The following is a 288,358-nucleotide window of genomic DNA, read 5'->3' as shown; positions in this document are numbered from 1 at the left end:
GGGGAATGTGAAGTCTCCAAAGGATCTGATGTTGCTGCTTGTTGTAACTGAGCAGTCAATGCTTCGTTCCGTTGTCGAAGTTCATCCATTGCAGCTTTTTCCTTAGCCAGCCTGTCCCGCAATGCTACAAGTTCTTGCTCCATTGTATTAATGTCAGTCACGCTATAACAGCTTTTATGTCCCTCGCCGTTCTACTGAAATTCCAGTTCTTCAGCCCACGTCACTGTTTTGAATGCTTAACCAACCCTACCACATCACTCGCTACCAATCAGAAAAAAAAAAAAAAAAAAAAAAAAAAAATCCTGTTCGTTGACGCCAAAACTGTAAAGCCTACATAGAATAAACAAACAAACTCCTCAGTCCCATAATCATCTTTTTCATAGTTATTTATTCACAATCCAACCATAATAAAATAACACATAAATAGGCTTCTTTGGTAGCAAGTGCATGTGGGTATATTAAAATGGGCAAACACTTTTAAGTACCTCACAAGTGGATTTAGAAACACATTGGGTTTATATATTATATCTAAAGCCTCAAAACAGTGACATAGGCCAGCTCCTAAAACAGAGCCAGAAATCACCATTAATCTTACACCCAACATTTAACAATAAAAACACATCATCCATAAATACATGCATTACCCAAATATCAAATACACTACAATACATTTAAATACATGCATTACTTAAATACCGAATACAATACAATACAATACATTTAAATACATCAAAGCACAAAAACATTTACAAAACACCGTAACAATGCACTATAGCTACACATCACATACCTGGCAGCAGCTACAACAAATGTCTCATCGCACAGGTACAACCCTTCATCATTGCCTGCATGACATATCCAAATATACGCCATTACACCACATGTCATGCATTTTAAAAAACATTACCTTACATATTAAAATTCACTATACCTTAAATAAGGAAGAACAGCCACCAAACGGCGTTGTCTACTCGGCGTTGTTTACTCGCGTGCACGCCGCCATTACAACTCCATTCATAAAACACTCCATGCTTACTACCGTAATCCCCCTATATAATTGGACTACCGTAAATACATATGGGAGTACCCTTATTTACCGTAAATGCATTACAGCGGTCACGACCATTACATTATTCCATATTACTCCCGTTTATGAGCACGTTTGTCTCTGGCCTCGCTCTGTTATGTAATAGATTGACAGGTGCGCATCTCCGTCTTTCAAACATATATAATTTTGTAATTACTACCTTAGGAAAATAAGCCATGATTTTATCATTGTGAAAATGTTTTTTTTTGCAGATTAAAAACGATTTGTATTTCCGCAATTTTACTACAAATACCATGGTTATGGTATATTGTGGAGTTGGAGACCATAGTAAATTTGTGTCTACTGTTGTTTTACAACAAATAAAAACTAAAAGACTATGTTAGTATAATTATACAATGGTAAATGGGGCTCACAAAACGCACGCTGTTTCACACGGAATAAGTTAGCGCGGAGGTACCTGTGCATCCCGGTCAGTCTCCTCGGAGCGGCTGTTTTCGGCGGCAGCTGGACTGACGGTCACCATGGGTTGCGGTCGCGTCTGACCCCAAAACATGCTTTTATTTTTTTTAAAAAATCAGTAGACTGGTGCAGAAGTTTTATGCGAGTTACTAAAGTTAGTTATTTTTCACGAGGCTTTAAGTAGCCTAATTTGTTATAGCCTTATGTTAGGAAGGCTAATATCTTGCACTTTCTTCTGGCTTGAATAATTTTGAGTTACATTTTGACAAAACCTTTCAGATCTAAGTATTATGTTTTTTGTTTTATTTAATGTTAAACATGAATCTGTTTTTTTATTTATTTTGGAACTAATGAGGTCTCTGTTTAAGAACGCTGGCTCGCAGCTGCAGGTTCCGCTGCTTTAGAGCACCGCACATGCACGCACATATATGTTTGAAACATATTTTAACTGTCTGCCACAAGTTGATCTTGTAATAAAGGTCTCATCGAGGAAAAACACACTGTATATTTGTATTCATTGCATTTTTTGAGTATAAAAGTTAAATAACAAATTTTATTATAAAAATATTAATGATTAATCGATAGTCGATCGTTAATTCTCCCGACGATCGACAAAGAAAACTTAATCGAATGCCCATCCCTAATAGACAAGACACTAAGCAGTAAAAACTTGACAAAAATTTTACAAAGATGGGAATTGACGATGAAAGACTAAAAGACTTCACACTGGAAAAGTAAAAAACTATCACAGGACAGCAAACACAGGGGTATTAAATAGGGAAGAAAATAATAAGGGGAACAGGTGAAGGGTATGAAACGATGATGTGATAATTAGTGAGGAGACGAGGGGGTGGGGCCAAGACAAAGACAGGAGAGCACATGGCACACCAAAACAAACAGAGGCCATGTGCTTCCACACAAAACAAGTAGGACTGTCATGATCCTCTCCCAATAAGCTAGAAAACTTTGACAAGGTTGACATGACCAGAAGTTGAATAAATAAGGTTTTCATTGATGTATGGTTTGTTAGGATAGGACAAAGTAAAATTTTTCTCAACTTTGTCGTGTCACTGGACATACCCACTTCCAGTCGGCAATGGTCACTGTCGCCCGTGGCGCTGGAAGTTGCCAAGCTTTCATTCAAATGAATACAATCATGTCGCTATACTGCTAGTCACTGGTTACCTGAACAGGGTGTCGATCACATACAGCAACCCACAGCTACAAAATTTTGATTTAAATTGATGTAGTAACTCTGATAAGATTACTTGTGTTCTGCCAATCCAGCAACTTTTCTGAATTTCTAAAATAATTTATCTATTTCTTTGGTAACTGTAAATCAAAAAACCTCTTATCTTAACTCTTTATTGCATTATTAACATGCTGGTTAAAGTTATGTAAACATATAAACTTTCAAATAAATTTTCTTTTTCCTTTTACAGACTTTAAAAAATACAGACTGGTAAGCTTCTAACTTTGCATTAATTATTAGTGGTTTTTACTGTTAACTCTTAGTTTGTTCAGAATTATTAAGTCCTGTGTTGTCATTTTTGGTTTTGTTAGGACTGATTTATTTGATGAAAAAACTTGTGAAAATCAGATCTCAGAGACAATTGAGTGGAATCATGCAAAACCCACAGCTCTGTCAAAGATTTCCCCGTTGCTCCAGTCAATTCGCAAGACATTTGCTGGTAGGCAGAATTTTTTAGGCTGGATTTATACTGCAGATCTTGATGCCCAATTCCAATTGGGTGACTATATCTGATTTCTTTGATAACCGCTTACATTATCTTTTAAAGGGCTGATATTATGAGATTTTTTAAAAACGTAAAATAAGTCTTTGGTGTTCCCAGAGTACGTATGTGAAGTTTTAGCTCAAAATATAGATAATTTATTGTAGCATGTTAAAATTGCCACTTTGTGAGTGCGAGCGAAAATGTGCAGTTTTTGGGTGTGTCCTTTAAAATGCAAATGAGTTGATAAAATGCAAACACTGATCACCATAATGGTGGTTTGTTGAAATTGAAACTCAATTGTACTTTAAAATATATTCTCTCCACACTAAATAGCAGTGACGTGGTTGGATAGTGCAGATTGACTGTGCGTTCACACCAGATGTGGAAGAGGCGGCAAAAACGCGCTATTTGCGTTTAATTGGACGCTTTAACATTTTGAGCTTCGAGACATTCACACGTAAATTTACCAGATTGTTCGACCTCCTCACTCACTTTCTTTCAAACAAGATCCTTTTAATTCTTGTAAAAGTATGAAGATGTCTCGTATAGCGATGATGATTGTTAGGGGTGGGCGATATGACCAAAATCTTCTATCACGATAGGATTAATTTTGATAACGATATGTATCACAGTTTTTTATGTTTTAATAAGGTTTAAATCTTAAATACCATAGAAATGTTCATAATTCTCACAAAAAACATATACAAGCATAGAAAGAAGATAAAAACAAACAAAACTTAAGCTCTCTGAAGATAAACAGTCAATGATATAAGAATGATAATAAATAATTATGCATGTATGTATAGGCCTATATATATTTTTCTTTAAGGTAGAAAAGTGATTTAATCAGAAGCAGTGAGAGATTTTCTCTCAATGCTGTTTGATTAACACGGGTGACAGACAGGAGCAAAATTAGGTAACTTCCCCTTTAAGACCAAAGTCGGGATCCAATACACTGTTACACATGCGCTTTCTCTTTTATCTGTTTACTTTCTCTTAAACACTACCAGTTAGGTCTTATGACGATGCTTGCAAAGACGGGAATTTTGACGCATATGTGTATTTAAGGCCAATAAAGCGGGAAAAATGCTCACGAGCTTAATGAGCAGCGGTCGCGCGACTTGCGTGTTCCTCACAGACAGAAAGAGCAGCGGTTGCGTGACTTGTCCGCTTCTGACACACAGAAAGAACGCACGCATATAGATATGTTGTCTGTGTTTCAATGGCTTAACTTGTTTTAAAACTGCAGTGCTTAAATACGTGTACAAATGATACGTTTTCGCGACCACGCGCACAGGAGCATGACATCGATAGAAACGATAGTCCAAAATCTCTACCGGTTGACAAATCTCTACCGGTTGACAAATTTCTACCGGTTAATTATGTCTACTGGATTATCGCCCACCCCTAATGATTATCCTCCATTGTTGTTTTGTTTTTCTGCCTACGCTCACTTCCTGTAACCACGTCACTGCTAGAGCAAGCTCCTGATTGGTTAACACCGCACAAAAATCTGCTTTCTGTTCTGATTTTTCAACTTGCGCGGATCTCACGTCAACACTTAATTTGCGTGGCGCACGCACTCCCCTTTGCGCCATTCGTGCTTACCGCGCCACAGGATGCCTATTCACGTCTTTGCATTGACTTAACACGGAAATCACTCACGCCTGCCAGCTTTTCCGTGTCTGGTGTGAACGCACCACAAGGGGCAGTATTATTGTAACTGGACTTGCTACCTACATCACAAAACAGGCAAAATCTAAATGACATAATTTTCACATGCTTTTCCGAGAATGGTTTACCAAAACAAAGTTTCTGGGTTGATCTTTTTCACATTGTCTAGGTTGATAGAAGCACTGGGGACCCAATTATAGGACATAAACATGGAAAAAGTCCGATTTTCACACTATGACCACTTATTTCAAGACTTATTTTACATCTTTAAAAAATTTAATAATATGACCCCCTTATTTAAAATGGCTAGCAACATCCTGAAATCTTTTAGTGTCTTTGTTTAACTTGCAGGGGAGGATATCATGTTCAACTCTTCGTCAGCACATCACAGACTCAAGTTTAACCCAGAGCGCACCACCGTGTGGCTGACAGATGATGGTGGACTTTGTTCTGCCTCTTTTTCCTCTGAAGATTTTTACTGTGTGGTGGGTGAAGCTTCATTCTGCCATGGCATCCACTACTGGGAGGTTGATGTGGCTTCTGTCCACTCTTGGGCAGTTGGAGTGTCATACAGATGTCAGCAGGATCGTTCTGGTCTTGGCAGGAATGATCTTTCCTGGGCTTTACACTACAGTAGGGACCGCAGGCAGTTCTGTGCCCACCACGACTGGCTTCAGTTCAGCTTCTCAGATTCTGGCCTCCCCGCACGAGTGGGTGTTTATTTGGATATGGATAGTGGGTTCCTGTCTTTCTATGATGCCGTTAGTATCAAGCATCTTTACACTTTTTATTGTGACTTTCAAGCTCCAGTGTTTCCTGCTTTCTGTCTGAGTTTGAGGAATGCAGCAGGAGCTTCACAGCAGATGAAAATAATAAACCCCACGTCAAATAAAAGACTAGGGATGCTTTGATCAGGATTTTGCAGCCAATACTGATGATGACCCTCAATACAGTATAACTTTACAACACGTAATTGATTATTTTTTAGATTATGGCATTTTTCCTGCACGTGAGTTATGTTTACCGTTACCAAGAACATTATCACCTATTATACTACTCGCTTGATACTTATTGGTGGCATCCACCGCTTATCCACCGTGAGTGATACAATGGGGGAAATAAGTATTGAACTCGTCAACATTTTTTTCAGTACATATATTTCCAATGAGGTTATTCATGTGAAATTTTCACCAGACATCAGAATTTTCCCTTCTAGGACTTTTTTTCTCCTAGGGGTTTTTTCAACCCTGGGAGGCAGCCTTCTTGGGCTTAACTTATCACCCTCTTCTATACGTTAGATTAGTAATACGCTCGCTTAAAATGTTGATTCATAGCTGCAGCAAATTTAGCTGCTTATGCTATCGTGTATTATGTTGTGCTATCTGTAGATTTTCAGTGCTTTTCACTGCTCCTATTATTGTAAAGCTGCTTTGAAACAATTACCGATGTCCATCATTCATTTTTCTGACGAACATGTTTTCAGAAATTGTCCTAGATGTTTCCGTTTACAAAATGTAAAGTTATGGGTCCGCTCCTTCACGTCCAAAAAATCGGCATCCATCCTTCACAAAAGTAATCCAAAGCAAACAGCGTCTTAGTCGTGTCCGCATTCAGATGAATGTCTCTCCATCTTCCGCATTTGTCATACGTCACAAGAAAAGTGTGTACACTACGCTAATACTCTCTTATGAATGCGGACACGACTAAGATGGCGGCGTTACCAGAAGCTAGTTATTTTCGTTTAGAAAGTTTTCAATATGGATATTTCTACAACAAACCGGCACAGCTCTTTCCGAGTGGTCCTTGGCTCTTGGCCTACTCTTCTGACTATTCTCCTTCTTCCTGGTCAGGAATCTTGCGAGGAGCTCTTGGGCTTGGCCGGTTGATGTTGCTTCCACTTGCGGATAAAGGCCCCAATGGTGCTTACAGGAAGATTCAGAAATTTTGAAATACACCTGTATCCGATTCCATCAATATGTTTCCCAACGACAAGTTTGCAAAGGTTTTGGGAGTGCTCTTTGCTTTTACCCATCATGAGATGTTTCTTGTGACAACTTGGTAACAAATAATGATATGAAGAGTTTGGTTCCAAAATGCAATAAATCCATTTTTTGGCGGTAACAATTTAAAAAAATAAATGCACAGATAGGAAATATAATTACTTTCTAAATACTTATGGATTTCACCTGGTTCCTTGACTTCATGACTATCTTTGTTCTTTTTTCCTGTGTTATTTTAATTGCACATAACTTTATTTACGGACTTTAATGTTGTGAATTTTTTTTATTTGTTGATTTTTTTGAGTTAATTCTGATTTCTGGTGAAAATTTCATGTGAATAACCTCATTGAAAATATATGTCCTGAAATTAATGTTAATGCGTTTAATACTTATTTCCCCCACTGTATTTTTATGCTACTTCAACTTTTCTTCAACTGCATTTTTTTACCGTGTTCTCTTGCTCTATATTTACAAGACGCAGGGATTGTTCAAGATTTTGCATAACAAAAACCTAGATTGTTTAACAATGTTAAATCACACCTATTCATCTCGATTATAAAAACAATGTGATAATAGTGAATATCTACAGCGCTTGAAATGGAAATAGTTGGTGGTTTGCCATGTACAGAATTTCAGAGAGGTCACGTTCATTGAATCGAGCGTTTATGTTCAGTCAGCAGTATTTCACTTTCCGTCGGCTCCCCAAGAGAGTCGCTCATGAACATATGGAGGTAATTTGAGTGAATTCTTTAGTGACAAAAAAATGTAAAGAAAATGGACCTAGTGTTTGAATGAAGCTGCAAGACGTCTTAAGAGACTGGGTGGAGGTCTTCAAAATCATTCCCATCTCTCATGGTTTTCATCCTTAGCAGATATATTTCTTTGTAATTTTAATACGGTGAAGTTAAAAGTAAATGGGTAACAGTAAAGCTACATCCACATACACACTTATCTTACAGTTTAAAAGACTATACAAATATTTTAATAAACTTTAGTGTTGTACTTGTAATGAATGCATTAAAAACATATTCAGACATTTGCTTTGTGTTAGTTTTTATGTAGTCCTTTTCACCAAGACCTAATCATATTTCATTTACTCTTTCATCTTCAGTAAACCATTAAACCCAAACAAACGTAAAGCTGTAAAAACGTGATGGAGTTTATTTGTATTTTAGGCTCATGAGTCTGGGAATGTGTTAATGTTGGAGAAAGTGAGATGTGAGTTTGGCCACATTAAAGACATTCCTGCGTGTATGGTTCCAGGTAAAACATTAACGGGGAAAGCCACTTTCGATTGCATTTTCTAGAGCCCCCTTCTCCAAATCTTACCCTGGAGGTCCAGAGCCTGCAGAGTTTAGTTCCAACCTTGATCAAACACACCTGCACAAGCTAATCAAGGTCTTCATGATCACTAGAAAATCACAGGTGATTAGGGTTGGAGCTAAACTCTGCAGTGCTCTGGACCTCCAGGGTAAGATTTGAGGAACCCTGTTCTAGAGCAACCAACTTCCTTTGAGAATTCTTGTTTGGATTTGAAGAGGCAAAAGAGCGAGTGTGCAGGTATCTATACTCCATTTTGTTAAACGGGACCACTTTGGATTTACATATTGACCTCTATGTGGTAGAATGATAGAAAACAGGTAAATATACCAATATGTTTCTGGGTGTGTACTGACACATCTTACCCCACTCCTGTTGCGGCCAGTGACTTCTTTTTCGAGGGTGAACGATGTCAAAGCATGCATTTTATGTAGGCATGTGTTCCGCGCGTCATGTCAAAATACATGCTAGCTGCAGACGCTTCTGAGGGGTATATGATAAAAGAGACGCTCACGTTTACCAGATACTTGCTTTAATCTCATGTGTAATTCAGGGTTCCCACGGGTCCTTGAAAGTTTGTGAATCTGGGGAAAACAATTCAAGGCCCTGGGAATATTATGAAAATATACATACATAGATACAGGTCATTAAAAGTGCCTATTTTATGTTTTCTAGAAAAAAAAATATTCACTGTGTAGCGTAGGATAATATAAAAATTCTAGACTTTATGCACATGTGCTAAACTGTTCGCTTCAAATGCTTATGTCTTCTGTATGCGAATGTTGATTCATACCAAAATGCTTTTTTGCAAAGTTGTGTTTGACACATGAAAACGTCTCAGGTTACATATATAACTTTTGTTTTCTGAGAAGGGAACGAGACGCTGTTGCTGCGTCCGAAACCGCCTACTTCATACTATATAGTACGCAAAAAGCAGTGGGCGAGGCGAGTAGTATGTCCGAAAACATAGTATTCGAAAAACAGTATGCGAAAAGTACCCGGATGACCTACTACTTCCAGTTAGATTTTGCAGTGTGCATACGATGGACACTTCACTATCCCATGATGCCCCGGGTGAGGAGTTATCCAACAAAGATGAAGAGGCATGCGGCTGTTTTTGCGCTGGAATGACATGGCGTGATGACGACTTTGGTCACATGATGTAGCAACATGGCGGATGAAGTACGTCCCAATCCCATTCATACTACCAGGATTCATACTATACAGTACCTACTGTTTTAACGGCAAGTAAGTAGGTACTTCATCTTATTCAGTACCTACTGTACAGTATGCGGTTTCGGACGCAGCCTGTGTCTCCCTTGCCATACTTCCTGCGTCTCTGTAACACCGTCTTTGGCAATATTTCAGATAGCGATATACTTCCTGACTCCCGCGACACCCTGTCTTAGTTGTTAAGCCTCACCATTTGGTTGAATTTGATAAACACATTCAGATGCACTTACTCAAAGTGTCACCGCAGTGACACAGCGCAAGTCCCTCGAAAGGGAACTTTAACAATGAATCTTAAAGGGAAACACCATGTAACCTTGCTCTCACTTGAAATGTGTCTCCACATTTAGTCCTTGAATTTGAGGGTATTGGACCTGGAAAGTCCTTGAAAGGTCCTTGAATTTGATGTTAACTATGGTGTGGGAACCCTGGTAATTAGTGTTTAGTGTTAAGTTAGTGTATTTAGTAAACGTGAGTGTCACTTTTATCATAAACCCTTTCGAGGTGTGTAAAGCAAGCACATATTTTGACATGACGCATGATGCACATAGGTTCACATGACGCAACAAACACATATTTTGACATGATGAGCCATACACATGAAACCCCCGAACACATATTTTGTCCCCCGAACACTGTCCTACTCTCTCCTAAACCACAGAGCATTTCATTTCCAAATTCTTATATACTGAACCTGTATAAATTATATTACAAATTATATGAACATTACAACAGATCCACTTTTCATAAAATAACCAGAAACTGAACTATATATTTAAGGCATGTTGCAGTGTTGTCAAAGCAATTCATACTAATCGACTCAAATTAAGTTTTATTTTATTGAAAATTTATTCACATTTTTTCCCCAGGTGGCTTTGTTTCACAACAGCTTTGTTCTTTCGGTAAAAACATTTACTTTTTTTAATCTTGAGTCACATTAGTGGTCACTAGTAATCGTGCAATGCATACGCCAATTTCCAATTTCTTGTGCATAGGCAAGTCCTTCCTGTTCACTTAATACGCCACAACTCTTCATGATGTTTTATGTATTGGTTTCACTTTTTTCTTGTTTTTATTTTACCATTGTGGGGTTAGAATATCTTTTTGTTACATAAAATGACCAAACCCAATTTTAATCCAAACTCAAAGCGACCATGGTTTAAAAAAATTGACAAAAACATGGGGATCTAACACCCAAGCCACAATAGCTTAAAGGTGACATAGAATGATTGAACGGGGTATTTATCCTTGTTCTGTGATGTGACATGTAGACAAATTTTTTTTGTTTGGGTCTGCCTTAGAAGCTTCCTAAAAACCTCTCTCAGATAGCTCTATTAGGGTGGGGAATTTTAAACAAGTGGTTTTGCACCTATTTGGCTCCCCCTACTGGCTTAACTTGCAATCTCATTACTGATTGGTTGACTTTGCTGCCACTCAAAAAATGTAGCCAATTATTTTAAAGTGGATGGGCAGTTAGATGCCTGTGATGTCATAAGCATCAGTTTTTCAGATTGGGCTGTTTTCTGGCTGACATTTCTAAAAGAGGAATTTCTAAAGACTGAGATGTTTAGCATCTCTAACACTTTTTGTATGTTGGTGAATGCGGGTAGACTACCATTATTCAACAAAGACAAATGTAAAAATGGTTGTTCATTCTCTGTCCCCTTTAATAAAAAAAAAAAAAAAATACATAAAACGACACAAAAAGATGCACTGTATTAAGTGAACAGGATGGACTGGCGTATTACATGCACCCAAAATTGGAATTTGCCGTTATGTATTGCACGACTTTACAGACTGCATGTTATTTATACACACTTCATGAGAATGGTTTTGGTATAGCAGTGCCACTATATGTACAAAGCAAAACACAAACGTAGATACAAGTTGTTCGTTTCTGCATTTAAAAGTTGTATGTACACAAAACTTCCGAAATACAAAGAGTCCCAAGCGATTGTTTTTTTTACCTTCTATCCAGCAGAAGGAAGCTCTGTAAAATCTGCCCGTCAATTGAATCGCCAGCTGTTTATCATCACACATCTGACAATCTTGCTTTTCTATACACAAAACAACACACTGTACACAAAAACAGAGTAATGGACAGTTGCACAGTTTTAACCATTCAATACAGAAGTCTTCTGAATATGTAGCTCTGTATTCACATTGCTATAAAAGTAACTGTCCTTTGTTTAATAAGTTTAACTAATCATCCTTCCAGTGGCACAGGAATTTGTTTAAAAAAGTAAAGTTTACAAGTATATAATGATTCATGATATGAGATATATCATGTCTGTCATGTTATTTCCTGCAGTTGAAAATAAAAAGTTTTGTTTGCTGCGTAACAAATGTATAGCAAAAAGTTATAGATGGCACTAAATATGTTGATTATATAGTGGTGTCAAGTTTCCTCATACATCTTGTACATACATCTACTGTATTCAGCATCAGCCAATCAGCTGACTGAATCCAGTCACAGTAGGTGTTATGCTATAGTGAGATGGTTGGTCCGCTCCCTAATGTCCACAGATAACAGACAGTCTATCTTTCTGATGGCATCTGGTAGAGAAGAGCTCCTGACTTTTGACCTGAAGAGGTTCGACACGTAAAACACCTGGAAATTACAAGAAACGTGGTAATTGGTAAATGTGACCCCCTTAATAAATATTTACAAACGTAATTCATAAATAATGTGTCATGCACAAACAGGTTAAGGCCACTTGCTTTGACCGTTTGCTGTGACAACTTATTCATTACAGCCAACACATTTACACATTTCTTACTGTGGTTTAAATGCCCAAAAACCTTTTAAGGACAAATGTTGATATTAGAGATGCACCGATATATATCGGCCAATAATTGGTTTTGGACAATAGACATGCACCGATATATCGGCCAAAAATCGGTATCGGATGATAAAAGCAATTTTTACACTATTGGCAATCGTCATGCTTGATATAAAATACAGGAAAGATGCAAACAACTTTGAAGTTATTAAGTGTAAAAAATTTGGTAGCAAATTCTTTTCATTACAGCAAAGTCTGTAATCCTTAAATGTATTTTTCATGGCTAAGTTTTGTAAACTTTTTTAACCAAGCATTCAATTAATAATGATCTTACCACCATAACAACGGTGGTAAAATGGACGGCCAAATGCAGAATCAAAGTTTATCACAAGTGACCTCTCCATAGATCATCGGCAAAAGTAAATGAAGAGTTTCGTTGCAAAACGAGATAACCACCGTTTTTTTAATTGTTCAGAAATCTCGTTTTTTGGTTGTGCATTCCAATTAATTTCAATGCAACTGCAGTTGGTTTGTTTTGATTTAAACCTTCATAACTTAAAAAATACAGCTAAGTAGCACCATAACACAAAATAATAACATGATAACATAATAATAAACATGTTTTGACAAAAATGTTAAAAAATGGATTTATCTCGTTTTGCAACGAAACTCTTCAAATGTAGAGATTGTTCACACAAATACAAAACACCATGTGACAAATGACATGACAATATGTTATAACACAAAAATGTAACATAATACAACCTAATGTATGTAACTGGTAAAAAACATAAGATGAAACAATTATTTAAATTAAATATCAGCAAATGTCATGCAGGGAATTATGGGAATGTCCCTTTTACCGTAAATTTTAAGGGGGCTTGTATTTCTAACTTACTGAAATCACAATTTTAACAATATTTTACCATTAAATTATATGAATTGTAAGAAAATTATGATTTATTTTGAGCATTAAATAATTCAAAGGACCGAAGTGAATAATTATTCCGCTTATACCACGGTTACCACAAAAATCTGGTGCCTATATTTAAGACATTTGACAAGTTAGGTGTGCAGTTTACAGAAAAATAATCAACACCCATAGAAAATCTTTCAACCAATCAAAATAAAGCATTCAACAGCCCCGTGGTATAGTTGTATATAATGTATAATCCCATTGAATATTACATATTTACATCATAAAAGTAAGGAATAATTGACGACGGGCCATTGAATTATTCAAAAATAATGTACACCTGTTATTACACTGTGGGTGTGCATTATTTTCAAATAATTTAAAAGACCCGAGTTAATTATTTCTCTTATACACTGAAAAAAGCTTCATTCAATTTACTTGATGTTTTTAAGGTTGCAATGAATTTATTTAAGCTACATTTAAACAAAAGTTTTTTTATTTTATTTTTCAATTTTTTTTTGTTTAAATCTAGCTTAAATAAATTTATTGCAACCACTTACCTGACATTTGACAATTTAGGTGTGTGGTTTACAGAAAAATAATCAACACCCATAGAAAATATTTCAACCAATCAACATAAAGCATTCAACAGCCCCGTGGTATAGTTGTATATAATGTATAATCGCATTGAATATTACATATTTACATCATAAAAGTAAGGAATAATTGACGACGGGCTGTTGAATTATTCAAAAATAATGCACACCTGTTACACTGTGGGTGTGCATTATTTTCAAATAATTTAAAAGACCAGAGTTAATTATTTCTCTTATACACTGAAAAAAGCTTCATTCAATTTACTACATTTTTTAAGGTAAATGGTTGCAATGAATTTATTTAAGCTACATTTAAACAAAAGTTTTTTATTTTATATTTCTAATTTTTTTGTTTAAATCTATTGATTTAAATTGATTGCAACCACTTACCTTTTTTCAGTGTACTATGGTTACCACAAACATTGCTATGGTGCCTATTTTTAAGACATTTGACATTGGTGTGCGGTTTACAGAAAAATAATCAACACCCATAGAAAATCTTTCAACCAATCAGAATAAAGCATTCAACAGGCCCGTGGTAATATGTGATAATTAACACCATTCATTTAAAAAAAAAAAACCCATACATTTTACTTTAATTTATCGTATATAATAAAATTTTATGTTTTGTTTAAGGAAAACACCACTGTTTTTCAATATTTTACTATGTTCTTAATAAGATGAATTTATACATTTATACAATTATATTTAGTCCACTTTAATAGGTGTTTTACCATCAAAATAAAGTGTTATCTCTAATGCCAATAAATCACAAAAAGCATATATTTAATAATATATGTACAGAGTGTTGTCATTGCACTTATTTAAGTATAAGAGACTTGTTCTTACAGTGCAGTACGACACGAGAGCTCCCTGAACAAAGCCTGCGAGTATGTCACTGGGGTGATGTTTATGATCGGAGACGCGCGACAGCCCGGTGTAAAACGCCATCATGATCAGGGTGAACTGAAGGAGCGGTCTGAGAACACGAGCACCTCGCCAGGACAACCGGGAGTGCAGGTACAACTACATGATCAAAGACAAAACTCATTAAACAATCACAGACAAGCACTATTATAAAGACACAGTAAGTTTGTAAGTAATGAGCCATATGTAATGCACAAATACTTACAGCTAAATACAGCATCGTGTACATGGAGAATGAGGCGTGGCCAGAAAAGAAGGATTTCCTATTTATAATCATAAAGGAAATTATGTTTTATTATAATCATGATTTATTCTCTGTCAACAGTCAATATATAGGAGAAAATATTTTAAAATAAAACACATACAACAAAGAAACACATGTTGTGTGTTCATTTTTGCATTTCAGTTCAGATTTCGGTTTTATTGATGGTGAAACATTTATGACATATCTTTAATGAACATCTAATGGCTGCATTCATATATGTTCTGTGTGTGATGGTTATAACATTTTTCACTTTGACTTTAAATGTGCAGTGTGTAATTTTTAAAAGAATCTCAACAGAAATGCTAAATAATATACAAAACTATAATATACGTAACTATAACCGTTATGTTTTATTACCTTAGAATGAGACGTTTTTATCTACATACACTTACATGGAAGGCGCCATTTTGTGCCGCCATGTTTCTACAGAAGCCCTTAACGGACAAACTTTTTTTACTAAGTTGTCTTCGACAATGACATGTTTGTCCGGTGGCGGCTACCGTAGCTTCTCTATGCGTTTCAAAAGCAAGGCGTGATCAGTGAACTGAGCCATTGGTTGCAATACACAACCTTACCACTAGATGCCCCCAAAATGTACACACTGCACATTTAAACTGTAATTTTTGTATTTTTCATAAAAATAAAATATTTTTTAATGGACTCAAATTAATTTTACTTTGAAAAGACAAACATGTGATGAGCTTCTGGTTGTTACAACATGTCTATAGTTACTCGGTTATGACACTTGTGTCACTTTGAGGGGTAATAATGACTTTAAATATAGAAATTAAAATTAATAGAAATTCTTCTGAAATTTTCTCTTCTAATAATTTCTAGCATTATTTGTACACAGTTTGCATTGTATTTGCTGTAGGTATTATAAATATTTTAGTGTGACTTTAAGGCTCATCCCTTGCAGAAGTCAAAAACATGGGAAACATGGTTTTGGAGTTTTCTAACGAAACTCATGTAAATGATACATTTTAAAGAAATATGTGCACATCTTAGGCAAACATACCGAGCCCCTTAGGTGACTTTGGAGTAAAAAAAATCTAAAGTTTAGTTTCAATTTTCACTTGCGCGTGCGCACTTGAAAGGGAAAGTTTCACGTGCGCATGCGATAGTTTCACGTGAACGCGAAAGTTTCACATGAGCACGCAAAACTAAACGTGGTAGTTTCACGTGCGCATGCAATGACTAAACTTTACTTAATTTTTGCTCCATGTAAAATTAAAATAAAGGTAAACCGGCAGACTACTATTTTTGGTTGCATAGAAAGTTTAATAAATCAACATTGTAACCAACAAATGGTTTTTAACACATTATAAACTTGTTTGTCGGTTTTACTAATTTCACATACATTTTATGCAAAACATATGAAAATTTACATTTAAAACCCTTGTTTTATATTAAATAGCATGTTTTTGCACATGTGAAACTCAAGCACATAAAATATATATCATTTTTGTATGTTTTTTTCCCACAGTGTAATTTTTATTAAAAAAATTACTTTGGTTGGTAAAATGTGATATTTTTTATCTTAAATTCTCTCACTTTTTGAGGTGAAAAAAGGTAAAAAGTATTACTTAAATGGATAACACCTAAAAAAACTTACATTTCACTTAAAGTGAGAAAATTTGCGAAACATTTATTTTTACATTTTTAGGCATTACAAATTTAACTTTTTTACTTTTTTAACTTTAAATAACTTTTTACAGTGTAGCGCCACTGTACGAACCCCGCGCCCCGTTGCTTAAAAGAAGGGAGTCTAGTGGTATTTCATGCATTCTGGCTTATTAACACATTAAAGAGTTGGATTCTTATGCATAACATGGGCAAAGTTTCAAACAAATTTCTGTGCCAAATGCACACTTCTTACAAGTCCTGCACGGGTCCATTTTTGGAGACTGGTTCCCGCCCATACCCGCAAAGTTCAGCACCAGATCCGATCCGTCACCCGTGATGATATCAAAATTAAATCCGCACCCACCCAGACCCCTATAATATTTGGCCCGTTACCCGACCCGCACACGCATAAATCACACACGCTAAAATCATTCCAATTAAAGTGTTTTATTTTTTTTATCTCATACACCTCTCCCAACATAACAAAAGCGTCATGAATGGGCTAATGATGTTTTGCGCCATTCAAGTAGCCTACCATCCGCACCTAAATAGGCTATGGAACCTGATAACTATAATAGACCTATTAATTAAAAAAAGGACAAGAAAAAATACAACCTACTTACACAACCCCTGCTGTGCTCCTACAAGATTTCTAAGAGAAGATGTTCCCAGGTTCCGGTTATCAACGTCAAAACTTTATGCAACTCCTGCAACGCTCGCTCCAACTAGGCTACGGGAAGAATCAACAAAGGTTGTGCACTGTCGCAGTGGTGGTGACGTGATGGGTCAAATGTCATATGTTGCGTGTGTAATGTAATTTAGACATACAAATATTGCACATATTTTCATTCACGCTACTACCCGCCCACACGGAGTTAATTATCCGCCCGCATCCCCGCCCGTGAATTTTAGCAATGTCACAATCGACCCGTTTTAGACACTTTTATGCAGGTATCCGCGGGTAAACCGACCCGTTGCAGGACTCTGCTTAAAAGTATCAGAAAGTTTATTTGCCTACTTATTTTGTTACATAACAAGTGCTCAAAGTATAAAGGAAGTCCTTATTTGGGCACTTCTCTTGGAATAGCGCACACACCAACCTAGGGCTGACACAAAATGTAGCGTTACAAGTAAATCTGATGAAACTAAAGACTCTTCTGAGATACAAAGGTTGTAATACTACCCTATATGTACTTAAGATTAACATGAAATTAGCAGAAACAGTTTGTGTTAGGTGACCTTTAAGAATATACAGTAGGTCATACTGTACCTGGCTTCCTGAATTTTCCCATCATCTCCCGTGCACCTGTACTCTGTGATGTAACCAAGGGAACAATTGACTGACGTCAAATCCGGCTGGCACACATCCAGGAAGTGAGGTCGTAAGCGGCCCACAGAGACTTTGGCAATATCGGTGAAAGACTGACTGACCGCACAGCCGAACATGAACACACCAACTTGCTTGTAGAGAGCAGAGATGTATGGGTTTCCGACAAACGTGTTGGAGCTTTTATGAAGGTAGCGAATTCGGTAGCTCTCACCTATTGTGATCTGGAAATGTCAAAGGTCAGAATTGTCTAATCAAATCTCATACCGTTAATCAAAGACAAGTTTAATCAAGATCAGTAATGAACAATGTAACTCGAAAATTATCATTTGTCTAAAATATTTTTTGGTAAAATGTTTGGATAGAAAGCTTGTGCTTTGAAGTCCTCTTGGTTTGATATGTTAGCATCTAATGTCATTCATACATTTTACAATAAGATTGTATTTGTTAACAATGATTTAATGCATTAGCTAACATAAACTAACAATGAACAATACTTCTACAGCATTTACTAATCTTAGTTCATGTTCATGTAAATAAAATAAGTAGGGCTGTCAAAAGATTAATCGTGATTAATCGCATACAAAACAAGTTTGTTTGTGCATAATATATTTGTGTGTGTATTGTGTGTAATTATCATCTATACATGTTGAGAGGTCAGAGGAGAATGGGCCGACTGATTCAAGCTGATAGAAGAGCAACTTTGACTGAAATAAACACTTGTTACAACCGAGGTATGCAACAAAGCATTTGTGAAGCCACAACACGCACAACCTTGAGGCGGATGGGCTACAACAGCAGAAGACCCCACCGGGTACCACCCATCTCCACTACAAATAAGAAAAAGAGGCTACAATTTGCACGAGCTCACCAAAATTGAACCGTTGAAGACTGGAAAAATGTTGCCTGGTCTGATAAGTCTCGATTTCTGTTGAGACATTTAGATGGTAGAGTCATAATTTGGTGTAAACAGAATGAGAACATGGATCCATCATGCCTTGTTTCCACTGTGCAGGCTGGTGGTGGTGGTGTAATGGTGTGGGGGATGTTTTCTTGGCACACTTTAGGCCCCTTAGTGCCAATTGGGCATTGTTTAAATGCCATGGCCTACCTGAGCATTGTTTCTGACCATGTCCATCCCTTTATGACCACCATGTACCCATCTTCTGATGGCTACTTCCAGCAGGATAATGCACCATGTCACAAAGCTCAAATAATTTAAAATTGGTTTCTTGAACATGACAATGAGTTCACTGTACTAAAATGGCCCCCACAGTCACCAGATCTCAACCCAATAGAGCATCTTTGTGATGTGGTGGAACGGGAGCTTCGTGTCCTGGATGTGCATCCCACAAATCTCCATCAACAGCAAGATGCTATCCTATCAATATGGGCCAACATTTCTAAAGAATGCTTTCAGCACCTTGTTGAATCAATGCCATGTAGAATTAAGGCAGTTTTGAAGGCGAAAGGGGGTCAAACACAGTATTAGTATGGTGTTCCTAATAATCCTTTAGGTGAGTGTATATGCATGCGTGTGTAAAATAATTACACACAGTGCATACATATATATCATGCAAAAACAAACTTTTATTTTGTATGCGATTCATCTTTTGACAGGCCTACAACACAAGTTAAAAATAAAATAAAAATCTTGGAAAAATAGGCAGGATTCTCTGCTCTCAAACGCCAGGGGTGTGTCTTCACTGAAACCACACCCACTTGCGGGAAAGCTGATGTCTCTTTCAATTTTCAAATAGCGCTACAAACTGCATGGATGCAAGCAATTATGTTAGGGGCGGGGCATTGAGCCACCCTTTCAACACAGCCAAAATAATCCTGAACTGAAACTCCACAATTCAGTACTACATAGTTCACAGTCTTTGTAATGTGCAATGCATTTCTAACATTTATAATGTGTTTAGAAACAATTCTCTGAAATGACTTTACAAAGTCTTTAACTGCCATTACCAAGAATTAATAAGTGCTGAGAATCTATATGGTTCAATGTTGGTTCATGTTACTTAAAACATACCAATACAACTCTATTTTTTAAATGTGACATAAGTGTCCAAATACTTTTTGGGCCCGCACTGTATATATTTTTCCTTAAAGATCTCCCAAAAGTATAAACGCAATAAAACGGACTTACAGAGAGAATGACGATAAGCATGCCGGCCGCTGACAGAACGCCATCGCTGATGGTGTCTCTATGTTTGGCAGGATATTTGATGGACTCATCTGAACAATAGAAACCACGTCTGTAGGGTTTCACAGCTCCAGACTCTATAATCAGAAACGGCAGGGCTGCTACAGGCACAACAAAAAAGAGAAATCATCAGTTAAGGGGTGCAATATGGGGGTTTGTTATTAAAATATGATATACCCTCAGAGCCATTCAAATACCAGAATGTTATAAAGACTTGAAGGGCGAGTCCTCTGGATGAAATAAGATGGATGGAATTATTACACTTCACTTTATTTCTGAAAGTGGTGAATATGGTTTAATAGTTTATATGCTAATTTCCTAAAGAGAAAGCAACAATTAGCCAGCAGTACTTATCATTTCAGTGGTTTCATGTTATAGTTCAAATATACACTGTAAAAATGTTGCTGTAGTTATGCAGCTATTTTCCAGTAACTTACTGTAGATTTAAACTTACACTGTAAAAAATTTGCTGTAATTATGCAGCTGGTTGCCAGTAACTTACTGTAGAAGGTAAAGACTGAAAATGTTTCATGTTTATTTAACTTTGAACAAACTGTTGCCAGTAAATAACATAAATGTAAAATCTACAGTAAGTTACTGGCAGCTAGTTGCCAGTAATACTGTAATTTCTACAGAATTTTTTTACAGTGCATGTTATTTACTGGTAAAAATGTGTTTAAAGTTAAATGAACATTAAACATTCACAAATCTTTATCTTTTACAGAATAAAACTATAAAATAACAGCCTCATGCAAAGCATTCTGGAAACAAGAAATCTTCATCAACCTTTTTTTCGTTTTTTTTTTCTTAAAAATTTTGTTTCCCAGAATGCTTTGCATGAGGCTGTTATTTTAGTGTTTTATTCTGTAAAAATAAAGACTTGTTCATGTTTAATGTTCATTTAACTTTGAACAAACTGTTGCCAGTAAATTACATCAATGTACATCTACAGTATATTACTGGCAAACAGCTGACCGTACTACTGTAATTTCTACAAAAAAAAAACCATGTATAATCTGAGAGGCAAAACGAATTGTTTTAGGTAGCAAAACGTGTTATCTCTGTATTATCTTAAACAACCTGATCTCACAAAGGTCCATGGTATAGTCAAGGAATATTTTTCTCAGTTATTCGTGTCACGAATCACCGCATTTTTCCGTGTCCGTGCGACAGACTTTCTTTTCCGTGTCAGTTATTCAATTGTTTCTCCAATTTTCACTTTGGTTTGGGTGAATTTTTTTCCGGATTTTTAAACAATTGTCGCCGGACGTTAGGGTAAGAGTTGGGTTTAGGTCATTTTATGTAACAAAAAGTCGTTCTAGCCCCAAACCCAAGCAACAATGGCATAAAATGACATGACAATAGTGCAGAAGTTTTGTTTGGGCAAAAGTACTTTAATTTTAAAAACTTGTAAAAGCTTTAAGATCTAGTGAGTGTAAGAGGAACTTGATTCTTACATTTCATGAGCACCATAAACATCTAAATGGAGTGCTGAATGGAGAAAGGAAGCAGATGTCAAACCAAGAGTAGTGAGGTATGTAAGAAATGTGGAATAATATAGCATAAGTGAAAAATGAGAGTATGGACAGGACAGGGAGCTTGTATAGTTTCTGTGCTTTCTGATAACTTGATATTAATATTAAAATTCATATCCTGCACGTTATATCCTTCATTATCCAGCCGGTTTACAACAATCATTCGAAAGTGTGTACAGTACGTTTGTTGGGAAATTATATCTTATTATAAAACGGTTAGTTCCAATCCTTGATTCTGATTGGTCAATAGGTGTGCTTTATTCACGATAAAACACTGCTATGACTGCTTCACCCAACGGTTCTATTTAATATCACTGCGCCCTTAGCAACACCCTTAGCAACACATAAACATATAATGAGACAGGAGCCGTTTCTCAATATGCGTTCTTGTCTGTACTTGCGTTCTTGTGGACTTGTGAAACGTCATCAGTCGCGGCCCAAGTACTGTTCCAATTCAAAGTTCGCATCAAGCCCAAGTTCACATAAAATCCCCGGATGTGTTCTTGATCCGCCCATTTTATCGAGGATGCATCAGAGGAGACTTGTGTGGACTTATGACAGCGAAGTTTCCCAGAATGCATTTCGCGTCAGAAGTTCGTTCTTCCGAGTCTGAACTTGCAAGTCCGAACTAGGAAGGACACAAGTCCGAACTTGGCGTACTTGGTATTGAGAAATGGCTAAAGTCTGAGAACAGTTTGTTGTTTTTATTTGAGTTTTCATGTTGTTGTTCGCAGTCAGGGACTATTTTTTCTAGCGGAAAAAAATGCTTTTATTGATTTAACTTCATGAAAGTTGTACTAATTTTTTTTTTTACTTTAATATTGTGTGGTAACCGTTTTATTAAAGCAATAAGGTACTCGAGGCAAGTGCTGTATCGTGAATAAGTAACGGCTGAAGGGGTTGCTTCGCGTCGTGCCTAACAACGCCCTTCAGCCGTTACTTATTCACTATACAGCACAGCCTCTCATACCTTATTGCTTACTTATATCCTCATTTTCTTGTTTAAAATTAAAATTTAATCCAACCAGTCATGATAGTGACCGTGAAAAAGGTTTACATTTCTAAAACTTTAAAAATGTTATTGAATTTTGTTTCGGTCCATTTCCTGCATGGAAATAATAAAGGGTCTCAATTAAATATGTGCAGTTTCTTATGGATGGTGCAAAATGTCACAGGACCAGAGTGCTTTAATTCCTGTTTGAACCACGAGAAGATGATGGCTGCATCAAAGCCCAAAAACAAAGGGTTATAAATGTACACTGTAAAAAATTCTGTAGAAATTATAGTATTACTGCCAACTAGCTGCCAGTAACTTACTGTAGATTTTACATTTATGTTATTTACTGGTAACAGTTTGTTCAAAGTTAAATGAACATGAAACATTTTCAAGTCTTTACCTTCCACATTAAGTTACTCGCAAACCAGCTGCAAAATTACAGCTATTTATTCTACTTTTTTCTACCATGTAAGTGAATGGGGCTCATTATCGTTTTGGTTACAAACATTCCTCAAAATATATTCCTATAAATTAATACAGGTTTGTAACAACATTAGAGTAAGACATTTTTGGTGAATTTTTGTGAAAATTTAACAAAGATTCTTGAAGGTGTCTAGTATTAATATATGAGTTCACAATTATTTAGTTTTGTTGAGTGGTCATGGAATGAGTAAACATGTTGATGGCAAAAATAGTGACAGGTGTGAAAGACAGTACATAACATTTACAGTACTACACTGTAAAAAGTAAAAGTTGGATCAACTTAAAAATTACTTTGTAAAAATTAGAATCTGAAGTTATTTAAACGAAAATAAGAGCGTAATTCAAGAAAAAAATATCCTTTATTTTTTTTAACGTCAAGTGACAAAATTTTAAAGTCAGCATTGGGTCACAAAAAATGGAAGAGCCCAGCCTGCTGAGTTGACATATAACCCATGCTGGGTTGTTTCAACACAAAACCCTGGGTTATTTTAACCCAATGTTGGGTCAAATATAAACATTTTCTGGGTTGATTTTAACCAAGCTGGGTTGAAAATAACCCAGCTTTTTTTAAGTATACTTTAATTGGTAACACCTTAAATATTTAATTGGTAACACCTTAAATATTTAAACATTTTTAACTCTTTCACCGCCATTGACGAGATATCTCGTGAATTAAGAGAAAACGCTTCCCCGCCAATGACGAGATTTTCCGTCTTTCCGCAATACCGCTATTATCCACCAGGTGGACTTCCGCAACTTATACAACCCGGAAGTAGCGCCTCACGTGAAAGAGAAAGAACTCTGTGTATGTTTTAAAGATCGCTCTGAATCTGATCTCTATCAAAAGTCCTTTGCAAAAATGAAATTATCTCATATTGGGTGTTTTTGAAGAAACCTACCCATGTTTGAGAGGTGATTACAAGAGAACTAATGAAGGTAGGATGAAACTTTTTTTTGTTTGAAAGCATAGGGTCTGTTCTTTCATCTTATATATTGTTTGTTTATATATTTAAAGAAGAACATTTTCTGGAAGGCATTAAACTTTTGAGAAAATCATGAAAAATGCTGGCACTGGCTGGCAACTTTTTTTTTAAAACGCTGGCAGGGAAAGAGTTAAGTTAAAATTTTTACTTAAAGTGTGGAAATTTAAGTTGAAAAACTTCAATTGTATAGGCATTACCAATTAAAGTAATTTTTTAAGTTGATCTAACTTAACATTTTTACAATGTATACAGTTGCCGTATTAGTGAAGGTTGCATTAAAGTTTCACAATGACAAAGTCACAGTTAGTATTGCACTAAATAAAAAGTTCACAATTGTATTGGCATTAACTTACATTATCGTTTTTCAGCATTTTTTAAATATTTGTTATAGTAAATGCATTAGATAAAGTTAACGTGTTAAAATGTCAGAATCACATTATCCCACCCGTAACAACTTTCACTGACCATAAAACTATTTTTTTTTCACAAATTTTCCATAAAAATTATTATTGATTACTTCAGAAGGTTATAATGACACATTTTTTGGAAATGTTCATGTCTGGGAAAATTTTTGGATTAAATGGGTTAGGCAGGTATGATTTCAAAAAGGACAAAATGAAAAACAAAATAATAAAAATGTATAAATGTAATAAAAAATATAAAATAATAAAAAAGATTTAAGTGGTAACATTTTTAATTCATCTGCCAGAAGTTACAGCACACCAGACGATCTGAGGTATCCCTCACATGAACAATAGAGGCTTAACAAAAAACACTTAATGCCAGGTAATGGGAAATAAAATATGTCAGCGAATGCTAAATGACTTACCAAGAAACAAGCAGAAAAGGTCCAGTCCGACCATCAGTCGATTTCTTCTGTAATCCTTGCAGTCATTCTTGTTATTCAGTCCGTTGCTGCTGTCTGCAGTCATGGCTTTTTCCACCAATAACTGTTGCATTTATTAACCTTGATTTATTACTAAAGACTAAAATCTAAAACAACAACTCACAATTAAACTCAAACTGAATGCAATGTATTCACGTCGTCGTGTTTTCAGCTAGGTGACTTAACACTGCACTAAACTAACAGCACTCCAACAAACCCTCTTTTCCAAAACGACAAAAACCGAACAGCCCCTCCACCCCCTCTCATTGGACTTAACTCAAACCACATGGTGTCCATTAAACCAACCAGGGTTTGTAAACCTGACAGCTTACAAAACTGAGACTCTCAATGGCACATCTGGAATTGTGTGTTATATGCATACAGCAGGTTTAGGTCTCATAATGCTATCTGAAGTAATCAAATAACACTGTCAACATTAGCAGATGCTGTAAAGCAACCTGCAACTCATTTTAATTCACATTATATCTCAAATTATGAATCACAACCTTTGCGTCAGGCCTTTAATCGACAAGCCACATTGCTCACCGCACTATTTGTAAGCATCTGTTTTGTATTGTGTCTGTTTTTTAAATGTTGTGTGTGTTCTGTGGGTGTAAAGTGATGGAGGAACCTATTAGCAAAAGAAAAAATTAAGTATGCATGTGAGTAAGTATGGCAAATGGAATTTACAGCACAGTTAAGGGGTCAAACATTTCTGCTGGGTTGCATGTGATGTCACAGATGTTTGCACATTCTGGTTAAGCCATCATGTCATACCGTTCAGTGGTTTTATTGAAATTCTTTTCTAGTTTCAGATGTTTTTGAAAGAGGCCGTCACAAACCTTAAAGCCAGACACTAAACGAAACCAACAAAAAATGAAAATACTAATATCCCACTGCAAACCTTGTTAGTTGCTTCATAAAAGGTGTCACATATATCTTCTTAACCCTTGTGTGTTGTTGGGGACGTTTTCATCCACTATGGGGTGCTTTTGAGTCTTAATTTGGAGTGTTTCTCTTCAGCAAATGGAAAGATTTTTGGTGACAATTCTTAAATGAAAACATATTTTGGGAAAATGCTTAAAAAATTTCAAAGAACTCAACAATGCACCGTGGTCAAATTCACTACCCATTCTTGCTGTTCGGGATGAAAACATCCACTAAGGCCCCGTTTACACTATAACGCTCAAGGGTGAAAACATAAAAATATTTTTTCGGATGTGCCTTTCGTTTACACGGTGACGGCATTCTTGGGGCTTAACTCATTCACCGCCATTGACGAGTTATCTCGTCAATTATGAGTTAATATTTAACTAATAAATATGACTTTCTGGACGAATTTCAAAATGAAAGTGTAATACCGCTTTTATCCACTAGATGTTGTTATAATGAAAGTCACACAGAATTTATCAAAAACGGAAGTTAAAAAGATTTAATGGTTGATTTTAAATGCCTTTATGTTTGATAGTCATTTTGAGTCTGATCTCTAACATAAATTCCTTTACAAAACGCAATTTTTTAAGCTTTTTGCTCAAAATGTTGTATTTTTGAAGAGAAATATCCATATTTCAGTGGTTAAATTAAGTGGAAAAAGTAAATATATGAAAGTTTTTTCCCATTTTGTTTGTTTGTTTGTTTGTTTATTGGTTGTTTGAAAGCAAAGGGTGTGTTCTTTAATTTGATATGATTTGTATGTTTATATATTTATAGAAGATAATTTTTCCTGCAAGGAATTTTGTGAAACTTTTGTTAAAATCACAAAAATGCAGGTGGGCAACTTATCTCAAAAAGGCTGGCGGTGAATGAGTTAAAACGCAAAAAAGTGAAACCATCCTCCAGAGTGGAAATCTTAAAAACGCTCTACCGTCGCATTCCCGTCCAAAGGATAAAAATGCAAAAGTCTGCTCACGGTGGCTCTCGTCGCGTACGCGAACGTCACAGGCATGCACCAGTTCAGGAAAATAACAACAAGCATGTTGGATTATTTCCATAAATCGGACTTTCAAGTTGCCATAGCAGCTCTGATAAATGTGCAAGAGTCTTTCCAGCAGTTGTACGAAATATTCACAGCTAGTATTTCTGATCAGAGAAGGCGCATTAATTACCTCTATCAATTTGTTGATGCGCCAATTCGGAGGCAAACCAGACGGCTTTGGATGAGACCTGAGAGAACAAGGAAGAAGGTTGTACGCAGGTGCGTGAACTTGGTGTTGTCGTGTGTCAGTGCTTCACATTGCCACCTAGCTGCCTGGAGTGCATACCACATAAAATATCACACACTTTTGCGTCATCATATGCACATATTTGGGGAAAAACACACTAAATGACATATAAACTTTTTTGTGGACTGTATTTTTGAAGCCTTTTATCACAGTCTTGTCGAAAATTAGTAAAAACATGAACTTAATTGCATCACTCTAAAAATTTGTTGGTTATTTTTGACTTATAATGGGTAAATATAGGGGTTATTCGATCTACGTCATCAATGTTCGCGGCGGCCATATGGTTGACATAGAACTGTCAGTCTGTCAATTGACAAGCGAGGCAGGGTGGGTATTATGCATGGTATTATCGGTGTAATTTTTTTAAAACCGTGCGATGGTGTGTGGTGTAATACACGGATGTTCTAACAACAGCAAAAAGAACCCCGGAATTAGTTTTTATGCGATACCGAATGTCAGAAAACATGAAAGGAAGGAGACAGAGGAGTTGAACCAGCGAAGGAGAGACTCCCAACAGCAAAGTCTGTCCCCATCATTTTACCACAGATAACGTTAGGGATATATGCTCACAGCAAAGTCTGTCCCCATAATTTGATCACATATGGTTAGCTGTAAGCAGTGGCTGAAACTGCTCTTTCAAATAAGCTGCCATAAATTGAGACAGTTATTAAATTAGTATTAATAACTATATGGACATAATAGGTCTGGCATTGATACTAGGTAGGGAATTAAGGGCCGTTCACATTATAACGATAACTATAAAAAATATAGTTTTGAAAATCGTTTTATATTAAACAGAATAGCGGAGCTCACACCAAAACTATAACGATACAGATACAATGAACGACATCATTGGGATCACTTTCTGAGCGATTTTTCCCACCTGATGAAGGATAAACCATTGATAGCATTAAAATCTATTTGAACTTCAAGTGCACAAGCACTTAAAATGACAGTAAGCTCATTGCTGAGGTCTATAACATTAGATTACCTCCAGTTGCTGTGAAAATTGACTATGTAACGCTTTTTAATCTATTACATTAACTAACTGTTAGGCCAAAAGGTAAGAGATTACACAAACTATTAGATTCACTGTTTAGAGTTACGCGAAACGCAGCGTGTTGAGGACATCTGCAAAAGCTTTTATTACAAGCAATATTAAAGGCAAGTGATTTGCGCGAGTGCCGTGAGCGAATTAGCATAAACGTATTGTTTGGTGATTTGGACGATGATATAGTTATCGTTATAGTTATCGTATAGTTATAGTCAAGAGACGCTTCTAAATGAGTTGAAAAGTCAAGACACGACCCAGTATCAAAATTTCTGTGTCCATCACTGTAGTTCATCCAAAACAAACCAGAAATGAGACTCAGAGTGTTAAATACCGGAATTATCCTTTAAGGCTATTGGGTCTATTTGATATGGTTCCACAATAATCAAGCTCATCTTCTCTTAATACAGACGAGATGAAGCCATTAGGCTACTGCTACCCTCGACTCAAATCTACGTGCGGCTAGGGGCAGGACAGATGTCATGTCAACAAGATGGCCGCGGTTAGCGACTTCCGGTGTTTGCGAATAAGCCCTATTGGACAGAACACACTGCTGGGTTAAAATTAACCCAACTGCTGGGTTATTATTACCCCATGATTGCATAACAACATACCAACCTTGAGTAATTTTTAACCCAGCACGTGTGCGGTCCAATATTTACCCATTATGGGTAAAAAAAACCCAGACGTTTTTAGAGTGACTATAAGTGTTTGTGCAGCATCAGATTTTATTTTCACTGACACACACACACACACACACACACACACACACACACACACACACACACACACACACACACACACACACACACACACACAAATATGCTCTTAAACTCCATATAACTGAATGTACAAGCCAGAAAATAAGCTTTGTTTTTGTCTATCTAAAGGGTTAATGGTGCCACCTGGTAATCAACAATAAAATTACAAATTTTACTTCTTAGCAAAGGAAAAACCACCAAAAATCAAGAATGCATAAAAAAATAAATTGTCATGGCTTTACAATCAAAAAATGTTGTTATAATGAAAGTCAATGGGCAAAAACAGCCACAAACAATAAATTAGGGGGAAAAAAATTAAAGCTGATGCTGCACAAAAACTGGCATCAAAGCCAATGTTTTTACTAATCTTTGACATGCCCAAGACGGGTCCACAATAACCTTTTATAATAAAAATACGTAATTGTGTTTTTCCACCCTAATCAGCGACATCTTTTATGAACTTGGCATTTAAAGGGTTAAAATCCTAGAATTTTTGTATATATATATATATATATATATATGCTACATTTTTACAGCAGTTTAATTTATTAGATGTCTTCATCCTCAACAACAAAAAAAGTAGTGAATTTGAACAATTCACAAGGGTTAAATAATTTAGATTGTGTACCCAACAATGGCGAGGTATACATAAGTGCCAGGCTGGCCCACTCAGATTGATATTTGGCCCACCCAATCTGAAGGGACAAAAACAGTCGGTTTGGACTACAGCCCTCTACTTCCTGCTTGTTACTAGAACAGTTTGTTGACTAAACTCTGCCCACAGGAATACATCAGTCGTCAGCTAAGCTAATGGCAAGCTAAGCTGCCATCCAATCACAACACACTAAACAAGCTACACAATCAGAACTCATTGATGCAGCATGTTAATAATGCTAAGGTTGTGGGTGCGACTCTTAGAGATTATACAAATCTTATTGATAAATATGTACTGTAAGTCGATTTGGATAAAAGTCAAATAGTCGACAATGGTCTGAATATCTGCTGTATACTGATGCATTTATTCCATGCTAACATTCACAAGTTGTATTTTCATTGCTAAACAAACAATTAAACCACCAACTTTCAAAATTTCCCACACAATACAGACAATACAACAAAAAAGCAAAACCAACTCAAAGTTATAGTTTACACAGAGATCATACAGGAACTCATTTTAAGGAACTCTCAATCCTTAAAAATGACCAAGTGCATAGCAATTTACATTTCATTTAGCCTTCTACTTGGCTCCGTCATGTATTCTTCATGGCCTACTCTTTGCTTACAAACCAAACTTGCAGGATTATTGTCATCAAAATGCCAAAGTTAAATGTTTTTTTCTCAGGAGTAGTGCACATAGCTTTATACACAAAGCACTTTTTTAGCTCATTTGACTTCATCCAGTGACTAAAGGCAGTTGAAAGATTTACAGCCTGATCAAGTGAAGAAACTCCATTCAACTGCACTGTGGAGAAAACAAAAAATATCTTGACTCACTAACTTCTAATGACACTCTTATATTTAAAGGGGTCATATTATGAATTTTTTTAAAGGTGTAAAATAAGTCTTTGGTCTCTCCAGAGTAGATATGTGAAGTTTTAGCTCAAAATACCCCAAAGATAATTTATTATACCATGTTATACCTCGGGTCTGTTGAATGCTTTATTCTGATTGGTTGAGAAATGTTCCATATGGGTATGCATTATTTTTCGCTAACTGCACACCTAACTTGTCAAATGTCTTTAAAATAGGCACCAGAGCAATGTTTGTGGTAACCATGGTATAAGAGGAATAATTGACTCCGGTCCTTTGAATTATTTGAAAAATAACCCTGTGGTGTAACGGCACGACGCAAACCTTGGGCGTGCATTATTTTCCTATAATTCAATGGCCGTCATCAATTATTCCTTACTTAAAATTGCCACGTTGGGCCCAAACATTTTTTGGTTGTGTCCTGATGAAATGCAAACACTGATCTCAATGATGGTGGTTTGTTGAAACTGAAACTCAATTGTGCTCTCAATTATTTTTCTCTCTCTCTCTTCACTAAATGTTAGTGCCGTGGAGCAGATTAAGGGGCGGTATTATTGTAATAAGACCCCTTCTGACATCACAAGGGGAGCCAAATTTCAATGACCTTTCCACATGCTTGCAGAGAATGGTTTACCAAAACTAAATTACTGGGTTGATCTTTTTCACATTTTCTAGGTTGATAAAAGCACTGGGGACCCAATTATAGCACTTAAACATGGAACAAGTCAGAGTTCCATGATATGTCTTCCTTTAAAAAAATTAATAAAGGTTACAGATGTGTAACCCTGAACAAAGAAAGTTTTTTGATGCTGCTTTTTATCATTGGATAAAAGGTATATGAGGAGTTCAGATGCAAAACCCTGTAAGTGCATCTGACATGTTTTCTTGTAAATGATTTTATTATCAGTTTAGGTTCAGTCCTTTCACTTTAATGCCAATGAAAAGGTTATTAGTCTATTTTCACAAATCTCACTCTATTTATCAAATTTGACTTTCTTTAGCTGCAAAACCCACTAAGTACGTGCAAAAAAAGACTGCACATACATGCCGTCTGCATGTATGTTTGCACAACGACAATAAAGTATACGTGAAAACAGACGCGACCAATTACGTCGACCAATTACTGACGCGCTGTTAAAAATTTGGCAAGGTGCACGTCAGGCTACTCAGATGCTACAGATAACCTATGGAGTAGACCTTACGCATGACTATAAATTGGACTTACGATTCTAAATCATCAAGCCGTTTAACCAATTCTGCCAACAATACAATATCATTAAATGGCATTACGTCAGGATTATGCCCATTTAAATCGAAACGATTTTAAATTAAAACGACTGGAGTCAATTATTACGCTTATCGGATACCACACAAACACTGCTCTCGTGGTTATTTAAAGACATTAAAAAGTTTAGGTGTCCATTTATCGAAATATAATGCATACAAACGCAATCAAAATAAAGCATTCAACAGCCCCGTGGTACAAATGACATTATATTTACAAATAATTAAACCAAAATACTGTGTTCATGACATTTGAATGTCTTATCTTAAAACAAAAAGTAAACGTGTTTTCCTCAGGGAAGGTCTGTATTCGTTAAAAATTAGCAAATAAAATATTTAAAGTCAATCTTAATCATGTTCTTTACCTTACTTGTGAGTTAAATAGCCATGTAATAATCAGGCAGACAGTTGTTATCGCAAAGTAAGCCCCTCCAGTGTGATACAAGACCCTTTGCTATAACAACCTGCTGTCTATACATTAGTCTTAACTCTTTATATATCAAGTGAGAGTAAAACGGTAGCACACATACCAGACGTCTCACAGAGAGTCAGCATAGAGAGGAGGCGGCGGCAGAAGATCAATGTCTGCAAACTGAAAGTCTTCAACCTCTCTGTCACAACAACAGCAACAATAAACCGTCAATGCAGGATGTTCAGCACTTTCCAGAGGTGTTTATACTCAATACATTAGATAACAAAATTTAAGGACTGTTTCAATTCAAATGTTTAATCACTGTACAAAACAATGCGATGAGGTAAAACGTTCAGATAACACCGAAAGTTGCTTAACCTCCTAAGACCTGGATGTCATCACATCACATTTTGCACCATAATACTTAATTCTGTGGAACCTGTTGTACAAAAATGTGGACAAATACATTGCTTCATGTTCTAAGAAAAATATTTGGTTATTTTGTTTATTGGTTCTTCCTAACCCCAAAATAGCTGGTAGAAATCTGAAAAAAAGGCAAACCAAAACTCAGGTCTTAGGAGGTTAAACGGATAGTTCACCCAAAATATATTTTGTATACATTTCTTTGTTCTGCTAAACACAAAGGAAGATATTTGTAATAAAGCAGGAAACAGAAGCACCATTGACATCACAGTACTACTTTCAAAATCTCTACCCAGTCTCACAAAATGATGTACCGATAGACAGTTTTATCGGACGCACATGCGCTGACGCGACACACGTCTGGATCCGAACTTTACTTCCAGTTTTGTTTTTTTTAATGGTCTGACTAGTGCTTAACTGATCTCTTGAAGAAATGCCTCGTCGAAAATAACAAATGTTTTTGTTCCCTATGTAATCTGTGTGTTGTTTTTTTGCTTGTTATATAAATAAACTACGTTTAAAGAACTTTGTTGTTATTTATTCTTAGCGGAGTTTACCGGAAGTTACGTGCGGACCACGACAGCCGCTTGTTTATGTTGTTACTGCTGAAACAGTCTGTAGTAACGTAATTTTTTTATTCTTTTTCGTGATACTGTCTCAAATGTCCGCGTTTTTTCGTGATAGTATCACGAATTTCTGTTTATGGGTCATTGTGACGTATTGGTTACTCAACTGCTTTTTCCCCATTTTCAAACCATTGTCGCTTCGGTTTAGGGTTGGATTTGATGTTTGCGTTAGGATGTCACTTTAAGTATTGGTTTATATTATTTTTCAGATTTTTAAAATATTTTCTGATTTTTAAACCATTGTTGCCTGGCATTGGGGTTAGAGTTGGGTTTGGGTAAGGATGACATTTTATGTAAATCTAACCCTTAACCGAAGCGACAACGGTTAGAAAATAGGACAAAACGTTGAGTACCCAATATGTGACAATGACACACAAACAGAAATGTGTGACACGATCACAAAACGCAGAAATTCGTGATACGATAACGAAAAAACACGGAAATTCGTGACAGTATCACAAAAAAAGAGAGTACAATAATAACGTGACTATAGGTACGTAATTTCGTGAGACTGGGCTGCAAAGTCAATGGTGCTTAAAAACGTGCTCAAACATCTTTCAAACAAGTTTGTAACAACATGAGCCTGAGTAAATAATGACCCTTTAAGTTAATATATTGTTTTAGTTCTGTATTATTCGGGTCATTCTACAGAAACGTCCACTTTTGATGTGTCAAGATGTCTTAAAATTGATTTCTTTTTCTAACATTTAAACTTAGAACACATTATTAGATTACTCTTTGACTTTAAGTACATGCACACAAAAAATAAAAAATCATTAAGCTGTCATTTATGTGTACTCAAAAACTGCATACACCATTTTTTGTCACTAGGGTAACCTTACTTTTTAGCAATATTAAAGGTGTTATTATAATATTATTATTAAAGCTTAATTCTTAAGGGTAGCAGAATTCAATAAATTTAAAATTTTCATCATGTCACACGTGAGAGATTTTATTTAATGTGAAAGAAAAAAAAACAGTAACACAACAAATCACCAGTCACTGGTGTTACTGATCTTTACTGGTTACCAATAAAGAAAGGTAACACCAGTGACAGTAACACCGGTGACAATTTTTTAAAAAACAGCATTTTATAAAATTACTGCTGCAAAGTATCAAACCACATATTGTCAATTATTGTATACTCACTAAATTAAGTAGTTTAATCCATTTGTATTCTAGTTTTTTTACCATGTTTTTTTTTTATCTCAAAATAAAGCATTTTCCCTCTGTACATGACTGTGAGGACGAGCACTTCTGTGGTGCTTGGAATTCTGATTAATTAAAAAAAATCAAATATCGCTACATTGATGGCTCAAGAAGGTGTAATTGTTCAAATAACATTGTTCCATTTTAAAATATTTTTTTAACCCTAAAGTGTTTCTGTAGAATGACCCATTCAATATAAGCCTGTCACTGGCTAACAGTCCAAAGCAATGCATTTTACCAGAGACAATCTAGTTGGCTAGAAGTAATGGAAAAATAACTCAGAAAATTTAAGTTAGTGCCAAGTAACCCCCTATCGTCATTTGTTTGCAGACGCCACGAAATTACAAACCAGCACAAGGTCCACAAAAAAGTATTTAGACATCAAGTTTTAGTTCAGCCTTGTCATCTGCATTATTTTCTCTCATATACTCACAAGTATGGTGGCTCATCCACAGCCTCAAGAAAACCTATTAAGTGGAAAAGATGACTATTAGGCTTAGAAAAAATGAATACATTCATTCCACAGAATCCAAAAGGGGTTTATAGGGAAATGCCTCTGATATACGTCAAGTAAAACTGAAGAATGAACAGGTGTGATGTCATTACTAACAAAATTTCCAAAAGTAAGTTGTCCTTGGGTTTGTTCCAGTGGTTAAAACATCTCACCAATGCAAACACCTGACTGCCAAAAATAACAACCTAGATGCCACCAAGAAATAATTTTGTTACTAAAGTCACTTACTTGGATCATCGGTGCTGTGAAAAAGCAAACACACAAAATCTTAGGTAACTTAAAAAAAATTCATTCAAATAAAGTTTGGTTAAAAGAAGATTATAAAGTATAGTATACCTCGGTAGACATGCTTCATCTTCTGTAGTGGTTATGAGGTTTTCATGGCCGTTCTGAAAAAACACAGCCAGCTTCTGCAGAGCTTCATGTCTGACATAAGCAAGGATATTTTACATAAACGTCAAATATTTCACTTATTAAAGTCAAATAAGTGTTTTACAATAATTTCCATTACCCTACTGCATGTTGTATACAGGGAGTGCAGAATTATTAGGCAAGTTGTATTTTTGAGGATTACTTTTGTTATTGTACAACTACAGTGCTCTTGGTCAATTCAAAATGTTAACAAACCCTCAAACCTGAACATTTAAGTAGTAAAAGTTAAATTTTGGCTTTATTAAGAGAATATTTCTATGTACATCATTATTAGGCAACTATTAGTGTGCAGAATTATTAGGCAACTAAATGAAAAACAAAGATTTTACCATCTCACTTGTTTTTTTTCCAACTGTTAAAGTGAGAATAATAAACAAACTCTACATTAACAAAAAAAATTAATAAAACAATAAAAAATAAAAAAAATATATAGACTCAGTGACCAATATAGCCACCCTTCTTTTCGATAACAGTCACAAGCCTTCCATTCACGGATTCAGTCAGTTTCTTGATCTGGTCTGAACCAACATTTTGTGCAGACGCAACCACAGCCTCCCAGACACTGTTCAGAGAGGTGTACGGTTTACCTTCACTGTAAATGTCCCGCTTAAGAAGGGATCAAAAGGTCTCAATAGGGTTTAAGTCAGGTGAAGAAGGGGGCCATGGCATTAGTTTTTCATCTCTAAGGCCTTTACTGGCCAGCCATGCAGTGGAGTACTTGTGATGTATGTGATGGAGCGTTGTCTTACAAAATAATCAGTCTTCTTGAAAGATGCAAACTTTTTCCTGTACCACTGCTTGAAGAAAGTGTCTTCTACATTACAAGCAGGCAGGCACAGACAGGTATTATTAAACATGAGCTTGTTGGACCTTTTTGGGTTGAAAATGGAAATAAAAAACAACTCTCAGACCTACTGCCAATTTTTAGAAGACACTTTCTTCAAGCAGTGGTACAGGAAAAAATCTGCATCTTTCAATAAGACTTTTTTATGCAAGACAACGCTTCAGCACATGCATCAAAGTACTCAACTGAGTGGCTGGCCAGTAAAGGCCTTAAAGGTGAAAAACTAATGACATGGCCCCTTCTTCACCTGACTTAAACCCTATTGAGACCTTTTGATCCCTTCTTAAGCAGGACATTTACAGTGAAGGTAAACCGTACACCTCTCTGAACAGTGTCTGGGAGGCTGTGGTTGTGGCTGCACAAAATGTTGGTTCAGACCAGATCAAGAAACTGACCGAATTCGTGAATGGAAGGCTTGTGACTGTTATCGAAAAGAAGGGTGGCTATATTGGTCACTGAGTCTATATATTTTTTTATTTTTTATTGTTTTATTATTATTTTTTGTAAATGTAGAGTTTGTTTATTATTCTCACTTTAACAGTTGAAAAAAAAAACAAGTGAGATGGTAAAATCTTTGTTTTTCATTTAGTTGCCTAATAATTCTGCACACTAATAGTTGCCTAATAATGATGTACATAGAAATATTCTCTTAATAAAGCCAAAATTTAACTTTTACTACTTAAATGTTCAGGTTTGAGGGTTTGTTAACATTTTGAATTGACCAAGAGCACTGTAGTTGTACAATAACAAAAGTAATCCTCAAAAATACAACTTGCCTAATAATTCTGCACTCCCTGTAATAGTCAGGGCTGTCAATCAATTCAAATATAATTCAGATTCTCGTGATTAATCGCACATTTTATCCGTTCTACATTTACCTTAAGTTATTAATACTTAACATGGCTATGGACAAATGTGGATTCTTTATGCAAATGTATGTTTATTACAGTTTTTCTGAATTGCTAAAACACTAAACCCCAATCTCTGAACCAAATTCATAGTGGCCTAAACCCATTTGTCAAATCATGCACTCTTTTTGCAAAACACACATTTCACACTGCAATGCACTTGTTTTATAAATGCTAAACACACGCAGGCAAAAGTTGAACACAACTACAACACCGTTATCATAGAGTAAACACAACAGCTCAAAATTCTACACACTTTTATTTAATAGTTTTTTTACCAATTGTGTGAATTGAAAACAGTCTGAGAGGCAGATGAAGAGTATGAGGAAGAAAAGGACACCAGAGACGATGCAATTGGCAAAATTTGCAGTTGGATTGCTGACTTTTTACAAAATACAAGTGCTGCTTACAGTAATATTGAAAACAATATTCACTATATTCACTGAACTAAACTTGTGATTACAGTAATATAGATTTTTAACAGTATTTGTCAAGTGTGTTGTTATGTACAATAAACATGTATTTTTCTGTAAGCAGATGTCTGAATGTTGTGTTTTCCAATTTTTAAGGTAGTCTCCAATGGATGCTTTGTAGTGTTTTATATTATAGACTTATGTGTGTATGATTTGAAAGCTTAGTTTGATTTTGAGTACAAGTGAAATGGTTTTGAAGGAATTGTTTGATTTTGCTGGAAGGGTCAGGGGTTCTGTAAATTTTGTTTAAAATTGGGATTTGTGTTTAAGGTTTTGAGAAAATGAGTGATGGTTTAAAAAAATGTGTTTTAGCAATTCAGAAAAACTGTATTAGTGAAAGAGTCAGCAAGTTAATTTTGAAAAAAAAAATCTATTTAAAGATCAATAACAAAATCACCACATCCATCGCTTAAAATCACTGGTAAAACTAATAGATTTGGCAAACACAAGTCAAAAGCAATATCAATATATGTTCAACTTTTTTCTTTCTTTTGTTGTTTGATTGATTGACATTGAGACAGATACAGTTTTAAGATTTACTGTAATGCAAAGATTTAATATAATTACATATCAGGTATTTCTCCCCCCACAGTTAACCAAACATTATATCTGTGTGAATTCTTGTCAAAACACATATTTTTTAAACTGTAATTCTGTCTTTGTACGCATATCAGTGTCGCGCACCTGTGTGCATGTTTCAGATGTGCCAGTCAGCGCGAGAAAGAAAATTTTCGAGTCTTGACGCTCTTGATAACTCTTTAAACATTAATCTGGTCCCGAACTTTCTCTCTTGTAATAACTATTTTAACATTAAAGCAACACTAAAGACTTATTGCTCTTTGCTCCCCCTACAGGTTAGAAGCGTAATTATTCATTACCACTGTCGTAAATATTGCAGCATAACTTGCTCTGATTGGATTGTAGGTCTGCCGTAAAGCAAGTTTTTGTAGTTTTCACTCGAACTACAGGACCACTACCCGACGGTTGGAAACTTCTTTAGTGCGGTTTTGGCCAATAGAGGGCTGCAAAGCGAATGTGAAAGTGCCATTCATCCTGTTTTGAGTGGATGAACCACTGAAACGTTTTTGGAAACGTTATTTTAAGGTTAAAAAAACTCTTTGGTATTGCTTTAAGCAAGTCCTACACTTTGTCCAAAGATTTTGGTTTTAAAACATCTTTGCAGTAGATTAAGCATTTAGGATTGTACATCTCTCAGAAAACACACAAATAAAGATCATTTTTAAAGTTTGATGACTATTTACTGTCTAATGCAGCGTTTACACCAACCGCGTTTGAGGTGTCAAAATCGCGTCTACCGTGCCTAGTTTGCCGCTTGAACATTTTGAATGCATTCGGAAAAAGCAAGCATTTGACGCATGTCAGAGGCAAAATCCACTTCTTGTGGGAGGGGCAAGTGCTATGCGGTTGTCTGTTTACAAGATGGCTGATGTTGTTTGTCGATTTATCGAGAGAGTTACCGGTTTGTATTTGGTAACCTTACTATAGGGGGAAAATAAACTGCGCGGGTTGATAAACGTCACGTGACTCAAAAGTGAAATGTGTATTACAACTTACCAGGTTGCTCAATGTCCTCACTGACACTCTTCCAAGCGAGGTCCTTTTTATTCCTGTCTCTATAGAAATAAGAACTTGTGTCGTATAGCTCCGGGTGACTGCTTACGGACAATATCAAGGCTCCTGATTGGTTAATGCGGCGTGAAATTCCACCAAAGTTCAAATTTTTTAACTTGGGCGTTAGCCGCAAATTCACATCAAACGCAAAATGCACAAAAAGAAACAGGCGCTCAATTTGCGGGAACTAGACGCATGAATGAGGCCGAATCGTGTCTTCCGCACCGCGCCAAATGCCTCAATTGCGCCGCGAGACCTCCAATCAACGCGTCTTCACATTGACATCACTCACGCTTCACGCCTCTACTGCGGCTGGTGTAAACGCAGCATAAGGCTGCATCTCAATGTTTCCAACAACGGGCTAGGCCAAGGTTTAAACAGATATTGCGAGTTGCGTTAATCGCATGTTAATAAAATTAGTGTTGTTAAAATGAATTGACATTAATGCGTTTTTAACGCAGTAGATTTGACAACCCTAATAATAGTTTAGATTTTTAGGCGTGGTAGAGGTGCAAACAAGGCTGAGAGATTTTTTTGTATTTTTCAATGTCACATCTGCTGAATACTTGACAGCCTTGATTAAAACGATCCAACTACTAACAGATCTCTAAAAGTCTGTGTAAAGTCGATATTAACCACCCAGCCAAATTTAAATGATAAATAGTTCAAATAAACTATCAAAGCTAAAAAAGGGAAGCTGAAAACACGGCCATTCACGGAAAAGCTGCCATCCAAATTTCTAGGGATGCACCGAATATTTGGCCACTGAAAATTTTTGTCCGAAAATGGCCCAAAAGAGCATTTTCGGTTTTCGGCCGAAAAACATTTATCACCGAAAAACTACGGCCGAAATGCTGTGATGACGCAAACAGAAACCGCGACCTGCACGTGCTTGTCTGAAGCAACATGTATGCGTTGTGGATGTATTTAACCGCAAAAAGGCGCTAAAGTGAGCAGTTGTCTGTACGCACAGAGGCACATGCGGTTGATGTGTCTGGTCCAGACGTGATCATCACAGTATGCCCTTCAAAGATCTGAACTCTTGGTGTGTAAACTTAAGAGAGAGTCGCGCAAATGTGTCTCATACTGTAGTCCAGGGCTATTTAAATCTTACCCTGGAGGGCCGGAGCACTGCATAGTTTACCTCCAACCCTAATCAAACTTACCCACCTGTGATTGTCTAGTGATCATGAAGACCTTGATTAGCTTGCTCAGGTGTGTTTGATCAGGGTTGGAGCTAAACTATGCAGTGCTCCGGCCCTCCAGGGTAAGATTTGAATAGCCCTGCTGTAGTCCATTAACCAGTGTTGGGAGTAACACATTACAAAATATAATATATTACAGTAATATATTAGTTTTTGCTGTAACGCAGTAATATAACGCATTACTAATAAAATTTTGGTAATATTTTACTCGTTACAGTCTTAGTAACGAGCGCGTTACAACAATGCATTTCAAAATTAGACTGTGTTATTTTAATTTTTTTATTTTTGACCAATGCGCGCGACCAGCATCCACACAAAAAAGCTGCGTGTAATAGTTATGGCTGCGTCCCAAACCGCATACTTCTATACTATATAGTGGGCGAAAAGCACTACTTCTCGTACTCTTTGCCTACTATATAGTATGGAAGTAGGCGGTTTGAGACGCAGCGCATGTCTGTTTCCACGTGCTGTATGCAACATGTTAATTTTTACTTTAACTTTGTATTTGAAATGCGATTTGGACGCGGTGCGCGTCAAATATAGACATGTAGAAGTCCGCGGCCGTAAGCATTGACTAAAGTGGTCGCAATCAGGTCCGGTAGCGCTGCACACGCATAATTTTGCGAATAAGAGCACTAAGTAAAAGCAACAGAAAGTTTCTATCGGTCTCCTGTGCTGCTTGAACCTCAGAAGTAAAGAGACTTTTACAAATGTTGCCAGTAAAATCCATATCACACCAGCAATGACAAGGTAAGCTTTGCTATGATTACAGTGCTAGGCTATTCCTATGCTATCTACAGTTTTATTACAAACAGCAACCTAAACTACAACATAACATTAGTGAAGACTTAAACATGGTTATCTAAATATAATTTAGTACATTTAAACATCACTGTTTAAAGTTTTACCAGCCTTTGTATGGGAGCCTATATTCATTGTTTGGCAAAAAGCAGTGTTCCTCTGTTTGTCTGTGTTTTTATTAAGCAATTATATGTTAGCCTACATGTAATCCTTATATTGTACTGAAATGAGCTGTATTCCTTGAGGCCTGATCCTCCAATAGCACTTTTTGATAAGTTGTGTCAACCCAGTGCATGCCAGGTTTGTGCTGTGAATCTGAATTAAAAGTGATCACTTAAGAATAGAAATGAAAAGAGGTTGCGTGTCTTGCCATGTTATTAGGCTATAGGTTGCATTATAGTGGGCTCTATTGTGTTTGGTATGTGTACCATAATTTACCAGACTTTTACCAGATCATTTGTCTATGTTTTTGATTCTGACAGTGATTGTTACTGTATTTTGCCATAAATCTTCACTTTGCCTATTCAAAGCTCGAGGGCCAACACATAACTTCTAGATTTATAAGCAGCAACAAACTACATTTTAACATTTTATAATGACTAGTCATACTTCTGTTATTTTGATGAAAGTAACTCAAAAGTAATGCAAAAGTAGTGTAACTCATTACAGTTCAGAGACAGTAATATTGTAATGTAACTAATTACTTTCAAATGACAGTAATTTGTAATATATAATGTATTACACTTTGGAAGTAACTTGCCCAACACTGCCATTAACATACATTGGCCGAATAAAGCAATGAAAAACAATGTAACGTTTTTATGCTGCGCTGTTTGGGATTCGCCCTCGGTCTCTGTGCGCGCGTTTAAGTGCCCTCAATAGTGCACACACAAGTGAGACACAAACAAGCAATCGTTAATGTGTCATTAATGTAAATCAAACAACCCAAGACAAAGAGAAAATCACTTCTGTAGCTCTAAAAATAATAATATATTTAATTTATACAAAGAAAGTCTTATTTGATTTCTGTACCTAATGCTAATGTTAGGCCTTATAAAAAAAAAACAAAGTTGCACATTAATAAGTGTTTGCAATTTCTTTTTTGTTATTAGATTTTCCCCACCCCCTTTTTGCTGATCTGAAAAATAATCCGATCCGTGCCTCAAAAACTGTAATGTGATCTGAACCGTGAGTTTTGTGATCCGTCACACACCACTAGTAAAGTTAGTACACAGTAATAGCCATAAATGCTTTTGTACTAATAATTGGCATAATAATTTATTTCAGCGTTTCGGTTTTTCGGCTTTGGTTTCCTCTTTTTCGGTTTTCGGCCAAGAATTTTCATTTCGGTGCATTCCTACAAATTTGTAATACAGCTACAACCTGAATAGATGCTCGAGATTGTGTTAGGGGCGGGGCCATGCGCAGTGGCTCCAATGCATCATCGAGCTACCATTTTAGCCCCGCCCGAACAACCCTGAAGACAGAAATATGGAAAAACTGTTTACCGTAAAACTTCAAATAATAGCCGAGTCCCAAATAGACGCCTGTCTCTTTTAGACGCCTGGTGTGACGACAGGTTTGGGTAAATAAACGCCTGTCTCAAATAAAGGCCTGGTCTGTTTTTTAGTTTCGGGTTGTATTTAATCTTCTAAAACCCGTCAGATAGTCTGTTTAAGACAGTTCTATGGTGCAGATTGAACACGCTAAAGTTTTTTTGCTTACCGGTAGATGTCACGTGACAGACGCAGTCGTTCCTTTACTCATCACTATGACAACACAACAAGCTTCGTCGCCAGGATTGAGGTGACTAGCGAAGTGGCAATCGGGAGAGTGGGGACTTTTCCCCGTGGGCCGGTAGTGTTTTGGGGCCGCTGATAATAGCCGGGCTTTCAGTCTTTTGTCATGCATGCACTCCCGCCACACATTGTATTTCTCACGAGGAAACAGTATTTATCATATTTAATATGCTGCAGCGCCTAAAATGTATCTGGCCGCACTGCTCTCTCTCTCTATCAAGCCCGTCTTCCCTAGAGTTCTAGTCGAGCGAGCAAATACAAAAAAAGAAAGAGGCTACACAATAGCCAATCAGAAAATAGCACTGTTGTATCTGGGTAAGATTTCACGCAACAACCAATAAAAAAACATATCCTTGTTTGCTTTATTTATACTGTCAATAATTTAAGACTGTTGTTATTACACGAACTAAATTAAATTAAAAGCCTGTCTCTTATAGACGCCTGTCTCTTTTAGACGCCTGGTGTGATGATAGGTTTGGGAAAATAAAAGCCCGGGCTATTATTTGAAGTTTTACGGTAATCGTGTAACTTCACAATGCGTTTTAGCAATGCATTTATAATGTGTTTAGAAACAATACTGTGAAATTACTTGACATAAACAGTCGTGTTTGCTGTGTCTGACAGTAACTCACTGTGGGTGGATGTCCTCCATGCTGCCATCGCTCACGGTATGATGAGTAGAAAAGTTACTGTAAACTGAAAAGTGATAAAATGTATAAAATGCCTGAAAAGTGCTCAATTCTGAGAAACTAACACCTGTACTTACACACGTCAGGCATAGAAACAGCTCTGTTCTGACTCCTGGATAATGAGAAATATAAAAATAAAAATATAACAACAGGTAACCAAACATAATAAAACACATCCTTAACCCCATAACACATCCAGTCGATGGTGTTATCCAGTGACAGCACTACAGCAAACTACAAGGTTTAGCAGAAGCTACAATTAATATTTAAAAGTAATTATTTCATGAGTATATCTTTCAAAAACTGAAGTTCTTTATAAGAAATAAACACAATTAAGTGTCTGAAAATGCATTTGTAATGCATCATGTTACACTGTTTATACAGGCGCTGCAGCTCCCCCTTGTGTTTTGTAAAGAGATATGCAATCATTGCAGTGATCTGAAATCCTTGCAATGAGGTCAAACGATTGCAATAAGACAATTATTTAATAATTGTGACAGCCCTACCTTGTACCAAAAAACAACCCTGAGAGGCTCTTCAATCTAGACTTAAATTTGACCCTGGACCACAAAACCTTAAGTTTCAAGTAGCATGGGTATATTTCTAGCAAAAGCCAAAAATACATTGTATGGGTCAAAATTATAGATTATTCTTTTATGCCAAAAATCATTAGGATATTTTGCAAGGGATATTTTGTAAATTTTCTACAGTGAACATATCAAAAATGTATTTATCATTAGTAATGTGTGTTGTTAAGGACTTGGACAACTTTAAGGGTGATTTTATCAATCTTGTGATTTTTTTGTACCCTCAGATTCCAGATATGCTAACAAACCATACATCACTGGAAAACTTATTTATTCAACTTTCAGATCATTTAAAGAAAAATTACCCTTAGGACTGTTTTGTTTTTTGGTCCAGGGTCACATACATACAGTATCACAAAATGATTACAGATGATTACCTGCAACAGGATATGACGTGATACTCTAGAGTTTCTAATTTTAAGTGATTAATAACACTTTATTCTACGTGGCATTGATTCAACAAGGTGCTGAAAGCATTCTTTAGAAATGTTGGCCCATATTGATAGGATACCATCTTGCAGTTGATGGAGATTTGTGGGATGCACATCCAGGGCACGAAGCTCCCGTTCCACCACATCCCAAAGATGCTCTATTGGGTTGAGATCTGGTGACTGTGGGGGCCATTTTAGTACAGTGAACTCATTGTCATGTTCAAGAAACCAATTTGAAATGGTTCATGCTTTGTGACATGGTGCATTATCCTGCTGGAAGTAGCCATCAGAGGATGAGTACATGGTGGTCATAAAGGCATGGACATGGTCAGAAACAATGCTCAGGTAGGCCGTGGCATTTTAACAATGCCCAATTGGCACTAAGGGGCCTAAAGTGTGCCAAGAAAACATCCCCCACACCATTACACCACAACCACCAGCCTGCACAGTGGTAACAAGGCATGATGGATCCATGTTCGTATTCTGTTTACACCAAATTCTGACTCTACTATCTGAATGTCTCAACAGAAATCGAGACTCATCAGACCAGGCAACATTTTTCCAGTCTTCAACTGTCCAATTTTGGTGAGCTTGTGCAAACAGTAGCCTCTTTTTCCTATTTGGTCTTCTGCTGTTGTAGCCCATCTGCCTCAAGGTTGTGTGTGTTGTGGCTTCACAAATGCTTTGCTGCATACCTCGGTTGTTATTTTAGTCAAAGTTGCTCTTCTATTAGCTTGAATCAGTCGGCCCATTCTCCTCTGACCTCTAGCATCAACAAGGCATTTTCGCCCACAGGACTGCCGCATACTGGATGTTTATCACTTTTCACACCATTCTTTGTAAAAGAAATGGTTGTGCATGAAAATCCCAGTAACTGCGTAGATTGTGAAATACTCAGACCGGCTCGTCTGGCACCAACAACCATGCCACGCTCAAAATTGCTTAAATCACCTTTTTTTTCCCCATTCTGACATTCAGTTTGTAGTTAAGGAGACTGTCTTGACCAGGACCACACCCCTAAATGCATTGAAGCAACTGCCATGTGATTGGTTGAATAGATAATTGCATTGATGAAAAATTGAACAGGTGTTCCTAATAATCCTTTAGGTGAGTGTATTTTCTTATCCTTTTTTGCTAGCTGGGAAGAGTCTCTAAGATGTTCATCTATTGGTCAAACATGTCTTCATACAGTTATACAAACTCACAGATCAGAGTCTCCATTAACTTCACGTTTTATTACCAAATAACACTTTAAATGATTTATAAAAGGCTTTAAAAAGTACATTTAGTCATACTGTCCTTCATGCAGTTAAATCCAGTCAAACCCTTGTAAACAGAATCCAATGCAATACTCACAAATTTTCAGCAGATGGCGACAGTGTTTCTTCATCACAGGTCCATTCTTCACTGTCATCAGTGACTGAGAGCAACATTAAATACACAACACTTTATTGATAATACACTGAAACACAACAGAAAATAACACAAACTAGAGGAACTTACAGCTGCTTGTGAGCACTGGATTGTGTTGAGAAGACCTATAAAAGTCAAACATTTTAAAGAGGTCAATTAGCGTGTCATTGCAGTATAAATGAGGGTCAGATATCTTAACACACACAAGTGTAAACACTGTCACAAGATGAACTTTGGTATGGATTTTTTTTGTATCCATAGTGCAGGAGTGCAACTGTAGAATTGTTATTGTAATATTGCTTTTGTCCAACAGCTCTATAAACAAGACTGAAGTACAGAAAGTACAGACACTAAGTTTAAATATAAAGTACAGGCAGTAAGTTAAATATTTTCACCTTCAACCAAAATTGAAGCCAAAACATCAAACTATGCGTGTCAACAAGCATCGCTTTTATGCTAAATTTCAACAACTATGATTCCTGCAACATTTCTACTACACATTTGTACTCTGGACAAGGAGAGAGACTCAAACAGAAAAACATCCCAGCGCTTTTATACTAAACATCAATACTCATTCAACATCATTCGTCCAATCAGAGGACTAGAAAAATAAACTGATGTTTATGTTTATAGGCCACATGTTATGCTCATTTATTTCATCGGACGCACGTGTGGTGACGCAATTGGTTTGAACTTTACTTCCGGTTTCAGTTTTTTTTAATGGTCTGACTAGCTGCTAAACTGAACTCTTGAACAAATAACTCAAAAATAACAAATGTTTTGGTTTCCTATGTAATCTATGTGTTGTTTATTTTGCTTGTTATATAAATAAACTACTTTAAAACGACTTTGTTGATATTTATTCTTAGCTGAGTTTACCGAAAGTTACGCGTTTTCCACGAAAGCCGCTTGTTTATGTTGTTACTGCTGAAACCGTCTATAAGACTCAGGTGTGCCCACAATGTGTCTGAAGTTTTAGAGCGTTTATAGATCTAATTTCTGTGAATATAGTCTGGGACAATAGTATCTTTAGTTGAATTAGTGCTACAATGTGCTAGCAAATGCATTTAGAAAAGTCAGTCAGTGGCTGTGGGCGGGCTTTGTTTGTGTGACATCACATTAACAAGAGAATCAAAACAGCATGGCTAATGAGACCGCACACATTTATGTCCAAAAAATTTGTAAAAGTGGATTTTGCATATGTTCTTTAAATATACTGCTTTTTAATATTAGCAAACTAAACATAACCATATTGCATTTAACTCATTCCCCGACAGCCATTTTTTATTTTCTTCTAAAAGTATATAAACTAGGGCTGTCAATAGATTAAAATATTTAATCGCGATTAATCGCATGATTTCATGACTTAACTCGTGATTAATCGCAAATTAATCGCACATTTTTATCTGTTCTAAATTTACCTAAATGTAACACTTTTTAAGTTTTTAATGCTCTAATCAGCATGGATTTGGATAATATATATGCTATATGCAAATGTATGTCTACAACAGCCTGTTTACATTTTCAACAGAACCATCAGCCATAGTTTTATAAATGTTTTTGCCTTTAGAAGACCTTGTTCTTTCTCCATTTCTGTTTGCTGCTGCATCATTTGTGACCTGTGCTAGCAAATTGAATTGGGATGAGCAAATTTTCCAAAAATGTGTCATTTATATTTTAACATTCTCTATTAAAAACATCAAAACAATTGGAACAATTGTTGGAATCTGACAAAACATGACAGAACTATACCTGTTAATGCAGAGCAAAAACAATATCAATATACATATATGTTTTTCTTTTCTTGTTTAATTTTGACATTGAGACAGACCACTTTAAGACTGTAGGATAATGCAAGGGTTTAATATAATGACACAACACATACTTTTCCTTAACAGTTAACCAAACATTCACTTCAGATATAACAGATTATAGGTCATACCTGCGTGAATTCTTGTCAAAACAGATATTTTTAAACCTGTAATTTTGTGTTAGATGTCTATATATATCGAGCCCAGTCTCCTGAAGATGCGTTTAAATAGCACGAAGTGTCACGCACTCGCGCGTTTGTGTGCATGCGCTTCAGACGTCTGCGTCAGACATCGCTTTTGAGCCTTGTCCCTCTTAATAACTCTTTTAACATCAATCAGATCCCGAACTTTATCTCTCTTAATAATTATTTTAACATCAAGAAAGTCCTGCAGTCTATTTTCTATCATTTCTGAATGCTTTTTAAAATGAAACTAAAAAGTGAAAGACGACGCATCTTTGCTTTATGGATTTGGGACGGTACACCTCACAGAAAACGCGCAGATAAAGAAAACTGCACGTGCAGAAAACATGCATTTGAGATGTTAAAGAGCATTGGATTCGCTAGACGAGAGCTTAATGTTCTTATTTTTATGAAAAGCTCCGACTCATCTAGACAGCGCCGGTCACTTGCTGCGTCTCAATTCATCCAGCTGTGGGTCAAACAGAAATTGTGTGTTGCGTTAATCGCGCGTTAATAAAATGAGTGCCGTTAAAAGGAATTTGCGTTAACGCGTTATTAACGCGTTTATTTTGACAGCCCTAATATAAACATATATTAAATTAAAGAACAGACCCTCTGCTTTCTAACAAACAAACAGGGGAAAAAAACGTTTTATACTACCTACATTTTTTTCTACTCTTATAAACTAAATATGGGTATTTTTCCCTTTAACTTTTTAGCAAAATGCGGAAATAATTGCATTTTTGTGACTTTTTGAATTTTGTTAGAGATCAGATTCTAAAATTAGTAAATAATGTTTTGGCTCAGTTTAAATTGGGTAAGTGCGATAATCTAGTCAGTGGATAATTGTGGTATTGCAGATTAACATAAAAATTCTTCAGAAACACGTTTTTTTTAATGCAAATGTTTCCTCTTAATTGACGAGATAACTTGGGTAAAGAGTTAATATAACAAACACAAACGGGGTGGTGGTGGTGATTAGGGATGGGCATTCGATTAAGTTTTCTTTGTCGATCGTCGGGAGAATTAACGATCGACTATCGATTAATCATTAATATTTTTATAATAAAATTTGTTATTTAACTTTTATACTTAAAAAATGCAATGAATACAAATATACAGCGTGTTTTTCCTCGATGAGACCTTTATTACAAGATCAACTTGTGGCAGACAGTTAAACTATGTTTTAAACATATATGTGCGTGCATGTGCAGCGCTCTAAAGCAGCGGAACCTGCAGCTGCGAGCCAGCGTTCTTAAACAGAGACCTCATTATTAGTTCCAAAATAAAAAAAACAGATTTATGTTTAACATTAAATTAAACAAAAAACATAATACATAGATCTGAAAGGTTTTGTCAAAATGTAACTCAAAATTATTCAAGCCAGAAGAAAGTGCAAGATATTAGCCTTCCTAACATTAGGCTATAACAAATTAGGCTACTTAAAGCCTCGTGAAAAATAACTAACTTTAGTAACTCGCATAAAACTTCTGCACCAGTCTATTGAATTTTTTTTTGAGAAATAAAAGTATGTTTTGGGGTCAGACGCGACCGCAACCCATGGTGACCGTCAGTCCAGCCTCCGCCGAAAACAGCCGCTCCGAGGAGACTGACCGGGATGCACAGGTACTTCAGCGCTAACTTGGCTTATTCCGCATACAGAGTATGTGTGAAACAGCGTGCATTTTGTGAGCCTCATTTACCATTGTATAATTATACTAACATAGTCTTTTAGTTTTTATTTGTTGTAAAACAACAGTAAACACAAATTTACTATGGTCTCCAACTCCACAATATACCATAACCATGGTATTTGTAGTAAAATTGCGGAAATACAAATCGTTTTTAATCTGCAAAAAAAAAAACATTTTCACAATGATAAAATCATGCCTAATTTTCCTAAGATAGTAATTACAAAATTATATATGTTTGAAAGACGGAGATGCGCACCTGTCAATCTATTACATAACAGAGCGAGGCCAGAGACAAACGTGCTCATAAACGGGAGTAATATGAAATAATGTGTGCATCTTTGAATAACTGTAAGTATACATTTCTTTTAAATATATTTTTGTCATATAAAGTTTTGAGACATGGCCTAATAATGCTTTTTTCACTTTTATTGCTCATTTAGACTTATTGTGCGGGTAACAACGTTTTTGACGCATTTACCTCAGAGATTATTTTAGCAATATTGCTTTTTTTCCGGTAATAATACAATTTATATTTCAATCCTGTTTCATTGTCTGTTTATTCATTTCATTATGCTGTTATGTTAATGTGATGATATTTATTTGCCATATGAAACGTGCCGTTATATGAATACTTTTGTATAATATTCAAATTATATGCGGAATAATGTGTGCATCTTTGAATAACTGTAGGAATACAGTTGCTTATTTTTGTCAAAGTTTTGAGAAATAATAACATTGTGAGGATTTATTTCCATATGAGACGCTTTTTGTCGTTGAATACTCTCGTTTATTATTTGGAAATCATATACATACATAGTAGGAAATATATAATGTGGAAGGGTAGACTTACAAAGTTACTCTGCTTATTTTTATTTATGATATATGTGGAGAAAACCATTGCAAAACTGCTGATTTGATCCATTCAGATCCTGACCACCAGGCTAGAGATTTTAAACATCCTTAATCCACACTTACTAGTCTGTCAAATAATATCTAAAATATATTGTTTTGTAAAAAATGATGCTTTGTTCTATTGTTTATGCGGAAAAGTGTTCACAGAAAGTGTCAATCACATGAACGTTTCATATGCAGAATAAGCGGTCAGCAGCGCACTGCAACGGGTGCTTGACGGATTCGCCGCACACATACGCAAACGCACTGCATACGGAGTATTTGTGAAACAGGAGTTAGATTAAAAAAAATGCATTAGATTAATTGATAACAAATTACGAAATCGACGAAATTCTTAACAATCAATTATCGATCGTCGATTAATTATGCCCATCCCTAGTGGTGATACTGCAATTAGAGCTGCACGATTCTGTATAAAATGAGAATCACGATTCTTTTGCCTAAAATTAAAATCATGATTCTCTCACGATTCTCAAGAACTTTGTTAATTTTAAAGATGTACAACCCCTGAACATTAGTTTAACATTAGTTTTTACAGGTGCAAAGAATTATGCTTCTGAAAGTTTCAGATAAGTGTACATAATCTTTAAATTCAGTTAATGTTAATTGTAGAGTTGTTATGTATTCATTTTATTTAAAGAAAAAAAATTAAAATATACATTTTAAGTAGACATGGATTAACATTACTTTATGGTAATGAGCTATGATGCGGTTCGGCGCCAACCAATCGCAAGGCGGAAACGTTAGGCGCCAACCAATCGGAAGGTGGAAACCTCCGCTTGAGAGATTTCCAGAGAATCCTTTCAAGCGTTTTTTTGATGCTCTCGCTGGCAGCGTGAATGTCCATCGGGTGAATAAATCTACATGCACGCTTAATCTTTATGCCCACTACACATATACAAGAAAACATAATATAAGCAAGCAGTCAAGTGCAAAGACAGCAAGTGTGGTTATTTGGACGGACGCAGCCAATGTTTCCCTTTTGGAAGGGATAAGATACTAAAACAACGTCAAGGTTCTTGTCGGACGTACCTGCGCATTGCTCTGCCTCAATCATTCTCTTTAGTTTGTGTTTCTTTCTGTCTAACTTCTCGGTGAAAGCATCCGCTGTACCAGTGGAGCGAACACGAGCACATCTGGCTTGCCCAATAATAAAGAAATCGCGGCCGCTGTGATTGCGTGTTGTTGAGAGAACTGAGGAAACTGCGTCTTTCCTCCTTAAAAATATAATTACCTGAATCGTCGAAATGCTGAATTAAGATCGTTTGGGGGGTCGAATCGAGATCACGATCTTTTAAAGCAACACTATGTAGTTTTCATGTAAAATGACTTACAGCTCCCCATGTGGTTGAAAAGCGCAACAGTGCCTGGTATCAGACACTCTTCTGCAGGCAGGGGGAGGGGCGGGGCTGTGTGCTCTACCCTCCACCGCCACTTTCAGAGTGTGCTTGTAGCAGCTAGGAGGCTGCTCAAGTTGCAGCAACAGTACAATTTGTCCAGTTAAAAGTTGTTCTATCACTGAAATAATTTTAGAGACATTATTTAAAGGTAAAAAAAACTACATAGTGTTGCTTTAACGATTAATCGTGCAGCTCTAACTGCAATTACAAAGAAATGTGACACTTCCTGTGTTGCATTTTAAGTGTAAATGGTTGGAGTGATATGGATGAATTTGTCTACCTGCTGCTGAAGCTGATGTTATCGCCATCTGTTTGCCCTCGCCCAGCAGCCTGTGATGCCCTTTTCCCGAGCTCCAACATCTCTTTAATGTTTAACTCCACATTCATCACTGATATGTAGCCATCTTAAAAAAGACAAGATATGTATAATTAGGTGAAATAATGCATTTGCATAGTTGACTATGATATTGAGACACCAGCCGTTCATCACTCATTCCCACAAATGATTTTCAAGCATCTCTCACATTTGTTGTTGGCGTCTCTGGCCAGCCATTTGCCTTTGGGGCAGTTGATGGTTCGGATGATGCTGATGACGTCTCCGCTCTTGACTGGCAGGTCGTGTTTGCGCAGTTTGCTGGCCACGAGAACTTTGGCCTGATACATGGGCTCCTCCTGTCCAGTGATCTATGGAGACACACGAGAAGCACCTCAGGACTCAAGCAGTGCGTACATGTACAGATGTAGGTGGTATTGACTAACTTTAAATTTCTTGTGCATCTCATTCCTCTTCTTCTCCTTCTCTTTCTGTTCTTTCTTCTCCCTTTCCAGACGCTGCTTCTCTTTCTTCTTCTGCTCCTTTTCATCGTGGTGTTCAGGGCTTGGTTGGTCCTTTCTGCGTAAGTCGAAGGAAACTGTACTGTAAGTGTTTTGTATGTTTACTGTAAGATTATTGTGCAGAATATAATAAGACATTTTATAATGGGAAGACTTGAAAACAAAAACATGTATGTCACATTACACTCAAAGTACACTGCAAAAATGACTTTCTTAGTATTTTTGTCTTGTTTTCAGTAGAAATATCTAAAAGTCCTTACATCAAGATGTTTTTTCCTGATGAGCAAAATGCCATAAGAAAATATGTCTAGTTTTTAGACAAAAATATACAATTTAAGTGAATTTGTGCTTAAAACAAGCAAATATGTCTGCCAATGGGGTAAGAAAATTTAGCTTGAATTAAGTGTTTCGGAAAAAAAGGAAACTTATTTCAAGATTTTTTTCTCACCCCATTGGCAGATATTTTTTCAATTCACATAAATTGTATGTTTTTTGTCTAAAAACTAGACTTCCTTAGGTCATTTTGCCCATACTGAAAAGAAGACAAAAATGCTAAGTACACTGCAAAAAATGATTTTCAAAAAACATTCTTAGTATTTTTTGTATTGTTTTCAGTAAAAATATCTAAAAATTCTTAAATTAAGATGCTCTTTCCTAATGAGCAAAACGACCCAAGAAAATAAGTCTAGTTTTTAGACCAAAAGTATCAAATTTAAGTGATTTTGTTCAAAAAAATCTGCCAATGGGGTAAGCAAAAAAATCTTGAAAAATTTTCTTAAACACTAAATTCAAGAAAAATTCAAGAAAAATTTGCTTACCCCATTGGCAGATTTTTTTTTGCTTGTTTTGTGCACAAAATCACTTAAATTTGATATTTTTGGTCTAAAAACTAGACTTAAATTAAGATGTTTTTCTTGATGAGCAAAACGACCCAAGAAATTAAGAAAATGTAGTATTTTTGTCTTGTTTTCAATAAAAATATCTAAGAATTTTTTTCTTAAAAATCAGTTTTTGCAGTGTATTATTACGTACGTTTACATTTTAACATATTTTACACTTAATAAAATTAAAGGAGCTGTATGTAACATTGACCTCTAGTGGCTGAACTTAGTACCGCAGTCTAAATTCGAAATATTGGAGATGGTTTATTCTCCGCCTCCCGCTCGGGTTGTCATACACATGCAGGAGTGAACTAATGATGGAAAGCGTACGTTTACCTGCTAAATTTTATGTTTGCAATGTTTTGGTTACAGTTTGAAATTACAAACCCGCTCGTGTGGATATTTGAAGAGTTTGGTTACAAAACAATAAACGTCATAAAAAATTAGTTAACAACAAAATCAGTCAGTATTAAAAAGTAAATTCTTAATTTTACGCAAAATACAATATCCGCTGTGTTATTCTGTCATCTTTTCTCCCTATTTTCCAAACCGCGAAAAATGTCAGTCCTCCTTCTCTGCAGAATGCAATGAATCCGCTCAACCAATCACAGCGCACCATTCCACGCATTTTAAACAACAACGGCGGCGCTTTGAATACAGACAGAATCCTAGTTTTCTAATAATCTAATAATTTACATGAGAGGCATTCGGGTGAAGGAAAAATGCCGGCTGTTGCTTGTTCTCAAATGACAGCATCAAGTTTCTGTCATGCTAACACATTGACCCCAGGGGATCTTATGAAAAACGTTCCATTATTTTACTTGAAGTCAATTAAAATTAAGCAGGACTAAAATTTTTTACGATTGATCGCTGTCAAAAAAGTCCAAAGATGACGCCCCAAGGATAACAGCCGCGTCTCATTTCGGAGGTAGTGTCCGCTGGAGGTCAGATTTATTGTCCATTGCGGTCTTATCTAAGCAACTTTGATAACTGGCAACCGAGCTGTGGAAATACACTTTTGGCTAAATTGGCAGTGACAGGATCACACAGACCAAAATAAAAACAGACATTCTGACCAGTAAATACCATTTCAAAAAGGAAAATAACGGGCTACACAGTTTTTCAGAGAAACATATGCAAACTTAGTATGTTTCCTAAATATCTACAAATATATTTCAGTATTTTTCTTGATTTAGTACAGTCAAAAACTTACATACAGCTCCTTTAAGTCTATAACTGTATCTCAATCAGATATATAAAAATATATAAATTCAATTAATACCTGTCGTGTTGTGTCTGGCCATTTTGATCTTCAGAACTAGACCTTCAGATTATAAGATCAAAAATTATTTTTGTGCAACCTGTTTGAAATACTGTAGTGTGCTGCATGCGAACACATTAATGTTGTTTCAAAATTATGATATAATATAAATGTAAACCAACCATGGAGTGACAAGCCACATACTCCTCCGCCCTTCCACTTTCTGTTAGAGAAATTAAAATTTGACATTAATATAGAGATATTTCCATTTTATTACCGCTGGCTTCAGAGACATAAAGAAAGATAAAAAAATAACCTAGTTGGAAAATGCAAGGTTTAGATTTCATCATTATCATGCAATACCATCACACAAACCAGTGCTTTAAAACAGTGGTTCTCAAACTTTTTCCGCGTGCAATCCTTCACGGCCCCCCCAAAGAAAATTTATGACAAAAAACTGTTCTAAAAATTTAACATTTTAATTAAACAAAACATTAAGTTATACAAAGTAGTGCTGTTGGTTAGTAGCCTTCTATCTTTTTAGGTTTAATTACACAGAATTCATGATAAATGAATGTATTTTATAAAATGTTATAAAACTGGGGACCCCCTGGCACCATCTCACGGCCCCCGGACCCCAGTTTGAGAACCACTGCTTTAAAACACATAAACTTTGTCTAAATCAAAGCTAGAGCTTTAGGTGTTGCTACACAGATGATAATAGTGCATTTAGTGGAGTTATGTTTGATCTAGGATCATTTTAAAATCATTTTATTTGTCAATTGATTGTTTTGTCTATATCCTTCACAGTGATTTGGTCATAACAACAAACAGAAATGAAATAAAACAAGAATTTAAAATCATTTAGGTCTGCATCAGGTTACTCACCACATGGCCATTATCAGCATATGGATCTGCAAAACAAACATAAAATCACAATTTCCATAAATCAGTGAAAACTTTCTTTTAACCGCACTAATGCAAAACTCACTTTTTGGAGCTCCTTTACGTTTCTTGGAGTTTTGAGAAAATGGGAATTTGGGGGCCGCCTCAACGTCCTCATAGACATTTTCACAGGTTTCATGGAAATGCTCTTGAAGAGAAGAACTGAGCCAGAAAATCACAAGAAATACAGAACAAATAAAGATAAGACTGGATAGGCTTGTTGAAAAATAGTTTTTTCTATAAAAGCCAAATTATAAAACAAATCTACAACATTGTATTGCACAAAAAAAATCCTGCAGTAAAAGATACACCGGACTATTATAGGCAAAGTTAAAATTGCAATGTCAAATTTTGGATAGTTTTGATCTATAGATGTTAAAGGGGACATTTCACAAGACTTGGATGAAGATGTCAAATAAATCTTTGGTGTCCCCAGAGTACGCATGTAAAGTTTTAGCTCAAAATATCATATAGATAATTTATTATATCATGTTAAAATTGACACTTTGTAGGTGTGTGCAAAAATGTGCCGTTTTGGGTGTGTCCTTTAAAATGCAAATGAGCCGATCTCTGCACTAAATAGCAGTGCCGTGGTTGGATAGTGCAGATTAAGGGGCGGTATTATTATAAAAAGATCCCCTTCGGACGTCACAAGGAGAGCCAAATTTCAATTACCTATTTTTTCACATGCTTGTGGAGAATGTTTTACCAAAACTTTTTACCAGACCCAAATATAGCACTAAAACACGAAAAGAGTCAGATTTTCATGATGTCCCCTTTAATATGATATCTATGCAATACCTGTAGCTTTTTATTTTGCACAACCACAGTGTGTTAACATTTACACATTACATAGTAGAGATGGACCGATATATTGACCAATAATCGTACTGGGTGATAAAAAACAATATTTCATTACACGGACGATACACTGTACACTGTAAATCTTGATGCCCAATCCAGATTCGTTGCCTGCATCCGATTATATTGACGACCCGCTTACATCATCTTTTAAAGTCAACTAGTATTCGATATCAGCATTTACACTTAACACTTGGTGAAATAATTCAAAGTAGACATACTGACCCAGAACAGCTTAAACCACAGAGGAAGTAAAATCTCGCAAAAGTCGAAATATGCATGCAAAGAACACGGACAAATTGATTAATTTGCCAGGGTCACATTTTCAGTGACGCACAACATGGCTGGCTGTTTGGTCCAGTTGGGTGATTCTCGAAATTAGACTTAAAAAAGAAAATGCTATCAAAATAAGAAACCTGTTACAAACATCTCTTCATGTACTATTTTGCACATGATTTCAAATGACATCATACAATCCAATTTTTTTCACATTTAAGGGAAAGATTTTACGGCAACGTGTCCATGACTGGATTTGGGTTCTTTGACACATAAATATTTATAATTTAAGAACCTAAAAAATAAAAAGCTTCAGTGCATGTTATACTATAAACATTTACAGTAAAGAAACATGTGGTATTTGGTGATCATTTGTAAATGTAAAGACAATAATAAGGAATATAAATGTGTCCAATACCAATTTTCTCATCCTCCGCAACAATTTTCAATCATTGTTTAAGCCTTAATGAACTAAGATTTTTTTCTTCCAAAAAAAAAATAAATAAAATGTTGGAAGAGACATAATGGACTGTGACACTCAAGATGGCTGCCAGGTAAGCAGTTCTTATTTTTTCTCTCCAGATAAAAGTTGAATGTTTGTAATAGTACCTTTAATAGTAACTTTTTTTTAATTTAGTTTATTTAATGTAATATCATGTTGCGGTAATGATAATTTATGATAATGATCATCTAAAAATTTTAAATAATTCTTTAGGAAATGTTTTTTTAAATCCTCTAAAAATAATGGTTATAGTAAGTTCAGACCTTGTGCGCAAAAAAAATGACCTTAAGGGCCTTTTAAAAATTCTGATGCTGGACACCTTCTAATTCTGAATTTCGTGAGAATCAGCCAGTTATGTGGTCCAATATGCAAAGTTACGTGACTTTTTTGATGCGCATCTAGAGATTCATTTGGTTAAAGTGTTTCCATCGTAGTTCATGGGCATGTTTTCTCATCGGATAATAAAATGTATCGGATTCAATTGAGTGCATACGTTTTTATGCGCATATTCAGAATTTATGTGCATCTTTGCATTACCATCCAGCATTTATTATGCGATATTTCAAAATGAGCATACAAATGGGTAGATGGAAACATGACTAGATCTTCAAATTGAAAATCTATATCTCTCTTGGTTGTACATTTTTCAGATGCAGGCAACTATTGTCATTCAGCTGTGACCATATATCCACATTACAGCAGCTCAACTTCTCATGGCTTAAATACTTACTTTGGTTCTGATGTAAGTTGCTGTTCACTGCTCAGGTTAAATGCCGCATGCGATCCATTTTCTCCGAGATCTGCAGTCACCGTTTCTGGAGGAGGAACCGACTGTAGATATGGCAGGGCCTCGACACTTCTCGACTCTTCGTCTACTGATCCACTGTGAAGCTCTCCTGACCACGTGTTCTTTGGACCAACATGACCTGCACTAACTTGGACCAGCGTAGCCCGAACGCGCAAACCGTCGTCCTCATCCGGCAGGGTTGGTGGAGGCAATGAATCAGAAACTCTGTGGAGACATTCTGTCGCTTCTAATTCAAGGGCTGCTATATTTATTGGGTTACTGTCATTGGTATCTGGAGCACAAGTATCAAAATCTGGAAATTCAGGGGGTGGTGGAGTTGGGTTTTCGAGCGTCGCATTTCTGGTGGCCAGAAACTCAGATTCAGGTTTACGTTCTGAAACAACACAATCAGTCATTATTTAGCAAAAAGAACTCAGTTAACTTTATGGGGTGGTTTCCCGGACAGGGATTAGCTTAAGCCAGGACTAGGCCTTCGTTTAATTAGGAAATATAACTAGTTTAAACAAACATGCCTTACTAAAAACATTACTTTTTGCATTTTGAGGCAAGACAAAGGGCACTGGTGTATTTTAAGATATGTTCAGTACAAGTTGGTTTTAGTTTGGACAGCTCTTACATTTATTTTAGTCTAGGACTAGTCTAATCCCTGTCCGGGAAACCACCCCTCTCTCAAATAGATATATTTTAGCAGACCAAAACAATAAATAAATTGTGAACTTTATGAGTATTATATGGGGCAAGGATTCCCAAAACCCTGGAGGTTCCCTGGGGGTTAATGAGTTGATACAAAAACACTTAATTACAATTAAATCATAAAATGTAAATAAATCACAAAAAAGAAATGAATGTTTTTATTACTAACAAAAATATCCAAAAACATTTTATTTGGTTACTCTGAATTTCATGTGACCATCACACAACACTGCAATATATCAAAAAAACTAAAAAATCATGCAAAAATTGACAGATTTTACCAATTAAAGAAAATTATCAGATGAAGGTCCAATAACAAGCAATAATACTGTAACAATAACTACATAAAATACTATTGATATAAACTTAAAAAACAGACGAAAAATAAAGGTTTTTAAAGTTAAACATGCTGTACAATTAGATTGTTAAAAATGTTTACTTAAAGGGCAACTATTGTCAGATTCATGACTTTACATTTCATTTGGTGTGTAGGTGTGTATTAGTAGGGGAGAATCGGGGCGAAAGTAACGTGGGACGAAAGTAACAAAGCGATTTTCTCCGAGCCCTGATAACATTTGCATTCCAAACTATGACAGCATATGACAGCTGGGTATTGTTAGCAATTTCACAATTCGATTCGATTTCGATTCTTGAGGCTTCGATTCAATTCAATATTGATTTACTTCCTTCGATATTGATTCAATAATAAGTAAATCCACAAGCAATTAAGTACCTGAGTATATTTTTTAATAATGTGTGTAGTATTACTAATGTTCAGAGGTGGAAAAAGTACTAAAATATTTTACTTAAGTAAAAGTAAAGTTACTGGTCTAAAAATCTATTCAAGTAAAAATAAAAAGTAAATCATTTTAACTTTACTCAGAGTAAAAGTTACTTTTTTACAGCAGGGAGAGGTGGAGGATTTTAGTATAGTTCAAAAACGACAAGGGAATATAAATCTCAAACTAGTTATTTTTAATTGTAGGAACATCTTTACAATTAAAGTGCAATAACAAAAAGTTAATATAATAAAAAGCTTTTTTAAACTAAGAAACATTTATGGAATTATTTAATGATTTTACATGCGAGTTATGCACTTTTGAAGGTGGTCTGCAGCTTGTAAATACAATCACTATAGTAAGGTTGTAATTGATGTATTGCTGGTAACATACATTATTTTATTAAACTATATATCTAGTTTAAATGAGCATATAATGAGATGAGTGCCATGTCATACTTTTGACACGTTTATTGTCTTCTAGCGTCCCTGACCTGGGTACCTGATGTCAGACCTCTCTCTCTCTCTCTCTCTCTCTCTCTCTCAGTGGAAAGTAGTCGCTTAAATATGACCAGGGGTTTCTTTCATAAGATTTGAACTGAGGCGGGTCTGCGTTAGCGCGCACCTGTCCATCTCCATGGTTCTTTTTGCGCGTTCCCCCGCCCATCAATCATCCGTTGCGCGTCTTTATCACCTTGCTTTTTAAAAAAAAAACTGTAACAGATATGATTTAAAATGTAGCGAAGTACAATACTTCAAACAAAACATACTTAAGTAAAAGTACAGATTTTAAAAACTACTCAAAAAAGTAAAAGTACACAAAAAACTACTCATTTACAGTAACGTGAGTAAATGTAATTCGTTTCTTTCCACCTCTGCTAATGTTTGATCACGTTGATGGTGCAGGCTTGAAAGAAGTGCTGCTGTTTGCCATCTTTGATCTTTCTGTTTTGATATAGCGCGTCTTGTACAACGCTGAACGCTCTCACTAGAGTGTTGCCCACAGTGCCGCCACTGGCCGGGGGTGCTGAATCGATTCATAGAATTTGATGAATCGATATTGAATTGAGAAACAAATAATTGCAATGCATTGATGAATCGATATTTTTACCCAGCCCTAATCTTTAGCATGCAACCCTCAACAGAACTGACAAATATCGGGTTATTTACTCACAGTTTTCCGTGTGTAGATACTGCTAATACTGTTGTATATGTTGAACATTGATATTATTGTAATTTGATTTAATTTTCATAGTGTTCAAATTGTTAAAAAATGTTTTATTTGCAACATTTCAAGTTTGTACCGTCGGTTGCTTTTAAAACATTTGATAAAACTGAAATTTAAAATGAAAATGTAATTTCATTATTTTTTACAAAGATAAATTACAAAATATGTTTTTGAAGTTAGACAGGGTTCCCGCAGCATATTTCAGTTAAGGCGGCCCGCCTAAGCTTGGAAACCCTACTGCTTTAACTAGGTTAACTTCCTGGGCCTGTTGACGTGGACAAGGCCGATATTATCATAATTCCTCCCGCTTCTGACTCACAGCCTGTAAGTTAACTCTTGTTTGCAACCAAATCTTTCAAACATGGTAAGGAGCGTCAAATATATTCTGGCCAGCCCCAACATACAGATTAGCTGGCCAATCAGGGACACAGAGCTTTTCAAATCGATGAGATTTGTACAAAATCCATGCGTTTCAGGAAGAATGTGACATCTGGAGCTACAAAGATTTGTGGTATGTGGAAAATAATGCGTTTTTTAACCATAAGCCACGCGGACACATTGTATTATACCAAATACACAAAATAACTCTCCAATTTTGGTGCCAAAATGCCACCATTTGGTGGCAGTCTGTTTTTAGCAATAAAATAGGTGCTCTTTAAAATCCCAGCAGGTACTTCAAGTACATAATTTAGGTCAAGGAGGTTCACAAAATTGACATGGACTCTTTATGATATGGGCTCTTTAAATAAATAAGTAACACACGATTGCAGATAAACTACTTAAATAAAATGAAATTACATGTTTACATATCATCATCGCAGATCATCAGGACTTCACTGCCCTCTCTGCAGGCTATTTACCATTGCAGAGTCCACAGAAGAGCTTGAAACCATTATTAAATACCCCCAACACGGACCGTTCACACGCCTACCCTCAGGACAGAGGTACAGGAGTGAAAATCTGAATCTTGAACGAATCAAGTAACAACTCAGAAAACAAGGAAATAGGCAGGGGTACAAACAGCCACCTACCAGTGGTGTGCGTCTCACTTGAGTCAGTGAAGTGGCCTTGAGTTGTATATCTGCCGAGATTCACATTTGGAGGTCTAGGTGGCTTTAAGGGCACAAGGCCCAGGGATTTCAGGTCAGGTAAAGGCTTGCGTACTGGAGAATGATCCTTTTCCGGTCGTGTGACTCCATTCAGCTTCATATAAGTGATGGTACCTAAAATACAGGGGATGGTACATGAATATCAGCAATAGAGGTAACTTTCCATTATAAGCAGTCATTATTATGCAAGATAAAAACTAACATTTAAATAAACATCCATTAAACGTTTAGTGACTTACTGTGTGATGTTTTATTGACCTTCAATGGGGACGTGGAGGCATAAACAGGGACGCCATTAAATGGACATCTTCCCCGTGCAGGGAGCACAGTCTCAGGGTGAGAGCTCTCAGATTCAGTCGGGGATGGAGGACTATCGGTGGACGCTGTACTTTTATTTAAGTAAAAGCCCTTTGGTCTGCCACACACTAGCAGGTTTTTATGCGAGAGCTTCCTTTTGGCTTTCTCGAGCGTGCTGATGACGTGCTGGTCGAAGAATTGAGAAACACTACTAGGAGACGAACCCGTCAGCGATTCGCTTGGCGAAGATGTAGACGGATGGTCTGGACTGGGACACTGCGAGCCAGGGTTTGACACCGTAGCCTGGTGGACCTCAACAGGTCCTGGATTCAAAGCTTTAGCAGTGTGCTCTTCTGTGTGACCAAATTTTCCTATGTCTTTACCGGATAAGGAAATTTTGGCTGGCTTGTATGGTGCAGGCATTGGTTTCTTGATACATCTGAGAGGTGATGTGATTCCCTTTGATAAAGGAGCAGCAGAATCAGGCTTTGGCTCGCTTGAAAGTGGCAGCACGAGGGGCAAATGGCGGACTTGATATGACGGTCTGTTCCCACCATCTTCACACCGATTGTCTTCAGGTGTTGTGTGAGAAAAGCTTGAGAAAGATACAGGCCATTTTCCTGAAGGAACGTTCCTGTCTTCTCTAAAAATGACTCGAGGTAGACCGGGTGGTTTCGTCTCCACTGTTGAACCTGAGGTTATGTTTATAAAACCAGAGCGGCCTAAAGTTGAGAGGCGTTTGGGTTTCTCAGGAAACAGAGGTCTGTTTTTTGCCATGATCTCTTCCTGAAACTTTGCCCTGATGGATTTGAAACTGGAAATTTCCTATAATCAATATAAAATGATCAGACTACTGACAGCAATGTATTTATCAATACATGTAAACAAACCAAAATATAAAAAATATTTAGAAAGCAGTGTACCCCTAGGAAAATTAAGCATGTTTTTAATATAGCACAAGTGTACTTACCATATTTTTAGCAAATTAATTACCACAAATTTAGATTTAGATTATAATCATGGTTCATTTGCATACGCTTAGGACAATATTTAGTAAATAATTGGGTAAATAATTAAGTGTTTGTGATATAAACGTTCATCCATACACACATTCGTTTGGTAAAACATGACGTGTTTATCCTTTAAAATATTAGATAGATTGTTATCTCACTGCTAATAACCTCATTACCTGCTCCATTTTTGTTTTATCTCCTACTTGGCTGAACACGGACTCCATGAACCTCACATAATATCAACTAATCGAAAAACACAACTCATTCAGACGAAACAACACACGCTTTCACGTTTGAACCCGGCGCTCTATTGAAGCCTTGGCTCATGAATATTTAATAGGCCCACGCCGCTAATCGCCCTGGATTGGCTAAAAGACAGAAGTTGGTAAGCGGCTGTTCAACTTGATTGGTCGAAAGAGAAGTTGGTAAATAAGATAGCAAATGATTGTTGACGAAACGCTTGATACTTAATATTAATTATGCTCCCAGCATAAGAGGTGAGTTTGTCTTAAAGCAGAACTGCGCAGATTCATCGAAATATGACATCAAAGTAGCGCGAGAGCAGACTGCTCAGAATCCTTCTCGCGGTACTTTAAGTTCATTCGCCGATTGTTCTGCGCAACCACATATAAAAACAAATACAAAAAGACAGTAACTATCAAAGAGATCAACCAAACTTTAAATGAGTCATATTCAATCGCAACAATAAAACGTAAAACGTAAGCAGCCTAAAATCTGTGACGTTATGTGGACTTATTTCAAAAGTTCAATAAAAAAGTAAGATATAAAAATAAGGAAACTGCGAATTAGAATTTTCTATGTCTCTTTATTTAATTTTTTTTTTTTTTTAAATAAATGTAACATTTCCTGAGAATTAGTATTTTTAAATTTGTATATTTAAAAATATACAAAAAAAGGCCAAAAATATTTGCTGAAATATATTTTGGAATATGTTTACAAGATATATTTTTCACCAATATATTGTTTACAAAAATATATTTTTCACCGATATATGTTTTGGCAATTTTTTTTAATTTAAAATATATGTTAAAAGTAAATACTTTTTAAAGCATTAAAAATATATTTAGCCCTCCATATATTTCAATCTGAGGAAATATATTCACATTGTATTGGAAGATAAACGTTGTTTATGTTACAAGCCTGTAAACATTAAAAAAAAGGTTCAAATTAAATATATTTAACTTGTTTTTAGCATATATTTAAAATATATTTAGGCAAAATATAAATTTTTGCCATATGGGATGTAAAATTAGACATGTATTTGCTTCCCCTTGAAATACATTTTGAAATATATGCTGATATATGAAGGTTAAAACTAAATATATTTCCAAATTCAAAAATATATTAAGTTGAGCATTAATTCTACAAAATGTATTTAGCATATAATTATTTTAAATATATTTTTGCCCTACTGACAAATCCAGCTAAGGTAGCTGTTTTTTGCTGGTTTAAAGTGGCAGTAGCTGGTTCAAGCTGGTCCTCCCAGCCTGGCAAAGTTGGTGAAGCGGGTGGGTCATCTGGTTTTCCAGCCAGTCAAGCTAGACCAGCTTAAAAAGTGACCAAAACACAGCTAGACCAGCTTGCTACATCATCAATACCAGCTAAAACCAAGCAGGGAGACCAGCTAAAACCAGCTCATAGTTGGATTTTCAGTAGGGTGGCCAGAGCATTTTTTTTTTTTTTTTTGCCATATGGGGTTTGTGACAAGTATTTCGTAACTACTCCCCCTCATCCCCTAACCCTGTTGATCATTTACAAGACAAACAGCTTTTGCTTTGTGGACTTACCTATCAGATAAATCTCAAAGCTAGAAACAGTTATTTCAGCTATGTGTGGATTTGTGTTTTCTCTCTGTACATTTGGAGGTTTTATTTTATGTTTAAGTCATTGTGTTTCAGGCAGATTTACAGATGACATACTACACAACAGGTAACAGGAAATTTACTCCATTGGTCTTCTCGTGTTTTACATTTCAGTTAATACATCAATATTTGATCTATTAAGGGCTAATTCTTCAAGACATATGAGAAGTGTTGGAAGACCGGCTCCTATTGACTGTAAACTCAAGAGCTGGTCAGCATGGTCACCATGTAACTCTTGCACTGAGAGGATGGTAAACATTTTAATTATAGAACTCGGACTATGTATTTTTCACCTTTTATGCATTAAATGTCATTCTGATAGGGCTACAATACTTAATGTTCAAAACTTTAACTTTTTTTTACATCCTAGACATTTAATTTCTATGAAATTATTTAATAATAATATCTTAGTTAAAAGTATTTTGTAGTTTCGTTTCCAGTACTTGGAGCGTCCCTCTCAGTTTGGGGGTCAGCAGTGTGTTCACAGTCAGTGGGATAAGAGAAAATGTCCAGAAGAGGGAGACTGTCAACCTCAGGACCACTGCGGAGAAATGTTCGCATGTGGGCCCAGTGGTAAACATTTTTGCCTGCCTTTGCATCTATGTTTTCCTGATCATATTTTAAATGGGGTGTGCGTGTGTTCTCATAGGACGTTGTATTGGACAGCAGCTTCGCTGTAATGGTGAGACCGAATGTCTATCAGAGGAAGATGAATCTGACTGTACTGTCATCAATACAAGAGAAACCAAATGTAAAGAAACCGACATGATGCTCATACCAGGAGCTGAGAAAGGCACTCAAGGGTATGATGATAACTAAAAAAATACACGTCATATATTTCTTTAAGTCATAGAACTGGTTTATTGGAGATATACACTCACCTAAAGGATTATTAGGAACACCATACTAATACTGTTTGACCACCTTTCGCCTTCAAAGCTGTTTTAATTCTACATGGCATTGATTCAACAAGGTGCTGAAACATGTCGGATTTGTGGAGATTTGTGGGATGAACATCCAGGGCACGAAGCTCCCGTTCCACCACATCCCAAAGATGCTCTATTGGGTTGAGATCTGGTGACTGTGGGGGCCATTTTAGTACAGTGAACTCATTGTCATGTTCAAGAAACCAATTTGAAATGTTTCGAGCTTTGTGACATGGTGCATTATCCTGCTGGAAGTAGCCATCAGAGGATGAGTACATGTTGGTCATAAAGGGATGGACATGGTCAGAAACAATGCTCAGATAGGCCATGGCATTAAAACAATGCCCAATTGGCACTAAGGGGCCTAAAGTGTGCTAAGAAAACACCCCCCACACCATTACGCACCACCACCAGCCTGCACAATGTTCTCATTCTGTTTACGCCAAATTCTGACTCTACCATCTGAAGGTCTCAACAGAAATCGAGACTAATCAGACCAGCCAACATTTCAACTGTCCAATTTTGGTGAGCTCATGCAAATTGTAGCCTCTTTTTCCTATTTGTAGTGGAGATGAGTGGTACCCAGTGAGGTCTTCTGCTGTTGTAGCCCATCCGCCTCAAGGTTGTGCGTGTTGTGGCTTCACAAATGCTTTGCTGCATACCTCGGTTGTAACGAGTGGTTATTTCAGTCAAAGTTGTTCTTCTATCAGCTTGAATCAGTCGGCCCATTCTCCTTTGACCTCTATCATCAACAAGGCATTTTCGCCCACAGGACTGTTCCTAATAATCCTTTAGGTGAGGGTACAACGAGAAAAAGGGACATTTTATGAGATGTGTTTAAGATATGTTTGGTGTCCCCAGAGTGTATATAATTTATTATAGCATGTTAAAATTGCCACTTTATAGGTGTGAGCAAAAATGTGCCATTTTTGGATGTGTCCCTTTAAATGCTAATGAGCTCAAGAAATGCAAACACTGATCACCATAATGGTGGTTTGTTGAAATTGAAACTCAGTTTTCTCTTTCTCCCTCTCTCTGTACTAAATGCAGTGCCGTGATGGGATAGTGCAGATTAAGGGGCGATATTATTATAATAAGATCCCCTTTTGACATCACAAGAGTAGCCGAAATTTAATTATCTATTTTTTCTTGCAGAGAATGGTTTACCAAAACGAAGTAACTGAGTTGATCTTTTTCACATTTTATAGATTGACAGAAGCACTGGGGATCCAATTATAGCATTTAAACATGGAAAAAGTCCATGTAAAGTCCAAAATTAAATGTGTTCTCAGTTTGTCACACCACAAAAATTTGTTATTAACCACCCAGACAAATTTGAATGATGAAAAAACGTCAAAGTAAATAAAATGAGTTGGTAAAAAAGGATTCTCTGCTCTTAAATGCTGGGGGCGTGTCCACTGTTGGCGCTAAAACCACGCCCACTTTGGGAAAAATCTGCAGTCTCTCTCAATTTTCTTATACCGATACAACCTATACGGATGCTCCTGATTGTGTTAGGGGCGGGGCCATGCTTTGTGGCTCCAGTGTGTCAGCAAGCCACCGTTTTAGCCCCGCCCCAAATAATCTTGAACTCAGAAATGTAAAAAACATTATTTCTGCTGTAAAGTTGGGCATTTTAACAAGGGCTGTCTCTAGTGGCCAGTCGGTGATTTGCAGTTTAAGTCACTTCTGTATGCTTCATCAGAGAGATCGGATTGCCTCTTGGATTTCACAGACTGGATCACAAATATGTACTGATGAGTAGTGGTTGAGTAGGTGATGGGTTAAAACTAATTGCAAAAATGGCTTGGAAGATTAGTTTTTGTGACGGCTGTGTTTCATTAGAAAATTATAACCAGTACTAAAGTACAATATGTGTTATCAACCCCAAACATTTTCTTTAATCTCAACAGATATAATGCCTTATCGGATACTTTTATGAATCCCGTTCTTGACCCCAAATACTATGGAGGCATTTGTGAATACATCTATAATGGAGAGTGGCGCAAACTCACCTACGATCCCTTCTGTGAACACCTCGGTTATGATGATGATGAAAAGTATTACCGGAAACCTTACAACTTCCTCTCCTATCAGTTTATGGTGGGTTATGTTTAGGCTATATGTGACCCTGGACAACAAAACCAGTCATGAGTTGCACGATTTGTAGCAATAGCCAACAATACATTGTTTTGTCAAAAATGTTTATGCCCAAAATCATTAGGATATTAAGTAAAGATCATGATCTATGAAGAAATTTCCTACCATAAATATATCAAAATTGTATGACTTAATATGTGTTGCTAAGGACATCATTTGGACATATTTTTTTCAATATTTAGATTTTTTTTGCACACTCAGATTGCAGATTTTCAAATAGTTGTATCTCGCCAAATATCATAACAAACCACACATCAATGGAAAGCTTATTTATTCAGCAATTAGGTTTAAAAAAAATGACCCTTACAGTGATGATTTTAGAAAATGAACATTTCCTATGAAAACCTCACTTGTTTTATATTACACATTACTAAAAACATATGATCCAGTTTGGGTGTGCATCAGATTTACTGTTGTTCTGTTCTTGCTAGGCACAAGCATCTACTGAGGAAAGTACAGATTATTACGAGGATGCTGTTAGTTTTCTCAAAGCAATTAGGACAGAATCATCTTCGAACGTTGGAGTTTCAGTTGGAATCTATCATGTGGAAGCTGGTGTTAATATGGGCCACGAACAAACTTTTTTAAAAAACATATCACAATACAACAATAAGGTAAAGTAATGCATTATGACTAATGTATGTAATGTATGTATGTTCATGCAATGAATAACTTGATGTGTCTTTTGCATTTTTTACTTTTTAAATGTATGCATTTGGCCGACATGCTTCTTTAAAGGTGCAGTGTGTAATTTTTAGAAAGATCTCTTGACAGAAATGCAAAATGATATAAAAAACTATATAATTAGGGGTGTATAAAGACCTTTTTATAATTAGGGGTCAAGCCCAGAATGGGCGAAGACCCCTATTGTATCTGTTAGTTTTCTTTTTCTTTTTAAATATTATTCTTCTTCCTGTTCCAGTGCGGTCTATGGCAGCCCATAGAACCGTACTTAGGAAAGTTATGAAATTTGGCACACTGACAGAGGGCAATCCAAATAATATCCATAGCAATTTTGGAGTCTCTATCTCAAACCCGCTAGCGCCACCAACAGTCCAAAGTTGCACTTACGTTTTTGCTTATAACTTCTGATTCCTTGGCTCAAGACGATTCGACTGGACCCTATGACGTCATTTTCCGTCATGAAAATTTTTCCGCCATTTTGAATTATTCGTAAAACCTACTTTTGCGAACTCGTCCTAGGGTTTTTGCCCGATTGCCACGAAAATTGGTATGCAACATCTAGAGACACTCACGGCAAAAAGTTATTAAAAGAATTTCGATAAACCATTGCGTTGTTGTATAGCGCGTCAACAAACTTTACGTAGAGTGCAAAAAAACTGGTTTTAGGCTGTATCTTCGCCAAACTTAGACCTATTGTCACGAATCTTGGTACCTGAGATGTCAGTCAGGAACTGAGGGAGCATGCACAGTTTCGTTGCAGCGCCACCTAGTGGCCAGACGAATGTTTTATAGGCCTATAACTTTGGCTCCGATTGACGTATTTTCACGGGACTTGTTTCTTTGGTGTTCTGAATAGTTGCCAAGTCCAACGATACCAAACATGCCAGAATTCGCCTTACGGTTAACCCTGGGCAGCAAAATAGCGCTTAAAAAACACGCGTGAATATCTCCGTGAGCGTTTTTCCGATCGACTCGAAAACACCATAGGAAGAAACTAACCTTACCTTCTGAACAAAAAGTTCTATTGGCATTATATTATAATTTCCATCAGAAATGGCTGAAAATTGCAAAAAACGAAAAATTACCTTTAAATTTTGTGCTTTTTACACATTAATGTTTATAACTTCGCAACGAAACAATATTTCTTCACCAGATTTGATACACTGATGAATGAGCACATTCTGAAGCTACACAAAAAAAATCTATGCCTGCACCACTAGTTGGCCCTATAATTAAACAAAATCTTTCATATCAAGCAAGCCCTATGGTCATACAACTATTTTATAGCTAAACTAAAGTGTATAGTCATGAAAGTAGCTAGATGTAACGCAGTCATGACTTAAGGTTGCATGCACAGTTTTGTCATAGCGCCACCTAGTGGTTTTGAGATAGAAAATTGCTATTTTTGCCTAAAACTACTGCAACAACACATCTAAAACCATGAGTCTTCATGGATTATTCCTTGATTATTCCTCCATGGCTTGGAGTATAATCATTGGTGGTTGCCAATTCAATCCCTAGCAACCAATGACAATACCTTATCAACCGTTTTTTGCAAGAGCTTTTTCTCTGCATCAGAACATCGTAAAGACATGGGGATGGTCTCAACTTGTTTTAACATGTTGTGAACCATGTTTTGCCACTGCAAACATCACTCACGTGTCTTTCAGTGCTCTAATGTTCCATGATTGTCAATAACAGAAGGACAATTGCAGTAGACAAGAACATAGATTATTTTTGTTGCTTACTTTTGCGTTCTTCATCTGAAATCATTAGGTTTACATAGGTTCTTCAATCTGCTTATTCAATCTCAATTTTACATCCTTTTGTGCCCTTTTTGGCTTGACCCCGGTATTGCTGCTTGCAGCTATATTTAGTCATTATGTTTTTGTTACCTTTGAATGAGACTTTTTATCTGCATACACCGAGGGTCCCTTACGTGGAAGTTGCCATTTTGTGCCGCCATGTTTCTACAGAAGCCCTTAACGGACAAACTTTTTTACTAAGTTGTCTCCGACGATGACATGTTTTTTTTCGGTGGCGGCTAACGTAGCTTCTCTATGCATTTCAAAAGTGAGCAGTGGACTGAGCAGTTGGTTGCAATTCACAACCTCACCACTAGATGCCGCTAAAATTCACACACTGCACCTTTAAAGTGACTTACAGTACATTACAATATCAGAAATCTAAGAAAAAAGCATGTTATGGGTGATAATGACCACGTTTTTGGCTTACCCTTGTTTTATTTATTTTTTTAAACTTGGAAGCTTTCTTCTATCCAGTGCCAATATGACAAGAAATGCAAAAACAAAAAAATTTTTCCCAGTGACCCTAAATTAATCTTCAGGTCTTAATCTGCATGTTGCATCTTTAGGAGGTGGGTTTCATCCGGCTGTTGTCAAGAGTGCAGACAGCACAGTTTAAGATGAGGAGCAAAGACCTGATGCTGGATGAAGAGATGCTGTGGGCTCTGACCGAACTTCCTGACGAGTACCACTTCGCCGCTTATTCCCAATTTTTTAATGAATACGGCACACACTACGTCACAGAGGGAACCATGGGTGGAGTCCTGGATTATGTTGTGATTGTAAACAAGGATACCATGAGAGAAAGAGGTTAGTACACTTTTGGAGACTTAAAACGGACAGATTCAAAGTGTGTTGAAAGTGACTACAACACTTTAACTGCAGGTCCACAATATCTTCAAATTTGTAACATTCAGCTTGAGCTTGACTGTTGTTGGGTCTGTTTATTAAGTATGTACGTTTCTTTTATCACATTTTGTTCACTGTCAGAATTAACAGGGAAAGAGTTTGGTATCTGCATTGGTGGCTCTTTGGGCTTGTCTGTGACTGAGGAGATCAGTGCCCAATTGACAGTGAAAGGAAGACATTGTAAAAAAGACGGAGAAGTGAATGAATGTACGTATAGTCCTTTGGTGGTTGATATGTTTTATCTGTCTTTTACTGATTTTACACTTCTTTAAACTTTAACCTTTTTTAACAGTTAATAGGAAATCCGACAAAGTTATTGAGGATGTCATTAGCTTTGTGAAAGGAGGACATACGGGCCCTAGCAGTGCAAACTTGGTCATCAGGGATGGCAAAAGTTACAAGAATTGGGGAAAGAGTCTTAAATACAACCCGGCATTGATTGATTTTGAGGTGCCTTATCGTCATTCATGTAGTCATTTCATATTGTTACTGTATTTTACATGTCTTGAACTATTAACAGAATCAACAAGGTGCACGGGAGATGTTTTAAGTTGGGGTCCTGTGTGTATGGCCGTAACTGGCTATGCTGTCGCCCAGGTCCGGACCACTTTAAATCTTTAATATCCTCTTCAAATGAAGCTAAAAGTCTTTCATAATAATTAACTTGTACTTTTGGATCGCTGCAAAAGAAAGATTTTTAGGGAGGGCATGGGTGCAGCCTCGGCAACTATACTTTATATGGTAGATACTATTTGCACCACAGAATTTTTATATTCTTTTCCTTTTTAGTGAAAAAGTTTTTTGATTTGTGATAAAAACGGGAAAGAGTGAATTCGAAACAGGGATATCATGTCGAAAGCCAATTGTATGAACCACATGCGCCACTAAAGAATTCTGCCTGTCATGTTGCGTTTACACCAGCCGCGGTAGAGGCGGCAAAAACGCGATATTTGCGCGTAATTGGACGCTTGAACATTTGAGTTCACTCGCTTCATTCAACGTGAAATTCTAGTCATTTGAGAAATTCACGCGGAAATTTGCATCATGGGAGGGGCTTCTGCAACTTACCGCATGAACCGTGCCACAGGATAATAATTCGCGTGTAATCCCGTCTTTGCATTGACTTAACATGTAAATCACCCGCGCTTGCCGCCTCTACTGCGGCTGGTGTAAACGCAGCATTAACTCTTTCGCCACCATTGACGAGATAACTCGTCAATTAAGAGAAAACGCTTACCTGCCAATGACGAGAATTTCCGGCTTTCCACAATACCGCTATTATCCACCGGGTGGCGCACTTCCACAACTTATACAACCCGGAAGTAGCGCCTCACGTGAAAGAGAAAGAACTTCGTGTATGTTTTAAAGATCGATCTGCATCTGATCTCTATAAAAAATCCTTCACAAAAACGGAATTATCTCAGTTTTTTGCTCAAAATTTGGTGTTTTTGAAGAAACCTACCCATATTTAAGAGGTGATAAAAAGAAAACTAATGAAGGTAGGATGAACATTTTTTTAGTTTGAAAGCTGAGGGTCTGTTCTTTCATTTGATATATTGTTTGTTTATATATTTAAAGAACAACATTTTCTGGAAGGCATTACATTTTTGTGAAAATAATGAAAAATGCTGGCGCTGGCTGACAACTTTTTTTAAAAAACGCTGGCGGGGAAAGAGTTAAGCTACTCAATGGGCAGATCTGGGGTAAATAGCGTTTGCCAACAAGGGATGTGGCACTCGACAAGACACTCCGAATGAATAGGCTAAATATAAAAGAAGCAAAATGGGGGGGGGGCTGCAGCACCCCAGCACCCCTACTTTGCACACCCCTGGAGTCAGCTTTTAAAGCAGTGTTGCTGATGGTATAGTACAAATTCTAAAGAATGAAGGTGATAAAAACGTAACTGTTTCTTAACAGCGATACCATAAAAGAAAAAATTTGGTTTTCCCAACAAACCTTTTTTTAACATTTCATTGCCTCTTTTGTTTACAAAGAACCTCTTGTTAAATAAGAAGGTTAAAGGTTCTTACAGGAAAGTGTTTTTTCTATGCCATCATTAAACACCTTAAAGGCGGGGTGCATGATTTTTGAAAAACACTTTGGAAAAAGGAAGTCGGGTCGAGTATCGAAACACACTTGTAGCCAATCAGCAGTAAGGGGCGTGTCTACTAACCAACATCATTGCCTGGGTTGCGTATGTGTGGGGCGGGTCTATCAAAAGAAGGTCTAGATTCTATTCGGGTAGGGGCGTGTTTGTTTAGGTTATTTCAAATATCAACATTGGATTTCAGAGATTATGCCCCCCGCCTTTAAAGAATGTAATTAAAATGTATTCTAAAAATATCCCTTAAATCAGTGGTTCTCAAATTGCGGCCCCTTTGTGTATGGTACATCACTTCGTGGAACCCCAAAGAAAATGTATGACATAAAACACTCTAATACTTAAAATTTGAATTCAACAAAACATATTAAATTATACAATGTAGTGCAGTTGGTTTAAATGTAAAAAATATTTTATAAAATAAATGGGGGCCCAGTTTGATAACCACTGTCTTAAATTGTTTAATGGTCATTATGGTTTTGTCGTAGATTCTCCCAATATACGAGTTGGTGCGCTTTAGCACGGCAGCTGAGCAGCTGCGTCCAAAGATGCCCCATCTTAAGATGGCATGGGAAGAGTACATGCAGATATTCAACACGTGTCACTGTGCCCCTTGCATGTACAACGGAGTTCCTGTGCTTACCAGGGCGGACTGCAGCTGTTTATGTAAAAGTGGATACAGTGGGGATGCTTGCGAAGTGACTCAAAGAGAAGGTGATCTACTTTACAAACTATAACATGTACAACATTTAGAAGTAGTCAAAGTTTGGGAGCCATAGTATACTAACTTTACGTCTTTCATCAACATTCAAAGGATGTAATAAGTGGACATATATTTGAGATGCTTGTCAATACAATCTTTAAATAGGACTTTGGAAACAATAATTTTTTTCCTTCTGGCAGGTCCTACAGATGGATCCTGGAGCTGCTGGAGCAGCTGGTCCTCCTGCACATCTGGAAAAAAGACGCGGAAGCGGGAATGTAACAACCCTGCACCAAACGGTGGTTTACCTTGTCAAGGAAACAAGGTTCAGATAAAGAGTTGCTAAGTGCCATACAGCATCTTTTCTTACTTTACACTATAATTCTGTCTGCATAAATATTGACTATTGACGTTGTTCATTTTGTTTTACACACAAATGTTAATAAGTGCGCATTTAAGAATGTATGTGCAGTAATAAAGGTGAAACACATGTCAGCACAGGGTGTCAAAAGTTTACTATTGCGAGAAATAACGGTCATCCATCCAAAATTGTTTATCTGCATAATTTATTCATGCTGCAGTGCATGCTGGGATGAGTTGGATGAGTTTTGTACTATGCCAATACCCAGCATGCACTGCGACATGAAGCTTGTCATTTGAGTGTCAATATGTTGATTCTTAATGTCTGTGTATTTTAATTACGTTCTTAGGTACAAAGGTATAAAAGTTGTCACTGGGATGGTACCTTTTCAAAAAGTGCAGTTTTCAGCCTAACTGTGGGTTCACACCAGACGCGTTTGAGGCATCAAATTCACGTCTACCGCCAGTAGTTGGACAAGCGAACATTTTGAGTGTACTCGCTTCATTCCGCGTGAAAGCCGCGTGTTAAATTCTAGTTATTGAGACATTCACGCGGAAATTCACGTCATGGGAGGGGCTTCTGCGACTCCACTCGCTTCCTGTAATCACGTTCCTACTAGAGCAAGCTCCTGATTGGTTAACGCGGTGGTTTTTTGCGCCAAAATTCAGATTTTTCAACTACTAGACGCGCGAATGAGCGCCGCGAGACCTCCAGACGCACATCAACGCGTCTTTACATTGACTTAACATCGAAATCACTCATGCTTGATGCCTCAGCGGCTGGTGTGAAGTGAACGCAGCATAAAAGGTGACTGTTGGTACCTCAAAAGTGAACATTGATACCTTGGAGGTACATATTGGTACCTTAAATACCCAAATGGTTCATATAGGACTTTTTTAAAGGTACCATCCCAGTGACTTCTGAGTGTTTTTTTTATTTATGTGCGTAAAAATGTTTCAGAATATCTGATTTCCACAACAATGCTGAATTCCAAGCTGTAGTATAAAAAAAAAACACAGTAAAACATCACCTATATATAAACAGACACTAAATACTGAATAAGATCAAGGCGGTTCACATTTTGCGTCTAAATCCGCGCGGAAAACGTGAACGTCTGTTGCATCTTGTCACATGACCTGCGGTGCGCTTGCGGCCTTCTAGAAAGTTGAAATGTTTTTAACTCGATGCGGTGCGGACGCAGCTGGAAAAAACAAGAGCTTTGCACTGCGTGCGCGTCGCGACCATGTGCTTGCGCTTCCATTATGAGGGTGCATACAGCGCGCCTACATTTGAAATAACGAACCTGAGTGCGCAAAAGACGTGAAATGTTAATCGCCCCTAAGATCAGTAAACTAGTGACAATAATTGCAGAGATTGTCTGTGATCACATTCCCGTGCGAATCTGCAATGTATGTGACGCCATGTATGTTTTGCCAAACACTGAGGTCCAGCATCTCTGTGATTTGGCCAGGATTTGATGGGGTCGTATCTCATTTTTCAAGGCTTTTGTTACCTGTGCGCCTTTATTACACCGTGTGCAGAAATATTAGGCAAGTTGTATTTTTGAGGATTACTTTTTTTATTGTACAACTACAGTGCTCTTGGTCAATTCAAAATGTTAACAAACACTCAAATCTGAATATTTAAGTAGTAAATGTGAAATTTTGGCTTTCTTAAGAGAATATTTCTATGTACATCATTATTAGGAAACTATTAGTGTGCAGAATTATTAGGCAACTAAATGAAAAACAAAGATTTTACCATCTCACTTGGTTTTTTCACATGTTAAAGTGAGAATAATAAACAAACTCTACATTTACAAAATGTAATAAAAAAATGTATAAACTCAGTGACCAATATAGCCACCCTTCTTTTCAATAACAGTCACAAGCCTTCCATTCACGGATTCAGTCAGTTTCTTGATCTGGTCTGAACCAACATTTTGTGCAGCCACAACCACAGCCTCCCAGACACTGTTCAGAGAGGTGTACTGTTTACCTTCACTGTAAATGTCCTGCTTAAGAAGGGATCAAAAGTTCTCAATAGGGTTTAAGTCAGGTGAAGAAGGGGGCCATGTCATTAGTTTTTCATCTCTAAGGCCTTTACTTGCCAATCATGCAGTTGAGTACTTTGATGTATGTGATGGAGGGTTGTCTTGCAAAATAATCAGTCTTCTTGAAAGATGCAGACTTTTTGCTGTACCACTGCTTGAAGAAAGTGTCTTCTAAAAATTGGCAGTAGGTCTGAGAGTTGTTTTTTATTTCCATTTTCAACCCCAAAAGGTCCAACTAGCTCATCTTTAATAATACTTGTCTGTATATACTGCCAGGCTGCCTGCCTGTAGTGTAGAAGACACTTTCTTCAAGCAGTGGTACAGGAAAAAGTTTGCATCTTTCAAGAAGACTATTTTGACTAAGATTATTTTGCAAGACAACTCTCCATCACATGCATCAAAGTACTCAACTGAGTGGTTGGCAAGTAAAGGCCTTAGAGATGAAAAACGAATGACATGGCCCCCTTCTTCACCTGACTTAAACCCTATTGAGACCTTTTGATCCCTTCTTAAGCAGGACATTTACAGTGAAGGTAAACCGTACACCTCTCTGAACAGTGTCTGGGAGGCTGTGGTTGCGTCTGCACAAAATGTTGGTTCAGACCAGATCAAGAAACTGACTGAATCCGTGAATGGAAGGCTTGTGACTGTTATCGAAAAGAAGGGTGGCTATATTGGTCACTGAGTCTATATATTTTTAAATTTTTTATTGTTTTATTATTTTTTTTTGTAAATGTAGAGTTTGTTTATTATTCTCACTTTAACAGGTGAAAAAAAACAAGTGAGATGGTAAAATCTTTGTTTTTCATTTAGTTGCCTAATAATTCTGCACACTAATAGTTGTCTAATAATGATGTACATAGAAATATTCTCTTAAGAAAGCCCAAATTTCACTTTTACTACTTAAATGTTCAGGTTTGAGGGTTTGTTAACATTTTGAATTGAGCAAGAGCACTGTAGTTGTACAATAACAAAAGTAATCCTCAAAAATACAACTTGCCTAATAATTCTGCACACGGTGTATTTTGTTTTTCTGTGTTTCTGCGCCTTTTGCACTGCAGCTGAAGAGCGCACATAGAGAGAGACACATCCCTCTACTTTTTATGGCTTTCCTTGAGAAACTTGAGGGCTTTATTATTATATTTCTGATTTTAAAAGTCTAAACGTCTCTCTCCTCATCCATGTTTGATTATTAATATTAAAAATGTGCAGAACTGTCATTATTTGAGAAGTTTGGGCGGAGCTGCACCATCGCAGAACCGTTTCTAAAATAGAATCCACTGACGCTCGAAGCAACGGCTTTGCAACGCGGCTGATTAGGACAAAAACTGTGTTGCTTGTCTAGCGCATCTAGTTTGCCGCTTGAACATTTTGAATGCATTCGTGCGTAAAAAGCAAGTGTTTGAAGCAAAATTGACGCGCGACTGAGACGAAATCCGCTTTTTGTGGGAGGGGCAAGGAGCGACTCTGGGCAGGCCTGCTGCCACAGCAGCAAGAAGGCTCCTGATTGGTCAATGCAGCAAGAATTGATGCCAAAGTTCAAATTTTTCAACTCGGCGCGAATGAGGCATTTAGCGCTGCGCGGTAGACACAAATTTGCATAATTCGCGCAAACTGTAAGTGCGAATGAGGCGAATTTGCGTCTACCGCACCACGCTAAATGCATCATTCGTGCTGCCAGACCTCCAGACGCACGTAAACACATCTTTACATTGACTTAATATTGAAATCATTCGCGCCAGACGCTCTATTCGTGATTGGTGTGAACACAGCATAACGCAAAGCCTCAAAATCATATCTAGGAGATAAGTCAGTCAATTTAAGTAAAATTACAGGCTTTGCTTATCCTGTGCGAACCGGCCACACAAAACTCAGATGTAAAGACTGTCCCAGACGAAAGATTGTCATCGTGAAACAATCGTCGCGATTTCTGTGATCGAGGCTCTTCATCGGTGGTCTTATGTCGTACAATGAGAGAGGTTCAAAGACAACTGTTTTCCCAGTCTTGCGTCCAAAGATAGCCTACAGTAGTTTTCTGACAGTGTTAGAAATTCGGCATGACCACCGCACAGTGTGTTTGCTGCTACGACCTGCGCGCTGGTATTTGTTTACCACGAGCACATGCTGGTGACGTTGCGCTAACATGTGACGCAGCCGCCGATGCTTCTGTGTCATCATCGTACAGTCTACATGCTCGTTAAACGATCCATGTCGCACAGTGTGATAAGGTAATGATCTTATAGGAGGGCAAAAATGTATTCCGGGCTTAAGGAGTTAATTTCTAATCACACGAGTTCCCCAGATAATACTAATCCCATGCGGATAGCATTTAAGGCTACAATATCATAACATAATTACCATCATCAGAGAGCCAAATACATCTGAGGGTTAACTAAAGCTAGGGCCACACCAAAAGATTCTTGAATCTGATAAGACTTTCAAAATGTAAGAGACCACAAACATGATGAACAAAATCTACGATTAACCAGTTTTGTTAGTGTGTGCATTGCCGCTAGCACTAGGTGGTCATTACAGTATACCATAAACCTTTAAATTCCCTCCATCAACAACGCAAGTCTTGACGGAGAACACAGGAAATCTTGCGATGTCTCTCTTGGTCAGACATGACTTCACATTAAACAAACATGACGGCTATAAAGAAACGTCATTAATACTGTGGACTGCTTTTACGTCGCTGATGTCCATCTCACTTTAGACTCACTTTTTTTCTCACTTTGGATGGTGCCTGCTGCACCATGACTGCGGTTGTTATGGTTTTGTCTTTCATCAGCTCACTTTCTGATTGGGTATCATTTTGTTTTACGTGACATCACAAGGGGAGCCAAATTCAAATGAGCTATTTTTTCACATATTTGTTACTAAGTTGACCTTTTCACATTTTCTAGGATGATAGAAGCACTGGGGACCCAATTATAGCACATAAACATGGAAAAAGTCAGATTTTCATGATAGACAACATACAAAATGCCGAATTAAAGACATTACTGGAGCTCTAATATAATGACATGTTTATTGTGCTATAAACAAGGTTCACAGGGACATAGGAAGTGTCTCTGTAAACTAAAAATCTTTAAAAACCTAATAAATGGTATTTTATCATAGATTAAAGACTGCTAACAGGTTTTTGTGATGGTTTTGGTTGGGGACTGGGATATGTTAGGGGAATAGAATTTACAGTTTGTACAATAAAAAAAATGCAATATGCCAAATTTGTGTGTTTTTTTAATTATGTTTCACATGTTTTATTGTATTGAACAATATAAAAGATCCACAATAAAGAGTATTTAATAATGTATAACTGTCTGATTTTATTTAACTAATGTCTTATTAAAACAAAGTCCATTGGTTGAGAAACTGGTCCTTCAGATGCAATCGGCAGATTCGTCTTGAGGTCCTTGACACGTCATCCCACCATTCTGCGGGGTCGGATTGCTACACTGGCGGCTCCGGCTCTGAGTTTTACCTGTACAGGTGGACCATGAAGACCAGCAACTCCAACTGCCATCGATTACTGATGCTGGATGTGTAATAAAACAAGCAAAATGCCCATAACTTATAAAGAGCAACATTATATTGGATTCAAGATCTGAAACATCAAATCCAAGAGCAACAACACAACCTATTTGACACCAACTTGGAAAAATATGCATAAGGTGTCGATGCATAGTAAGGGGGGCCCTTGGATTTCATAGACATATGAAAGCTAGTGAAACAACAGTAATATTGCTATCGGTCATACCTGTTCTCTGGGTAATCTCACACCTTACTCCTTTGAAACCAGGTGGACAAATACACACACACCTTGTGCCTAATGACAAAATACAATTTTAAACAAAAAAGTTATCTTACTTGACTTAGATTTAGGCAGAGTTGAAGAGTAACATACTGTACATTCAGTCCGTAAATAAGTTGTTTTACAATGTGGTGACTAAAAAAACGTATTCTTTGAAAATATAAAACAATAATGTTTCACTGAGAGTGTGATCATCTGACTGATTTCACCTTTAAGGACGGCAATGCCGTTATTGAGACAGGGCGAGCAGCGGCAGGAGCTGATTTCTCTCATGTACTCATCTAAAGCTCTTCTCAAGTTCTTCTTCAGAATGTTAGCGCTCGAGAAGTCTCGCGCCGACACCAGCTCGTACAGCGGTTCCAGCTGTTCAATATTGTTATAACATAATATCATTACTGCATTTTATCAGTTTGAAAACTTAGAAAATGTTAATAATTTCAGTCTGTTCTTTACCCAAGACAATGCTTCAGAGGACTAGGTATATATATTGTAAAAAATCTAAGTTCGATAAACTAAAAAAATGACTTCATTTGGTTACACCTGATATTTAAATGTTTTATTAGTTTCAATTACAATTACATTGCTCTAAACCTGTATGAGATTTTTTATTTTGTTGAACAAAAAAAGATATTTTGATAAATGATGGTAAGCAGCACACAGTTGACTTACTTCCATCTTATTTGTACTATAAAAGTAAATGGTTACAATCAGCTGTGTGCTTACCATCATTTATCAAAATATTTTATTTTTTGTTCATCTGAAAAAAATATTTGTGTTTTTGGGTGAACTATCCCTTTAAATTATCTCATTTAAAGGAATAGTCCATTTTCTTAAAAGAAAAATCCAGATAATTTACTCACCACCATGTCACCCAAAATGTTGATGTCTTTCTTTGTTCAGTCCAGAAGAAATTATGTTTTTTGAGGAAAACATTCCAGGATTTTTCTCATTTTAATGGACTTTAATAGAGCCCAACACTTAATACTTTACTCAACACGTAACAGTTTTTTTCAACGGAGTTTCAAAGGTCTATAAACGATCCCAAACGAGGCATAAGGGTCTTATCTAGCAAAACGATTGTCATTTTTGACAAGAAAAATAACAAATATGCACTTTTAAACCACAACTTTTCATCTAGGTCCAGTCCAGAGCGACCTAGCGTAAATGTGTAGTGACGTAGAGAGGTCACGTGTTACATAAATGAAACGCACATTTGCGGACCATTGTAAACAATAAACTGACACAAATACATTAATTAGTATCAGTTGACATACAACAACGTCGGAACGCTCCTCTTTCAATACACTTGTAAACACTGGGGCGGAGTTTCGCGTTCGTCCTCTGTGACCTCTTGACGTGATGACGTATTACGTGAGGTCACACTGGCGTATCACAGGACCGGGGAAGATGAGAAGTTGTGGTTTAAAAGTGCATATTTTTTATTTTTCTTGTCAAAAATAACAATCGTTTCGCTAGATAAGATCCTTATGCCTCGTTTGGGATCGTTTATAGTCCTTTGAAACTCCGTTGAAAAAAAAACTGTTAAGTGTTGAGTTAAGTGTTAAGTGTTGGGCTCTATTAAAGTCCATTAAAATGAGAAAAATCCTGCAATGTTTTCCTCAAAAAACATAATTTCTTCTCGACTGAACAGAGAAACATATCAACATTTTGGATGACATGGTGGTGAGTAAATTATCTGGATTTAATTATGGACTATTCCTTTAAGTGAATAATTTTAGTTGAAAATATTTAAATATTTTAGGTTTTCCAATTGAAGTGAGAAAATTTAAGTTCAATAAAATCCATTTTGGGTTATGAATTTAAGTAAGTTTTTGAAAAAGGGACAGCTTTCACTTTTTACAATGTAGTGCACAAGAGGTATCAACTACTTTACATATTGTGCATATTTGACACTTCAGTTTATAACACCAATTATTATTAAGGCAATCCTTTAAGCAACCTCAAATTCATTTTGTTTATGTAACTTTTCTTGTAATGGTCCAGCTACAGTCTTAAATACGTCACTGTTTAAGTAACTAACCCATAGTGAGCAGGATATCATTTCAGTAAACATTCAAATGAATCATTTTATGAATAATTTTACCTTCCGATTGATAAAATCAGGACTGTAGAAGACGGCATCGCCCCACAGCTGCATGTCGTCTGGTGTTGGCAGTTGTTTGGCAGCCAGACGTGAGACTGTCTCACTGTCCCCTCCTCTCACCACAATTATAACATCTTCCACCATTTTACTGGTTTTAGTGGAATCTAAAACAGCACATCGAGAAGCAGTATGTTTATCAAACTGAACAGAAAATGTACATGTGTAACATTAAGAGTAAACCTATCAAGAGTTAAAATCTCCTACTGTATAAGAAAATCCCAAACATATGTGTTGTGCCTTGTATTTTAAATCTTGGTTTAGTTCTTATTTCATTTCCCTTGTAGTTCATAGTCATGGTCATTGTAGTCTTGTCATGTTTTCCCACCCTAATTATTTCCAGGTATGTCTATATCCTTGATTGTCTTGTGTATAAATGCCCCCATGTTTCCCATTGTCCTTGGTCTAGCTTGGTAGGTGTGGTTCATGCCATGCCATGCCAAGCAATGCCAGACAATGCCATGCCATGCAATATTTCTATATTTATGTTTTGGAAGTGCCACAAGTAAACATATGAATGAATTATTTATAAGTATTACATGGCACTCCATAAGCCTGGATTCTGATTGGTCAGTCATGTCATTCCAAAATGAATAATGGTAACACAATCTAATACTGTAGTAATTTGAACAATTCGACCAATTCGTATGGATTTGTATGATCTCATTTACAGTGTTGGGGAAAGTTACTTTTAAAAGTAATCCATTACAATATTAAGTTACTCTGCCAAAAAAGTAACTAATTGCGTTACTTAGTTACTTTTCATGGAAAGTAATGCTTACGTTACGTTTAAGTTACTTTTGTGTTACTTGGCGGAGGCTTGATCTCTTTTATGATCGCAAAAATGTCGAGCTCTGGCCTGCCATCTCCGTTTCTGACTCAAACTGTTCCTGCTCAGGCGCACAAAGTGCGTAATCTACGTTAATACGTTCAGTTACATTCAGTACATTATTTTATTTTTAAATTGAATTAATTAAACTGAAAAGTTACTCGCTTTACTTTTTTAAAAAAAGTAACTCAAATATTAAAGGTGCAGTGTGTAATTTTTAGAAGAATCTCTTTACAGAAATGCAAAATAATATACAAAACTATAGGATCAGGGGTGTATAAAGACCTTTCTTTATAAACCGTTATGTTTTTATTACCTTAAAATAAGCTGTTTTTATCTACATACACCGAGGGTCCCCTTACATGGAAGTCGCCATTTTGTGCCGCCATGTTTCTACAGAAGGCCTTAACGGACCAACTTTTTTATTAAGTTGTCTCCGATAATGAAATGTTTGTCCCGTGGCGGCTACCGTAGCTTCTCTATGTGTTGAGCAGTGGACTAAGCCGTTGGTTGCAATGCGCAACCTCACCACTAGATGTCACAAAAATTTACACACTGCACCTTTAATATGTACATTTATAAAGTAATGCGTTACTTTACTTGTTACTTCAGAAAAGTAATATTATTACGTAATGCACGTTACTTGTAATGAATAACCCCCAACACTGCTCATTTATACGATTTGCTCTCATCTCTGTGATGCTGGGGTTGGGGCTTAATTTTTTTTGGTAAACGTACATTTTTTTATGATTTACATCATTGCCCACCTTCAGTAAATTCCTTCAGGGAAATTTATGCAAAAACAATTGAACATGTAAAAGTGTGATTTCGGCTTACCTCCCAACTCTTTCAGTAGACCACTACAGCCACCAGCCGAGACTCCTGCACTCACATACACTCCCTGAATGTTCGCACCGACTTTCATAGCAACATCCACACAGGTTTTGGCATCATTGAGCGTGTAGCCTTTAAATCAAGACAACACCAGTTTTCAGTAGAAACTCAAACAATTTATTTTCAATAAACCTTCTTAGTTGAACTTCTTAATGTACCAGCATTTTCGAGTTTCTCATTATTGAGGACGATGGTATAGTCAAAGTCTCCACCGAGCGTTGCCTCTTTAACAAAATGTGTCCCGTAGTCACTGTAGAGCTGGCGGTATTCTCCGTATGTGTATTCCAGGGGAAGGGCATTGAGACGGGACAGAAACTCTGGGTGTAACATCAAGTTTGAGGGCTTCAGCGCATAACGCGCCATCACAAGCTCAGAGTGTGCATGGATGAATTTCTTATTCTGATGAGAATACAGAAAATTAAATAATGGATGACTTAGATACAAAAATGTAGGTCGATATTATTTCAGTGTTTCTTTTGTTTATATTCTTAATATCTTTCCTCAACATCTCATCTGTCACAGGGGCTGGGAAAAATAAACTTAAATGTAAAAATGTAGGATATGTTCACCCCTAGTTTAAAGACAATTTTCTGATTTGATCTTTATAAATCAATGAAGAAAAAACAGAATAAAATTGCACATCTTACCGTTCCAGAAAAATTGCGCATCTTCTTGACTGATTTCTTGTACCTGTGGTCGTTATACTTAAAACTGAATTCAAAAACAGCGGGAATGCCTATTCCAAAAGAGACACTGGTCTTCGACAGAGTCATTTTGGTTTCACTCATGGAGTAGCCACTGAATGATTCAAATGCCTCCATTTTAAAATCAAATGAGCCTTTTGTCTGGGGACAACAAAGAAAACGTGTATTTCAAAATACTGTAAAAGACATACTTTTAAATCATGCAACTGGGTGATTCTCACGAAACCATTGAAACACCACTGCACTTATGATTTTAGCTTTAAAATGTGTAATATAGTAACATTAAAAAGTATCAGAATTAACACAATACTGTGTTCTACCTTGCACAATGTGTGATTTCAACATAAGAATTTATAATTGGAAATTTTATCTCATTTTCTGCTGAAATTCTCATTACCGCAATGTGTCCGGCTGTGTTTGAACATGCGTTATGTTGTAATTTAATCAAATTAACACAAAAATATTAAGAAAAAAATAAATGGATGTTTTGCTAGACTACTTTAGATGACAGAAAAAATATTTACTGAATATTCATGTATAATAATAATGAAGAAAAATTAGGAAAATGATGTGTCCATGCCTGATGTTCTCATCCTCCGCAACACTTTTTGAGAACAGTTTAAGCACACATACAGAATTTTAATAAAGTTTGATTTTGAGTGACCAAGCACATGGACCAGTTACTTCAAGATGGCTACCAGGTAAGATCATTTTTTTTTAAGTTAATTTGAAATATTGTCTTGTCAGAATGCTTACACTACATTTTGATTATCATTACCGCAACAGATGCTTATTAAATGTTAATTTAATGAATAGAAGCATAATACTTTGATTTTAAATACATGTGCAGAATCTCCAAATTATGTTCTTTCAGGTTTGTCATGTCATTTTGAAAATATGTCAGTGTTGATGTTTTCTGACTGTTGCGGTAATGAGATTTTTTAGGACTAATTTTTTAAATTATGTTACAAAAAGTGTTAAATAATAAGTAAAAGTTTTTAAATTAATGTTCCCATTTACTCCAGACTTTGTTTTCAATGTCTGGTGGGGAAAAAAGTAAATTTAAGCAATTTTTACATTTTCATGCTTGACATTTTTAAAACCAAGTTTTCGTGAGAATCACCCAACTAGTTTTGCAGTAATGCGATTCAGAAAGTGAACCTGCCTCTGTTGTGTACTGTTGGAGATTATATGGTTTCCTGAACCGAATATCCTGGATAAAATGAGGCAAACATCCACCAGCATAGTAGCGGTTATCAAGCACCACTGCTTCTAGTTTCCCGTTCATGATGTTGACTCTAGAAATGAAGATGATCTCACTGTATGTGTTTGATTTATACATGACAAAATAAAGATCTTTGGCAGAACTACACTGTAATGAATTCTTTCAGGGCTTGAATAGTTGTTAGTTTTGAGAAAGATGCCATAAAAATTCATAAAAGTGATCATAAAATATAATTTGATGTAACGTAATCGAACTATAGACGGTTTCAGCAGTAACAACATAAAAAAGCTGCTGTAGTGGTCAACAAGTAACTTCCGTTAAAAAGTTCTTTAAACGTAGTTTATTTAAATAACAAGCAAAAAACAACACATAGATTACATAGGAAACCAAAACATGTGTTATTTTCGACGAGGCATTTGTTCAAGAGATCAGTTTAGCAACTAGTAGTCATACCATTAAAAAAAGGAAACCGGAAGTACAGTTCGGATCCAGACATGTATTGCATCAGCACATGTGCGCCCAATGAGACCGTCTATAGACAGTTTTAGTAACAATCACATAAACAAATGGTTTTATAGACTAAACGCAGCTTCCGGTAGACTTCCACACAGAATAAATATCAGCAGAGTTATTTAACTCTTTCCCCACCAACATATTTTTTTTAAAAGTTGCCAGCCAGTGGCAGCATTTTTTATGATTTTCACAGAAGTTTAGTCCCTTCCAGAAATTTTCTTAAAAAATACAAAATTTTGACCAAAAAGCTGAGAAAATTGCATGTTTGTAAATGACTTTTTTGATTATCGACGATCAAAACATACACAGAGTTTTTACTGTATTTGGATCAGTGGACGCTTTAGTGTTTTATAAGTTGGGTAAGAGCGCCACCTAGTGGATAATAGCAGAAATATGTATTGACTTTAAAACTTGTCAATGGCGGGAAAAGAGTTAACAGTTGTTTATTTCTGATAACAAGGGAAATAAATGATGTTGGGTCGTCTAATATAAAGATTAGGGCTGGGTATTGATTCAGATGTTCCAGATCGATTCGATTTCGATTCACAAGCTATCTGATTGATTCGATTTCGATTCAATTTTCAATTCTGGTTCTCGGTTTGGTTTTTATAGTCTCGATTCAACTCAATGAATATAGTTTTATACAAATACTATATTAATAAAAAAGAACAATGAACAGCAGTTTACATGTGGGTAATTAATAAAAAGAAATTAAAAGCCACAACACTATCGTCGTCGTCTTGCTTGCGAAATCTAAAATGCTTCCATACCTCTGACTTTTTATGTGAATTAGATTAACGTTAATCTTACGTTCAATGTTTGCGGAAATAAATATGAAAGAAAAAAAATCGATTCTGCTCTCTGAGAATCTTGAATCGACCACTTAAAAAAAACGATTAATCGAAAAATCGATTTTTTTGCCCAGCCCTAATAAAAATGCCAGTTAACTATTTTAAACAATTACTACTTTAAAAAAATGCGGGCCAGGGAGTGGGTCGGGTACACTGTTTATTTTTTATTTTTTGCGGTCCAAGTTGCAGGCGGGCTAGTTGAAAACGTCGGTTGGGTGCGGGTTGTTTATACATTGACCCGCGCATCACTGATAGGTATCATATCTAAAGCAGTTTCAGAGATCAGCCACTAGCTAGCCCAATAAATACATACAGACCGGGAAGTTCAGGTGCAGGTTGTCGTAATTGCGTACATCCAATGAAACCATCTATAAGCACGTGATATTAGCACTCTGATTACTGTACACTATCAAAAAATGGTAGCTAAAAAAGCTGCCACTGGGGCAAAAAAGTCCATATTTGCACCTCAAATGTACATATTGGTACCACAAATTAGTACAATGTCACATGGAAGTGCCGATTTCTTTTATCACGGGGTGCGTTTTTCGCGCATGGCTTTGGTTGCTTAGTAATGGCAACGGCTATGGGAGTAAAACGAGCGCTGTTTTTTACCCTAATCCTACCCTTAAACCTAACCCTAAACCCATCATGTGGCCATGGCAGTATCTCCTCTAGTCAGAACCAGTTTTGGAAGGAAGGGATAGAGCAAACGCCGAAATCTTGGGTTTAGGGTTAGGTTTGGGGGTAGGATTAGGATGAAAACAGCGTTTTTGGCTAGATGGGATACAGCTACGACCTACAGTAAATACAACCTAAATGAAAACAGCGCTCATCCAGCAAGATTTAATAAGATTTTGGCTGTAGATCCAGAGGTGATGACACAAATATAAAGTTTAGATGCATGCAACACTGATGCATAAGATCGAAACATGAGCTGTAATTTGAAAGTGTGAAGTATAAAATCTAATCAAACCCTCTGGCAAGGTTCTCGATTCCATAGTATTCCTCAGTGGGTTCACTACAGGCTTTGTGGACTTTATTACAGCCCTGTTCATCAGAGCCGTCCCCACAGTCATCATCACCATTACAGCGAAGAGCCTCAAACACACAGCGTCCTGTTACAAGACATACAAATCATTCAAACTTAAGACCTTTCTTCAACTATTACTGCCTTATTAACTTTCATCCTGATACTTTTCTTTTTACACATGTTAGGTTAAAGACAACTTTCATACTTGAAAATCTTACAAAAATAACCAAGATTTTATTATAGTAAAAGTGTAGTGACCATGGTTTTATTGCATATTGATTACCATTATTGATAACCCTAGTTTTACTACAAAAAATAAAGTTAATTTTACAACAGCAATATCTTAAAGGCAGGATAGGCAGGAATTATCTAAGAAAATTTTTTTACAAATTTGTTTAAACTGTCTTTATATTCAAACACTTAAGTAAAATGTAAGTACTCTGAAAAAGAGAGTATAAAACTCGAGTGTCTGTAGACCTTTCACGACTGTTTTAAACACAGCTAATTATTCCATTCGGGACGAAACAAATGATTGGCTTGCGCGACTATCACTCTCTCGCGCGACCATGGCACCACCCCTGTTGCTATGGGATCTGCCCACACATGCACACACCCAATTGATTTGAACGTGCACGAGGCACTCTAGGAAGAGCAAAAGTACGACAGATTCAGAACTCACAGTACCTGCATATCCAGTCAGCGACGGCAAACGAGGCAAAAACAAAAACAAAGGAATAAACGAAGAAATCAAACGAAAGTAAATATCACGTGGCATTTCCTTGAGTCGACGGTGCGGTAGTGGTATTGTCTCCGGAGTGTAGTCCTCATCAGAGTCAACAATGCTTTCATCACGGAAACTCTTACATGCAAAACACTGGCTAAATAGTAAGTACTAAAAGCCATCCTATTTGTTTATATTCATAGTGATAAAGTTAGGTGTATTATTACATGTGATTGTGACATGATGTTACTACATACAACGCGCTCCTTCCTCTCCGCTCGTCTCAGGTAAATGCTTCTCCCAGCAGAGCCGGTCGACGTCGCGCGTTCATGTGTTTTGGGGGCGTGGCTTTAGAAGAAACCCAGACGGGAGGGGGTGGAGTGAATGGAAAAATGACCTGTGTTTAAAAACAGTCGTGAGAGGTCTAAAGACACTCGATTTTTATACTCTCTTTTTCAGAGAGAAAAAGAGAGTATAAATACATTTACTTATGTATTGGTATATAAAGACAGTTGAAACAAATTAGTTTTACAGTTTTTTTAGATAATTCCTGCCTATCCTGTCTTTAACTAGTGGTAATCATGTGTTTTGATGGGATTTTGCTTCATTTTCTTAAGGTTTATATTTGAAAGATGTTTAATTCCTTTTCCCAATACAGTCCATAGTACACTCAATTATTTATCATTTTAAACCTCACAAACCTCTCAGATAAATGACACTTACATCATACTGTACTGTTAGCCTGATTTCAAGAGACTTTGTACATATTTTAAAAGTTGGCTAAGTCGTATTAATTCGTACATAGTTAATCATGCAAAAATGTACAATTATCATAAAAAAACTTGGGCTGTCAAAAGATTAATCGCAATTTGTACCACGAGTCTGTTGAATGCTGTATTCTGATTGGCTGAGAAATGTTCCGTGCGCATTCATTTCTGATAACCGCACACCTAACTTGTCAAATGTCTTAAAAATAGGCACCAGAGCAATGTTCGTGGTAACCGTGGTATAAGAGGAATAATTGACTCCGGTCCTTTGAATTATTTGAAAATAATGCACACCCGCGGTGTAACGGTACGACGCATTGCACCTTGTGTGTGCATTATTTTCTTATAATTCAATGGCCCGTCGTCAATTATTCCGTACTAATCACATACAAAATAAAATGTGTTTTGGGCATAATATATTTGTGTGTGTGTTTGTGCGTAATTATTATGTAAATATATAATTACAAACACACATAGTTTTAAGAATGACTTCTTTTTTCGAGGGCGCTCGATGCGAAGTTCATCACAACATGTATGTAGTTGTGTGTCATGTGTGTGTTTCGTAATTTCAAAATATGTGTTCTGCGCATTGAGTGAACCTATGTGCGTCACGTGTCTTGTTAAAATAAGTGCCTGCTGCAGACGCGTCTAAAGGGTTTATGATAAAAAAAGACGCTTGCGTTTGCCAGATACTCGCATAATCTCATGCAGTGTTCGAATTGAAGGGGGTCTGGGGGGGTCCCGGACCTCCTATAAGCCTTAAGGGACCCCCCATAAAGCACAAAAATATAAATTAGGGGGGTCCCCTGGTTTTTATTAAAATTAAAATACTACATGAATTTAAAATTCTCATGTTGCGTGTCACAAAGCAAAACTGTCTTTATTTGTCCCAATTTCGCAATAAACTAATTCAAATGACTTCTGTCTGAAATAAATAAACTCGCAAGTGCGCCTCATGCTGTTTTCTGGAGGAATTGACAGACAAACAGTGGCAAATCTATCCTCTCAGTCTGACGGCTGGTCCACCCAGTCACACAAAATATTTTATTGGGAAAGCAGAAGAAATCACGCTTAAATTATAATAAATGATAGTCTCTTTAATACTTAACACCAGGGCACATAAACTGCACTTGAGCGTGTTTGTGACCAACCCTCACGACAAGCACACATACATAGCCTCGCGCATTTGTGAGCGGCATTGACAAGTACATAAACCCTGCGCGTGTTTACTGTGATTGTTTTTAATGATAGAGAACACGAACCATTTGATATTTAAGATTAAATAAAACGTATCACTAAGTTAAGCAGATCTTTCTTGTAATTGTCATCTATGTGACGCGACAGTCGGCACTCAGCAGCACATCATCATTTCAAATCTGTTTACAAGATGAATTCTCTTGTTATGTTAAATATGAAGTTTACATTGCGTTGTAAAAATGTTGAAATTATCTTCATACGTGCTTAATTCATAATGAGAACGTATTAATACAAGCTTTTTTATGCTGCTATAATATATAACAAAATAAACAATAATACATGTCATTTTATATACAAACTATGAAGTTTACATTGCGTTGTAAAAATGATGAAATTATCTTCATACGTGCTTAATTCATAATGAGAACGTATTAATACAAGCTTTTTATGCTGCTATAATATATAACAAAATAAACAATAATACATGTCATTTTATATACAAACTATAATTCTATCTTGACATGCACATTATCTGCTTCATGTTGATCCGGTTTAAGACTCATTGCTTTGGTGTATTCATTTTTATTTTAAGCCTTTAAAAAGTAATTATTTTAGATGCAATTTTGTATTATAGCTTAAATTATCTAATATAATTTTTAAAACATTAAAAATCATTTTGCAGAATTCCGTTAACATGCACGCGATTTAAACAATGTGAGCGAAAGATGTTAAAGTGGGCTGTTTTATGTGCGCAAAGACAATGACGCGCACACATACTTAAATAGATGCAACACTTATAAGCGGACGCACGCTTATTCCTAAAGCATGCAAACACAAAATTATTTGGAAATACCACAGTCTTGGCACCTATTCTCATAAAAACATTCAGTTATGTTTTAAAGTAAGTGCAATCAGTTCAGAAAGAAATCAGATTTTTGTGTTGGTCTGAAAGTAGCAGTTCTTATCTGCTTGTGTTTCTGTCATTTATATTAATTAAACAACAGAAAACAAAGGAAAATCACTTCTGTATCTAAAAAAGATTAATTATACGATGAAGAAGACAGTGTTATTATTCATTTGATTCTATTTTTGTACCTAAATATATCTTACTTTATTTGTAACTTTGTTATTTTCTATTTTTTATGCTCATAATTTCTTAATTTGTTCTTATGTTATTTTCCCACCACCAGTTTTGCTGATCTGAAAAGTATTCGATCTATGACTCAAAAAACGCAATGTAATCCATTTAACCACTACTATATAGTAAAATTATGTAATTTAAAAATGAGGTCCCCCCTATTTCACCCCTATTCTGTGTAAAATTTCTGGCCTTGCCAGTGTTTCACACTAATTTGAGGGGTAAAAATGTTTAGGGTTTGAATTAAGGGTAATTTGGGGTTTCTTTGATTAAAACCAGGATCAGATGATTACTGATCAAGGACGATCGCATCTTACTTTGTGAAATCACAGCGACCCTATGATAAGGGGTGGGGCTTGGCCAGGGGGTGGGGCTTAGCTAGGGGACCCCCCATAAGCTTTGACATAATTCGAACACTGATCTCATGAGTAATCAAAGTTTACTGTTAAGGGAGTGTCTTGTGTGTATTTTGTGAACATGAGCATCTCTTTTATCATAAATGGTTTTGACGCGTGTGCAGCAGGCACTTATTTTGACAAAACACGTGACGCACATGGTTCACATGACGCAACAAACACATATTTTGAAAACACGAGCAACACACATGACACTCCAAACACATATTTTGAACTTGTGCCCCTTGGATGATATATATATATACTATATATACACATGTAAATCTTTCTTAAAGACATACATGTGTATTTATATACACAAAATAATTACACACAGTGCACACAACTATTATTTTGTATGCAATTAATCGCGATCAATCTTTTGACAACCCTAAAAAAATTAAACCCCACCCCTAACCCCAACGTCACAGGGGTCAAGGAAAAATGTACAACAATGTACAAATGTGATCGTACAAACTAAATCAACTTGTAAAATACGTACGAATTGCCATGAGATAGCGCTGGTACCGTAAACATTACGTATTTTGTCTATATGTATCCTGTATATACAGTATGCAACATTGACTTTAATCTCGATGTTGTTTTGTGAAGTGGTGATTTTTTTGGTGACCTGTTGTTGTACAACGGAAACCCTGGCATGGAGGAGCAGGTTTCTGACAGGAGTATCGTGACGGAGGAGTGCAGGGCTCCTCCTCTCGGCCGTGATCATGACACGGCTCTCCTCCAAACTCAGACGGCTGTGTCAATGTGGCGTATCGATACTAATTAAGAGAGTGATTAAATACAACAAGGGTCACTATTTAAATACAAACAAATAATGTGAGAATGTTAACACTGTTTGTACAGTACTCACTCTCTGTTTCAGGCAGGGGTCACAGCGTGTCCATGAAGACCATTCAGACAATGAACAGTCCACAGGGTCTCCTGAACTACAAACTATAACAGCACTGGTAAAGGAAGATTTATGCTTTTTTAATATATCAACAAGGGAAAAACACAAGGTACAGTAAAAAACACAAGCACGTTTCTAAGGTCATCTATACACTGTAAAAAAACATATATTTTTATCAGTCTTCCGAGGAGGCAAAAAATATGTGTCATGTTTGTGGCTCGTCCTGTCAAAATATGTGTTTGGTAAATCATGAGAACCTACAGCAGGGAAAATAAGTATTTGACACATCAGCATTTTTATCAGTAAGGGGATTTCTAGAGTGGGCTATTGACACATAATTTCCACCAGATGTAGCCATCAAGCCAAATATTGAATTCATACAAAGAAATCAGAACATTTAAGTATACAAGTTGAGTCATAATAAATATATTTTCCAATACTTTCCAATACAAATACTTATTTTCCCCACTGTATGTGCATTATGTCAAAATAAGTGCCTGCTGCATACGCGTCGAAAGGGTTTATGATAAAAGAGATGCTCACATGTCGCGAGTATCAAGCTCTTTTATCATAAACCCTTACGAAGCATCTGTAGCAGACACGTATTTTGACATGACGTGCAGCACATAGGTTCACATGATGCATAAAATACATATTTTGATGTGACGAGCCACACACGACAATGTTTCGATGAGTTTTGCATTTGTGTTTAAATTGCTGTATTTTTTATAGTGTAGTATGCAGAACAACTGTTATTGACTGTTATTGATCTACACTGAAAAAAATGATTCATTGAATTTAATCAATTTTTTTAAGGTAAGTGGTTGCAATCAATTTATTAAAGCTACATTTAAACAAAAGTGTTATAATTTATTTTACGTTACTAATCTTTTTTGTTTAAATGTATCTTAAATAAATTGATTGCAACCACTTACCTTAAAAAATTAAAGTTAATGAATCATTTTTTCAGTGTAGGACACCATCTTCCAATAAAAAATAATAAATATAATTGTTATTCTATTTTCTTTGATACAGAGTAAATATTTGATTCAAATATGTTTTTTAGTTTTTATTAACACTAAAGCATATATTGTAAGAAGTGAAAGGTTAGATTAACTTAAACAATTATGTACGTTTTTTCAACTTACAATTAGTACAACCAAAGTGAAATTTTAAGTTGAAAAAAAAGGTGTTACCAAATGAAATAATTTTTCAATTTTTTACTGTGTAACAGATACGCTGTACAGTCAATGAACCCAAAAACATTTAAAGACTATGGTTTTAGAACAGCACTGGTAAATTAACCATAGTAAAGTTAACTATTTTAAAGATTGCAAGGATTAACATTAACATTGCACTTTATAGAAATAAAACAAAGCCTACCATATTATGGCAAGACAAAGTGTTGCTTTGCTGTACGCCGAGTTTGCTGTCAGAAAGCAAAACATTGTAATAAAGACACCTTGATAGACTTCAGTAGGGAGCGCAGTGACGGACCACAAACCCTAAACTTTTTCCATGAGCCCCTCCTTTCATCTAAACAAACACTGTACAGGACAACACTAAACCAGATCACATGATATCATCTAAAACATTCAACAAAGTCCTGTAGTAGAGAGGGCATCCCGGGAAAAGTTTCAAATAAAGTTGCAACGTCAACAACAAAACACTGAATGACATTTTCCATTAAAAGTCTTTTTTGTCTAATGGCTACATATGAAAAGTTTGAGGAACTCTAAATTGGCAGACTTGTTGTATCAATGCTGTTTAATATTTTGCATTACAATATGTATTTTGTTTGACATCTTAAATGGGAAGAACAAATGTAGAAACCTGAAAGGATTTGGGTTTTTCCAGGATTTGTTATTTGAAGTGTTCATGTCTGGTAAATGAATTGCATCACGTCAAACTCAACAGAGAGAATCAATAGACAAATGTTTGTTTGTTTGAACTGCATTTAAAGTAACCATTGGACTTTCAACTGAACTCTACAGTAGTCTTATTTTTATTATTTGTGGCTTTTTAATTTGATTAAAATTCCTCTTATATATTATCTTTTCATTAAATTTACTTTAACATACAGTATATATTAGTTTTATTATTAAACTAGTATACTGCCTATTTCTAAATTAAGAAACAGTATTTAAAGAGACGTGTGTATTTACTTCAACAGCAACATTTATAAAGTTCAAGTTAAAAGTAAAAATAAAATAATACAGTAAAATACAGTTCCTCATTATAAATGAAAATACATGAATCTGCTGCTCTCTGCTGGACCTCTGATGATGTTACACCCAGCAGTTGGTTTAAATCAGTGCTTCTCAATTATTTTCTGTCACGCCCCCCCTAGGAAGAAGTAAACATTTCGCGCCCCCCCAACTCTCCGCCGCGACTGTAAATAGTATAATTTGTCTATAAAATGACACATCTGCAAAGAATTGTATCCTTATTAACATTAAAGAAAACACAACACTTATTTACAGTATATTTTTTGACCATTTGATACTGAAAAATTAAATTAAATATAATAATATATATAAAATAAATAATAATAAAAAACTCAAGCGGCTTATCAGCGTGTTTGGGGTGTAATGTCTTTAAGTGACGGTGCAAAAAATCACTTCCTGAAAAAGTATTTTCCCCGGGGTCTCGCGGCGCCCCCCCTGGTGTCGCTTCGAGCCCCCCCTGGGGGTCCCGCCCCACTATTTGAGAAGCACTGGTTTAAATGAACCCAGAAAACATTTATATTTGGGTAAAAACAAACCAACACTCTAAAAAATTAGCTGTAATTATGCAGCAGGTTACCAGTAACTTACTGTAGAAGACAAGGACTGAAAATGTTTTATGTTCATTTAACTTTTAGCAAACTGTTGCCAGTAAATAACATAAATGTAAATTCTACAGAAATGTTTTACAGTGAACATTTTGGGTTGAAACAACCCAGCATAGGTTAAATTACATCCCAATGAGTTTTGACCCATGTGCTGAGTTGAAAATATCCCAGCATTTTTTAGTGTAGCACAATTGGACACTTGAAAAATATTTGTAAGCTTTCTAATTTATGCAACAGGCGAAAAAAAAACAATAACATTTATATATTTATAATCATGACATATTTGTTCAATTGTATGAAATTTTATTTGTGGTAGAATTACATGATGTGGCGTCAGATTACTATGCATTGAAACACAACTATTAGCTTAGACAAAAAACAATGTAAACCGCTAAGCCAAAATCAAATAATTAAAAAAATGATCAGTGGTGAATCCTACAATAACATGTACAGGTCACATTTCCCTCCAAAATAAGTTATATGACACATAATGAAAATAAAATGTTTTTTTTGCATTCACTGTAAAATTTCTACACTGTAGAAATGACAATGTTATTGCAGCTGGGTTGCCGGTAAATTACCGTAGATTTAAATTTATGTTATTTACTGGCACGAGTTTGTTCAAAGTTGAATAAATTTTAAATATTAACAAGTATTTATCTTTACAGAATAAAACTATACAATAACAGCCTCATGCAAAGCATTCTGGGAAACCAGAAATCATCATCAACCTTTTTCTGTTTTTTGCTTCAGATTTTGTTTCCCAGAATGTTTTGCTTGATGCTGTTTTTCTAGTTTTATTCTGTAAAGACAAAGACTTGTAAATGTTTAATGTTCATTTAACTTTGAACAAAATGTTGCCAGTAATAACATAAATTTAAATCTACGGTAAGTTACCGGCAACCCAGCTGCAAATTTCTACGGAATTTTTTTACAGTGTTGATCATAATTTTGTGACACAAAATCTACTTTTATTATTCTAATTACTATAATGCATCCAAATGTTTAAAACATTTTATTATGTTTTGCATTTCAGTAATGAGAAAGTAAAATAACATAAAAAAAACATATTTTTTTCTTGATTTCTATGTAAACATGGCCAGGACGTGATCTTGACAGATTCTGTGAGTTTTAAGTGATAGTTCACCCCAAAATGTAATTTCTGTCATCATGTACATCTCATGTTGTTATGAACCCGTATACATTTCTTTTTTCTAATGGACACGAAGATATTTTGAGGAATGTTTGTAATCAAACCGATCAGAAGCCCTATTGACTTACATAGTAGGATAAAAGAATACTATGGAAGTCAATAGGGCCTCTGATCGATTTGGTTACAAACATTCCTCAAAATATCTTCTAGTGTCAACAGAAAAAAGAATTTATACAGGTTTGTAACAACATGAGATGATGACACTTTTTTTATTTTTGGGTGAACTATCCCTTATAGTCAGCTGTTTATACAGCGGACCGGCAAAAACATCAAACCCATAATGCAAACATATGCAATGACATAAAGCAAAGAATTTTAAATTTTATTTCAGTAAGATGAGCTCCTGACATCGGTTATCTCTGTAAGTCTTTTGGATATCACAGTGATGCCTTTAATTTGAAAAAGTTTAATTGAACCCCTCTTGTATAAATCTCAAATATTAACAGACATTATTTTCTTTTTTCTGACAAAATGCAAAGTAAAAAGCCAGAAAGTCAGCTCAGTGGAGGACTTATTAACATGGCACTTCATTTTGCTTATAATTTTTATTAACCAACGCGTCATTTGCCAAGATTACTGCTATACAACAACAACATAACTGGATGAATAAAAACAGATTTTGAGAAACATAAACACACAGTATTTTGTCTGATAACCAAATATTTATGGATGACAATAACTACAGCCTTTTTCTTGAATCAGTGTTAGGGAGCATGTACACAAAAAGTGTCTGAAAACGCCAGGCTGATGGCAACTGTGGGCGCTTGCCAGCTTTTTTCAGCTAATCGCTTTGATTGCTGTGATAGTTCTGTTTTGTTTATCAGTTGTTGAACGATGCGCCGGTTGGTTTTTGTGATATTTGTCCCGCCCCTCCTTCACTTTAATTGGACAGCCGAGTTAAAAGTGACATTAAAGGCGGGGTGCACGATCTCTGAAAGCCAATGTTGATATTTGAAATCACCTAAATAAACACGCCTCTACCTGAATAGAATCTGGACCTTCATTTGATAGACCCGCCCCACACCTACGCAACCCAGGCAACATGTCGGTTAGTAGACACGCCCCTTACTGCTGATTGGTTACAAGTATGTTTTGGTAGTTGGCCCGACTTCCTCTTCCAAAGTGTTTTTCAAAAATCGTGCACCCCGCCTTTAACAAGCTGAGCGTTTTACCCAACTCTGGGCACTCAGAAAAGGTGCAGAGCTTACATTGAAAACAATTGAAAACATACGCCGGCCACAGGTGAAAACACCTTGGTGTACATGACCCCCTTACTGTGGGCCCTCTATACTTTCATACAGATTGATACAGGAGGCGAATGCACAATGAAAAGGTTTGCCAGTAATTTAAACATGGACCCTGAGAGGGTACAGATATATATTCACACACAGTATTGCTGTTATAAACCACACTGAGCTTGCAACAATAAAAAGAGCAAACATCATGGTGCAAAAGCTCAGACGAATACATTTGTCATTGAAAAACATACATAAGATCCGCAGTACTGAGAAGCTATAAAGTCATTTTTTTAAAACATTGTGTTATTGTATAAAAGCTAAGAAAACAAGAACATCTGTCATCAAGTTGCTTTTAACAGATGGCCCATTTAAGAAATGAGTCTTTGTTTTGATGACAAATACATCAACATACAATTTCTTCATAAAAATAAAAGTAATATGTTTTAAACTAAAGTTTTTGGCTTCTTACTGTATTTCAAATGTACAGTTTCACAGTTAAAGTTTTTCATGTGAAGCTGCTTCATAAATGAAATTGAATTAAATAAAGTGAAAATCGTTTCTGTTCAAGGCAATCATACCTGAAATGCATTAAATCTCTAAAGCATTACAAATGTGTTGCAGTTCTCTAAATGAATAATTTTTAATACCGTCACAGTTATATCTCACCGATCCAATTTTCAAAAAGATGACAGTTACGTATCATTTAAAGGGCAAATATTATGCGAAATCCACTTTTACAAGGTGTTGGGACATTTAATTCCCATTAAACCAGAGCAGTCTCATTAGACATGCAGTTTTGATTCTGTTGTTAATGTGATGTCACACTGATTAAGCCCCACCCACCTTCTTTCTAAACGTGTTTGTTAGCACGCTGGAGCGCTAATGTGGCTAAAGGTACTATTATCTCAGACTGTATTCACAAGAATACCAAAAGCACTCACTGTCTGGTGGTAAGGGAGTGAGGGGCTGAAGCTCATTTGCATTTAAAGGTACAGACACAACAACAGTGTGTTTCTGCTCCAAACCAAAAAGGGGCATTTTGGACATGATATAACAAATGATCTCTTGGTTTTTTTTTTGAGCTGAAACTTCACAGACACATTCCAGACAAACCTGAGATTTATGTTACATCTTGTAAGAATGGGCATAATATGTCCCCTTTAAGATAAAAAAATATTTAATTTCTAAAGTCTTTTGGATGGTTGGCAACTACTGGTGGACAGACAATATTAAAGTCCATTTTGAAATAGAGGTGCACATTATTTATTAAAAATAGATTTTGCTTCCTCTGTTAGTCATATATGTTGTTATAAAATGCACCTTCAATCACATATTTAAAGTTTGTGAGCTCAGTACACAGCTACTCTTGATCTCTCAGCAATCTTCTGCATGTCCAGAATGGCTGTTCCTAAGTATAAAAATACAAATACAGCTTTAGATGTTATAATACAGGACACATACAGTACAGTTCTATAGGGGGTCACACAACGGACACGCAGTGCCGCGCAGCGTTGCGTCGTTCTAAAAAATTGGAACGCATTGTTTTCTATGAGTATACGCACATTGGCACAGATAGGTGGCGCCTGTCCGCGGCGCCCAGCTGTGACTCAGGAATTTGCTCAAATCCCTGTCGTGCCACTCACATAGTTTAACATTTAATAACATCATATTTGTCCCAAATCATTAACGATTAACATTGGTTGCTAATCCATATTTTGCATTTTGAAGTAGACGCTATCTGACTAAGCTTGCGCTATTTAATGTTTATGATACCTCCGAGTTGTCCTAGATGCGACTCGACGCGGCGCTGAGCTGCGCATCCGGTGTGCGACCCCCTTAACAGATCTTCATGCCCCTTACATTGCATCCAATCTATGACATGCTTGTGCAAAGGATTGTGGGATTGACAGAGCATACGGTTTCAAATCTGCATTCTCAGAAAAAAGGTACAAGAAGGTAAAAGTCGTCACCAGTATGTACAATTTTGTACATAAAAGGTGCCTATTGGTACCTCAAAGGCACATATCTGTACCAAAATGGAACATATTAGTAATTTTTAAAAGGTGAAGTCACAGTGACAAACGTTTCTACTTTTTTTCTGAGAGCGTGGCAGGGCAGAAATAGTGGTAAAAGTGTCCGAACACTTTGAAAGACTCAACAAAAGGGTCAACATTTTAAAATGAGAGCACATGCAGCTCAAGTCTTTTGCTTTTCAGTTTTGTCTCCTGAGAAAAAGACCCTGGTAATCTGCACATGTGTCTCCTCTATAGTGCAGAAGAGCTCAATAATGTCTGTAACTGTGATTCATCCCACGTTATATTGCATGTTTGAAGTGACTCAATTCCGATTTTTTCCCCTCAGATCGGATATGATGCATAAAAGCCGGAAAAAAAACATAGATTCCAATATTCTCTGTTTCAGGCCTCATTTATATCTATATTATAAGCGTAAGCGGACACATCAGATATTTTTTCCATCTCAAGATGTGTCGTGCATCATTGAAAATGCAGCGCTGGCAAATGACGTCAACTAAAGGGGGTCGCACACCAGACGCGCAGCTCAGCGCCGCGTCTAGGACAACTTGAAGGTATCGTAAACCGGAAGCGCGAGCTTCGTCAGATAGCGTCTACTTCAAAATGCAAAATATATACACCTGTCGGCGCCAGTGTGCATATACTCATAGAAAACAATGTGTTCGATTTTTTTAGAACGTCGTGGAGCTGAGCTCTGAATCTGATTTCTATCAAAAGTCCTTCACAAAAACGCAATTATCTCAGCTTTTTGCTCAAAATTTGTTATTTATGAAGAAACTTACCCATATTTGAGAGGTGATAAAAAGAGAACAAATGAAGGTAGGATGAAACATCTGCTCTTTCATTTGCTATATTGTATGTTTATATATTTAAAGAAGAACATTTTCTGGAAGGCATTAAACTTTTGTGAAAATCATAAAAAATGCTGGAGCTGGCTGGCAAAAAAAAAAAACACTGGCAGGGAAGAGTTAACAATGCAATGGAGTTTAATGTTAAAGTTTTATGTCTTGTTGCAGAAATAAATATTAAAAAAATTAAATTAAAAATAATTTTACTTCCTCTGTGGTTTAAGCTGTTCTGGGTCAGTATGCCAACCTGAATTGTTTTGCCAATTGTTTAGTGTAAATGCAGATATCAGATACGAGTTGCTTTTAAAAGATGATGTAAGCGGGTCATCAAAAAAATTGGATATAGGCAACAAATCGGAATTGGGCATCAATATTTGCAGTGTAAAACAAGCCTTAAACTTGTGATAGTAGCAATGTCTGTAAAAAGATTAAGATTAAACATTTCTCATAAAATCCTCCAAGAACATATTATAAAATAGTTATTTTATTTTTTATAAGGACATTTAGCAGAAACAACTACACTGTAAAAAATTTGCCGTAATTATGCAGCTGGTTGCCAGTAACTTACTGTAGAAGATAAAGACTGAAAATGTTTTTACAGTTGCCACACTGTAAAAAAATTCAGTAGAAATTACAGTATTACTGGGTATTACTGGCAACTAGCTTCTAGTAACTTACTGTAGATTTTACATTTATGTTATTTACTAGCAACAGTTTGTTCAACGTTAAATAAACATGAAACATTTTCAGTCTTTATTTTCTACAGTAAGTTACTAGCAACCAGCTGCATAATTACAGCTAATTTTTTTACAGTGGCAGTAATACCCATTAATACTGTAATTTCTCAGTGTAAGGGAGGTCGAATCACCTAATTGAATCATACCAGAGAAGCTCATAAAGTCTTTTGGGCTGTGAAAGAGAAACCTCTGAGCAATAATGTGTAAAGGCAGGTCTGACAGCATGAAGTAAATCATTGTACATTGATGTCAGAATGCACCACCAGGGTCACTGCAGAACCTTAATAAACAGTGAAGAGATGAAACAAAGAAAACCTACCCAGAAGTCATCTGTCTTTCAACATCAGCCTGTGATGAGTCTGTCATGTTTGTGTGAACATCTGGTGGCTGAGCATCATCGCTGACAGCTTGAGAGACCTGTAAGACAGAGATTACACACAAAGTCAATGCAAAGACGCACATTTGCATGTGGCAATGCGAATGACGTGAATTGGGTGGTGTGATTGCCATGAACACGCACTATTAGCCGCAAACATTTCTATCGCGCAAAATATTTAACATGACGCAAAGGTAAATCCCGCAAGTAATATAAAGTGAGGAACATAACGCTTCGCTTTTGGTGTGTACAGAGCATAAGAGTCTAAAGTCAGAGATTACGGAAAATGCACGGTAATCTACTGACCGTCCTTCTACGAGATGCCAAGCCGATGCCTGACCAGTGACCACCGGCGGAACGAGCTTAATTCGCTTAGCCGTTCACATACCCCAATAGTATTTAAATATATAAATATATATGTATCTCTCTCAAGGGTTTTTTCCCTCTTAGGAGTTTTCCCCGTGGACTAGCCAGGAGGGTTTTTCTCCTACACTCTAAAAAATGATGTGTTGGATTTACTTAAAATATATATGCACCATTTTTGCATCACACTTTTTAAGTATTCCCAACTTTGATAGTTTTACTTAAAATTTACAAGAAAACATGTGTTTTATTTACTTAAATTTTTAAGTAAAGAATGATGATGAACTCAAATATTTAAGTTCATATAACACATATTTTCTTGTTTATTTTAAGTAAAATTATTCCAAGTTGGGATTGCTTAAAATATATATGCACCATTTTTGCATTACACTTTTTAAGTAAATCCAACACATATTTTAGAGTGAAGTTGGAGCAATTTAGTATACCCAATTTAGCTAATCTGCATGTTTTGGACTGTGGGAGTGTACACAGAAAGGTCTCCTGAACAAAGTCTTTGTCTGACTTAGCTCTTGCTTGAATCAGAGACCTTTTTGCTGTGAGGAAACTATGATGCGCGCTAACCCACTGTGTTGCCCTCTACACTGAGCACACACTTCTCAATCATGGTAACAATGAACAAACATATTTTTTTCAAAATAACTCTAAATACAACATATAACTAACATTAACAACATATCAACATAAATAAACCCAGCAAACATTAAAACAGTCATCTTTTTTAGTAAATATTAACCAAAGAAGTGAACATGTCGCAATGCATGCTGGGAACTATTCAGACCATTGTTTTTTTTAAATTGCTTGTTCAGATTACTGAATTTGGCAAGTTGGGTAAACAAATTGGACAAAAACTTAAAACTCCATTCAACAAATGATATTTGTTAGCAGGATGATTATGCTTATTTCATTCAGTGAACACAAATTAATGAACTGATGCCCTTCAACAAGAAAAACTTTGTTTTTTGTTAAAAGAACATTTTGAAGTTGGATTTTTTACAGGGCATGTGCTTCACAAAATGGCTACGACAGATGTCATAATTTTTGGCTGGAAAGGCATCATGGGAAATCACGTGGCTCTATAGTTACTTAAAATGTTATGCTAGATTTACTTAATTTTGATGCAATTGTTATAGTAGTAAGCATTACTTATGTTTTTTCATTTTATTTTTGGATACATTTAAGTTCACCTGGTAACTTAAATTTTTGTGTTACACATGCTAAATATGGTAAGTAGAGGTTAAAAAGTTATAAATACTAAGTTTTTTGTGTTTAATCCAATTACTTTCATAAGTTATGGTTGTTCAGCCAACGAATCGTTTTTTAGAGTGTAGGGGGTTTTTTCATCCCCTGGAGAGTCCGCCACCTTTGGCTTAACTTACTACTTTACTGTATACGTTACATTATTACTATGCTCGATTTTCTTGGTTTCATACATCTATTAATGTAAAGCTGCTTTGAAACAATTAACTATTGTGAAAAGGGCTATATAAATAAAATTGAATTAAATTGAAAAATGTGTCCAGGATATTTCCAGGATATATCGTCTGATTTTCGGTTTGTTCACACTGCCAATGATTTTCCAAAATTTGTGCATGCATTCACACACATGCCGTAAAGATCCCCTAAAGACAAGTGATGTATTTTTTCACAGCATCTAAAGTTTGGTAATTATCCGTGATTTCTTGAGAGAAATGCACATGCATGTTTGTTTATGACAAGATCATATGGAGCGCGAGATGCACTGTTCTGTCATGCTGTTTAATGATCTCAGCTTCAGCGTTGATAGTGACGAGCTCCCTGATCTCTGCTTCAATTCAGTTTGCCGTCATTTCATGTCGTGAATGTTGATCTATGTTTAAATCCCTGTGTTAAAGAGCTGAACCATAACTTTTGTTGAGATGAAACATGCATTCTTTACACAGAATGCAGCCACCTGCAGAAAAGAAATCGCCGCCTATGAACATGCACGTTTGTTAAGAAATGTATATCTGATCCTCGTTTACATTTTTATATTTCAACATATATGTTTGCATTAAATATAAGCCTATATGCATTAATGCACGCATGCACATACAAAAATTATTACTTGTACAGCAGCTTTTGCAGGATATATGACAAAACACTTGCTTCAGCATAAATCTCAAATCATATGTTTGTGAACTACTGCTCCTAACATGTCCATTTCAACAGGAATAAACGATATAGTGACAAATGGAATTGTTTAAGTAATGTTCCTTTTTTTATTATATGGGAATTGTTAGGCAGAACTGGAACTGGAATCGGAACCGGAAAATTTCTTACGGTACCCAACCGTAATGTTACGACAATTTTACTAGGTCCTCTTTACGGAAGCGATCCCAGAACATTTACGGGATGCATTTGTGTTCACACAGTAGCCTCTCTGCCAATTTTACAGAAATATTCTGGGAAGTGCGGTGTGAATGAGTTTTAACAAAAATGGATCACATTCACACAAGACCACTAAAAAACTCAAATAAATCTTTAATGAAAGAAACAGGTTCAATACCGCTTCTTCTTCTGTTAGATGACCTGAGCTGTCATTTGTGTTTAGGAGTGAAGGTGCTGTCGAGGGAACATCTGCTACACATGTGGACTCCTGCTCAGGACCTACAGAACAGATGAGCGAAAACAAACAACATACAGCGGGGTCAAAAATCTAAAATATCTTTTGTTTTAATGGCCGAATGCACCTGAGCTTGAACACATTTTCAAACAAATAGCTGATATGATGAGTATGACAGAAATGGTAACATTTTATTTATGACCTTAAATATTCATCCTAACTTTTGATTGAATTAGATTTTAAATCCCAAATGTGGTCATCAATTTATGGTCATTTATCTCCAACAGTTACTGTGAGGTAAAGTAGGGATGCACCGAATTCGGATTCGGCCGAATACTGGGCTTTTTGACGGGGTTCGGGTTCGGCCGAATCCTAGATTTTTTTTTCACCGAACCGAACCGAACCCTAGGCTTGCGCTATGCTGCTCGACATCACGCGGCCGTTGATTACACACATCGGGTGCTGACGTGGAGATGAGCTTTTTCTTTCGGTGAGCCTTAGGGGCTAGACACACCAAAACTTTTAAACACGGCTGAAAACGCCTTGAGGACGCCAAATGCCAGCTGTTTTTTAGCCGAGCGCTTGGTAGCTGTGACGCTTCAGCTGTGAGCCGGTTGGTTGCTGTGGTAATATCCCGCCCCTCCTCCACTGTAATTAGACGGCCGTGTGAAAACTGGCATTGACGAGCGGAGCTTCTCACTCAAAGTTAAATATAGTTTTCAGTGCGGAGCTGCTTGCTTATTGGAAAAACGAGCGTGTCGCAACGCATTGCTTTCATTATGCATATGCTTATGGTAATTGTCAAAATAGTTTTCCAACTTGTCATCCTGGCATAATGTACAGTTAAAATAAATAAAATGAAAAATACACTGCTGTGGACGTTGTTTACTTCATTAATGTGCTTTACTGTGTTAATGGAATAAGGATGCGAGTAGGATTCGGTATTCGGTTTCGGATTCGGCCGAATCTTAAACGGTGGATTCGGGATTTGGCAGAATCTAAAAAATCTGGATTCGGTGCATCCCTAAGGTAAAGTAATGTTTATAACTCACAAGAATCATTCGTGGACGGTGACAGAGACGATCCTGGAGTCAAACTCATCTGTGTAAGATCCAGCTCATCCACGTCCTGTTTCCCAGCAGCCTGTGCAGAACCTAAAGTTGTTTCTGCATTAACGTGACCCGTTATGGCCTCTTCCTGAGGGTCTTCGTGCAGGGTGTCTTTAGATCTGCCGTGCCGCAGAGCAGAGTCCACAAAGTGCTGAGGGCTCGTAACGGCTGACGACGTGTCGGGGGGTTCACAGGAGTGCGGCCGCATGGCTGCTATGGGCACCAGGCCCTGAAGCACAGCGGCGGGAATCTGATGAGGCCCCATACCCACCGTCTGAGCTGGCACGAAGGCCCACTGCTGCTGGCCAGTGGCTGGGGAGTGAAAGAGATTGGCCTGACCCCAGATCACCGGCTGACCTCCTGGAATCATCTGAGCCATCTGCAACGGCGCCTGGACCCCGAAGGCCATCGGTGCAGCCTGAGCAGCAAAGGACTGTTGAGCCCAATGGGCTGCCTGGATAGCACCCATGGTCATATACCCTGTGATACAATCCAGAAGAATTGCATTTATTTTAAAGATGTTTTATAAGTGTCAGGTGTGCCCAGAATGAATCTGTGAAGTATCAGCTCATAAATACCCCACGGATCATTTATTATATCATGTCCAAAATGCCACTATTTTAACGTGCTGTTTTCATGTGTGTACCTTTAGATGCAAATGAGCTACAGCTCCTCATTCTTTACCAACAGACAGTGAGTGCTTTTGGTAAAAAAAAGATCTTATCCTTGTAAATACAGTCTGAGAAAATAGCATATTCTGCCGCTTTCGCGCTACAATGTGCTAATAAACAGATTCAGGAAAGCTTTTCAGTAAAATTAAATTGGCTGTTTGTGTGACATCACATTAACAAGAGAATCAAAACAGCATGTCTTATGAGACTGGTTTGGTTTAATGAGGATTAAAAACAATTTTATTTCACTGTAGGCTGGTTGTGTTCACACACTGCCAACTCACATTTATGTCTTTGTAAAAGTGGATTTTACATAATAGGTTCCCTTTAAAGGTGACCGACCTTTGATGAATGATATGTTTTTCAAAATATCTGTGTAACTTAGGAAACAGGAGATGGCAGTTGCTATAGCAACAGTACTGTACCTGAGGGCACCGCTGGTGGACTAAAATGGGTGAAGAATTCTGGAGGATGACGACGTCGTCTTCTTCCGGGATCCAGAGTGTTAGCAGGTGATGCGGGCATCTGTGACAACAATCAGATCAGAGGATAATTATAATAATACATTTACTTTTGATATCTGGTTGTAACATCATACAGTATACACATGGTCCCAAGAGGTTACCGTCCGTGGCCACTTCTTCATATGGTCTTCCTACGTTAACAATGATGATGGATGGGACAATATGAGACCATCCAAGCATGGTATGAAGTTTTCTCCGAGCTCTTAATTTAAAACATTTACAGCATTTTAGTGAACTATAAACAATCTCCTAACTACACGGATTTGCTGTGTCAAAGTTGGATGACAAAATGCAGAAGAGCGAAAAATTTAAAGTGTGAGGGACGGAATAAGGTGACTAAGGGGCTGTTTACACTTGGTATTAAGATGTCTTTTCATCGATCGGATCACAAGTGGACGAGAGAGACACGTCACGTTTACACCTGGTATTTAAATCCGTCTCTTTTGACCGCTTCCGTCCTGAATACTGTGAGGAGGTGGTTTGTCGAGACGGTGGGCGAGCGGGAGTAATGATAAGTTCATATGGACGTGAACTAATATTATGTCGGAGTCCACTGCTTTTGTTGCAAGTAAACATGCTGCACAGTGTTTTGTACATGTATATGTTAAAGCTTTCTCCGAAATTTTAGCGCAATTGATGAAATAAGATCACGCAACTTTCACACGCTTGAAACTATGAAACTATGTGGAGATCAGCCGCTTTAGTTTTATCAATGAAAGACTAAAAACAGCACTGTACACCGTGTGTTCGCGCCAGAAGTCAAGAAAGATGCAAAACATTGTGTTCAGTACCTCATATTAGATAAATGGGCGGAGAGAAGGCAGTCGCGTGTGGCTGTTCGAACACATTCAATCCGATCGAAAGGGTTTTCAACTACCTCTGAATGTGGTTGAAAGTGGTCGAAAGTGGATGAGCTTAAAATGTTTTGAACACCGTTTACACCTGGCATTGACGTCGTCCACTTGTGATCCTATCGACGAAAACGCATGTTAAAGGAATATTCCATTTTCTTAAAAGAAAAATCCAGATAATTTACTCACCACCATGTCATCCAAAATGTTGATGTCTTTCTTTGTGCAGTCAAGAAGAAATTATGTTTTTTGAGAAAAACATTCCAGGATTTTTCTCTTTTTAATGGACTTTAATATAGCCCAACATTTAATACTTAACTCAACACTTAACAGTTTTTTCAACGGAGTTTCAAAGGTCTATAAACGATCCCAAACGAGGCATAAGGGTCTTATCTAGCGAAAAGATTGTCATTTTTGACAAGAAAAATAAAAAATATGCACTTTTAAACCACAACTTTTCGTCTAGGTCCGGTCCAGCGCAACCTAACGTAAATGCGTAATGACGTAGGGAGGTCAAGTGTTACATATATAAAACGCACATTTGCGGACCATTGTAAACAATAAACTGACACAAAGACATTAATTAGTATCAGTTGACATACACAAACGTAGGAAAGGTCCTCTTTCAACACATTTGTAAACACTGGGGCGGAGTTTCGCGTTCGTCTTCTGTGACCTCTTGACGTCATGACGTATTGCGTGGGGTCACGCTGGCGCATCACGACCGGATCTAGACAAGAAGTTGTGGTTTAAAAGTGTATATTTGTTATTTTTATTGTCAAAAATGACAATCGTTTTGCTAGATAAGACCCTTATGCCTCGTTTGGGATCGTTTATAGTTGAAAAAAACTGTTAAGTGTTAAGTATTAAATGTTGGGCTCTATTAAAGTCCATTAAAATGAGAAAAATCCTGCAACGTTTTCCTCAAAAACCATAATTTCTTCTCGACTGAACAAAAAAAAGACATCAACATTTTGGATGACATGGTGGTGAGTAAATTATCTGGATTTTTCTTTTAAGAAAATTGAATATTCCTTTAATGCAAAGTGTAAACAGCCTCTTAGATTATTTGCTATATCTGTCAATTGTTGAGTGACTGTTTTGGATTATTTTAAGGGCAATATGTGATGTCATTTGCTTACATAACCTAGCTCAGTTCATTGAGTCATTAGCCACTGATGGATAAAGTGGATTTAGTTTTGTTATCACTGTGCGGACAACTAGCTTTTTGTGTCATCCAGTGAGCAGTTACAGTTTGCAACTGGTTTCTAGGACTATCTGAATAAGATCTGAGCCATACATAATATAAGGGGTTTTAATGATGCTTCATTTGCATCATTCTTAATGTTTTGTATGTTTTATTTTTTTTATAGGGTTGTCTCTATGGACCTTTGTGTCTTGAATAAAGTTGATATATAATATATATATTTGCATTTGAATAGAGCCGCGTTACTATTTTCGGACATTTTTGAATAAAACAACGCATCTCCATCTTCTTCTTCGTTGGACAACTCCTCTCCCGGGATGAAAATGTCAGGATTTTGCCGCAAGTAGAAGGTCGTCTTTTCGCCTACTGTTTTTCGAATACTATGAATTCAAACATAATATTCGCCTTGCCTATTGCTTTTCGCCTACTATATAGTATGTAATTAGATGATTTGGGATGCAGCAAATGTCATCCGAGATGACAGAATGTTTGTCCAGTGGTGGCTACCGTAGCTTCTCTATGTGCAAGGAAAGGGAGGAACATCCCCCACTAGATGTCGCTAAAATTTACACAGTGCACCTTTAACAGCAAATTTTCATTATTCAGAAAATTAAAGACACATATCTCTTGTCTTATTTTAAGACTGAACAAATGACTGTGAATAGATCTCCTGAGGTTTACTTACTGAAAGAATATCTGGAGGAGTGGCCATGTCACCGAAGAGATCGAACTGGTTTATATTCTGAAACACAGTCAGAGATGGACTTGAAGATTAGTTTAACCCGTGGGCACTGCTTTACATTGAGGTGTGTGGTCATTCAACATTAAAAGCAGCTTTAGATACACCACAATGGCAATCAGGTGACACATTTAAACACAAACAGTGTGAATGATCAGATGGATAAGAACTAATATGAGTGTTCATGCAGTCAGAACCCAATACACGTGCAAAAATAAATCAACACAACGGTCATGGTCAGAAAAAAAACCTAATGCAGACTTTTTCACATCACAGCAGATGGCTTGAGTGCTCATACATCAAGAAGGATCAATGTTTGGCATTTGTGAGCAAACATCGAGCGCTGGAGATTTATGTAAAGACGTCTCCGGGCACTCGATAGGCTCCAACTGAATGAACAGACAAGCAATAACACTTTGTGAAATGGACTGATAGCAACAGTTCATCATGGATTCGTTTTAGTGAAAGCAAATCTCTGGTTGGGATTTTACAATAAATGCCTGCTTCTTTATTTCCCTTTAAAGCTTAATGGCTATACAAAAAATAAACTTTACACTAATGGTGAAAATGACATGAGTTTCCTCTTTATGATGACTTTCCATGCAATCATGAAAGTACTTTTGTAACCAATCATGAATTTGATTTCTTACAGCTTTCATTAAAAAAATCTCTTTGTTCAAAAATGCCGTACATAAGAGATGAAGCCCATAAACAAACCTCTCACAAGCGCCACTGTTTGTTATCCCCTCACCCATTTCTCTTTCATAAAGTTTGTGCTATGAGATTTGAACCGAGGACAATTTGCGAATGAATAACTTTTCTTCTCATTGGATTCAGGAAAGTTTTTAAATACGGAAGGAGAAGAAGACTGAGAGGTTTGTTTAAGGGAGGAATGAGGAGGGGAAGGTTGGGTGAATGTTCAGGAACACCTACAGTCTTAAAATGGCGTTTCGGAACGTCATAGATCCCTTCTTTCTGTTGACTTGTGGGGACCTAAAAATTATAATAAATTATAAAAACATGAAAAACTTACTGCGCTACACAAATATTTACATATACAATGTATTTAAAATGTAAGCTCAAAATAAACTAAGAAATTATTGAATTACCTTTACTAATTTAAATTTAAATTACTATATGTGTCCAATGTTGGCATAATGAGTCAGAAATTTGTTATTTATATTTTTACATGATCACTATTAAAACAACTTCAAAATGATGTATAATTTGTTGAAATCTGAAAAAAGGACTTTCCAGGTATAATACCCTCAAATTCAAGGACTAAATGTGCGGACACATTTCAAGTGAGAGCAAGGTTACATCGCATTACCTTTTAAGATACATTGTTACAGTTCCCTTTTGAGGGAACTCGCGCTGCGTCACTGTGGTGACACTTTGGTTACGCCTCCAGGGGTAAGTGTGTCTAAATGTGTATATCAAATTCAACCAATGGTGAACCTTAACGACAAAGACAGGGTGAGCCAGGAAGTATATCGCTATCTGAAATATTGCCAAAGACGGCGTTACAGAGACGCAAGAAGTATGGCAGAGGAGATGCAGCGTCTCGTTCCCTTCTCAGGGAACAACAGTTACATACTGAGACGTTTTCAACTATGCAAAAAAGCATTTTGGTATGAATCAACATTCGCATACAGAAGATATAAGCATTTAAAGCGAACAGTTTAGCACACAAATTAGAATTTTTATGATATTATCCTACACTACACAGGGAATGGATTTTTTTCCAGCAAAAAACCTTAAATAATAATAACTTAAATAATAAATAATAATAACTTAATAAAATTGATTCAAGCACTTATATCTATGTATGTATATTTTCAAAAGCTTCCCAGGGCCTTGAATCCCCCCCCCCAGAATTCACAAACTAACAAGGATTTTAAGGACCCGTGGGAACCCTGTTTGTATTAGATTTAGCATTTAGGACTGTACACCTCTCAGAAAACATACAAAGATTATTTTATATGTTTAATGACAATTTAAAGGGACACAAGGCAAGTCTGAGTATTATTTGTCTACTAGCTCCCCCTAGTGTCTGGGAGTAAATGCGTTCTATATCTGAGACTATACGAGACTGAAGGACACCGGGTCGGATATAGCAAACTTGCAAGTGGGGTATTCTTCCTACAGACGGTAGGGGCGGGCGAGAGAGTCTTCATTCGTCATGTAATGAGTCATTTAACCATATACCGACTTACGAAGATGATTTATTAACACAAAAATGCTGCCTTGTGTCCCTTTAAAACTGTGGAATCTATAGACGTAATGTGCTTATTTTTACAAAAACTTCAATTTTGATCAAAATCGACAATTTTACTTTCTTTTGCCTGTAGCTCAAAATTAAATGGTGTGCAGTCCGACTCATTTTGCATGCATGGGTCACATATTGATGATAATTAGATTATTTAATTTTGTTATAATAAGTACACAGTTTATGACAATATCATTAACAAATATAAAAAAATTTTTGGTTGTATACTGTTACTGTATGTGATTTGTATCTTGTCTTTTGTAGGGATTTAATAAAACACTTTTTATCTGACCGACTAATCCACAGTTCATGTTCTTTCATCGAGGAAATAATGTTATAGAATGAATATTTTTCAAATTTAGAGGATACAATCTCAAAATCTTTTTTATATCAGTAGAGAAGGGAGGGGTGTAACAAAGTACCTGGTAAACGCTCTCTTCTGATTGGTGGCCACGGAGGGGTTCGTGTCCGGCTTCAAACACAATGTACTATGAGGAGTTAAGAAAGAAAATGAGAGAGGCCCCATAGGGAACCAATCAGACATAAACAACAACATTCAGCACTACCTAAATAAATATACAAATTAAGTGAATCCATCTTTATTTCATTTAGGATTGAAAAAATTTTGAACAGATTGATCAAATCGTCGCTGTCCAATGAAAACCACGTATGTCCATTTTGCCGATTTTGAGATTTTCCACGGATTGAATGTCCAGGTTAATTTCCGTATACAGTATGCTTCACATATCTAAATGGCCAATGAAAAGTTCATGTCATCTGATTTTCACGTATATCCATTTGGTGTCAAATCTGTCAATCACGCCGCGTATCTCCCGCCCTGTGGAAGCATCTCACCGGTCTCGTAAAGTTTCATCGAAGCTCAGCACTGGATAGCCGAATAAACAAAGCCTGATGAGACAATGACTTTCCTTCATCGAGGTAAACGTTTCCCCCCTGACGCCAGACGTACGTCTAGGAGTGACAAAATTACGGTAGGACTGTGCAAACAAAGTATCTGTCTAGCATTACCATGTCAGGGTATTGATTCATTGTCCCTTCATAGTTTACAAGAGACATTTAATAAATGTATAATTAATATTAAATAAACTAAGCATATTTAATAAACTAAGACGTAGGCTATTTAATAAACTGAGCGTATTCATCTGTCAATATGAAATGCGACTTAGTCATTCTAAAGAATTATCGGAAGAACCACCGTTACTATAAAATATCCACGTATGTCCATTTAAACTCAATTTTGGTCAAATGTGTATTATATCATTACACTTGCAAGAATATGGTTACATGTAAACATACCGTACCAAGCATGACAACGCTACATTCAACTGCTTTTGAAATACGCTGTTTTTTTTCACTTCCTGAAAAGTAACCGTTTTGGACATACGTGAGTTTCATCGGGCAGTGACGAAATGCAATATATCATTTCATTTTCCCGTTTCTCAAATAAATAAATTGTAATAGGTACATAGTACAAAATAGATAAATAGATAAAAACTGGATTTCTATTGCAAATTGATGCAAAAGCTTTACAGCTAAACTAAACAGCACTTTCATGACTTTCTATCTTTAGCGGGCTGGTGAGAGGTATAAAAGTAAAAAAAAAACAGTTATGTTTGTCTGTATTCAGTGTGAGCACAGGGTTTTAAAGATCAGAGTACATCCATTGTGACTGCGTATGAATAAAACACACACAAAACAACACAACATGACTGCATATCAAAACACTAGCAATGACAATATCAAAAACACTGAAATGAAGGGGTTAAATGATAATCAAATCAAGCAGAATATGTCTGAACATTCTTTATAAAAGCAACATACGCTTGTCAGCATACAGAGTACAGAGTAACTGCTGATGCTTTTAAAGTGTGAATCTCTCTCACCTGATAAACCGGATCATCAATCTCATCTTCCAGAATGGTCTGTGTCAGCCATGGAGATAAACAAGCAAAAATATACAGTATGGTGGTAAAGAAATTTGAAATATCAGAAGGGCAATTCCAGGGTTATGAACGTGACATTTGCAGTCAAAACTGGTAATATAATTTCTCAAAGAATACATTTATTACTAATATATTGAACCATCTGTTTCTTAAACTCTGGAGAATAAGAGTCTAGACACCAGAATAATATCAGTCTATAATCAAATAGTATCCCTCAGTCTAGTATCCCTCATCTATTTTAGATGAGGGATACATATATGTTATGGATTGGGACAAAAAAGCACCCAAGTTTTTGGAAACAACTTACTTTGTGGAAATTCTGTGAATTAAAAACCAAAAGCAATAATACTAAACAAATGGAGAAGAGAGGGTTCCTAAAAGAACCAATAATATTTGTTTATTGTTCAACACCGGTGAGAGCGCCGGCAGCGGTGCGGCGTGTCTTGAACAGTGTGAGCGTCGAGGAGAGTTGACATCAGCTCAACATGATGGTAATAAGCTATGACGCGGTTTGGCGGCAACCAAACTATCCACCTGTTTCTTGACGTAAATGTGGGCGCTGCCATCTTTGAGCTTTCCTGTTTATGACTTCCGCTGAGACACTAAAGCTAATGTAGTCTATTGCGAAGGACACAAGTGGCCGTTTTGACTGACTGTTTCATGTTTATTATGAAATCCAGGAAGACTGACAAAATTTGCGCAGTTAGGGGTTTCCATAATTGCTAATACAAACACAGTAAATTAGGGGTGTGACGAGACACTTAATCCACGAGACGAGACGAGACACGAGATTGGGTTCACGAGAACGAGACGAGACGATATTTTTACACTTTTTAAGAAACCCTGGATAATTAAAAAAAATGAATAAGAAACTGAAATCATGTTATTTTTAAATGTTATAACTAATCAAGGACTGTCCCTAACAATTATTTTACTAACTGATAATGAAGTAATTTGTTATTTTTGGGTAATAAAAATAGACCCAAGTGAGCAGTAGGCTTTAAAATTACATAATAACGAAGATGCAATAATAATTGGTTCAAATAAAGTATTAAAACCAAGTTACATTAAACAACATTACATTACATTACATTAACAAACACATTACATTTGTGGTCTATAAATAAAAAGCATTATGTATATATTATAACAAATGCCTGCAGGGGGAGATAGTGGACTCGTCTCGCGGACGCTATCTTCACTTTCACTTTAGACGGAGAGAAACGCTTATTTTTAGCCAAACAATGTTTAAATCCATTTGAATATTTAATATACGTCCATTTTTTTTACAATAGAAATGAACATGCAGACATTAAATCATGTAAACTCTGTGATGGTTTAATCTGCTGAGACTTCACATCTGACACTGATCAACAGACAAACACAACACGTCTCAGACTTCATACGAGCTCCCAAAAGAACATTATTGGAAACCCAAACAAAAAAGCAAATGCAGTAAAAGACAGAATATAATGCATGCACTGTAAGAGGCTAATTACACCAACCGCGCTTTAAACGCTTGGAAACGCAAGGCGCGACGCACTGCCTTTTTAAAAAAGAGCAGTGCGAGTCGACGCAGCTTTTAATATTGCTAGGCAACCACGGAGTTAGCTGTCTTGTCGAGATCTCGTCACACCCCTACAGTAAATCTCTACAAAACATTTGTTTTAACCATAATCCATGTATAAGAACTGAATGTGTATGTGGCACACATGCAGTCATGATCTGTATTTATAAATCTATCCAGTAAAACCTTTCATAGAAACTGCCAGCAAACAATAAATACAATAATTCTTTAAAAAAAACTAATAGTATGCTGTTTTAAATATGAAGAGTTTCGTTGCAAAACGAGATAACTCCGTTTTTAACATTTTTGTCAAAACATGTTTATTATTATGTTATCATGTTATTATTTTGTTTTATGGTGCTACTTAGCTGTATTTTTTAAGTTATGAAGGTTTAAATCAAAACAAACCAACTGCAGTTGCATTGATATTAATTGGAATGCACAACCAAAAAACGAGATTTCTGAAAAATAAAAAAATGAGAAAAATGAAACTCTTCATATATACTATATATTATTACAAAAATGCGATTACAGCACAGAATCTATACAACATAATCTGCTTAGTTAAAGACACACTATGCAGTTATTTTACCTTAATATAACAGCTTCAAAGTTATTTCGGTGGTCAACAAAGTCATAGTAGGGCGAATCATCCGCCTGTTGAAGCTCGGGGACTAGTAAGTAAATCTCTTATTTGTAAACTTGTTTGGGGTCTATGTTGTATGTTGTTGCACTTGCTTTTAGTATGTCATAAACTAAAGACTGTTTACTTGTGATATAGCTGCAATCATGTAAAAACGTTATAAGCCAGCAAACGCGGTAGGCTACTTTATTATTATATGCCTACTCTACACTTGGAATAAACTTCTTATTATCCTATTACCATCATCTGTAGTTTAGTAGACTATGCAGTAACCTAATATTTGTATGAAATTGTGAAACATCAACTGGTCATTATCTTCGGAGGTGTACAGAGTGGGAAATTACCGCAGTTGCAAGTATTCTCCAGCGGGTCGCTGTTTGACAAAAATGCCGAAAATGCATAGAGCGCCTTTAATGTTTATAATAGTAATGTGTTTGCGCGTACTTTTGTTATGTTTTAAATGAAAAAGCAAATACTTAAAAAAGTAAAAAGCTTATGTCTCCACATAGTGCGTAAGAAGCGATGTAATAATATTTTCATAAAATGAAAACAATACTCAATACATGGAGTAGTTTAATATGTTTATTATGGTTTGTTCAAATAACTTACAATGTGTTAAATGATACTGCTGACTGTGTTGAACCGTGTGAAGCTTGATGTGTCACAATAAACAAGTCCATTAAAAATTGCCGTTTAAAAAAAACTCACAACAGAGGGACAGATGTGACATTTTAAACCAGCCGCTGAAAAGGTTAAAAACAAAAAGTCTCTGTATATTCCATGTACAAACCACTCATCTGACTTTCTTATTGTAAAGATACTGGTATGTCTCTGTGCTTTTATATTTGCGGATTGAAGACCTGTCATCTCTGATCAACAACACGAAATGATTGAATATATTTTTATATATCAAGCCACTTCTTAATTTCATCCTCACAGTGGTTCATACATGGCAGATGTAGTAAATATTAACTGTGTAAATTATGTTTTATGCTTGCTCCCACTACACTGTTTTCTACCGGCTGGCTATTGAACCGGAAGTCTCGGACTGGAAAGGAAATACGTCACATCACTTACAGTACTTCTGCGTTGGAGAAAAAGGTGGATAGCGTCGTTTGGAAGGGCAGCCAGAGCATTTTTTGACGCTCTCACCAGCAGCGGTGTGAACGTACAGTTAGATTTTCACAAACATCCATTTGGACAGATATGTGTTTGGACGGCTATTAGACGTCTTTTAAACCCAAAATTGCTTGCTGGGTTATGAGGCAAAACCATTAAAATGCGTTATACCATACCAATTGCGTTACACTGTCAGTTAAGGAGCGCTATCTGATACTGTCTCGTTTATACAGGCGCTGCAGCTCCCCCTTGTGTTTTTAAAAGAGATGTGCAATCATTGTGGTGTGAGACGATTATTATTCATTGTGACAGCCCTACGTAAAGTTAGTGGTTACAGCATGCGTGTATAAAGATAATGAAATGATTTTGACATGCTGAAATAAATAAACTATATTTAACAATTTAAGGATGAATAAAATGCTAATTACATTACTGAGTTTAACAGGCTTTGGCGCAGATGTATTGTGCACTACAATTGTACTGCAATTTAACTCATTTTATGCTTTGAAGTGACAAGTGTCTGTGTTGACATTAGATTTTGTTATTAGGTCCTACCTGATAGATGGCATGCTCACAGTGTTTCTGATCTTTCTGAGATTTCTTTTGTGACTCCTCCCTTTGTTTGATGTCATAGACCAGGGTGAACAGGTCACGCAGGTCTAATATAACTGGCTCTGCCTACAATAAAAAGGCAAATGAGTTTAACAGCTTTTAACTGTTAAGACTATAATGTTAGTAAACAAACAAAAAGCACAAACCGAATGGCTCGTCTTGACTGCCACAAACTTGTGGTTGCCCTTCTTTCCGCACACATAGCCAAAGGCGCGATGGTCTCTTGTGTCTTTGGCAATGTAGGAGATCTCGTGGACAGTGTGGTGGTGTTGTAAGACCTGTAGATTGATAGTGTTATAACTTCATCGCATAGGGTGAATGCAGCCTGTTGTCCGGATCGATATTTAAATATTCAGTTTGTTTTAAAGGCCGCATATTATGCCCATTTTTATAAGATGTTTTCTAAGTCTTGTGTGCCTAGACTGTGTCTGTGAAGTTTAACTTAAAATACCCCACAGATCTTTATTTTTAGGATTTCCAAAATGCCACTGTTTGGGTGGGAGCAAAAAGCGTGCCTGTCCCTTTAAATGCAAATGAGCTATTGCTAATTACTACATTAACAGACAGCGGGCGCTTTTGGCTAAAAATAAAGCTGATTCCTGTGAATATAGTCTGGGACAACAGTATCTTTAGCTGCATTAGCGCTACAATGTGATAACAAACACATTTAGAAAAGCTTTTGAGTAAAATTAACCAGTCAGTCAGTGGCTGTGGGTGAGGCTTTATCATTGTGACATCACAATAACAAGAGAATCAAAACAGCATTTCTAATGAGATTGCTTTGGTTTAATGGGGATTAAAAAATAAGTAGAGGGTGGATTTTTTCATGGGTTGTGTTCACACAATCTCAACGCACATTTATGTCCAAACACCTCGTAAAAGTGGATTTTGCATAATTAATGCAAATGTTGTGCCTATATTTGATATCTTTCACTGAACTTCATAGGATGCATTTCATTTATCTTGGTAACAAATTTAATAACATTATTGAGTCATCCAACTAGAGGTCTACAAGGGTCCACTTATGCCGCTTTTCCATTGCATAGTACCCCACGGTTTGGGTCGGGTCAGCTTACTTTTAGGGGCATTTTCACTGGGTGCAGTACATAGTACCCGATACTTTTTTAGTACCAGCTCGGTCGGGGTTCCAAGCGACCCGAGCTGATACCAAAACGTGACGTGAAACACTGTAGATCACTGATTGGTCTGAGAGAATCGTCACTACCAGCACAATCGCTATAATGTAAAAGATTAGCTTTACCTTCATGCTAGCTTGCGCTGTCTTGTGTAAACATCTATTTGTGATGGCCAATTTTAATTTTGTGGCAGACTGAGAAATAATGTTTAATTAATGTATAGGGATGTATTCCAACAATACTCACACTTGTATGATGTCACAGCAGTAGGCAGTGCAAATATAATGACACGCCTATAATCCCTCCCACTCCGAAGTGTTATTAAACTCGATGGAAAAGCTAACCAAGCCAAAGTGAGGTGAGGTGAGCTGACCCGACCTGACCCAAACCAAACCATGGGGTATTATGCAATGGCAAAAGCGCAATTAGATCCGAAAACATAATATCCGACCCGAGCCCTGCATGGGTTCCGGTCTAAAAGTTTAATCATTGCCTTGAACACAAATCTAGTATAATATTAGTGGCATCGGGTAATTTAAACAAATGTGTTTTTGCCAAACAGACCCAAGACGACACAAACTATCTCGTGTGCGTGCATCGAGTCCTTTTCCACCTCCCCCATCTCTGTTTTTCAGGAGGGCTTGTGACATTGTGAGGCTGGCGGTAGGTTAGTTTTTGTTGAGACAGACCTGTCAATAAATTTTTAATGCACATTTAAATGGTTACCTTAGTGTTGTTGTTAGATCTAACAACAACACTAAGGTAACCATTTAAATGACAATACATAGAGTAGCAGGGCAAATTGGATGCAAGATCAACAGGGTTTCTTTCTGTCTGACTGGTGCGTGCGGGGATGCCAACTGCACACACGTAGGTGCCGTTTACATCAGGGTCCAGTCGGGTTAAAAAAAAATTCCACTGGTTTGGGTCGAATTTGGGTTTTATTTTCTTGGCTTTGTCTCGGGATGGGTTTTTCTTTAAATAAATTAAAATTTTTGCATGTCGGGTTCAGGTAAAAATTTATTTGTATCGGGTACATTTCTTTGGACCCGAGAAGACCTCTAGTTCCAACTCACATATGAACATAGACATTGCTAATGCTATTGTCATGCAATGGTATTATAAACTATGTAAAATGTAATAAATCATAACTAAGACATTTACATATAGACGTCTTAAAGGTATGGTAGCAATTTTATTGTATAGGGTTGGAGAGATGGTGGAAAATGTGTGCGAAATCATGACTTTAAGCACTATAATCGGACTTCAATAAGAAAAAATACAGTTAAATGTTATAGAAGTACATTCAAAGTACATGTGTAAAGCAATTGGACGAATTGGTTTGCACCACTCACCCCTGATCTCTCATCATAAATCTTGATTCCACCGAAGGACACAGTCAAGAAAATTCTCTGTTTATGGTTCCCTTTTGACCGTGCCGAGGCAGCGATTCCCTGTAGCAATAAAACGAGAAAGAGGATAGCAGTGAATATATCTGCAGTGAAGGTTTTTTTCCCACCTCCTTGAACAAGATATGATGATCAGCACACTTTGAATAGCTGCATGGAAGGTCACATAAATGACACCTCATCTGTCCGACATCATTTTCTAAGGTTGCTTTTGTTCCTTTGTGGTCAGCACTATAAAAGAGTCAATGGAGATGTGTCCAAATCCCTGAATGTTACTGATCTGAGACTTCTGTGTAAGTGTGTAGAAAGACAAAAATTGTGCTGACTGAAACTTTTAAAGTAGGCTTTCTAATTTTCTTAGCCTTTTGTTGTGTAGTTAAAAAGCAATTCTTACACGTGGTCACTTTGAGCAGGTTTGATCACTTGATGTCTACAGCAGTGTTTCTCAAACTGGGGGCCGGGGCCCCCAGGGGGGCCGCGAGATGGTGCCAGGGGGGCCCCAGTTTTATGACATTTTATAAAATACATTAATTTATCATGAATTCTGTGTAATTAAACCAAAAATATATATAAGGCTACTAACCAACAGCACTACTTTTAATTTTATATGCTTTGTTTCATTAAAATTTTACATTTAGAACAAATTTGTCATAAATTTTCTTTGGGGGGTGCCGCGAAGAAATGCACTGTACACAAGGGGGGCCGTATGCTGAAAAAGTTTGAGAACCACTGGTCTACAGTATCTTGATTCAACGCTTAACAGCTTAACTATAATGCACACTTTCAAAGCTATGGATGCCTGTGGACTATGCTTTCCCTTAAAGGGACAGTAAGTAGGATTTTCCCCCATCTAGTGGTGAAATTGTATTTTACATATGAACGATTAGTGCTCTCTAGCGCCTCGCTTTTCCAAATGCGTGTTGCAACTATGGTAGCCATTATGTACTCACTGATCTCCTTGTCCGTTTCAGCTGGTTCACGTGTTCTGAACGAAAACGTGCTGCGGTAGGCTAGTGCTTTTTGTCGCTCTCTGCTATTATACTTTTTCAATATGGCGGAACGACATGGAAGCCTTCTTGGACTTACCCGTTCAATGTAAATAAAGAGAAGAAATTGTAAGCTTACAAAGAAAAGTCAAATTATTGGCAGAGGTCGTTTGACACCAATGAGGATATATTTATAAATAAAGACATTGACTATTAAATTTTTTAAAAAAACTACACATTGTCCGTTAATGAGCTGTCAAATCCTGTTTCAAGACTGACCCAAGAACAAATAGAGATGGTGGTGGATCGGTTAGCTGCCAGCTCATTCAGCAGATTAGTAATCTATGGCTTTCTGGGAATGCTATTGGAAATCTATTGCTCTTTGACGCAACCCAGATAATATGATGCTGTAGAAACCTGGGATCTGAAATGTCTGGAAAACTGAGATCCAAACTGCTTTATCAAGACAATCACAGTATAGTGCAATAAATGGCAAAGCCCATAGAAGGTATGAAGCAATCACAGCATCCATCACGACAAGCCAAGTGCAAAGTCTATCCAAGATTTCACACAGAGAGCCATTCTTTTAAAAGCATATTCCTGAACCAATATAGGGAGCTGAAGGGATTACGTATTTTTGTATGCAAACCCATAATTGTGCTAGCATTTTAGTACGTTAAGTTCTGTTGTCTCATGGCCCGTTTACATGAAGGAAAGACGCAGATATTTCCCTGCGGTTTGGCCTCTCATTTACACGAAAACCCTGTTTTTATCACAGAAACGATTTTTTCTAAACTTACGGCCAAAGTGGAGATTTCTGATAACCCCGGTTATGTGTTGCCGTGTCAACTGGGAGAAACTGCACATTATGCGCCACAAAATGCTTAAAGTCATGTGAGCGCCCTATGAAAGAAACAGGAAGTCGCTCGTGTTATTCGTTGGTGTCGATTCTGAGCATTTTGATTGGCTTGCATGGCTTTATTCCTCTCCCTACACTGCCTAGGTTTGGCATAGTTATTATGGCACTTAACTCTTTCACCGCCATTGACGAGATATCTCGTCAATTAAGAGAAAACGCTTCCCCGCCAATGACGAGATTTTCCGTCTTTCCGCAATACCGCTATTATCCACCCTTCCGCAACTTTTTAAAACCGGAAGTATTGCCCTATGGCAAGCAGCTGCATGTCCGTGTCTGTTTTAAAGATCGCTCTGAATGGGATCTCTATGAAAAGTCCGTCACAAAAATGGAATTATCTCTGCTTTTTGCTCAAAATGTGGTGTTTTTGCAGAAACCTACCCATATTCAAAAGCTTATTACAGCTTATTAAGAACCACTGAAGGTAGGATGAAACGGTTTTTTTTGTTTAAAAGCAGAGGGTCTGTTCTTTCATTTGGTATATTGCATGTTTATATATTTAAAGAAGAACATTTTCTGGAAGGCATTACACTTTGGTGAAAATCATGAAAAACGCTGGCGCTGGCTGGCAACTTTTCTAAAAAACACTGGCGGTGAAACAGTTAACGAGGTATTCATGAGGGTTGATGAAAATGACAACTTTTTTGAAAACTATACGTGTGCACGATGTTATTATTTAAAACAGAGGCGGGGAAATATTTATTTCTCTAAATACCCGGCTATGTGTAAATGTGGCCTCAAAGTCAATGGTAGGGCTCCAAGATACCGTTGTACCGCGTCTCGTCAGTAAAGGCGTTTCCTTGATTATTGGTAAATCGGCATCACCTGCTTTCAGGTGGAGCAGCATTACTAAAATAAAAAAATTCCAAACCATAGTTAAACCATGGTTAGTGTAGTAAACAGATGGTTTTGCTTATAGTAATCAATACACCAAAAAAAAAACATGGTTAATTTTCGTAAGGGTTACTACACAAAGCCGTAGTTCACCTGCGATTATGAATGCGATATTGCCTAGCTTGTCAGCTTGCCAGGACTTTTTATGTGTCTTTCAAAGTTGCTACATGGGACAACGGACATTGTTGGGGACTTTGTCACGAATGAAAATCTAAAAAACAATGAAATGTCGGTACAAATCCCCAAAAAGCTTCATCCACATTTCCTTATCAGGGAACATGTTTTAAAATGTTAAAACAAAATTTGATAATGTTTGAAAGAGTTGTTAAAAAGCTTGATGTTGATGATGTTGGTGAGAGTAAAGTGTGGTTCGCTTTACTAACTTTTAATGTTAGTTCTTTAAATTTCTAGTATGACTACCACATTCATGAACATGGTGTTTAGTGTATAGACCGTTTCGTGCGTGCGGTGACGTGATTGCGCTTCTGGTCGAAACTTTACTTCCAGTATCTGTTTGTATAATGGTCTGTATAGTTGCTAAACTGTACTTTTAAACAAAAACCTCGTCGAAAATAACAAATGTTTTGATTTCCTAGGTAATCTATGTGTTGTTTATTTTGCTTGTTTTATAATTAATTTATTTAAAAGGATTTTGTGGTTATTTATTCTTAGCGGGGTTTACCGGAAGTTACGTGTTGACCACGAAAACCGCTTGTTTATGTTGTTACTGCTGAAACCATCTATATGTTAAAAAGCACCTATTTCATTGCTAAAAAACAATTTTTTTTGTGTATTTGGTATAATACAATGTGTTTGCGTGGTTTATGGTTAAAAACACACATTATCTGTACGTTGTGATTGGCCTAAATACCTCTAACGTCAGCTGGAAATGTGACGCTCCTTACCATGTTTGAAATATTCGCTCACAATGCAATGCTAACAGGAGTTAACTTACAGACTGTGATTCAAAGCAGGAGGAATTATGATAATGTCGGTCTTTACTACATCACCAATCCCAGGAAGTAAACTGTTGCCTACAATCCGTGTGTTTGTTGTAGTCCAAAAAAAGAGATTTACATTGGAGATGATAACTTGCTTCATTGTTTACTTTGGGTTATGTACATTTTGCATATCGTTAACATGTGCTAATACACACTTACACACCAAGGGAAATGTAAAATCGTGAATCGGACAATAGGTGGTCTTTAAGACATTCAATTCAATTCAATTCATTTTTATTTATATAGCGCTTTTCACAATAGTTAATTGTTTCAAAGCAGCTTTACATTAATAGAAGCAGTGAAAAGCACAGAGAAACGACAGATAGCACAACATAATACACGATAGCATAAGCAGTTAAATTTGCTGCGTCTATGACTCAAAATTATAAGCGAGCGTATTACTAATGTAACGTCTGGAAGAGGAATTAAGTTAAGCCCAAGATGGCTGCCTCCCCGGGTTAAAAAAAACCCTAGGAGAAAAAAAACCCTGGGCATGTAAATGTAAAGATTATCTCAATAGACAAAATGTGTAAGTATTACAACCTTGGTTGCAGAGTTTATTCTTTGCGATTAAGTGAAAGAGACATAAAGGCCAATGTATGGTAAACCATACTTGAAATGTGACCTCTGCATTTAACCCATCCCAGTGAGTAGTGAATACATGCACACCCTGAGCAGTGGGCTGCTATCCCTGCAGTGCCTGCGGAGCAACCGGGGTAAAATGCCTTTCTCAAGGGCACCTCAGTCACAACCTGCAGCCATCAGACTAAAACCTCTGTTTACTTTTTGTCAAGGAAACCCATGTATAGCTAACAACTGGGTTGGTCTACAAAAATACATCATCCCTAAGCTCTCTATTTGTGACCAGTGCTGGCAAATTGAGTCGGCATGAGCACATTTTCAAAAATGAGTTATATATATTTTGACATCCTCTATTGAAAAAAACTTATCAAAACGATGTATGATTTGTTGGAATCTGACAAAAAATGACAGAGCTACACCTGTTTAAAGTTGATTGAGTCAGCAAAGTCAATTTTGAGAAAAATCTAGTTAAAGGTTTTTGAAGATTCAAAAGTAAAATCACTGCATCAATACCTTAAAATCACAGGTAAAAATAATAGATTCAGCACACACAGGAATTTTAGGAAATCTTTTTTCTTTCTTTTATTGTTTGAAAATAAGACAAACAGCTTTAAGATCTACTGTAAAGCAAGGATTTTATATAATGTTACACATCATATATTTTTCCCTAATAGTTACCAAACCTTCACTTAAGACATAACACATTATGGGCCCTATTTTAACGATCTAAGCACATTGTCCAAAGAGCACGATGCACGGTCTAAATGGCCGTGTCCGATACCACTTTTGCTAATTTAACGACGGTAAAAATGTTTTGTGCGCCGAGCGCACGGTCAAAAAGGGTTGTTCATATTTTCCTAATGAGTAATGGGTGTGTTTTAGGCGTAACGTGCAATAAACCAATGAGAGTCTTATCTCTCATCCCCTTTAGAAGCCAGTTGCGCTGACGCTATGTCTAATCCAAATTTAGATGACGGACTTTGTAAACTGAAAAACTAAGCGGAGGAAGAAAAAGAATAATGTAAAAAAAGTGTTGTTTTCATTTTTTTGGATTAAAACCTTTAAAAGACGTTTTCTTTCACTCAGAGAAGTAATGGCAGACTTTTAATTGCTGTAAATGTACTGATATCCTACATAATCATTGTAATCTCATAAAATAATTTGCAAATATGCAAGAAAAGGTTTGTACTCTAAAAATACAAACAATAGATAAAGAATTTACAAACACAGAGTCATCATATTCAATAAATCCGTAAGGTAGCATTTAAAAACATTAAAAAACCGATGCATTTGTTTAAAGGGGCAGTAAGTAGGATTTTAAGTGTTTTATTAATCAAAATCAATGTCTTTAAACATAAATATGTCCTCGTTGGTGTCAAATGACCTCTGCCAGTGATCTGACTTTTCTTTGTAAGCTTAGAATTTCTTCCCTTTACTTACATTGAACGTGTAAGTCCAAGGAGGCTTCTATGTCGTTCCGCCGTACTGATAAACTATAATAGCAGAGAGCTATAGAGGGGTTGCAAGTTTACAAACATTGCAGGGTGCGCGCGCATCCAGGGGGCAGAAAGCCCGATTGGTGAGCTGATCCGCTACTGCAACAACCTTAATTATTGAAGCGTTCTTTATTGTTTGTATATAAATAAGACTTGATTTTAGTTGGATCTGTTTTTCTGTCTTTATTTTTGCAGTGTTACTGTGATACATGTATGAATTATAATGTTATAATTATAATGCTAGTAACGTAATAGTCGCATCTACTGGTATGTTAACATCAGGCACCCAGCACTGACTCTGTTGGTACTATTTTCCACGCAACAACTTCTTGGCATTTTGACTTACAGACACCGCTACTAGCATACAACACAATGCACTTCTCTTCTTTCTGCCTCTCGGTTGCGTGCGCAACCAGTTAGTGACGTCGCCGTGCAACCCGTCTATTGTAAGCACTGTTCGTTTGAATGCAAAATACAATTCTACCACTAGATGGGGGTAGATCCCACTGATTGCCCCTTTAAAGCAAAGCATTTATTTACTTACCAGGCTACGGGTGAAGCAGCTCTTTACGCCTTGTAACGTCTCATAATCGGTCCTTATGTCCAAGAGACTCAATAATAATCTTTTACATTCAATCCTTTAATTTTTTTATATTTAACTCTTTCCCCGCCATTGACGAGATATCTCGTCAATCAAGAGAAAACGCTTCCCCGCCAATGACGAGTATTTCCGTCTTTCCGCAATACTGCTATTATCCACTAGGTGGCGCCCTTCCGCAACTTTTTAAAAGTCTGTTATAAAGATCGCTCTGAATGGGATCTTTATGAAAAGTCTGTCACAAAAATTGAGTTATCTCTGCTTTTTGCTCAAAATGTGGTGTTTTTGCAGAAACCTACCCATATTCAAAAGCTGATTACAAAAGAACTACTAAAGGTAAGATGAAACGTTTTTTTTTGTTTGAAAGCAGAGGGTCTGTTCTTTCATTTGGTATATTGTATATTTATATATTTGAAGAAGAACATTTTCTGGAAGGCATTAAACTTGAAAAAAAAAAATCATGAAAAACGCTGGCGCTGGCTGGCAACTTTTTTAAAAAATGCTGGCGGTGAAAGAGTTAAAAGCGTTTTTGTGCTGCTGTGCATTCATGTATGTGATAAGCAAACCCGTGTTGTCGTCCCGTTTATAGGCGCAGAATTTACTGCATTCTTTAAATAACAAAAAACATATTGCGTCATATATTTAGTTGCCTCAAAATAGCAACGCGCCAACAATGCGCCTGAACACACCTCGTTTTAAGACCAGAACGCCCATGGGCGCAAAAGTGGGCGCAAATGCATTTGCCATTTAAACAACGTGGCGCTAAACGTTGCTGACCAGATTTGGACACAGAATGAATGTCGTACTATGTCCTACAGTATTTCAGCATCACACAAGGCTTTGGTGTTTAAAGGTTGTTTTATCAAGGACACACAGCATGGAGCTCTAAGAGGGTCAACAGAGTCATAAAGCAAAACTGCAATTTTATGATTATTGTTATTTTAGCCCTCCTGTAGTGAAATCCACACACCAGGTGGAGATGCAAACATGTAACACTGCAGAGAAATATGCCTATGCGACCTTGTGATTTTATCAAGGGTTTATCATCCCTCTCAGATTTTAGAAGTGAGCAAATCAGATCATTTGTTACTGTTACTACTACTACTACTTGCTGTAAGAGGTTTTACCTTCAGTTTGATCATGGAGTCCTGGCACAGTTTGTCTCCACGTGCGGCTGTCACATCATCAATGCCAATCAGCTTGGCCTTGTAACTGATGCCATCTCCCCTGAAGCGTTGAATCAGTGCCTGCTCGCTGCGGTCCTGACCTGTGAAAGGAACACAGATAGATGAAGGCTGACTATGATTCATTAAGACATGATCATGCAGTGATGAAGCTCGTAAGGTGGTGTGCTGTTGCTTATGTGTTCAGAGGTTATGTGCAAGTTATTTGAATCTATGTTACTGGGAACCACGTCAGAGCAATTTCATTTGTTTAATAAAATTATTGAAATTATTTCAGTAACGATTTATTTTGATAAAGCCAATAATTTTTATTGTACTCGAGAACCTTGAATCTTAATAAATCTGACTGTAATGCAACACTGTAAAAAAATTGTAGAAATTACGGCATTACTGGGTATTAGTGGCAACTAGCTGCCAGTAACTTACTGTAGATTTTACATTTATGTTATTTACTGGCAACAGTTAGTTCAAAGTTAAATGAACATGAAACATTTTCAGTCTTTATCTTCTACAGTAAGTTACTTGCAACCAGCTGCATAATTGCAAATATTTTACAGTGAACCCATAGGAGGATCTCTTAACAGAAATACTATATAATGTACATAACTATATTAGCAGTGGTGTACAAAAGGCTTTACATAATCAACTGTATTGTTTTATAACCAGAATGAACCGTTTTTATCTTCATACACCACGAGTCCCTTAATTAACATGGAAGTCATCATCATGTTTTTACAGTAGCCCTAAATGGACAAACTCAGAGTCGGCGTCAGAGCAATGACGCTGGAGGGGCATTGGGTCATCGGCGGGGGGGCACTGCCATTTGAGAAATATTTTGACGCAGTGGCAACATCATAAATCCCAATGTGATTGATGCAGCTCAGATAGAGGGGCATATTTAATGACATTACTTTATTTTTAGTAGAAAATGTAACCAACAGAGCATAATACAGTTATTTAATGAGCATTACTTCTGACACGGTGACACCAGAGCTATACTCGCTGAGCAAATTAAAACATCATAGCATCATAACAACACAGCAGAAATGTATTATTTGCGAATTTCGTTTATTCTTGTTAATTTCCATATCATGTCATTTAGAGGCTATGTGGTAACGTTAGCCCTATGCACACAGTTTATTCAATCACACACAGAAATACGATAATAAAAGGCAGAAAGGGGTGGGGGTAAAGTTATGCCCTGTCATATATCTTTAGTACAGGTAGCCAAGTATAAAACACAAATGCAGATAGAACCAGCAAACATTCATCAACAATTTACCTGCTTAGTATGCCTTATCATGAAAGCCAGGGCTGGCTTTAAAAAGTGAATTGAACAAACGACTTACTCTCAAAAGAGTTGCAGGCGACGAGTGTGGCTACTGAACCGTCTAAGTACTGTGTCCTTCCATTCGCTTGTGCATTTGCGTGTCAAATCTTTCTCGAATGCAAGCTGCACCAACCTGGCCTTTCTCTCGTGTAGCATTGTGCGTCTGTGTTCCGAAAAAACATTTTTCAAAGTGGAGAATGAATTCTCGCACATTGCTGTAGATGCGCCAAATGTTAATGCATGTTTGAAAGCTGTCAGCACACTGGGCATGGTAATCAGATGGTTGTGGTACGTTGAGAGGATGTGCTGTATGGTCCAGTCTCCCTGTCTTGCTAGCTTTTGTGACATTAAAAACTCTTTAGCAACTTCAAATTCAGCGTCAATTATAATCGATCCTGAAAGGTCGAGAATTTGCTTCACAGCTTTCACATCAAGGAAGTTATCGGCCTCTGGATTTAGTGCTGCAAGCGCACTGGCCAGTTGTGAGTTGCGCTCGCTGAATCTACGCTCCAGTTCCCCAACCACCGAATCAATAGTGTTGTAATACAATCTCCGAAGTTCAGTTTCCAAGTTATCATCATCACCCCTGTGCCCTCCTGTAGGCCCTGTAACGATGTATCCATCCATCCGGGTGCTCTCTATGCGTCTCCGTTTGGGCCCGGGTCTCAGTGACTCGGTGGTGGGCGTGGCAGTATCCAGCATCCGCTTAAACTCTTCATCACAACGGAGTTTTTTAACACACGCTGTTGCACTCGCCACAACACTTAAACCTGTCAACAAGTCAGTGTCCTCTCTTTGGAGAAGTTTGTTCGGTGGGTCCAATAGAGAAAGGACTCTGTGGGTAAAGTTGGCAAGGAACATGAAACTTGGCTCAGATATCTCGCGCAGCAGACCTGTTGCTTCCATTCTCGTCTCTGAGCCATAGTTCAGCACAGTGTCAGCATCGGTCAGAATAGATTTTATGTCATTAAATGACTTAAGGATGACTGATACGGTGGCAAGATGCCCTGTCCATCGCTGCTCCAGAAGACGTTTAAGATGTGCACCTTTATAATGCATAGCAACAGTTGGCTTTCTACAGAACTTGTACAGGGAATCGCACACCTCAAAAAACTCCAAAAGTGCGGTCTCTGCAGACATGGCATGAACAACAACCAAATGCAACTGATGATTTAGGCAGTGCACATATGGTATCTCACGTCCAAGTTTGTCTTGTAGAATTTTCTGAACACCACCACGTTTCCCCGACATAAGTGCAGCTCCATCATATACCTGACTCAGAATTTTTGAGCTATCTAAGCCAACTTTGTTAAGCTCATCCAGAATGGTGTCAGTTAATGTGTGCGCGTCACCTTTCTGAGCCGTAGCGACGTTCTGTAACTTCGTAAGACTCGTTCACAAATCGAAGCACAATCGATATATTTTCACATCCTGTGGGGTCACGCGTCCCATCAACTTTCAAAGTGTAATAGGAGTCACCGACTTCCTCCACTATAGCCTCTGTCACCACATTACTGAGTGTTCTTATAAGTTCATTTTGCATATCATGACAGGTGTAAGTGGCATTGCGAGGAATTGTTTTCACCACATTAGCCAATTCAGGATCCTTTTGGATGGTGTAATAAAGCATGGAAAGGAAAAGTCCAGACCCTCCATCCGACATCTCATCAAAAGCGTCAATTTTCCCCCGTAGTGGCAACTGGTTTTCAACCAAGAACCCAACCACATCTATTAGTGAGGACACATAATATCGATTTTTCCTTAGTTGATCTGCATTGACAAGTGTTGATACCTCATTCCCCATATTCCGACGCATCTCTCTCTCCTTCCACATTGCATAGCAAGACATGTGGTCCTTTGAAGTTTCATGTTTATGAAATCCACGGTCTTTGGCCATTGCGTGTTTCCAGTTACGATAGCCCACACTCGCGAAGGCATCCAATGTTCCAGATTTTCTAGCAAAGCTGAACATCCGACAGCAAAAACAAAATGCTGCGTCTGCCTTGACACTGTACTCCAACCACTCTCTGTTGTGAAACCATTTATCAACGAATGATCGCCCCTTACCACTGTACACTGTAACCGGATACTGTTTTAACACAATTTGAACAGGCTTGTCGGTCCCGATGTCATCAACCGCTGTCCGCTGACTTGGAGGGCTTGACGATTGTTGCTCTATATCTGCGCTAGTTACTTTCGGAAGTTGTCCGGAGGTAGCAATAGCAGATGGGCCAGCTCGGCTCTCACAGACCGTCGTACTGGTGGCGGTGGCCGGAGAATCAGATGCTGCTAATTGAAGAGGCTGCGCAGGACTAAACCATTTTCGTAAATCCATTGTTGTCTATATTTACGACAATTAGCCGCCAACTGTCTATAATATAGACGGAGAAACAGTTTTTTCGATTCTCTGTTTTTTCGATTTTGCGCGCTAAAAGTCAAATGTAACAAGTTTACTCAGCGACCAATAAGAATTGTCCAATAATGACGTAGCTTAGTAACATGTCACGAACAACCGAAATTATGCGAAATAATTTTTCCCATCATTTTATTTTATTTAAATTACAGTGTGTACATTTAATATTAAAATATTAACTAAAAGGGATTTTTTTGGGGGCCTGTACTAGGAGGGGCATCAATGACCACTAGGGGGGGGGCACGGCCCTCGAATGCCCCACCACAGCGCCGACCCTGGACAAACTGATCTACAGAGCACGTTTTGTCACTACGTTGTCTCAGACCAGCCTGATCTCATAAGGAAACGTACATATTTTACAAGTTGGCTAATTTGTCTTAATTCGAAGTTAATCATGCAAAATTGTACAATTCTCATGAAAAACAACAACAAAACCGAACCCCTAACCAACTTCACAAGGGTCAAGGCAAATCATACAAACATTTACGAATGTGGTCGTATAAATTAATGCAAAGTATCCAACTTGTAAAATATGTATGAATTCTCGTGAGATAGCATTGCTCAGATGATGACATGTTTGTCTTGTGCCGGATACCGTAGCTTTTCGAAAGTGAGGGGTGAGCTGTAGACTGAGCTGTTGGTTGAAATTCACCACCTCACCACTAGATGGCACTAAAAATCTACACACCTTTAAAATCCAAAAACAGTTACGAAGTACTCTTTTAAACATCTAGTTTTTATTATCTAGTAATAGGAATTTAAAATGCATTACTAAATAAAACACTGTTGTTGAAATGCGACATACGTTGAAATAATAAATCGGTAACACTATACAATAAGGTTGTATTAGTAAACATTTCTAAACAAACAATTAACAATATAGTTTTTTAAATTAAATAGTTTTTAAGGTTTAAATTGAAATATGATATTAATATATAAATAATAACTAATAATTATAAATAATATTTCAGTTGCCGAAATCTCCACTTCAATAAAGACAATAATGAATTTGAAAATACACCATACAGTTGTTTGCTTTGTACATACTCTCTATCTTCAGTCATGTTTTGGATGAAAGCATTTCATGAATGAATCATTTTAATGTGATGCATATAGAGAAAAATAAAAGAGTTCCCATTTCAAATAATGAGATACACTGAACAATTAAACTGAAACTACAAATGATGATCCATCTAGAGAATTTGAATGGAGGACAAACCCCCTCAACATGTTCAGATAATGAAAGAGCTTTTTGTGATGAGCACCAAGTGAAGGACACTTTTGAGGACAATTATATTAGTCTAGCAGAGGCTCTTTTTCATTTATGTACGGTCCGCCTGGTCATCTTATGTCTTGCTCTATGAATCAATTTCATGGGTTCAGAGGCTCGAAGATAAAACCTTTTTTCCAAAATTTGCAAAACTGCCTATAGACGGGTAGATGTAGAGACCCCAAACTGGGTTTCATTAGGATCATTCATTTATAATGATTTTATCTGAAGAAACATTTTTAAAACTGTAAGTAAGCCATGGTGTCCTCAAATAACTGTAAATACAAAATGTACTGCAATGTCAAAACCTTGCTGAAATAACAACATTGGCTTAGCCGACAATATGAGTTTGGGGTGGTATCATCTGTTGTTCCAACCAATGGCATACGAGGGGCATGTTTGGAAAATTATTTCATTATACAGTACTTAAATATTGGATGGATTCCCATTTTGACAATTTACATGAAATACTTTTTAAAAGAAAAACTAAATGTCTGTGCTCCGAACTGACCAATCAATGTAAAGTATTTCAGAGATTTACTGAATGTAGCAAAATAAACATAACAAAGGCAAGAAACAGCCAGAACATGAAGTAAACAACAGCAACCTAGCCAGGGCTTCAGACTAACTTTTTTTTACTGAAAATTTTAGGGGTGCAACCAAAAAATTTATTTGTATGTATTACTAATAAATACTTTGATGATAGATGCAGAAAGTACAATGTGCTGTTTCAAATTCAGTGTCACATTACAAAAAAGGTCAAATTTACTAGTCGGGTGATTCTCACGAAAACTTGGTTTTAAAAATGTCAAGCATGAAAATGTAAAAATTGCTTAAATTTACTTTTTTTCCCACCAGACATTGAAAAACAAAGTCTGGATTAAATGGGAACATTAAGTTTTACTTATCATTTAACACTTTTTGTAATATAATTTAAAAAATTTGTCCTAAAAAATCTCATTACTGCAACAGTCAGAAAACATCAACACTGACATATTTTCAAAATGACATGACAAACCTGAAAGAACATAATTTGGAGATTCTGCACATGCATTTAAAATCAAAGTATTATGCTTCTATTAATTAAATTAACATTTAATAAGCATCTGTTGTGGTAATGATAATCAAAATGTCGTGTAAGCATTCTGAAAATATTTCAAATTAACTGTAAAAAAATGATCTTAACTGGTAGCCATCTTGAAGTAACTGGTCCATGTGCTTGGTCACTCAAAATCAAACTTTATTAAAATTCTGTATGTGTGCTTAAACTGTTCTCAAAAAGTGTTGCGGAGGATGAGAACATCAGGCATGGACACATCACTTTCCTAATTTTTCTTCATTATTATTATACATGAATATCCAGTAAATATTTTTTCTGTCATCTAAAGTAGTCTAGCAAAACATCCATTTATTTTTTTTCTTAATATTTTTGTGTTAATTTGATTAAATTACAACATAACGCATGTTCAAACACAGCCGGACACATTGCGGTAATGAGAATTTCAGCAGAAAATTAGATAAAATTTACAATTATAAATTCTTATGTTGAAATCACACATTGTGCAAGGTAGAACACAGTATTGTGTTAATTTTTAATGTTACTATATTACACATTTTAAAGCTAAAAACATTAGTGCCGTGGTGTTTCAATGGTTTCGTGAGAATCACCCAGTCGCACATGTGCGACTGGATGTAAAATTCAGTGGCACACTCCCAAATTTTGGTTGCAAAATTCCACCATTTGATGGCAAAGAGACAAAACAACAACAAGCCACGTACAGCAACCCTAACACAACAGCAACATAAATCACAGATTTAACAGAAAGTTGAACAGATGGGTCATTAAGGGAGACCACCCGGCCAATCAAACGGCAGGAGTAAAACACTATCCATTATCATCAGCGTCTATATAAGCACACATCCATATGCTGCCTGATCCTTTGTAGCCCAAATATTAACACATATTAAAGCTTAGCAAATATCAGTGTAAAAATACAACAACTTTAGGATTTAGATGCGGTTTCAGTTGTTAAGCAGCAGAATGTGTGAACAGTTAAAGTGTAAACGCTAGTGAAGGATAAAAGAGGATGGTGTTTAAAAACATGAGCAAACACCACTTAGTGTACGCACTTTTGTATTGACGTATGAGAGATGCGAAGGGTCCTCTGCATTCGTCATACACTGTAGAAAAATTCAGTAGAAATTACAATGTTATTGCAGCTGGGTTGCCTGTAATTTATTGTAGATTTAAATTTATGTTATTTACTGGCAAGAGTTTGTTCAAAGTTGAATAAATTTTAAATATTAACAAGTCTTTATCTTTACAGAATAAAACTATACAATAACAGCCTCATGCAAATCATTCTGGGAACCAGAAATCATCATGAACCTTTTTCTGTTTTTTGCTTCAGATTTTGTTTCCCAGAATGTTTTGCTTGATGCTGTTTTTTTTTAGTTTTACTCTGTAAAGACAAAGACTTGTAAATGTTTAATGTTCTTTTAACTTTGAACAAAATGTTGCCAGTAAAAAAACATACATTTAAATCTACGGTAAGTTACCGGCAACCCAGCTGCAATTTCCACTGAATTTTTTTACAGTGTACATCACTACGAAAAGTGCGTACATTACGCTGATACTTTCTCCTGAATGCAGAGGAGTCCAAAGCTGCGTTTACACCAGCCGCTGTAGAGGCGTGAAGCGTGAATGATTTCAATGTTAAGTCAATGTGAAGACGCGCTGACGCACGTCTGAAGGTTATGCGGCACGAATGAGGCGTTTGGTACGGTTCCACGATTCCGCCTCATTCGCATGTCTAGTTCGCGCGAATTGAATCCCCTGGCATGGTATGCGCAAATGGTGCTTTTTGTGCATTTTGCGTTTGACACGAATTTGCTGCTTACGCCCGAGTTGAAAAATTTTAACTTTGACGGAATGTTGCGGCGCGTTAACCAATCAGGAGCCTGCTTGCCGCCCGGAGTCACTCATTCAACCTGAATAAACTCTTGATATTGTCCGTGAGCAGTCACCCATTCTTATTTCTATAGAGACAGGAATAAAAAGGACCTCGCTTGGAAGAGTGTCAGTGAGGACATTGGGCAACCTGGTAAGTTGTAATACACATTTAACTTTTGAGTCACTTGAGTCACTCTGACGTGCATCAAATGCTTGCTCTAGACGCGTAAATGCATTAAAACTGTTCAAGCGTGAAACTAGGCGCGGTAGAAACGCGGTTGGTGTAAATGCAGCATTAGATGGCGGCGTTGCCGGAAGCTATGTATTTTCATTTGCAAAGTTTTAAATATGGATATTTCTCGCATTGATTACCCTCAGAAGAGCTTTATTAATCCCAATGGAGCTGTGTGGATTACTTTTGTGAGGGATGGATGGGCTTGAATGAGGCAGAACCCATATCCATATTCAACTCAGGTGAGTAAATCATGGGGTAATTAGATTATTGGCCAAATTATACCTTTAATATCCTTATTGTACATAAAAGGGTAAAATATCTTTAATAAATTACTTGATGATTTGATACAATTAAAACGTAAGTTATGGATTATCTGATGCAAGTCCTGTAAGTAAATCAAATCAAAGATATCAATCCTAACCATAAAAGAAGTGTTCATATTGACTGTATAGCATTTTAAAAGGACAACTTAACTGGAAATGCATCAGGGGAATTATATAATTATGTATAAATTAATTAGACACACACAACACTGCTTACACAATGACCTAATTCCAAGAGTGAAGCACTTAAAGAAGACTCTTGTAATATTCTGTGGTTGGTATTCAAAGCACTCGTGTAGACTAAATGCTTTCTTGTTTAACTATAGTGGTTTAACGTTGTCTTAATGTGGCTGTGAAAATGTCAAGCTTGTTATGTTCGGCATAATTTATTGCTTTTCTGCGTAATTATTGAGATAATTTACCTCAGTCACATCCATTCAGTGTAAGGGTCATATTATATTTCTACAGTTTTAAAATAAGATTTTATATCTCCTTGGTGTGCAGCTTTCAATGCAAGACCATGGGTCCAATTCCCAGGTAATTCATGATGTATATAAAATCGTTTATTTTAAATGCTCTAAAAAATGCTTTTAAATAAAGTGTCTGCCAGATACATCAATGTAAATTTAAATCCCCAAAACAATACTGCAAAAACAAAACAAAACTGCAATAGTTTAGTTTGATCTCTTGTTACTTATATGTGAGGTCACACTGTTAGACTTCTCACTGTAAATGTGCTGTATATACATTTTGAATAATTTACAGAATAAACACTGATAATTGAGTTCCCAGCCATGTAAAGTATTTTAGGAGTGCTATTGTAAATCATATTAACAAACACACTTTAAACACAATTTTTGCATTATTGCATTAAACTGAATGACACCACTTTCTGAACAAATCTTTTTGTTAAGGATGCTCCGATCAGGATTTTGGCAGCCAATACCAAGTACCGATTTGTTGTCTTTGTGATTAGCCGATACCGATCTGCAGCCGATCGATTGGAGCATCCCTATTTTTTTGTTTCTCAACACAGAATTGTTCCTAATAAAACACTGCTGTTATTGATGAAAAATAATTAAAGTACTGCAAGTTAACAACCCAGTCTCACCCCATGGCGTCAATATTTGACGACACTTGACCATGCGTCAATAGTTGACGCGGAGGGTATACCTTTCGCGTCATTTTTTGACGAACTGGGGACTTCAATACTATTAAGTCCGTTGCATTCTCTTTCCTATTTTCTTACCATTTTCGCGTCGGTTTAGGGTTAGATTTACATAATGACATCCCTACCCAAACCTAACCCTAACCCCAACGCCAGGTGACAACTGTTTAATTTCGCGTACCTAATAGTATTGAAGTCCCCAGTTCGTCAAAAAATGACGCGAAAGGTATACCCTCCGCGTCAACTATTGACGCATGGTCAACTTCATGTGTTGAAGTTAAGTGTGAAATGCCCAAGTAAACACTGATCACCATAATGATAACTTTAAATGAACATTTCAGTAAAACAATAACAAAAGGCTAAATCATCTGTAAATTAATCACTTGATAATTTACTGCAGCGCTGTCACTATTTACACTCTATCATATGGACTCATATACAGTAGACAACAAGCAGTGTTTACTGTAAAGATGGATCTTATGCATACTGTCCAGTGTAATCCTGATTGAAAGTCATGTGGGCAAATGGCACAGGGCCTTTATAGAAAAATGAACAATGCTTGCAACCCAGCCAATGTTGTCCTCAAAGCACATAAGCTTGAAAATGGGGTTTTATACTCTAAATTTACAGTAAAATGTAAAGTGCAGTTAAGGTTTACAGTAAATTCCTGTTAATAAAGGTTTTATTTATATAAAAATAAACAGGTATATGTTTTATTTTAACCCTCTGGGGTCTAAGGGGTTTTTAGGGCCCTGGGGAAGTTTTGACATGCACTGACATTTGTGCTTTTTTCAGTTGCTTAAAACATATAAAATGGCAAAATTCTCATAACACTGCGTTCAGCACAAACTGGGCTACAATATTATCTGATCAACATGTATGTACATGTTTGTATTTTTGAGAGAAAAATGTTTATGTGTGGTTTTTGAAAAAGCTAAATTTTTAAGTCACTGATACAAGTCCACAAAACTCATTCTAAACATGTTTTCCCAAGACTTTTCAAAACAGGATCTAGTAGTCAAGAGTTTTTCTTCAAAATGATGTGAAAATTATCCGGTCTGCTCATTCACATAAAACAATATATTTAATAAACTTGCTGTGCGGAGATATGCGGAAATAACCAAATAAGGATTGTACTGGTTGCAATCGCGTATTTTATAAGAATACCAAAAAGCGCGTTGAGTTTCCTGACTCGTGTGTTTGTGTATGTGCGTTCCCCTCGCGTGAAATGTTTGACGGAAGAACAAAGAAAACACTCGCGTCTGGAGATACTGACACAGATACTGACACACATACGCAAGTAAATAAGGATTTAGATGTCATGTTTGGTGCACTCGGGTGCACTAAAACAGGTTTATTACCGCATATATTTCATTGCAAATTACAGTATGACACTGTACAGGATGCCACTGTAAATGTACATCACAGTTTCACAATGCAGTTAAAGGTGAATGCAAGGTGTTGGAGGAAAAAAGTTAATGTAAAACAAGACGAACACATTGTTCCTGTAAAAAGATATTTGAGTGATCTGTCTCTTTAAACTTTGGGACAGATGTAGAAGAGTCTAGCATATTTTTGGCATTAAAAATGAAGATGGCAAAGATTCAAATCACACACAGGATGATGCAAGTGCCAACTTTTGTACAGTTCATTAAACCACTGAATCCTGCAACAAGCATATTAAACATCTATTTTTTAAGCTTCAAATAAATACAGTTGGATACAATGCTGTCTGTTTAGGCTATGAAATTTATCAATTTATCTTTATCAAAATGTATTTTAATGCATATTAGTTATTTTGGAATGTAGCCTTACATTCATCATTCAGTCAAATAGCCACATTTTCCAATTGTCTGGGTTTTTGATAAACCAGTATATAGGCTTTAAAATGACCATGCTATGATTTGAACTACACTACTCTTTTCTGCTCTCTCTCTCTCTCTCTCTCTCTCTCTCTCTCTCTCTGTCACTCTTTGCACAATTTCTGTTCTCTTACAAAAACCAAGTATCTTTTTGGAGAAATGAGCACTGGAAAGACCTCCTGGAGAAGCCTGCTGTCTCTTTATGTGTGTTAGCCAACTTCAGACGTTAAACAGTCGCGTGAGAGCCGGACAGATGGAAGCACATGGAGAGGAGAAAGACTCTCCAGATGCCTCAGTCTGTCAGGAGGCTGTTTACTTGTTTGAGGCTCAATAAAGGAACTGACCGACTTCTGAACCCCCAACAGATGACTAACCAGAAATAATACATTATTCAATGCAGAAATATTTTAATTATGAATTTTTTGTTTAGCAGACTGTTTTTTTCCACCGGTTTGGTTACACTTTATTTTAATAGTCAACTTTAGACATTCGACTAAATAATTATAAGTAACATTGCAACTACAAACTCTTATTAGACTACCGGTATTAGTAGACTGTTAGGTGTAGGGTTAGTGAAGAGGTTAGAGTTAGAAGAATAGGTTGACATGTAGTTACTTATATATATATACTTATATAGTTAAATGTCTGTTGAGGGATCATCATAATAAAGTGTTAATAAATATAAAGTAGACAGTAATACTCTAATAACTAGTAGATGAGTAGTAGCTGCAAAATTACTTATAGCTGTTAAAATGGATAAAATGTGGACAATAAATTTTGTTTTTTTAAAAGATACTTCATCACTGTGCCACAAGAGACATTTGAAATTGTAACAAGCACTCCGATCTCACGATAGTTAAATTTTTTCAGTTAGAGTGCCGCATGCAGTTGACGCCTATCGACATGCCTCTTGATCGGGGGACAACCTTCCGATCTCTCTGATGAAGCCAATACGGAAGTGACTTAAAGGTGCTCTAAGCAAATTCACGCGTTTTAGACCATAAAACATTTTTTGTTACATACAGCAAACATCTCCTCACTATCTGCTTGCTGCCTGTCCGCTGATCAAACTGTAAAAAAACGCGATCTCTGTAGACAGCCCAGGCTCTACAAACTGCAATAAAAACACAGTGGCCAAACCTACCACCACGAAACATAACAAAGTGTTCCAGCCATTAAACGACAAGAAGGATTTGGGGACGGGTGTTGGGCGCGTTCATGAAAGCACGGAAGGGAGGAGTTAGCTACGCTCCGTTTGTTTGAAAACAGTTCAAACATTAACAAAAAGTGACGTCACACAGATTCACTTAGAGCGCCTTTAATCTGCAGTTCATTGACTGGCCGATTGTTATAGTTGTTTGTTATAGATTTTCTGACAGCTATTTTGGTTACATTTTATTTGTAATTTTCGATTTGTTTCCTTGATGTGCTACAGCTCTTAAAGAATATATTTGGCAGTAGACCTTGTTTTCTAAATACAAATGTAACCGATTAAGGGCTTTTCAGTAAACGTGTCAATATTATAATTAGTAGTATTCTCATGAGTGTCAAAGTAATGTCCACATGGCAAAAACATACAGCTTCAGTAAAAGATAATACAACATGCTTTTATTTAACATTTTGTTTATAGCTTCATTTAACAATGAATAGGTTTTTATTAACAGGGCCCCCTCACAAAGTTATAAACTGTATAAACAGATTTGTTTATATTAGTGTATGTGTTTTTGTATTTTGGTGACAGCTGTGTGTTCAGTTCAGTTTTCACAAGGATTATTATCAGTTAGAGGTCGTTGCTATGGTGATGGAAAAATAAGGCGATTTCATTTATCATTCATGGACAGTGAACAATATACCCATCAAGTTAGATGATCTTTCATAAAAACACAACTCATTGAAACACAACTGAACACAGCTTTCTGGTTTAAAGATGTGTCTTACTGTAATTACTGATCTTACAATTACTATTAACAGAAGCAACAGGAATAGCACAATTAAGTAATCAACACTGAATATTCGAAGTTTCGGAGGGAAGGGGATGAAAATATTCTTCTCTCTAATAAAAAAAGGCTTGTCTAAAGTGTGGCCAACAGCCAATCACAGTGGTCGCAGCACATGCTCCGGTCTTGCATAAACGTAATTAGATGGCTCGCACTGGGTTATTAACACATAAGGGGATTTGATTGGCTTACGCACTTTTTGGCGAAAAAGTTGAGAAATGTTCTACATCTGCCTTGAGCAACGGCAGTGACGCAACGTTGACGGATCCACAATTCAGTTCGGCATCGCATGACATCACACATTAAAAGTAAATCAGAAGCGTTAAAGGACAAGTTCGGTATTTTACAATTAAAGCCCTGTTTTCAGATTGTTTATGATGAAATAGAATGGTTTTGACTGAAATTTGGACAAATGATGCTGGCCCGAGAATTTTCGGGTGTTTGTTGTATCAGCCCCCACCTCTACAATAGCTGCATAGGTGCACTGGAACAATCCTTCCTAAAATGCATTAAACTTTCGTTTACAAAGACGTGAAACTCACCGAGTGGTCAGGGGTGTTCACTAATATGCTAACACAAAAATCGCTGCAAAAGATGCTTTCCAACAGGTTTTATCATAGTTTTTGTCCAACTCCATTGACTTGTATTAGATGTGCTGTGAGGTACGGTATTACTCCACGCCGGGAACGTTGTTTGTATTCTTGCAATTGGCAAAGGTGGATTATCGCCACCAACTGGGCTGGAGTGTCTATTATTCAAGCTCTCAACGGAAGAATGTACGGGTGTGAGGCGTTTGGAAAAATAGGTCCACAAGTTTACAACGAATGCTAAAACACCTGTTGGAAAGCATCTTTTGCAGAAATTTTTGTGTGAGCATATCATATTACTAACCATTGTCGCTTAGGTTTGGGGTTAGAACGACTTTCTGGTACATAAAATGACATCCTTACCCAAACCAAATTTATAGAGTTGTTCCGATTCCGATACCAGTATCGGAAATGCGGCCGATACCACAAAAAATTCTGGCATCGGAATCGTCGAGTACTTGAACCCATGTACCGATCCGATACCATTTTCCTAATAAACCTAGTTATGCCCGTTATAGCTAACACTAAAGCTAACGCTGCAAAGCGAAACTCATTTCTTCTTCGCTGCTCTGAATGCGAACACCAGGAAGTTACCACATGCGTGACGCAACCATTGTTTACTTAGAGCGGCGAAGGAATGAAAGCGTGCAGCCGTATGTCCGCTGTTTGTAAGTATTTCAGACTAATAAAACATTGACATGTCTCAACGGAATCCGCGCCCGCAGATTTCCACGGAGAACTCCGCAGATTTAATGCCCGTGATTGACAAGCACACATACCCCGCGCTTGAGATTTGAGATGTCATTGACAACAAGCACACATACCCTCATGCGTTTGTGAGCAGCATTGACAAATACATGAACCCTGCGCGTGCTGTTTGCTGTGATTGTTTTTAATGGTAAGAGTATGAACCGTTTGATATATGAGATGAAATAAAACTTACCACTGAGTTTAACCGCAGATCTGCCTTGTCTCTGTCGTCTATGTGACGCAAAAGTCAGCACACATCATCATTTCAAATCAGTTTACAAGACTGCTCTTGTTAGTTTACATTGCGTTGTAAAAATGATGAAATTATCTTCATACGTGCTTAATTCATAATAAGAACGTAGTAACACAAGCTTTTATTTTGCTATAATATATATTAACAATAATTTATGTCATTTTAGGCTACAAACTATAATTCTATATTGACAAGCACATTATCTGGTTCATGTTGGTCCAGTTTAATTCAGAGGACTCATTGGTTTGGTGTATTCATTTTAATTGTAAGCCTTTAAAAAGTAATTATTTTAGATGCAATTTTGTACTATTTAATAGCTTAAATTCTTTAATTTAAAACCATCCGAAGAATTCCACAGATTTTTCCAATAATTCTAAAACTAAAACAGCCTTTCAGTTTACAGTGTTAGATTTGTGGCTGATTTTCTCATAAGAAAAATAAATATTACTGTTAAATGTCTTTCAGATAATAAAAATACTAGTTCACTGTATGTATTTGTTAATGTTTTATACAGGAATAAGTCTGAAGCACACCATAAAACCGTTATATCCATTCATACAGGGCTAGTAGTATGTACAGCTGTATATTATACAGAGACACACCCAGGTATCGGATCGGTACTCGGTATCGGCCGATACCCTGAGCCCAGGTATCGGAATCGGTATCGGGAAGAGAAAAATGGTATCGGAACATCTCTACAAATTTAACCCTAAAGTCATGCAACAATGGTTTAAAAAGCATACGAAAAAATAGTATAAACCAATACTTAAAGTGACATCCTAACGCAAACAACAAATCTAACCCCAAACCGAAGCGACAATGGTTAAAAAAAAATTGAGTAACCAATACGTGAAACTGACACGAAAAAGAAAGTCGTGGCACGGGCACATAAAATGGTGGAAATACGTGACAATGACACGCAAAAATTAGCAAAATATTTTGTGACTATTTCACGGAAATTTGTGAGATCATGTAGTGATATAACTTACATTGAGGAAAAAAGGGCAGTATCATAATATTTGCAAATATACAGTGTTTCCTTTAACTGACAAAGTAGCTGGTGGCATTTGGTTGCATTTTTTGCACAGACTTTCAGTGTAAATTTAAGAGATTGGCTTGCTGTGTGACGTGCAATTAAAAATCTGTACCCTGAAGAAAAATCAAGTTTCTTCAAGCAAGGATACATTTTCTGCCACTGTATTTTTACATATTTAGAAAAAGACTAACCTCTTCTCTTGGACTCCTTTTTGACATTGAGTTTGACATCTGTTTGAAGTTCTGTCTCTGTTGACATTCTCCTCTGTCTGTAATCTTCTCAATAGCATGGAGATGGTTAACATAGAGAAGTCCTCTGATCTTCTGAGGATAATTTAACACGATGCCAGATTGTTTTAGTCATCTGAGCTTTATGTCCAGCATACAAACAGAAGGAAGCGCTCCAGCCGGTGGGATTGTCTGTATTTGTGCTGATCTCTGAAACTTCTCGCAACTGATCCAATGACATTCACATTATCACGTTATTTATAATCTGCATCCAAACCATTTGGCTGTGACACTGTGAAGAGAGACAGAAATAGCAACGATGTTTAATAGAGATTTTACAAATGTTGCTGTTATATACAAGCCTGAGTTTCTCCATGCTGCCTAGCGTGCAAATTTATTCACGCTGCAAGTCTAGCATGGAAACTATGGCCCTTTTTTGCCCCATAAATAGAGAACCAATCACAGAACGGGGAGGGGGCAGCAAGACGATGACGACGTCTATGCAACGCACCAAAGCAGTTTTGTTATTTGTTATAACACGGGAACAGACGCAAAGTTACTTTTCAACGCAGCCTTAGATAGTGTTCTAAATAGTTTGAACGCAAGTTTATTTTAAAAAAAGAGCAACTTTTGGCGTTAAACAATTTCATATTCAAGAAGGATGTTTGGATATGACAAGACATGATAACCACAGAGTTTTATAGGGCCAACCTGCTAGGCATCGTTGTCGACGAAGTCCATTTAACTTATAAATGGTAAGTGGAATTTATTAATATCATATTGACATTATGTCTGTACTGTGGTTGTCACAGTGCCACTAAGTTGTGTTGCTTTTCATTACAATATACAGCTACCGGTTTAGTTGCATAGCATTCAGATGTGTGCACACGAACCGATAAAAGTTGTTTACGTTTGAATTTATGACGCTCTCATCTGGTATAATTGAAACTATTGGCTATGAGCTAAGTACAGACGCATTTGATAGACATTCGTAGTGCCCAATAAACGGCTCTGGGCATTCGTAAACCACGCCTCAAATCCGAGAAAATTAGCATGTGGTTCTCTATAAGACTGGTCTGGTGTTAGCCAGGCTAGTTATATACTGACTGGAATTCAAGGCTTTCCACTGCAGAAATTAAGACTTTATAGACTTTCTTAGACTTTTACCTTTAAATGCAAATTAACTACTTCTCCTTACTCCAAAACTTACCAAAAGAGACCGTTATAATAAATATTATTCCTGTTAATATAGACCCCTTAATCGCCCACGTCACTGTGACGTCACCGCTCTAGCTGGAGGCAAAAAATAAGTAGGAACTCATAGCCGGCGCGCTAAAAGTTTGAGTTTTTGACTTCAAAATGTCATCTTGTTGTGTTTTTGGCTGCCAGATTAGAAGGAACAGCACTTTTGGTTCAAAAATTAAGTTTTACCGGATCCCAGCAGACATTTCTTCAGAGAAATCAAGAAGACAATTGTGGTTGAATGCAATACGGCGTACAGACTAGACGGAGACGATCATAAATAATGCTCGTGTTTGCAGTGCTCACTTCATATCAGGTAAAATAATCTATGCATATGCAGGGAGCTACACTGCGACCAAAATGGTCGCATATGCGACCTTTTGAACTGCCGTTGCGACCCTAATTTTTAATGGGTCGCAAATGTGCTACCTAATGTTTTAGACAATATGCTATGATTTACTATAAGCATTTATTAAAACAGAAATGTGGATTTTAAGAATACGTTTTATAACGTGCTCTGAGCCATCAACACGTTGGCTTAATTTTGCATGAAAGCACGTCGTGTCTCTCCCTATCAGTGTGCGTTTGCGTGCTCAGCTGTTTCTCAATGAATAATTAGGTGCGACGCGGCGCAAGCGCAGTGTCTTCCATGTTTCTGAACTTGAGCAGAGGTCTTTCTTCACTGAGGACGCGGGACCCGTATGGTTCCGGGTTTATATTTTAAATGGTCTGTCGGGTCCGGTTAGGTCCTAGTTTAATTACTTTGGGTCCCAAGTCTGATTAATGTTGTGTTTATAACCCGAGTCGATCGGAAAACGGCCATGAGCGCTACCGCGCTAAAGCATAGCGTGCCTCCGGTTTCTATGGCGATGGTTCTTGTTACGACTAGGGTTTAATATTTTTCCCGAAAATTAGATCAAATCAAATCCCGGGAAAAGACGACCCATTTCCCGGGAATCCCGGGAATCCCGGGAATCCCGGGAAATAGCTGTTTTTTTTTTTGCACAAGTAATGTATCAATATCATTCAAATATGCGTTCCCAACATGTTTTATATTATTTGTATCATTATTAGGGCAAGAAACACAGTTTATGTCCATATCAACAACGTTTTTTGCAATGATCAATTGGGGATCAAGTGAGCTGCGTGCGTGACAGCCTGCCGTAGAGAAATGCCAGGTGGATTGTCTGTGACTTCTGAAAATCTTTAAAATTATAAAACTATAATTTAGAATAACTGAGGAATAATCACTCGAAGTTAAGCAACAATTTCTTTATTAGGGCAGGTATATTTCTCTTTTAAATAAATATAGGCTACAAGTTTTGACTACCCTAAATAAAAGCAAACGACCCACAGAAAAATGCAACTGTGCACGGCAATAATTAAAGACAGGGCCATGCCTATGTAGACTAAAACTGAATTTAAATAATAATTTTTAAAAACTAAAACAAAAGCATAAACACAAACAGTAACACTCCCGCAATAGGGCAATTTCGCGCAAAACTGTCACTTACAAGTTAAGCAACAATTTCTTTATTACGGCAGGTATATTTTTCTTTTAAACATAAAACAATTTTAACTGAATGAAAGCAAACGACCCACAGAAAAATGCAACTGTGCACGGCAATAATTAAAGACAGGGCCATGCCTATGTAGACTAAAACTGAATTGAAATGATAATTTAAAAACTAAAACAAAAGCATAAACACAAACAGTAACACTGTCGCAATAGGGCAATTTCGCGCAAAACTGTCACTCACAAGTTAAGCAACAATTTCTTTATTAGGGCAGATATGAAGAGTTTCGTTGCAAAACGAGATGAATCCATTTTTAACATTTTTGTCGAAACATGTTTAATATTATGTTATCATGTTATTATTTTGTTTTATGGTGCTACTTAGCTGTGTTTGTTAAGTTATGAAGGTTTAAATCAAAACAAACCAACTGCAGTTGCATTGAAATTAATTGGAATGCACAACCAAAAAACGTGATTTCTGAACAATAAAAAACGGTGGTTATCTCGTTTTGCAACGAAACTCTTCATATATTTTTCTTTTAAACATATCCTACAAATTTAAACTAAATAAAAGCAAACGACCCACAGAAATGTGCAACTGTGCACGGCAATAATTAAAGACAGGGCCAGGCCTATGTAGACTAAAACTGAATTAAAATAATAATTTAAAAAACTAAAACACAAACCGTAACACTCCCGCAATAGGGCAATTTCGCGCAAAACTGTCACTTACAAGTTAAGCAACAATTTCTTTATAAGGGCAGGTATATTTTTCTTTTAAACATAAAACAATTTTAACTGAATAAAAGCAAACGACCCTCAGAAATGTGTAAATGTGCACGGAAAGATTAAAGACAGGGCCATGCCTAGGGTAAAACAGAATTGAAATAATAATTTAAAAACTAAAACAAACGCATAAACAGTAACACTGCCGCAAATTACAAGCGAAAGTTTCACTCACATTATCAGCATTGCATTTCGAACCATTTTTATTTCTCACCTTGCCCTTCATTTATTTAATTTTTTTGGAAATGTGCTTTTAAAAAGCAGAAAGCGTCGATGGACTCAGGTGGTTTCGTATTTTTGTAACAAATTGGCCGCAAATAGAGAACGCTCTCTCCGCCTCCACAGATGTAGCCTGAATAGTGCTAAGAGCATCAAACAGCTGTTGCAGGTGGGGTGGTCTCCTTTTGGTGGCTTCGAAGAGGGAAAACTCTTTGTTTAGAATGCTCATGAAGTCACTGTCTTTCATTTCCTCTGAGGCTGGCTTAGGGGTCATTGAAAAAGCCAGCTGCAAATCTAATCTAGCGCACGTTTATATAAAAATATATATATATATAAATTTCCCGTTTCCCGTCATAACTTTTCCCGGGAATCGGGAAATAGTCTTGATAAGATTTCCCGGGAATCCCGTTTCTCGGGATTAAACCCTAGTTACGACCACGCGCAGCATTTTTCTTTCTCACATTTTTTTTATAATCTTATTATTAATAAACCATATCTTTTCTAAAACCATATCCATATTAAGTTAAGACAGAGATTGTAGCAAAAAGCAATGCTAATGTCAAGCCAATAGACGTCGCCAAGACACGTGACAATCGGGGCGGCAACGTCATCAGAACGCAAAGAATTATGGGTATGTTTGGCCAGTTTACATGGACTGGCATAGCAGGCTAGTGTTCTTGCATGAAAATAACGAAAAATTAGCGTGAAAAACAGAATATAATCCTACAAAATGTAGCAGGCTAAAGAAAACATTGTTCACACCATACCGCCTAAAACTAAATCCTAATACAAAGACGAAATATGTGAGTGAGAGAGAGGGTAGCAAGAAGATTCTCGGTTCGAGCCCCGGCTGGGGCAGGTGGCCTTTCTGTGTGAAGTTTCTGCATGTTCTCCCTGTGTCAGCGTGAGCGTGGGTTTACTCCGGTTTCCTCCCACATGCCAAAAACACGCAATTTAGGCAAATTGTCCCTCCCCCAACTTTTGTCTGAATAAAACTTGTGTATGGATTACCTGGTTCTCGCCATGAATATAGCCGTACATGCTGGAATGGCGTTAAGAAATAAAGGAAGAAGAAGAAGAAGAAGAGAGAGGGGCACGGTCGCGATCGAACAGGAAACAATATAACATACTCCGTCATTTTGGTTATACAGGAGTCAGGACATCATTCAAACTGCAAAGTGTTTACACATATTTGTACACTCAACACAGCATTGTGCTTTTGTCAAACTGTAAACTTGTCAAACTGTAACTTAACCAAAAACTCTCTCTCAAATGTATTTTAATTGGTAATATTATTTTATACAGAAATATATTTTTATAATTAAGATGAGAATAAAGTTAGTGTTAATTAAAATGTTAAGGGAAACAAATATATTGATATGAAATATACCAAATTAATTTACATTTCGTTCAGATACAATTACCAAACATATCTCAGTCTTTTTATTAATTTAATTATTAAACAAGTATACACAATTGTCGTCAGTGCACTACAAATACTCTGGTTCTATGCCTTTATTAATAAAAAAATATTTTATCTTGGGTCTCCCTACTGCTGCTATCCATGCCATTCGTCGCCTTTTTGTCACCTCTGAAACATGGCTTGTACTAATATTTTTCCACGTTTGAAAACGATAAAAGGATTTTCCGTTCTAAAGCTTTATGGCACTTATCATGAGAACGACTATTCCAGTTTATAACACAGCAAGTAGACGGCATTTTGAACACTGCGTCCTTTCCTCCATGCAAAGAAGTCTGGCGCCTGTACGTTTGTGCCGCGGATTCCCAAAATGCTTTGCGTTCACCACTGGGAATACGTCATGATGACGACACACTGGCGATGTCTATTGCACTGAACGAGCAAAGCAATGTAAAGTCTGTCACCGGGACAGCAAGTAGACTTTTAAATTTGAAATAATGAGTGGATTAAGCTTTTTAAATCGGCAAGAGAGAAATAGAAAGATAGAGCAGAAGCAGTAAAAGTGCCTATCTAATAGAAATTATTACCATTATAACATCAGTCACATTTATAATCTATAGACCTGCACTGTCTATTAATATACTATACATAGTATTGTATTATATTGAGTTTGATAAAAGGGGTCTAATTGCTTCATATATCAGTGCAAAAACAGTAAGTGTTTTCGTGGTGCTTTGACAAACAGTGTCAGCTTTGTTAATGGCAAAGAAAGTTTGGGGTGGTTAGATTAATGAAATATAATGTGAAATTAATATTAATTTTCAATAAATCAAAGTATTGTGTTGTGTCACACATTATTAGTTCTTCGTCATATGTATAGTAGACCATTATTTGTCAGTGGGTAATGATTGCCCTTTTTACCGGCTACCACCACCCAGTAAATTTCAGATCTTTGGGAAACACTGCAACGTTTAAGAAAACAAGAAGGCATGTGCAAAAGATGGCAAGTAAAATAAAAAGCATATCTGTATGCAATACAGTTTCATTATTGTTCATTATTATCCAGAGCGCCTTAATATAACTTGAAAAAAATATGTGCGACCAAATCATATTTTGCGCCAGTAACTGAAAATGTTGGTAGCGCAAGTGCCACCAGTGGAAAAGGTTAGTGTAGTTCCCTGATATGTACTGTTGTGTTGGTTTTATCTAGTACAAATCAGCAAGTTTCGGTTTTATAGGTGAAAAGTCCCCAACCGCGCTATTGTTTAGCTTAAATGTTAAACAAACATACAGCTATAGATGTGTATGCCATCGTTTGAATAGTCTCTTAAAATAATCCACATTGCTAATCATAGCTAGCCCAGCGATAGGTTACATAAGACAGTAAGCCTAGACAAAATTACCCAAACCACCTGAAAGTAATTCATATGTTGTCTAGGAAATATCTAAAACCTGGTTAAAATTGTTAATTTACAAAAATACCTGTCACGGTCCCGCAGAATCAGTGACTGTACATATTCGGACACTTCCAAAACTGCTTCTGCATCCATGTTTAATAAATCCCTCCTAAAACGTGCTATCTTAAGCTTGTCAACATTGCCTCCGCGGCTCTTTTTGCCTCCAGCTAAGCCCCGCCCACACAAATACGTCACAATATTTACCAACTGTAAAAGGGTCTAAAGTCTGAGACAATAGTAACTTACTACTGAGATAATGCCAGATTGCGCTGGGGGTGGAAAATATGGTAATTCAGTACTGCCAGTCATTGGCCATGGGCAGGGCTTTATCGGTGTGACATCACATTAACAAGAGTCTAATGAGACTGCTTTGCTAATGAGGATTATTTTGTCATTGTAGGGTGGTTATGTTCACACACTGTCGACACACATTTGTCCAAACACCTTGTAAAGGTTGATTGTTAAATGTAACACAGTTATGTTATTTAAGTAACTTGGTTTAATAGATATTGGATTTCTTTTACTTATTATTGTGTTAGATACAGGGTTTGAAATTAACACCCGTCAAATGCTGGTAAAAATCAGCTGTGGCGGCAGTGGCGGTTCTACACGGAGGCCAAGGGTGGCCCGTGCCTCTGTAGACATGTCCCTGGCCACCCCTGTGGCCACCCCGTGCTGACCAAATAAAAAAGTATACATTTATTTAGATTTTACACGCGAGCGCCAAAAGCGGAACTAATGCGACGCAACGTTCTACACGGGCAAATTAAAGCGGCGCTCCAAATCACTGTAGCCGGCTGCGGGTGATGCTCGGCGAATTTGTTCCCAATCTCCCGATGTTGAGAATGTGTATGCAGGTTTTGGCACGGGTAAGGACTCTAGCTCACTTCACATTGGGACACTGTTCACTTTTTCTCCTGTGACGTGGCTGCTTAAGCGCGGTGATCATTCACAGCTGTTACTCATCAACAACCGGTAAAACCAACATCTCGCTAACTTTTTAAAGTTTACACATTGTAAAAAGCGCTGTAATTATGCTCTTACATATACGTGCATACAATTGAAGGAATTTAATTAAATGTTACATATAAAAATGTTTACAATTTAAAATAAATATTATTTTAAATACTGATTAGATTGTGGTCCCTAACTGTCTAGCAATGTGTGTTTATATGTAAACTAAAACAAACGTTTGTCTTTATAAAAGTTTGCATTTCATAAAGTTTATTGAGTAGGCTCGCATGATTATCGGTTGGGGGGCTTTAGAAAAGAGCCAAGATCCCCTTTTGCACCTGCACTCACTCTTGTATTAAATAAATATTTATATGATTGCCCCGTAAACTTTATTTTACTTTACAGTTTCCCGGAAAGGGATTAGACTAGTCCTAGACTAAAATAAATGTAAGAGCTGTCCAAACTGAAAACAACTTGCACTGACATATCTTAAAATACACCAGTGCCTTTTGTTTTGCTTCAAAATGCACATAAGTAATGTATTTAGTAAGGCATGTTTGTTAAAACTAGTTATATTTCCTAATTAAACTATAAGGCCTAGTCCTGTCTTAAACTAATTCCTGTAACCACCCCTATTATCTTTAAATATAATTTCTTGCCATTTTTTATGTTCCCCTCTGGTAAAACACTGGCCCCTCCTTGGCCCCCCTAGTGAACTTTGTCTTTAACGTTGTTAAGGAGCACCCATTTCATTGCTAAAAACAACGCTATTTTGTGTTTTTGGTATTTTTGTTCGCGTGGTTGATGGTTAAAAGCACATTATTTTCCACATACCGTACATATTTGTAGCTCCAGATTTTACTCTCTTTCTGAAATGCACGGATTTGAAAAGCTCTGTGTCCCTGATTGGCCAGCTAATCTGTACGTTGTGATTGGCCTGAATACCTCTGACATCATACGGAAATGTGACGCTCCTTAACATGTTTAAAAGATTCACTCACAATGCAATGCTACTGTAACAGGAGTTAACTTACAGGCTGTAAGTCCGAAGTGGGAGAAATTATAATAATTTCGGCCTTGTCTATATCACCAATCCCAGGAAGTAAACTGTTGCCTACAATTCGTGTGTTTGTTGTAGTCCAAGAAAAGAGATTTACGTTGGAGGTGATAACTCGCGTCATTGTTTTCTTTAGGGTTTGTACCTTTTGCATATCGTTAACATGTACTAAAACAAAGTTACACACCAAAGGAAATGTAAAATCGTGAATCGGACCATTGGTGCTCTTTAAATTCCTGGCCAATTTGCAAGTAACTTAAATTATGCTTAATTAATAATTTCTTTGTAAAGCGCATGTAAGCAAAATTTGTTTTAGGGCAAATACTCAAATCATGAGTCATCATGGTATACTAAATACACCATTATTGCGAAATACTACACATCTCTGGCTTACTTGAACACACCCGTCACTACGCAACAAACAACAGTGCGCTAGACTCGAACATAATAATGTGGCTATACTTACTAACACGGTTTTAATACCAAGTGCCAAACTGGGTGTGAATGGCTCATCTATCTGTGTGTCCCCATCATTTCGTTCACTCCCTAGGTCGTGTATAGGGCCTCGGGCACTGGTAAGGACACTGGCTCACTATACATTGGAACACTTTATGACTTCTTTTCCAGTGATGTGCTTGATACTGTATTTATAAGCATTGCGCAGAAACAACATCTCTCAGACAAGGATGAAACACAAAGGGAGAAGATGACAGGATGACAGAATTGTTTGAATTTTGTTCGATTTTATAATAAATAATAATAAAATGTTTAATAAATGTTGACAAAATAAAGATGTGACATAGTTAATCTGGTTATTTTCTTTCTTATTTGGCTAGTAGAAATTCTTAATGACCAGTAAATTTAAAATTTAGTAGCCAAAAGTCTGGTAAGTGAGGAATTTAGTTTCAAACCCTGGTTATAAACATATACTCTCATAAATAAAGGTACAAAAGTAGTTACCCTTTCAAAAAGTTACACCTTTGTACCCAAAGAGTGCATATTAGTACTTCAAAGGTACATATTGGCAGTTCAAAGATACATATTTGTACTTAAATGGTACATATTAGGACCTCTTTTAAAGGGTACTGCCCCAGCTTTGTACCTTTATTTTTGACAGTGTATAAACATTATTTGCATCAAGTGGTTTATTATTATATTAAGTGTGGTTTGACCATCACGCATGAGCAACGTTAGATTATATTAAACAACATCATCCTACAACTTTGACAACTAAGATGAAGAACATTTATATCTTCCAATGCCCTGCAGTCATACATCATTAATAAACGACCTTTAATTTGCAAATGATTCATGATGATTACTGAAGTGGTAGACAGTTAAAGACAAACCCCATCTGTATCCCATCATCTGACATTCAGACTGATCAGATTCTCCATGTCCATCATTCATGTGTCATAACAGAAAACGTTTGTGTTGTCAAGTAACGTGATTGTGATTATCACAGTGCCAGCCGTACGTCATTGTGTTAGACACAGGAACGGTTTAACGTGATGAATGGTTGCTCTTCAAACCGATGGTAAGTAGGTCACCACGCCGCTCAAGCTGCTCTCTGTTTAAAGAGCTGAAGATCTCCTCTCATCTGGGTCAGAGCTAAAAAATATCAGCAGCCTTTGTTGTGCTGCTTTCTAAACTGTCAGTCTAAAGTACAGAACAGAAGATATATCTGAAAACTTGCTTACACGTAGACTTTGACATGCGTGGCCTTCTCTCTAAAAAGGACATTCTGAAAATGTAACTTGTGCAATGGTGAGAAAATTGCCAAAATTGTTCGGTATTTGGTTCAAAGTTTATCATTTTATTTGGCTTCAGCCAAGAATTTTCCTTTCAGTGCATCCCTACTGACTTTAAGCACTGTTTACACTTGGAAATATCCTTGGCAAAAACTGAAAGTCAATACTGCTCTACACCACAATATTTACGGTCTATGTTTTTGTGCTTTATGCCAAGAGCAATATTATTTCTGTTTAAATTTTTCACTATTATTGGATAACAACTGTTCACATTGGGTCTCAGGAAACCAGTGCCACAAAATAAAAGACAAGCTGGCTTTCATAGTTCTTTTGTAGTTTTTATAGTTGTGATTATATGAAAAGTTTGGTTCCAAAATGCAATAAACGCCATTTTGAAAAAAGTGAGTTACCACCAAAATCGGTATTTTACACTGTAAGCCCGTATAAGTTGAGTTTACTTAAAAAAAATGAAAATTTCGTTGCCTTAAAAAATATAAGTAATGATTACTTAAAAGCTTTAAGTAATGTTTACTTAAACATATAAGTTGTTCTAACAACAATTTTAAGTTGAATAGACTTAATGCTTTAATTTCTTCCAATATTCCTGCACTCTTAACCTAGCCTGGCTCCGCCCTCCTACGTTCTTCCGCTTATTTTTATTTCGCTTCAGAACAACGTCTGGGACTGCTCTGTAGAGTTTCGTTTTCTCCGGCAAAAATCTGCAGGTCCAATCAGCGAACAGCGGGGAGTGGCTAAGAACGCAGACGTTGAGGTTGTGCGCCAGACTGAGTGACATACATCACGACCAAATGTTAGCGATTGGTTATGGCAGATTCAGAGTGACTCTGGGCAGATCCAATAGTTTTAAACTTCAACAGAGGACCCTCCTTAACGGAAGTAATGCTTTGCAATGGAGCGTGGCCAGACTCTCTGTACAAATGAAATGAATGTACGAGAGTCTGGTTGCACCAGGCTAATCTTAACCCAGATTAGTTGACATTACTAGAAATTTGTGAGGAAACCTGTTGCATATAACTTAAATTTTTATCACTTTGTTTTACTTTTGATGTTATAAATGGTATTGTAACACAAAATTAATGACTGACTTTAAAGGCGGAGTCCACGATGTTTGAAAAACGCTTTGGAAAAGGAGACGGGCCGACTACCAAAACACACTTATAGCCAATCAGCAGTAAGGAGCGTGTCTACTAACCGACATCCTTGCCGGGTTGCGTATGTGTGGGGCGGGTCTATCAACAGAAGGTCCAGATTCTATTGGGGTAGGGGCGTGTTTGTTTAGATGATTTCAAATATCAACATTGGCTTTCAAACATTGTGGACTCCGCCTTTAAGTCAATCACTGAATAAAAGTGATTCTCCACAGAAACACACACAACACAGTGTTTTTGACACACGTTGTCAGTACTGTGGAGAGAAATACAATCAAATTTTCTGAACAGGGTTCATGTACGGAAACACTGATCACCTAAACGGTGACTTCACAAAATTATAATTTACAACAAAACAACATCAATAACATAAGAGCTTCAACCTATATGACATTTTATTAACAAATATTTTAGTAGTGAAAGTTCTTATCAGTTTTTATTCTGTGAAAAAGCAGAAAATAATCAAAATATTCAGGTGCAAAGGATTATGGGTATTCCTCACAACATGAACTAATAATTTTAAATTCATTTTATTTGAATGTTTAATGGATTTTGCAAGCTTAAATCAACTGAACTTTTTAAGCTTTGGCTTCAAAACAGAAAATATTAGGCGACGTTTACTTGATTGTTTAAGTAAAGACAATATCTGGGTTAACAGTGTATCAGGTCAGTATTAAAAAGTAAATTCTCAATTTTACGCAAAATCCAATATCCGCCGTGTTATCCTTTAATCTTTTCTCTCTTTTGTCCAAAACGCGATAAACGCCACTCCTTCTTTTCTGCAGAATGCAATAAATCTGCTCAACAAATCACAGCGCACCATTCCACGCAATGTAAACAAACAATGGCGGCGCTATGAATACACACAAAATCCTAATTTTCCTCATCTACTTTGTAATTCGTGATCAACAAACCAACAAAAACTAAATAATACTTTAGATTGCATTGATAAAACATGTGGTGGTTTTCTGTGGCGGAGAAGAAACGAAAGCCACTTGGGCACTCTGGCGACGGAGAAATGCGTAGCCTATGTTGCTTGTTCTCACACGACAGCATCAAGCTGCTGTCATGCTAACACATTGACCCCAGGGGATCTTATGAAAAACCTTCCATTATTTTACTCCAAGTCAACAAAAATCGAGCAGAACCAAACCATTTTACAGCTGATCGCTGTCAAAAAAGTTCAGCGACGACATCCAAAGCATGACAGCAGCAATGACAGTGTTCTTAATATGACAAAGTGTTTTGATAAATGCCATTAATGTTTATTTTTTAATGAGTGAATACCACTTATCAACTAAAAGAATATAACATGGCAAAGATGAATGCACATTTATATATTCATTCAAAAGATTTATAGCATTTTGAAAAAAAACTTGTTATGGTTTTATTGCATTTTGCGATAAAATAAACCGTTTTTATAATAAACCTTTGAAAATCATGGATGTTATTATAACCTAAAGATGCTATGTGAAAGTTTGTAACAGAAAATAGTGATTTTTATCTTGTCACTTTTTTGGTATAGAAAACTGTCAGGATGTGGTGGTGGATAGAACCCAATCGCAGACAGCTCTTAACTAAAAGACGTTTATTGTAACATAAAAACCCTCGAGGGGGCAAACAATGACAGAACTAGAAAATAATCAAGACAAGACAAATCACACGACATGGTATCATAGATACACAATGAACCGGCACAGGACAGCAAACACAAGGGCTTTAAATAGGGAAAACTAAACTAGGGAACAATGACAAACAGGTGGAGGGAATTAACTAATCAAGAGTTAACAAGGAAACAGGAGGGTAAGGATAAGACTAAAGACAGGAGAGCATGCGGTACACAAAACATAAACACAGACCACATGACTCTCCACACAGACACAGAACACGTATACGGGGGTGTCAGGATCCCGGCACCAGAAACAAGACAAAATACACTTAATAACATTCGGGATCCTGACAAAAACATGTTTTTACCAAAATTAGTCAAAATGGATTTATTGCGGTTTAGAACCAAACTCTTCATATATTACACCCAAAAATCAAAATCAAACAAATGATTTACTCTCCCTTATGTTACTTCAAATCTGTACATCATGGAAGTTGCCCACATGACTCATAAAATATGTGCATAATATAGCATATGATAGCCTTGTAAAGGACCAGAATATATTACTTATTCTCACCTCAGCTCACATATACAAATCATTATGCAACTGTTAAATAAAATATGGCACCATTCTCAATAACATCAAAGTTACATCGCTTTATCTCTACTACTAAAAAATAAATAAAACAGCCCAGAAAGCCTGTATAGAATTCACATATTTGTATACATCTAAATATTTAATCAAAGAATATCACCATACGCATCCACAGAGGTCTTGATAAAAATCCTGTGGAAGAATTCAGAAATGTAACTTGGAGAATCAAGACCTCCCATAAGAAAGCAACATGTGACCATAGTGTTTCTTTTTGACTTGGGTTTACTAAATTTAATATTCTAGGTCATGCGAAATTATTACTGGTATTTTCTAAATAAAAGTTTATCTAAATGCAAAGCTCCCTCCTCCATGTTGTATCCGACAGGCAAAGAGATTCTGGATCAAAGTCAATGCTGTGCGCTTCAGTACTAATGAGATCAAGCTTTACTGTTTCTTCAGCATCACGCTGTTTCCCTAAAGGATCTGCTGTTCACTACACATCCTATCTGTCTGTGCTCTTCTGCGCAAGATCTATGGGAAATAAATCAATCTATTTCTAGATCACAAGGAAACCTTTCAGCTCACATGAAATCAGAAAAATATATAACAGACTCATAATGTATGCAAGTGCCTGAAGAAATAGGTCATCATAATATGTATATGATAATGCCTCGGTTTACACTGATTCTTTTCATTTGTAACGAGCTTGTTAGTTTCAGACTTGAAAGTCGCTGCTGTCCACATCTAATTAAAATGATTTAAAGCGGCTATTAGCATTTTTGTTTTGGAACACTGCACATAAAATATTTCTATTACCTAACATATATCACTGAAATAAGTATCTTGAGAAAGCACAAAACACTTTTTTTACAGCCATAGATGGTAAACAACACAACAAAGAGGATCATGTGCACTGGAAACAGAACCCTTATCCTTACGCTGCGTCAAAACAACTCGGATTAAGGAAATTATATCGTGAAATATCCGACAATGCTTCCAGTCAATCACGTGTAACATTCATATGTTTACCACATGATGAGACGCTGTGAGAACTTCGTGCTCTTGTGCCAGTTATGTCAGCAACAGTAACTGGATATTTTAATATTCATGTTCATAAACATTATGCTGTAAACATAGTTTAAAGTTTGTGGGTCACGTAAGGCTGTAAAGTGGTAACTGCCAACTTGTTTGTACGTCAAATTACTTCTCTCGCTGAGCTCGGGGTTGATCGGTCTGACCCGAGTTAAAAGATCGTATACATGACTTTGTTTGCCGTTCCAGACGTTTATTTCCAAGTTTAAGGTTGATAATATCCAATATCCGAGTTGTCTGGAACGAAGCATTAGCGTATCTACCGATCGAGCAATAATAACTTGTTACAAACAGTAACACTATTAATGTTTTTTGATATACAATGGTATGGTAATTCTAACAAAAAGCTAAAGACCGAATTTTTTATCAGTGTCAGTAGTACCAATGACATGACCACTTGCTTGGATCAAATTTGGCCGCCGTTAATTGCTGCTACCCAAAATTAACAAACAAAAAATTCTCAAATTTAACTTTAGAGTGCCACTACTGACCCCTACATAGAGACAACTAGTGGATGAATATTGAACTGTTTTGTTGAGCTGAAACCTACCCAAACAAAATTGTCTTCTCGGCAAACCAGCGGTTGGTAAAATTGTGTATTTTTTGTTAATCTATTTAGTATTAGCTTGCAAAATGCCTAGAAGTATGTTTTATATTCTTTTTAGGTAAATTAGCGACTCTGAGGGCCAAAAATGACCCTCTGGGTGTATGGGTTAAAAAATGTTGGGTCAAAAATTACACTTTGGCTCTTTGAGTGACTTTGATAGAGAATGGTGAGAATAGTCCTGTATTTGGCTAAAGCATTGAAATAAATTCATTTGTATAATATATTTTACTAAGTTACCTCAGCAGTACAGGGCCAGAGACTAATAAAGTAGTATATATTTTCAGGGACTAACTGAGAAAGATCACTGTAAGACAAATATTGGAACAACTTGAAGCTGATTATAGTGAGTTTGGCCCTGAATTGGACAGCGATAGAGATTCTGATGAATTGTTTCAACCGCATGAAAGTGATGGTGGTGAATCTTCTGCCCAAGACAGTCTTGTTTCTATTGACCAAAGTGTTTGTACATTTGAAATCCAGTTCTAATATGCAAGAAATAAAGCAAAAAACATTGTTAAAGGAATAGTCTACTCATTTTCAATATTAAAATATGTTATTACCTTAACTAAGAATTGTTGATACATCCCTCTATCATCTGTGTGCGTGCATGTAAGCGCTGGAGCGCGCTGCGACGCTTCGATAGCATTTAGCTTAGCCCCATTCATTCAATGGTACCATTTAGAGATAAAGTTAGAAGTGACCAAACACATCAACGTTTTTCCTATTTAAGACGAGTAGTTATACGAGCAAGTTTGGTGGTACAAAATAAAACGTAGCGCTTTTCTAAGCGGATTTAAAAGAGGAACTATATTTTATGGCGTAATAGCACTTTTGGGAGTACTTCGACTCGGCGCAGTAACACCCTCCCTCTCCCATTATGTGAGTGAGAAGGGGAGCGGACTTTTCAGGCGAGTCGAAGTACTCCCAAAAGTGCTATTACGCCATAAAATATAGTTCCTCTTTTAAATCCGCTTAGAAAAGCGCTATGTTTTATTTTGTACCACCAAACTTGCTCGTATAACTACTCGTCTTAAATAGGAAAAACGTTGATGTGTTTGGTCACTTCTAACTTTATCTCTAAATGGTACCATTGAATGAATGGGGCTAAGCTAAATGCTATCAAAGCGTCGCAGCGCGCTCCAGCGCTTACGTGCACGCACACAGATGATAGAGGGATGTATCAACAATTCTTAGTTAAGGTAATAACATATTTTAATATTGAAAATGAGTAGACTATTCCTTTAAATGTAGTTGCGTGGTTGACTGGATATTTTCCTAAATTTAAAGTAGTTTGCATTGACAGTGTTTGTTATTGTGATTCTTTAAAATGATATCCTAAAGCCCAAAGGGTCAAATTTGGCCACTCCCCAAGGCATCAAAATCTGAAGCATGTTCAAACGCCTTCAGCGTCAGTATGAAGACGCGAAGGGTGCCCCTATGTGTCACTATATTGACAAAATGGGAACTCCTTTGTTTTAATGCTAATCCCTAAGTGTCGGATGTAGACGAAAGGGCATCCCGGAAGGTGATGCCGTCACGTTATGCGTCATCAACGTATGCGGCGATCGGCAGGATACACTGGTAACTACTCAATTTTTTCCTTTTTTTAAACCATTGTAGCTTGGGGTTGGGGTTAGAGTTCGGGTTTGGATGTCAGTTTAAGTATTGGTTTATACTTTTTGTCTTCTGATTTTTAAACCATTGGCGCTTGGGGTTAGGGTTAGAGTTGGGTTAGGATGTAATTGTATGCAACAGAAAGTCGTTCTAATCCAAACCCAAAGCGACAATGGGAAAAAATTTGAAACAAAAATTGAGTAGTTAACGTCCAGAAGCGGCATGATCCTGCCGATCGTTGCATACGTTGACGTCGCATAACATGATGGCATCAACTTTCGGGATGCCCTTTCATCTATATTCGACGCTGAAGGATTAGCATGAAAGCAACGGAGTTCCCATTTCATCGATATCTTCATACTGATGCTGAAGGCGTTTGAACATGCTTTAGATTTTGACGCCTGGGGAGTAATCCTAAATTAGGGAATAAAGGGTTAAAAATTGAAAAAGCGGATATTTTGATGTTCAATTAACTTATAGCAGTAATTTAATGCATAGTTCATAATTTTCCAAAGAATAAAAGGGTTCTTGGGTTCTTCAAGATTAAAAAAATAACCGTGTAACCATGCATCAGTTGGTACATTGTAAAAAAGTGGCAACGTATGTTAAACTCTTAGTAAATGCTTATGTTGGTGTAACAACATAGGGCTGGGAAATAAAACTATAACAATAATTAATGTAATATAATTTTTCTCGATAAATGTGTAATAGAAGTTTGGTGATGTTCAATATGCATTATGCAAGTGCTGCTGCAAACGTATGTTGCAGCCGGGTTTCTGGTTTCTGAGTGTGGCAAACCAGACAGCGCCATTTGCTCCTGTCCATGTCAGTGCACCACATAAAAAATAATCATTCAAAAACATATTAATGAGTTGTCTCTGTAATTATGGTTTTTTTTTTATTCATACTATGCATCTAAATGTTTCAGAGATCATTCATGTTTCCACCATGCAATATGACCCACATGAAAATAATGAGGCTATAATGTGATTAAATCCTGGAATCACAGCAAGTGTGAAATATCTCAATATGTTCCTCGTTCACAGGCAGCTGATAATGAATATAACTGCCCATTAGCAGCTTGTCATGCTGCTATAGCCACAACTACTGCTAATCTACCAGTTCTTTGTTGAGCCAGCATACTTTACTTAACACCAAATATGTAATATATGTGATAAAGTGCACATAAAGCCTAATTTAGTGTAGTGACACAGACTTGTCACGGTAGGAAAATCCATTGTTTTCCTCCGTGTCATGTTTGTATGTGTGTGTTGTTCACTTACCCTGCCATGTGCTCGTTAGAGCAATCCCTGTCACCTGTGTGTTGATTGTCTCGCTCCAGCTGTTCATCATTACATCATCTCCATATATACTCACCTGACTTTCTGTTCCCTGCCAGATTCTATTGTTTGCTCAGTCTCCGTGTTGCTTGGTTGTTCCGTGTGCATTGGATTACGTGTTTCAGTTTGGATGTGTACTGTCGTCGTCGTCTTCGTGTGGATGTTCCGTGTCAGTCTGGATTTCACCACTGCTCACCACTCCACCAACGTCGCACTCAAAACACCAACTTCCACCGTAGTCATCGTCACCATTGCCAGCAACAACACCGGACTGGATTACTTCCGCATTGACATTGAATACTCTCTCTTTGTTTATATTTAATAAACATTGTTTCATTTTACACCTGCGTTTGCTTCCGTCTCTTACAAGTCATTACAGAAGAATCTGGCCAACATGGAAGCAGCAGGTGGTCAACCAATCTCCGCGTTGGGGGAGTTTCTCCAGCGATCGATGGCTCGTATGGATCATCAGGATAAGACCATCGAAGATATGCGGAAGGCCGTCCAGGTAATGGTGGCGAAGGTTTCCGAGCTCTCTCAGCGATCTCTGGACATCACGCCTCCCACTGCGCCACCCATGCCGCCCGCACCATCTTCACCTCCAGGGGGTAGTTTCATCCCGGAACCGAGACTTCCGATCCCGGAGAAATACGCCGGTGAGCCCAACTATTGCCGTACTTTTCTCTCTCACTGTTCTTTACATTTCGCCCAACAGCCCCGGACATTCTTCCTCGAGGAAACCAAGGTAGCGTTTACGCTCTCACTTCTCTCGGGCAAGGCTGCCCTCTGGGGGACGGCGGTATGGGAAAACAAGGACAGCTGTTGTTCCTCGTTCGCCTCGCTTTCTGAAGAGATGAGAAGGGTTTTCGACCGCTCCGTCGCCGGGAGGGAGGCCGCCCGTCTCCTCACGGATCTCCAGCAGGGGGAGCGGTCGGTCTCAGACTATGCTATCGAGTTCCGTACCCTGGCGGCGGAGTGCAGGTGGAACGAGGAAGCGCAGTGGGATCAGTTTCTGCATGGGTTGGCGGATCGGATCCAGCGAGAGATCGTTACGGCGGAGTTACCCACCTCTCTTAATGGGCTGGTGGATTTGGCGATCCGGGTTGACGCACGCCTGTCCATTTCAGTCAGAAGAAGGACTCAAGCCACGTCCCAGTTGAGAGGGGAAGATGCAGGTCCATCCAGTGAAGTGTCCGCCGGCGGTCTCTCAGATCCGGAGCCCATGCAGGTGGGTCGAGCTCGGTTACCCCGGGAGGAGAGAATGCGGCGGAGATCCCTTGGACTCTGCAGGTACTGTGGCGAGCTGGGTCACCAATGTCCGCGGTGCCCGGTTAAAGGACCACACCCGATAGCCAGGCAGAGGCTACTTTCGGGCGGGATCTCCGCACAGAGGACCTCTATGACATCTACCTTCCTCCCGGTGAGACTACGGTGGTCCACGAAGTCACACACTGGGCACGCACTTCTGGATTCGGGGGCGGAGGGCAATTTCATCGATAGCTCTCTGGCACGTAAGCTTCAGCTACAGTTCATTCCACTCACCCACCAGATTGAGCCCTTCGCCCTCAATGGACATCCATTACCCACTATCAAGCACACCACTGCACCCATTACACTCATCACATCTGGGAATCACACTGAGACAATTTCATTTTTTATTACTGACACTGCTCTCGCCCCCATAGTTCTTGGACATCCTTGGCTTCATCTCCATAATCCCAGGATCGACTGGAAATTGGGTTCCGTTATCAGCTGGAGCGAGGAGTGTCATAAGTCCTGTCTTGTCTCTGCTTGTGTTTCTGTGTCTGAGTCTGTGTTTCAGGGGAAAGCAGTGGATTTGTCTACCGTGCCCGCGGAGTACCACGACCTGAAGGAGGTGTTCAGTAAGTCGCGGGCTGATTCTCTTCCTCCTCATCGTCCCTATGACTGTGCGATAGACTTATTGCCAGGTACGTTTCCGCCTAAGGGCAAGTTATACTCTCTGTCCGTTCCGGAGATGGAGGCCATGGAGAAATATATTTCTGATTCTCTGGCAACGGGGTTCATTCGCCCTTCCTCATCTCCAGCGGGGGCGGGGTTCTTTTTTGTGGGTAAGAAGGACGGATCCTTGCGGCCTTGTATTGACTACCGAGGGTTGAACAACATCACGGTAAAGAATACCTATCCTTTGCCGTTGATGTCTTCAGCCTTCGAGAGGTTGCAGGGAGCGTCCGTCTTCACTAAATTGGACTTACGTAATGCATATCATTTGGTTCGCATCAGGAAAGGGGATGAATGGAAGACTGCGTTTAACACCCCTCGTGGCCATTTTGAGTACTGCGTGATGCCTTTCGGGCTAACGAACTCGCCGGCAGTCTTCCAAGCACTCGTTAATGACGTGTTGCGAGACATGGTAGATCAGTTCATATATGTTTACCTGGATGACATATTGATTTTTTCTTCGTCTCTCCAGGAACATTTGCAACACGTACGACGAGTGCTTCTGCGGTTGCTAGAGAATGGGCTTTTTGTCAAGGCGGAGAAATGCGTTTTTCATGCACAGTCTGTTTCTTTTTTAGGACACATCATTTCGACTGAGGGTGTTCGCATGGATCCTGAGAAAGTTAAGGCTGTGGTAGATTGGCCATCCCCAGAGTCTCGCAAGGCCCTGCAGAGATTTCTGGGGTTCGCCAATTTTTACCGGCGTTTTATTCGCAATTTCAGCCAACTAGCCGCACCTCTGACTGCTTTGACCTCCCCTGGTTTGACGTTCAGGTGGTCAGATGCAGCTGAGGCTGCGTTTGCCAAACTGAAAAGCTGCTTTGTTTCAGCTCCAATTCTCGTTACCCCTGATCGTTCACGTCAATTCATAGTGGAGGTCGACGCGTCAGAGGTGGGGGTAGGAGCAGTGTTGTCCCAGCGCGCATCCTCAGACGGAAAGGTTCATCCTTGCGCGTATTATTCCCATCGTTTATCTCCTGCGGAAGTTAACTATGACATTGGCAATCGAGAGTTGTTGGCGGTCAAGCTAGCACTGGAAGAATGGCGTCACTGGCTTGAAGGGTCGGGTGTACCTTTCATTGTATGGACGGACCATAAGAATCTCGAATACATTAGAACTGCCAAAAGACTTAACTCCAGGCAGGCTCGGTGGGCATTGTTTTTCGGTCGTTTCGATTTTACACTTTCTTACCGGCCGGGTTCCAAAAACATCAAACCCGATGCTTTATCCCGTCTTTTTGAGCGTTCCGATCGTACTGCTACTCCCGAGCCCATTTTACCGGAGAAAATCATTATCTCCGCGCTCAGATGGGAGGTCGAATCGAAGGTTTTGACAGCCTTAGAAGGGGTAACGCCCCCGGCTCGCTGCCCACCGAACCGTTTATTTGTGCCGGAAGGGTTACGGTCAGACGTCCTCCAGTGGGGTCATGGTTCCAGTGTTGCTTGTCACCCAGGGGTTAGTAGAACTAGGTTTCTAGTCAAGCAACGATTTTGGTGGCCTGGTATGGCTCGTGACGTCCACGACTTCGTCTTGGCTTGTTCGGTTTGTGCCGTTGGTAAGACTTCCAATCGTCCTCCAGATGGGTTACTTTTACCGCTGTCTGTCCCTTCGAGACCCTGGTCCCACATTTCGCTAGATTTTATTACCGCCCTCCCACCCTCTAAGGGTAATACGGTAATTTTGACCGTAGTGGACCGGTTCTCGAAGGCGACCCATTTCATTCCCTTGCCCAAATTACCATCAGCCAAGGAAACAGCGGTAGCTGTCATTGACCACGTCTTCCGAATACATGGCCTCCCGACAGACGTGGTCTCTGACAGGGGTCCCCAGTTTGTGTCCAAATTTTGGCGAGAGTTCTGCAAATTGCTAGGGGCGACTGTTAGTCTTTCGTCCGGGTTTCATCCCCAGAGCAACGGTCAAACCGAGCGAGCCAATCAGGACGTCGAAAGGGTGTTGCGATGTCTGGTTTCCAAGAATCCTTCGTCCTGGTGTCAGCAACTCTCAATTGTGGAGTACGCACACAATTCTCTGCCGGTGTCATCTACGGGCATGTCTCCATTCAAGTGTAGTTTAGGGTACCAACCACCTAATTTTGTCAGTACTGAATCCGAGGTGTCGGTTCCCTCCGCAAACGCACTAGTCCAGAGGTGCCACCGCACCTGGACCAGAGCTCGCAGAGCTCTGCTCCAGGCAAGGTCACGCACCAAGGCCAAGGCCGATCGCCACCGGTCGAAGCCTCCCCGATACGTCGTCGGTCAAAGAGTGTGGCTTTCAACCCAGAATATTCCGATGCGTTCCGTCTCGAATAAACTTGCTCCCAAATTTATTGGCCCGTTTTCTGTTACCAAAATCATTAATCCGGTAACAGTGCGTCTTAGCCTTCCTCCTGCGTACAGGAGGGTTCACCCCGTCTTTCACGTTTCCAAAATTAAACCGGTGATTTTTTCCCGTCTTAATCCGCCTGCCCCGGTTCCCCCTCCGCCTCGTATCGTTAATGGGGAGACCACATATTCGGTTAACCGTATTCTGGACTCCAGACGGAGGGGACGCGGATTTCAGTACTTGGTGGATTGGGAAGGTTACGGTCCGGAGGAGAGAAGGTGGGTTCCTGCTCGGGACATACTGGATCACCGCCTTATTGATGAATTCAATCAGCAGGTAAAGCAGGCTGGGAACGCCGAGGGGCGTTCCTAGGGGAGGGGGTACTGTCACGGTAGGAAAATCCATTGTTTTCCTCCGTGTCATGTTTGTATGTGTGTGTTGTTCACTTACCCTGCCATGTGCTCGTTAGAGCAATCCCTGTCACCTGTGTGTTGATTGTCTCGCTCCAGCTGTTCATCATTACATCATCTCCATATATACTCACCTGACTTTCTGTTCCCTGCCAGATTCTATTGTTTGCTCAGTCTCCGTGTTGCTTGGTTGTTCCGTGTGCATTGGATTACGTGTTTCAGTTTGGATGTGTACTGTCGTCGTCGTCTTCGTGTGGATGTTCCGTGTCAGTCTGGATTTCACCACTGCTCACCACTCCACCAACGTCGCACTCAAAACACCAACTTCCACCGTAGTCATCGTCACCATTGCCAGCAACAACACCGGACTGGATTACTTCCGCATTGACATTGAATACTCTCTCTTTGTTTATATTTAATAAACATTGTTTCATTTTACACCTGCGTTTGCTTCCGTCTCTTACAAGTCATTACAAGACTATTTCTTATCTTGTTGTGACTTATTTTCCCTTGTATTCTTCCACTTTAATGTATCAAGATAGCTAGCAGAGCGATAAAAACACATTATATGGTTCAGAGGACTCACATTAAAAAACCTTGAGGGAATATCGGTTCAGATGCTGAATCACTCATAGGGTCATTTAAATGAGTAGACCAACAGCTAACATCTTAAGAATGACTTTTGTTGGTACGATTCATGTTCTTTCATATTATTGAATATTAATATAATATTTTAAAGTCATTGAGGGCCAATTTTAGCCATTATTCACCACATGATGTACTGTCAATGATGATTAAATGGCATTTTGTCATTACTAAACAGCCTAAAGCCACGGTCCCACTACGCTTTGTTAGACGTTGCTGCAGGGAGTCAATATGATCATCAATGGGATCTTTGGCTTCGTCCATTTGTGCTTTTCAGTAGAGAGAAAAGTCACACAGTGACATACCGGTTTTGTACTGGTCACAATGCTCCACGTGATATTTGATCAGAGTTCACCAGACTTGAACTTTGCTATGCAGCGACCTGCGAAATATCATTGCACAAGCTTGCGTTTCCGGTCTGTCGGATTTGCTTACGTATGAATGGAAGTCAATGGGATGAAAAGTCTAGTGTGACCGCGGCTTCAGCATTTCAAAGTAACCCTAATTATCAGATGTCATGTGGTAAGTGATGCTATGAACACAGCTGGATGATTTGTAAAATACAGTTAACCAGATTGCTCTGGTTTATCTGTCAAACATTTATTTAATTCTGGTCTGACTCCAGTGTTCTCTTAAGGGTAAAACTGCAAGTGAGTCATGGGAAAAAAGTTTGATCAAAACAGTTTGATACTGTTTTTATTTTTATTTTACAATTTGTGACTCGTGCTGACAAAATTAGTCAGAATACATTGTCTAATTTTGCGCTGCATGGGAAAAAAGTATAAATGCTGCTTTTGGTCACATTTAATAGTTTAATTTATCATTTGATAGTGTTCACATTTGTAGCTCAGTTCTCTTGGTTCTGTTGGTCCAGACCAAAAAAAAAAAAAAAAGTGTTCCTGGTTCGCTAAGTGTTCACATGGCTTTTTTAACAGCGAACTAAGGCCTAGTCCACACGGACACGGGTATTTTTATAACCGTGAGTTTTTACGCGGTTCAGCCGTTCGTCCACACGAAACCGCAGAATCAGGGCACTGAAACCGAGCATATTTGAAAACCCCGGCCAGGGTGAGCTTTTTAAGAAACCCCGGTTACAGTGGTGTCGTGTAGAGAGTAAAACCGGGGGTTTTGCCTTGCAACGTCAGAGTGTGCGCTCGAACTTCGAATGAAAAAATGGGATCGTCGATGCTGCCACGCCCCCATTTCACGTCCGGTCGGCTTGCCAAGCGGGGGAAAATAAACTCTCAGAAGTGCCTTTAAAAACATCCATCCAGCGGAACGCGATTTATATTTTAAACACGAGGGATGTATTGCTACAACTCCTTGAAATGCATATCATAAACAGGATTACCTAGTGATCTGCCTTCGGAGTTCGGACAGAGCGCAGCTCTCTGCACGTGCACGAGAGAGAGCCGCCAAGATGCCGAGGGTTATACTTTAAACAAAAGGTATAGTTTGCCTCAGCTCGCATGAAACGCATGAAACTGAACAAATACGTAAGGATTATTACTTTAGTTTATGTTTAGACTTTGGACAGATGCGAGAGCGCGTGCACCTGAGACAGAGAGAAGCACAGCTGCTTATGACACACCGGTTTTATTTCAGATAATAGGAGTCCAAGACGCGCGCACTAAGTCTATCTGCGTGAAAGAAGGAATTCTCTCTCTACAAGCTCTCTCGCGTAAAGTAAAGCCCACAAACCCCCATGCGAGGAAAAGCACGCAATGTGCATGTTAATGTGAAACTATAATAATTATAAAAATAATAATAATAATAAAGGCATATATTGTTTTGTCTTAAAAAAATTATTTTAAAAATCGAGATTCGAATTGAATCGTGACATCAGAATCGAAAATGTAATCGAATCGAGGATTTGGAGAATCGTGACACCCCTACTCTTGACAGCGCTTGATAGCGTGCTTTTGCCTTATCGTGTGGATGAATATTTAATTTAAACCGAGCACGTGTGGACGGGATTTTTTTTAGGGAAAACTCCGGTTATAAATATACCCGTGTCCGTGTGGACTTGGCCTAAGCATAAAGGGACAAGGTCACAACCTGATTGGTCAGCTTTTAGGATGTGTATTTTGCAGAACATCCAAAACAATGCTGTGTGAAAAGCTTTCCATTAATGTATGGTTTGTTAGGATAAGGCAATATTTGGCCAAGATACAAAGATTTGAATATATGGAACTTGAGAGAGTGCAAAAATATCAAAATATTGAGAAAATTGAAGTCCGATGAATTCCGTATAAAGCAACACATATTAATAAAAAGATTTGTTTTAGTGCTCTCTACTCCCTAATGACATTGTTGACTTAATGGGAATATTGTACGCTTTTACATCAACCAAACTTGAATGGGAAATCCCCCAAGTTTGTAGGCAAGTTTCTGGCCAGTTTTGATTGTGATTTTTCTGTATCCACTCACAATTTTTTATATATATATATTTACGGCAGGAAATATAAAAATATCTTCATGGAACATGATATTTACATTAGGGGGTGTAACGGTTCAAATTACTTACGGTTCGGTGCGTATCATGGTTTTAGAGTCAAGGTTTTTGGTCCGTTTCAGTACACTTTGGTCACAACAGGCTTCTTTACAAAAATAAACACCTTAGCCGTTTTAACCTCTGCCAAAATCAAAATTTTTACTTAATATGACAAGTCGCTTGAGCACTTTTCCACGTGCTCAAGCGATTTGTCATATTAGATGTATTGCCTTGAGCATACGGCACTCGTGAATTTTACAGTTTTGTCCACGTTTTCTTGAGCATCGCTACTGCAATAGATTTAAATGAGCTGGCGGTGCCAAATGAAGCGTCTTTTTCCTTCCCTGGTCGCGCTAAACGGTCCGCACCACACACACGCACACACCAACACTGTGAGGTTGGCAACAGACTTGCATACTTTGAGTTAATTGGACAGGTACTCTCACCTAAACACTAAAGCTTATTCAGAACCATACATTAGCGGTTTTATGCGTTGTTTTTTCACCAAACTATATTAGAAATGCGTGGTTGAATCAAACAGGGTGCACCATGGTGCACGTGCGTCACGAACCGTGGGAGGATAACGGGACGATTTGATTCTTTACTGAGAACCGTTACACCCCTAATTTACATAATATACTAATGATTTTTGCCATAAAAGAAAATCGATGACTTTGACCCATGCAATGTATTTTTTTGCTTTTTCTACAAATATACACATGCGAGTTATGATTGCTTTTGTGGTCCAGGGTCACATATCATAAAATTTTATCTGCAGAAAATCGCAAAGAGCTTAAAAATGTTTAACCAGGTCAAAGCAGTGCCAGGAGTCAGTCAATTCTTTTGAGACTTTAAGTCAGTCAGTTCTGCATTAATGCCTGCTGGTCAACAATTCATTAGTATGCATAGCCTCTCTTGAGTTCTTACATCACAGACAATGAATGACTGATAGAAAGAGAAGAGAACAGGCCAATCCTGACTCAAATCCTCACATATATGCCAGATGTTGCTGGCCCAGTTCATAATTCACCCCGGGGGAAGAGCATTAGCATACAAAACACTAGAATTCATGTCACCATATGTTTAAAAATGTCAACTCATGAAACATGCTGGCTGTGATTTGTGCAAGTAAAATGTCATCTCTATCTTTTCTAAATATAATTTTTCACAGGTATTGTTGCACCTTACATCTGCAAACAACATCTCTGAAACCTCACAGACTCGAACGTGGCATCGATGATCGATCACGAAAACAATGATCATGTAGGTTGATTTATTTATTTGTGGTTATAAATGGTATTATTGTGGTTTGTATGTCTGGTTAGCATTACAAGCGGCTGTGGTAGTAAAGACTGGGTGCTTGTTTGACATTGTGTTGAGCTCGAGGGGCAACCTTCCGATCTCTCTGATGAAGCCAATACGGAAGTGACATAAACTGGAATTCATCGACTGGCCACTAGAGGCGAGCTCCAAAAGGGAGTCAATTCCCATAGACCTCCATGTTAAAATGCCCAACTTTACAGTAGAAAATAATGTGTTTACAGCCTGGTACAAAAGTTGTTTTTGGTCTATATAGCTAATTTTGCCCTTCATGACAACTGTGATCGGGGTGAATTTTTTGTAACTCATCCGTTTAAATTATATTAAGCCTTACATTTCTGCATAATTAAGGCCGTGGCCACTTGAGTGACGGTTGAACAGCCACTGTTGTCACTACTGTCGAGCTAGGTGGGCGTGGTTTCAGCAACCAGCCACCTCAGCTTCACCCACAATGAAACAGTTGCACCTTGTCATTCATACTGTATCACACACAGTTACCAAATTATGAGGACTTGGGTAGCCAATTACATAAACAATTTTGAGTTAGATCATTATATAAAATTAATCATAAAAATAATTTAATTTGACTTACATTGGTTTAAAGCAACTTATGGTGGCACTTTATCAGTATGTGTGGTCCCTGGGCTCAAACCCATGACCTTTTGTGTTGCCCATGCAATACTCTAGCACTAAGCAATACATGAATACCTGATTCGGGTGTTGAATGTTTAAATGGTTAAACTGATTTGATAAGCAATGTAAAATGTTATTGCAATTAGTGTAGTCAATTTATTACTTGTATTTATTATTTAATGTTATATGAGCATAAAGCATCACATGGCCATATTGTGGTCTAATTAAATAAGCGTCAGCTGAACCAATCCTCTAAAATGCAATTTCAGATGTAGCTCATTTATTTTCATGAGGTGAGTCTGATAGTAGCCAAGATATCCACATCCCAACCCCCAACCCAGGGTCCAGCTGAATGTTGAATACATATATAGCCAGACATGCAGATTATAGCCATTCCAGATGATCATCTGGGCCCGGTTTTTCCAAAAGGTTTAATCTGGATAAAATTGATCCGGATTTAGTAATCTTTTTTTTTGCGATCCGTGATCACGTAATCCATCTTACTTTTGAGCCAGTTTTTCAAAGCAACATCGGATTGGATCAATCTGATCCGGATAGGAACTTTTCAGGATCACCAAATCTGGATAACCAGTGCTCAAACAGGATAGGAAATCACAATGTAGAACTATATATATTTAAAGAGCAATAAGTAGAATAGCCAGTGTTGGGTCAATATAAATTTATTTTTATTTGAAATAAAAACACACACTTAAAAAAATTATAAAAACAAGAACAACCACACACCATCCTCTACCAGCAGTCCGCTCATCTGAGACCTACAACACAAACACTGAATATATATATATATATATATATATATATATATATATATATATATATATATATATATATATATATCAATTAGTGACAGAATAAAATGTATTGTTTTTGGTCAATTTTGACAGCTGTTTGTGGATTATTTTATGGGGCCAAACTCTTTCTACTTTGCTGTAGGCCTATACTGAAATGCTGAATACGTTAAAGCCTACCTAATCACTGGATGAACAAATAAAATGAAAACCTTATGAATAAATAGGATATCTTGTAAGATACTGCATGATCCAAATATAGTATTATTTGATACATTTTTAAAGTTTTAATTACATTTTGGCAATGAAATCCACGCTGAATCCACCCTTCTGATGGGATCAGTTTAATCCAGATTTTTTGGATCAAAGTGATCCAAATGCTACAAAAAAGTTCTGAAAAACCCAAACTAAAGGTTTGATCCGGATCAAAACCAAGATTGGATTACGTGATCTAATCCGATTATGTAATCCGTTTTTTCCTTTGAAAAACCCATTTTCAAGATTTGATCCAATCCGTTATCCAAAATCCTAGTGGATTACTTTTGAAAAACCGGGCCCTGGGTTTTTTTTTCGCCAGGAATAATTATTATATACAGTGCACGGTTATATGATGAATGAAAATGTATGGGTGCCAGCAAGCACCGGTCTCCTACTACCATTCTTATTTTGTCTTATTGATTGAAACTTACAACGTTTCTACAACGTTTTCTAAATTTCTATACGAATATCTACACAACGCATTTGTTCAAGCGTATAACAAAAAACTTATAGGCTACAGAACGCTGCTAACCCATTTCAGCATATGTTTCACTACTTACTATAAAATAACGTTTACAATTTTTGGATAAATTAAAACTACACATATCTTAATCAACTAACCTTACTAAAAACGCAAAGTCATTTAATTCCTCCTAAAATATGATGTGGTGTGGAACATGTTAAAGAAAACGAAATACAAATTGGAGACTATAAGGGCAGTGAACTCACAACACATCGGATGCCCAACGTGACAGATATGTTTAATTAAATCGCCGTTGAAATCGAGAGTTTTCCGTGAAATCCGATTAAATTTACCCAGGCCAAATGACTCATGATTCGTTTTAACGTAACTGACAAATGAATCAAAACAGATGTACTTACTCAATAACTGAGGTAAAATGCATGAGTCACAGTCTGAGAAACGGTTGAATTTTATATTTAATATCGCGCGCACCTGTAACGGCAAACATCGCGTTGCATAGCAACTCACCTTGTTAACGGCCATACATCGATATTACTTCCAGTGTAATGTTATCCCAAGCATGATCGATGTCCCGGTAGCGTTCATGGTCAAATTCAGAGGTAAATCCATAATTTTCCCCTCAGTCAGTACACGTGAAGGTGAATTGCAGACTGAAGTGTCAGTGTGTGAAAGTTGCTCAGTTTCAACCTCTGTGCATCAACACGAGTCCACAAACACTCGACACCAGCAGACGATAAACAGAAATGAAATGTTTCTTTTCAGGGCGAATAATCTGAGGCGAGGGGCGGGAGGAGAGAGAGAGACCCCCGTGACAAAATGATTCAAATGCACAGAGGATAATGCGGAGATGACTGAAGGGGGATGGGAGGGGATTAAGTGAAATAAAGGGGAATCAGATGCCCACTCTTACATGCGTCATATGCCCACTCAGTTTAAAGACCCAATTGGCCTGGATATCTGTTATTATTATCAAATTTGTGAACCTTTTAGTAAGTTGTGAAAATCTGATTTTATGGTCAATTGCTTTTTTATTGCGTAGGCCTACAGGTTTCTTATTCTATATTTTTCCACTTTTTTTGTTAATTTGTTTTCTCGTAAGCAAACAAAGGAAGACATAATTAACTTGTGAACTCGTAAACACACACACATTATTATGTACTATAGGCTATTATGTTATTGTATTGAACAAATAGCACACTGCAAAAAATACTTTCTTAGTATTTTTATCTTGTATAGTACAAATATCTAAACATTCTTAAATAAATAGGCATTTTCTTGATGAGCAAAGTTACCTAAGAAAATAAGTCTATAGTTTTTAGACAAACAAACAAACAAACAATTTAAATACATTTGTGCTTAAAACAATACTTAATTCAGGAAAAAGTCAAGAAAATTTGCTTACCCCTAGATTTTTTGCTTGTTTTAAGTTTATGTTTTGTCTAAAAACTAGACTTATTTTCTTAGATCATTTAGCGAATTAAGAAAATAAATATTGATTTAAGAATTTTTAGACATTTGTACTGAAAACAAGGCATAATACTAAGTAAAAAAGTAATTTTTTTGCATTGTGGATTTGAATGTGATCCACTTGATTGCACTGCAAAAAAAAAATTAAAAAAAAGTCTAACTTATTATTTTTGTCTTGTTTTAATACAAATATACAAATATCTAAACATTCTTAAAATTAGAAGCAATTTATTGATGAGCAAAACTACCTAAGAAAATAAGTCTAGTATTTAGAGAAACAAACAAACAAACAATTTAAATACATTTGTGCTTAAAACAATACTTAATTCAGGAAAAAGTCAAGAAAATTTGCTTACCCCTAGATTTTTTGCTTGTTTTGAGTATATGTTTTGTCTAAAAACTAGACTTATTTTCTTAGATCCTTTAGTGAATTAAGAGAATACATCTTGATTTAAGAATTTTTATACATTTGTACTGAAAACAAGGCAAAATACTAAGAAAGAAAGTAATTTTTTGCATTGTGAATTTGAATGTGATCCACTTGATTGCACTGCAAAAAAAATAAGAATGTCTAACTTATATTTATTTGTTAAGTTAAGTTAAGTTTAAGTTTTTAAAATTGAGATACATTTACTTGATAGGCAAAGTGGCTTAAAATGTTAAGTCTTGTTTACTGAAATAATACATTTCTTTTATAAATTTTTATAATCTGAAGAACCTTTTTTACCTTAAAGAACCTTTTGTAAAACAGAAAAGGTTCTTTAGATGTTAAAGGTGCTTTAAAGAACCATTTAGATGGTTTGTTAATGGCATCGTGTACCATGTTATTTAAATAAAAGGGATCAGTGGGGTCAATGAGAGCACAATGATTAGTCAGCCGTCTTTGAAATTGAATGGCTGGAAGAATGTACGTCTCAACCATTATGGTATATTTATAGCTATGACAACTTCTAGTAGTAAATTGGAGTAGAGCAAAAATATAGAAAAAGTTACAACAACAAATAACAGTGGTATTCTTACTTTCATCATGTGATTTTAAAATTACCCCACCACCCCTTTACCCAGTCAAACATTTTACTTTTTTATGACTGACGTGGTTATTGAGCAATAATCCAGACGGTATGATACTTGTTGTCTATTGAATCAAAAAATGATGTCTGTGTTTTACGCATATGGACCTTTCATCATAATCTGCAGTACTGTAATTTAGTTTTGAAATTCTGATAGAAATAATAGCTAATAATAGTTAATTAAACTTTTAAAAAATATATAGATATGTAATTGTAACATTCTCAGTTCCTGCTAGTTACTCCATGTTTTCCACAGTCTTTGCCCTCCAGACTCCATTTCCCAAAAGAAGGATGTTTGTTAGTCTTTTGTATATTCAAGTTATTATTTCATTAAAAGATACATGTTTGTTTTATTCCCATAGTAAACCATGACAGTAATTTCTATATAAAATATATTTCTATTAAAAATACTATTTTAGACAAACTATTTCTTTAACATACAGTTATTAATGTAAATAATTTTGTGAATATGAAAAAATATACATAATTGTTAACCAACATACATTTTTGAAATGATAAAAACCCTTTTTAGTCTTATTCTATACATGTACAGCAATCTGACAAAACACTTTAATTAAACTGATCTCCAGTACAGCCTGACAGCAACTGGCAAAGTAACAAGCTAAATTACAATTTGATTGTGAATAGTAACAAAATTCAGTGTAGATATTAAAATGATGGCAAATTCAAATGATTAATGAGAGCTTAATAAAATCCTACGCTTGCCAACGAGATCCGGAGAAGTTCATTGAGACCCACGTGGACCATTTCAGTCAACTTGAGTAATAATTGCATCTAAATGAGAAAGAAAAAAGCAATTTCCTCTTTTTGGCTTTTGTGTCGCTCATCTGATTGATCAGAGCCTATTCAGCCTCATCTGCACTGTGAAATTGTCACTGATGGAAAGGAACTGACCCTTGACTTGAGCTTCTTGAAAATGCTTTTCCTCTATTGTTGCCAGAATCACTCCTTAAGCCCCAATTCACATCAGGGCATTGCATCCACAAACTTATGATGTTATCTTGGTTATGCGTTCTGTCACAAAAGTAGGGACATATATTTTGAATATAGTGAATATACACTACAATGAAAAGCATTATGGTTTTGTTCATTGCATAGGAATGGGTGTTCATGCATTCTTCATCTCTCTGATGAAGCCGATAGACCCCATCACAGTTCACGTCACAAGTGGTTCCCACTGCACATGTCGGGGTCAGAAAAGTCATTACAGCAGATTGAGTTGCGTATTATTCGGTATCGTCAAAAATCCCTACTTGCGTCGTGGGCTTTGAAAATCGCACCATGTTTGCCGTTAAGTATTACGGGATTCCTGCAGAATCTCAAAAAACAAAAAAATACAACATCTGTGGCTGCAAGCAATTAAACGTGCAGAATGGGACAATGCAAAGATTAAAGATGCTTGTGTTTGTAGTGCTCACTTCATTTCAGGTAAGTCATAATTTTTCAGCCCTGTTAGATTAAACTAGAAAGCCTAAATGGTATGAACAGTTTGACCCCATGCTGCGCACGCACCCGATAGTCATTCAATGTTTACAAACCTTGAAGGGGTCTATATGGAAGTGACTTAAACTGCAATTCATCTACAGGCCACTAGAGGCTGGCTCCAAATAAGTCAATTCCCATAGACCCCCATCTTAATTTTGCCCTTTATGACTACTGTGAGGATGGTGATTTTTTAAATTATATTAAAGGCGGAGTCCACAATGTTTGAAAAACGCTTTGGAAAAGGATACGGGCCGACTACCAAAACACACTTAGAGGCTGTTTACACTTGGCATTAACATGTGTTTTCGTCGATCGGATCACAAGTGGACGACGTTAATGCCAGGTGTAAACGGTGTTCAAAACGTTTTGAGCTCGTCCACTTTCGACCACTTTCAACCACATCCAGAGGTGGTCATAACCACTTTCGATCGGATCGCTTTGGAGTTGCGGAACGCACATGTGGTTGAATGCGTTCGAACAGCCACACGCGACCGCCTTCTCTCCGCCCATTTATCTAATCTGAGGTATTAAACACAAGTTTTACGTCTTTTTTGACTTCTGGCGTGAACATTCGGTGAACAGCGCTATTTTTAGCCTTTCATTGATAAAACTAAGCAGCTGATCTCCGTAGTTTCATTTAAGCGTGTGAAAGTTGCGCGATCCTATTTCATCAATTGCGCTGAAAATTCAAAGAAAGCTCTTACATACTCATGTACAAAACAATGTGCAGCATGTTTACTTGCTAAACAAGCAGTGCACTCCGACATAATATTAGTTTGTGTCCATATAAACTCATAATACTCCCGCTCGGGTTTGAATGACAGCAGAGACTCGCCCACCGTCTCACAGACCACCCCCTCATAGTATTCAGCACAGAAGCGGTCGAAAGTGGACAAAAGAGACGGATTTAAATACCAGGTGTAAACGTAATGTGTCTCTCTCGTCCACTTGTGATCCGATCGATGAAAACACATCTTAATACCAAGTGTAAACAGCCCCTTATAGCCAATCAGCAGACTAACCGACATCTAACCGACGGGTTGCGTATGTGTAGGGCGGGTCTATCAACAGAAGGTCCAGATTCTATTGGGGTAGAGGCGTGTTTGTTTAGGTGATTTCAAATATCAACATTGGCTTTCAAACATCATGGACTCCGCCTTTAAACCTTAAAGTTCTGCATAATTAAGGGCGTGGCCACTTGAGTGACGAGTGAACTGCTGTCACTAGAGTCAAGCTATGGGGGCGTGGTTTCAGTTGTTTTCCTGCCTCTTTACCCATTTTCGTATATATGTAAGTGATGCTTGGTGACACACGACCAAGATGGCGACGGCAGGGACCGCTTACATTAGGCTTCAAAAACGATCTTTAGAAACCTATGGGTGACGTCACAGACACTATGTCCATCTTTTTTTTACAGTCTGACTCTGATTTATTAACACATTAAAAGTTGGATTCCTAATGCTAAACTGGGCAAAGATTCAAATAACCATTTGGACATATTTTTGTGCCATATGCACTTTGTCTGGGTTTGTACAATTTTCTGAAAGTTTTTTTTTTTTGACTACTGAATCTGTTGTGTTAGCAGTGCCGGAAGTACAGTGGAAGTCCTTATATGGGCACTCCACCTGGAATAGCGCATGCACACACCAACCAAGAGCTGACATGAAATCAACGTCTTCAAAGAAGTGTGTTGTTGTGAGGGAAATTTAAAGCTTGTTCAGCTTCCAAAGAACCCAGTTTTAGGGGAACAGTGGATACAGTTAGTTTTTTTAGGGGTAGATGTGGATATAGTTTGCAAGTGTGTTTTAAGCTGGATTTTGTGAAAATGGAGTGGTCCCAATTGGGTCATAAGTCGCAGGCGGTATAAGTAAAACTTGCAATCGGTCCGTGCATGCATATAATGTAAATGACACAAACATGTTTTGTAGTGAATCAATCAATGTTTGTGTGTGTTGCTTGCTCGTGTTTCTCTCTGCCCGCGGTACACCTCCATTAGCTTGACTTTTTTGGAAAGTTGCGTTACAGCTGATCTGTCTTTTATAAATCTGCTAAAATTAAAGACTCATCGGAGATACGAAGGATGCAATGGTACTATAGGAACTCAAGATTAACATGAGATAAGCAGAAAACAGCATGTTTTAATTGACCTTTAAACTATTTGGAACCAAGTGTGTGCATCTATTCCAGATCACATCACTTATATGTCAAAGCTGCTGGGTAACAGCAGGGACACACTGGATGAGATATACGTCTCTGATGACCACAGATCTGAAGTCATCCCCTCAATTCTTAATGTATATCTCAGTTTAGATGGATAGTAGTCTACATTGAGGACAGTATTGAGCCTAGAGAAAGTACAGACATATGCTCCATGTCATTTCTCCAGTCACAACAACAGAGCCGCAACACATGTCTATGGAGAGGTCATATTGAAAATGGCAGACTTGGTACAGTAGTGTGTCACAGTTTACAATTTTCCTCTACATTGGTATGTCCAAGGGGACGTGTGTCAGAAGAATTATGTCAGAAGGGAACAATGTGTCAAGTGTGTATGAAAATGTGATTCTTTGGATTGAGGAAAGAAACACAAACGTGTCAGCCAAAAAGCTATTACAATAAGTTACAGTACCCCCAATACACACACAGAAATATTTTTACCATGTTTATTTTTGCTGTAACATGTAATGCTAAGGCTTCATATATATATATATATATATATATATATATATATATATTTGTACCTTTATACAACACATTGAAATGTACCTTTTGGGGTACAATATTATTTGGGTATGTTTCTTGATAGTAACTTAAAAATGGAAAACTGATCAATGTTGAGGTAAGCGCTAGCTTCTACGTCTCCTAGCTAAGATCAAGCCATTTCTATCTGAGAAAACATTGGAGATCGCCATCCATGCTTTTATTGGATCTCGCTTAGATTATTGTAATTCCCTCTACTGTGGCATTTCAAATAAATTAGTTGCACGTCTTCAATTAATCCAAAATACCGCTGCTAAATTCCTCAAAGGGCAGTGCAAATTTGATCATGTCACCCTCATGACATGCACTAGCTTCCTGTTCATTTCCGCATCAACTTTAAAATGTTCCTTTTTGTATATAAATCCAAATAACCAAGCACCTCTTTGTCTGTCTAAACTTCTTCACCCGCATAGCCCATCACGTGCATTAAAAAACTGGAGATCAAAATCTTCTTCTGGTTCCAAGATCCCGGCTAATAAACAGAGAGGACAAAGCCTTTGCCATTGCAGGCCCAGCAAGTTAGCTATGCAGGCTGGAGCTATTTTTAGCCGTATAGTTAGCTGTTTCACTTAAGTTCATTGTGAAGTACTCAGTACTGTGTTATTGTGAAATGACAATCAATCGCTATCAACAATGTTGTAAAATATAAATGACATTTTGACTAGCCATGCAGTGTATGATGCTTAAACAGGCAGGTGGATTGGAGTGCTCCTTAAAACTGAGATTGATATTTTCAAAAGTTTTGCTTCCAAAATATATTAATACATTTATTTATGTATAACAATATACATATGACATGCTAAAGCACATGAAATGTTTCTTAAATTATATTCTGTAAGGCTTGTTGTTTTTGTCAAAGAAAGGGAGACTGATTTCTAGATATGTATTTAATGTTTTGAATCTTTTCTTTTGCAGAGAAAGCATGGTAGCCAACATTAAAAGGTATGTTACTGTAACAACATCAAGTTCACGAGTTCACACTTACAAATAAGTTGGTAAGATTAAATTAGTAAACGTATTTGGCGTGCTGTCCGGGGAGAGGGCTCTGAGCTCGGAAATGGTTTTAGGCTTATGATAATTTTAATAGACATCAGTGTCTGAATAATTAATGTCCTTCTATTAATAGATTAGTGAGCCAAGAGAGTTTTTTAACATAATTTGAGTTTCGTGACAATATGATACAGACATAATAAATCACAGTACTTTTGTACTTAAGTACATTTTGAGGCAGATACTTTTGTACTTTTACTCAAGTAAAAATTTTAAGCAAGTACTTCTACTTTTACTTGAGTTATATTTTACCCTGGGTATCTTTACTTTTACTCAAGTACACGATTTGTGTAATTCGTCCACCACTGCACACAAGTCATGGGCAGTACCACGGTTGAAGCACCATAACCATATCTAAGCTGTGCTAACACTTTCTAGAAACCTTACCTGTTTTCTATAACATCTAGCTGACTACAGTAACCATAGCATACATTTCCAATATTGGGAACAACGTCTGAACACTTCTCTTTCTCCACACTTGTCAACACTGGAGCGGTAGTCATGTATGGGCTTTTGACGTGATTACATAATACATAATGTCACGTTGGCAAATCACACTGGGAGAAGTTGTGGTTTAAAAGTCTTTTTTGGCAAAATTGATGATTGTTCACTAGATAAGACCCTCAGTTGGGATCATTTAGAGCCTTTGAAGCTGCATTGAACTGTAAACTGTTGAGGTCCACTAAAGTCCACAATATGGAGAAAATCCTGGAATGTTTTCCTGTAAAAACTTAATTTCTTCTTTTGAACAAAGAAAGACAAACATCTTGGATGACATGGGGGTGAGTACATTAAAATATTTTTTTTGTTTAAAAGAGGAGTAATCCGTTTCAGTGATGCGCGGGTCAATGTATAAACAACCTGACACTTTCAACCAGTGGCGGCTCATGACTGCTCATCCGAGGGGCGCTAATTCAAAATAAGTGTTCGGAGTGTTTGTGGTTTGAATGTGTGTAGTTCCTTTTTCAAAATGTGTTCTGCATATCGAGAGATTGTGTGTGCATTACGTGTTTTGTCAAAATAAGTGCCTGCTGCAGACGCATCAAAACCGTTTATGATAAAACAGATGCTCACGTTCACAAAATACACGCAAGACAACCCCTTAAAGGAATAGTCTACTCATTTACAATATTAAAATATGTTATTACCTTAACTAAGAATTGTTGATACATCCCTCTATCATCTGTGTGCGTGCACGTAAGCGCTGGAGCGCGCTGCGACGCTTCGATAGCATTTAGCTTAGCCCCATTCATTCAATGGTACCATTTAGAGATAAAGTTAGAAGTGACCAAACACATCAACGTTTTTCCTATTTAAGACGAGTAGTTATACGAGCAAGTTTGGTGGTACAAAATAAAACGTAGTGCTTTTCTAAGCGGATTTAAAAGAGGAACTATATTTTATGGCGTAATAACACTTTTGTGAGTACTTCGACTCGGCGCAGTAACACCCTCCCTCTCCCATTATGAGAGTGAGAAGGGGAGCGGACTTTTCAGGCGAGTCGAAGTAGTCCCAAAAGTGCTATTACGCCATAAAATATAGTTCCTCTTTTAAATCCGCTTAGAAAAGCGCTACGTTTTATTTTGTACCACCAAACTTGCTCGTATAACTACTCGTCTTAAATAGAAAAAACGTTGATGTGTTTGGTCACTTCTAACTTTATCTCTAAATGGTACCATTGAATGAATGGGGCTAAGCTAAATGCTATCGAAGCGTCGCAGCGCGCTCCAGCGCTTACGTGCACGCACACAGATGATAGAGGGATGTATCAACAATTCTTAGTTAAGGTAGTAACATATTTTAATATTGAAAATGAGTAGACTATTCCTTTAACACTAAACTCTGATTACGCATGAGTTTATGCGAGTATCTGGCAAACGCGAGCGTCTCTTTTATCATAAACTCTTCAGAAGCGTCTGCAACAGGCACTTATTTTGACAAGACACGTGATGCACACAGGATCGCTCGACACGCAGAACACATATTTTGAAAAAAAGGAAACACACACATGACGGGCTACATACATGTTGTGACGAACTTCGCATTGAGCGCCCTCGAAAAAAGTTGCTTCCTGGCCTGCATTTTTTGAAAAGTAGTAAATGTTTAAAATAGTTAAATGGCATCTTCATTTCAAAGACCCAATCGACCGTGAGTTTATGAACGTCCCCTTTCACAAGCCTTACATAACAAACTGTTGAGGGCTTGTAAACAGCATATAATAGTTTGTTCTTGTCCTTACCTGTTACACCTTCTCACAGTCATGGCCTGTAGTATCAAACCTTTATGCAGTGGATGACAGGAGTTAATCCTGTGGGATTTCAGCTGAAAGCACTGCCGTAGCTTTTATAAGTAGATTTGCGACACTTTAAACACTTTAAAGCTTCTCTCTGCAGGTTTTAATGACAGATTAAAGTACCTCTTCATGTTTGAAACGTTGCGTTGAAAGGTTACAGTATCATTCACACATTTGCAAATGGTGCGAGGTTAAAGCACAACGCACATTAAAATGCTAAAGTCTTTCTAATAGATTTAAAAACACTGTTCAACCTTCAACCTTTCTTGTTTGGCATCCATAAAATAAAAGCGCATATTGTTTTTGCCAGACGTGGAGGTGGAAATTTCATGTGATCCATCACAGCAGCAGGAATATGTTGTCATGACAACACAGACTGGTTTATGGAACCCTTCCTCCGCCTCATACGACACTATCGGTCGTTCCCTTAACACGACCCATAGGGTTTACTGGATTAGCGCCCCTACCAGCAGCAGGCAATGCCATTGTGAGTATATCTGATGAGAGTTGCCTCTGCATTATGTGATCTGCATTCATAATGATTCACTGAGCTTACCGTATGCCATGACCTACATATCACAGTCCTGATATTCAGGTCATGTTTTGTGTCACTACCCTGCTGAACTGTGGTTTACTGTGTATGCATGAGTGATGTAGTTCACTCACAAACTATATTCACACACACCAGTTGCTGAGAAAATGGAGTGATGTAGACATACCTACTGAAGACTAGAAATGACATTTTCTAAAACATCACCCTCTGAATAACACATTCTGATTTCATAATGAAACATGTCATCACTGGTGACACTAATATGACTGCAATTTTGTTTTTATTTTCATTTTTTTATTTGACAGGGAAGATGAATTACCTCTATGAAAATGAAAAAAAAAATGAATAATTTAATTAAGTTCTGTGGCATTCAGTTGGCTAAACTATAATTATATTAATATTTTTCATTTCGCCAGGAATTACACCCCAAAGAAAAAATCAAGTGTTGCGAATGGAATAGAGTGCCGCAGGGATGATGTATTTTTGTAGGCCAATTCTGAAAGTTTCCCTTTGCTAAAAAGCCCATTCATTTTTCCCATACACTTTGGATTATCACAAACAATTATCCCTGTGTTTAACAAAACTTTTGTCCAACAAAATAATAGGTAACACTTTCTTTGAATGGGTGTTCATAACACTGACATAACACATTCATAATCATGACATGACACATGCTATGAACATGAAGGAGATTTATGCACGTTTATGACAACTGTCCTTAAGTGTCATTTGTTCAAATGTGTCATTTTTAATGCAAAGATGACATTGTTTCTGACAGTTATGACAATAACCAATACATTATAACTTGTAATGGCAACTTAACATTACAAAGACAACATAACTGACCACTTTTTACCAGTGATACCTACCCAGTCTCCTGAGGATGCGTATAAATAGCACGAAGTGTAAAACTCGTGCAATACATACGCCAAATTCCACTTTGGCGTGCATATGATACGCAAGTCCTTCCCATTCACTTAAACGGGGCATCTTTTTTGTCGTTTTATTTATTGGTTTCTCAAATTTTTTCTGTTTTTTTAAACCATTTTCGCTTGGGTTTAGGGTTAGATTTTAGATTTGCTTAATAAGGTTATTTAATATACAGGTTTCTCTATCCGTGTGTCTCAATCAGCTCCCTTGTTCAGTACTCAGGGCACTGATCAGGGAGTCGGCCATTTTAAGGGCCGTCTCAATCGCAAAATCCGTTCAGTGCACTGGAACGTTCGTTCCCTAAAAATTCCCACAATGCAACGCAAAAACCAGTGAGCATCGATGGTCCCTATGTTCCCTAACCGGAAATCACGTGACCTTTTCAGAAGCTCGCCAACCGAACATCACGTGATCCAACTCAATAAACTTTATGAAATGTTACAGAACTTTTATAAAGACAAACGTTTGTTTTAGTTGTAAATATAAACACACATTGCTACACAGTAAGGGACCACAATCTACTCAATATTTAAAATAATAATATTTATTTAAAATTGTAAATATATTTATTACATTTAAAATGTAATTATATGCCTCCAATTTTATGCACAGATATGTAAGAGAATAATGACAGCATTTTTCACAATGTACTGTTTTTAAAATTAAGTCAGAGAGATGTTGGTTTTGCCGGTTGTTGATGAGTAACAGCTGTGGGCGCTTAAGCAGCCACGTGACAGAAAAATAAGTGAACATTGTCCCAATGTGAAGTGAGCTAGGGTCCTTACCAGCAGTGTTAATTTCGTTGACGAAGACGATGACGAAAAATATTCGTCAACGAACCTTTTTTCACGGACGAAGACTAAATAAAAACTAAATAAAAGTCAGATATGATGACGAAGACTGTAACGAAATATAACTGACACTTTAGTCAACGAATAAAAATAAGACGAAAATGTTAGGGAGGGACGAATGGAGAAGAGATCCAATCAGAGCTACTCATTTTGTGGGGAAAGTTTTGTGGGATCCAATCAGAGCGAATCTTTGAGGGTAGGTTGATCTACGCAGGCAGCAGGCAGTAGAGGCATTTTAAAAACCCGCGGCAAAGTTCGTTTTCACGACAGGTTGTTTACATTATATTTAGTTGTACAGTCTTCGTTACCCAGCTTTGGCTGATTTCAGTTGACTTCGCTCGTTAGCAACACGCTAACGTGTTGCGATGCACCCGGTCTGAAGACATGTCTCATTAACAACAACAATGTCAGAGCTAGCGTCTAATCTGGTCACACTTTAAATATGACAAGACGACAGCCTGTAAAAATGACTCATCCAGAAATACATGCAAAGGTAAACATGCACGCTAAGGTTATTTTATAAGATAAACCACTGTGTTTTCGCTAATCTTGGAATAACATAGAAACTAAAGGAATACACATCTGAACTGTATTGATTGTATTGGATTGTCTGAATTAATACTGAGTATAAATATTCAGTGTCCTCAAATTGAATGAAATGTGTAACGTTACTATTATAGTAGATGTTGTGGTTTTACATGACTGGACAAAGTGCGTGTGTAAGTGCGTGTGTAAGTGCGTGTGTGTGTCTCTGTCTGTGTGTCTGCGCGCGTGTGTATCTGTGTGTGCATGTCATTTAGGGAGAAGGCATATCTTTTTCAGGGACCATGTATATTTTTTCGGTAGAGCGGGCCTTATGCTTATTTTATGTGATATTATCTTTTGTGAAAAAGCCACGGTCAGTTTTTTTGACATTAAGAATAAAATAAAATACGTGTTTTCTTTAACAACCATTAAATTTGTCTCTGTATTGCATATTCAAACCTTAATACCATTCCATAACATACTAAAAAACTTAAGACTAGACTAAGACTCTTATGATATTTCGTCGACTAAAACTAGACTAAGACTAAAATATTTCAGATGACTAAAATAAGACTAAAACTAAATGGTGTGTTATTCAAAAGACTAAGACTAAGACTACATCAGAATTTGCTGCCAAAATTAACACTGCTTACCAGTGCCCGAACCTGTGTACACGATATACTGATTCACGACCTCGGGAGCTAGGGAACGAATTGAGACACAGGGTATGTTTTTGTCCATATTTAAGCCATGGTCGCTTGGAGTTGGGGTTAGAGTTGGGGTTTGGGTTAGGATGTCATTTTTATGTAACAAAAAGTTGTTCTAACCCTAAACCCAAGCGAAAATGGTAAAAAAATAGCAAAAAAATTGAGAAACCAATAAATAAAACTACAAAAAAAGATGCACCATTTAAGTGAATGGGAAGGACTGGCATATCATATGCACGCCAAAGTGGAATTTGGCATATGTATTACATGAGTTTTACACTTCATGCTATTTATACGCATTTTCAGGAGACTGGGCTGGTGATACCAATTCAATTTGTCATTAAAGGGATAGTTCACCCAAAAATGAAAATTCTGTCATCATTGTCTCTCATGTTGGTATAAACCTGTATAAAATGTGTTGGTTTGATGAACACAAAGGAAGATATTTTGAGAAATGTTTGTAACCAAACCATTCATGGACCCGATTTACTTCCATAGTATTCTTTTTTCCTACTATGGAAGTGAATGGGGTCCACGAACGATTTTGTTACAAAAATTTCTCAAAATATCTTCCTTTGTGTTCATTAAAACAAAGAAATGTAAACAGGATTGTAACAACACGAGGGTGAGTAAATGATGACAGAATTTTTTATTTTTGGGTGAACTATCCCTTTAAAATGTCATTAAGTGTTAACATGTTGTCACATAGTTTTATAACGGCGTCATAAATATTTTTCTTGACCTCAACTACAGTGATTCAAATACAATTTGTCATTAAAATGTCATTAAGTGTTAATACTCTGTCAAATAGTTTTATAATAGCATCATCAATATTTTTCAGTTAATAATGCTTTTTAAGTTTCCTTCATGTGTTTAACAAATAAAATCAATCATTCAATATTATTATTATTATTATTATTATTATTAATAACTAAAATTCATAAAATTATATTTTATTGCATAAACGAAAACAGTACAATAATGGGTTAAGCCATGCAGCGTTGGGTCCATAAGTTAATTACATTAAATTAAATTGATTAAATGTTTAGTTCTTTGTAAGTCAGAACATTTTAGAACCCTCTGTGTGAGGAAGAACAAGTTCTGTTAGTTGACCGTTTTTTTTATGTATTGTGCACATACATAAAGTTAAAGGAACAGTATGTAAGAAATTTATATCAATTAATCATAAAATGGATCTGATATGTCACTAGATATTAAGAAATCATTTTCATTTCAAATACTTATATCACTGACAACAGTGGTCTGGCCAGGATATTGTCATTTAAAAAGTGGAGTTGCAGCCCTCAACTAATGTTTATGTTGTCATTTTGTGTATTGGCCACCAGTTGTGTGATTGCAGTACCAGGTTTAGCCACAAGTTTTGTGATTGCAATACCAGTTTTGGCCACAATCCTACATACTGTTCCTTTAAATATAATCATTTGACGTGTCTGATACATTTTGTTTAAATATTTAAGATTATTTGACATAGTATTAACCTTTAACGACATTTAAATGACAGTTTAATGTAATGTTAACCCATAAAGCTAGGTAGTTTCTTAAGTTTGAATTATTCTGCTATGTCATGTTTATGACCAATTTATGACAATATGTATTGGTTTATGTCAAGTTGTTCAAACAATGTCATATTTGCATTAACAATGACATAATTGAACAAATGTTACTTAATGACAGTTGTCATAAATGTGCATAAAATCTCCTTTATGTTCATGACAGATGTCATGTCATGATTATAAGGTTTCATGTCAGCCTTATGAACAGTCCTTCGAGTAAAGTATTACCAAATGATCTTAACAGATGAACACAACTTTTATAAATTTTGAAGTTAAACGTTGTCTTTTATAGTAAACACATTTACACTTCTTAAAATCATAAAAGTTGTTTTCATCTGAAGATTAAAGGAATAGTCTACTCATTTTCAATATTAAAATATGTTATTACCTTAACTAAGAATTGTTGATACATCCCTCTATCATCTGTGTGCGTGCACGTAAGCGCTGGAGCGCGCTGCGACGCTTCGATAGCATTTAGCTTAGCCCCATTCATTCAATGGTACCATTTAGAGATAAAGTTAGAAGTGACCAAACACATCAACGTTTTTCCTATTTAAGACGAGTAGTTATACGAGCAAGTTTGGTGGTACAAAATAAAACGTAGCGCTTTTCAAAGCGGATTTAAAAGAGGAACTATATTTTATGGCGTAATAGCACTTTTGTGAGTACTTTGACTCGGCGCAGTAACACCCTCCCTCTCCCATTATGAGAGTGAGAAGGGGAGCGGACTTTTCAGGCGAGTCGAAGTACTCCCAAAAGTGATATTACGCCATAAAATATAGTTCCTCTTTTAAATCCGCTTAGAAAAGCGCTACGTTTTATTTTGAACCACCAAACTTGCTCGTATAACTACTCGTCTTAAATAGGAAAAACGTTGATGTGTTTGGTCACTTCTAACTTTATCTCTAAATGGTACAACTGAATGAATGGGGCTAAGCTAAATGCTATCGAAGCGTCGCAGCGCGCTCCAGCGCTTACGTGCACGCACACAGATGATAGAGGGATGTATCAACAATTCTTAGTTAAGGTAATAACATATTTTAATATTGAAAATGAGTAGACTATTCCTTTAACTTGTTGGACAAAACATGTTATAAACTTTAAACAAAGCTTATTTTTTGCAATAATCCAAAAGTCCAATCAAAGATGGATTTAACCATGGATAGGTCTGTGTTGATGAAGCAGTTGGTAGTTACGTATTCTTCAACCCATACGATTGTTTTGGTCGTTTGTCCATTCCCCCAAATAAAGCCAACAGATGCTTTTACTAAATTAGTGCCTTAACATATTGGGGTGTGAAGTTATGTATTGGGGTATAATTTTGCTATTGGGATTTTTAATTTTAACCAGCAGGATTAATAGAGTGCAACAGGGATGATGTATTTTTGTAGGCCAACCACGGAAGTTGGCGGGATATTGGGTCCTCCGAAAAAAGCCCATTCATTTTTCCCAAAATTGATGGGAAAAAGCTCTGTAAGTAAAAGACACTTACACGCTTTCTCCAACTAATGAAATGTAAGTGTGTTTACTAATAATATAAAAAGCCGAATTTTGAAAAATCATAAAAGTTGTGTTCATCTGTGTAGAGTAACTTGTTAGGCAAAAGTTTAAGTGTCATAAACTTTTTTTAAACACAAACATTATTTTTTGCGATAATCCTAAACGGGGGAAAATGAATGGGTTTTATAGGGATGGAAGGAACCACCATCCTGCTAACTTCCAGGTTAGCCAACAAAAATACACAACAAAATCCCCAGAGTTAAATGAACACTGCTGGGTGTATATATTGTCCCAATCATACAGAGAATTAAAAAAGTAACCCTGAAGCAGAGTTAAAAGCTGCAATCTGTAACTTTATCCTTTGTCACCATCTCTGTTTGAAACATAAAATTGCATTTTAAATTTACTTTAATATAGAGATATTTTCTTAACTTAGGTTTAGATGTTGGCCGTTCCATTTAAAGTCACAATTATGGTGATCAGTGTTTGTTTTAGTTATACAATGATGGCAGATGAATGACAGATACAGAGATACACTGGTTCAAAAACTGCTGCCAGAAGAAGTGATGATACTTCATCTTTGTAAAATAGCATTGTTTTGTCTCATGAACAATTGCATCATTACGCCAGCTAAGATTGTGAAGTGCTATTGGCTGTCGTAAACAACTGTGTCATGCTAATGTTACGGTTTATGTTTAAATGAGATCTGACTGTGTGCGCGTTGCTTTCATGGATTTCTTCATATAAAGTGATTGTATGGCTTCAGTTGGCACGGTTTGCAATACAAATTGCTTGTAACAAGTTTAAAATTGTGTTGTTTTTTTGGTCAATTCATGCAATAAATACCTGTGACTGTAATCGTACTTGCGTGTTGTGTTTTATATTGTTGAGAACTGATTGAGTTTAGATGCTCCAAAATATCTTTAAAACCTGGATCTCTAGAACAATCTTGTGAATGCATGCTAGTCTAGAAAATATGGAATGTGTGATTACAGCAGTAGTGACAGGGTACATAAAACAGAATAGATTGGTAGAAATATCTGTAGAATATATATATACTGTATCGTCATATGCAGATATGTAATATATTTCAGTGATGGACCGGAAGAGTTTGTATATAATAAAACACAGGAAGGTAATAATTAGATTTAGTTTGAATAATTTGAAGTGCCCTACACTCTTAAGAAAAAAGGTTCTTCAAAGGTTCTGAAACGATGGTAAAGGTTCTATATAGAACCATAGCTTACTGAAGAACCCTTTTTTCACGAAATGGTTCTTGTCTTGACAAAAAGGGTTCTTTATTTCCCTCCTTTTTAAATTTTAAATTTAGTCAGTTATTTTCAAGCTGCCTCCTGATTATTTTCACCTGTAAAAGCCCTGAATCATCAGTCCTGCTGAACCGCCTGCAGATTAACATCACAAGCAGGTAAGAGAGTAAAATAATCATCATTTACTGTTAAAAACATTTTGAAAATTGAAATTTTGTGTGTTCTTATTGTAATTTATTTATTTTATAGCAGGTAAAGCTTCATTGCCTTTATAACAGGTAAGCTTCATACATTAATTTTTAAATGATATATTTAGAGGACTCTGCCTTAAGACTTAGGATAATGATTTGTTAAACTGTTAAAAAGCTAATACATGTATATTGTACATTAAGTTTATTAACTAATAGGATAATGATTTGTTAAACTGTTAAAAAGCTAATACATGTATATTGTGCTACCTGATCTCACAAATTTTATTAACTAATTATCAGAAGAATGTGGTATAACGTGTTTTTATTGATATTTAGTTTTTGTATGTGAGGTAATCTTGCTGGGAGTGAAGGCAGTGCTTATAACCGCTTGATATGAGAGACACATCCTGCTTTTAAAGGTGATGTATGCATGTTTCTTTCAATGCTTACATTAAAATAATGGTTATTTACTGTTTAAACATTATGAACATTGAAGCTTTGTGTGTTCTTATTGTACTTTATATCGTTTATAACAGGTAAACTTTATACTGTAAGCTTCATTCCCTTTATAACAGGTAAGCTTCATTTGAAATTATATATTTAAGGGACTCTGCTTTAAGGCTTAGGATAATGATTTGTTAAAGTGTTAAAAAGCATATATATTTATATTGTACATTAAGTTTATTAAACTAATTATGAAAAGAATGTGGTACAACATGTGTTTAGTTTTTTGTTGATATTTCAGAGTTTTCGTATGTAATGTAATCTTGCTGGGAGTGAAGGCAATGCACATGACCGCTTGATATGAGAGACACATCCTGCTTTTAAAGGTGATGTATGCATGTTACTTTCAATGCTGACATTAAAATAATGGTTATTTACTGTTTAAACATTATGAAAATTGAAGCTTTGTGTGTTCTTATTGTACTTTATATCGTTTATAACAGGTAAACTTTATACCGTAAGCTTCATTCCCTTTATAGCAGGTAAGCTTCATACTGTTTTAAATTATATATGTAGGGGACTCTGCTTTAACAATGATTTAGGATAATAATTTGTTTAAGTGTTAAAAAGCATATACATGTATATTGTACATTAAGTTTATTAAACTAATTATCAGAAGAATGTGTTTAGTTTTTTTATTGATATTTCAGAGTTTTCGTTTGTGAGGTAATCTTACTGGGAGTGAAGGCAGTGCTTATGACCGCTTGATATGAGAGATGCATCCTGTTTTTAAAGGTGATTATATGCATGTTTCTTTAAATGCTGGCATTAAAATAATAGTTATTTACTGTTTAAACATTTTGAAGATTGTGTGTGTGATCTTGTGGCACATTTACGTGAAATAGCAGAATTACTTATTATTTTTGTCTCTCTGTTGTAGGTGGATCATGAGTGAAGCTCTGCAGGTCCGCCATTGACTTGATAACAGTTGTTTATGTTTATTCAATTTATGAATAAATCTCTTGCCAACCATTCACCTATTTACTGACAAAACAGGTAGCTTGAGCAGAGTCATATTAAAACTTCTGTCAAATCATGTTTTACATACAGTATGTAAGCAAACTCTAGGCTAATATTAACTTGTTTTGTCTCCATGTCTTATCCTTTCTACCATGTCCAACGGATCCAAATCTTGTTCAGCCTTATGCTCAACCTTGTATGATGATGACCACTGCAAGGTGATGGAAATCTGTGGTAATCACAGCCTGTGTCTCAAGATCAACATGACAACAGCAGATCATCTCTCATCTTACTCTTATCTGACTAAATGTTCAGCATCATTGCCACAAAACAAAGAACATTGGATGGAGTATGTACTGTACAATGATCCAGCAAACAAAATAATATAGACTTTTTTGGCGAGATTCTACAAACATTGATACAATCCTATTGACTTTTATTTTTACAGTTAGTAATGTATTATTAACATCCCATTCATTTGTATTCTGTGCCGTCTATCTGTTTGTGCTAAAGTGTTTACATCTGAATGTAATGTCATAATATGTTAATATTCAGTATTTATTATCATTTGCATGTTTTGATGTTGCATTTGTCATGATTTTATTGATTTCATGTTATTGTTGTCTATTTAGAATGATTGCCTTTGCCAAATTTTATTGTTCATTTATTTAATTTTGAAGCTGTCATTTAACATCCATATCTTATTTGAGTAGTGATTTGTTATATTTGCATAATAATTCATATATTTATTTTGATTGTGATTCTAATGCACATATTTATTATTGTATGATATCTAATGTAATGAAAAAGTGAAAATAAAAGTATTTTTCTGATGTCTTGCAGTTCTGTTTTTAAACTGTTAAACCTTATAAAGTGCTATAAATAACAAAACAAAACAAAAATATAAACAAAAATAATCCTCCTGACTGATGATAAATGAAAGGGTTCTTTATAGCACCACTGAGGTTCTATGTAGCACTTTTCAAGGCAAGGTTCTATATAGAACCATCTAAAAAAGGGTTCTATATAGTACCAAAGAGGGTGCTGCTATTGTTACAAGCTGAAGAACCCTTATTTGGTACTATATAGAACCATTTTTCCTAAGAGTGTACAGTAGATTTGCAACAACAGAAAAATGGAACAGCATTGAAGAGAAACAGTGCCACATACACACAAACATGTCATTACACAGTTAACTGCCTGATTGACGCCCGAATGAATGTCAATCATGCTCCATTTAATCAAATGCAATTGCTTTAGATGCTCATGCTCAACCAAAACACTTCAAACAGAGTCTCCTAGACACAGATGTGCAGGCACCCCCCCCCCCCCACACACACACACACTTTTTCAGGAAGTGGGAATTCTGCTCCTGAAATTGGAGCATAGTGAAAAAGGGGATTTGTGAAAGAGAGAGAGTGTGTGGGTAGAGCAAATGCTTTCATCTGCAATAGCTGGAGACGTCTGAATTACCACGAGTTAAAAATGTTCAAACTGCTCCTTTCAGGCTTGTTCTCCTTTCAGTTTATGAATGCTTAATAGCAAAAATTAATAACGGCATTTTATCAGTGCCACACCAACCTCCCCTGGTTCAACCATAGACTAAAAAAAGATTAGTTTTTTCACTGTAATGAATTGAAGCCAAAAATGTCCGACCATGGGCGCTGCCATGTTACATAAAATATCAGTTTGGAGCCAGGGCGTGCGCAGAAAGAAACGTCCGTGGAGCCAGAGGCAGAGCCGAGGTATCAAACTTCTTCCCAACACTTGCATGCCCATCAACCACGTGTTTAATGTGTTACAGCGATTGGGTCGTTTAAATAATACAACTAATTACAACTAGCTGTATTGTTCTTGACAGTCTATAAAACTGCGGATAATAAAGGTCAACCACACGTTGCAGCACCATGATAATTCCTCAGCCACAAAAAGTACCTTAAAAGAAGAACCGAGATCATCTTAAAATCCATCGCATTTACACATTTGGCTTTCATCCAAAGCAACCTACAGTTCATTCATATATGTGTTTTCCACTGGGGATTAAACTGATAACCATTTTGCACTTCTTACAAAAACACTACGACCCTCGTGCTAATGGTGTCATATCAGCTTTTTCATGACTGTGAGTTTAAATTCAGTACATGTTACTCAACTGTAGGGTCCTTCGGTTGGTGCTGGGAACACAGACCAAAATTAATATTTTATGATACAATACGACTCAAGTTTGTAGATTTCCATGTAAATACTTATTGTATATTCATTTTGATCAAGGGATATGTTTGATGGTTGTTTAAGTGTTTTTTTATTCCTAACACTCAGTGAAAGTTGATCATCAAACATTTTATGAACTGTATTATAAAAATTTTGTTTATTTGGCAAATGTTTTTTTCCTGCAAATAAACAGTGCATACAGTACAGTGCATTACAGTAGAAATTTTATTATGAACATATGCTTTATAGGAATTGAACCAATGATCTCCGCATATCTACTGACATGCACTACCACACTGTAAAAAGTAAAAGGATAGTTCTTCAATTGGTAACCCTTAAAAAATATAAGCTTTTTCAACTTAAGTGTTTATTTATTAGGGGTTACCAATTAAAGTAATGTTTTAAGTTAATCCAATTCTCATTTTTTGCAGTGCAGGTGAAGTCAAATGAGTAAAAAGCTTTATTCACTAGAACATCAAGGTTGTTTCTGATTCAATTCAAACAGAAGTGAATACTCCCCATTACATTTCTGTTGAATAAGACACCAGGTAATTAATCTAATTCATCTTGTCTCTACTTTTGGACATTAAAAGAAAGGTGACAGCGTTTAATAAAAATCACAGTAATGTGATGAAAGTTTCCAGTGAGCTATAAATCTTAATTATTGCACCATAATATGCAGTGTCTAGATAGCAAAGAGACTGCAGATTGACACAAAACATTTACAAAGTCAAAGGCAATGACAGAGATGCTTTTATTTTTTTTAAATTGCTTTATACAGTAGAAAAACTGAAAGCAATGTTTCACCCAGTGTTTGAATTGAGGAGGCGCTGGGGTGGCCCCGGACCCCCAATAAACACAAACATATAAATTAGGGGGTCCCATGGTTTTTATTAAAATGAAAATACTACATGAATTTAAAATGTTTGTGCTGCGTTGCCACAAAGCGACACGACACTGTCCATTATTTGTCGCAATTTCGCAATAATCTAATCCAAAAGATTTCTGTCTGAAATAAATGTAACTCTCAAGTGCACCTCATGCTATTTTCTGAAGAGGGGCTTAGCTAGGGGACCCCTATTATCTTTGACATAATTTGAACGCTGGTTTCACCTACAGTTAAGATATTTTTTAATTTTTTTTATTAGGCTAGTCACTAAATTCGTAAAAATTTATGTTTAGGTATATCAGCATTTATCAAATTAAAAGTTATCAGTCAAGCCGCATTCAGACAGCCAGTGTGTCGCCCGTCTCTTTCAATGAGGCATTTCTAAATCTGCTTGTCATAAACAAATCCACATCAGTAACTGATGAGAGAATGATGACGTGAACTCCACTGCTTCGTTCTCATTGATAGTCGCTATTCTGCCTTTACTAGTGTGAGTGAACTAGCTTTACAGATAGCTAACAGTCTCCAATAAAGAACCAGGAAGCATCTTGCTCGTTTAGTGTGTTTTACTGGTAGGACTGTAAAACTGTAACATACAGAAATAAAGAGAATGCATATTACAATCTCAATAGGGAGAATAGATTATTCAAAAATAAAACAAGTAGCTTATAATTAACTAAAACCCTCAAAATCTCATTAGCACAATGCTAACATACATGGAAAATGCAATAGGGAAGCTAACAGTATTAGCGGCATATATTTTCTTACAAATTACAAATAGAAAACATGCTAAATTACTAAATTTGACATCTAATGTAAGCAAAGATCACTATCAAACAAATACTTACAGACAAATATTTTTAGGGACCAAAATAGTAATTTACAGATTTTAACACTCTGGAGCATGACTTGCTGTAGGAAGGTTAGGAGAACAACTGAACTACGGTAGCTCTGCGTGGACAAAACACAAGGAACTCAAAACACAAATAACTCTTCCCACAAGAGGGCAGTACACTCCCCGCCTGGTATACTGCTATAACACTATTAACCCTTAACTAACAACACAATTTCTGAAATAGGTCTTGTGTACACCTTAGGAGTACCTTCTTTTATTATGCGCACATCTACTTTACGTACTCTTTTATCTTGACCAGGATACGTTTTCACAATAAGTCCAGTAGGCCATACGTTTCTTTTGACCTGATTGTCCTTCAGGAGAACAACGTCACCAATGGCTAAGTTTGGTTGATCCGCTTGCCATTTTCTTCTTGGTTGAAGGGTAGCAAGATACTCTTCTCGCCATCTTTTCCAGAATGAGTTGGCAAGACTTTGCACCTGTTTCCATTGCTTACGGTACAAGTCCTTTGGATCAAAGTCTCCAGGAGGAATAGAGACGGGACAGATTTTCTGAGTGAGAAGAGCGCTTGGAGTCAACAAATCAGGTTGCTGAGGATCGGATGACACGGGTACTAATGGACGGCCATTCATTATGGCTGTTACCTCTGCCATGAGCGTCACAAGTACTTCGTGAGTCAGATTTGGAGAGTGAACTTTCAGCAGCATACCGTCCAAAATACGTCGGGCCACTCCGATCATTCTTTCCCACACCCCTCCCATGTGAGAGGAGTGAGGTGGGTTAAACTTCCAAGTGCATGTCTCATTTTTGAGGTAGGATTGAAGCTCTGGATCTTCTGAACTTATTTGAAGCTCTTTGCACGCTCCAACAAAATTCGTTCCACAATCTGATCGAAAGAGCTTGGTGGGGCCTCTTATGGCCAGGAACCTTCTGAGAGCATTTATGAAACTTGAAGTAGAGAGGGACTCAACTACCTCAATGTGAACAGCTTGTGTGACTAAACAGGTAAACATTACTGCCCAGCGTTTGTTTTCTAACACTCCACCTCTTGTCCGGCGGATGCTGATGTTCCATGGACCAAATATGTCCACTCCGACATGTGTGAAAGGAGGAGTTTGGATGAGACGATCAGCTGGAATGTCTGCCATCTTTTGTTGTTGTACATTTCCTCTTAACCTGCGGCAGGTCGTACATTTGTTGAGAAGATTTGTCACAAACCTTTTTTCTCCAAGGATCCACAGTCCAGCAGACCTGATGGCTCCTTCTGTGATGTGTCTACCTTGGTGTACAACCTGTTCATGATAGAACTGAACCAGTAAAGCGGCAATGTGATGCTTTTTTGGAATAACGATGGGCTGGCTTTGTTCTTGAGTTATTTCAGCAGAAGTCACACGTCCTCCTACTCGCACCAGTCCTTCTTTGTCCAAAAACACATTGAGATTCTTCAGTGGACTGTGTTTCAGTATGTCCTCTCTTCTGTTCAACGTTTTTATTTCCTTTTCAAATGTCTCACCTTGAACAGTTCGTACAATAACTAACTTTGCTTGAGTTAGAGCGTCCATCTCAGGTTCATTTGAATCAGAAGCTTTTGAGACAGATCTGACCTTTTCAATGAGTTTGGCGATAGCTTGTGTAAGACGTTTCCAACTGGAAAACCGCTCAAATCTGTGTGAGCCGAGCGAATTTGTCACAGTTGTAGTTGCAAATGTTGAGACTTGTGGGCGGACTTCAATGTCTGTGGCAGGTTCAACAAGTTGAAAGCTGTTTGGTTGCACAGGACACTCTCCATCACTTTTCCTCAAGAAGTCAGGACCAGTAAACCAATTGGTAGAACTCAGTAGTGAAGCCGGCACATGTCGTGTTCCATGATCGGCAGGATTGTTTTCTGTGCTCACAAAGTGCCACTGCCTGGGTTCAGATGACTTTCTAATCCGAGCAACACGGTTGGCGACGTACACATAGAACCTACGGCTGGTATTGTTGATGTAGCCTAAGACTACTCGGCTATCAGTGTAGTATTTTACTTTGTGTATTTCAATGTCAAGTTCATACAGAAGCATGTCTGCTAGCTCCACCGCCAGAACTGAAGCACATAGCTCCAAGCGAGGTACAGTGTGGACTTGTCTAGGAGCTAATTTGGACTTGCCCATGCAGAAGCCTACGTGGATGTGACCTTCAGTGTCTATGGCTTGAAGGTACGCAACTGCTGATATGGCTGATGTAGAAGCATCTGCAAAGATACACAGCTCTCTTTGACAGTTCGATTGCAGTGACGTGTTCACATACTGTCTAGGAATTTGTAGTTTTTCCAAGGTCTACAAGCGAGTTTTTCCAAGATTTCCATTGTGCCTCTTTTTCTGCTGGCAGTGGAGTATCCCATTCACAGTTTTCTGAGCACAATTCTCTGATGAGAGCCTTGCCTTGCATGATAATGGGGGCTGCAAACCCAAGGGGATCATAGAAGCTGTTAACAGCAGAAAGAATGCCCCTTCTTGTGAATGGCTTGTCTTCTCCTGACACGAGGAAGGTGAAACAATCATTTTGCAAATTCCAGTTAAGCCCTAAACTTCTCTGTAAGGGCAGGGGCTCTGCACCAAGGTCAAGGTTTTTCAGTTCCTTTGCACGTTCTTCAGATGGAAACGCTTCCATTACATCTGGGCTGTTGGAGGCTATTTTGTGCAAGCGAATGTTAGAGTCTGCAAGCATTTCCCTGGTGCTTTTCAGAGTTTGGATGGCACTGGCATCTGAAGGAAAGGAAGCCAGTCCGTCGTCAACGTAAAAGTTTTTAAGAACAAACTGTTTGGCCTCGTCACTGTACTCATCTTGTGTAGCCAGAGCCGCCCTCCGGAGGCCATATATTGCTATGGCGGGAGACGGGCTATTTCCAAACACGTGTACAGTCATCCTGTACTCTCTGATGCCCTTTGTGGGATCGTTATCTTCGTACCACAGGAAACGCACAAAGTCGCGGTGGTCCTTACGAATAACAAAACAATAGAACATTTGCTCTATGTCCGCAGTAATTGCCACAGGTTCTTTGCGGAAACGTAAGAGGACCCCAATAAGTGTGTTGTTCATGTCTGGGCCGCTCAACAAAACATCGTTCAGAGACGTGTCTTTATGAGTGGCACTAGAGTCAAACACTACACGTATCTGGTTAGGTTTGCGAGGATGGTAGACACCAAAAAACGGTAGGTACCAACACTCTTGGTCTTTGTCGGGTGGCAGGACGGGTTCTGCATGTCCTGACTCAAACATTTTCTGCATAAAGTTCAAGAAATGTTCTTTCATGTGGGGCTTTTTGTCAAGCATGCGATGCAGTGAATTGAGACGTTTCACTGCTTGGTCTCGGTTGTTGGGTAGTCTGTGCCTGTTTGTTTTGAAGGGTAGTGGTGCCACCCAGCTGTTGGACTCGTCCATAAACATTTGCTCATCCATGATCTCCAGGAAGAGTTCATCATCCACTGACATGGCTGGTTTGTCATCATGTTGGGTTCTCATGAACAATTTATTAGTGAGACAGTCGTTTTCATCTATATCAGTCAAGCTGATCAAGCTCAAAGAGTTAAATGGGGAGACTGCACTCAGGACCTTTTCTTTGACATGGAATGAGTTGGGGCAAGAGTCCAAAAGAGATGTGCGTCCGTTGCTCAACACTGTAGTGCGGTAAACACTGACTTTGCTTGGCACGTGAGCACCCCCAAGGCAGACCTCTCCTATTATGACCCAGCCAAGGTCGAGGCGCTGGGCGTACGGAGCATTCTGGGGCCCGTTGTAGTGTTCTCTGACCTTGTGCACTTGTGATATATCTCGTCCGAGGAGGACCAGTATTGAAGCATTAGGGTCCAAATCTGGAATTTTGTCTGCCAGATGCTTGAGGTGAGTGTGGTGTCTTGCGACCTCTGGTGTCGGGATCTCAGACCGATCATCTGGGAGCATGTTGCACTCAATTAATGTGGGAAGCCAGACGCTAGTGATACCATCGAGAGACTCAACCATGAAACCGTCAGCTTCGCGTGCCCTCGTCTCACTTATACCTGAGCATGTTTTCAATGTGTAAACTTTGGTGCCTGTGTTTATTTTAAAGATCTCAAAGAATTCTGTCTTTGCTAAAGACCTATTGCTTTGCTCGTCTAAAACAGCATAGGCTTTCACTGCTTTTTCTTTGTGTCCAGCAGGATAAATATTTACTAGACAGATTTTGGAGCATGAGCGTGAGCTATTACCTTTTCCACAAACCTCTGTACATTTGGACACAATGGCTTGGATAGGACTTTCTGCTTGCTCCCCGCCATGCCCGTCTGGGGCTGCAGAGCCTTGAGCTTCCATTTTCCAGGGTGCTGGTCCAGGGTGCAGTGCGGTGGTATGATGATCGCTTTTACACTCATTGCAATGTACACTCATGTTGCAGTCTTTTGCCATGTGGTTGACGGAGGAACAGCACTTATAACAAATGTTCCTTTCTTTCAGAATGGCCTTCCTCTCGTCCAAGGTCTTTGCTCTGAAACTGCGACACTTGCGGAGGGAGTGGGGTTTGTTGTGGAGTGGGCACAGTTTATCTGGTTCAACCATTTTCTTTTCAGAGAGGTCACCATAGCCCTTTGGAGCAGTTATTTCAGTTTTTCGGGCCTATAAACACTTGGGCAACCAGTAGAGAGCAAGGGGGCAAAGCTTGGGTCATTGAGAGTTCTAGCTTTGTCGCACACAAACTTCACGAAAACAGGGAATGGCGGGTACGAAGCATGGTGTTGCTCTTTGTAGTAGGATGCTGAAGTAATCCATTTCTCTTGGAGGTGGAATGGGAGTTTTTGAACAATTGGAGTGATGCCCCGGGATGTATCTAGGTAACTCAGGCCAGGTAGGAGACCGTCTACACGGGCAGCATCAAGCTCAGAGATGAGATCACCTAGCTCCCTCACCTGTGATTTTCTCTGTTTGCGATTTTGGGAAAATCTTCCAACTTTTTCAGGAGAGCATTCTCTATTGCTTCAGGGGACCCATAGCTGTCCTCCAGTCTTTGCCACACCATTTTGACACCAGCTGTGGCATCATAGGTGTGTACAGCTCTTAATCTTTTTGCTTGCTCTGATGATTTGGGGCCTAACCACTTGCATAGGAGATCCAACTCCTCTCTTGGGGATAAATAGAGTCCTTCTATGGCGTTCAAAAAAGATGCCTTCCAAGCCCAGTAATTTTCAGGCTTATCATCAAACGTCAGAAGCCCTGAGCTAACCAACTCTCTACGAACCAAATATTTGGCTAAGTCTGATGTAACTGGGGAATTGGACTCGTCTGCAACAGGGAGTGGAGAAGATAGCTTGGGCTGGAAAGGGGCAGACTGATTAATAGAGTGTGGGTGGAAACTGCGGTCAGTAGTAACTGGGGTTGGATGCCGTGAGTGAGATGCGAAAATTGCATTTTTGGATGAGCTTTTGGCATAAGAACAATCTGCTCCACTGGTGATGCCATACTGTGAGGAATGCGTCACTGGTAACTCTTGAAACCCATATTCACTAATCTCACTGTTTTGTATGCTGTGCTCTTTGACTTTATTTTGCACAAAATCATCATTGTACTTTACTTGCTGAGCTGCTGGAAGCACCAATGTGATAGCTTGTGTGGAGTCAAAGCGAGTATTAGCCGGCGGAGGCGGAACTGGTATGGGCTGAATGATGCTGTCGCTGGTTTTTGGAAACCAGGTATCTCCACCTTCTTCCTCGGCTGCTGCCTCCAGTACCTCTGCTTCAGCGTTGGCAGCTGCAGCTGCACTCTGTAGACGCAGTTTGAGGAGGTCAGCTCTGAGCTCTGCTTTCTTTTTTGTAGCTTCAGCTTCAATGTGGGCCTGTTCCTTTATCACCTCCGCTTCTCTTTCAGCGTATGATGCCTGTGCTTGTGCAGCAGCTGCTTTAGCACGTGCTTTTGCCGCCAAAACACTTGCATTGGACCATTGACTGGCACGTGACCGTTGACTGGCATGTGACCACTGACTGGCATGTGATCGCTGACTGGCACGTGAGCTGTTGGAACAGTTTGATCTTGTTTCCCACTGGTCACCAACGTTGCTGACTGTACTTTGGTGGTCAGGGACAGCAGTGTTGTCTTCTGTATTAACTTTTGGCTGACCTTCCATTTGTCTTTTTACTATTCTGCCTTTACTAGTGTGAGTGAACTAGCTTTACAGATAGCTAACAGTCTCCAATAAAGAACCAGGAAGCATCTTGCTCGTTTAGTGTGTTTTACTGGTAGGACTGTAAAACTGTAACATACAGAAATAAAGAGAATGCATATTACAATCTTAATAGGGAGAATAGATTATTCAAAAATAAAACAAGTAGCTTATAATTAACTAAAACCCTCAAAATCTCATTAGCACAATGCTAACATACATGGAAAATGCAATAGGGAAGCTAACAGTATTAGCGGCATATATTTTCTTACAAATTACAAATAGAAAACATGCTAAATTACTAAATTTGACATCTAATGTAAGCAAAGATCACTATCAAACAAATACTTACAGACAGATATTTTTAGGGACCAAAATAGTAATTTACAGATTTTAACACTCTGGAGCATGACTTGCTGTAGGAAGGTTAGGAGAACAACTGAACTACGGTAGCTCTGCGTGGACAAAACACAAGGAACTCAAAACACAAATAACTCTTCCCACAAGGGGGCAGTACAGTCGCTCTCGAAATTCCCTCGACATTTGCATAAAAAGTTAAACTTTTCTTAACTTTCTCGCATCGCTGGACATGCCCATATGGTCGCCAACGGTCACTTTCACTCGTGCCGCCAGAAGTCGCCCGTTTTCCATTGAAATAAATGAGATTGTGTCGCTATGCAACTGCTGGCTGTCTGAATGGGGCGTCAAGCCTAAAAAAAATTGTAACTGACCCAGAGCTTGCTATTGCATAATGTGCACTACAGTTAATGTCATCCAAATAAAATGTTTATATGCAGAATCATGAATCAGGTGGTTTTATACTGTAGGTGGTCTGTGGGTGTGTCGACTGTGATTGAGCTGATGGTGATTTTGGGCACCATAAACTAACCTGATAACAGTGGAGGCCAGTGACTACTTTTTCGAGGGCGCTTGCTGCGACGTTCGTCACAACATGTATGTAGCCCGTCATGTGTGTGGTTCCTTTTTTCAAAATATGTGTTCTGCGCGTCGAGTGATCCATGTGCATCACGTGTCTTGTCAAAATAAGTGCCTGCTGCAGACGCGTCTAAAGGGTTTATGATAAAAGAGACGCTCGCGTTTACCAGATACTCGTATAATCTCATGCATAATCAAAGTTTACTGTTAAAGTAGTGTCTTGTGTGTATTTTGTGAACATGAACGTCTCTTTCATCATAAACGGTTTTGACGCGTGTGCAGCAGGCACTTATTTTGGCAAAACCACAATGCACATGGTTCACATGACGCAACAACACATATTTTGAAAACACAAGGAACACACATGACACTCCGAACACTTATTTTGAATTTGCGCCCCTCGAATGAGCAGTCGCGAGCCGCCACTGCCTGATAATGTTAACCTTGTAACGTTGTGTTGCTGCCTGGATGTACGAATTTCACGTCAGAGACTCACTACTCACAATATAAAAAATTAAAAACAATAAAATATATTTAGCCCTGCATTAATAATTGAATGCAGATTTATGTGTTTCTAGCACTGCACGGATACAAGCAATCACAATGCACAGATTTCTTTGTTTGGCTAAAAGATTATGAAGTATTTGGCATGCAGTGTGGGTTATTTGGGGAGGGGTGTGTGTTTGTTGACAGAGCATCAATCATTGTGACCATGAGATAAGCTCTGTCTTTCTCTGCTGTAGTATTAAGGATTATAGATTATGCTGGAAGTGGCACAATATTATTTTACATATTGTGTAGTGCACTGAAATATATGACAGCACAAATGAGATTTACAGTGCGTTTTTAAAGTAGATGATAGGCCAACATGTTACTCTGAAAAGAAAACTCATAACAGAAAAATACATATTTGTATGCTTTTTAACATGGAGACTTTGAGACACAGACAGTTAATTCGACTGATATTTTTGTCTTATATACAACAGTAAAAATGCTATAAAATGCAGATAGCCTTCATCGAAACCTAACATAAAATTGTTTTTAATTTTTTTCTTGTTCCCAGATCTTTTTGTCATTAGTCACGCGACACTGGTTTGCTGCTTAAATACGTTCCTTTTGGGACTGCACATGAATATAAATCAAGCTGATTAGATCTGTCAGGACAGCTCAGTGCTCTCGAGAAAGGCCCTACCCATTTTGTGCGTCCCCTACACCTGTGGGGCCCTTACAATTCGGGGCGGCCCTGACAGAAAGAATTCTTGTAAAGTGATCAATCACAGTTTATTTGTTGTTTACGCACCGTTTGTGGCGTTTTGAGCAGAGTGAAGTAAAAAGAGTCATTTCTTTAAAATTAGAAATTAGGATTTTATTTCATTTAGGTTTAATAGATCCTGCAGTTTCCAGCTATTGCTCAAGTGGAAGGGGAGTTTACCTTAAAAACTTGACACATCAGTTTACATTTTTATACAGTTTTTAATACTACATACAGATTTCATGTATGTTCTGAATGTATTCTATTAAAGAAACTGAGAAATAATTATATATGATCACTATAACATTGCAAAAACAACAAATCTAATTCTGGCATGGTGGCCTAAGACTTTTGCACAATACTGTATTTCTAATATGTATATGGCTCCCTCATCTGGCCATATTGAAAATCACTCATGTCATTCACTCATTTGATGTTTCACATGCTTAACCAAGCAAACAGTGTATTGCTACAGTATAACAAAACATCCATCGCCTTCGAGATTTAAAACTCAATAAAACTTTACCTTTCAATAAACTGTAACTGAACTAATTTCATTTTAAAGGGGCCATGGCATGAAAATCTGACTTTTTCCATGTTTAAGTGATTGGGTCGCCAGTGCTTCTATCAATCTAGAAAATGTGAAAAAGATCAACCCAGTAACTTAGTTTTGGCAAGCCATTCTATACAAGCACATGAAAAAATAGGTTGTTGAAATTTGGCTCTCCTTATGATGTCATAAGGAGCCCTTATTATAAAATACAGCCCCTTAATCTGCACTATCCAACCACAGCACTGCCATTTAGTGCAGAGAAAAGCACAATTGAGTTTTAATTGCAACAAACCACCATCATTCTGATCAGTGTTTAAATTTCAGCTCATTTGCATTTTAAATGACACACCCAAAACTTCACATTTTTGCACACACCTACAAAGTGGCAATTTTAACATGCTATAATAAATTATTTATATGATATTTTGAACTAAAACTTCACATATGTGCTCAGGGGACACCAAAGATTTATTTGACATCTTAAAAAAGTCTTGTCCCATGGCCCCTTTAATGTGATATATCCCTTTAATAAGATATTGCCTCTATGGTTTGTAATGCAGTGGCAGGCAATAATAAGAATTGAGTTAAAGGTCATTATCTAGACATTCAGGAGTCAGTGGGGTCCTTAAAAATATTTCAGAACAAAAATCTCAAAATTACTTTTTTTTGGTGGCCCAGCATTTTATTTTATAAATAACCATCATTAGTTATGCATCAAATAATTCAGAAATATCAGTGCAACGTTTACAGCTTTTCAACATAATATTATTATATTTCAATAATTAAGTGATCTTATAAATGAAAGTAATGGCTAGACCATATCACCACATAAACCTACAGAGCATGAAATCTATAAGTAGATATGCATTCATCAGTCTTAGACACCGGTCAGGTGATACTACAGTACATTTAGGAGTGGTTTCCCAGACACGGCTCAAGTCTAGATGCATGTTTCAGCTCCTCATATTTGACCTAAAATATATGTAACTATTCAAAAACATAACAACATAATGCAGGGGTGTCAAGTGTATGATCAGAGGATGCAGCAATCGTCACTACTACTTGAATGGCGTACATTCATTCTATTGATCATCATCTGCAGCTCTGCAGCCTGCTGTTGATGCCTTTCCTGAAGCAAACGCTCCTGTTCCTGTAATATAATATACAAAACATAATGAAACAAAATAGCTGACAAAGACCCTTAACTGCTACAAAGAATATCTGACATCCTAAAACCACAAATGTAATACCCAGCAAGCAATTTGGTGTTTAAAACACATCTAATAGCAGTCCAAACACCCAGATGTGTAGACTAATACAGGGGTTTTCAAAATGGGGTCCTGGGAGCCCCAGGGGGCCTCCAGGAATTTCTAGGGGTTCCCCAAAAATTTCACAGAAAAATAAATTCTACATATACATTCCAGAAATATTTATGCTTGTGTGTTTTCTTTATCAGTGCCCGTTATCTCACTCGCTGGGGTTTGTAAGGCAGTATTTCTTGTAAAGCTGCTATGAAACAAGATTTAAAGGGCCCCTAACCTAGGTATTTTCAGCAATATAAAAATAGTCTCTGATATCCCCAGAATGTGTCTGTTAAGTTTCAGCTCAAAATACACCACAAATCTTTCTTTATACGATGTTAAACATGGCCATTTGTGGCTGCAATGAAAAACGTGCTGTTTTTGTGTGTGTCTCTTTAAATGCAAAGAAAGCTTCTGTTCCCCTCCCCGTATGTAAAGTAGTGGGTAGAGGGCTTACACATGTGCTTTGGACTACATTAAAGCATGTGTGTCTGACAGAAGATTGAACTACGCGCTCATAAGGCGGAGTCTGTGAGTGGTGATGGGTGGGGCGTAATCAATATGACATCACATTGATAGGGGATCCTCAACAGCTTGTTTTGTGTGACTGTTGCAGTTTACACAAAGAAGAATAGATGGATTTACATAATAACATGATGTTTCTGCACACACACTGGCGACTCATTTTCTGAGAGAATCACATTTAAAAGTGCATTTACTAGGCTTTAAGACTTCAAAGTTTATATATTCAACATTACTCATTAGGGGTGCAACGGATCACAAAACTCACGGTTCGGATCACATTGCGGTTTTTAAGGCACGGATCGGATCGTTTTTTAGATCAGCAAAAAAAAGTATGTGAAAATTCTATTAACAAATCAAGAAATTACAAACATTTATAAAAAAGAACAAAGTTGCACATTAAGTAAGGTCTAAAATCATTACAGAAATCAAATGAATAAAAACACTGCATTTATTGTATTAATTAAATGTAATTATTATTTTTTAAAGCTTCAGAAGTGATTTTCTCTTCATCTTAGGTTGTTTGATTAACATTAATGACACAGACTTAAGTAGGTCAATTGAGCTTACTGTCTCTTTAAGACCAAGTATGCACAGACTGCATATCTCTCCATGTGTGCACTACTGAGTCCCCTTAAACGAGCTCTCACACACAGACAGAGGGCGAATTACAAACGGGGCAGCATAACATATATATGGAGCCCTGAGGCGGAGCTGCAGTAACAAACTTTCGCCCAAACGCCCTTGTGGATTTTGACGGCAAATAAATTACCACACAACCTTGGTGTTTATCAAAAAAACTAGGTAAGTCGGGCAGGAATTTTTATCTGGGTGGTCGGAGAAAAACAGCGACATTCTGGATTCGGACAGCAATAAAATCACTGACTACCCCCTGTAAATTATGAAAATACCTTACATCCCCACGAGAAACAATTACCATCCGAATAGGGCTTTAGACATATGGCAAATTTTTTTGACAGGATTACAAATTGGCACAATAAAACAGTTCATACAATGTGACCTCTTGAGGTTGGCGATCATTTATATACAGTGAGAAAAAATAAGTATTTGAACACCCTGCTATTTTGCAAGTTCTCCCACTTAGAAATCATGGAGGGGTCTGAAATTGTCATTGTAGGTGCATTTCCACTGTGAGAGACATGATGTAAAAAAAATCCAGAAATCACAATATATGATTATTTAAAACTATTTATTTGTATGATACAGCTGCAAATAAGTATTTGAACACCTCTCTATCAGCTAGAATTCTGACCCTCAAAGACCTGTTAGCCTGCCTTTAAAATGTCCACCTCCACTCCATTTATTATCCTAAATTATAAGCACCTGTTTGGGGTCGTTAGCTGCATAAAGACACCTGTCCATCCCATACAATCAGTAAGAATCCAACTACTAACATGGCCAAGACCAAAGAGCTGTCCAAAGACACTAGAGACAAAATTGTACACCTCCACAAGGCTGAAAAGGGCTACGGGGAAATTGCCAAGCAGCTTGGTGAAAAAAGGTCCACTGTTGAAGCAATCATTAGAAAATGGAAGAAGCTAAACATGACTGTCAATCTCCCTCGGACTGGGGCTCCATGCAAGATCTCACCTCGTGGGGTCTCAATGATCCTAAGAAAGGTGAGAAATCAGCCCAGAACTACACGGGAGGAGCTGGTCAATAACCTGAAAAGAGCTGGGACCACCATTTCCAAGGCTACTGTTGGTAATACACTAAGACGTCATGGTTTGAAATCATGCATGGCACGGAAGGTTCCCCTGCTTAAACCAGCACATGTTCAGGCCCGTCTTAAGTTTGCCATTGACCATTTGGATGATCCAGAGGAGTCATGGGAGAAAGTCTTGTGGTCAGATGAGACCAAAATATAACTTTTTGGTCATAATTCCACTAAACGTGTTTGGAGGAAGAAGAATGATGATGAGTACCGTCCCAAGAACACCATCTCTACTGTGAAGCATGGGGGTCGTAGCATCATGCTTTGGGGGTGTTTTTCTGCAAATGGGACAGTGCGACTGCACTGTATTAAGGAGATGATGACCGGGGCCATGTATTGCAAGATTTTGGGGAACAACCTCCTTCCCTCAGTTACAGCAAAGATGGATCGAGGCTGGGTCTTCCAACATGACAATGACCCGAAGCACACAGCCAGGATAACCAAAAATGGCTCTGTAAGAAGCATAGCAAGGTTCTGGCGTGGCCAGTCTCCAGACCTAAACCCAATAGAGAATCTTTGGATGGAGCCCAAACTCTGTGTTTCTCAGCGACAGGCCAGAAACCTGACTGATCTACAGAAGGAGTGGGTCAAATTATGTCTCTCACAGTGGACATGCACCTACGATGACAATTTCAGACCCCTCCATGATTTCTAAGTGGCAAAATAGCAGGGTGTTCAAATACTTATTTTCCTCACTGTATATATTTATTGTGATATTGGGTAAAACTAATGTGTGTTTATGCTTTCCTGGTAAACTCTGTGTAAAATATCTACTTTCAGAAATCTTGTTCTGAAGGTCTTTTATCCTCCTCTACAGTTTCACAATACTTCTCTCCAGGTGCATCCCTCCCTTCTGTCTCTCAGCTCATGTCTTATGGCCTTGACCCATCTTATCTCTAGTTTCTGCCTTCTCCTCCTTAACTTCTTTCTCATTTTGTATTTCGCTTTACTTTTAGGCATGTTTTTACACATACAGTATGGATTAAGTGTTTAAATGTATATATTCTTAACTAGATGTCAAAACAAAAACTACAGTGGTGTGAAAAAGTGTTGGTCCCTCTCCAGATGTCTTATGTTTTTGCACATTTGTTACACTTTAATGTTTCAGATCATCAAACAAATTTCAATATTAGTCAAAGATAACACAAGTGAACACAACATGCACTTTTTAAATGAAGGTTTTTATTATTAAGGGTTATTAAACTTGAGGGGGGCAAACACTTTTTCACACCCACTGTATTTTGTATCATTCTTTAAAATAAATAGTGAAGCTACAGTAGCCGCCACAGTACAGACACGTCATCGTCTGAGACAACGTTGTGACCAAACACGCTCTGTTGAGCAGTTTGTCTGTTTAGGGCTACTGTACAGTAAAAACATGGCGGCACAGTGAATGTATTAGTCGTCTTACCCTTAGTCTGGCCTCCTGCAAGCGTTCATTTTCTTGTCTCATTCTCTCTTCTTCAAGTCTTTGCTTCTCCATGAGTTGTCTCATATGCTCCTCATGGGCTCGTTGTTGTTCTTCTAGTATCTGTTTCTGTCGCCGGTTCTCTGCCTCTCGTTCTCTTTGCTCACGTTCTAAAATAAGTCGCCTTTGTCTTTCCACTGTCAAGACAGAGAGACGGTTTAGTGCGTATACAGACATAAACTCTACTTAAAATACATCTGATATCATTTAGGTGTCCAAACACAGGAGAAGAGGATGACGAATAAGATGTTGCATAGACATTGACTAGAATCAACAAAAGACAAAGTTTAGATAATAGTAAACAGGTGATGGCAATGATACCAGGATGGTGAATGACGGGGTGAAAAGGATTATGGAAACTGGAGTCCAGAAAGTAAGGGTAAATGACAGTGGAATCATGATGCTAGGAAGGTGTTAAAAAGATTTAGGGTCAGATTTACTAACATCTTGCGCCAGCACAAACCATCATTTTTGCATTAAATAACAGCTGTCAAGATTTACTGAAGACGCACATTGGATAATTCATGCAGAAGAGGTGTGGTCTAGTTTTTTTTGTGACTGACCTTATTGCATATGCATTTAACCATTTATGGGAGAAAATTGTTTAAATGATTCACCCAAGACGATTTACTACACAATGTTTGTGCGTGAGATATTACTGGTATTTGCGCCATTTTTTAACGCCAAAAAGCATCTCTTAAACCATTTTGCACTAGAAATGGCTGCAATTGTTGCTTATATGAGGCATTATGGCTTTAACAGCTTTCCAGACCTACACGTGCAAAACGGTGACGAAATAAGGCAATATTTGTCAGCTCTGTCAAGTGTTGCGTGCTATAGATGCTGTTTATAGTTGTGCTATGTGCACATGGACACCTTTGTTTTGGAAAAAGAAAAGGCATTAGCCAAACAAAATGTGACTATGGTGTAGCATTCAAAATGCGATCTTTTATTACGTATTTTATTTTTACATTGTAATTACTGGAACAGATATATAGTGTACGAAAATCAGCTATATGAATGTGGTGTGAACAATTTACATGAATGATCAATCTGTGACCCTGGACCACAAAACCAGTCTCATGCCGTATGGGTATATTTGTAGCAATAGCCAACAATACATTGTATGGTTCAAAATTATACATTTCTGTTTTATGCCTAAAAACATTACAATATTATTTACATTTACCTTTAAATAATGTCTCTAAAATTATTTCAGTGATAGAACAACATTTAACTGGACAAATTGTGTTGCTGCAACCTGAGCAGCCTCCTAGCTGCTACAAGCACACTCTGAAAGTGGCGGTGGAGGGTAGAGCACACAGCCCCGCCCCTCCCCCTGCCTGCAGAAGAGTGTCTGATACCAGGCACTGTTGCGCTTTTCAACCACATGGGGGAGCTGTAAATCATTTTTACATGGAAACTACATAGTGTTGCTTTAAGTAAAGATTGTATTTTGTGAAGATATTTAGTAAATGTTCTACCGTAAATAAATCAAAAATGTATTTATCATTAGTAATATGTGTTGCTAAGGGTTTGGACAACAACTTTAAAATGCAATTTGGTTACACTTTACTTGAAGGGGTGTTCATAAGACTAAAATGACACCTTCATAATCATGACATAACATTTGTTATAAACATGAAGGAGATTTTATTCACATTTAGTTATTAAGTGTCATTAGTTTAGTTGTGACATTTTTAATGCAAAGATGACATAGTTTGGGATGTCTTTGTTATGACAACTTAACATACACAAATACATCATAACTGGTCATGACAATTTGACATTACTAAGACAACATAACTGACCAATTTTTACAACTGAGACAAATATAATGTGTCATTAAAATATCACTAAGTGTTAATACTCTGTCATATAGTTTTATAACAGCATCATAAATAATATGCAGTTCATAAAGTGTCCTCCTTGTGTTTAAGAAATAAAATCAATCATCCAATAATAATAATAATAATAATAATAATAAGAAGAAGAAGAAGAAGAAGAAGAAGAAGAATTGATAAAATTGTATTTTAATTGCATTTGGAGACTGATTCAACTAAACTTAAATGAAAACAGCACAATATTGGGTTTAGCCATGCAGCGTTGGGTCCATATTGCTGGAAAAACAGTTAATTACATTAAATTAATTAAATGTTTTGTTAATTTTTTTCTTTTTTGTCAGAAAATTTCAGAACCCTCTGTGTGTATTTTGCACATACATAAAGTTAAGTATAATCTTTTGACATGTCTGTTACATTTTGTTAAGGTATTTACAATTATTTGTATTAACACTTATTGACATTTTAATGAGAAGTTCACTTTGTACCACTGTAGTTGAGGTCAAGAAAAATATTTATGATGCTGTTATAAAAATATTTGACATTGTATTAACACTTAATAACATTTTAATGAAAGTTTAATGTCATGTTAACCCATAAAGCTGGGTTGTTTCTTAAGTTTGATAATTATTCTGCTGTGTCATGTTTATTACAGAAGTTATGATGTATTGGTTTATGTCAAGTTGTCATAACAAAGACATCTCCAACAATATCATCTTTGCATTAAAAATGACATAACTGAACGAATGACACTTAGGGGCTGTCCACACGGAGACGCATATCACTGTATACGTATAAATTTGTTATCGTATTGCCGTTTCGTCCACACGGATCCGGCGTTTTGAGAGAGTGAAACCGCTATTTTTTGAAACCGGGTCCTAAAGTGGATAAATCTGAAATCGACACCCTTGCGGTTTCGTGTGTACAGCCAATCCGTATATTTTGTGAAGCGAAAACGTCATCACATCACGTGTCGGAAGCGTCACACGTAACAGCAACAACAATAAAGGCGGACTATGTGATTGTGTTCGTGCTACAGAAGCAGGCCCGGAGTGGGTAATCGGGAGAACCGGGAGAATTCCCGGTGGGCCGCTTCACTTTTGGGCCGGTCGAGTTTTTTTTTTTTTCATTTGTCACGTTAGTGAGTCTGTCTTCTCTTAAATGACACTTCACACGTTTCCCATTGACACTGCAGCGCGCAGCCTCTGCATGGGTTGTACCATGTGAAGGAATTTTCCCCTCCCCTCCCATAGAGTTGGTTCGGTCCATAGCGCGTCCAAGAAATCTTTTCTCCGGTAGGCTGGGCCGGCCCTACCGTAACAATACGCGTCTGAGAGGAGGAGGGCGAAAAAAAACAGGTTGAAGAAAAAATCCATTAGGATGATGCTGCCAAATGTGACAAACTTACAGATTTATTTTCAAGAGGACAAACAAAAGTGACAACAGGTAACTTAAAGAGAAATACGCCTAGTAATGGTTAGCATTAGCAACGTAATTATTCGGCTAATACCGTTTTCAAACTATTTACAAGCCAACATTTTTTTTGTTAAAATATTAGCCTTTTGTGTATACATGCGATTCATAGACTTTGCAAATATTATGCAAGCAGGTTCTGAGCAGCAGATAAGCTGAAAACGAGGAGGCAATGAGTAAACAATATGAATTAAAGTTATTTAACCCTCAGGTTGTGTTCAGAACCATATAACACCTTTTGTGTTCCCAGTCAAAAATGAGCAGCCCAAAAAAAGCTTATAAATCACTTTTTATGCTATATATTTACCCAATATTGGATTTAATATTTTTTGTCAAACTGTTTTCTTTTTTAATTAGGACTGGGTTTTATATTTCTATTTGCACCTGATTAATCATAGCCCTCATCGCATTAGCAATGCTAATAATTTATCAACCTTTCCTTGTGGAATAGACTCTAAACAGGGCTGGGTTATTTTTGACCCATAATGGGTAAATATTGGACAGAACACGCTGCTGGGTTAAAATTGACCCAATGCTGGGTTGTTTTAACCCAACTGTTGGGTTACTATAATCCATGGTTGCATAACAACAACCCAACATTGGGTTATTTTAACCCAGCATTTGTTCTGTCCAATATTTACCCATTATGGGTAAAAAAATAACCCAGCCTTTTTTAGAGTGTAGAGGAATATTTTGTTAACTTCTCATCTTAAGTGAAATATTATTTACCTTTTACCTTATTTGTTGAACCATGATATTAATAAAAAACTATAGTAAGAGCTGAACTGTTGCTTTATTTATCCAATTTGAAAAAAGTGCTAATTTGGAATAACACTATGGAAAAAGTGGGCCGGTCTTGGGCCTGAAACTCCCGGGCTGAAAAGTGGCCCCACTCCGGCCCTGTACAGAAGCTACTAAAGCCTACTAGCTTTATAAAAAAAAAAAGCTTTATTACAGCAAAATCTATTGCTTCTATGCAATTGTGGTGAGCAACAAGCGATAATGGACAACATCATACGTTGGTTATGCGCATGCTCAAAGTCTTCTTCTTCGTGTATAGTGTATATCTGTGGCAGAATTACAGCGCCCCATACTGGTCTGGCATATATACTACACCGCTTTTAGTCGGTTTCAGTGGTTTCGTGTTTACGGATAATTTTTTTAGAACAAGGAAAAAAATTCTCGCATAGGGAATGCACCGGCTTCGTGTGGACAAAGCCTCAATGACAATTGTCATAAATGTGCATAAATCACATTCATGTTCATGGCAAGTGTGATGTCATTATTATGAAGGTGTTATGTCAGTCTTATGAACACCCCTTCCAGTAAAGTGTTACCGCCAGTGATTTTCTCAATTTTTAGATTTTTTTGCACCCTCAATTCCAGATTTTCAAATACAGTAGTTGTATCTCTTCCAAATATTGTCATATCCTAACAAACCATACATTAATGGAAAACATTTATGTACACATTTACAAATTTGAGTTACTTACATTCTTTCTGATGTTCTGCTGCAGTCAAACAGTCATCTGTCGCTTGAATCAATCTTCCAGTATCTTCTTTCTCTTCCAAATACTTTCCTAATACCTCCTCGCTCTGTTAAAAAAGATGCAAATTCTTACTTGTTTGTACTATATGTCTTTTTCTCTCTCTCTGTAACCCCATTCACGCTGCATGTTGATCCCAGAAAAATCCCATAAAATTCCCGGTGAGACTTCTGCGTGAACACAAACACATCCCGTAATTGTTTCCGTACACAATTTTAAAGGTGCAGTGTGTAATTTTTAGAAGGATCTCTTGACAGAAATGCAAAATAATATACAAACTGTATTATCAGGGGTGTATAAAGACCTTTCATAATGAACCGTTATGTGTTTATTACCTTAGAACGAGACCATTTTACCTTCCCCTGACGTGGAAGTCGCCATTTTGTGTCGCCATTTTTCTACAGAAGCCCCTAACGGACAATTTTTTTAACCAAGTTGTCTCCGGCAATGACGTGTTTGTCCGGTGGCAGCTACCTTAGCTTCTCTATGTGTTTCAAAAGCGAGGGGTGAGCAGTGGACTAAGCCTTTGGTTGCAATTTGCAACCTCACCACTAGATGCCGCTAAAATTTACATACTGCATCTTTAATAAGAAAAATAAATGCAAGAAGTGTGAGTGTATTTTGTACCATTATTTGGGTCTGTATTTTTGATCTATAATCTCTGGATAGCTGCGTAAGTGTGTCTCTGTACCGTCTGTGTCCTCCAGGTTTCATGTAGTCTTTATTACGCAAGCTGTTTTCCAGCGGCTCAAACACACATCGCAGAACCGACTGACACAGGTTTTTAGATTCTTCCTTATTCTGTTCACACAAACGCTCATATTGTGTTTGAATATTCATCTGCAGAAACAGATACAGAGATAAAGACGCTCACTCTATGGCTCCATCCAGCTAGAAAAACTTATCTTGAGGTTTTTGCTAACTTTATATGCTACAAACTGTATTATTCATGTGGTCTTTAACAAAAAATAAAACCTATTTTCACAACATTGCATGTTTTATACATTGATTTATACTATATTTTAGTATGGTTATGCACAAATAAGATACATACATTACCATGTTTATGCTTTAATTACATTATTATACATTTTTTAATAGTTTTATTTTACTTCCTGGCTATGATCACACTTCCTTTTCTGCTGTTTATCTGTATGTCTTTCTCTAACCATTTACTTTGGTTTGTGTGTATGTTTGCAGGTACCGCAAGCTGTTGTTGGTAAGTTTGATCCGTGTCATTGAAGGACTGACGCATGAAGACTTCAATAGCTTTCTTCTTCACACTTTCATGAATATTAGTCAGCTGTTTTGGATCAACTGGAAACTGGATTGATTTGAGCATCTCAGACCCGTAGAGCTGAAGAGCTTCATTCACTGCTTGTTTATTATGGATCTTAGCCAGAGAAATCACTGCGTTTTCCAGACACGGTACACTTCCACTGCGGATTGACTCCACATACACTTCCGCCATATTACCCAAAACTACCAAAACAAACATATTCACACTTGTACTTCATTTTCATTAGTACAGAGAAATTGAATTAAAGTTTAAATAAATAAAGTTTAAACATTCATGAGTAAAAGCAAAAAAAACTGTTATTTATAAAAATCAGTGGCGGCTCGTGACTGCTCATCCGATGGGCCCAAATTCAAAATATGTGTTTGTTGCGTCATGTGAACCATGTGCATCACGTGTTTTGTCAAAATAAGTGCCTGCTGCACACGCGTCAAAACCGTTTATGATAAAAGAGACGCTCACATTCACAAAATACACACAAGACACTCCCTTAACAGTAAACTCTGATTAATCATGAGATTATGCGATTATCTGGCAAATCATAAAGAAATAATTATCATGAACCCTCATTTAGACACGTCTGCAGCAGGCACTTATTTTGACAAGACACGTGATGCACACAGGATCACTTGACGCACCAAACAAATATTTTGAAATGACGACCACCAAGGCTTTAAACCGGTTCACGCAACGAAAACCAGAAACTTTTGATGTTTTGCAAGGAACAGAAACAAAACCAGAAACTTTCAAAAGATATGTTCCGGATCAGAAATGTTTATTTAAAATAAAAGTAACGGGTTAATACCCTAATTTTTTCGTTCTTTGACAAGATTTCTGTGCAATACTCGGTGAAGTTAACTTGTTCACGTGTTTCAAAGGCTTGCAAATGTTATCACTTAAGTGATTTTAAACAATTTAACCGCACATGCGGTTGAATGTGTCCGGTCCAACTCCGCCCTTCGAAGATCAGAACTCTTGATGTATAAACTTGAGAGTCCCAACAAACACAGAACGTTCCCCTAATGTTAGTTTTTGGTTATTATTTTGGGAACCAAATAATAATGCTCTGGGAACGTTATTTTTAGGTTTTATTTTTTGCAACCATAAAATAACGTTCTCATAACGTTGCAGGGTGCAGGATAATTATAACGTTAGGAAAACATTAGGAAAACGTTAAACTAACCTAAAACTAACTTCTAACGTTATTATAACGTTAAATAAACGTTAAACTAACCTAAAACTAACGTTCACCTAACGTTATTATAACGTTAGGGGAACGTTAAACTAACCTAAAAATAAAGTTTTTTTCTGTAAAGAAAACTTTCCTGGCTAACCAAAAACAAACGTTAAAACATTAGGGGAACGTTTTTAGAACCAAAAACTAACGTTAGAAAAACATTTTAGGAACCAAAAATTGTTAGCTGGGGTTGCGCTACTGTGTCTCATACTGTAGTCCATTAAAATACATTTGGCGAATAAAGCACTGAAAATCAACGTAAATTTCACTTTATGTGGGGCGACTGTTTATGCTGCACCTTCTTGCCAAAGCGCCGTTATGAATTCGTCCTCCGTCTGTGCGCATGTTTAAGTGAACTCAACAAAGGTAGGCATGTCAAAATCACAGTTATGCCGCTTACATAATGTAGCCTTTTTTAATGTTTGATGACAAGATAGAGACTTAAGGAAAATTATGTAGACTAATAATTTAAGTTTAATGTCCTAATGATCAGCCTATTTATTTGTATGTCCCACAGCTGACATGGAACGTTATTAACCGGTTCAGGAACGTCAATTTTAGGGTTGAACCGAAAACGTTAACATACTGTTTCTGTTCGGAACGAACCAATTTGGAAAAAATTCTGGTTCAAAGCCCCGCGAACCACACACATGAAGGGCTACATACATGTTGTAATGAACTTCGCATCAAGCGGCCCTGAAAAAAAAGTCACCGGCCACCACTGATAAAAATGGCATTTATATGTCTTATAATAAATTCTGTGGTCCTCACCGGTTCCTGTGACTGTGCAACCTGCCCCCATAGTTTTGGACGGTGCACTGCTGTAGATGTATTCACAGAAAACGTTTGCCTCTTGCAGGAACTCTGGATCGAGCTCAGCCTCCGTCAGCTTCTCCATTCTCTTCATGTCCTTCGGTGTAGCAGGTCGAGGGAAGACGAAACACTTTCTCGTCACAAAGAAATTCTGCAGACAGCGGCGTCGCAGATTACACTGCTCAATCCTATCTGAGTCACCTATGAATAATAAAGAATTACAGATTACCACTGCTGTCATTTGTAACTCAAGTTTATCACTTGAAGTGTGTGTGTTTTTCTTACCTGGTTTAGGTTCCAGAGCTCCCTCCAGATATTGGTCAGCTGTGATTGGTTTATCGTCTTTTTCTAGCTCTAGACAGAAGTCACGAACGGTCCAGACAAAGGTTGGAAAAACATTCAAGTATTGCTCACTTTCATCCATGTTGTCTTGTTTCGCCTTTATATGGATGTGCTCTCTCAGTTCTGTCATGTATCTATAGCAGTGGCATTTAGGAGAAATGACACTGTGTGCTTGTGTGTGTAGTGTATAACACAGTGTAGACCAGGGGTGTCAAACTCATTTTAGGCTGAGGGCCGGATGGTAAATAACGCCTCAAAGTGAGGGCCGGATCATTTTTTAAACCTTAGTGTGCTGATAATTGTCTTAAAATTAACTAAACAAACCAATTAATTAGTTTGTTTAGCAAGAAAACCAGAGAAACACACAGCTCTGTGAAAACTACATTTCATAAGTCACACTCATTTTGTACATATTATACACACAAATTTACATCTGTACAAAACCCACTGGCCTTAGGTTGAAAAGCTTTAATTTAACTTCTTTTGCCTTAATGCCAAAATTATTTATAAACCATTCACTTTTCTTTGTAATGAGAACAGTCATTTAGAAAATGAAAATGCTTGATGGGGCAGTGGCCCAAAAGCAAAAAGGGCACTATGGGGGGTGATACTATTATTATGGTTTTAATGAAGTATTATAAATATGATGTGTTATATTACTAGCATCAACTTAGACAAGTGATTATAATGGGAAATATAATAGCAAGAATTAAAGTCTGCTAAACATTCAATATGATTTACCTGTTGGCTTGATGGAGCTTTGAATCCATGTTTGCAATGTTGAACTGCCTTTAGCAGCCTCTCTTTCCGTTCTCTGTCGTTGTTTTGGGAAGGCATTGGTGTTTTTTGTATTTTTTTTCTACAAAGTGTGCCAACAACAGCAAATTAAGTGTTTATATTAACTTAGATCTGATCCGGAACATTAAATCGATTAGACAAGCATTGTAACGTTGATACCAAGAATGTGGATATTTTGTTGTTGTTTGCTTGGTAACTTGTTAGCACTTTTAGAACACCGACAGCAAATCATTACCGGAAGAAATAGATAAACAAACTTACAAATGACTAATTCTGTTGTTTAACAACTGATATAATGTAATGAATCTACCTGTTAATGCAACGAACTTCGGAAACTGTCGTCTTCGCTCTCCAGGCAGAGAGTGAACACCGTCACAGAGATGCTGCGGAGCGGTCGGGAAAACACGAAGTGGATCGCCGGAATCAGTGGATCTTTAGCGGAGCGGTAACAATAAAACGGCAAGATTTTTGGGCACCGTGTTTAGTCTATGTTCCGCGTTTTGCTGCTTTCCGCAAGTCTCTCATATTAAAAACGAACTAGACACCCGCCTGAAAGGGTTTTTAAAATATGTATTTAATATTTAATAAAACTGTATAAATCATCATGCGGGCCGGATTGGACACCTTTGCGGGCCGTATCCGGCCCGCGGGCCGCATGTTTGACACCCCTGGTGTAGACAAAGAGTTGAGAGGGTTACAAATTACCATAAACCTTAGTAACCCTACACTTTATTAATAAATAGTATTTCACTATTTTAAACCAAAATGTGTTATAATGTTTTGACAATAATTACGGATAAAATCATTTTATTGTGAAACTGGGATTTAAAGGAACAGTATGTAAGAAATTTATATCAAATTAACCATAAAATGGCCCTGATGTGTCACTAGACATTAAAGGGGATCGCACACCGGCCGCGCAGCTCAGCGCCGCGCAGCGCCGTTCTAAAAAAATCGAACACATTGCTTTCTGTGAGTATACGCAACCCGGCGCCGCCCAGCTGTGACTCAGGAAGTTGTTCAAATCCCTGTCGCGCCACACAGCGCCACTCACATAGTTTAACATTAAATGACATCATATTTGTCCCAAATCATTAAGGATTAACATTGGCTGCTAATGTATATTTTGCATTTTGAAGTAGACGCTATCTGACGAAGCTTGCGCTATTTAATGTGCACTTCCGGTTTACAATACCTCAGAGTTCTCCTAGGCGCGACACTACGCGGCGCTGAGCTGCGCGGCCGGTGTGCGATCCCCTTAAGAAATAATTTTCATTTCATATACTTTTATCACTGACAACAGTGGTCCAGCCAGGATATTGTCATTTAAAAAGTGAAGTTGCAGCCCTCAACTGATGTTTATGTTGTCATGTTGTGTATTGGCCGCCAGCTTTGTGATTGCACTACCAGTTTTAGCCACAAGTTTTGTGATTGCAGTACCAGTTTTGGCCACAATCCTACATACTGTTCCTTTAAGTCTAAACACACACACACACACACACACACACACACACACACACACACACACACACACACACACACACACACACACACACACACAATGCTGGGTTATAAAAACAGCTTGATTTAGAACTTTTTAGATTGTATTATTGACTATAGACCTTTTGCGTGTTTGTTGCAAACAGAGATGACTTTTTTGTGGGCGGAGCCCAACTGGTGGCAGAAAGTGAATGCTTCTCAATAGCTGTGTGAAGTGTTTTAGCGTTAAACTTTGATTTTTATGGATCCGGTGTTCTGTTGAAGTCTGTTTCCCTTATATTTCTCTTAAGTCTAATGTTTTTATAACGTTTTCACCAAGTTACGTTTATTTTTAAAATAAATTAAAAGTTTAAATGGCTTGGCTACTGATATGTGTGAATGTATGTAATGTATATGTATTGTTCTTTATTGGTAAATCAATTATTTTTACAGTATGAATCGCTGACGAACTTATAAGAGCAATACTATCATGTATTCTGTATAATATCATTTATTAAATATTTCATCATTTTCCTGTTTTCAATTTCTTCCTTATATTTATAGCCTACGTGTTTGTTCTAAAACTATTATGTTTACATACAAATTAATTTGTATAAGCCTTTTATATATTATTAACACTTTACATTGTGTGTGTGTGCGATATGTTTATATATTTATTAGTAAACATCATAATTTAGAACAAACAGGAAGAAATACATAGGCTAAGATATAAGGTAAAAAGAAGTAATAGAAAACGAAAAAAATACGAAAACTTTAATAAATGGTAATATTATTGATATTATGAACTCATTCAAATCTTTAATCTTTCTAAATGAATTATAAACGTAACGTGATGAAAACGCTATAAGAGACACATCGAGGGAACAGACTTCGACAAAACTCCGGATATCTTCTCTAATTATTTTCTATTGTAATTATTAAAAGATTTCCAAATGATTTCATCACTCCAGTCTGTCCGGTTGAGGGCTTATTGCAACCATAAACACCTACATTTATCTTCAAATGGTGTCTTCGACGACAGTATACTATAAAAATGAAGGTCATCTATTTTGGCATTCCTATTCTGACACTCAACAGCACAACAAGACATTTTCTAGTAAGTTATATTGTTCGTTTCACTCGTGTCTAATGCACTGTTTTTCTGCCACCACATGCGCGCGCGACGTAACTGTGACGTCGATTCGCAAAAGGTCTATAAGGTGTCATTATTATGAGATTAGGGTATAGTATTAAATATAAGGATACTGTAGTCTTTCCAGTGCCATATTATCTATGACTCCCAAGCTGTTGTACACGAGGGTGCTGCTGAGCAGAAGAGCCAGACAGAAGATCCAAGTGTCATGTTTCTCATCCCCCTGAAACATACAGATCCAGTCAGCTGACAAATAGTTGAACTTATGTTAAAGGCGGGGTGGGTGTTTTTTTAAAACACTTTGGAAAAGGGAGTAGGGCCGAGTACCAAAACACACTTGTAGCCAATCAGCAGTAAGGGGCGTGTCTAGTAAGCAACATAATTGTCTGGGTTGCGTATGTGTGGGGCGGGTCTATCAAAAAGAAGGTCCAGATTCTATTGGGGTAGGGGCGTGTTTGTTTAGGTGATTTCAAATGTCAAAATTGGCTTTCAAAGATCATGCACCCCGCCTTTAATAGCCCTGTCAAAAGATCACTGTAAGAGTCCTTAATCATTAAACCATAAACTGAATGTTGTTAACAGCATCCCAGAAATAATTTTTTTTTTAATAAGATGAACATAAATAATATTTATTTAAACTGTGTTCCTGAATGTAAATCAAGCATTTCCCATTGAAAATTTGATTAGATCTGGGCATGACAGGGATTTAAATGTATTAAGTAAGGGATAATGTATAGGCAGCCGGTTGTTATCACAGAAATAAGCCCCAACAGTGTGATTAGGATGCGAAGCGGATGGTCTTGTATCGCACTAAAGGGGCATATTTCGCAATAACAACTGTCTGCCTGTTCATTATCCCGCTTATTAAATGTTAATATACCTCATAAGTAAAGTAAGGTTGATTTATGATTGAAATATCTTATTGCTCATTTTTAACGAATGCAGAACCTTTGCGAGGAAAACATGTTTACATTCAGTTTTAAGATGATACAAGACATTCACATGTCACAAACACACTATTTGGTTTAATCATTTGTAAATATGTCATATATGTTATTAAAGGGGACATATCATGAAAATCTGATTTTTTTCCATGTTTAAAGGAATAGTCTACTCATTTTCAATATTAAAATATGTTATTACCTTAACTAAGAATTGTTGATACATCCCTCTATCATCTGTGTGCGTGCACGTAAGCGCTGGAGCGCGCTGCAACGCTTTGATAGCATTTAGCTTAGCCCCATTCATTCAATGGTACCATTTAGAGATAAAGTTAGAAGTGACCAAACACATCAACGTTTTTCCTATTTAAGACGAGTAGTTATACGAGCAAGTTTGGTGGTACAAAATAAAACGTAGAGCTTTTCTAAGTGGATTTAAAAGAGGAGCTACATTTTATGGCGTAATAGCACTTCTGGGAGTACTTCGACTCGGCGCAGTAACACCCTCCCTCTCCCATTATGAGAGTGAGAAGGGGAGCGGACTTTTCAGGCGAGTTGAAGTACTCCCAAAAGTGCTATTATGCCATAAAATGTAGCTCCTCTTTTAAATCCGCGTAGAAAAGCGCTACGTTTTATTTTGTACCACCAAACCTGCTCGTATAACTACTCGTCTTAAATAGGAAAAACGTTGATGTGTTTGGTCACTTCTAACTTTATCTCTAAATGGTACCATTGAATGAATGGGGCTAAGCTAGATGCTATCGAAGCGTCGCAGCGCGCTCCAGCGCTTACGTGCACGCACACAGATGATAGAGGGATGTATCAACAATTCTTAGTTAAGGTAATAACATATTTTAAAATTGAAAATGAGTAGACTATTCCTTTAAGTGCTATAATTGGATCCCCAGTGCTTCTATCAACCTAGAAAATGTGAAAAAGATGGACCCAGTAACTTAGTTTTGGTAAACCATTCTCTGCAAGCATGTGAAAAAATAGCTCATTGAAATTTGGCTCCCCTTGTGATGTCAGAAAGGGATAATACCGCCCCTTAATCTGCACTATCCAACCACGGCACTGCTATTTAGTGTAGAGGTCAGAATCAGAAATACAAAATCTATAGGTGACATTTTAAGCTATTTATCTGTCTTGCTGTTTCTATGTGTGGAAGGCCTACATGTATGTGAGAAACCTTTAAACGTCAAAACTCAATGTATTTATTGTTATTGCTTTGTGAAGTGAACTTGTCTTGTTTACATATCGTTAGCCCCAAAGCATAATTGCCTAAGTCATATTTCAATGTTTTTGGAAAACACAAAAAAAACACAATATTTAAAATTAGAAATCACATTGTTATGGTAAGGCGGATAGTGTTTTTGGATTCTAATAAGTGTTGTGCTTGGCTAAGGACATAGGCAGAAAGGCAGGATGATGCACCAGTGGAAGGACAGTAAAAGTAGACAGATATCACAATTTGGCTAAAAAAATGACTTAGGCAATTATGCTATGAGGCTAACGATATTCTAGGTAATTGTTAAAAAAGAATTCTAGTTAATATATCACTGCACAGAAACAAATCATGAAAATGCTTTTTGCGATATATTGATGTACCTTGTCCACATCTCCAAGTCCTTCAGTGTCCAGCAGCACCAGAGTGTGTCCTGCTTTAGAGGGATGAGGGACACACCACATCCAGATCCCTTTGGTCTTCGACTCGATAGTGTTACCGAGAGCAAAGCCTGAGGCACAGCAAAATAAAATATAAAAAAATATGAAATTCAATCTTTTTTACTGTGAGCCCGGAGTGAGCTGATACATATGTGTACCAAACCTCGTTAAGATATCTCAAACCGTTCACGAGTTATTGCCATTTCAGTGACGATAGGCTACTTCCTGTATGGAGTTTTGGCGCCCCTTATGCTGAGTTTACACCAACCGCGTTTCAGGCATCAAAATCGCGTCTAAAGCACGTGGTTTGCCGCTTGAACAATTTGGATGCATTCGCACGAGTAGAGCGGAGTAGACGCGCGGAAAAAGCAAGCATTTGACGCGCGTCAGAGGCAAACTCCGCTTCTTGCGGGAGGGGCAAGTGCTATGCGGTTGTCTGTTTGCAAGATGACTGTTGACTGTTGTGCATTTATCGAGAGAGTTACCAGTTTGTATTTGGTAACTTTACTATAGAGGGAAAATAAACTGCGCGAGTCGATAAACGTCACGTGACTCAAAAGTAAAATGTGTATTACAACTTATCAGGTTGCCCAATGTCCTCACTAACACTCTTCCAAGCGAGGTCCTTTTTATTCCTGTCTCCTCTATAGAAATATTTGTGTCGTATAGCTCCGGGTGACTGCTTACGGACAATACCAAGCGTTGGTTGAATGCATGACACCGGGCGGGGCCGCCACCACAGCAGCAAGCAGGCTCCTGATTGGATAACGCGGCGCGAAATTCCGCCAAAGTTCAAATTTTTCAACTCGGGGGTCAGCCGCAAATTCGCGTGAACCGCAAAATGCACAAAAAGCACCATTCGCGCGTACCGAGCATACCGCGCACAACGCTCAATTTGCGCCTTACGCGCGAAAGAGGCGGAAACTCATCTTCCGCGCCGTGCCGAACCCCTCTTCCATGCCGCGGGACCTCCTGACGTGCTTCAACGCGTCTTCACATTGACTTAACATTGAAATCACTCGCGCTTCACGCCTCTACCGCGGTTGGTGTAATCGCAGCATTAGTGACCCTGAAGCGAAATTTCACATTCTGTTCGATAATTATTTACCTACTCACTCCACAGATTTCTCCTGCGTTGGAACGATTCCGATCAGGTGAAAAACCTAGGACTAGTTCATTTTGGCTTGAAATGCATATTATGCAAATTGCATACCGAAAATGAAATCGGAGATATAATTTTTTTAAGTTAGGAGCCAGGGATTACAATGATACCAAACACTTGAGTGTCTGATATCCGGTTTAGGAGTTATGAGGCCCAACGCGTTGGGCATTGCTATAGCGCCACCTATGGGCCGATTTGGCTGATTCACTGTATCTGAGTAGCCTGCTAATATACAACCAGTTAACCAAGTGGCAAGTTTCTACGACTTACGAGCCGTTTCTCAATGTCAAGGAAGGATCCTTGGAAGCTAGAATTTCGAGGATGCTACGTCATCGGCGTCCGTCGAAGGACTGTTCCAATCTTGAGGATCCTCGAAATTTCAGCCAAGGATTGAGTCCTTCGTTCGAGAAATATCCCATATACAGGAAAGGATGCATATTTGTATCCTTCATGCGCTGAAATCACCCACAATCCTATGCGCGCTGCACCGAAAGCACACCTTTCAATCACGCAATGACGTAATGACGTGCACTTGCTAGCCTGTTCCATTTAACGTGTTCTCCGAATGCTTAAATGAGCCTCGCCTAGCCTCTGAAGGAAGTGACTTGTAAGGACTAGTCCTGCTAAGGAAGTATCCTTGACATTGAGAAACGGCTACGGTTTGTGATTTGAACGAGGCATCATTACGTCATAATCAATGGTTCACCACGAGGGGGAGTTGATCACAAAGTGAACCCAGTATCTAATATGGTAAGGTGAACTCGGGTCAGTTTTATTATGAAAGTAAAAAAAAAAATCATCCTTCTGAGTAATAACACTTCCATTTTGTCTACTTTTTGTTTATAGACAGACTTAATGACAAAATGTGCATAATTAAAAGGGGAGTTAGTTTTAATCATTTGTTTGCGCTAAATAAAACAAACAAACAAAAAAATTAACTTACGGTTTAAGTTAATTAATGTATTTTTTCTTAAAAAAAAAAAACTATTATTAGAGAAATCTTGCAATTATTTTGTAAAAAGTTTGAACTGAGCTCTTGTTTTTTTTTTTTTTTTAGTATTTTCTTTAGGTTTTTTATTATTCAATGCTTTGAACAAGAAATACAAAAAGGCATTAATAACTAGGAAAATTACAAGAGAAGACTGAGATTACACTCAATTTACATTCATTGTTCTGCTACATATAAAGTAAAAAAATGAAAGAAAAAGAAATAACATAAAATTATAATACGGGGAATTTCACATTAATCAAAATCCTGTAATAAGTTACATAACATAAGTATCTTGCTTTGGGACCTTTCATCCTTTTTAACGTCTCCAAATATTTGCAAATTCCTATTATATTTACCAAGCAATTAAAATAGGTACAACATAAACTCTTGTTACAAATCTAACATTTGTATCTTATAAAATACATACATAAAGGGTAGAAGAACATGGGGCAACTGAGCTCTTGTTACTTTTACAATGTTTTCGCCAGCAGGTGGCGCCATTCTTAGATGTTTCGAGCGGTTCGAAACAGTGAATCATTTTCCGAGATTCAATTGATTCAAAGCTTCGAAAAGTTTCGTTTCTCCCTACACTAAAACAAAAAGTTGATCCGAGTTTAAAAGAAAAAGTGACATGAGGTTTAAACAGTCTTGATCACATCAGTTTAGGATTATATCTCACAGCTGTACCTTTGAGTTCTTAAAATAAACAGTTTTGCACAAAATGTCGGTCCGTAATGTTGCTTAAGGGACAATTCATTTCAATTTGTCGATTTCCCATCATTAGTTTAGCTTACTTGAATTTATTCAGTCATGTAACCGGTTAAAGTTACTCATATAAAAACTTTTTAATTATATGAACAATACTTCCACCAAACAAACAATAGTTTCTCTGACCTGACTGATGTCCTGCCAGGCGGTTCATGAGGTAAGATTTGCCCGTCCGGTAAAGTCCCACCACAGACACGACCACAACCGGCTCCGCGATGCCGTCCAGAATGACTTTAGCATCTTTATTCACACACAACATCCCCTTAACATCAGTGTCGATCAAACACACTGGAGCTGACATCAACCTACACGACATCTCTCTACTTCACACACAAACTCAAGAAGAAACTGTAACAACAGGCACATAAAAAATACGGCATTAGGATACTTTAGATTTTCTTTAAAAATACTTACAAATTAAATTGGACTATTGGTCACCCTTGAATAAAAAGCACTTAGTTTCTTTATTGGTTTATTCTTCAGTTTACCTGCTGTAAAGTCAGCTGCTCCTCCAATAAAGAAACTCACCCCGCTTTGGAATCATATGAATGGGTGAGTCACGTGCTCTTAGTGAAAGCGAAAGTGAAGCTCCTTTTGTAGACCCGTTTCAAAGAAATCCACATTTGAACATTTCCCTTAGTGGTCTATCACCTTCAACACAGGAAAGTACACGATGATTTTGTTTTTAAAAAGAGGAAATAAAGGACACCCAAAATATGTGTAGTGCATAGTGTCTGCAGGCTATATTGATAAAAAAACAGACATAAATGCAGTTCTGTCTTGTGTTTCACCTGTCCATGTCTTTTATTTTGTGGCCCATGTTTGTAATTGGGTGATTCTCACGAAAACTTGGTTTTAAAAATGTCAAGCATGAAAATGTAAAAATTGCTTAAATTTACTTTTTTCCCCACCAGACATTGAAAAACAAAGTCTGGAGTAAATGGGAACATTAATTTAAAAACTTTTACTTATCATTTAACACTTTTTGTAACATAATTTAAAAAAATAGTCCTAAAAAATCTCATTACCGCAACAGTCAGAAAACATGAACACTGACATATTTTCAAAATGACATGACAAACCTGAAAGAACATAATTTGGAGATTCTGCACATGCATTTAAAATCAAAGTATTATGCTTCTATTAATTAAATTAACATTTAATAAGCATCGGTTGCGGTAATGATAATCAAAATGTCGTGTAAGCATTCTGACAAGACAATATTTCAAATTAACTGTAAAAATGATCTTACCTGATAGCCATCTTGAAGTAACTGGTCCATGTGCTTGGTCACTCAAAATTTAACTTTATTAAAATTCTGTGTGCTTAAACTGTTCTCAAAAAGTGTTGCGGAGGATGAGAACATCAGGCATGGACACATCATTTTCCTAATTTTTCTTCATTATTATTATACATGAATATTCAGTAAATATTTTTTCTGTCATCTAAAGTAGTCTAGCAAAACATCCATTTATTTTTTTTCTTAATATTTTTGTGTTAATTTGATTAAATTACAACATAACGCATGTTCAAACACAGCCGGACACATTGCGGTAATGAGAATTTCAGCAGAAAATGAGATAAAATTTACAATTATAAATTCTTATGTTGAAATCACACATTGTGCAAGGTAGAACACAGTATTGTGTTAATTCTGATGCTTTTTAATGTTACTATATTACACATTTTAAAGCTAAAATCATTAGTGCCGTGGTGTTTCAATGGTTTTGTGAGAATCACCCAATTCTGTGTAGTTCTTTTGTTCATTGATCCTCGTGTTGATTGTTTCCCAGGTGTTTCTTGTTAACCCATGTGTATTGCCCTTGTGTTTCAGTTGTTCTTTGTCGAATATTATTTAAGTTTAATGTTGGTTCTGTTCCCTGTGCCTGTCCTGTTTTGATTATGTTGTTTATTAAACACTACTGCATTTGATCCACTGCCTACACTTGTTTCATTACAGCATTGTTTTTTGCTTCTAGAACTTCTGTGGCCAGTTGCATTACTTCTTCTAGTCTTAAAGGTGCAGTGTGTAATTTTTAGAAGGATCTCTTGACAGAAATGCTAAATAATATACAAAACTATATTATCAGGGGTGTATAAAGACCTTTTATAATGAATCGGTGTTTATTACTTTAGAACGAGACCTTTTTATCTACATACACCGGGGGTCCCCTAACATGGAAGTTGCCATTTTGTGCCACCATTTTTCTACAGAAGCCCTTAAAGGACACATTTTTTACTAAGTTGTCTCCAATGATGACATGTTTGTCCAGTGCCGGCTACCATAGCTTCTCTATGGCTGCGTCCGAAACCGCATACTGTATAGTAGGTACTGAATAAGATGAAGTACCTACTTACTTGCCGTTAAAACAGTAGGTACTGTATAGTATGAATCCTGGTAGTATGAATGAGATTCGGACGTACTACATCCGCCATGTTGCTACATCACGTGACATACGTCGTCATCACGTCATGTCATTTCAGCGCGAAAACAGCCGCATGCCTCTTCTTCTTCGTTGTATAACTCCTCTCCCGGGGCATCATGGGATAGTGAAGTGTCCATCGTATGCATGCTGCAAAATCTAACTGGAAGTAGTAGGTCATCCGGGTACTTTTGTATTCGTACATACTCCTCGCCTCGCCTACTGCTTTTCGCGTACTATATAGTATGAAGGCGGCGGTTTCGGACGCAGCATGTGTTTTTCAAAAGCGAGGGGTGAGCAGTGGACTAAGCCATTGGTTGCAATTCGCAACATCATGATTCACCACTAGATGGCGCTAAAATTTACACACTGCACCTTTAAAAGTTAGTTTTGTATTTTTTTTCTTCAAGACTGATCATAACTGTTTTAAGTAGTTATATTACACAAAAGGTAAATTGAAAGAGGACATATCATGAAAATCTGTTTAAGTTTTCGTGATATAGACCCCTTCAAGGTTTGTAAACATTGAATGAATATCGGGTGCGCGCGCAGCATGGGGTCAAACTTTTCATACCATTAGGCTTTCTAGTTTAATCTAACAGGGCTGAAAAATTATGACTTACCTGAAATGAAGTGAGCACTACAAACACAAGCCTCTTTGCATTGTCCCAGTCTGCACGTTTAATTGCTTGCCGCCACAGATGTTGTATTTTTTGTTTTCGAGATTCTGCAGGAATCCGGAAAAACTTAACGGCAGACCTGGTGCGATTTTCAAAGCCCACGACGCAAGTAGGCATTTTTGACGATACCGAATAATATGCAACTCAATCTGCTGTAATGACTTTTCTGACCCCGACATGCGCAGTGGGAACGCCTGTGACGTGAACTGTAAAGGGGTCTGTAATTGGGTCCCCAGTGCTTTTATCAACCTAGACAGTGTGAAAAAGATCGACCCGGTAACTTAGTTTTGGTAAACTATTCTCTGTAAGCATGTGAAAAAATAGGTCATTGAAATTTGTCTCCCCTTGTGATGTCAGAAGGGGATAATACCGCCGGCGCCTATTATCTGCACTATCCAACCACTGCCATTTAGTGCAGAGATCTGGGCTGCATTCAGCCCCGACAAAACGTTGCACAAAGTTTATTAAACAGAAACAGTGATGCGTTGAACACCTTGTTGTGATGACGCAAGAGTTGCAACTACAGTAGCTGAGAGGCTATGCTTTGTGTTATTTTTAAAACGTTTTCGGAGCCTGATGAAATCGTTATAAATGTGTTTAATATTGTAAAATACGCTCAATGTTACAATTACTGCACTTGCCGTCCAGAATGAGAGAGAACATTCCAACTTAAACCCATTGTGTGAGCTGTCTCTTTAGTATCGTGTGGTTCATTTACATGTTGCTGCTGTTTGGACTGCAGTTCTGACACGCCCACCAAACAAGAGAAAACGTATCTCAAACCCATTTCAACATCAATGCACACTGTTTCCAGGAAACATGACGTTCAACCCGGAAACCGTAGCAAAACATTGCACACTGTTTTGAACTTGAATGTGCCCCAGCTCATTTGCATTTAAAATGATACACCTAAAAACGACATTTTTGCTCACACTTTGCTACTTGCCTAAGTGGCAATTTTCTGTATGAACTTCACTTATGTACTCTAGAGCAGTGGTTCTCAAACTAGGGTCCGGGGCCCCCAGGGGAGCCGCGAGATAGTGCCAGGGGGGCCCCAGTTTTATGACATTTTATAAAATACATTCATTTATCATGAATTCTGTGTAATTAAACCTAAAAAGAAATAAGGCTACTAACCAACAGCATTACTTTGTATAACTTAATATGTTTTGATTAATTAAAATGTAAAATTTTAGAACAGTTTTTTGTCATAAATTTTCATTTTATGGTGTTTCACCAATTATATTTCTATGGCAAAGTTTTTAGTAGTAGTAGTAGTAGTAGTAGTAGTAGTAAAGTAATGGTAACCCAACAGACATGACATGCATGCTGCTGATTCTGTGTAACTGAATCATTAATTGAAAATAATAGTAGTGTGTCATTCAAATAGTGAGGTTATTTATTCTGTGAAATAAACTGATGTCAAACAAGTAGCCCTTATTCAAGGACAAAGGCAGCAAATGTTGTACTGTACATAATGGTTAGAGTGCTGACAAAAAAAACCTGAAAACTACCTTTCTTAATGGATGTTTTAACAAGATGATGGCCCCAAAAAACACCAGTAAGCAAAGACCAACAAGATTAATGTTATCCATTTCAGCAGCAACAAGATAAACATCTTTCATGGAACAAATGTAACTTCCACCAAACTTTAAAGGGTAGTTTATTTCTAGTAATGTAGTGCCAAAAAGTCTAAGCTTAAATCTTTACAAGAAAAACTCAGAAGTTCTCAGAAGAAAAATTACTTTATTCACTCGAGCCAACATAGTGAGACAATTAAACACCCCTCAAAGATCATCTGCACTCCCAACATCTGACTCTTTCTTTATACACTTGACTTCAAAAGTACTCTTATCAGAGATGACGCACACTTTGCTTATTGGTTCTCTTGGCCTTGGCATACCACAGTTACCTTATTGTTTGGTCTTTGTTGCTATAATTGTAGCAAGAACACAGTTGGACTTTATTTTAGAAAAACAAAAGCTAACCGAGAAACGAAAGTTACCCGAGTATATAGCACCAGTGTTATAATCAATAATAAAATCAAATGAAACCCACCAAACAAAAACTACCAAAATAACAAGCAAAATAAACAACAAGTAGATTACCTTAGTTCAAATAATAGCTCAAACAAAAACTACACTGAGCTCCATTACTTTGTAAAATGAATGTTTACAATATTAACTACAGATCAGCTGCCAAACATAGGGGTGATTTATGATCGCCGTCTACCCGTCACCAAAACAATAACAATAACCATAACAATAATGTAATGTTTTAAATGTATATTTATATATATTGGGGTTTTCTTTGTTTATTTGTTTAAATAACTTTATTTTAATATATTTAAAATTCAAATGAGAAATCAAATTTAAATGACTAAACCTAAATTAATAAAGAAGGAAAACGTATTTTGTACAAGTTGGTAAAAGTTTTTTGTATTTTGATAAAAGTTGGTATAGCAAATTGATTCATGAAATGGTTCCTACCGATTGCTGCTTTAATTAATCTAAAAAGTGTTTTGAAGGGAAATGGCATCTAATTAAAGAAACCAAAAAAATATTTACGGTACAATGCAATAATCCATAACAATAAATAAACATAGATAATAAACAACTAATAATAATAATAATAATAATAATAATATAAACTATAATAGAAACGCAGAAGGCATTTCGAAGTGGGACGAGTCCTAACTAAATACGGAAAAGAATATTTCATTATGCAGAAATTATTAAAACATTTAAAAAGTAATTGAACAATTATGAAAAATATTATAAAAAAACGGCTGAAGGTAATTAGCCTAAACTGCTACAAATTCGGGTCATTCTATTGGTGACATTTCAGCACTTGACAAACGGATAGCGACTCGTAAGTAGCACTTAAAACCTAGCTGCGAGTGATCGTTTTAGGTGCATCTTTGGGAAACGCACGTAAATGAACAACGAATGTTCCTTAAGTAGCTCGTAGAAAGCGCTCAATACCAAATGTTTTGATTTCCTAAAGACGAGGAAAGATGGCAATCATGGATCACCACTATGTAAAGGGTGGTTTGGCAGCCAATCTGTAGTTAACATTTCACACATTCATTTTACACAGTAATGGTAGATTAGTGTAGTTTTTGATATGCTTTAGCTATGATTTGAACTAAGGTTATCTACTTGTTGTTTAGTTTGCTTGTTATCAGAAATAAGCTACTCTAAAAAGCACTCTCGCTTTATTGATTCTTTGTGGAGTTTACCGGAAGTTACGTTTGTATCGTGAAAGTCGTTTGTTTATGTTGTTACTGCTGAAACTGTCTATAGCAGATGTCTCCAACCCTGCTCCTGGTGAGCTACCATCCTGCAGACTTCAGTTCCAACACACCTGTCTGTAATTATCAAGCAACCCTGAACACCTTGATTGGCTGATTCAGTTGTGTTTGATTGGGGTTGGAGCTAAAATCTTCAGGACGGTAACTCACCAGGAGCAGGGTTGGAGACCCCCGGGGCCAGTCCAATCCCTGGACCTTAATCCAATAGGAAATTTGTGAGGTAACATCAAAAATACTGTTTCTGAGGCAAACCCAAGAAATACAGAGGAACCGTAATACAGTATGTAGTGCAATTTACCAAATAATTACAAAAAGGCTACAACACAATCAGTTTATTATGCTGTGATTTATTGGTGCTTGTTAACAATTATCATCACATAGCAACATATACTCATTACAATTATTTCTTCAATAATATTGTTAGAAATGTAAAGGCAACAGGTTGCCAATGCAACCAGGCTGTCATTGTGGGCTATAAGTGTGCACACAACCAAAGATCAAACAAATGTGAAGAATTATCTGTGAAGATTAACTTGTTGGACAAAACGTGCAAGTGTCTTTAACTTTTGTTAAACACAGAGCTTATTATTTGCGATAATCTTAAACTATATGGAAAAATGAATGGGCTATTTTGTGAGGGAACTAGCCGCTAACTTCCTGGTTAGCCAACAGAAATACGTTATCCCTCCGGCACTCTTATTATGCAAAGCTTGCATAACAATTCCCCATTAATATTTTATGAATGATTTCTTTGATTAAACAAATCCAGGCTTAATGAGCGCAAGTATGTGGATTCTTTTAAAGTTGTATTACCCTGCATGCATGTCTGCTTATACAAGCATAAATTAACATTTTGTTTGGTCATATGATAGTTTATATAAATTTCCCAAAATTTCCCAAACAATTCACATAATTCCCATTAAGTTTCCAATTTGTATTTTTTCCAAAATTCCCTAGATTATGTTCCCATGGAAAGTTTCCAGGAAATTTACCAGAAACTTTCCACCCCTTTGCAACCCTATTCTGGTTTGCCATCAACTATGATTGCTCAGGAAAGCTTTGAGAGGCAGGTGGACTTTCTCATGAAGGCAAGCATGCGGTACCATGTCCTGAAATCTTTTCCTTATCTTTAAAGTCTTCAAAATGCTATTATTTCAACTATAACAGTTTGTTTAAATGACCTTTGTTTAAATTAAATCTCACATTCATTTTAATTATTTCAGTTGAATTATTAATACACATTATTTAATATGTGTTACACTTTGCCATGAATAATGTATATAGCTATATCCAAGTATTTTCAGAGGATAATGCAACCACCTCTAGGAGGCTTCTGTGCACGCAGACTATTAATCTCTGCCTGCAGACGACTGACCTCCTTACTGAACCCATTCTGGAGCATAACCTGCTGTTCCTGTAGTTTAATACACAAAAACAAAATGAAACTTAATAGCTGACACAGACCCTGAAATGATCAACAAAAACTAACTCAAAAACTCTTTGATCTAACTTCTGGACCAGATCTTACCTTAAGTTTTGCCTCCATCACTCGTTCATTGTCTATCCTCATTCTCTCCTGTTCTTTCTCCATCCTGTCCATGAGTTGTCTCACATGTTCATCATGGGTTCTCTTCTGGTCTTCCATCATCTGCACCTGGAGCCGGTTCTGTTCCTCTAGACCTCTTTGCTGCTGTTCTAAAACTTCATTCTTTAGTCTTTCCACTGTGGAGACAGAGATACAGCATATTATGTACGAAGGCTTAACCAATACAAACATAATATAACCTAAGCAAGCGTTACAAAGATCTATACAGTCAGAAAAAAGGTAAAAAAAATGGTAGCATAGCTGTCACTTCAAGGGTTTTACCTTCTTTCTCATGTTCAGCTGCAGTAAGAGATTCATCAGCTGCTAGAATGATCATTCCAGACTCTTCCTTTTCTTCCCAATACTTACTCAACACTTCTTCACTCTATGGAAAAAAATATTTTAAATTTAAAGTCTGTCAGTTATTTTAGCTTCTTTAAATGTGAAAGCAATACAATATTGTAGTACAATGTAACATTTTAACAATATTGTAGTAGTATTATAATAAAAAAAACGAAATCATAAAATTAAATATATAATTGTTGGATTTCCTCACATTATTACAGGGATTTACGCCGTTCCAACCATTTCATAAATCTGTTTTTTTGTACTGTAATGAACTATGCAGAATTGATGTTTTAAATAGGCCTAGTACTATAGACAAATTTCTGTCAGGGTTTACTTTCATTCCTAACATTTTCTGTAATTAAAAATGAAATACTTTAATTTTTATTTGGCACGAATTTGTAATGTTGTATTACACTGCATTTTAGGACAATTGAATCGACATCATTGAATCAACAAATAGGCTTTACAATAAAAACAGATCCTGACAGAAATATTGTATAATAAATAATGATTATTTGTATTGTAGCCATTATTATGCATGCTGACAAAAGTTATCCAGAGTTTTCCCATTATTTTTTTGATCATGCGTATTTGTTTGTTTGTTAGTTGTCAACTTCTGTGGTGAATTGGTGTGAAATAATTATGGTAAAATATTACATTTAAAAAAATCTATTTTATTTTACATTGCATTAAACTTCACAAGTATTTATTTATTTATTTTGTTAAAATGTCTGAATAAAGGTGCATTTTTACAGTTATGTGGTAATAAATGTAAATACATTATTTATACGTTTTTCTGAGAGTTACGACTTGGACCACGTGACCACTGCAAACTCATGCAGAACCACTTTCAGTATTTTCAGAAGCTCTTTTTCGGCTAGCGTCAACTCTAAAACATCATACTTTACCTTTGTGGTAAGTAACGCACCCAACACAAATAGCCCCATTCACACAGACCTTTGCTCCCAGAAAATACCTAAAAAATTGCCAGACAAGCTTCTGTGTGAAAGCAAACACGTCTCGTAAATCTTCTGGGATCGTTGCCGGAAGGAGGCGTTTCGTGATAACGTGCGCGTCCTCACTACAACAAAAGTTATGGCTCAGCTCTTTAAAACGAGAGATTTACATGCATATCAACGTTCACAACGAGAAATGCCGCAAACTAGATTGAAGCAGTTATCAAAACGGGGGGTTTTAAATGCATAACAATCACGATAAGATATGTCTGAAAACTGGATTACAGCAGAGATCAGGGAGCTCGTCAAATATCCACTCAGAAGCTGAGATCATTCACCAGCATAGAACGGCACGTCGTCTTATCATAAACAAAAATGCACACGAGTGGTTTCTGGAGAGAGAAATAATAAATAATATGCAAACTTCAGATGCTGCGTAGAAGATAGTGCAGGACTTTAAACAGGTCAGATGCTGGCAAATCATTGGCAGTGTGAAATGAAAAAAAAAATCAAACGATCCCGGAAAAATCCAGGGTGCTTTTTTTCGAAATGTCTGTGTGAAAAGGCCTAAAGTGTTGCCCCCTCGACCCAACTCCAACCCATCTCTTACAGGCCATTTCAGATACCCTTGCACCGACACTCACTAATATCATCAACACCTCCCTGCTTACCAGCACATTTCATCCACGTTTAAACAGGGCCTTGTCACAACACTGCTTAAAAAAGCCACACTCAACCCCTCTCTCACAGACAGTTATAGACCTTTCTCACTCCTTCTGTTCAACTTCTCACACTTGAAAGAAGTTTTCAATCAGGTATCTTCCTTTCTATCATTGAACAACCTACTAATGGCAAGCAGTCAGGCTTCACATGCAATCACTCCAACAAAACGCCACTGCCGTCAGGCACAGAAGCATTACGGCTAGCTAAGGCAGAATCGAAATTCCTCGGTTCTGATTCTGCTAGACTTGTCGGCAGCCTTTGACACAGTCAACCATCAGATCCTACTAGCCACCCTATTGTCACTAGAGAGCACAGGTACTACTATTCAATGGTTCAAATCTTATCTCTCCAAGAGATCCTTCAGTGTGTTGTGGAGGGGCACATCGTCCACAACCCATCAGATGGGTCACTGGGGTCCCTCAGGGATCGGTGCTTGGTCCACTCCTTTTCTCCCTCTACACAACATCCTTAGGACCTATCATACAGGCACATGGCTTCTCTTACCATTCCTATGCTGATGGCACCCATATCTCCTAATTTCACCCAGAAGATCCCACCATAGCAGCACACATTATAGCCTGTTTAGCAGACACTTTGGCTTGGATGAAGAAACACCACCTCCAGCTGAACCTAGCGAAGGCGGAGCTGCTGGTATTTCTGGCACAACCCTAGATACAGAATCATATCCATTCAACTGGGAAACACAACCATTACTGCCAATTCCAAAACTGCCAGAAACCTTGGTGTAGTCTTTAATGACGAACTGTCCTTCACTGATTACATTGCAAAGATCATGTTGATTTGCATTATACAATATCAGAAAGATACACCTATTCCATACGAAGCATGCTACACAACTCCTGATCCAGGCCCTGGTAATCTTTAGGCTAGACTACTGCAATGGTGTAAATAATTGAGTTCCTTTAATTAAAAATCCTAAAACTTTTAACATTGAGGCTAAATTAATGGAGTTAATTTATGTGTATGGATTTGATCATACTCAACCTGTATAAATACAGAATAGACATGGAGAAACATACAGTATATTGTAAAGATTTTCACTCTCAATTAAGCATGCTTTGTTCAACAAATGCTAACACGAGAAAACATTGTTTATCTTAAATTAAGGATAAAATTGTATTGTGTACCATTAATTGCGTTGCGGTTTCTGATCTGTAATCCTTGGCCAGCTGTGTAAGTGTGTCTCTATACTGCCTGTATCCTCCAGGTTTCATGTAGTGTCCATTATGCAAGCCGTCTTCCACCGGCTCAAACACACGTTGCAGAACGGACCGACAGACGTTCTTAGATTCTTCCTTATTCTGTTCACAAAATTCTTCATATTGTTTTTGAATACTCATCTGCAGAAAGATATAGAGAAGAGACAGAGAAAATATTCATCTGCTTGTTTGTTTATAGGGCCGTGACAGTGGTTATACGCTTTGCATGCAAGTGTGTGCATGTGTGCATTAATGCATATAGGCTTGTATATAATGCATACATAATATTGAAATAAAAATGTAAGCGAGGTTCAGATATACATTTCTTAAAAAACGTGCATGTTCATATGCACCATCTTTTTCCGCCTGTGGGTGCTCGTCACAACGTCGAGCAATGCTTAGGTTACTTAGCAATAGCAGACGCTCTGGAGCGGCCAAGCGCTTGGAAAACGAACTTCTCACTGAACAAGATTATATTTTTTGATAGTTTGTGACATGCACACCACCGCGGGGCACACTTTGCCACCCCGGTAGTGTGGTGGTTATGACAACCATCACAAATAGCCTATAACACTTATACTTCTGTTCAAGAATGCAAATTAATCTTGATTGTACTCCAAACTTGCTATTGTACACCAACATTTGTTGCACATAGGTTCCCATGACCTCCCGAACACATATTTTGACATGACGAGCCACACACATTAAACACGTATTTTGATTCTGAAGACGCTACCGTCACTTCTGTATAGTGGTGTTATTATATAATTTTATGGGCAAATTCAGACAGATAAAAATTGAATAAAAATAGAGAGTCTATTAAGTTTACCAAGATTTCTAATTATTTTTGGGGGCCATTTTTGCCTTAATTTGAGACAGTATCTCTTTAAGGCAAAGAGAGGACAGGAAAGTACTGGATGGAGACCAAAGGATCGGCAAAGGACCTTGAGCCTGATTCAGGCCGCCAAAAAGTGAACTTTTTGATTCTAGATTGTTTTATGGCGACACAACCTGTAACATTGTTTCCTGTCTTCTCTCTGTTTCCTGTCTCTCTCTATCTGCTCTGTGTTTGCGTGTACAGTATGTTTGCAGGTACCGCAAGCTGCCGTTGGTAAGTTTGATCCGTGTCATTGAATGACTTGCGAATGAAGACTTCAATAGCTTTCTTCTCTGCAAGCTCATGAATATTAGACAGCTGTTTTGGGTCAACTGGAAACTGGATGGACTTGAGCATCTCAGACACGTAGAGCTGAAGAGCTTCATCCACTGCTTTTCCATTATGGATCTTAGCCAGGGAAATCACTGCGTTTTCCAGACATGGTACACTTCCATTGCGAATTGACGCCACATACACTTCGGCCAGATTTCCCAAAACTGCCAAAAAACAAATATACACAATTTTTTTATGCACATGGAAGCTACTCAAAAGAGATGAGGTGCATATTATTTATATGGCATGGGCTTCACTAGACCTTTTTATCAGAACCAGCATTCACTTTTTCAGCAATTTCAGCTACAGTAGCTCATCTGTTGGATCGGACAACACGGGCCAGCCTTCGCTCCCCACGTGCATCAATAAGCCTTGGCCGCCCATGACCCTGTCACAGGTTTACCACTTTTCCTTCATTGGACAACTTTTGATAGGTATGGACCACTGCAAACAACACACAAGAGCTACAATTTTGGAGATGCTCTGACCCAGTCTTCTAGCCATCAAAATTTTGGCCCTTGTAAAAGTCGCTCTGATCCTTAAGCTTGCCCTTTTTTCCTTCCTTGGACCACTTTTTTTCCTGCTTCCAACACATCAACTCACTCGTCTTCAAAGTTGACGTGTAAGAAGCAGGAAAAAAGTGGTCCAAGAAAGGAAAACCAATGAACCGGCGACAGGGTCATGGGTGGCCAAGGCTCATTGATGCACATGGGGAGCGAAGACTGGTCCGTGTGTTCGATCCAACAGACGAGCTACTGTAGCTGAAATTGTGAAAAGGTAAATGCTGGTTCTGCCTCGATGGGTCAGGGCTGTTTTGGTGGCAAAAGGGGACCTACACAATATTAGGTGGTCATAATGTTATGTGTGTATGTATATTTATATATTTTTGAAGTTAGATTCTGACCGGTTCCAGTGATAGTGCGACCTTCCATGATTGTTTTGGACTGTGCACTGCTGTAGATGTATTGACAGAAAACGTTTGCCTCTTGCAGGAACTCTGGATCGAGCTCAGCCTCCTTCAGCTTCTCCATTCTCTTCATGTCCTTCGGTGCAGCAGGTCGAGGAAAGACGAAACACTTTCTCGTCACAAAGAAATTTCGCAGACAGCGGCGGGGCAGATTATACCGCTCAATCTTAAGAGAGTCACCTATAATTAAAAGAAATAACAAACAAGCAGTTATTATAAGTGACACACAAATTTGCTTTATAATTTACACGCAACATTATTTGAAAAAAAAAAAAAGAATAAAGATAAAGTCTGCATCTCAGATGTTTCTCCATTTTCTCAGACTGAGCAACTGGTGCCGCCAATCTACGAAAAGCAAACTGGACATTGTTGTAGCTGTTACCTGGTTTAAGATCCAGAGCTCCCTCTAGATATTGGTCAGCTGTGATTGGTTTATTGTCCTTTTCTAGGTCCAGATAGAAATCACGAACGGTCCAGACAAAGGCTGGAAAAACACTCATATATTGTCCACTTTCATCCATGTTTTCTGCTTTTGCCTTTATACGAATGTGCTCTCTCAGTTCCGTTACGTAACTGTAAGCATGGCGTTTAGGAGAAATTACACTGTTTGCTTGTGAATGAATAGCATGTGTATGTCCAGTTATAAAACACCACAATATAAACATAACTGTAAACTTGAAAATGTATAAACGGATTTACGACTTAAATTACATTCAGAATATTACAAGATTAAGGTAGAAATATTTTATGAAAAAAAGATTAGTTATAGGATAACTATTGAAGTGTTCAGATATCAATGATAATTTTGTCATGATGCACCAAAAAACCAATGACGTTACATTTGTGTTTTAATAATTCATGTGCTCAAAGTCATACAATTAAAAAAATACATTTTGGTTTGTAATTTCCCAGCACACATTTCTTGGTGTGGCCAATGTAGGTACCATATAGGCTTGAAGTATTGGCCCCAAGCAGGTTTGTCCGAGGGTATCAATGCTGGCCCCATCTGACTTAGCCCACATGAACCTGATGTAGAAACTGAAGCCAAGGTGGACTAAACCAATAGCAAGTATTCGTATGGTTGGGTTGAAGAAGTGATGAAGTTAATGAGATAATGAAGACATGAATGAAGTGATGATTGCCCATTAATATAAAACACCTGCTGTTAATAAACAGAATCACTAAAGAAAAGATGAACCAGAGAAAAAAAGAGAGTTTTGTCCAACTCCATTGACTTGTATTAGATGTGCTGTGAGGTACGGTATTACTCCGCGCCGGGAACTTTGTTTGTATTCTTGCAATTGGCAAATGCGGATTAGCGCCACCAACTGGGCTGGAGTGTCTATTATTCAAGCTCTCAACGGAAGAATATACGGGTGTGAGCGTTTACAACGAATGCTAAAACACCTGTTGGAAAGCATCTTTTGCAGCGATTTTTGTGTGAGCATATCAGTGAACACCCCTGACCACTCGGTGAGTTTCACATCTTTGTAAACGAAAGTTTAATGCATTTTAGGAAGGATTGTTCCTGTGCACCTATACACCCATTGTAGAGGTGGGAGGTGAAACAACAAATACCCGAAAATTCTCGGGGCAGCCGCATATGTCGAAATTTCAGTCAAAACCGTTCTATTTCATCATAAACAATCTGAAAACAGGGCTTTAAGTGTAAAATACTGAACTTTTCCTTTAACTTTATTACTTCTTCAACCCAACCACACCCATACTTGGCATTGGTTTAGTCCACATTGGCTTCAGTTTCTACATCAGGTTCATGTGGGCCAAGTCAGATGGGACCAGCGGACAAACCCACTTAGGGTCCAAACTTTAAGCCCATGTGGTGCCTACATTGGCCCCACCAAGAAATGTTGGCTTGGTTGCACATGGATCATAAGAAACAAATTTAGTAATATTGTAAAAGTAATACAGACTTTATGAGATTATGGTATAGAATTATATATAAGGAGGATACTGTAGTTTTTCCAGTGCCATATTATCTATGACTCCCAAGCTGTTGTACACGAGGGTGCTGCTGAGCAGAAGAGCCAGACAGAAGATCCAAGTGTCATGTTTCTCATCTCCCTGAAACATTCAGATGAAGTCAGCTGTTGCATGGGGCGGTTTCCCAGACAGGACTTAACCATAGTCCCTGACTAAAATGGACGTCTTGACAGTCTTTACTGAAATCAACTCAGGGACATATATTAAAATATATAATTCAATGTCATTGTTGAATTATATATTACTACACTTCTACAACAACAAAAACATGATACATTTTTGTAAGGGATGAATTAAAGCAATGTATGTCCAAATTACAGGCATACGTACATTCAGAACAGTCGCATTCTTGCATATGTGATATTACTTAAATGTAATATAAAGATCATCTTGAAACCTGTGCCAAAACAATGATGTAAGATGTAGTTGTGAATGCTGTGTTGCCATATATGATGATGATGATGATGGTTTCCTCACCTTGTCCACATCTCCAAGTCCTTCAGTGTCCAGCAGTACCAGAGTGTGTCCTGCTTTAGAGGGATGAGGGACACACCACATCCAGATGCCTTTGGTCTTCGACTCAATAGTGCTACCGAGAGCAAAGCCTGAGACCACAGCAAAATAAAATATAAATTTAGAATTAAAAGGTTTTACCAATCAGCATATAATATCAAAGTATCGCGAGAGCACACTGCTTCATATGGTGTAGAATCGCTCTCGCGGTACTCTGACTGCGCACCTATGCTGCGCACTCAGCAGTGCTTCAAGTCAAAGGAAACGCAACTTCCAACATCTGGATATTTTCCTCCTATACTTTCACATTTTTCCATACGCAAGACTTTGCTTATGTTTTCTCTGACCTGACTGTTGTCCTGCAAGCCGGTTCATGAGGTAAGATTTGCCCGTCCGGTAAAGTCCCACCACAGACACGACCACAACCGGCTCCGTTATCCCGTCCAGAATGGCTTTAGCCTCTTTCTTCACACACAACATCCCCTTTGCATCAGTGTCGATCAAACACACTGGAGCTGACATCACCATCTTACGTGACATCTTAATAAGACACGAGAAAGTACAAAACCTAAAAGAAAAATAAAGCGCATAAAGCTACGACATTAAATATTGGAACCTTTTACAGATCAAACAATTTTAAGAAATACATAACGAAACAAAATAATCAGTATTTTTAGTCACTCTGATGTGAAAAGCCCTGTGTCCGTTAACGGAGTATTTCTCTTTAAAGTTGCTGCTGTATGCTGCTCGAGTCCTGGCTCACGATTGTCTGCTCGATGTTTTTTTCTATGGTAGCCTATCACGTGTTTTTTTTCTTGTCGAAAGTGAAAGTGGACCTTGGTGCTGTTTCAAGGAAACCACGGGGTATATTGTACTCTCATAATACCTGACAAGAATTGCAGGCATTAGGTGAAAGGCTAAGTTTGTTTATAAAGAAAAACACATCACAGCTAACAAACCTAATGAATAACGAGATAACGAAGTGATGATTAAGTGATGAACACCTGCTGATAACAAACACAATCACTGAAGAAAATTGAACGACACAACTGACTTACAGTAGCCAACTGCAGATAACAGTTTAACACATTTAATCTGATTATGTCTGTATGTATGTCTTGTTTTAGCACGAGCTCGCAGTTTGAGCTTTCACAGCTTTTACCCGACTATGAAGACTTGTACTTTTTTCCTTTTTTATATTTGGTTTTAACGTCGTTGATTTAATGAAAACACGTTGAAACCACATGCAACACTCATTGTAACCTACATCAGTGGATCCCAAAGTTTTTCAGCGTGCGGCCCCTCTTGTGTATGGTGCATTCCTTCGCGGCCCCCCAAAGAAAATTTGTGACAAAAAACGGTTCTAAACTCAACATTTTACTAAAACACATTAAATTATACAAAAAAAGTAGTGCTTTTGGTTAGTAGCCTTATTTTTATGTTTAATTACACAGAATTCATGATAAATTAATGTATTTTATAAAATGTCATAAAACTGGGGCCCCCCTGGCACCATCTCGCGGCCCCCCTGGGGCCTCGCCCCCCAGTTTGAAACCCCCTGACCTACATTACAATATATGCCGCGTTATATTTCGTGTTCTGAAATTGATGACGTGTAATGGTTGTTGTGAAATATAACTGGTTAATACTATGGTATCTTTTATATTTTTTATGAGAAATATTTTATTTCCCACTCACACAAAGCGAAATCTGTTGCTTGGCATTTAACTTTGAGCAGGTATTACTTATTCTAACAGCAACCTTACACACCAACTAAAGTTTGAAAAATTGCATCAAGAAAAACCTGACCTTTAACCTTCTTTCTGAAATGAGGCCCCTGATGCTGAAATGCGGACCAAATACGACCACCTGCTGTCTGTGTGCATTTATTCATTTCATCTTAGACTTTTTTATCACGTTAACCTCGCTGTAGGGTTTTATTGCAACCATTTGACGTCACGTATAAAGTTTTGTTCAAGTTTATTAAAATTATGATTTTTGTACTGTTTTTATTTTCACATTCATATTTCCAATCCCAGTTTTAATCTATTGCAGTTTTTTTATTCGCTTTGGCACTATTTTCACAAGTAAGGTGTACATTTTCGAAACCCTTAGTACAAAAATCCAAATCCAAAATCACACTTCACTTGTAACACAGCTAGATATTCTTTCAAAACGTGATGTAATGCTTTCAGTAAGTTGCACATGTTTTCAGTCCACATAATCATTGTTTCAAAAATAAGATTTTTGTAATATGTAATGAGAACATTTGGTTCACTTAAACAACAGTATAATCTTCTTTCAGTTTAGTACTTTTAACAATCAGTTCATTCAACAGCAAACAATGCAACATACATGTTTCAACTAACCCTAACCCTAGTACTATAAAAGACAGATTACACCATTTCACATTAGGCAATACACTTACATTACCCAACATTTACATAATCTATAATTTCCAAAATATCCATTCTATGTGTAATCAAGTGAAGGATCAATAAAGACATCCTCTACAATCATTTGGGCAAATAGTTTTTATTTTTCAGATATAATTGTAACATAGGTATACTTTCTATAATGTAACTAAATGAGAAAAAAGTATAACATTTAGTGCACACATTACATCAAGACTGTCTTAAGCATTTGGCCGTAGATTTATAAACACTGACCTAAAGTAAACAGGGAACCTGGATAAATACGACATCAGCATTAATATTAACATTAGCATTAGTGATCATGTCTATGCACATCTGTATTTAGATGTAGGACTCACAAGACATTTTCTGTACATTCCTAAGAGGAACAGGAAAAGGAACTCTTTAGATCAATCACACCGGTCACTGGGACTTTTCAGTGTTGCAAACTATATCTCATTGAAAGTCACTAAAATCTTGCTGAAATGTTTACAGTAAGAATCAGATAAATTCCAGTTTTTCCTCTGTTTGGTCTGGTCACACGTACAGTACGTACTCATTGACCTTAACTCGGTGGAGTATTTTTCCATTTTCTTTGTTTCACTCCAACTTAATTTTAATAAACTGTTACTGTATTCAAATTACTAAGCCAGTTTAGTTGGATATAGTTTAGGATTAATTTGTGCCAATCCTTGGTTTGGGTACCATGAAAGTAGCTTGGTTTTAAAAAGTGTCCATTGCCGTAGTAACTTACACTACATGGCTAACCTACTCAATGGCAGCTTATGTTCTAGATAAAAAATACAACCAATCAGCTGTGAGCAAAATGACATGTGAGTTACATGACTAATTCACAGTTCACAGTTTGTTTTTTGTAATTGTGTGTACATTTACGCACAAACCCTTTAGGAAAACGAACCATGGTTTTATCATAGTAAAAGTGTAGTATGTGGATTAATTTTCATTTGTGTCACCATATGTTTACTAAAATATCATTGTTAAACTATGAGTCACATAGACTGTTCATGTCATTCACTGACATTTAAATGCTGTTGAGCAGGTTTTTATGAATTTCTTTTTGTTGATGTATGTTTATGTATTATTTACATTTAGCTTTAGTTACTAGATTCTATAACTTTGTTTTAATTTGACATTTTCTATTGCTTTCTGCTTTCACTTTAACTCTTTTGTATTTTTTAATAGTATAGTGCAGTGCTTCTCAAATAGTGGGGCGGGACCCCCAGGGGGGCTCGAAGCGACACCAGGGGGGGCGCGCGAGACCCCAGGGAAAATACTTTTTCAGGAAGTGATTTTTAAAGACATTAAACCCCAATCACGCTGTAAACCGCTTGTGTTATTTATTAATTATATTTAATTTTTCAGTATCAAATGGTCAAAAAATATTATACTTTAAATAAGGATTGATTTTTTTATTTCAGGCAAATTGATGCATTTTAAGTCTTTTCTGTTACAGACTAAAAAACAATGTTATTCTTTGTTGTAAGTTGATCGATATTTCTTTTTTTGTGTTTTCTTTTTGTGTTTTCTCAATGTTACAAGGATACAATGTTTTGCAGATGTGTAATTTTATAGGCAAATTATACTATTTACAGTCGCGGCGGAGAGTTGGGGGGGCGCGAAATGTTTACCTCTTCCTAGGGGGGGCGTGACAGAAAATAACTGAGAAGCACTGGTATAGTGTAATATTGCTATATGTTAGGAAGGTAGTCCAAAGCGCCAACCTCAAGTATAAACCTTCAAGTTTTTTAAAGGTTTGGATGTCCCCTGCTGGTCATTTTAGGGAACTGCACTCAAAACAAAATCCTATGGTTATTGTTTGACTGGCCATCTGTCCGGTGTAACCTGCCTGGCCTGCAGCCCTCCCTAGACCCTGAAGGGGTTAAAAAAATTTGAAGAATGGATGCGGTGCTGACTCAATTTTGGTTATGACCCAAGGCATTGAACTTGAAAGCAGCTTTGTTCTAAATAATATACTGAGTACACATGCATTCTTGATTAGTCATGACTAGATTTATGCTGATCTCAAAATATGTTTTATTAATTTTTTTCTAATATAATATCTAGATATGGTTAAACAGCAGTGTTTATCTTTTGATAATGACATGTGTTTTGCTACAATATCATCTGTCATGATGAACCACATTCTTATTCACTTTATTTGTTGATATTGTAAAATATGAGATGTCTCCAGATGATTTAGTTTTCTCTAAATATTGTGTATTTTTGTTTTACTTTCAGTCCAGAAAGAAAATAGTACATAAAGAAAAATCTTACATTTTATTTTGAAATCAATTTCTTCTGTCACTTGATGTATTTCTTATCATAAAAGCAATTTCTCAAAATGTTTAAACAAATTTTATATGCTTTGGGGCATCCATGCATATATATATATATATATATGCATGCACCATTATGGTGATTATTGTTTGCTTTAGTTGGGCCCCTGACTTTAGTGTTTTAATGTTAAGTTTTCTTTGGCTGTTGAAGCATGTTTTAAGATACATCTGCTATTGCAAAGAAAACTTAGATCTAAGCGATTTACCTAAATTAAATTTGCTTGTATGTGTGTGCGGTGTTAACGATGTGCACAAATAGGTGATATTTTTCTGTTTACCTTGTCACAGTGAATTTACAAACCAGACAATTATAGCATGTAAAGCAGCTTAATTTTATATCATCTTGACATCTTCATAAAAAGCAACCAATATCAACTTAACTTTGAAACACATCTTTCTTTTACAAGGCACATGCATTTCTAAACACATACAAACACTAAGAAAAGAAAGATTTTCCTTAGTGAATATCAAGGGCTTAACTAAAGCAAACACTGAACACCACAATGGTGGTTTATTGCATTTTTTTATATTAAAGGAGGGTGCAAGCCTGTTTAAATGATCCATGTTGGAAAGTGTTATAGGAGTGCAAACATCCTGCAGTGTATTCTGGGATTTAGTCTCTTTTTTTTATTATTATTTTTATTTTTTTGCTTTGCATCTACAGTAAGATCTGTTTTCTGGATGTCATATGATTTTTTTTCTGAGAAGGTTAAACAGTTTGCTATGCATTTTCTAGCAGCCATTTTTTCTAGTTTTTATTCAGCTTTATTTTGTTTTTAATTAATTACTACATTTTAAAAACTACATCCATAATTCTGAAGAGGGATACTCCATTCAGAGACATCACTGTTTCCATGGAAAAAGCAAAAATGTCCCACTCCCATTTCACTGTGTCATGTTGTGTCTAAGAACACCACTAACCCGGGGTAAATTTACTGTAGCACATGGCCTCTGTGGCTTATCGCTTTAATGTCGAAATTGAAAACATATGTTTTAAACTTCCAATAATAGCACAGGTATTAGGAAGCGGAAATCCCAGAACTGCTATATTCACATAGCCAGAGAGATGTGATACAGTAATAGTCGCCCATATTGCCTGTGTATCTCAGCTGCTATGCACCAGTCGAGCATCCTCGTACATTCCTGAGTGCATCTATTAGAACCTCTCATTTTATGTCACATCAAATAAATATGTTCTGAACCTCCTGAAAGCTCCTAACAAATCCAGTGTTTGACAGCAGCTCTTCAGAGAGATGTTAAAGTAGCTGCAGGCGTAGGCAAAGACCCTCAGCAGGACACCTTCGTTCAAATACTACAGAGATGTTTTATCTCTCTGTTGGTTTTCTTTTGCTTTTCATCTCGGGCTTTAGACAGCGAGGGTGGCTTGTTAGCGCACCGTCTCGTCTGTGTCCGTGACAAGGGCGCTAGGTAGGGGGTGAGAGCTTAAAAGTCATACGATTTGACAGAAACACTTGTATTTACACTTTATTCACAGCATGGTGTTTCTACTAGAAGTGCTTTTTACAAATGAATTGTAGATTTGGAGAGGGTTTTTTTTTCTAAGTGGAATACTTGCATCTAAAGAATGCATTAAATACAGTGTATAATGTCGAGTGTAATTTGACATTGTTCTTGTGTATTCAGTCACAATACCTCTTTACATAAGGAAATCCTTTTGGTGAAGCATAAATGTCTATTGGGGCTGATTTAATCTTAAAACGTATACATGGGTCAGAAATGAATAATGGCATCCATTTATCTTTTATAGAAGTGGTCTGATCTGACATGCCAGGAATTCCTCAAGTGTCTTTGATCATGTAAGATAATTGTTTTCACATTTCTTTTTCTATTTTTGTGTAGTTTACACATCCCTAGTTTACATGTGTGTGTCATATGTAGTTATGTGAGACCATTAATCTTTCGCTGCCGACGTCACTCCGATGATATTTCCTCCTGAATATTTCAGGCAGTTTTAAATGTGTAGTTATTTTATATTTGCTTTATGCAGACATTGTTTTTATATAGAGTTTATTACAATTATTTTACGGTAAAATATATACAAAATTTATGATTTAAATTATGATAATTACATATGACATACATTACAACAAAATTAGGACATCTAAAATGTCCTGGGACAATTTTGTTAGATTATAATATTTCTGTAGAAATTACAGTATTTCTGTTGCTGGTTGCCAGTAATTTACTGTAGATTTAAATTTACACTGTAAAAAAAATCTGTAGAAATTGCAGCTGGGTTGCTGGTAACTTACCGTAGATTTAAATTTATGTTATTTGCTGGCAACATTTTGTTCACAGTTAAATAACATTTAACATATAAAAGTCTTTACAGAGTAAAACTAAAAAAACAGCATCAAGCAAAACTATCTGGGAAACAAAATCTGAAGCAAAAAAACAGAAAAAGGTTAATGATGATTTCTGGTTCCCAGAATGCTTTGTATGAGGCTGTTATTGTATAGTTTTATTCTGTAAAGATAAAGACTTGTTAATATTTAAAATGTATTTAACTTTGAACAAACTCTTGGCAGTAGATAACATAAATTTTAATCGAAAATTTAAATTAAAATAAAAAAATAAATAAATTTAAAATCTGTAAATTACCGGCAACCCAGCTGCAATAACATTGTAATTTCTACAAATTTTTTTTTACAGTGTATGTTTTTTACCGGCAAGAGTTTGTTCAAAGTTAAATGCACATTAAATAGCATTCTAGGAAGCAAAATGAAAGAAAAAAAATTGGTTCACAGAATGCTTTGCATAAGGCTATTGTTTTATAGTTTTATTCTGTAAAGATAAAGAGTTGTTAATGTTTAATTTTCATTTAACTTTAAACAAACTCTTGCCAGTAAGTTACTGGGAACCACCTACATAACTACAGTAAAAAATGTACAGTGCTAACCAAAGGATGGTTAGATACGTACACACACAATTTAAACAATCATTAATTATTAATAATAGTTAATAAAACATAATAAAAGTATTTAGAAACAATGTCTAATTGTAGTTTCTAACCCGCATATGCATTGTAGGTATGAAGTCTGAGTTTAATATACAATTCAGTCCATAATGACTGCTATCAGAGTCTCATTATAATCAGTGAGCAGAAAGCAGATGCAACCTAAATACTGATTCCACTGGGCACATGTTTCCTAAAATAAATATAGATCAATCCCTATAGATCAATGACCTTCCTATTTGATGACATATTATCTCATATAGGACAGTGGATGCTGGGGCTGGTAAACACTATGATCAGTCTTTGTTACATTTCTCTGGAGTACAAATGTTGAAATAACCCAAGTATATGCAAATATGTACAGTATGCAATATATAAATATGCATGATGTGCATGGACGTTTGCCACAGTTCTGAGGTTAATAAACAACCAAGAGAAGACACAAACAGAAATTATGCTTTTTAAAATTAACATCCACATATTTTAATATATATTAAATGTAATAGTTAAGTTTTAATAGCTTTTAATTTATATTGCTTTATGATTAATATAGATGCAATGTTTTATGAAAACCAATCTCAAAACCAATGTGCCAGTAATCCTCACTTACACACCTTTATGAAAGGTTTACTCACATGGTATTATTTATTACAGGAAAAAGTTTAAAATCAAACCAACAATAATTTTATTTTAATTGTCTTTTAACTGATTTGTGAAATACTTCTGAAATCCGTGTCACTTTTTGCTGTTCTTATTACAGCCACCAGAGTGCGCTCTGATCACAGACTACACCATAACTCATGCTTTAGAACGAGACATCACTCGTTGCCTGTTACAAAAACTTTTATATTATGCCGAAAGAGTCATCTGTTGAAATAATTTTTGTGTCATTGATTTCTCTAATTAATTAAATTCAGGATAATTGTGTTAATCATAATTTAGAACTCAAGTCACATTAAAATATAATATTCTTGCCCATGCACTGCCAATCTGTTTGACTCATGCTTTTTATTAAAGCTTTGCATAATTTAAATAATCAGTAACATTGATTTTAGCTTAGGGCACACCTTTTGATCTCACTCCATGTCACACCTTACCTCTCTCCATTTTACACTCCAAGTCACTCCTCGTTGATCTCACACAATGTCACACTCCTTCGGATCTCTTACCACGTAACATCCCTCCTGATTTTACTCTGTCACACCCTTCTGATTTCACTCCATGCCACACCCTTATCTCACTTCACACTTCACTTACCTTTTGATCCCACTCCATGTCACATCCCTTCTAATCTCTAATCTCTCCACATCACACTCCAAGTCACTCCTCCTTAATCTCAAACAATGTTACACCCTTTCTGATCTCTCGCCACATCACACCATACTGATTTTACTCCATTCTACACCCTTATATCACTCCACTTCACACCCTTCCTGATTTTACTCCATGTCACTCCCTTCTGATCTCACTCCGGGCCACACCCTTATCTCACTCCACTTCACACACCCTTCGTGATTTTACTCCAAGTCACTCCCTTCTGATCTCACTAATTGCCACACCCTTATCTCACTCCACTTCCCCCTTCTGATTTTACTCCATGTCACTCCCTTTTGATCTCACTCCATGCCACACCCTTATCTCACTCCACTTCACACCCCTTCTGATTTTACTCCATGTCACTCTCTTCTGATCTCACTTCATGCCACACCCTTATCTCACTCCACTTCACACCCTCTGATTTTACTCCATGTCACTCCCTTCTGATCTCACTCCATGCCACACCCTTATCTCACTCCACTTCACACCCTCTGATTTTACTCCATGTCACTCCCTTCTGATTTCACTCCATGCCACACCCTTATCTCACTTCACACTTCACTTACCTTTTGATCCCACTCCATGTCACATCCCTTCTAATCTCTCCACATCACACTCCAAGTCACTCCTCCTTAATCTCAAACAATGTTACACCCTTTCTGATCTCTCGCCACATCACACCATACTGATTTTACTCCATTCTACACCCTTATATCACTCCACTTCACACCCTTCCTGATTTTACTCCATGTCACTCCCTTCTGATCTCACTCCGGGCCACACCCTTATCTCACTCCACTTCACACACCCTTCGTGATTTTACTCCAAGTCACTCCCTTCTGATCTCACTAATTGCCACACCCTTATCTCACTCCACTTCCCCCTTCTGATTTTACTCCATGTCACTCCCTTTTGATCTCACTCCATGCTACACCCTTATCTCACTACACTTCACACCCCTCCTGAGTTTACTCCATGTCACTCCCTTCTGATCTCACTTCATGCCACACCCATATCTCACTCCACTTCACACCCCTCCTGATTCTACTCCATGCCACTAACTCCATGCCACACTCTTATCTCACTCCACTTCACACCCTTCCTGATTTTACTCCATGTCACTCCCTTCTGATCTCACTCCATGCCACACCCTTGTCTCACTCCACTTCACACCCTCCTGATTTTACTTCATGTCACTCCCTTCTGATCTCACTCCATGCCACAGTCTTATCTTACTCCAATTCACATCCTTCCTGATTTTACTCCAAGTCACTCTCTTCTGATCTCACTAATTGCCACACCCTTATCTCACTCCACTTCACACCCCTCATGATTTTACTCCATGTCACTCCCTTCTGATCTCACTCCATGCCACACTCTTATCTCACTCCACTTCACACCCTTCCTGATTTTACTCCATGTCACTCCCTTCTGATCTCACTCCATGCCACACTCTTATCTCACTCCACTTCACACCCTTCCTGATTTTACTCCATGTCACTTACTCCATGCCACACTCTTATCTCACTCCACTTCATACCCTTCCTGATTTTACTCCGTCACTCCCTTCTGATCTCACTCCATGCCACACCCTTGTCTCACTCCACTTCACATCCTCTGATTTTACTCCATGTCACTCTCTTCTGATCTCACTCCATACCACACTCTTATCTCACTCCACTTCACACTCCTCCTGATTTTACTCCATGTCACTCCCTTCTGATTTCACTCCATACCACACTGTTATCTCACTCCACTACACACCCTTCCTGATTTTACTCCATGTCACTCCCTTCTGATCTCACTCCATGCCACACCATTATCTCACTCCACTTCACACCCTCTGATTTTACTCCATGTCACTCCCTTCTGATCTCACTCCATGCCACACCCTTATCTCACTCCACTTCACACCCTCTGTACTCCAAGTCACTCCCTTCTGATCTCACTAATTGCCACACCCTTATCTCACTCCACTTCCCCCTTCTGATTTTACTCCATGTCACTCCCTTTTTATCTCACTCCATGCTACACCCTTATCTCACTACACTTCACACCCCTCCTGAGTTTACTCCATGTCACTCCCTTCTGATCTCACTTCATGCCACACCCATATCTCACTCCACTTCACACCCCTCCTGATTCTACTCCATGCCACTAACTCCATGCCACACTCTTATCTCACTCCACTTTACACCCTTCCTGATTTTACTCCATGTCACTCCCTTCTGATCTCACTCCATGCCACACCCTTGTCTCACTCCACTTCACACCCTCCTGATTTTACTTCATGTCACTCCCTTCTGATCTCACTCCATGCCACAGTCTTATCTTACTCCAATTCACATCCTTCCTGATTTTACTCCAAGTCACTCTCTTCTGATCTCACTAATTGCCACACCCTTATCTCACTCCACTTCACACCCCTCATGATTTTACTCCATGTCACTCCCTTCTGATCTCACTCCATGCCACACTCTTATCTCACTCCACTTCACACCCTTCCTGATTTTACTCCATGTCACTCCCTTCTGATCTCACTCCATGCCACACTCTTATCTCACTCCACTTCACACCCTTCCTGATTTTACTCCATGTCACTTACTCCATGCCACACTCTTATCTCACTCCACTTCACACCCTTCCTGATTTTACTCCATGTCACTCCCTTCTGATCTCACTCCATGCCACACCCTTGTCTCACTCCACTTCACACCCTCCTGATTTTACTTCATGTCACTCCCTTCTGATCTCACTCCATGCCACAGTCTTATCTTACTCCAATTCACATCCTTCCTGATTTTACTCCAAGTCACTCTCTTCTGATCTCACTAATTGCCACACCCTTATCTCACTCCACTTCACACCCCTCATGATTTTACTCCATGTCACTCCCTTCTGATCTCACTCCATGCCACACTCTTATCTCACTCCACTTCACACCCTTCCTGATTTTACTCCATGTCACTCCCTTCTGATCTCACTCCATGCCACACTCTTATCTCACTCCACTTCACACCCTTCCTGATTTTACTCCATGTCACTTACTCCATGCCACACTCTTATCTCACTCCACTTCATACCCTTCCTGATTTTACTCCGTCACTCCCTTCTGATCTCACTCCATGCCACACCCTTGTCTCACTCCACTTCACATCCTCTGATTTTACTCCATGTCACTCTCTTCTGATCTCACTCCATACCACACTCTTATCTCACTCCACTTCACACCCCTCCTGATTTTACTCCATGTCACTCCCTTCTGATTTCACTCCATACCACACTGTTATCTCACTCCACTACACACCCTTCCTGATTTTACTCCATGTCACTCCCTTCTGATCTCACTCCATGCCACACCCTTATCTCACTCCACTTCACACCCTCTGATTTTACTCCATGTCACTCCCTTCTGATCTCACTCCATGCCACACCCTTATCTCACTCCACTTCACACCCTCTGATTTTACTCCATGTCACTCCCTTCTGATTTCACTCCATGCCACACCCTTATCTCACTTCACACTTCACTTACCTTTTGATCCCACTCCATGTCACATCCCTTCTAATCTCTCCACATCACACTCCAAGTCACTCCTCCTTAATCTCAAACAATGTTACACCCTTTCTGATCTCTCGCCACATCACACCATACTGATTTTACTCCATTCTACACCCTTATATCACTCCACTTCACACCCTTCCTGATTTTACTCCATGTCACTCCCTTCTGATCTCACTCCGGGCCACACCCTTATCTCACTCCACTTCACACACCCTTCGTGATTTTACTCCAAGTCACTCCCTTCTGATCTCACTAATTGCCACACCCTTATCTCACTCCACTTCCCCCTTCTGATTTTACTCCATGTCACTCCCTTTTGATCTCACTCCATGCTACACCCTTATCTCACTACACTTCACACCCCTCCTGAGTTTACTCCATGTCACTCCCTTCTGATCTCACTTCATGCCACACCCATATCTCACTCCACTTCACACCCCTCCTGATTCTACTCCATGCCACTAACTCCATGCCACACTCTTATCTCACTCCACTTCACACCCTTCCTGATTTTACTCCATGTCACTCCCTATGGAGCCACACCCTTATCTCACTCCACTTCCCCCTTCTGATTTTACTCCATGTCACTCCCTTTTGATCTCACTCCATGCTACACCCTTATCTCACTACACTTCACACCCCTCCTGAGTTTACTCCATGTCACTCCCTTCTGATCTCACTTCATGCCACACCCATATCTCACTCCACTTCACACCCCTCCTGATTCTACTCCATGCCACTAACTCCATGCCACACTCTTATCTCACTCCACTTCACACCCTTCCTGATTTTACTCCATGTCACTCCCTTCTGGTCTCACTCCATGCCACACCCTTGTCTCACTCCACTTCACACCCTCCTGATTTTACTTCATGTCACTCCCTTCTGATCTCACTCCATGCCACAGTCTTATCTTACTCCAATTCACACCCTTCCTGATTTTACTCCATGTCACTCCCTTCTGATCTCACTCTTATCTCACTCCACTTCATACCCTTCCTGATTTTACTCCGTCACTCCCTTCTGATCTCACTCCATGCCACACCCTTGTCTCACTCCACTTCACATCCTCTGATTTTACTCCATGTCACTCTCTTCTGATCTCACTCCATACCACACTCTTATCTCACTCCACTTCACACCCCTCCTGTTTTTACTCCATGTCACTCCCTTCTGATTTTACTCCATACCACACTGTTATCTCACTCCACTACACAACCTTCCTGATTTTACTCCATGTCACTCCCTTCTGATCTCACTCCATGCCACACCCTTATCTCACTCCACTTCACACCCTCTGATTTTACTCCATGTCACTCCCTTCTGATCTCACTCCATGCCACACCCTTATCTCACTCCACTTCACACCCTCTGATTTTACTCCATGTCACTCCCTTCTGATTTCACTCCATGCCACACCCTTATCTCACTTCACACTTCACTTACCTTTTGATCCCACTCCATGTCACATCCCTTCTAATCTCTAATCTCTCCACATCACACTCCAAGTCACTCCTCCTTAATCTCAAACAATGTTACACCCTTTCTGATCTCTCGCCACATCACACCATACTGATTTTACTCCATTCTACACCCTTATATCACTCCACTTCACACCCTTCCTGATTTTACTCCATGTCACTCCCTTCTGATCTCACTCCGGGCCACACCCTTATCTCACTCCACTTCACACACCCTTCGTGATTTTAATTGCCACACCCTTATCTCACTCCACTTCCCCCTTCTGATTTTAATCCATGTCACTCCCTTTTGATCTCACTCCATGCTACACCCTTATCTCACTACACTTCACACCCCTCCTGAGTTTACTCCATGTCACTCCCTTCTGATCTCACTTCATGCCACACCCATATCTTACTCCACTTCACACCCCTCCTGATTCTACTCCATGCCACTAACTCCATGCCACACTCTTAGCTCACTCCACTTCACACCCTTCCTGATTTTACTCCATGTCACTTACTCCATGCCACACTCTTATCTCACTCCACTTCACACCCTTCCTGATTTTACTCCATGTCACTCCCTTCTGATCTCACTCCATGCCACACCCTTGTCTCACTCCACTTCACACCCTCCTGATTTTACTTCATGTCACTCCCTTCTGATCTCACTCCATGCCACAGTCTTATCTTACTCCAATTCACATCCTTCTGATTTCACTCCATACCACACTGTTATCTCACTCCACTACACACCCTTCCTGATTTTACTCCATGTCACTCACTTCTGAACTCACTCCATGCCCCACACCCTTATCTCACTCCACGTCACACTCCCCTCACCTTTTCTCACTGCATGTCACATTCCTTCTAATCTCACATCACACCCCTTCTGATTTCATGTCACATCACACCCTACTTGACTTCACATCACTCCCCTTTTTGATCCCACTCCAAGCCACACCTTTCTTATCTCCTTCCACATCACACTCGATGTCACCCCCTTCTGATCTCACTCCAAGCCACACCCTTCTTATCTCTCTCCACATCACAGTCCAAGTCACACCCTTTTGATCTCACTCCAAGCAACACCCTTATTAACTCTCTCAACATCAGACTCCAAGTCACTCCTCCTTAATCTCAAACAATGTTGCACCCTTTTTGATCTCTTGCCACATCACACCATCCTGCTTTTACTCCATTCCACACCCTTATGTCACTCCACTTCACACCCCTCCTTATTTTACTCCATGTCACTCACTTCTGATCTCACTCCATGCCACACTCTTATCTCACTCCACTTCGGACTCCCCTCACCTTTTCTCACTGCATGTCACATTCCTTCTAATCTCACATCACACCCCTTCTGATTTCACGTCACATCACACCCTATTTGACTTCACATCACTCCCCTTTCTGATCTCACTCCAAGCCACACCCTTCTTATATCCTTCCACATCACACTCCAAGTCACTCCCCTTCTGATCTCACTCCTGATCTCACTCCAAGCCACACCCTTCTTATTTTTCTCCACATCACACTCCAAGTCACTCCCCTTCTGATCTCACTCTAAGCCACACCCTTCTTATCTCTTTCCATGTCACACTCCAAGTCACGGCCTTTGATCTCACAATATCACACCCTTTCTGATCTCACGCCACATCACACCCCTTCTAATTTCACTCCATGTCCCGCCCTTCTGATCTCACTCCATGTCACTTCTGTTCTTACTTCACAATATATAAATATGCATGATGTGCATGGACGTTTGCCACAGTTCTGAGGTTTATAAACAACCAAGAGAAGACACAAACACAAATTATGCTTTTTATAATTAACATCCACATATTTTAATATATATTAAATGTAATAGTTAAGTTTTAATAGCTTTTAATTTATATTGCTTTATGATTAATATAGATGCAATGTTTTATGAAAACCAATCTCAAAACCAATGTGCCAGTAATCCTCACTTACACACCTTTATGAAAGGTTTACTCACATAGCATTATTTATTTCAGGAAAAAGTTTAAAATCAAACCAACAATAATTTTATTTTAATTGTCTTTTAACTGATTTATGAAATACTTCTGAAATCCGTGTCACTTTTTGCTGTTCTTATTACAGCCACCAGAGTGCGCTCTGATCACAGACTACACCATAACTCATGTTTTAGAACGAGACATCACTCGTTGCCTGTTACAAAAACTTTTATATTATGCCGAAAGAGTCATCTGTTGAAATAATTTTTGTGTCATTGATTTCTCTAATTAATTAAATTCAGGATAATTGTGTTAATCATAATTTAGAACTCAAGTCACATTAAAATATAATATACTTGCCCATGCACTGCCAATCTGTTTGACTCATGCTTTTTATTAAAGCTTTGCATAATTTAAATAATCAGTAACATTGATTTTAGCTTATGTCACTCCCTTTTGATCTCACTCCATGCTACACCCTTATCTCACTACACTTCACACCCCTCCTGAGTTTACTCCATGCCACTAACTCCATGCCACACTCTTATCTCACTCCACTTCACACCCTTCCTGATTTTACTCCATGTCACTTACTCCATGCCACACTCTTATCTCACTCCACTTCACACCCTTCCTGATTTTACTCCATGTCAAAAAGTTTAAAATCAAACCAACAATAATTTTATTTTAATTGTCTTTTAACTGATTTATGAAATACTTCTGAAATCCGTGTCACTTTTTGCTGTTCTTATTACAGCCACCAGAGTGCGCTCTGATCACAGACTACACCATAACTCATGTTTTAGAACGAGACATCACTCGTTGCCTGTTACAAAAACTTTTATATTATGCCGAAAGAGTCATCTGTTGAAATAATTTTTGTGTCATTGATTTCTCTAATTAATTAAATTCAGGATAATTGTGTTAATCATAATTTAGAACTCAAGTCACATTAAAATATAATATACTTGCCCATGCACTGCCAATCTGTTTGACTCATGCTTTTTATTAAAGCTTTGCATAATTTAAATAATCAGTAACATTGATTTTAGCTTAGGGCACACCTTTTGATCTCACTCCATGTCACACCTTACCTCTCTCCATTTTACACTCCAAGTCACTCCTCGTTGATCTCACACAATGTCACACTCCTTCGGATCTCTTACCACGTAACATCCCTCCTGATTTTACTCTGTCACACACTTCTGATTTCACTCCATGCCACACTCTTATCTCACTTCACACTTCACTTACCTTTTGATCCCACTCCATGTCACATCCCTTCTAATCTCTAATCTCTCCACATCAGACTCCAAGTCACTCCTCCTTAATCTCAAACAATGTTACACCCTTTCTGATCTCTCGCCACATCACACCATACTGATTTTACTCCATTCTACACCCTTACATCACTCCACTTCACACCCTTCCTGATTTTACTCCATGTCACTCCCTTCTGATCTCACTCCGGGCCACACCCTTATCTCACTCCACTTCACACACCCTTCGTGATTTTACTCCAAGTCACTCCCTTCTGATCTCACTAATTGCCACACCCTTATCTCACTCCACTTCCCCCTTCTGATTTTACTCCATGTCACTCCCTTTTGATCTCACTCCATGCTACACCCTTATCTCACTACACTTCACACCCCTCCTGAGTTTACTCCATGCCACTAACTCCATGCCACACTCTTATCTCACTCCACTTCACACCCTTCCTGATTTTACTCCATGTCACTTACTCCATGCCACACTCTTATCTCACTCCACTTCACACCCTTCCTGATTTTACTCCATGTCACTTACTCCATGCCACACTCTTATCTCACTCCACTTCACACCCTTCCTGATTTTACTCCATGTCACTCCCTTCTGATCTCACTCCATGCCACACCCTTGTCTCACTCCACTTCACACCCTCCTGATTTTACTTCATGTCACTCCCTTCTGATCTCACTCCATGCCACAGTCTTATCTTACTCCAATTCACATCCTTCCTGATTTTACTCCAAGTCACTCTCTTCTGATCTCACTAATTGCCACACCCTTATCTCACTCCACTTCACACCCCTCATGATTTTACTCCATGTCACTCTCTTCTGATCTCACTAATTGCCACACCCTTATCTCACTCCACTTCACACCCTTCCTGATTTTACTCCATGTCACTCCCTTCTGATCTCACTCCATGCCACACTCTTATCTCACTCCACTTCACACCCTTCCTGATTTTACTCCATGTCACTTACTCCATGCCACACTCTTATCTCACTCCACTTCATACCCTTCCTGATTTTACTCCATGTCACTCCCTTCTGATCTCACTCCATGCCACACCCTTGTCTCACTCCACTTCACATCCTCTGATTTTACTCCATGTCACTCTCTTCTGATCTCACTCCATACCACACTCTTATCTCACTCCACTTCACACCCCTCCTGATTTTACTCCATGTCACTCCCTTCTGATTTCACTCCATACCACACTGTTATCTCACTCCACTACACACCCTTCCTGATTTTACTCCATGTCACTCCCTTCTGATCTCACTCCATGCCACACCCTTATCTCACTCCACTTCACACCCTCTGATTTTACTCCATGTCACTCCCTTTTGATCTCACTCCATGCCACACTCTTATCTCACTCCACTTCACACCCCTCCTGATTTTACTCCATGTCACTCCCTTCTGATTTCACTCCATACCACACTGTTATCTCACTCCACTACACACCCTTCCTGATTTTACTCCATGTCACTCACTTCTGAACTCACTCCATGCCCCACACCCTTATCTCACTCCACGTCACACTCCCCTCACCTTTTCTCACTGCATGTCACATTCCTTCTAATCTCACATCACACCCCTTCTGATTTCATGTCACATCACACCCTACTTGACTTCACATCACTCCCCGTTTTGATCCCACTCCAAGCCACACCTTTCTTATCTCCTTCCACATCACACTCGATGTCACCCCCTTCTGATCTCACTCCAAGCCACACCCTTCTTATCTCTCTCCACATCACAGTCCAAGTCACACCCTTTTGATCTCACTCCAAGCAACACCCTTATTAACTCTCTCAACATCAGACTCCAAGTCACTCCTCCTTAATCTCAAACAATGTTGCACCCTTTTTGATCTCTTGCCACATCACACCATCCTGCTTTTACTCCATTCCACACCCTTATGTCACTCCACTTCACACCCCTCCTTATTTTACTCCATGTCACTCACTTCTGATCTCACTCCATGCCACACTCTTATCTCACTCCACTTCGGACTCCCCTCACCTTTTCTCACTGCATGTCACATTCCTTCTAATCTCACATCACACCCCTTCTGATTTCACGTCACATCACACCCTATTTGACTTCACATCACTCCCCTTTCTGATCTCACTCCAAGCCACACCCTTCTTATATCCTTCCACATCACACTCCAAGTCACTCCCCTTCTGATCTCACTCCTGATCTCACTCCAAGCCACACCCTTCTTATTTTTCTCCACATCACACTCCAAGTCACTCCCCTTCTGATCTCACTCTAAGCCACACCCTTCTTATCTCTTTCCACGTCACACTCCAAGTCACGGCCTTTGATCTCACAATATCACACCCTTTCTGATCTCACGCCACATCACACCCCTTCTAATTTCACTCCATGTCCCGCCCTTCTGATCTCACTCCATGTCACTTCTGTTCTTACTTCACTTTGGATAAAAGCATAAAAGCAGATAAAAGCATCTGCTAAATGCCTAAATGTTATTGTTCTTATCTCACTCCACGCCACACTCTTTCTGATCTCACTCCATGCCACAGCCCTTCTGATCCCTCTCTATGTCACATCTTTTGATCTCAATTCTTTGGCTGCCTGTAGCTGCCTTCATTAAACTTAAATCTCTGATGCTGGCCTTAGAGACAGCAACTGAAACTTCTTAAGATATACATCTCCTCTCACCATTTACTCTTGTTAAATGAGCGACGGCTGGTTGTTCCATCACAATGATGTACTTTGTTTATCCTGTTTATCTTCTTTTGGATAGTGTTTATTATTGTTTATTTTGTTGCTCTCTGGTGGAATGAGCTGCCAGTCTCTTCCTTGATCTCAAGAGTCGATCAAAACCTTCAAGAGACAACTTAAAACATACTTTTCTGCATTCAGCTAACAAATCCCTAACTTAGCACTGTTTAATATTGATGGTCATGTTAATTTTTCTATGTTGTTCAGCCTGAGTTCTACACTTACCAGGGCTGTGCAATATACAAAATTATAGAAACATATAACTATTTGCATATTGCAATGGTTTGCAGTAAGTGAGTGATTTAATTTTAGTCATTCAGAAAGTACGGGATATGCATGCATGCTCAATGATAGCAATTATATTTATTTTTGTTTTTTAGTTACATTGTTAAAATGTCTGATTGAATCACTGAAACATGGAAGTTCACTTTCAGAAGTTTTTGTGATGCTTGCTTTTCTGGGAAATATGAAACAAATGTTGATTGTATAATTTTCAAACCAAACACATATTTAAAACAATTTAAATTGATTTAAGATAAATAAATGTCAATTAGCTTAACGAATATCACTTGTGTGTATATATATATATATATATATTTTGTATTGTATTGTATTGTATTGTATTGTATTGTATTATTAATATATTATTATATATAATTTAGCATGTTACAGTCCTTAATATCACACAACCCTAATTCCTACTTGTAAACAATGCTTTGTAGACCATGATTAGTGATGGCTCTTTAGTCAAGCGGTCTCATTTGTAAGTCACTTTGGATAACAGTGTCTGATAAATGAATATATTGTAAAGCTTCTAAAAAATAGAAAAAATTAAAATACTAATTTACAGTATATTACTGTGTTGTATAGTCGCTTTTTATAATATTCCTGTTGGTGTTATCGTGATAATATCTTATCAATTCACAATGTTTACATGAAATTAAAATCACTCTTATCGACTTTCCTAATATTGCTTCCACCGTAAATATGTGCATGCTGTTCCAAAGTCTTAGTAATACTTTCTTAAAATGTTAAACAACCTCGTTTTGTTTATTTTTTGGCGATGTCACAAGCCACACACACACACACACACAAAATTCAAATGGATTAAGGTGACTGAACACTGACACTCAGACATTTTTTCACATATTGTGTAGAGTAGTTAACTCATTTAAATTCATTATACTGGACAGTAAGGATGTGTAATATATATTGTACACGTCCTTAATGAAATTCATTACAACAGTGAATGAGAACAGAGCTGAGACACAACTTGCTGCTGCCCTACAAAAAGACACAACTGAGAATTACTCAAACCAGACAAACATCCTTTATAAAGGGAGTATGGATCTGACCATAATAGTGTTAAAATGGGTTAGTGGATGCATTTTATTGCTCCCATGGGAGCTGTTGGTTACGCTGTTGATGGAGGCATAGCAATTTAGAGCACATAAGAGATTGAGAACTGTCCCTTTGGAGCAATATTCACTGATACCACTGCAACACGAGTGCTGGGATGCAATACTGTAATAGCACAGACAGGCATCAATCACATACTAGGTCAGCTGTCACAATCTTACTGCTTTGAGCACAAACCATAAATACTGTAATGGTACTTCATATTTTCAGAAGTATGCCTGACACTGGGCTCATCTTTAATACAGCGACAAAGTAAAATGGCAAAGTGAAAGTGTCCATGTTTCACTAGACTTAGATGACTTTTTTGTGTGTGTGCAGTTCATTTGTAATATTGTGCAATGGTAATATTTTATATTTTTAATTTATTGTGCAATGGTAATATTCCACCTCTAAAACAATTTTTCCAAACACCTCACACCCGTACATTCTTCCGTTGAGAGCTTGAATAATAGACACTCCAGCCCAGTTGGTGGCGATAATCCACCTTTGCCAATTGCATGAATACAAACAACTCCATTTCCGATCCCGGCGACGGAGTTATACCGTACCTCACAGCACCTCTAATACAAGTCAATGGAGTTGGATAAAAACTACAATAAAACCTGTTGGAAAACATCTTTTGCAGCGATTTTTGTGTGAGCATATCAGTGAACACCCCTGACGACTCGGTGAGTTTCACGTCTTTGTAAACGAAAGTTTAATGCATTTTAGGAAGGATTGTTCCAGTGCACCTATGCAGCCACTGTGAGGGTGGGAGGTTGATCCCACAGAAACCGAAAATTCTCGGTCCAGCAATATATGTCCAAATTTCAGTCAATACCTGTTCTATTTCATCATAAACAACCTGAAAACTTTAAGTGTAAAATACCCAACTTGTCATTTAAATTGTTTGTTCAGATTACTCAGTTTGGCAAGTTGGGTAAACGAGTTGGACAAAAACTTTTGCTTATACAATTGCTTATACAGTATACTCCAATATACTTATTGTTGACATTTACACACTGACAATATACATTAACTTATTTTTAATTTCACATTAAATGCTTGTCAGTAGATTGAACAGTGCACTTTAAGTATATTTTTAAAACACAAGAAGCCATTATGAAAGTAGATATAAAGTTATAATAAAGTAAAAAAAAAATCACTCTTAATGGCAACTTATTACATTTTATTTCAACTTAATATATGATATATTTGAAATTAATTAGACTTAAAGCTGTAGTCTTCGATGTTGAAAATCGGTCGAGAAAGCCTGAGACGGTTAGTACGTTTTAAAAAACTCATCCCGCCCCTCTGTGCTACCTGATCCCTCCCACGGGGAAATGACCAGGGCTGCGTTTCCCGATAACGTTCTCCCTTAGCGCGCTACGAAGACTCTTAAGTTAAACCTTAAATACAGGTTTACCTTTTCTAGGCGCGTTTCCCGAACTGTACCTTAGCGGGTTTCTTAAGGTATACTTTCTTATGTACGACGTTACCAGGTGCTGTCCATGGCGATGGTGCTGAATAGGTTGATATCGATTGCTCGACAATCAATTGTTCACTTTATGTAATAGGTACTTCGCTGCGTTATGAGAGAGCGGTGTTATTTATTAAAGAAACATTTCAGAAATAGAAAAAGTTACATTTATTAGGAATATCTGGTAAAAATATTTCAAATTTAATATAAACCTTGCATATTTTATTTTATATCAAACCCATGCAAAACTCGCAACTTCATGTCCAAAAGTATAATGCATAAACTGCTCCAATGCATCCATTATTCCTTCACTTTAAAGGATAATTTATATTAGGGGTTCCCGATAAATGCGTTGCACAGGGAAATAAGGTCGTGCAAGTCACCTGTCTTGGCATTACACTTAAAATATAGAAAACCAAATTGTTGTTCATTAGTTCACGCGTTTATGTGTTTGGACACTGCGCAAGCAGCGCGTTTACAATGCGGATAACGCTTAATGGGCGCATTTCTGGAGCCGCGCCTGTCTGTTAACCTTAAATATAACATAAAATATATATTATATGATATATAAATATATAGTATGATTGTTTTAGGTTTAAGCTTTGATTAGTTTTAATGTGGAAAATTTGTTGACCTTATACAAGCAATAATCAAGTGGAGCATTTTCTTTTTAATGTTTATAAAGAATATGGCATGCAGTTGCCTCAAAGTTATAAAACATTAAAAAAACTTCGATGCAAAGTCGAATTAACATCCATAATAATATTTAGGAAAATCAACAATTATGATTTCGTGATGAATGTGCTCCAGTGTGGAATGCAATTTTTTTAACTTGATTTGTTTTATTTGCAGCTAAAATAGCCGGTAAACTAAAGATTTAACGGATATGAAATGCACAAATAAAATAGTAAGATTCGCTGTATAGCTGCCTGCCATAGTTTCACCAACTCCTCCACCCAAAATCTTTTTTTAATAGTTTCTTTAGCCTGTAATAATAGTTCACAGCTGATGTTCCTTTGAAAAAAAATATAAAAAATCTAACAACCATCAGTGTAATAATGTCTAATTATGTGAATGTTTTATTCTTTAAATAAATAAAAAATGCCTAATTTAACACGGAGTGTACTTCAACTTTTTTTTAAACAGATATTTAGTTATATAGACTGCAATCTACACAAGTTTTTATCACAGTCATGGCCCCTAGCGGAGTCAAGTGGGATAAGGTATAGCTAAGAGTGCTCCAGACCAACCTTCCGAACGAACGACTTACAGAAGAGATACGTAACTAAGAACGTTTCGGGAAACACGTATTAACGATAAGGTACAGCTTAAGGTACAACTTAAGAACGACGTAGAGCTAAGAAGGTTTCGGGGAACGCAGCCCTGAACAACGTCACTCAGTCAAGCTGTGATTCGCTTAATTATTTAATTATTTTTGTTGAAAGAAAAATTTTGAAGTTGGATTTTTTACAGTGTAAGAATTTACCTTCATTTCTGTTGGGGTATTTTGAGATATTGTCACTAAATTTCCTAAACAATACAGCATGAAGACCTATCATTATTCCACCATGCTTAAGACAAGATCTTTGAAGTATACAGGTCAGGCCATAGATCTGGAATGAAATCCAAAGTACCATATGGAATTTAGACATTAAAAGAGGGAATCATTGTATAAGTCAGACGGTGTTAAACATCTATGAATCAGTCCAGGACTGGTTTGGTCATCCACCAGAAATGAATATCTGGGCAAGGAGAGTAATTTAAGGAAGTTTCAATCCCTCATGATGGTAAAGAGAAACTGTGGATGAGAACAATAGCGCTCATCCTTCATAAATCTTGCTCGTATAATGGGTGGCAGATAGAGGAGCCTTTATTGAAAGAAACTCATATCATTTCTCAGCTGGAGTTGGCCCAAATTTGAGAGACTCAGCAATATGAAAGAAGATTTTAGTCTAATATAAGTGCTGTGTTTGGCACAAACCCGTGCTACTGAGAACACCGTCCGTACAGTACATCATACTGAGAGAAAGCACTGTGATTTGGAAATGCTTTTCTTTGTTAGATGCATAATAATGCATTCACCATAACCCTGCCCTTGTAAAATTGTACTTCATACCATGTAAACCATAGTGTATTAATACCATTCTTTAATTTATTGTGGAAATTATAAAAATACAAATAATATAACATAGATAATGTGTGTTTATATATATGTTTATGTGTTAACTAGGAAAACCTGTTTACTTTCGGATGGGACAAGATGTTCAAATGTCACGAACACACTATTTGGCTGAATCATTTGTAAATATAATGTTATTAGTTAGTATATATTTATATAAAATTTTTGTGCAATATTAAACTGAACCTTTCAAAATGATTCGCAGCATCTGGGTTACCATGTTTTTGAGCATTTGTTGTCTGGGAATAACAAACCTGCAAATGTCGTGACTCAGAATCATGCTTTCGAATGAGCCGTATAATTAACCTGTAAGTTGAGACGAGTTCGAATTGAGGGGGGGCTTGGGTGGTCCGGACCTCCTATAAGCATTAAGGAACCCCCTAAAAAGCACAAAAATATAAATTAGGGGGGTCCCCTGGTTTTTATTTAAATTAAAATACTACACTACATTTAAACGTCTTGTGCTGCGCTGCCACAAAACGATACTGTGCATTATTTGTTTCAATTTTCGCAATAAACTAATCCAAAAGATTTCTCTCTGAAATAAATGTAAACTCTCAAGTGCGCCAATGAGTCAATGTCTCTATGTGTGGATTATTTTCTTATCTAGGGGATTCCCCATAATCTTCCACATAATTCGAACACTGCTTACAGTTCTATCCTGACTGGACCACAGGGCTAAAACAATCCTGAATGCAAAAATACAGCTAACCGTATGATATTTTGGTTCAAAGTGAAAAGAAGAATCTTTTGTTGTTGACATCAAAGACTTTAAATCCACTCAAGCTCTTTACTGCAAATTCCTCACTTGGTAGCAGCCAGCCATATGAGACAGATGCCATCACGGACAAGTGGCTTGACAAGAACCAACATCAAAACCCTAAACAAACTATACAAGATAAAGTTGTGTTTGTTTCATGTGTTTGGCTGGTAAATCACACTGCTGATGCTATATTTACACAATGGTCACATTGTGGAGTATGATTTACATAAGAAAAAGCTAAGACAACAGTAGCTTTATTTTTAAACTAGCTTTTATGATAGTTCTTTTAAAATGAGTAAACATTTTTCATTATTACTAGCAATTTTTTAGTTAAAGAGCAACTATGGTCCAATTTACGATTTTTCATTTCGTTTGATGTGTAAGGGTGTACTCACACTATCCAAATAAACCGTGCTCAGGCACGTTTGACACCCAAAGCCTGGTTAGTTTGACTAGTGTGATCGCTCTGCAACCCGGCCAGGGCGCGCAGGCGCGGAAGGCTATGGTGTGAGCGCATTTGCGCCTGAGCGCAATTCAAAAGGAGAGATGTCAATTGCGCGACCATTCACCTTCATCTACCTTCTTAACCCCCAGGGGTCCAAAAACGCGGGGACGCGTTTTGACGTGTTTTCTCCTTATCATAGCAGAATCAACTTAAAATACTCCATCATTAATAATCAAACACTTACATGTTTGACATCATTTGAAACTCTGAAGGGTCCTCTTTAATTAGTGTACATTTACAATAACAAGAGATCTTTGTGTTTTTGTCAAATAAAGAAAACAAACAGGGTGCGCATTCAGACATTTCTGTCTCCGCCAGCTGTCTCTTAAAACACGTTACAAAAATCAGTTGCAACCCCGCGAATACTCGTCACACAAACATGAAACACATATCCAAAGAAAGCCTGAAATGTCTACTTTTTAACAAGCTAATTATAATCAAAAACAAATATTTCCTGTTTATATAATCTGCATTGAAGTAAAGAGAGTACCGTTTTTCCTGGCTGAGCTCATTATCTCTAATGCGGTCACGCCCTCAGGCTGTTGACATGATAATGAAGAGACGAGCAGTTACAACAATAATAAACAAAGCGTAAAGTTTTATCAGATTTAAAGACCTTACCGCATGTTTGGATTATAAACTTTATACACACGTGAGGAATATCTTCATTTATGTGTGGACATTGAGGAAGAGAAGCGTTTCCTAAGAACTTTCCTAAGTTTAACGTTACCTAAGAAGAAGAACAATGGAAGACGGAATGGAGAAGGATATATTCCTGAAGAAACTGTAAGTCATTTGTCTTCATTTATCCTTGTTTACATGCTTATTTACAAACGAGTAAGCGTGATCACGTAATGGCGGATTTCATTGTTAAATGCTGTACAGTGTTCGACGCAGTTATTCACTTTCGTATCCTTCATGGCAACTTTGAGTAATGCTGCACTGGGGGATCTGCTTTAATATGATATTGTATTCCATACATTGCGCTTTACACGCGACACCATTTTATTATGAGCTCCGCGTTGTTTACACGGAGACGCGAGCTCGCGCACATCCATTTGCAATGTGTTTTTAAAGTTCATACTCGCTTACAGAAACGCGTTTAAAACAGAAGCTAGACGATAAGGGGATGGGCATCTGAAAACAGTCATCTGAAAACAGCTTTTTATATAACTAATCATTACAGATGTTTATCTGAGATACTAATTTAGTTTATGATAGTTTATCTGAATGTAGTGCTATCATTTATCCATCAGATATGTATGTAAGGGTATTTCTGTGGACAATTCATGCTGACAGCTGTTCATAACTCTCTTACAGGTCTGCATCCCTCTCATCAGTACAAAACTATGAAGTGGAAAAACATATTCACACTCTTTGGACATAAAGTTATATGGTAACATGAGCCACATGAAGTTTACAGCTCTGTTGTTTATCAGTTTCTTATACAAGTTAAGTTTTTAAATAGGGTCCTACTGACCTTCATTTCTATTTTGATTAAATTGTTAACTTCTTAATAAATCTCAAACAAACATGTACATTTTGTCCTCACATTCTTTACTCTAAACAAAAAGTGTCTTACAATTTCTAAATCAATATATTGGTTTAGGTAAATCAGTAGGCAGGATGATTTTCACATCATTTTAAAGAAAAAACTCTAAACTACTAGATTCTGTTTAGGAAAGTCTTGTTAAAACATGTTTAGTATGGGTTTTGTGAACTTATATCAGTGACTTAAAATTTTAGCTTTTTAAAAAACCATGCATAAACCTTTTTCTCAACAAACATACAAACATGTACATACATGTAGCTCATATAATATTTTAGCCCAGTTTGCGCTGAACACAGTGGTATGAGACACTTGCCATTATTATGTTTTAAAGTAACTGAAAAAAGACCAAATGTAAGAGCATGTCAGAACCTCTGACAGTGTCCCAAAATGGTCAGACCCCAGAGGGTTAAAAACCTTTTGATGCGCGCAACAACGTTACGTGAATGTCCGAGCTGCACACGTGACAGATCAACTAAGCAATATGATGGCATGTGAGAGGGTTGTGTGTCATTGCACACCAAAAGACTCCTAATAAAAAACACTGACTTAACATTATGATGGGTTCCAGTGTTAAGAGAGCGCTTTTTTCAAAACAATTGCATCTTAATGACGAAAGTGAGCCTGGGCTCGGAACGCTAAAAGTAGGGTGTGAATGTGTGCTTCTGGGGAAGTAGGGAGAGGGGACAATCGCGCTGGGGCATGTTTTGGTTTGGATAATGTGAGTGCGTCCTAAGTGTGTATTACTACGGTATGCAAAAGGTACAAACCCCAAAGTAAGTGATGATACAAGTTATCATTCCCAACGTAAATATCTTTCCTTGGACTACAACAAACGCATGGATTGTAGGCAACAGTTTACTTCCTGGGATTGGTGATGTAGACAAGACCGACATTATCATAATTCCTCCCACTTCGGACTCACAGCCTGTAAGTTAAAATCCTGTTAGCATTGCATTGTGACGAATCTTTTAAACATGGTTAGGAGCGTCACGTTTCTGGTTGACGTCAGAGGTATTCAGGCCAATCACAATGTACAGATTAGCTGGCCAATCAGGGACACAGAGGTTTTCCGATCGATGGGTTTTGTACAAAATCAGTGCGTTTGAGGAAGGCAGGATATCTGGAGCTACAAAAATGTACGGTATGTGGAAAAGAATGTGTTTTTTAACCATATACCACAAGAACACTTGTATTATACCAAATACACAAAATAACTTTGTTTTTTGGCAATAAAATAGGTGCAATTTGAAAATTGTAAAAATTAATTACTACTAATAATACTTTTTTATTAATAATAATAATAATAATAATAAAATCATTTTTTAATAATAATAATAATGATTACTGTAAAAAATTGGTTCAACTTAAGAAAGTAAGATACCTGTTGCCTTAAAATTTTGAGTTAATTCAACTTACTGTTATTAAATATTAGTTGACAACAATTTTTACACGTTTTTTTAGTTAACTAATATTTTAAAGTTGAAGAAACTCAAAAGGCAACCAGGTAACTTGCATTTTTTAAGTTGAAGCAACAAATTATTTTTTTACAGTGTGTGGTTATTCTGTTCTGCTGATGTCACGTTACTAATATTGCACATGCATTGTTAGGAATATGGAAGTCATGAAAATATATATTTTTTAATTTTTACAATTCTTTCTTCATGTTCATTTTTGAAGTTTGGTACTGGGTCGCAAATTAACATTCAGTGAGAATCTTTGACCACTGTTATAAAGCAATTTTACAACTATTTTTCTGTGATGCAAAATACAGAAACCCATTGGTTATTGTCAGTAAGGACCCAAATTTCAGGTCAGCCCAAACACAAAAAGCAAGGAGATGGGAACAAAACATTGCAAACTGTTTCTAGCAAAGCTATATTTACCAATTTTCCATTTTTATCGACTCAAATTTGACAATTTGACTCAAATTGACTCTTATCTTGGCCAAATCATCGGTTGTAATCTCTGGCTATGCTATCAGATGTGTTGTTGATGCTTGAATCTGGGTCTGAACGCTTGCTTGTTAATGCAGAAGCTGCTCTGTAATTCTCTTTGTAAAGCGTTGCTTGCGCTTGCAGTCCAGAGACTGAGCAGGCGTATGAGGATTATACACAAGGGAGACAGTCAGAACGTTAAGGTATTAACATCAAAGCTGTTTGCCAGTGCAAGGGATCACAAAGGCGCATTAGCTTATATGAGCATTGAGGAAGAATACAGACTACAGAAGAGCATAGCAGATCAAGGTAGCGTGCATAATGTACAGCAGTCGCTGCCCTCCTTTCTCCTCCGCTAGCTGAATAATCTTAACTTTCTTTATTAATTAAAGATCAGAAGATGATATCTAAAGACTTGGCTGGAGGTTGATTTCTAGATTGTGAAGACCATATTGCCCACACAAAATATTTTTTATGATATTTTCTTAGGGATCATGTCAGGACCTGTCTCTCACACCACAAGACCGTAACATCGGCACTGAACCCTGTTTACTGTGGTAATGAACACCTGCTATTCATTGAGACATGCAGATGTAGCTGTTACAGTATGTATTTGTGAGGTCTTGTTAGTATAATATTTTTACTTGCCTGTCATATAAACATGTTTTGAGCTGTAATTGGATTTGTTGGCATTCAAATATCAGTCTGTGGTATATATTATTAGGAGTTGAATGACATTAGGGTGTAGTGGTGGAAATGCAGGTTAGTATTTTGCTATTATTAAGAGCTAAAACAATAATTCAACCCAGCTGCATGGCCCAGCCTTCTCTTGAGACCTATATTTATTCAATACATGCACTGAAAAAGTGAAAAGTTGGATCAACCTAAAAAATATTTCAATTGGTAACACCTAAATAACTTAAATATTTCACCTAAAGAGAAACTTTAAGTTACATTTTTTTAGGTGTTACAAATTAAAGTATTTTTTAAGTTGATCCAACTTTTCACTTTTATAATGTGTTACTGTTATTTTAAGCGTCACCCCACCCTATTGAGTTAAATCTACACTCTTGGAGCTTTCAAACAATATACAGTTTGTCATGATTAGATAAGAATTCATATGCAAACACTGAAGTAAATGTTGGCGTCCTGCTGGTGGGACAGTGACATTTAGCAGAAAATAATTGTTTTGAGGCACACTCTCTTCATAAATGAATCAATTACTCTCCCTACATAATTTATTTTATAAAACACTGTTGAAATGTCTATTCTGGAGGCTTAGACATTTCCAACGATATATAGTTTGTAGTGATAGATTAAAATTTACATCAACAATATTAATGCAAACTTAGGTGTCCCGTATTCGGGACGGCATAGCTTACCAGTACTTAAATACATTATGTACTGTAAAAATGCAGCATAAAGTTAAAACTTTGTTAGCAACTTTGCTTTTTTATCAGGCTCCAGTGGCAGCTCTTGACTGCTCATCCGAAGGGCGCTAATTCAAAGTAAGTGTTTGGAGTGTCATGTGTGTTGCTTACATTTTCAAAAACGTGTTTGTTGCATCATGTGAACCATGTGCATCACGTTTTGTCAAAATAAGTGCCTGCTGCACATGCGTCAAAACCATTCAGTGGCGGCGCCAGGGAGGAGCTAGGTGGTGCTGTAGCTCCGGCTATATTATCCTTAGCACCCGCCCAGCACCCCCAAGAAATGTCTGTAATTTTTTATATTTATACACTCTAAAAAATTTGCTGTAATTTTGCAGCTGGTTGCCAGTAACTTACTGTAGAAGATAAAGTCAAAAAATGTTTCATGTTCATTTAACTTTGAACAAAATGTTGCCAGTAAATAACATAAATGTAAAATCTACAGTAAGTTACTGGCAGCTAGTTGCCAGTAATACCCATTAATACTGTAATTTCTACAGACATTTTTTACAGTGTATTTTAATGTCATGTTTAAATTATGTTTTCATGTTGTTAAAAAGGGAATTAAATAATAATTAAAAAATATATATTTTTGTCTAAAATATCATGACGCCCAAACAGGTGATCTTCTTTGGCCAATGGGTGCAGTGCCCGGTGAACTTTTGGCCCTAACGCATGGCAGTTTGTTTTTGATAGCGAGTTTGGAAATTTAGCCAAGTAAAATACACCAAAATGGATACACCAAAACTACCCGAGGAACAGCAGTGGACACACTAGGACCAGTAATCTGGCACTTTTGCTATAAATACGGAGAGAACGGGGACCCTTGACTGCGTCAACATCATTGATGATGCTGTTTTGTTGTGAAGACGTCTATGATAAGTGCTTGATTTTCCCCTCTGTTGGCTCTGCATTGTTACATCTATAGGGTGCCCATACGTGTCATTCTTCCCGGACGCGTCCTGTCTAGGATTTCGGTGCGTCTTTCGGAAGATGTATTTGTTGACCGCATACGCCATTCAGTTAAAAACATAAGATATACAATCGTAGTTTCATTCTTACCTTAAAATGTAACGGTTGCTTTTCTGTAATAATAATAATAATCCTCTATGACGTATGCGGCCGACAAATACGACTTCCAGAAGATGCACCCAAAATCCTGGACAGGACGCGTCCGGGTCCGGTAAGAATGGCACGTATGGTCACCCTATGATGCTCCAACATTAGAAACAATGCTGATTCATCACTAGTGTTGGTAACTGGCTGTGTGATTTCGTGATCTGAGCATTTTAAGCTGAAGCGTGCAGAGTGTCTGTTGCTGCGTTTGCTGCTCCGTTGTATTCAGGGCTAGACTGTGACAGATCTGTGAAATATTATTTTTAGAGGTTTACATTTTGGCAGGCTTATGTATGTTGTATCTATAGCCCTTGTGTTGAATACTTTTACATAGTCGTGGAACGAGTATAGGCTAGTTAATGCGGGCGTGTATAAAGGGTGCTCCGATGCGACCTCCTTAATGAAACGCCCCAAAGTTTAAAGCACCTTCTCTTAAGTGTTGAGCATCCCCATAGCACCTGCATCAGAAAATCTCTGGAGCCGCCACTGAAACCATTTATGATAAAAGAGAAGCTCACGTTCACAAAATACACGCAAGACACTCCCTTAACAGTAAACTCTGATTACACATGAGATTATGCGAGTATCTGGCAAACGCGAGCGTCTTTTTTATCATAAACCTTTTAGAGGCGTCTGCAGCAGGCACTTATTTTGACAAGACACGTGATGCACACAGGATCACTACATGCACAGAACACATATTTTGAAATAAGGAACCACACACATGACGGGCTACATACATGTTATGACGAACTTCGCATCGAGCGCCTTCAAAAAAAGAAGTCACCGGGTGGCGTCGATTTAGGATATTTACTAAAATCTTCCATTTATCCGCTTAGGTGAAATTGTCCAAAACAAATTGTTCATAAAGTCCAAGGAGATGGAATATCCAAGCCTTTTAATCCAAAACGATTTGTTCATCTCACAATCTTGACGTTTCTGACCAAATTACGATATAAATACTGTATACAATTAGTTCAATAACGGACATTCGTTCGCAACTCACTTTTCGTTCACGATTTATAATGAATATATTCGGATGTCACGTTTATTGTGCAACGCCTGAGGAACAAATACGCCCCCTTGTGGAATTTCAGCCGTTCCATAAGGGGCTAAACAGCAAAACTGAAGTACACATTAGGGGGCACTGTGATCCATGTGACTGCCACATACGAGTTCAGGTCCAAGTACTCACAAGGGACTGACGTTTGAATGTGATCCATGATCGTTTTGCACGTTGTTATTTATTTAATTAATCTTTCGTGCTCAAAAGCAATGTGATTCTGCCAACAAAACGACGTGTTTAGTGGATTTTGATAACAAAGGGGTATTTCTGAATGGGGCAAGCCAGGATTAAGCACATTTGAAGGTATTTGATTACATGCTAAAAGCATTCGGTCAATATCATTATCTCATTTTTTACGTTTAGCGCAGGGGCGTAGCCAGTAATGGGCCAGGGCGGCACTGGCCCGCCCACATAACTCCCTGGCCCGCCCAGGCAAGTTTTATCAAATACATTTTTTGTTTATTTTTATTATTCAAATGTATTTAAGAAAATATATTAATATAATCCTGATTTATTGTTGACCGCCCCGGTGTGTGTATAATTTGCTTTCTAAATAAAATGGAGTTGTTAAAGAAAGTTGTAGGAAGCCTCCGGAACGTAATTGGTTGCTAGGGGTTCTGACAGGTAGACTCTGTGGGGAGCGACGGGCTCTGGCAGCTAGCCAGCTAACTTTGCTAACTGCTTTTCTAGCTAATATTAAAATTGGCACAATAATGGCTAAAGTTTCTTTAATGTGTTATTTAAAAAAGCAAGACTTGAGGAAGACGATACACCACTGCCGAGTCCTACCAGCCCAGTTCTTCAGACTCATCAACCCACAAGGCGGCTAGTCAGGCGCGCTGGTGGTGCCGGTTGCCGCTTGCTTCCTGGCGGCAGTTCCAGTGCGCTCTCCGGTCAGACCGACACAGGTTGACCCGCCGATCTAACGGCAATTGATGAACCACGTACAACCCAGTTTGAATCCACGAGTACTACTCGCCTCAAAAACCTGTGCCTTTTGTTTTTTGAAAAATAGCTCTGTGACTCTTTGGACTATAATGAGATCATTTCTGTTTTCAACATTAAACCCAGGCGTTTGCGTCTTGTTTTGTAGAATGAAAACAACAAAGGTAAGCCTGTTGTTTAACTCATTTCCTTAATTTTTGCTCGGGAAGTAATTTAACTAAGTGGTGTGTTGTGTATAGATGTATGCCTTATAGGTTAAGTTACAATGTTTAATTTAAACGAGTTGCTATTTTTTGGCACAAAAGCTTAATTTCCACCAGGCTGATTGCACTTTATATGGTTGATTTAATATAAATTAGGCAGTGTGTTGTTATTTATTTCAAACCGTGCTCTGCTGAGAGTTTTCATTATTTCAATTTCCTGTTACTTTTAGCCTACTTTATTTCAGGTGAACTGTAGGGCTGCAGCTATCGATTCTTTTTGTAATCGATTAATCTAGCAATGAATCGATCGATTAATCGAGTAATCGGATAATTTTTTTTGTGTGTGTTTTTAAACAACCAAAACAAAAAATGCATAACGAAAATGACTTGGCTGTAAAATGTTCAAGCATTTGGCTTTTATTTCTAAAAAAAAAAACAGAGGTATTTGGCTCCAAGAAATAAGCCTATTTATTTCAATTTTTACCCATTTAGTGTTTATAAGTGCCAGTGCCAACAATTAAACACTTTAATTTATTAATATGCACAACAGGTTTCATGCTGTAATCTAGCCCTGACATCAAAGTAAATATCTGGTTTATGTACATTTCTACACCTGCAGCATTTACCATTAGGCTACTAACATATAATATATCATTTCTGGGGTGAGCCTATTTGCTATGGTAACAACCTGTGTGTGCACACGTTCTGTGCGTGAGGAAGAGTGACATCCCAGTCAGACGTTCAGTTGCTTCATTGCATTTTGGTACTGCAGAAATACATACATTCATTTTCAATAGAACGCTGCATTTGGTTTGCATCACTTGCATTGCGGTGCATTTTAGGTTAAGAATCCGTTCGAAAAATCACAACATCACGTCCCGCTGTATACAGTGAATGCATGCTGAAATTATTGTTGCGTGGCTACATAAAAGTTTAAGCATATGTGATGCATTGCGCGATAGGTCTGACTCACGTGAGAGAGAATAACTTCCTTATGCTAAACTCCAATAAGACAGAGATTATTACAAGTTGCCCATATATGATTGCACTGTGGTGCCGTTTTTTGGTACACACACCTGTAAAGTGCATGCCTGTGTGTGAAGGGGTTATTTTTTAATCTATACTCTCCTGCAATTGAACGTGAATACGTTTACTACTTAAAAACATCAAAGCTAAACATCATATCTAGTCAAACCGCATAACGACATCGCTACAAATACAGTATGGGATTAAAATCAGCGGAAGCTACGTTACCTTGTTTCATCGACGCTTGGTGAAACAGCAGTGGATGTTTTCAGTTCAGATGCTGAATGTAATGACAATGTAATTATCCCAAACTTTAGACAGTCTCTCTCTGCCGTTTATGGACATATTCGCTCCGCCATCGCGCCAACTAAATTCAAAATGTACCACGCGCTATGATGTGCCTCCTGAACATTGAACAACGGTCCGTGTAAATCAGATCTCGGCGTGTGTAGTGGGCGTCATAGGAATTTAACGAGGCTTCGAGGCAGAATTTTAGCCTCGAATAATTTTTTGAATCGAGTAAATCGAGTAACTCGATGAATCGTTTCAGCCCTAGTGAACTGTTTTTGCACTACTGACTAACCTAAATAAGACTGCCTGGCCTGGTTTGTCCAGCCTTTATTGAGCTATGTGTTGGTTGAACATGTTTAGACAGTGTTTTATTATTGCCTTCGCCGAAAATTGCAAAGGAAAGATGTCACTGTTTTTGCAGATTGTCTATTCTTTTTTCTACTCTAAGGTTTAATTATTATTTAAGTCATTTTATTCTAGGATAAACTATTGGCCCACTCACTTTTGCCCCGGCCCGCCCAAAATACAATTTCTGCCTACGCCCCTGGTTTAGCGGCTTTTGCATCCGAGCTGCTTATTTATTAGTTATTTCTTGCACATTATCTTGAACTAAAACAACATAAAAAACTACACAATTAACACAAACCCCTAATTAAATCACATTCTAACCATATCAAACCAATACATAAAGCAAGCAACAAAGTAACAAAATAGACGAGCAACCCAAAATAACCAAAAGGGTCACAAAAAACTTCCCACCCTACAGCCAGCTCAAGTATGATCCCAAAGGCCTGTCACATGCAGATTGTACAATAAGGGTTTTGTGCAACAGTTTTACTAATGATGTTACCATGGTAACAAATACCCTATTATTCACTAATACATACAGACAAGTTTGCATTTACTGTATGTAGCTTGGTCTCATGTAGTCCTTAGTTCATTTTTACTCTTCGACTCCTGTAATCCAGTCCACCTTATACTGGATTGGTTATGTAATAATCTACGGAAACTTTTGTATAATTGTGGATTATTAACATTCACACTGGATCCTGATTACATTTTTAAACTCATTAAATCTTCAGTAATTGAAACTCAAGTTAGGATATTGCATGGCCATTACCAAGATTGAAAATAAAGAACCAATCCAGCTGTAAATCGTCAAATGTTTAATTTAGGAGATGCAACATTCTCTCACCGCTTAATGAATTATTGATTCCACCTATTATTCTCATCGAAACAAATACATCATACGCAGTGTGCACAGCTGTGCCGAAATGCCTGTTAACAGTCTATACAATTGTTCATCGTTTTAATGATCGTTGTACGGCAGGGCTAATCAACAACTGGTGGCCCGCGGGCCAAATGCGGCCCGCCAATCATCTTTATTCTGCCCGCTGGTCATCTTTGTCTGATTTAAAATCAGCGTGGTTGCTTTAAAGCCGCCTTTCCACTGTACACATCAATAACAGCCAATAAACCGGAAGGAGGGTCACAAAGGCGCTGTGTGAGGTGCCAACCATCTGCGAGTGCTTGGCATATATGCATAGCTGATTATTGTTTCATTCATTTAAATTAATTTTATTTATTCAACTATGGTGAATATTCGTAGATTGAACTTAGGCCATTTTTATCCATTAACATTTTAAAAAGCATTACTTTTGCCACATTTACGCATTCATCCAGACTATGTTTTTGACCCTCATAAATGGAGTTGTTCATAAACGCTTGCAGACCCTATTTTAGTTTGAGGTTCTGGGGTTGCGCTGCAGACTAGACGAACATAGACAAAGTCTTATGTAAATGAACAACTGGCTTTAACGTGACAGCACATCATTTTTAAAGCGAAAGTGCTTTTATTAAGTTAAAAGAAGGTTTGCAACAAAATAGTAAACATTATAAACGCTATATCAGATTGTTTTTAACATGTATATAATAAAGAACATGTCTGTTTTATATTTGTGTTTGAATATTGTTGTAATTTATGTTTTGTTTCAATTTCATTTGCTTATTATGAAAGACAGACTGTAATTTTAAATGACATATATAGGCCGTTGTAATGGATTGAAGGCCAATATGATGGGAAAAATGGACTGGGTCAGATATATTATTCGACCACTAAAAAAATTTTGTTTGCTTCTTTAAAATGAATTTCGTTTCATATAATTTGTTTCTTAATTTTAATCATTGTTTTGTTGATAAGTTTTGTGAATATAAATAAATAAGGACATTAACTCTTTCTCCGCCATTGACGAGATATCTTGTCAATCAAGAGAAAACGCTTCCCCGCCAATGACGAGTATTTCCGTCTTTCCGCAATACCGCTATTATCCACTAGGTGGCGCCCTTCCGCAACTTTTTAAAACCGGAAGTATTGACAAGCTGCTGCATGTCCGTGTTTGTTTTAAAGATCGCTCTGAATGGGATCTCTATGAAAAGTCCATCACAAAAATTGAATTATCTCAGCTTTTTGCTCAAAATGTGCGTTTTTGCAGAAACCTACCCATATTCAAAAGCTGATTACAAAAGAACTACTCAAGGTAGGATGAAACGTTTTTTTTTGTTTGAAAGCAGAGGGTCTGTTCTTTCATTTGGTATATTGTATGTTTATATATTTGAAGAAGAACATTTTCTGGAAGGCATTAAACTTTTGTGAAAATCATGAAAAACGCTGGCGCTGGCTGGCAACTTTTTTTAAAAACGCTGGCGGTGAAAGAGTTCAAATGAAAAGCATGCATATCATTGATGTGTAACAAATACAAACCATGCAGTATTAGGCTGCAATGAGTTTCTCTCCCTCTTTGGCATGGATTTACGGTTAAACTGGAATTTCATAAAACTCCCACAAGGAGCGAACGGCGACAGTCGTGTCCAAATGTCATGTACAGTGTATATGTGGTTTATATGTGGGAAGCGTTTTCTCTTGATTGACGAGATATCTCGTCAATGGCGGGGAAAGAGTTAAATTGAAGAAAAGTATTTAAAGACCCCTGTTGTATTCTATGAAAGTTTCTATAGATGTTTAGTTGTATTATCCAACCTTTGGTCTATCAGCCACACCCCTCACTATATTCAAGTCATTTTTTGTGTGAATTTCATACCTTTTTTATCGCCACCTTCGAATTAATCGCTTCATAAAAGTTCAGCTTAAACGTAAATGTATAATTCAGTTTGATCTGGATGAAAACCTACCTGGATGAGACCTGGCCTTTATCTTAGACATCTTTCTATATAAATCTTCTGTTAGTCTGAAAGCTCATGGCCTGTGATTGAGCTGACTTCACCATCTCATGTTTTAAGCTGCTCCAAATGATGCAAACTGTCAGGATACACTTGATGGTAAATGATTTTGCCATACATGCACTTGCAGTGTACTTATACTTTAAAGGGGACATATATCATGAAAATCCCCTTGTTTCATGTTTAAGTGCTATAATTGGGTCCCCAGTGCTTTTATCAACATAGAAAATGTGAAAAAGATCAACCGAGTAACTTAGTTTTGTTAAACCATTCTATGTGAGCATGTGAAAAAATAGATCATTGAAATTTGGCTCCCCTTGTGATGTCAGATGGGGACAATACCACCCCTTAATCTGAACTATTTAACAACGACACTTTTGCATTTAAAGGACACACCCAAAAACTGCACATGTTTGCTTACATCTACAAAGTGGCAATTTTAACATGTTATAATAAATTATCTATACTTTGAGCTAAAACTTCACATATGTACTCTGGAGTAGGGATGTCCCGATCCGATCACGTGATCGGAAATCGGCCCCGATCACGTGGTTTCAGACTCGATCGGAATCGGCCGTTACCTCCCGATCAGGACTCGGATACATATGCAGGGTTTAAAATCCATTAAGGTCTCGCTCTGCTCCACGTCAGTGTACGCGCTGCGCTGGTGCGTGTGAACTGATGAGAAGAGAATAGGCTTGTTCGACTTCATGCAGCGCCACAAGAACCGGCAGCCGGATGACGTCAAAGTTCCGCGAGAGATTTAAAAACAAACTTCTCCGTATGATTTCGCGGATCACTCTCGCGGTAGTTTGACGTCACCCGGCTGTCGTGTTGCGGCGCCGCATGAAGTCGAACGAGCCTGTTGACGTGCTTTCATTCATAGGCTTCACACTCGTGCGTGCAAGGAACCCACGGCAAAACCGGATTTTTACCGCTCATTTAAACGACGCGTTGATCGTTTTTGTCACCGTGTGCTCAGACGCAGCTCCGCGTCTCACTCAGAACCTCAAGAACGCGCATTCGCGCAGGATACTGTAGAGAGAGATAGAGGGAGAGGTAAGAATGGTGCCCACGTCGAGAAAACTTAATATAAGTCTAGAAACAAAGTATTAAAGTATGTCTAGCCATGTCACTCATCTCATTACAATATGTTAACTAGATAACTGGATGCTGATTGTATAGTTTAATAAAATAATGTATTTTGATTATACAGATTAATTACGACCTTACTATAGGTAACGTTATTTTATAACTAACTGCTGACCAGCTTAGGGAATCTTATAAGATATACTGTATTGCTGAATCAGTATGTCGTTTTTCTTGTTAATTGAGTCTTTTTGGGTAGTCTATCTTATGCCTAGAATTATTAGTCAAGGAGGTTGATTCTTATAACTTCCTTCCAAGTTTGATCAATTGTGCATAATGACATGTGCAACAAATGCATATAGGGTGTCAGACTCATAGATTTGCATAATTTAAAGTTCAGTTTTTAAAGTTTGGGTCAACATGTGGCACAGCTTTAAAACTGAAAAACTTATAAAATCCTATCAGAGGTCCAAAATGTCATTGAAACACACCAGTGGCTTTGCTGTCAACATGTTACCCCTCAAACCCTCCATCCCAACAGAGCATACCCACAAAACAAATCCCAATTTAACCCCTGTACATATACTATATATATTTTCATTATTTTTAACACATCTATA

The 288,358-nt window shown here is 37.5% G+C and overlaps 9 protein-coding genes across 17 annotated transcripts in view; 2 read left to right on the top strand and 7 right to left on the bottom strand.

The window, feature by feature from the left end:
- The window catches only part of LOC141362395 (uncharacterized), a 5,019-nt gene extending 3,890 nt beyond the window's left edge, over positions 1-1,129 (bottom strand). For both annotated transcript variants that reach the window (XM_073864400.1, XM_073864401.1), the window contains exons 1-3: positions 932-1,129; positions 791-845; positions 1-561 (exon numbers count right to left, since the gene is read on the bottom strand). The exon at positions 1-561 is cut by the window's left edge and continues 3,890 nt beyond it. Coding sequence is in view for 1 of the 2 variants with exons in the window: in XM_073864401.1 (XP_073720502.1) it covers positions 1-143 (143 nt within the window). In the remaining variant the exon portion in view is untranslated. The remainder of the gene's footprint in view (positions 562-790; positions 846-931) is intronic.
- The window catches only part of LOC141362394 (tripartite motif-containing protein 75-like), an 18,890-nt gene extending 12,890 nt beyond the window's left edge, over positions 1-6,000 (top strand). The window contains exons 4-6 of the mRNA XM_073864399.1: positions 2,950-2,969; positions 3,071-3,198; positions 5,269-6,000. Coding sequence (XP_073720500.1) covers positions 2,950-2,969; positions 3,071-3,198; positions 5,269-5,828 — 708 coding nt within the window. The 3' untranslated portion in view covers positions 5,829-6,000. The remainder of the gene's footprint in view (positions 1-2,949; positions 2,970-3,070; positions 3,199-5,268) is intronic.
- A 5,821-nt stretch (positions 6,001-11,821) lies between these two features.
- LOC141362411 (phospholipid phosphatase 3-like) lies at positions 11,822-25,153 on the bottom strand. Its single transcript, XM_073864435.1, has 6 exons — positions 24,944-25,153; positions 20,060-20,217; positions 17,851-18,131; positions 14,895-14,952; positions 14,612-14,788; positions 11,822-12,078 (listed from the first exon to the last, which is right to left on the bottom strand). The coding sequence occupies exons 1-6, from the start codon at positions 25,071-25,073 to the stop codon at positions 11,950-11,952; spliced, it is 933 nt and encodes a 310-aa protein (XP_073720536.1). The 5' UTR covers positions 25,074-25,153; the 3' UTR covers positions 11,822-11,949.
- A 4,882-nt stretch (positions 25,154-30,035) lies between these two features.
- Positions 30,036-64,594, bottom strand: LOC141362393 (uncharacterized). 3 transcript variants are annotated; one of them, XM_073864397.1, is made up of 20 exons: positions 63,908-64,594; positions 62,661-63,543; positions 62,362-62,535; positions 58,536-58,986; positions 56,213-56,328; positions 56,110-56,135; positions 55,404-55,444; positions 55,243-55,284; positions 53,005-53,161; positions 52,770-52,929; positions 52,526-52,649; positions 46,337-46,371; positions 46,190-46,253; positions 43,893-43,927; positions 43,759-43,822; positions 35,369-35,458; positions 35,261-35,274; positions 34,952-34,985; positions 32,379-32,459; positions 30,036-30,496 (listed from the first exon to the last, which is right to left on the bottom strand). In XM_073864397.1, the coding sequence occupies exons 1-19, from the start codon at positions 63,953-63,955 to the stop codon at positions 32,387-32,389; spliced, it is 2,631 nt and encodes an 876-aa protein (XP_073720498.1). In that variant the 5' UTR covers positions 63,956-64,594; the 3' UTR covers positions 30,036-30,496; positions 32,379-32,386. The 3 variants fall into 3 exon arrangements, with proteins under 3 accessions (XP_073720498.1, XP_073720497.1, XP_073720499.1); XM_073864396.1 differs by having other exon boundaries at positions 30,039-30,496; positions 62,344-62,535; positions 63,908-64,592; XM_073864398.1 differs by having other exon boundaries at positions 30,040-30,496; positions 53,005-53,137; positions 62,344-62,535; positions 63,908-64,590.
- A 927-nt stretch (positions 64,595-65,521) lies between these two features.
- On the top strand, positions 65,522-75,400 carry LOC141362392 (complement component C8 alpha chain-like). 2 transcript variants are annotated; one of them, XM_073864395.1, is made up of 12 exons: positions 65,522-65,681; positions 65,757-65,865; positions 66,043-66,187; positions 66,264-66,417; positions 68,454-68,643; positions 69,132-69,314; positions 71,759-71,999; positions 72,180-72,305; positions 72,391-72,548; positions 74,688-74,913; positions 75,103-75,250; positions 75,324-75,400. In XM_073864395.1, the coding sequence occupies exons 1-11, from the start codon at positions 65,581-65,583 to the stop codon at positions 75,246-75,248; spliced, it is 1,779 nt and encodes a 592-aa protein (XP_073720496.1). In that variant the 5' UTR covers positions 65,522-65,580; the 3' UTR covers positions 75,249-75,250; positions 75,324-75,400. The 2 variants fall into 2 exon arrangements, with proteins under 2 accessions (XP_073720496.1, XP_073720495.1); XM_073864394.1 differs by having other exon boundaries at positions 75,103-75,400.
- A 5,141-nt stretch (positions 75,401-80,541) lies between these two features.
- Positions 80,542-177,084, bottom strand: LOC129443139 (complement component C8 beta chain). 2 transcript variants are annotated; one of them, XM_073864393.1, is made up of 25 exons: positions 176,884-177,084; positions 146,557-146,884; positions 130,132-130,271; positions 122,478-122,576; positions 120,133-120,264; positions 119,930-120,052; positions 115,986-116,024; positions 114,504-114,569; positions 112,746-112,805; positions 111,759-111,815; positions 108,917-109,016; positions 107,764-108,300; positions 106,655-106,755; positions 103,690-103,787; positions 94,430-94,523; positions 94,187-94,337; positions 89,281-89,422; positions 86,884-87,016; positions 85,662-85,859; positions 85,173-85,413; positions 84,958-85,086; positions 83,235-83,398; positions 81,340-81,493; positions 81,077-81,145; positions 80,542-80,854 (listed from the first exon to the last, which is right to left on the bottom strand). In XM_073864393.1, exons 2-25 carry the CDS (start codon positions 146,621-146,623, stop codon positions 80,700-80,702), a joined length of 3,249 nt encoding a protein of 1,082 aa, XP_073720494.1. In that variant the 5' UTR covers positions 146,624-146,884; positions 176,884-177,084; the 3' UTR covers positions 80,542-80,699. The 2 variants fall into 2 exon arrangements, with proteins under 2 accessions (XP_073720494.1, XP_073720493.1); XM_073864392.1 differs by lacking the exons at positions 103,690-103,787; positions 106,655-106,755; positions 107,764-108,300; ... (9 more) ...; positions 146,557-146,884; positions 176,884-177,084 and adding an exon at positions 95,852-96,011.
- Positions 177,085-199,660: 22,576 nt separating this feature from the next.
- Positions 199,661-202,284, bottom strand: LOC141362425 (uncharacterized). The gene has a single exon (XM_073864475.1). It carries the CDS (start codon positions 202,189-202,191, stop codon positions 200,230-200,232), a length of 1,962 nt encoding a protein of 653 aa, XP_073720576.1. The 5' UTR covers positions 202,192-202,284; the 3' UTR covers positions 199,661-200,229.
- A 6,355-nt stretch (positions 202,285-208,639) lies between these two features.
- LOC141349063 (guanylate-binding protein 1-like) lies at positions 208,640-232,454 on the bottom strand. Of its 3 annotated transcripts, none has more exons than XM_073864349.1 (11): positions 231,896-232,252; positions 231,608-231,804; positions 228,504-228,631; positions 226,068-226,177; positions 222,468-222,658; positions 222,141-222,383; positions 220,040-220,317; positions 219,463-219,675; positions 218,782-218,884; positions 213,918-214,111; positions 208,640-210,098 (listed from the first exon to the last, which is right to left on the bottom strand). In XM_073864349.1, exons 2-11 carry the CDS (start codon positions 231,795-231,797, stop codon positions 209,982-209,984), a joined length of 1,767 nt encoding a protein of 588 aa, XP_073720450.1. In that variant the 5' UTR covers positions 231,798-231,804; positions 231,896-232,252; the 3' UTR covers positions 208,640-209,981. The 3 variants fall into 3 exon arrangements, with proteins under 3 accessions (XP_073720450.1, XP_073720449.1, XP_073720451.1); XM_073864348.1 differs by having other exon boundaries at positions 208,641-210,098; positions 231,608-231,829; positions 231,970-232,250; XM_073864350.1 differs by lacking the exons at positions 208,640-210,098; positions 213,918-214,111 and having other exon boundaries at positions 218,873-219,005; positions 231,608-231,829; positions 231,970-232,454.
- A 5,770-nt stretch (positions 232,455-238,224) lies between these two features.
- LOC129443136 (guanylate-binding protein 2) lies at positions 238,225-248,245 on the bottom strand. Of its 2 annotated transcripts, none has more exons than XM_055203562.2 (11): positions 248,102-248,245; positions 247,768-247,988; positions 247,385-247,512; positions 246,879-246,988; positions 245,289-245,479; positions 244,844-245,086; positions 243,826-244,103; positions 242,658-242,870; positions 239,765-239,867; positions 239,426-239,619; positions 238,225-239,311 (listed from the first exon to the last, which is right to left on the bottom strand). In XM_055203562.2, exons 2-11 carry the CDS (start codon positions 247,958-247,960, stop codon positions 239,198-239,200), a joined length of 1,767 nt encoding a protein of 588 aa, XP_055059537.2. In that variant the 5' UTR covers positions 247,961-247,988; positions 248,102-248,245; the 3' UTR covers positions 238,225-239,197. The 2 variants fall into 2 exon arrangements, with proteins under 2 accessions (XP_055059537.2, XP_055059538.2); XM_055203563.2 differs by having other exon boundaries at positions 247,768-247,989; positions 248,073-248,241.
- Between the last annotated feature and the right edge of the window lie 40,113 nt (positions 248,246-288,358).

The sequence above is a fragment of the Misgurnus anguillicaudatus genome, unplaced genomic scaffold (genome assembly GCF_027580225.2).
Source record: "Misgurnus anguillicaudatus unplaced genomic scaffold, ASM2758022v2 HiC_scaffold_26, whole genome shotgun sequence".
NCBI classification, from domain to species: domain Eukaryota; kingdom Metazoa; phylum Chordata; class Actinopteri; order Cypriniformes; family Cobitidae; genus Misgurnus; species Misgurnus anguillicaudatus.
Note: the sequence above shows the minus strand (reverse complement) of the source record. Positions and strands in the feature narration are given on the sequence as shown.

Bases quoted from the DNA above. Each gene is read 5' to 3' on its own strand.
- LOC141362392 (XM_073864395.1), top strand. From the start codon at position 65,581: ATGTGTGGATTTGTGTTTTCTCTCTGTACATTTGGAGGTTTTATTTTA. The intron at 65,682-65,756 runs GTAACAGGAAAT...TGATCTATTAAG, and splicing joins GATGACATACTACACAACAG to GGCTAATTCTTCAAGACATA. The intron at 65,866-66,042 runs GTAAACATTTTA...AGTATTTTGTAG, and splicing joins ACTCTTGCACTGAGAGGATG to TTTCGTTTCCAGTACTTGGA.
- LOC141362425 (XM_073864475.1), bottom strand. From the start codon at position 202,191: ATGGGCAAGTCCAAATTAGCTCCTAGACAAGTCCACACTGTACCTCGC.
- LOC141362411 (XM_073864435.1), bottom strand. From the start codon at position 25,073: ATGCAACAGTTATTGGTGGAAAAAGCCATGACTGCAGACAGCAGCAAC. The intron at 20,218-24,943 runs GTAAGTCATTTA...TTGTGCCTGTAG, and splicing joins CCTTTTCTGCTTGTTTCTTG to CAGCCCTGCCGTTTCTGATT. The intron at 12,079-14,611 runs GTAAGAACAAGT...TGTAATTTCCAG, and splicing joins CTCTCGTGTCGTACTGCACT to GTGTTTTACGTGTCGAACCT.
- LOC141349063 (XM_073864349.1), bottom strand. From the start codon at position 231,797: ATGTCGTGTAGGTTGATGTCAGCTCCAGTGTGTTTGATCGACACTGAT. The intron at 226,178-228,503 runs GTACATCAATAT...TGTATGTTTCAG, and splicing joins GACTTGGAGATGTGGACAAG to GGGGATGAGAAACATGACAC. The intron at 210,099-213,917 runs GTAAGACGACTA...ATTATATTACAG, and splicing joins TGCAGGAGGCCAGACTAAGG to GAACAGGAGCGTTTGCTTCA.
- LOC141362393 (XM_073864396.1), bottom strand. From the start codon at position 63,955: ATGGAGTCCGTGTTCAGCCAAGTAGGAGATAAAACAAAAATGGAGCAG. The intron at 46,372-52,525 runs GTAGACAAATTC...TGACTTTTATAG, and splicing joins AACATCAGCTTCAGCAGCAG to GTCTTCTCAACACAATCCAG. The intron at 32,460-34,951 runs GTGAGTATATGA...TTGTTGTGACAG, and splicing joins GTGGATGAGCCACCATACTT to AGAGGTTGAAGACTTTCAGT.
- LOC129443136 (XM_055203562.2), bottom strand. From the start codon at position 247,960: ATGTCACGTAAGATGGTGATGTCAGCTCCAGTGTGTTTGATCGACACT. The intron at 247,513-247,767 runs GTCAGAGAAAAC...CTGTGGTCTCAG, and splicing joins GCTTGCAGGACAACAGTCAG to GCTTTGCTCTCGGTAGCACT. The intron at 239,312-239,425 runs GTAAGATCTGGT...ATTAAACTACAG, and splicing joins TGATGGAGGCAAAACTTAAG to GAACAGCAGGTTATGCTCCA.
- LOC129443139 (XM_073864393.1), bottom strand. From the start codon at position 146,623: ATGTCAACAGAGACAGAACTTCAAACAGATGTCAAACTCAATGTCAAA. The intron at 85,414-85,661 runs GTAAGATGTGCA...TATTCTCATCAG, and splicing joins TGCGCAATTTTTCTGGAACG to AATAAGAAATTCATCCATGC. The intron at 81,146-81,339 runs GTGAAATCAGTC...TTTTGTCATTAG, and splicing joins CGGCATTGCCGTCCTTAAAG to GCACAAGGTGTGTGTGTATT.